The sequence below is a fragment of the Phyllostomus discolor genome, chromosome 3 (genome assembly GCF_004126475.2).
Source record: "Phyllostomus discolor isolate MPI-MPIP mPhyDis1 chromosome 3, mPhyDis1.pri.v3, whole genome shotgun sequence".
Taxonomy (NCBI): Eukaryota; Metazoa; Chordata; class Mammalia; order Chiroptera; family Phyllostomidae; genus Phyllostomus; species Phyllostomus discolor.
This window is the reverse complement of record NC_040905.2, coordinates 165,400,114-165,642,259: the sequence shown is the minus strand read 5'-3', so window position 1 is coordinate 165,642,259 and position 242,146 is coordinate 165,400,114. Positions and strand designations below refer to the sequence as shown.

Here is a 242,146-nt window from a genome sequence, read left to right as displayed (position 1 = left end):
AAGTAAGGGAAAGTCAGTTTCTGGTCCTTCTTCGCTCAGCTGTTCTATGAGGTTCATTGTCATTCTTTAGTAACACAATGCATTCTTTTAACCCCCCATTGAAGGTGGGTGTTGCCACATGAGGTCCTGTGAGCCAGCCAGCAAGGACCAGGGCTGACTCACTGGGCTAAGGAACACTAAAAAGAAATCCAACACCCATATTCTCCTGCCCTCTGCTTCAATCCGAGATAGCAAGAAATACCCTTGTGTGACTGAAAAGAAGGGGCCCTTCTCCTCTGGGGCCAAATTATATCACCCAGACATGGTCTTGAACATAATTGTTGGCACTTTGTAAATAGCTGGTAAACAAAGACAAGCATTTCTGTTAGATTGTGTGCCCCGCCTTATCCATAGCCTCCAGTCCAGGGCCTGCCCTGGCCACAGGCTCGGGAAGGTGCAGTTGTCTCTTCTGAGTGACCAGGCTCCTGCCACTCCCCCAGACCATGGCTGGCTGACCAAGGAAATCAATGTGATCCCTGGCAGGCAAGGCACAGCCTCCACCCTGAGTTTCTAATGCTTATTTCCACTTCCCTGGGCTGGGGTCGCCCTCAGTTCTGTGGGGATGTACCGTAGATCCCTCTTTTTATGAGGTAGCTTGGGTGGGTTTCTGCTTCTTGGTACCAAATAAGCACCGGCAGAACCCGATGCTCATGGGAATGCTGAACCTAGGAAAAGGAGGTGAGGTGGTGGCCACAGAGACTTTCCTGTTCCTCCCTTGAGTCCGAACAGCCTTGTCAGTTTTGCTTTGGCCTATAGAATGCCGTGAAGTGATACTGTGAGAGTTCTTGCCTAGGACTTAAGAAGCTTGCCAACTTCTTCACCATCCGGGAGCTCTGAGCCATGTGGAAAGATGTACCGTATTCTGCATGTATAATGCGTGCCCATGTTTTTGGCCCAGACTTTCAGGAAAAAAAAATTCTTTTGTTTCATTTTTAAATTCAATTATTTATTTATTTATATTTAGAAACAAAACCAATTATCAAATTCCAGGGTATTATTTTGCATGTGGATATCATTATTGCTTCCTAGAGTTACTTTTAACACATAAACATAAGTAAAAGAATTAAAAACATTTATATAGATACAGAATTAGTACTGTCCTTGTACAGTGCACACCCTTATTTTTCCCTCAAAAATTTGGGCTAAACGTGCACATTATACATGGCAAAATATGGGTAATTTGCAGGACCCGGTGTAAAATGAGAAAGCAGGGTCCCTTGTTTAAAAACTGTTAAGGGTTTCAAGGCAGTGGCCGCAGAGCATCAGCACAAGCAGGGGCTCTTCTGGGTGTAGGGCCTGTGTGAGTACACTTGGTGTGCTCCTTTGAAGCGGCCGCTGGCCACCCTGATGGAGTGGCCTCGTGGGAAGAGAGATCCTGACCAGGTTCTACTGTTCCAGCCATCCCCACCTGGATGCTTGAGTTGGGAGTAAAGCCATCCTGGACTTCCAGCCCCAACTAAGCCTCCTGGTGAGAGGCATGAGTGTAGGAGTGACTCTAGATGAGGCCAACCCAGGCTACAGAACCTCCAGAAAATACCTGGTTGTTATTCAGATAGAGCTCACTAAAGCACTCACGGCCAATGGGCATAGTCCTTAGGGCCACTTACTTGGGATGGTTTGTGTACAGCAATAGATGACTGAAGCAGGAGGAGAGAATCCAGTGCCTGAATGCCTGCGGTGCTCCAGGCCCCGTGCTGGTGCTCTGCCTGTGCTGGCTCAGCTGGTTCTCACTACCGCCTGCGCTGTGATTTCCATGTACAGGGGAGGCTGCTGCACTTCTCTGGGAGAGGGACTGGCCCACAGCTCCACAGGCAGTGAGTGGCAGAGGCAGAATTTGAACCTGAGGCTGGCGGATTCTATAACCTCTCTAGTATACCTACAATGAAACAAGGAAAGGTCCAAAGAAGGGGCATGGACCCTGGACACTGTTGGGTGAGGGTCTAATGCAGGCATTTCCTAGTTTCCTCACAAATTGCATGGCTCAAATGTCAGGCAGGGCAGTGATCTCCATGTGAAAGTCCCCCAACAGGGCACCATCACATCTCAGCTTTATCATTCTCTACTGCAATTCCTATGATCCAGGGGGACTTAGAAGTGCCCTACTATGGGGCTTACTCTGGTGTTCTGACAGGGAGGATGCGAAGAAGATTTGATGTGGTTAGCTAGGAGTAGTCACCATTTACTCATATGTGCATTATCCCCCAACAAACCTCAGGCATCCGTGGTCACTGGGGAATGTGTCCCGCCAATGATCTTGCCCTCAGAAAGAACAAGTGTTAATTTCAGCGTTAGACTAAGCCACAGTTAATTAAGAAGCTGAAACAGCTGGCCCTATGTGATGGCATCCAACAAAAAAAGACTTTCTATTTATATTAGAATTTTATCTACAGAGTCTTCTTGAGTGTCATCAGTGGGTGAGTGGGTGTGTAAGTAGGTGCCTGCCTGTCTGCCTGTGGGTCATGAACTCAGCACGCTAGGTCGGCTGTGAGCTCAAGGTTAAATGCTCAGTCAGCCTCAAGCAAAACAGTGACATTCCACAGCACAGAGGAGATGCTGGGCAAGACAGCAATGTGGATTCGTGTCGATGAGCACAGTTCTGGAATCCAGGGTATCCTGTGGTTCCATTCTCAGGCCTCCCTCTTACTCATTAGTGATTGCAATAAACTGAATGTTTGTATCCCACCCCCAAACTCTTATGTTGGAACCCTAGCCCCCGATGTAATGGTACTGGGAGGTGGAGCCTTTGGAAGTTCATCAGTACAGGAATGTGGTGCCCTTGTGAATGGGATTAGTGTCCTCCTGAAAGGGACCCCAGAGAGCTCTCCCCCTCTCTTTGCATCATGTGAAGACACAGTGAGAAGGGGGCCAGCCAGCTGCAGCCTGGAAGACAGTCCTCACCAGACCCTGAATCTGCCGGTGCCTTGATCTCAGAGTTCCCGCCTCCAACTGTGAGAAATAAACTTCTGCTGTTCATGAGCTACCCGGTCTACAGTGCTTTGTCCTAGCATCCTAAACAGACTGAGACAGCGGTGTTGAGCGAATCCGCAAGTTTTGTAAGCCTCCGCCTCCTGCTTAGAAGAGATGCGTGAGGGTAAGATAACACGGGACAGGTTCAGCAAGGTGCCAGGCCCAGGACAGGGGCTTAAGAAATGTCAGCTGTTGTTTTATTTGATGAACAAAAGAACATACACACTCACTCTTTGACTGCCCCCTACTTTTTTCCCTGTGCCCTTTCTCTAAAAGTGTATGTGTGTGTGGTTTCTGCCTTCTCTCCACTTTCTGTCATCTGCTGTTTTCTTGCTCCCTCTTGCTACCTGTTTCCCCTGTCCTCTCTCCATCCCCAAGTTTCTTCTCCTTCTTGCTCTGAATTGGGGCTGACATGGGAGAATCAGAGAGGACAGAAGGCAGAGAGACATCGGTGTCAAGGTGACAGTGCAGCTCTACAGAGCTGCCAAGCCTTGCCCATGTCTGAGGGTACCATTTCCCCGGGACTCCACACAGAAGAGACCTCAGCGATCATCTGACGGTGTCCAAACCCCTCATTTCATGGGTAAGGAAACTAAACCATGGAGAGGCACTCACACAGCCTCCCCACAGAATCGGCCAAGCCTGGGCAACACTCCAGGCCTCCCCCATTCCCAGCCGATAGAAAGGAAGGCCAATCCCATGCTTCCAGCTCGCCCAGGATCCCCTGTCTCCCCAGAGCACCTACGTTCTTGCTCAGCTGTGGAAACACCAAATGTACCATCTGTGCAGACTTAGATGCTCAGCTTCCTGGATGAATATAAATATTATAAACAATAACCGTTACCTTTTTTTCTGCAAGCTTACTATTTTCTAAGGAGTGCCTTAAGCACCAACTTATTTAACGGGTGTCTTTCTTTTTGTGTTAAAAAGTTTTTAACTTGTACATTGGAATCAATGTCTGACTTCTAAGCCAAATTGAGCAAAAGCAAAAAAGATACAAATCTGTTTTCCAAAGTTTTATTGCCCCCAACTAGTTTAGTTATATGGCAAAAAATTAGCTTTGCCATGGGAAAGGATGGGCTGGCCGGCCGACGCAGGTCACCAGATGAGGGACGTGGCTCAGACTCAGAGAGGTCTACAGGGCCGCCACGGTGGCAGCAGGGAGCAAGTCACAAGGAAAGACCCTGAAGCTCTGACTGAACCAGAAAAAGCCAGTTTCCCCAAGCACAGACATCAACAAGTCAATCAGCCAGGTACGCAGAGACATTGCTAAAAACATCGGCGCTGCCTTAGTCAGCTGGAGCTACCATAACAAAATGCATAGGCTTATTATCTGACCATTCTGGAGCCCGAGGAATCTAGGATCAAAGTACCAGATGACTCAGTTCCTAGTGAGATGTCTTTCTGGCTTGTAGATGGCCAACTTCTTGCCGCGTGCTCAAATGGCCTTTCCTCAGTGTGTGCATGCAGAGAATCTCTCCTCTTGTAAGGCCATTAATTCCACGGTTGGTGGGATTAGCCCGCCCTCATGACCTCACCTAACCCTAATTACCTCCCAAAGGCCCCATTTCCAAATGCCATCACATTGGGTGTTAGGGTTTCAGCATGTGAGTTATGGGGACACAAACATTCAGTCTATGACACCAACCCTGATCCCAGATGTGCAAACCCAAAGTTCCCTCCCTCCTGGTACCACAAGGTCACACACCTGTCACCAAAACACACTGAGGGCTCATTTTTCAAAAAAGGGAGGAACCGCTACAAAATTAGCCAACTGGCTAATTTTAAGTTACCTTAAAACAAGAAACTGAAACAACTCTTTAAACCAAAACTCTTCTAATGAAAGAGACTAAGATCTGGTTAATTCTAGTCAATGCAGCGAAAGCCAAGGAGGATTGGGGAATTTGCAGAAAACAAATAAGCCACATTTACTTCTTACACTGCATGTAGTTTGATAAGTTTTGATCCCATTACCTGAAAAGAAAAAATCACCTGTAACTCTACTATCCTGAATATCCATTACATCTTTAAGGGACTTCTTGTCTGCTTGTTTTATATATGCATGATTATTTTAAATAGCTGCAACACATCTTCACATGATTTTATGTGGTGCTATTCATAAAATTCATCACAATCACTTTTTTCATGCTGCTATGTGGTCTTCCTAATTATCAATGTTAATGGTGGCATAAACTGTTAGTGTAAACTCTTGCAGTTGCAAGTAGCATAAAGCCAACTCCAACTACCTTAGGACAAGAGGCATTTAATGGAAAACACTGGGGTTGCTGACGGAACTACAAGAACCAGGCAGCCCTGGGATCCTAAGTGTGGGGAGCCAGAGGCTTGATGTCACCAGAGTTCTTACTGCTCATTCTCCTTCTAGACTTCTCCACATGATGGGGGCCATGCCACCTGCAAATGTGGGGTCAGTTATACAGCCCTCCACCAAGAAGGGAAGGCAAAGTCTTCCCAACAGAGAAATGTCAGGGAAGGCCTTTGACCTAGCCCATCGTGGACCAATCACTGTGATGAAAAAGAAGGGATACAGAGGCTCTTTCTGAGTTGACTTTCCTCTTTCTTAATGCAGAGGAGGAGAGGGTGGCATCTGTTAATACACAAGGGGTGATGTCTGCAACACATAGCTGATTGGAACAGCTTATTGTTTCACATTTAGGTTGCGTCTGATTCTTCTGCTGTTTGAAATGATGCTGTCTCAATGACTTACATGCACAGTTCCTCTTCTTTGGGATTTTTTTTTGCAGATGAGAGAAGGGAACTTCTGTGTATTGATTGCCGCTGTGCCAGGATGCCAGCCACATTGGGCACATTTCCGGTAGCCATGTTGCCTAGCAGGTAAGGAGAGGCCAAGGGAGTTAGACGGCTCACTTGAGGTGATTCGGTGACAGAGACTTGAAAATGTGCATCTTAATTAAGATCGGTGGGTCACCACAAATATTTCTAAAAGAGTACAAGAAAGGCTGCATAGGATAAAAACATTAGACTTGGGGGGGGGCCGCAGATGAAGGAGAAAAGGAAAATCCCAATGGTTTTCCAGTCCCCCACTGTGGCAGTTTTTTCCTCACACTAGCAGCCTGGGATCCTCCTGACCCCTGGCTCGCCCACAAGAAGTTCATGACAACATTGTTTTCAGAAGCCAATACTGTATCCTCCTGTCTCTACTTGCAAGAAAATAACTGGGCTCCCGGTAAGTACAGTTGGTGTTAACAGTGATTTATGATGTACCCACTTCTCCAGATGGCTCTTCACATACAGATTATTTTTCCTGAAAACAGAAAAATATAGCACGTTTTTCTCATCAGGTTATAACAGGTCTACAAACCACTCCGTCAAAACTAGAACCAAAAGCTTTGAAAGAGTTCCCTCAAGACAGAGAGGAACACAAAAAACACATTCCAGCTGGTAAATAATTGCTGGGCTTGCATTCCTGTGCATTCAGGCACAAGCTGACTTCTGTGCAGCTCAAAACTGTGAAAATGTCTAGGTTTAATGGGGCATCATGAGATAAGATCTAGTTAGATCTGTCCTATCCTCGGATCACATCCTTCTGGGGTGCTGGTGCAGCCCGGGACTCTCAGCTTACCCAGAATCAGATGAGCTAGACAGACATCAGGTGATTCCAAGATGACTGAGAAAGTTCAGCGTAAGTACAAAAGGGTGGACAGACACATGCAGCCGGGATTCCACAAGAGTAAAGAAGAGTATTTGCCGAGGTCATTTTCAGATGACCGCAGTTTCAGAGCAAAGTCAGATGTGGTTCTCAGTTTCCTGTCTTCTTCCTAAAGAACAGGTTAGAAAAGGTACCTAAATGCCTGTATCAATCCTGTGCCGGAATGCTTGGGAGTGGAAAAGGCATTCAGCAATCAATAATGAGCTACCAAAAGGATTTAAAGTAGTTAACCTATAGTAGGTTAATTTCAGCTGGTGGCTTTAAGTTATGATTTTCATTCAGGAAGAACCATTTAGCCAAAGCTTTCCACCGAGGGAAACAACTTCCTAGCAACTGACACAACGGGTCAGGAAGCTTTGGCTAAAAATAAAGAGCAGAGATTTATGAAGGGGTCTTGCGGTCTGCAAACCACAAACACAGCCAAGCGATGGACCCAGAGTGTCCCAAAGCAGAAAGAAAAGTGAAGAGCTCTTATACTAAAACGTACATTCTTGAGAAGAAGCATCCTTAGCCTCTGGATTGGTCTGAGATAATCAATAGTCTCCCAGGTGTCCAGGGTCTTGGATAATGGATGTCAGGTGACCTGGACACATGACCGTTCTTTCCTAAGTCTCCTTCAGGGAGCGATCAGAGGGTTGTCTATAGAATGTATAACTGGGGAGTTAACAGGCATAACTGGGGAGTTAAAAAGCTTAAGTTCCCAAGCTAGTTAAAGAAAGAATAGAATGGTTTCCTCGTGCCTCAGCAACTCGAGTTTTTTAGTAATTTAGCAGCTTGACTATAGTGACTCCATTTTATTTTTCACTCACTCTCTGTTCTTCATAAGCTGCCTCTGGAAGCTCAGGCAAGACAGCCATGTGTCAGAGATGTGGGGTAGATCCAAGGGCTTGGGGAGCTGGGCTTAAATTTGGGCTCACGGACTCAAATGTCTTTAGGGGACAGGCAGATAAATTGTGCAAAATGTTAAGGCATTAGGAAGTAAATCAAACAGCAAAGAACTGAACAGGCACAACCCAGCTAAAGGCACCCAGACTTAATATTTAAAAGAATAAAGGACTGGCCTGGCCAAATGAAACATCTCTGCAGGATTTGGCCTGTGGACCAAGACAACAGTTTGCCACTTCTGGACTAAAATATCCTTAAGCCTTCTTTGACTTTGGGTTCTGTGATGTATGTGGAAATAATGTATTCTTATCTATTAAGAACCAAACACTTGTGTGAACCTTTGTGGTAAGAGGAGGCAGGGTATAAAGTATAAAATGTGATTTCCATCCTCTAGCAACTCAAAAATACCTTTAAACAAAATATGCTCATACAAAGGCTACTAACAATGCTCAGCAAAAATCATATCAAGGCCTGTAGTCATGCAGAAGGAGCTCTGCTAACTTACATCTGGTTTAGTCCTCAGAGAGCTGCAGGATAGTCAAGGCTTGATTTGGGTTTAAAAGAATTGGCAACATTGAGATAAATGGATAGTAAACTTGTCAGGTGGTGGGAATGATAAAAAAAGAAAAAAGAAGAAAAAAACCCAAAAGGTAGGAGGGAGAAGAAAGGTCCTTGGATCCTTATAAAAGATCCTCACAACTTTTCCCCCAGACTCTGGAGCTGGCTTCCCATCATGCACTGGGTCCTGAGCCTGAGTCCTGCACCTCCTCAGCCTCCAGCCTCCCTCTTCCCTGGAACTGAAGGTTTTTCTTGGGGCCCCAGCCCCCCAGTTCCTCTAGCTGGGCCCCACCACCTGCAGGCAGAGCCCTTAGAGCTCCCCTTGTATTGCCTGCTCCATCCCAACCCTGTTGGCAGACTTATCACCAGACTGCGAATTGGCCACCTCTACGACATTTCCCCCCACCACAGCAAATTAATTCCATTTTTGAGTGAGTAGGGTAATTCTAAAAACCTGATGAGCCCAAGTGAGGAAGCAGAACCCATACTCAGAATCTGAATTTGTCTTTGAAACTGCTTGTCTGCAGCATGCCCTTAGTGGTGTAGCGGTTGTCATCAGTAGCTGACAGTGACTCACTGCTCACAAGGTGCCAGAGTCTGTGCTGAGCTCAGGGCGTGCACGCCCGCACTCGCCTCCTCATACCAACCTCTAAGGTGGGGCCCATGATTATTCCCTCTTTAGTGGTGAGTAAACAGAGGCTCAGCGGGGTAAAATAAGGTGCCCCAAGTCATACAATCAATGAGGGGTACAGATTCAAACCCAAGTCTTTTGTCTGCCAACAACGATTACACAAGGCCACCTCCTGTGGCTGCGCCGCTCCTGTGAGTGTGCCAAGCCACACTCCACAGCTCAGGGCCGCTGCTGGCCAGTCATTTGCTGTAAGCATGACTCAGTTCCCTGCAAAAGCACCCTGCGGACGTGTAAATTCCTATCACTTGCTCTTCAGATAGTTTCACATTCTGACTACATTACAGTCACCTGTAGCATTTAAAAAGTATTCAACCACCATGGATGCCTCACCTCCAGCCCCTAGAGACTCTGCTGGACTTGGGTCTGAATCAGACACTGGTGTCCCAGAAGTTCTCCCCCCGTGACCCTGTTGTGCAGGGCAGGGTTGAGAACACAGGCTGTGGTTGAGAGCCAGGGCTTGGGATCCAATTTCTGTAACCATGGGCCAGTTATGGTGCCTGGGGGAGCCTCAGTTTTCTCCCTTGTCAAATAGGAATCACAGAAGGGTATGCTTTATTTTATAGTATTTATCTTCACCTGAGAACATGCCTATTGATTTTAGAGAGGGGGAAGGGAGGGAGAGAGAGAGGGAGAGAAAGCACCGATGTATGCGAGAAACATCTATTGGTTGCCTCTCCTAAGCGCCCCAACCTGGTACCAAACCAACAACCTAGGCATATGCCCTGATCAGGAATCAAACTCACGACCTTTCAGTTTATGGGATGATGCTCCAATGTAACCACGCTGGCCAGCACACAAGCGTACACTTTGAAGGGCTGATACGAGGATCAGATGAGATGGGGTGGGGGAATGCTACATGGTGCTGTTAGGTCCCTGGGCCTGCCCCTAAAAGCTTCATTGATCCATAATGAGACTGAAGTTTATAGTTCTCATGCAAATACACCACTGGTTGTATAAGAAAATGCATTTTTCCTATTTTCCACTCAGGTCTTCTGACACCACAGCATAGAGAAAGGGGCTGGGCAGGCTCTCCTTCGAACTTACTAGCTCTTTGGGAGATGTAAAGGCAAATGCTTTTGAGTGTCAGACAGCTGACATACAGGTGTGAAGTAACTGGGTAAATGCCCTGAAGAGTGCCAAAATCATGTGTGATGCCAGATAAAGTTCTCTTGAGTTTATTAAAAACAACAGGGGCTACCCGTAACAATGTGGTGCTGGCCCAACAGATCCACCTGTGCCCATCTAGAGCAGGCAGGGTGTCCGTTTGCACCCCCAGGAGCTGCACCTTCAGTTTTGCAGAACCAGGTCAGCGGCTGCTCACTGCTTCTGCCACAAGTGAGCTGAGACAAGCCGCTTCCCTCCCACTGGAAGCCAAGGGTTTCAAGGACACTGGCCTTGACTGTGAATGCAGCCTGCCAACCACATTCGGACTTGTTAGAAGCAGACAGTGAACTAGTGGTTAAAAGTTCCACCTCACAGACAGACAAGGCAGAACCCCCTGCAAGGCCAGCTCTGCCTCAGACTAGCGGTGCTGCCTTAACTTACATCTTGGAGGCAGTGCACTCACATATGAAAGTTGGATAAAGATTATCCTCCTTTTGAGGCTGCTGTAAAGATTAAGAGAACAACGGACACAGAGCACTCAGCACAGTGCCTCCACTCCCAGCACTCCGGATGTGTCCACTTTTGTCTGATGTCGCCACTCTTCAGTAAAGTAAGAAGAGCCTAAAGCACTGTCTCTCACTGTGCCCTGGAAAATCAGTTAAACCAGAGCTATGCAGCTCACTCTAGTGCATTACCTCATTCCTCCTTTGGACCCACAGTCACGAGCATTGAGAATCAAGTTTGAAAGAGATAGTGAGAGGTGAGATAAAGGGTGTACAATGACAAAAAATAAAGGTGGAGGATTTGTTTCTGGTTCGTTCTCAGGGAGCATGGGGCCGATGGCTTGCTGAGTGGGGCACGGAGAGGTGACACAGGACTCCTCTCACATCTCCGGCCTGCCACGGGCCCCACCCTCAGTGCCTGTGCTTTGGATGAAATTGACTTTGTCGAAGTCTCCAGGGTGTGCATGCGGTACTCGGTCCCAGCCAACCTGAGTGTCACATTGCTCTGACCTAATGACAGGTTCAGAAATGGGCACGTGACCCTACAGAGCCAAAGAGATACAAGGAAAATCTGTTTTTAAATGGCTTTATTGAGTTATAACATATACCATAAAATTACCTTTTCAAGTATACAAGTCAATGATTTTTTTTAGTATATTTACAGAGCAATTATCACAACGGTCTGGTTTTAGAAGATTTCCACCACCCCCAAAAGATGTTTCACACCCATTTGTGGCAACAAGGAGACTTTAGCTGAGAAGTTGGGCAAGAGTCCCACATTCCTCTCAGCTGGTCTGTTTGCAGCAATGATGGAAAGAGCCTGGAGCCACAAGGGGCCACGTGTAGAACCTGAGGCCGAAGCAGTAACTGCAGAAGGAGGATCTAAGAGGTAGAGAAAAAATGAGTCCTGAAGTCAAGAGTTGAGACTCTGATCAAGCCAAACCTGAAGTCTTCCCTTGGACTTTTCAATTCCATGAGCTAAGAAGTTCCCTTTTGTCTTAAAGCCAGTTTGACATGGGGTTTCAATCGCCTGCTACAGGAATAATTTCAGACTCTAATGAGTCTGATGACTAGCTGAAACCTTTGTCAACTGAATATTGAGATGGGGAGGCCCATCTTCAGATCTGTTGTAATTATAGAATTATTTTACACGTGGCCATAGAGCCATTTCACAAATGAGGATTCAGCCCTGCTAGGTAAATTGCTTTACCAGGACACATAGCAGCATCTGACAAATCCTCTGCTCTGTGTAATGCTGAATTTGATCCTGTCTTTCTTCCTCAAGTTATCATCATCATCATCATCATCATCACCATTATCTCTTGTAAGATGTTTAATATGAGACGGACATTATTCTAAGTATTTTGCAAACCTGAAGTCACTTAATCTTTACAACCACTCTACATGTAACTTCTGTTATTATTCCCACTTTACAGATGAAGAAACTGAGGTCTAAAGAGCTTAAGCAACTTGCCCAAGGTCTTTCAGCTTGCCACAGTGGGACAGGACTTGGATGCAGGTGCACCAGCTGCAGAGGCCACACTCTTGCAGCCTCTCGTAAATTCTCACCAACCTAACAGCAGCTTTTAATCCCCGTTCAGCTGGTCTTTTATTCAGAGGCACTGCCTTTTTCTGAACTTTTAGTTCATTATAAAAATAGAAAGCAGGAAAAAGCCCCAAACATTTTCCATATTCTATAGTCTCTTCAATAACATAAAACAAGTTTTAATCTAGCTAATTTCTGGGAGTCATAAACTCTCATGCTTTTTATAGCTTTGTCCTGCCCTTCTCAATACATAGTGCAAATAAGGACGAATCATGGCAAAAGCCTTATTTTATGTCTTCTTGTGATGAAACACTAGGTGAGGGCTCTGCCTTTTTAATTTTAATTACTATTTAATGACATAGTACTTGATATTGAATGCTATAATTTTATATCAAACTTTGCATTTCATATCAGTCAACTAATGAAAAAGTTAAAGACCTAGAATTTAACAACCCATTTATAGAAACAAAATATACACATAATAAAAGTAACATAAATGCTTTCTCTGATATCTTGAAATCCCATGAGAAATGTACAATGCTTTAGAAGCTCTGAAATGCTATATGAATGTAACATACTATATTCCTCAACATTTTCACATACATTGTCTCAGTTGATCCTTACCTAAACTGTGTGGTTGGACAGGGATTATCCGGTGAATAAACATTGGTATTTTTAATGGCAGTTCTGTGGAAGGCTTTTATTCTTATGCAGGGGAGTGAACTTTATTTTTATGTAGGAGTGTCTTGATCCTTTAGAAAATTCAGCTGGTAGGTGCTGGCTGGTGTGGCTCAGTAGTCACTGGTTTGATTCCCCACGGGGCACAGGCCTGGGTTCCAGCCAGGCCTCCAGCTGGGGGTCTGTGAGAGGCAACCAATCAATGCATGTCTCTCACACTGGCATTTCTCTCCCTCTTTCTCCCTCCCTTCCACTTTCTCTAGAAACAAAGAAAGAAAATCTTCAAAAAAATTCAGCTGATGGATGTATATAGGATGATTGGGTGCGGAGGGTTGTAGAAAAGAAGAATCATTTAGAAGGCTGCTCTCACAAATACCTCAAATATATATGTTTTATAAATACAGGGTCCAGCAAAAGTAACACCTGCTTGAGTGTGGTTGGTAGAGTAATAATGTGGGTATAATAATTCATAGTTTTAATTTGAACATTTCACCTAAAATGTCATATGGTGACATGTTACAGAATTACATGCTCATGGTTTTTTAATGAAAGATTTTGTGATAAAAAAAAAAGGGTGTTACTTGCACTAGACCCTGTATGTAGAGTTCTGCCCTAGTCTTTGAGACTGACTTGGATCCCAGGGGACAACAGAACATTGTTCTGAGTTCTTCCGAGTTCTAAGCCCTTGTTAGAATGAATAGGTCATCAACAGGACACTTGAGAGCCTTAAGCGAAAGGGAGTGGTGGCTAATTGGAAAACTGTGGGACGCAGGTGCTGGAGGGTGGGGGTGTGGATTGGAGGCACCCAGGTGGAACCTGGGCAGATTATCCTGGGAAAGTCTGCTCAGCCTTCCAGTGATGGAGGCGGGCTCGAGTCTGGCTTCCAAACACTCCCCCAGTGACCCCTCACTGCTGAAGGCAGCCTGGTACCCACAGGGGGCTGGGGTACAGGCTTCCGCAACTTTATTTTTTATTCTTCCTTTTTTTTGTTGTTTCTTGTTGTGTTGTAGCAGTTTTATTATTTTTTAAATTCGTGTGGAATTTGCATTTCAACGTGTATGGAGCTTGCATTTCACTTCCTGATAAAGGGAACTCATGAAAATTTGACAAGAAGTCGGCATTTTCTCCTTCAGACTTCAAGCCCCATTTTCCCAAGCTCTCATTCCCAGGTTCCTTCTGAGGCCTCGAATAATTATTTCATATTCTTCTTGTAAACAGAAACAGTCCAGTGTGCCCACTGTCTTGCTAGGAACACAGTACTAACTAGTTAATCTGCTCTGTGAGTCCCTGCAAATATGGGGGCACCCCGGGGCACGGTTTGGGGTGACTCGTGTGCATTTTAATTGAGGTGTTTTCTGCCTTCAGTGGAATGCCCTCACACGGTCCCCGGTGGCAGGAATGTGAAACCTGAGCGGAGAGGGCGGGCGGAGCTGCTGGGGCAGCAAGTTTTGAGGCAGGCCCATTAGTGCCTCGCTGGTAACAGCAGGCTTCTTCCACCTTCGCTGCCCTTTCCTGCAGGGAGAGGAAGAAAAAAAACAGGCTAAAATTTTCATTCATTTTCAGATTATTTTATTCCACCTTGGAGAGAGAAATCCTGGACTTGAGCCCTGTTTCCGCCACTTACAAAATGGTCTGAGCTTGGCCGTGTGAGGTGATCTCAGCTACTCCCACTGGAAAGGCCAGTTACAATAACATTGCCTCCACCTCCGTTACAGGAGAGAGGGTTGTTGGGAGAATGCAGAAGTCAGGGTACATGGGAAATGCTGCTCATCTGCTGTGTAAAGAATGGAACGTCAATAATGACCGCCACTCTCATTTGGGGTCGGGATTCCCTATATACTGCTCTCTGTGAACATCTATAACCTTGGTGTTACGGGCACAAGTGAGAGCCTCAGGCGGTATTAAATGTATTATTCTAAGAATGACATGGCTTCTGACACTGGTATTTTGCAAACCAAAGACTGTAAGTTTAAAGATAACAGAATGCTGCACTGGCTGGTGTGGCTCAGTGGATTGAGCACAGGCCTGGGAACCGAAAGTTTGCTGGTTTGATTCCTGGTCAGGGAACATGCCTGGGCACCAGCCAGGACCCTGGCTGGGGGCATGTGAGAGGCAACTGATCGATGTATCTGTTGCACATTAATGTTTCTCTCCTTCCTTTCCCCTCTCTCTAAATGTAAATAAATAAAAAAAATTTTAAAAAGATAATAGAATGGGAAGTGTTCTGGAAAATTGAGGACCTATGATTGGCAAAGAGGTATTTTTTCAAAGTACTGGGCTAGGGGCTAGGAGACTTGATCTCTAGTCCTTCCTCTGTCAGTGGCCTTGAGCCAGTGCGGCACCATTGTGGCCTGTCTTCCCCCAACCTGTAAAACAAGGGTGCTTGACCCATTGTTTCTTAACAGGGAAGAATGTGGGAAGAGTCACCAGGGAAGATACCCAAAGGCAAAACTTTATTTTGCTTTTCTTTCTGTGTTTCCGAAACATAGGAAAGCACTTGACATAGGATAGGTACTCAGTAAATACATATTTGTAATAAATGAATAAAACATTTTGAAAATTCATAGGCCTGGCTCCACCCCGGAATCCTCTTGCAGTACAGGGAGAAGCTGCACGTGTTTTCAAGAAGCCCTCTGGACCATTTTGCCGAGCACCCCTGGCTAAGAACCACTACACTCCAGAAGCCCCAAGGTTCCTTACACGTGAAGTGGCCAGATTTAGCAAATAAAAATACAAGATGTTTGAATTTCAGATAAACAGTACAAACTTGTAATATAAGTATGTACCATGCAATATTCGGTTGTTGCAACTTGCATAATTAGATAAGGCTACTGCTTAGGCTGAGGGTTAGGGCCGGAGAGTGGCACTGTGACACTGGCCCAGACCTGGGAATCAGACAGACAGTCTTGGTTTGAGTGTCTGTTCTGATTGTGTGTTCTTGACAAATGGCTTAGCGTCCCTGGGCTTCATAACTACAGTATCAATCCTGTACAATTGCTAGAAGTGTTAGAGACAACGTAGGTACAATGGCTAGCATGTATCTAATAAAGTTTAGACGTTATTACTGCAGTTGATATATTTAGTTGGTTTAAAGAAAAAAACCTCAGTATTGATGAGACCTTTATTGAACGGACTGTCAACTAGTAAATTGTCCTTCTGAAATGACCAAGCTCACAGTTAATATTCCAGGTAGACCCAGGAAAGTTAGACTGGTTGCTGGCCTGGCACACAACACCTCTACCTCCTGGGGAACAAAGCATACTGACCAGTAATGGATTACACAGAATAAATAAAGGAAGTTCTTTGATTTCACTCCTTATGAAATGTCATTTGCTGAACTTCCTTTTTCTAATGTCAAAGGTAAATATTTGTTCAGGTTTTATAGGGTCACTCTACAGAGGGATAGGCCATTACTTGGGCAATGGAAATTCCTGACCTAGCTTATTTTTCTTCTAGGTTAAAAGCATCTTTTGTTTCTAGACTTTTTGTTGCTTCTAGAAATTTCTAATACATCTTCTCTGGTTAAAAAATAAAACACATATGGCAACAAATGTGGAATGCTCATTAAAAGGAAACAATTCTCTCTAGAAACATGTATTTGGACAAAAATCTCTAGATAATTTCATTATCAAATTTAAAGAGGTATGGCTGGAAAATAAATTGACCATTAAATTTTTAGCTGAGCTAATCTGATGGTCAGTTACTTGCATTAAACTCCCTCCCATCATTTCATTGTTGGTTCCAACACATCATATTAGTTGTTGAGCCTCCATTGTGTAGCAGAGACTATCGAAGGGATAGGGATCCTCAGTGAACGAAACAGACCCAAATCCTTGCCTTTGTGGAGCTTGTGTTCTGGGGTAGGTGGAGACATGAAAGTATACTAAGTAAGTGTATTCTGTAGCATATGGGCTGTAAGTGCTATGGGAAGGGAGAACAGGCGATGGAGCATGGGAGTAAGTGACGGTGGTGGCGTGGCATTACGGCCAATAGTGGGCCTCTCTGGGAAGGTGACCTCTGAGGAAAGGAGGTGACGGAAGGGGCCATCCTGATGCTGAGGGCCAGGAGAGAAGTGTTAAGCACACATGACCTAAGGCAGGAGTGTCTCTGGAGTGTTCCAAGAGCTGCAAGGACGGCAGCATGGCTAGGGTGCAGAGAGGGAAGAGCAGAGAAGGGGGAGAGAAGACAGGTTAACCAGTGTAGTCTTAATCATGATGAAGGACCTCAGGAATTTAACCTCCAACTTTTAGTCTTTATTTATTCTGTGACTGCTGGGAAATTCTGAATTACTTCCCTGGGATGATGGTCCTTTGCTTGTAAACCATGAGTAGGTTAGAGATGTTTCATAAAACTATGACTAGAGGGAATCAGTATAGCTTAGTGATGATATATGTGCTTTAAACGATCTGAGTCTGTAGTCTGACTTACTGTGCCCCTGAGCAAGCTCCTTAACCTCCCTGTGCTTCATGTTCTGTCTCTGAGAAGTAAAGCCCCTCACAGTACCTCCTTTGCAACTGAGTTGTAGAAGAGTGTCCATGGAAATTGTTTAGCATAGTGCTTGGCACATAGAAAGTACTAAGTTAATATGATTATTTTTAAAAAGCATAATTAGAAGGATGAGGTATTTTTGAAATATCTATTTCAGTATATATCTAAAATGTGTATTTCATAATCAAAACATGCTTTTGAGCAAAAAATGTCCTACTGTTGTCATTAATAATTGTGGTAGCCATTCTCTAAGATGATTTCCCAATGATCCCTGTCTCTGAGTATCCACCCCTGTCCCTTCTTTAGTCTCCCACATTGTCCCAGAATCTATGAGACCACACCATATGGTAGAAGTGATGATAGGTCACTTTTTGAGATTAGGTTATGAAAGCCCTGGCTGGTATGGCTCAGTGGCTTGAATGCTGGTCTGCAAACCAAAGGGTCACTGGTTCGATTCCCAGTCAGAGAACATGCCTGGGTTGTAGGCCAGGTCTCCAGTAGGGGGCACACGAGAGGCAACCACACAGTGATCTTTCTCTCTCCTTTCCCCTCTCTCTATAAATGAATGAATGAGTGAATGAATGAATGAATTCTTTAAAAAATAAGTAAAAGACATTGTAGCTATCATTTTGGCTGTTCTCTCTCTCTTATTACTTGCTTGGGGGGAAGCCAGCTGCCTTGCCAAGAGCAGCCCTGTGGAGAGGCCCTCTGTGGAGAGGGTGTGAACTAAGGCCTTCTGCCCATAACCATGTGAGTCACAGCCTTCTTGGAAGTGGACCCACAGCCCTGGACAAGGCTTCAACAACAGTAGCCCTCATTGACATGGTGACTGCCACTTCATGCGACACCCTGTTAGACAGATAAAAGACAGGCAACAGAGTGGGGAGCCCTCCTGAGGCGTACAGACTAGAACAGAGGGCAAACACGTGCGTTGGTCAGATAAGCAAACTGCCCTTGAGCCGACCTGAGATGGTGAGTGCAAAGGAGCTGGGTGTACTTACTGGTTGAAATAATAATAATAATAGCTTTCTAGAATTCTGTATGTTTCCTGTCATTCCTAGGAATAACAGTAGACAATAAAATCCTATACGTAACTGCCTCGGCTCCAAGTCTCAAAGCTGAATTTCAGAGAGGGTGCTGCCCCTGAACTAAGCCATTGGCCCCAGACCCTGAGCCTGCCTCCTCCACTTTCACCATTCTCCTCCCCTCCTTCGGCTGTGCTTTGTCAGACTGTGCAGTTGTGCCTGGAAGAGAAAAGTTGCCTAAGCCCTTCTTTGTTGGAAGTCAACACTACATTATACATACCAGGTCTCCTTTGAATACGGCGTTCAGTAAAAAGCCCTGATGTAACCAGAGCAGGGAACCCTCGTTTCTCCACCTTGGTCAGTCCTGGTGCTCAACCTTGGGCTTTATCCACCCACCGTCCTGACAAGTTTTGAGGACCGCTAGGTAAGCAAGCTATCTTTAACATTTAAAAAATAATTAATGATTAAAGGGAGCTACACTCAACTGTATCAAAGAACATTAAACATGACTAATTCTAAAACTGCATCAGGCTCATGACCATCGATCTATTGAAGCAGACGAAGCCCTGCCAATGGGGAGAAAAAAGACAACACTTTAGTGGCAAGACTGAGGTTGTACTGACATCAATGTTCCTGACTAGGTTTCAACTGTGATAATCTAATTGTCATGAACATGGGGCAGCCTCAGGGCCCCACCACCCTGGAAGACTCCCCTACCCTTTAGCTTCACTCGGAGAGCCTTCATTTTTATCTTTCATTAAGCGTTTCTTTGATTAAAAGACTCTTGAGGCTCAAAGACAGCTCAGTTATATGAATATCACTGGGTTGGAGAATAGTCATATGAGGTAAAATTAAAAGGTCACCAGATCAAGGTTTCCTTGCCAAGGAAGAAAAAAGCTTCGGTGACAATGACTCAGTGCAAACTATCACCAAATTTTTTTTTAAATGCTATGCACATGCTATCCTAGCTGGAGGTGATTGGTGCCGAGTTCTGACTCTGCACTCTGGCCATCTGCATTTGAGTCCTGCCTCCACCGCTTCCCACAGTGTCTTCCTGTAGGTACTTCAACCTTCCTAAACCTCCATCTTTAATTTTACAAATTGTGGATAATAATCATGCCTACCTCACAGGAGAAGTAAGAGCTCAATAAGTGTTTTCAATGATTAAAATTATAGTTTAAACTATAATAATACTTTATATCTTCCTTAGGCCAAAGTTAATTTTATATGTGTGTTAACTCCCCTAAAAGACAGCTAGTTTCTTGGGATTCTTCGTGTCCTTTATAAAGTTGAACCCAGTGTTCTGGGCACAGTAGGCCCTCAATAAGTATTTGTTAAATAAGTAAATGTTCTAAATATAGTTGTTCTTCAGGGACAGGCTTGTACACCTAATCCCTCCACTTAGCTTCCTAGAAGAATTCCCTATACCTTTTGAATCCCCTATAAATATTTTATAATAGTAACAATGACATAATGAAGATCCTAATTGTGAGTAAAGATTACTCTTAGCGCAAATTTCCTGCACTAGGGTTGTGTCCTTCAACAACATATAACATGTATTCGAACAAGGCTCCAGTTTAACGCAAACTGAACACTTACGTGTAAAATAACTAAAGCAAATGAATCAACGCATCCTTTACCTTCCAAATCATTATTTCCAGGAACCACAAGGGTGAGACTATCATGTTACAGGTTGAAATAAATTAGGTCCTCTTTTTTTTTTTTTCTAGATTGAGAGAATTATCTTACGTGTTTTCTGGCACTGGCAACAACTGGCTTTGACATCCATTTCCTAAGCTGAGCTGGGCCACATGATGTCACTGGGGTGCTCTCAAATAAGTAAATAAATAATCCGTTACAAAAGGGCCTGTGGAAATTTGCTGTAATCTTAACAGTGGCTATACCTAGGAGATGGAGCCGTAAGTGATTGTTATTTTTTCTTCATCTTCTTAAATATTTTTCCAAAGTATTTTTTCTTATAGTTGGCATGTATTATTTTATAGTCTGAAAAATTGTTGTGTTAGCTTATAACATCAGTGTTAGCTTATGTTATAACATAAATATATGACTATCAAATTAAAAACACATGTGTTTCAAAGAACACTGTCAAGAAAGTGAAAAGACAAGTCACAGAATAGGAGGAAAAGTTTACAAATCATATATCAGACAAAGGGCTAGTATCTTTTATCTTTTATCAGATTTAAGTAAAGATCTCTTATAACTCAACAATAAAAATTTTTAAATGAGCAAGGGGTTGAATAGACAGTTCTCCAAAGAAGGTATACGGATAGCCAATAAAAATATGAAAAGATGCTCAACATCATTAGTTACCAGGGAAACGCAAATTAAAACCAGAAGATACCACTTCATACCTACTAGATATAAATAATCAAAAAGATTAGAGTAACAACCATTGTCAAGGATTTGAATAAATTAGAACCTGCATAATGAGAATGTAAAATAGTACAGCCACTTTGAAAATTTTTTAGTTCCTCAGAAAGTTAGTTATAGAGTTACCATTGAGCCAAGAAATTCTACTCCTAGATATAGACTCAAGAGAAATGCAAACAAATATTTACACAAAAACTTGTACATGAATGTTCATAGCAGCATTGTTCATAAGAGCCCAAAAGTAGGAACAATTTAAAATGTCCATCAACATATGGTATAAATGGATAAATAATGGTATTATCTGTACAATGGAATATTATGCAGCTATAAAAGGAATGAAGTACTGATACATGCTATAGCATGGATGAACCGTGCAAATATTATGTTAAATTTAAGAAGCCAGACCCAAAGTCTACCTGCTGTATGAAGTGTCCAGAACAGGCACATGCATAGAGAAAGAAAGTAGACCCGGGGTTGTCTGGGACTAAGTGTGAGGAGCAGTGCTGGGGGACAACTGGAATGGATTTTTTATCAGAATGATGAAAGTGTTCTGGACTTAGTTGTGATGGTTGCATAACTTTGTGAATAATGCAAAATCAGCAAAATATACCCTTTAAGAATAAACTTGTGGTATATGAATTGTATATCAATAGAAAAATGATGAAAAATGAAGATTTTCAAATATAAACCCAGTAAAAGTTCAGAATCTTCCACTCTTGATCAGATTTGCCAACTTTTGAGGGCCTATGAAATAAATGCTTCCTAATTGTAAGGAAGGGTTCAGGGCACTTCATGTAGGCAGGATCCCCCCCCCCCCATTTTTATCTCCCTACTCATCACCTTGGAAAGGATTTTTTTAAAAAATAGAATCATAGATATTTGGGGAGGGGTGTATTTTAGAGAGAAACTACTGAATCCATATACCTATTATACAGATGAATAAACTGAGGCCCAGAAGGAGGAGTTTATTTACTGTTACCCAGTGAGTTGGCAAAGGGGCTATGACTAAAAATAAGATTTACTGTCCCTAGTATCTTTGAGCTGCCCTTTGCCTGTCCTCTTAACAAGCAAGGACCATCAGTTTCAGGAATTTGCATGTCTTTTGCCACCAACAAGTGGAGGAGCATTGATTTCCCCAGCTTCTCCTCCCTGAGGCCAGCATTTCAACTTGTGAGGTTTGATGGCTCTTCACTTTAATCTGTTTGCAAAAAATATTGTGACGTGTGTAAGGCCCTGCTGGGTTGCGCTGTGAAGGAGAGCTCTTAAGAAAGTCAGTAATGAAAGACCTGGCATTAATGTTTTCTGTCTTAGTAATACTTGGTTTTTGTCGGTCCTCCTGTCCTGTTTATTCAAACTGTCTTCAGACTGAAAGAAGACTCAAGTCACAGCCTCTTAACCCTTCCTCAATCTCTCTTGCCTCCACTGAAATTGCTCTGAATCCAGTGTCTGACGTCCTAGTTCAGTCCTCAGTTCCCGAGGCAGGCACTGCGTTTTCTTTGGAGTTCCCCGAACATCTGCGCCCTTCTGGACACGCACTTTTTCCTTTCCACGGAGGATTCTGTCCTGAGGCCAAGCAGAAGCGAACGCACGGAAGACAGAAGGCCTGTCCAGGGAACAGCGGGAGGTTTTTAGCCGCCTCTCAGACGCTGACCTGCTCAGGCACCTGCAGGAAACGAGACTTTCGTGCTCCAGAGTCCCGCTCTCAACCCGGACCAGAAAACAGGCCCACAGCACAGTGCACATTCTTAGCGGAGTGGAAGGAGGCGGCAGTAAAAAGGCACTAGACGGGAGTGTTAACACGCCACCCCTGCGGCGCCCAGGGACGCCTCGGGAGTCAGAGATAATTGAGGCAAGTTTCACTGGGGGTGGGGGTCGTGGGGGCAGGGGAAGAGGTAGGGGGCATGGGCTATTTCCCTCCCTCGTGGGGAAAACTAAACACAAGTGGGCAGAAGGGACGCGCCTGGGCCGGGTTTTAGCGGTGCAGTGGCCGGAAGGCCGGGTGCGGCGAGGAGGTGCGCTAAGGTGCTCGTGGGCACTGTGGAGTCGGGGCCGCGCGCAGGCGCACTGAGGCCCGCGCCGGCCGGTCTCGGGGTACAAAGAAGCACCGCGGAGAGCCGGGTATCCTGGAGGGTTCAGGGGCCGCCTCGGGTTCCCTCCGGCCCAGCTCCGGGACGCTACCACAGTCATTCCCACCCGGAGTCTGAGGCTTACTAGCCTTCCCCAACTTCGCTTTGCCTTGGTTGCAGGACCTGGGTGGATACCCTGCGTTTCGGAGTTTAATTCTGGCGCTGGCCAGCCGGGCCGGCTCCGCCCCCTCCGCTCCGCCCCTCCTCCGAGGTCCGGGAGCCGGGCCGAGCCGGCGAGCCTCCCTCGGGGCGCAGCAGGTTGGGGAGAGCGCTCGGAGGTGAGTGAGCAGGGGTCTACGCTGCGCTGTTTTCCCCAGAGGGGTGGGCGCGGGGGCGCCCGGGCTCCGATCTGTTCCCTGGGCCGGCCTCAGCCCAGCCGGGCAAACTTGGCGCGCGCCGGGGGCACACGGAGGCCGTGCTGGAGCGGAGGGGCAGCCCAGAGGACTCCCTCGTACTCCGTTCCCTCGGCAGCTCTGGAGCGGGACTAGGGACAGGGTCACCTGTGTTTGGCGCGCGCGCTGCTCGGCCTGCGTGGAAGGGTAGCGCCTCGCTCTGGGCTCCAGGCAGCGGGGAAGTCCTGCCCCGGGCGGGGGCGCACTGCTCTTTGGTGCCCCCAGGCCCTTTAATCAGCTCGGGATGGGGCGAGAGATTCTCTCTGAGACGTCTCCCCGTGAGTTCTTGGCCACAGGAGGGACTGGCGGTCGACCCCATTATTATTCTGCCCCAGAGCAGCAGGTGGCCTCGAGTCGCCCTCAGCCGACTCAGAGATTACTCGGGTCAGGGTTGGAGGGGCCGGGAAGTGGGGGAGGGGTGTGGGAATTTTGGGCTTCTGGGTTCGCGGACCCCTGTCCCTGCTGCGTGGGCTTCTGGAGCATCCGCAGCAAGTCGAGGGAAGGGGCGAGTGTCCTTAAGCGGACTTGGTTCCTGAACGCCCCCCTCTAACATGCCACTTAGGCAGACACGCAGGGAATGCTGCGCTCAGGGCAGCTACCTCCTGCCCTTAACCGTTCATCCCCTCCAACTGGATTCCCGTGGAATTTTTTGAGGCAACTTTTCGCGGTGAGTCCTGCAGGTCAGCTAGAGCTGTGTTGCACAGGGCGGACTTGGTGAGGGCTTTGGCCGAGTTAACGTGAGAAACAATCTATGGCGTCCCCCAGCGCTCGCTCTCTGCACGTCGTCTCCACGGAGGGTCATCTTGTATTCAATATTAATGAAATAGTGTGTCAGAACGAGGGAGCTAGACTATCAGGAAGGTTAATAATCCAGATCTATCATTGTGCAGTTTCTTGCCTCACCTTCATCCACCGCCCCCCTTCCCCATTGCACCTCTGAGCTGGATTGAAATCAGGGGCCGGTTTTCTCATTTTTCATTCATGAGTTTATTCAGCTTGATTTTAATTTTTAAATTAATTTTTTTAGTTTTATTAATTTTAGAATAGAGAGACATCGATCTGTTGCACTTATCCACACATTCACTGGTTGACCCCTATATAATTCCTGACTGTAGTGAACCCCCAACCTTGGCATCTGGCCCCTCTAATCAATGGAGCTACCGGCCAGGGCTCAACTTGAGCTTTAGGTGGTATTTAGCATTTTACCTGGTAGTTGCTCGTTTCATCTAACTTTTTGTAAAAAAGTGGGTGTTGGGCACTCCTCCAACTGAAATATAATAAACATGCCAAACATTTACCTTTTTGAAGTGCGCAATTCAGTGGCTTTTATCATATTCACGAAGTTATGGAGTCGTCATTACTACCTAATTCCAGATGTTTCCCAAAAGCTGCCACATACCCATTACCTGTCACCTGTTAGTAGTCATCCTCCATCCCCCGCCCCCCCCAGCCTAGTACTCCCTCATTTTAAGGTGAAGTTTTCCCAAGATAGAGATTAAGAAAACTGAGAAATTATTAACTTAAAGCCTTTTCCACTTAATAGATTTTGGGGAAGGAAGGTGCTGCTGCTGAGGTGGTTGAAGAAAAATTAGCTATGGGCAGTCCTATGTCAAGCTTAAAATATCCAAGGATGAAAGAGAAGCCCCATCCTTAGACATTTCAATCTTCATACACAAATTAGGAATGTGATTTATCCTCCTAGGATACAGGGCTGCATTGGGACACTCTTTGCTCTCTAGATTTGCCGAGTCCACAGATTATTCTAGTTGAAGTTCTGCCTCAGCAAGAGTGAGTTTTGAAGGGGGGAGGCGGGTATTTGCATTTGCATTTGCATTTGCATTGTGGAGGATGGAGAAGTTAGAAAAAAAAAGAGGGCTGAGGATTTAAAAATGGTTTTGTTTTAAATCATCCAAAATGACCCACAGAAAGAAATGACAAGCCAATGGCCACTAAAATTATACATTCAAGATTTAGGTTCATTTTGTGAGTGTCACCATCTGCTCACAGATAGTCGCATGAACTAAACTGCTCCTGCATCAACCCTCTAGTCCAAGGAGGAGGAGAATGGGAAAGGGTCTAGTTGGAGGGAATTAAAGGAATTGGGGAAGAGGTAGGAGAATGGCTGAAAGGCGAGCGTTTGTGGGAGCTGAGGTCTGTTAAAACGGAGTAGCTGTAGGATGAGCAGATTCAGAAGCGGCAAAAGGGATCTCGGTGAAAAATTAACAGATAATTTACTCAGCATTTGTTGGATTATTTGTGCATGTTTTTAAAGTCACATTTTAGTGAGCCGAGTTGAAGCTAGGTAAATTATGCAACAACCACCGCACTTCCCTTCCGCTCTCCAATCAAATGAAGAAGCCAACTTGGTTGTAAAGTTATAGGAAATTTTATGCCTCTTGTGTGGGTGGCTTGGCTTATGCTGTCTTTTTTTTTTAAGTAATTAAAAAAATTGAACTGTAACATACAATATGACAGATTTTTACAAAATGAGTATAAACTTAAAACCAGCACCAAGATCAAGAAACAGATCATTGCCTTATTGCTGAAGGCCCCACCTGCTCTTTTCCCATCATTCCCTCTCCCCAAGGGCTGGTCTAACCGTAGATTAGTTTTGCCTGTTTCCATGTTCTGTATACATGGGATCAGTGGGCTTGTGGAGTGTGAATGTATCTTGTTTCTTTTTCTCAGCGTTGCTTGTGAGATTTAGCCGGGCTGTTGCAAGTGGCTGTAGTTCAGTTGTTATTGCTGGTCAGTATTCCATTGTGTAATTACACCCTGATTTATTCATCCATTATAGGATTGATGGGCATTTGAGTCCTTTCTTAAATTTTGTCAATGGTGAATTGTGTGACTAGGAACATTCTAGTATGTCTTGATACACATGTGCACGTTTGTATTGGGTATGTACTCGGCAGTGAATTGCTGAGTTCTAAACTAGTGTTCAGTTTTGAAGATAACAATAAGCAGATTGCAAAGTAACTGTACAGCTTATACTTCTACCAGCAGTATATGAGGTCTTTGTCCTATTCTTTTTTAAATTCCAAAAGCAGTAGACTTACAGAGAATTTGGCAGATGGGCAAAAGGTGACCCATGTTAACCCATCTCAGCAGACTGATTATTTCTGTTGTGTTCGATTCCAGTGCTTTTCCATGCCTGTTCATATTTTTATGAAGTCATATTCCTAATATTCAACTTAGAATCTTGTTTACATCTTGATACTGTATCATTTAAAAATATTTTATTTATTTATTTTTAGAGAGAGGTAAAAGGAGGGAGAAAGAGAGGGCGACATCGATGTAGGAGAGAAACATTGAGTAGCTGCCTCTTGTACCCCCCAAATTGGGGACCTGGCCTGCCACCCAGGCATGTGCCCTGATGAGGAATCGAACCAGTGACCTTTCAAACTGGTGACCTTCCCGTTTGTGGGACAACTCCCACCCCACTGAGCCACATTAGTCCGGGCTTGACACTGTGTCTTACAGTTGATCCTGTCTCCATGACTTTTTAATTCCTGTGCAGGTCCACAGTCCCGTGACTATGTTTCCATTTAATCTCCCCAACATTGGAAGTGTGTTAAATTCTGTATTTTTATTGGTACACAGGGTGGGACAAAAAAACTGGCCTTCAGCTGTGAGTATTCAAACTGGCTTTTCTTGTGTTATTTATTAATTGTTGTATTTCCCATAGGAATAACTGTAAACCTACTTGTGCCCCACCCTGTGTATTGCTGAAGGAGTCATCTTTGTACCTGTGGTTTTTGCACTTCTTTCGGATTACTTTGTAAACTAGAGACTTTCCTTTTGACAAGTCTGGATCCTTACTGTTAAACTGTTACCTGCAGAATCAGGTTGTCCACAAATCTAGTATAGAACTCATTAAAGAAATCTTAAATTGTCAGTATGTTACTTGCAAAAGGTGTCTCATTAGTTTAACTTGCAAATTCTCAAAATAATGGTGAGGTTCACCATGATATCTTCTTGATAAATAGCATAAATACAACTTCTGTTGTAATTTCACTTACTAATCATGTAGTAGTTTTCTTTATAAGCTACTTCTTTGCAAAGGTACTGAGCTAGGAGCTTTAGGCATTATAAAAAGGATCATACCATTCAGTAGTTTATGGTTTTGAAATTCTATGCAAAAATGAACAATATCACCTAGGCAGAATTCCTATATGAGGCAAAGGAGTGTTTAGTTCAGTTAACAGATACTGAATGTTTATATGAGTTCTGAGTCACTAACAAGGTCTTTCTTGCCTGGTTGGTTAAGGTTGGCTTCCACAAGTAGTTAGACTTGAGCTGAACTTTAAAAGGGTCTTTAGAAAGTGACTAGGGGGGCAGGTATTTCTGAAGAAGGAAAGACCACTGAGCCGTCTCAAGTGGAGAGATTAAAGTCCACAGACCATTCTGGATAATGGGGATGATGCTGGTCCCTTACCATTCTTTGTCTGGAAGATACTGAAAACAAGCAGACTAATATAAAGATGGAAAAATGTTTAGAGCAAAGAGCCTCCCAGAGTTTATAGCAAATGGGGAGACAGATACAGGATTATACTAGGAGTCAGAAGGATGAAAATAGCTGATATAAATGGTTCATTCTGAAAATGTAGGGGATGGAGAAATTAATGCTTGGTAGGGAGATTTGGGTGGTATCTAGTGACACTGGGCCTTGAATCCTGTACAGGTGGAGATGAAAGGGCATTGGGTTTAGGTAGTAGCTTTGAAGAAGCAAAGTAGTCCAGCAGGGCTTGACATACAGTAAGTGTGGTCAGTCACCTGCTTGGAGACCCAGGTGAATGGCAGTTTGAGTTTGTACCTTTACTTGGTGGCTTGTGACTGCTGAAAGAGCCTGGTGATCTTTGTCGAAATGTAGCTCTGGGCCCAGACTTACTAGTTTGAATCCAAGTTCTGCCACTTGATGTGTGATCTTGGTACAGTTACTGAACCTCTCTGTGTCTCAACTTCCCATCTCTAAAATGAGCATAATAAAGTCACCCCCCCTCATGGGAATATTGTGAGGATTAAATGAATTTAAACACATGGAGTACTTAGAAGACTGCCTGATATACAATATGTGCTAAATCTGTTTGTTGTTTCTTTAATTTTTAAAATTCCTTTTCCCTAGTTTTATTGAGGTATACTTGACAAATAAAATTGTATATTTGAAGTGTACATCATGATGATTGGGTGCATGTGTACTTTGTGAAAGAATTGCTCTCAACCAGTAAATTAACATGTCACCACTATACATATTTTGTGTGTTAGAACACTTAAGTTCTACTTCCTTAACTAATTTCAGTTATACAGTACATATTATTGAATTTCTGAAGTCATACTATACATTGTAAGAATGCAATAAACAAAGAAGGGTTTAAAATGCAAACTAAAACCTATCACTTTTCTCTGATCCCAGTTCAGAGTATAGTCTCTTTTCAGGTATCTTAACTGATGACTGTTTATTTATTTTAGTTCTTCTGGTGGTTATCAGTAAACAAACTACCTTGAAATTCTGTGGCTTAAACAATTGTTTCATGGTATTCTGGCCTCTGTGGGCCTGGGATCCAGGTGGGGCTCGGCTGGGTGCCTCTGCTCCGTGGGATGTTGACTGGGGGGGCCTCTGCGGCACTGAGCTGGTGAATGGGCTGGTCTGCGGGGTCCGAGAGGGCTTTGCTCCCAGGCTGTGTGCCTTGGTGGGGCGTGGCTGGAAGGCTGGGCTCAGTGTTGTCTGTTGACCAGAGCCTGCACATGTGATAACTTAAGCACGGTGGCCCTAGATGGTCATACCACTTGCGTGGCCACCAGATTTCCTCCACGTACAGTCATGCTCCATGTAACGATGGGGATACATTCTAAGAAGTGCATAGCTGGGTGATTTCATTGTTTGAACAGCAAAGAGTGCACTCACCCAAACCTAGATGGTATATCCTACTACATGCCCAGGAGGTCTGGCTACTGCTTCTGGGCTACAAACACCTGTGCAGTGTGTCGCTGTACAAACCAGGAGATTAAACCAAGCACCAGAGCAAGTGATGCACTCAAGAGATAAAGTGAACCTCAAAGGCAGGAGGCTGCTGCGGGTGCAACGTGGCGTACTTAGGAAGACCACCCGAACTGTGGAGGGCAATCTTCTTTACCCCAGATTCACTCATTAGAATGTCAGTCTCATCTCAAAACACCCTTCGTGTTGGCACATACAGTTAGCTCAGGCTATGAGCACCTCACGGGAGCCGGTTGGAAGTTTCCTGGCCTTTTATGACCTCGCCTCCAGAGTCACGCGACTTCCCTTTTACTGTTGGATGGAGCAGTCTCGGAGCCTGCTTGGACTCGAGGGGAGGGACATAGGCCTGCCACTCCATGGGAGGAGTGTCAAAGAACTTGCAGCCTTCATTTTAAACTGCCACCGTCCATACTACTTGATTTTGAAAATTTGACCATAGCTTTTAACTCCCTGCTAAGGAAGAAGGGAATTTATTTTGCCTCTCACTTCTCTTCTCTTCCCCTTGCTTCCCAGTATGCTCTTATTTTTACCTTACTATCTTTAGTCCTCTTTTTGTTAGTTACCTTTCTAATTTTAAGTAAAGCATTTTATATTCGACAAGGCCTTGGAGAAGTGGAAAACCGAGGTTTGTTGCAGCACGCGTGTGTGGTGGGGGCAACGAGGGAGAACACAGAGCTGGCCCGAATGGGGGAGCTGTTGATGAGGCTCTTATTACAACAGTCGGGTCACTGGGCTTGGGAATTGCCCGTGAGCATGTACTCTGCGTGAGCAGAGCAGGCGACTTAATCCAACAGTTTTTATTTCCTCTCTTTGGTTTTTAAATTCAGATACCTGCTTGCTTTTGCCTTTCTTGGGCTTTGCATTTAAAGTATGGTTGCTAGAAGCAAATGGTATTCTCACTGATGAAGAATCTTAAAACAGATAACCTGTCAGAAATAAATATTCTCATGCTTTTTTCATTACAGAAGCAATCAGTTAATTGGAAACAGTTCTATATTTCAAAGTGTCAGGAAGCCTGAAGCTCTGGGTTTTTTTTGTTTTTTTTTTTTATTCATCTAGTTAATGGAATTGAGCAATGGGCTTAGCTTAACTCTCAGAAGACATACTAAACCCTTTTCAATAATTATCTGTGCTTCCCTGGGAAGCACACAAGGACCTCTGTTCTTGTTGGTTTATATACGTGTATTTTTAGAGACAAACAGTTTATTTGGTAACAAGGCGTAAAAAAGGAATTCTCAGTTCCTTTTCTTTCTTCTGGTGACTGAACTGCGAGAGTCACGTGGACAGTAACATACAAGAATTCCCTTGCAGTTCCTTGGTCTTCTTTTTTTTTTTAAGTTTTCAAATCTGTTTTTAATTTTATGAATGAAGAGTCACATTATGCTTAAAAATCCATAGGAAGTTTTCCAGCATTCAAACAAAAGGAAGTAAAGAGACACAATGAAGGAAGACCACAAAGAGGCTCAGAAATAACTTAAAATTTCTTCTTAAAACATTATCAAAATTTGTAAGCAGTATGTATATCCATACATATAAAACTCCTAGAATAATGGAAGAAGCAAAATTCAGACAGTTTCCTCACTGCTCAGAATTTTTATGAACCTTTACCTTCCATATTTCTTTTTTTAAAAAATATTTATTTATTTTTAGAGGGGGGGAAGGTAGGGAGAGAGGGAGAAAGAGAAACATCCTTGTGCTAGAGAAATATTGATCAGTTGCCTCTCACCGCCCCCTCCCCACCCCATATGGGGACCTGGCCCACAACCCAGGCACGTCCTGACCAGGAATCGAACCAGTGACCTTTTGGTTTGCAGACAATGCCCAACCTACTGAGCCACACCAGTCAGGGCTACCTTCCATACTCCATGTTTCAAATGATCCAAGAAAAAATTTCAAGGAATTATATACCTAACACCTTTAGGTCAATTATTTATAGACAAAGTTTAAACTTATATTTGATTGTTCCAGCACTGAAGGCTAGATAAAAACTCATTGTTTTGAACTCACATGTTCAAGACCTATGGCAAGTCCTTGATCTTTTTTAAAAATGTGAAGGGGGATGGGGGTGGGTGGAAGGGGAAAAGAAGGGGAGGGTTTAGTCAAAGAACAAGTGTAAAGGATCTATGGACTTGGACAACAGGGTGGGGACTGACTGGGGTTTGGGGTGGGTGGGGCAGGGGAGAGCAAGGGGTGGGAATTGGGACAACAAAATAAAATAAAATGAAAACAAAATGCAAAGGTGCCTGAATTCTATGACTTGCCATTATCATTTTCTAGACAGAAGTGCCAGCTGTTGTGCTTTCCAGTGTACTAGCAGTTGCTACATTTTCCTTCTTGTCTTCGGGTTTCACGGAAGGAAACAGAAGCACTTCCTTGATTTCACTGGTGTCTGTGAGAAACATGGTGACTTGGTGCATGCCCCTGCCCCAGCCAGCTGTGGGGGCACCCTTGACATCTATGAACATGGCCTCATCATCCCAGTGGCCTTGGCCTGTTCTTCAAAAAGCTGCCGTGTGGGGTTATTCAGCTCCTGTAGGCATTGCATATTTCCTCCTTTATGACTAACAGTTCACTGGACTCAGTCAGGCCCTCTGCACAGCGATGCCATTTGGCCAAAGGGCTCATTGTCTGGGGGTGATCACAGATTAATGTGGGATTGATGTATATCACTTCCAAGCTTATCAAGGAGCCTGGCTGTGGTCCCAGGTGTAGGGCATTCAACGGCTTATACCACACAGATATCATCAAGAATTTTGTTTATTTCTTCAGTTTCAAAGAGTTAGTTTCTGGGAGCTTCTCCCAGAGGGCTTTCTCAAGGTCTTCTGTCATGCTGACTCTCCAGAAGGGTAGGGTGAACTCACCCTCCTAGGCTTGGTGTTCCTGGTCCTCTGGATGACTGCCTGTCACGTGCTACACCATCCCTGAAACCATCTCCGTGATTTCCGTGAGATCACGGTAGTCTGCATAGGCCATGCAGAACCCACAGATGGTGAGCTCAGGATTGTGAATCAGATCAGTTCCTTCATCCCAGAACTGGCGTCTGATTTCCTAAACCCAGACGATGACACTAACCACCAGCATCTTACAGTAGCGTTCTGGAGCAATTGTCGTATACATTCAGGCCCAACTCATGGTGGTAGGTGCTGGGAGGCCTGGCCACGGCCCCTCTGGGATGGCGCTCATCACGGGATGGTGTTCTCTAGGGCTCCCAGCTTCTCCAAGAACCTTCTAATATACGTGATGATCTTGGAGTGGAGGATAAAATGTTGCCTCACAAAGACATTTAGGATCAAGTCTAAGTGTCTGTGATGATACGTGTTTGCATTTATTGATATTGTAGATATAAGTTCTTTTGATATTTTATATAATTTTTGGCTTGATTAGTGGCAAAGAATGTAAATTTTTGATATCTGTGTCACATTTTTGGTTAAGTTTGTTCATACATCTTTTGGGTTATTCTGATTGCTTTACCCTTTGACCTTGGGGAAAACGTGAAAAAATAATTAGAGCCTAAGTAGAAATCAAACTTGAATTCATTCATTCTCTCCCCCCACCCCTTCTCTCAAATTCTCAATAGAGCTGCTTGTTTCTATTAAAAAACTGATTAAAAGAGGCCCTTTTAGGGTCTGGGATTGTTCATATTATATGATGCTACAACTCACTTTTCGGCCAAATACTCCCTCACGTCCCTTCCCCAAAATGCCGTAGACCCAAGCTTGATCATCTTCGTCTGCCCCCTTCCACTCACCACTCTCGCCCAAAGGCTGTCCTTCTGTGTTAGAGATTGCCCTGTCAGTTTTTGGGTTCTGTGTGTGTAGAGTCATAGACTGTGCGCTCCTCTGTGTTTGGCTTCTCTCGCTCCCATGTTGCGTTTGTGAGGTTGATGCGGCTGCGGTTTGTTCATCTCTGTCGCCACGTTGTATTCCTCGGTGTGAATAGTCCACTCTTTATCCGTCCTACTGGAGATGCACCTCGGGATGTTTCCAGTTGTGGGCCGACACGGATGGTGCTGTCATGAACACGTGCGTGAGTTTTCCTGGTGAACACACACAGACATCGATATTGGAAATGTATTCAGTGGCGGGGTTGTTGGGCCACACGGGTCAGCTGCAGCAGAGTCTGCCAGAGGCTTTATTAATATGTATTCCCAACAGTGGCCCGTGGGTTCCAGCTGCTCCATGTTCTAGCCGATACACGTTGTTATCTGTTGTCTTACTTTAGCCAATTGGGTAAAGGTATGTTACTGAGTTCTTCAGACTAATGAAAATGAGCACCTCAGAAAAAGGCTTATGCTTTTTATTTTATAGCGAAGTGGAATAGAAAAGCTGAACCCGTTAAGGAATTCATCTGGAGACTTTATATCCGTTTTTAAATTGGTCTAGCTTTTCTGTTTCTCTGTGCTAGAAAATTCATTTCTCATGGGTTTTTTGTCTTTTAATTTGGTGGGAGATGCATCTCAAGAGCTTTACTAATAGAACTTAAAAGAGCAGAGTTTATGAACAAACCCTACTGGTTCTGAGAGTCGGTGCTCAGTGTATTTGAAGATGGCTTCTGCAGTCACACTCTTTCAACTTTCCCGCCGTGTTAAATCAGTCTGTTGATTTTTTTGCCTGTCACTGTGATATTTTTAGGTGGGAATTGGTCCAAGTCATTCTCTGTTGTTGGCCAGGAATTAAATTTCCACATAAAAATGTACAGGCAAAGTTGAGTTGTCGGTGCATACATAATTTTTAAACGGAGAAAAAGAAAGCAGTTTGTGGTCACAGGGGTAAGGGGCAGACTGAGGCTGCGGCGGCAGCCCTGGAAGTTTGTGCCGTTTCTGAAGTGAGCAGGGTTTCTGAAACATAGCATATGATTTGCTGCGCTTGAGTTTGTTCCGGTTTATTTCCTGTTGGCCCTTTGAAATTTCACCCTTCAGCTTCTATTTATGGCACTTATTTTGTCTTCTCAATTGTTTTTTTCTAAGGGTTGCATGCTTCTTTAAGAATGCAATCTAGTTTAGTGCTTATTCTGGATACATATTCCATCTTCCCTTAAGTGTTAACAGGGGTATTGCTGATCAAGGGTCAGATGCTGTGGGTTTTAAATACCTTTAAGGTGCTGGTGGGTGCCGTGTGGCCCCTTGGTGGCAAGGGTAAATCCTGGATGGCATGCCGAAAGTGTCTGTGGAGGGTCCCGGCTTCTGACCTTGAGAACCAAATAAGATTTCTCCTCCTGCAGAAGCACCGCACTTTGATCTCCTGTCAGCATTATAATTCAGGAGTGGGAGGAGAGTTTGCTGAATCCCTATCAAGGAGAGGGGTTTGGGAGAGACATTATTAAAGTTTATTTCCATGTAAATGTTGAGGGAACTTGTGGTCCTATGAACTTACTTGTGTTCTAGTAAGTTTTCATTGGTGGGGAGGAAAGGAGAGCAGCTGCGGCTCTCGAGTGGGGTCTGAGACTTGTCCACAAGGCTGGGACTGACAGCCACGTGGGCGGGGGGCACTGTGCAGAGACCGGAGGCGGAGCAGAGGCTTTTTATGGAGTGGCCAGATGGGAGGGGAGTGACAAGTTATGCTTCAAGGGACTGAAAAATAGCCATTGAGTGAGTATGTATAACTTCATCGGTAGTGTACCAGAGCTGCCACATCTACGTGAAGGTACCGATTCATCAGCTTTCATAGCAGTTTAGGTGCCCACTGTGTGGTGACCTGTCCTGCAGGAAGTCCATGCTTCTGACAGCTGAAGTTTAAACATTTGGTTATACAGAGATTTGTCCTTACAAGATTTGACCCCACCTGCCAGGCGTGTGTCCGAGTCGGGTGTTGGTTCTCCACTAGTCATCTCCAGTCACACCTTTTTGTGCATCAACTTAGAGCCATGAGGGTACTGTAAGGTAGCCTCCCCAAATTCAGTGGATCCTTTTTTTTTTAGGAAACTTTTAATCATATTTTAGGCTAATAGAGAAAAGTGCTAATAAAAGAAAAGTGTTTCTTTTTTGGGGGGGATGGGGCGAGGGTGGGGGTGTGGAGTATGGGAGTTCTTTCAGCCAGTCTTGGAAATCAAATTGGGAAGCTCATGGACACCAGGAAAACCTGACTGGAAGGCCTTTGTTTTCTGGTCATGGAGTCCCGAGTGCTCAGACAGCCTGCTTGCGCCTTCCGAATAACCAAAGCATCGTCACTCAGAAACAGTGCCGCTGTGTCCTGGCTCAGGCCGCTTGTTACTGGGAAGGGTGTGCCAACGGTTCGCCTCTTGAAGTCAAGAATGAGTAGGAAGACCTTTAGCACTCTTAGCCCATAATAATTCAGTGAAGTATTTGCTTTAGTACAATGGAAAAAAACTGTCACTTTTCCCTGCTCTGTCAACATTCCTTGCAAAGTGAGGAAATACTGTTTAAGGGGCTTGGAGTTTATGTGCTTTATTAACCATTATCTTGCAAAGAAAAGAATATTGTGAACCTCTGGCCTCACATCCAGTTTCACCGCATAACTGTGTTCACCTGTGTACCTGATCAGGGTCCTTACTCACACGTGATGTCTGTGTTTAATCAAGCCTGGGTCCCGGGCCAGATGGGGGCACCCAGTCCATGGAAACTGCTTCCTCCTGAGCATCTCTTATTCTCTTCTCAACCCTCATTGACTCAGAAGAGCTTTGTCTTTTCCATTTCTTTGCCATGCTTTACCTTTATTTTTTGTCTGGTCATTTTGAAGGGAGGAGGTTCAATATAGAGCAGTGGGCAGACTCCTGGGTTCTAGACTGGAAACTCTGTTGCTTCCTGCCAGGCGTGTTTCCTGTGCCTCTATCTGAAAAGAAACAATATCATGAAACCATTGTGTTTGTGTCTCGGTGTGTGCAGGGGTGGGGTGGGGAGGGCAGGGCGTGAAGATAAAGAAACACCCAGGATGTAGTATTTCCTGACCATAAAATTCCCTGGGAAGTTTTCAGAGCCACCTTGTTTTCTCTTATGGCCAGAGGAGCAGAGGAAGGGCAGTGATCTCAGGGAGCCCACAGTGGATGGGGAAAGAACCCTGGGAGCACGTGAAAGGGCCAAGGTCAGTTCAGGGACCGGGGGCAGGGGGAAACCCCAGCTCCTTGAAGTGCCACCTACCTTCTCCCCTCTCTTCAAGAGGATCAATGAGGCAATAGATGTGCGAGCCTTACCCACGCTTTGTTGAAATCTGCTCACTCAAAGAGAGGCTCCTCCTGTTGCCCCAGGCTAAGGAAACTTTCACTGGTTGTTTAGAATAGTGAGATCTGGTAATTGCTGGGAAGTTGTTGAGGTGTTGGGTACTTGTCTGTGTCGGAACATCTCTTGTGCCTGTGGCTGTGGGACTGAAGAGCTGATGTGGCCAACCATTCACCACTTACAACAATGTTTCCAGGGTATAATGCATAAATGCGGTTGATAAACTGGGCACACTACTGGCTGTTATGCTGGTGAGTCCTTGTATCCGAAGCTTTTGGGGAGTGAGGATAATACCATTATATTTATAGTGCAGGGCCTATGCAAAGGCTGGGTCCCATATGGTTAACTTTCCTTAAATCAGTGACTGTATGGACCAAGAGGATTGGGTCTATTTCTCAAGGCAACAAGTACTATTTTGTGTATTCTCGAGTTCATTACAATTAAGAACTTTCCTTCAGCAGTACAAATTAAGAGTGAAAAGGTGAATCACAGAGTAGACTATATTTGTCATCCGTGTATCCAACAGACAACTTGTGCATAATCTGTAGAGAACAGCTACAAATCAATAAAAACAAACAAAAAAATCCTAATTTTATAAAGAGGAAGTCATCAGGAAAATGCCAATTAAAAACTATTGTAAAACACCAATATTTACTCACACAAATATTAACAAAAATATAACCAAACATTAATGGGTATATAGAAAAGCTCAAACTCACTCACACACGCTGGTGGCGGAAGTATACATTGATTTAACTTTGGGCAGCTATTTGGACTAATCTGTGAAGCTGGACAAATGCCTGTATCTCGCGTCTCAGTACCTGCCCTCGTTGATGTGCGTGCCCGGCAGGAATGAGTGCGCATGTACGAGAATGTCGTAACGGAGTAATAGAAACAATCCCAATACCCATGAACGGGTAAGTAACTAAACTGTGGTATGATTGTGTACTGAAACACCGAATGGCAATAAAAAAGAACAAATTACTGCTACACAGAACAACACAATGAATTGAGTAAAGAGGCAAGAAACAAGCGCACATGTTGTATGATTTCATTTATATGAAGCCAAAAAGAGGCAAACACCAAGCAGAGGTGACAAGGCTGAGGAGGGCAGGTGGTGGCGCAAGGGCCGTAGTGACAGGGAGGGACGCGGGGGCCTCCCGGGTCCTGCTGCTGCGCCGTCTTTGATCTGGTTGCTGATGACATGGATATGTTTGTTTAAAACTTCATGATGACAAATACTTAAGATTTATGTATGTTATTCTTTAATTTAGAAGGTTTTTAAAGATCAAGCATAAAATAAACTAATAAGGTTTAATGGCTGAAAAAAAAAACCCATTTAGACTGGCTTAGACAAATTAGCATCAACAACAAGGAGTTTGTTGGAAGGACCCCATGAAACCCAAGACCATAACAGCTCACCCAGCCCGTCCTCCCGGGTATCTGGGGAGTTAGGACCTAAGTTGTGATTCCTTTGGGGCCCGCATGGTATCGTGTCTCCAGCGTCTGCACCATTCCTTGGCTTTTCTCGGGAGAACATCCTTCTCTGCTCCAGCTCCCATGTGGCAGAAAATGGCAGCCCAGCCCTGGCTTATCCTGACTTCCCATTTCAAGCCGATCTCCTTTTCTTATTATAATGCACTCTTTCTAGTCCTTTCTCCCTCCCTGCTCCTTGGCTTAGCCTGTGCTTGCCTTCCCCCCTCTGTGGTCCAGTCAGCTGTGGCCAGGGAGGTTGGCCATCTTGTAGAACACAAAGCAACCTAAGTTAAGGACAGGTCGATTTTTCCAGAATGGGAAACGTGTGTGAGGAAAAAAAAAACAGTTGCCACCTGAGCACACGTTCTCCTGCTGAATGTCTGCTTCCTCCCATTTTCCCAGCTAGTATGTGGAGCAGGGGTGGGAAGAAAGTCCCCAGAAATTCTTTGATCCCTTCCAACTAAATCAGATTCTTAGGTCTGCTTCCAAACAGGACACCCCTGCAGCTTGACCGAAGAGCCTCCTGGAGTTCTGGTTTTACCAAGATCAGCCAAAAAACGTGTGTTGCAGAGGGAGCTGTTGTTACCTTGTACCATTTTAGGATTATGGAAGAATTCCCAAAATACATGATGGCGTCACATATTCTGGGTATTAACTTTGTTGCAAATTGTAGGAAATATTGTTCCTAACTTGACAGAAATTTTGTAGTGCAAATAGCCTTCCTGATACCTGTTACAGGCTTGCTGAGGCTTTGGCGAGACCATGGGCTTCAGGGTCACGACTTTTCAGGGCAGAGTATGTATAGCATTATGTCCCTTTCCCTCTCTTGGGAAACCTGTAGATTTACAATTTTCAAGGTCAGTAAATCTTGACTTAGTTTTTGCCTGTATGGGATTTCTTAGTATTGCCCTTGACCTTTGACTAGGCACCTTTTCACTGTGCCTTTTTTTCACTTGTTTCCTCCCAATTAAAACAGATTCTCACCACAGCCCCTGGATGTGACACCCTTTCAGCTTAGTCCAAATAAGTTTCTAAGTTTCTCTGGAGTCCCAGCTCAAGACCTCATCACAAATTGGCAAGACGTGATGCTGAATATTTTTCCTTCAGAAATTAAGTTTTAAATGAACTTAATGTTTTTTCATCAGAGTAGCTGTGAATGGAGTCTTATCTCTGGGCATTGCTTTTTTTTTGGCTTCTAAGAAAAAATTGAGAGTTCTAGTAATTTTTATCAAGTTCTGTTTTAATTGATCACTTGAAAAGCTATTTGTATCAGATCTTATTGGTAAGATTTCCAGGCAGGGACTGATACTAAAAAGCTAAAATGAACCTAGACTTTTTGGGGAATGGTTTCTGCATCCCATAAAATCCCAGGCAATTACATTTCTTTGTTTTGCTAGGAGACTGCTGAGCAGGTGAAGTTTATAACCTTGATTCTTGTTTTATCCCCCTATCAGTTAGAGATTAATTAATTACAAGATTGTGGAAGGGTGAGCTGTTGAACTTTATCATCTTTGAACCTACCATTGTTCTCACGAAGGGCTTCTAGACCTTCAGTAACTTAAGTTTTCCCCTTCCCCCCGAACACAGTATTTATAAGGCAAAAACTTCAATTAGAAAAAGGCAGATGCTATTTTCAGTTTGTTATATTTGTTATGTAGACGATTAGCCTGAAAATTCCCTGGCGGTAAGACCTGTATGTCCATTTACCTGCATTAGGCTGCTCTAGGTATTTATTCATCATTCCACTGAGCATGAAAGCATTTTTAAAAATAAAGTGTTGGTTTCATTTCTCAGTTTAGATGTTCAGTGGCTTGAAACAACGTATTTTAATTTCTTGTTCACATTGCATGACAGCTGTGGCTCTGCCCCAAGGGTGGCCTTGACTCTGGATCCAGGCTGAATGGGTCACCCTCATCTGGGACACAACCTCAGGGCAGTAAGAAGGGCAAGGAGGACAGTGACCAGTCGCTGGAGCACATCACGTGGCTAAGCCTACCCACAGGGAAGCGGGGAAGCAGGATGAACTCTTCCAGCTGCAGACACTCCCTCCCAGGGCGAGGGGAGGTGCAATCCTCTTATGGGGAGGGCAGCGAATCACTGAAGCAACAACACAGACACCACAACGCAGACTACGTTAAATTCAGAGAGGCTTAGCGGCCTGTATGCGGAGGCAGAAACAGTTTTTAGAATTGATTAAATCTGCATCTCAGGGTTTATTTTGGAAAGGTTATGCTTCAGAAATCTGCCTAGACGTGGAGAACAAGGTCTAAGTTTTGTATACAGGACTGATTAATTTTTTATGACCTGGAAAGCTGTACCCACAGTTTGGTAACTTTCCACTCATTGTTTCTCAGAGGTCTGGGTCTGTATCTTCATTAAGAAATTACTCTTATTGCATTCTTGACTTTTAGTTTCTGATTTTTCTCGTATCATTGCTATTTCATTGGTCATTGTTTTTTGTTTAATTCCTCGATTAATATGGTCTTGGCCGCCATTTAAAGGCAGATGGTTCTGTTAAGAGACTGGTAGAGAAATGGGGGCTTTTGGTGAAAATAAAAGTTATTAGGGCCTAGGAAGTATGTCCTGGTATTTTTCTTTCAAAAGTGAAATTACTGAGCTATTGCTAATATCCTCACTGGGAAACTTCTGCCTTATCTTTTAAAAAGTAAAAGATCAGAGTCTTTTAAGGAGGATAGCAAATTATAATTATACTTCCTGTGAGGTGTAGTCCTTTAGTGCCTTGCTTGGTCTTCCACCGTCCACATGTTGGGGAGATTGAGGACTGTTTTTTTTTTTTTTTGGTGGGAAGGGGTCTTGGCCATTCCTACAGGTCCACCCTCACAACTGTTTGCGTGAATTGGGGGTTATCTGTTTAGCCAAGAGTCTTGGATAGGTTCTGTATTTTTATGTGACTATTGACATTTCTGCTTGGCTGTCCTTGTAGCAGGTGGACCAGCACTCACTTGGCGATGCCACATGCTGCGCTCTCGGTTCTTCCTGGGCACTGGACCAGCCTCAGCTATTGGAGAAAACTTGTTTTGGAGTGTTAATTCACAAAATTCTAAAGGATTTTACACACGAATTCCATCAAAATATTGGGTACTTGGAACACTATACTTCCTTTTCCCTCTAATTTCTTCTTGAGTTAGTATGTGTGAGGTCTTCAGCGTACATCATCGAGGGTGGGATGTGGGTTGAGAAACAGTCACGGGAACTCACACTTCATGGCCCCTGTCGTGGCTCTCAGCAGCTGTCTTTGTGAAGAATCATTAGAAAAGTCGCTGTTGGCCTTGGTAACAGGCAGTGCTGGGACAGTTCTTGAGAAAATGATTGAGTGAACGATGTGAATCTTGTAAGAAATTGTGATTTCCATATTTGGCCAAATTTATATCCCACTGCTAAACAGCCATGTTGAACTTTACGATAGTCATTTTGGCTTACCTAATTTAGGTCTCATTTACTATTGCATTGTATTTTCCCTTGTTCAGCATTTAATAATTGTTTCTGTTTTTTAAATTAAGGTAAATATAGTTCAATTTACTTTTAAAACTTGCCTGAAACCCTTTTTGGAGCAAGGTTAGATATAAATACATATATTGTGCATACTTGGTACTTTTGAAAATTTTAAGATAGTCCTGCTCATATGAAGTGCAGAGAGAGAGAGATGCAGAGCGAGAATGAGTACTACATCGCACTCCTTTATGTGCTCTCCTTATCTCCTTTGTTGTGTGCTCAGGGGCATACTGGGCTCTCTGTCCCTTGTATTCAGACTCAGGGCAAGACTCTCTTTCTGAGCCCTTTTGCTAATGAGGAGGGGACTGCTGGTGTGCCACTTGGCGCCTGCTCTCCAGGCCTAGGACTGAGGGTGGGACTGAAGGGCAGAAGGCAAATGCTCTAATGGGCACTCCTTCAGTGACCCTTTCTGAGCCCTCTTGCTATTGAGGAAGGGACTGCATACTCACTTTTGGATTTGGAGATGGTATTTCCCAGTGAGCTGCTGCGGCATCTAACCCAGCTTACTCTACTAACTCTCTAGTGCTTCTTGGACGAGCAGTGCGTATCTGCCTGTGCTGTGCTGCCCTCCAGCCTTCGACCTGCCTTGGCTTTCCCTTTACTGCCCTCCCTTGCTCCCTTGCTTGTGGTAATCAAGCCGCAGTTGACCAAAAGCTAAGCTTCTGGACATTGTGAAGTAGCTTCCCACAGAAGCATCTTCCCTGAACTTTGACTTATTGCTGTTCCTTTTGCTCTTTTGATGGATAATATGAAGTGTGAACATACTAACCTTTTCTATACCTTCTGGCTTTCCTCCTTGCTCACTGGCATCTCCTTCTCAGCTTCCTTTGCTTGTTCTCCATCTCCTTGGCTTTTGGAGGACCTCAGGTCTCAGTCCTTGATTTCTTTTTCTTTTCTGTAGACACTCCGTTGGCGACCTCATCTCATCTCATGTCTTTAGTTATTTTCAGTTTGGGTCTGGTTGTTCTCATTCATTTCTCTAGCCCTGATGACTTCTTTCCCTAACTCCATGCCTACATATCCAACTTCCTTCTCGTACCTCCGAGTGTTGGACAGCCACCTCAAACTCGACATGACCAGAGCAGTTCGTGGTTTTCCCCCAGTCTCATTGTTTCCAGGTTTCCCTGTCTTCATGGATGGAAAACCCAAAAACTGTATAGTCATCTTCACTCTCCTTCCTCTCACACTCCACCTCTAGTCTGCTAGCAAATCCTGTTGACCACACCTTAGAAATGTGTCCAGGATCTTCCCCCCCACCTCCTCTCCATTGCTCTCTCATCTGGGTGATTGCAGTAGCCTCCTAATTGGTTTCCCTGCCTCTGCCCTTGTAGTCCATTCTCAGCAATGATCCCTTAGAAACTTAAGTCACATGGTGGTGCATCTCTGCTCAACCCTCTGTTGGCTTCCTGTTTCCATAAGAGGAAAAGATTTTACCGTGAACCCTGTGGCTTTCTTGACCTGGCCCCTTAGTTACAGTCTTAACTTTTTGCCTCCTCCTCCTCTCCCCCCTCCTGTGTTTGGCCTCCTTGCTCTTCCTCAAATATGCTTCCCCTTAGGGCCTTGGCACTGGGTGCTCCTCGGCCTGAAGCAGTCTTCCCATCTCCAGGCCTAAGCATGCTTAGTCCTTGCTGAGGTGTCATGGGCTCAGTACCTTACAACTCATAATTATAATCTGCCTTCTGCTACTCCTGAACTCCCTTACCTAGCCCGCCTTTTCTTTTGTCCTGTAGCATAATTATATAGTATAATTTACCCATATGTTTAATGTCCATCTACCCTAGTAGACTGTGGGCTTCCTGGGCCCTTTACCTGGTTTGTACCTTTATTTGGTTTGTTGGCAGATACTTACCAAGTTGCCAGGGCAGAGCCTGGAAAGATAGAAGGCACTTAATAGATATTTGTTTTTGAATGACCTGCTGATAAGGGTTCACCATGCCTTCAGAGTCCCTCCTGTGAGGAAGTGTGTATATTTTAGTTCACTGTTAGGAAAACATTTATTTCCCTGATGAATAAGGACATTTTTTCCCCGTCATCAAAGTTGTATACGTCACATTTTCATTTCTGTTTTGGCTACCAGGGTGCCAACAACTGTTTTATGCCCAGTTGTGATAGTGACTCTTTGCTTCAATATGTAGGTAAGCTAATACAACCCTTCCCTCCTGTCCCCTTTCCCTGGCCTTCTCTTAATGAAAACTCGTTCTGCAGTTATTTTTTTTGACAATAGCTGGGCCTTTTATTAAACTTTTAAAGTCACCTTGGAACACAATGGTGTATAAGAATTCAGAACCACTGGCCAAAGAGAAGTAGTTTATTAAAGAGGTTTGTTTGTCTTACCAGCTTGTAGCTGGTTTTCTTTTGAACTTCAGGCAGGTCAGCACCATTGTTTCAGGTAGTGTGCAGCTTACAGTCTGATCAGTGTTCTGAAACAGTCATTTTGGGTATGCTGTTTCTCTATAGGCTTTTCTTTGATTAAATTACACTTAGACAAGTATTAATATACTTGTAAACTATTACTGCCTGTCCCAAACTCTTGCTCTTTTAAACCCAAGGACCCTGTTTTGAACAGAATATCCTCGGAAGAATTTCTTGCCACTGCCAACAAAGGGAATTGTTGGCTAAGACCCAAAAGGATTCAGGTGATGGCAGGGTGTCCAGTCTGAACACACAGGGGTCGACACCCCAGTGCTTGCTTTTCAGATGGGGGTCACTTGAGGGGGTATTCAAAGCCATATGCTTAAATGTCTTCCTGGAGCTTTAATTTTGCTTGAAATTTTTGGAGAACTCTCTTGAATTTGAATAGATTTAGCAAGTTTTATCACAGAGATTACAAAAATCTGTAGAATTTCCTCTTTCTGAGTTGGCCAAATTTGAGTTCATGACTCTGGTAAATGCTGGACTTCTGTTGGGGCAGGATCTGGGAGAGGAGGCCACACAGGGTCTGCCCATCCTCCTCCCGTGGCTGCTGCCCGGCTGTCAGCACTGGACTCGGGGGGTTTCACAGTGACCCCTCAGAAACCGCACAGCCAGTTTCCCAACAAATTGAATTTGTCACCCAAAGGAGCAGTGATTTTAGTTTGTTCTTTAAATATGATTGCCAAAAGCCATGGGTTTTTACAAATTACTCCAGTTTCCTGTTCACACAGCTTTAAATTAAGTTCTGCATACCAACACACACCTCTAACTCCACCCCTCACAAGAAAAAAACATCAAATGTACTGGGAATTTTTATTTTAGTTTGTGATCTTAGTTATGTTAAAATGATAAAAATGACCAAGTCTGTGAGAAAAACCCTGCCCTCTTCAAGGAGTGCGACCATCCTGGCATTGTGTCTGAGGCATTTCTCCAACAGAACGGGTTCGTGTCGTGAGCAGAGGGGCACCCCCAGAAGGAGTCTGTCACTCATGCACGTTTGTGCCTTTCCACAACACCGGGTTTATTAGGGAAGACCTCCCCAATAAGCCGATAGTGTCATGTGCAGGTTACACAGAGGGGGAGCTGACGCGATAGAAGCAAGCAAACTGGGCATCCTATGCAAAGTCCCAGGCACTGGGGGTGTGCACAGGTGGAAAGACAGGTGCTCATCTCAAGTCAGGTGTCTACAGTGGTGGCATGTGCCTGCTGGAGTGGAAGTCTGGCAGGGCTCTGAACATGACCCTTGGTATAGCCAAGTGCGATCGTGGAGTTGTCAGAGCTCTGAGTTCTCAGAGCCCACAGTAGGTAGTGGTCTCATATTGGTGTCCAGATGGAATCCTTATCCGAGGCTTTGTCCAGGCTCCTGGTTTTGGGTGTTCCAGGCCTTCCCAGGGGTGCTGTCATAACACCCCAGTAGCTCAGTCTTGATGTAAACATGACATAACTGTCATGGCTGACAGTGACTGCACACTGGATTGCCAAAAGTATTCAGAAAGTCCTCTGTTCTCTTGTTCTGTACAGTTAGGAAGGTGGTGCCTGTGTCCCCCACCCACACGTGGTGGTAGTTGGTGGTCAGTGCCCGCAGCAGTAAACCTGGCAACCATAGGCTGTTTGTAGGCACTGTCTGAAATGTGGCTTTTACCATGGTGCTGTGCACATTAGCCCGTCATTGACTCTCAGGTGTGAAAGACCGTGAAGATCAACTCTATGAAAAATTTTACCAATGCTTTTATGTGTTTGTATACTTTCAAAAATCCAGTTGTTCTACAGCATTTGTAAACAAAGACAGGAGCTTCTGCCCCACCTCGCCCACTCTGATTCCTTCCCCTTACAAGTAACTGCTTATACGTCATTTTTCTTCTAATGTTGTTGAACTATAAAAAAAAGGCTGATATTTGACTGGCTTCGACCTATGGAAATGCAATATTTTAAGAAAACATGCTTATAATAGTCATTTCTTGATTTTTAAAAATCCAAATTTGGATAGTTACTGTGTTCACAGTCTGGAAGATGAGAATAGAACTCTCAAATCTTCTCCCAACACTTTTTTCTGAGATTCTTCTGGTGTACTGTTTTTCGTTTGATTAAGATAGACAATTTTTATTGTTGTGGCTATGAAAGTAATTCACAGCTGAGACATGCAATTTGAATATTTTCTTTCTCATAAGCTCATTCTCACCCAGAGTTAATAATTTTGTATGTTAGCCTTACATGCCTTTCAGCACTTCACCCTCAAATTGAAGCCTAACCCTGAAACCTCAAGGTGGTAATTAATCTGCTGGATCAGTTCCCAGCGGCATCCCTTCTGAAGTGTCCTCATCAGTGCAGAGATGCTCTTCATTTCTCTTTCCTGGATCCCGTGCTGCCCTCTTTCCTGGTGGTCTCTCGTGGTCTCTCACCTTGGTAGAGGGCATTGATCAGCAGCTCCTGAGAGGCTACGTGGGATGTACATTTTTTGAGATTTGGCCCGTTTAAAATGTTTCCACTTTCCTCCTCAGTAGTTCAGCGAAGTACACACTTTCAGGTTGGACATCGTTTCCCGGTACGAATTTGGAAAGATTGCTCCCTAACATATCCCTTCTTCTCTTTAAAAGCTTTTATGGTCTTTTCTTTGCCCCAAGGCTTCTGATTGATCTGTTTTCATTGATTTGTCTGGGCACAGAATGGTCTTCCCAATCTAGAAATTTATGGTTTTTAGTTATTGGAAAATTTCTTGAGTTATCTCTGATACTTTCTCTCCTTTCTCTTGATTGAATTCCTGTTTTCAGGTACCGATCCTTCTGGAGCACTCATCTGACGTTCTTACTTTTTTCTCTTGTATTTTCCAGGTTGTGGTCTTTTTATTCCATTTTCTGGTGAATTTCTTTAGCTTTACTTACAGTCATTTTGCTGAATTAAAAGTAATCTTCAAATGGATAATACATGGCTCAAATTGAAAAAAATTTTAAATGGCAAAATAAAAGGCCTCTCATTTCCTGCTACAAGCTACCATATTCTTTCCTCAGAGGCAGTTGGTGCTCCTCTTTCCAGAGAGATACTCTGTTCTTGTATAAAAAAGTGTGTGTGCATTATCATATTCTTCCCTTTAAAATCTCCAATAATAACATACTTTACATATTGTTATGCTCCCTGCTTTTTTTCATGTAACCATACTTCTTGAGATTCCCCTATACAGGTACAGTTTTTCCTTTCTTTCTATAGTTTTAAACATAGCAGCATAGTATTTCTTTTTACAGATATTCCATATTTTGTTGAATCCATTTCCTCTTGATTTTACTGTTTGCAGCAGTACTGCCAGGGAGAACCTTGCTCACACATCATTTTACTCACATGTGGTAAAATCCTAAGTATAGAATTCCTGGGTGAAGGGCGCTGTGCCTTTGTTTTTGTGATAGGTGTCACCCCAAATGTCCTCCATACTCTGAGCAGCAAGGTACAAACGTACCTGTCACTCTGCATCCTTGCCAGCATGGGATGTTAGGAAACTTTAATCTTTGCCAATCTGATAAGCAAAAAATGGTATCTCGTGTGGTTTTAATTTGCATTTCTCACAGGAGGTTGAGCATCTTTTCATGAATCTGTATGAGCCTTTCAGTGAGCTGCTGGGCTGTTAGTTATCAAGTTCTGTCACTTTATATATAAGGAAATAAGCCCTTATCTATGTTGAGAATTGGAGTTGTTCCCGGCTTATTGTTCAGCTTTTGACTTAGATTATGTTGTATTTCTCCATGTAGACAAATTAATCAGCTGCTTTTTTGTTAATCTTCACCTGAGGACATTTTTTTTTCATTGCTCTTTAGAAAGAGAAGAAGGAAGAGAGAGAAACATAGATGTGAGAGAGAAACATCGATTGGTTGCCTCCCCTACACTCCTGGACCCGGTATTGTACACACCTGCACAGGAGACCAAACCTGCAACCTAGGTATGGGCCCTGACCAGGAACTGAACCTGCAACCTTTAGGTTAAAGGATGACACTCCAACCAACTGAGCTACATCGAACCACGGCTATCAGCTGCTTATTTTAAGACCTTTGAATTTAATGCCATAAGGGAAGAAGATCTTCTCCACTCTAAAGTTATTTTTTAATTGTGCAGAGTTTCTTCTGATGCTTTTTTGATTTCAACTTTTTATATTTAAATTATTAATCCATCTTAATTTTAGTAAGTAAGGGTACCAGTTTACTTTTTAAAGATGGCTACTGGTTCTCTCAACCATTTATTTAATAATTCATTTATCCTTTTTGATTTGGCACCTTTAACATATGCCAAATCCCACAGGCTTGTGTTTCCATTCCTTGACTTCTCTGCTCTGCTGATCTGCCTGTCCGTGTTTTAAATGTAATGCTGTGCTAATTGTTAAGGATTTTCTACATATTTTAATGTTAGTGAGGATCAGGTTTTTATTTTATTGTTGGTGTTGATATTAGCCACAGGTTTCGCAGTGACATTTAAAAACGAGTTATTTAAATTTAAAGAAAACTAATCAGCATTTTATGTAATTCAGAAGAAGTACACTGACCTAGGTTGGTACAGGTCGGAGTTTTCTAACTCAAGGCGTACTAGCCAATGAAGGGCAAACAGGATGCAAAAACAGAGGTAAGAAGTACTTACTCATTCCCTTTGGGGATCAAGATTGGCTTACAAATCATAACATTTGACCTTGAGGGAGGAGAAAAAATGATTAAATAGGTCAATAATTGCAAAGCAAAGCTCTGAAGTTTGAGCGTTAGAAGAAGAGACTTGATTGCAGGGACTCTGAGTCATCTGAGATGCAGCTCTTGGCTCCTTCTCAGGTGATGAAAACATCAGTAGTCAGCTGCAGGGCAGCAGCACTGGTGGTTTTCCCTCCGTGAAAAGCCTTTGTTTGTCTGAATAAAAAAAGAGATTGCAGTGAACCACAGACTGTTTCATTCTGAACTGTGACAGCCTTCTGGCATCTCTCCTCAGCGTATTCCTCTGACGTGGCCCGTGAAGTGGACAGAACAGTTGATGCTGCTGTGTGTGTGTGTCTGTGAGCCAGACTGTTGCGTGTGGCACTGTGACACCAGGGAGAGAAGAGAACCTGTCTGAATGCCCACCGAGCTGTGGTGCCCGCTGTGTATGCTCATGGGTGAGTCATGTTTGGAAACGGTTTTTCCCTGAAAGTAATGAATTTACCCTTACTTGCCAAAGGCCATACCTGCAAGGTTCCATTAAATTGGGCGTTAAGGCTTTAAGATATAAATGGCGGGGGGCGGGGGGCGGGGAACGGGACGAAAACATTCAGTCCATATCAAGATTGTGACATAATGGATAGAAGACCTGGCCTGGTGGTTCAGTTGGTTGGAGCATCATCATATACACCAAAAGGTCACGGGTTTGTTGCCTGATCAGGGCACATACCTAGGTTGAGGGTTCGATCCCCGGTGAGGGTGTATACAGGAGGCAACTAATCAATGTTTCTTTCTCTCTCTCAAATCAGTGTCTCTCCCTTACCTTTCCTCTCTCTTTAAGGCTCAATGAACATATCCTCAGGTGAGGATTAAAAAGAATAATAATTAAAATAATGGGTGGGCTCTAAAGCCTCAGAAGCCTCTAAAGGGACTTTGTCTCCACTTAGGCATACAGTGTGTACAGATCAAAAAGTAACTTAAGACAGAGCATTAATCTTTTTTTAGGAGCTTTGGTCCTAAAGCTTGTGTTTAACATCTTCCCAGTGGTGCCTAGAATAGGTTCAAGACTTTTCAGTGATTTATTTTATTTTTTAAGATTTTATTTTTATTTATTTTTAGAGAGAGGGGAAGGGAGGGAGAAAGAGAGAGAAACATCAATCAGTTGTCTCTCATACCGTTCGCAGGCCAGCGCTCAGTCCACTGAGCCACACCAGCTAGGGTGTTGCAGTAATTTATTTAAAAAGGTGCTATGGTCTCATTTCCTTTTGTAAGTGAGAGGTTTAAAGAAAGAAGCATTCAAGCCCTGGCTGGCGTAGCTCAGTGGATTGACCGCGGGCTGCAAACCAAAGTGTCGCAGGTTTGATTCCCAGTCAGGATACATGCCTGGGTTGCAGGCCATGACCCCCAGCAACCGCACATTGATGTTTCTCTCTCTCTCTATCTCCCTCCCTTTCCTCTCTAAAAATAAATAAATAAAATCTTTAAAAAAAAGAAAGAAGCATCCATATCAATGTTACCATAAGTTTTTTGTTGTTTTCATTTTAACCGTTTTAATGTACAATTCTGTGGTATTAAGTACATCTACATTGTTATACAACCATCCATCTCTAGAAGTTTTACATCTTCCCGAACAGAAACTCAGCACCTATTAAAAACTGTCCCCATTTCCCCCTCCCTCTATTGCTCCCTGGCAATCACTGTTCCACTTTGTCTAATTGTTTTACTTTTAGGTTTGGATATATGACACTCAGAAGCTAAACCTTGTTCATTTGAAAATCTTCATCAGCTCCTCGGCGTGGGCATACAGCTTGCTTGTTAAGCCTGGGTCTAAATGCAGTCTTACTCGCTGATTTTGGAACATCTTGGAAGAAGCTAAAATTGCCTGAGTGTAGAATAAAGAAATGCACTTCCAGATTTCTGGAGTGGACCAGAGGTTTCCTTACCGACGGTGACATCTCAGTCAACCATGTTGTTCTTATCTCTTGGCCAGAAAACAAAACTGGAGGTTGTGGTATAATAAGCCTTGTGTACACAGCTGCAGGAGGGAGCAGGGAGGTGGCTGTGTTCTGAGGCCTGGTGGCTTGCCGAAAGATAATGGGGCCTCTGGCACCATGCAGTTGCTGGTCACAACAGTTTTGGAATTGGATTTTGTCCTGCAGCGATGGCGACCCTTTGAAGAGAAAGGCACTTCTGAATATTCGCATTGCTTTGAAACCAGTGCCAGGAAGATACTGGGGGTTATTGCTAGTCAGAGGCAGAACTGGGTGTGCGAAGCTTTCATGTGTAGGAACAAAAGTTGTTGAAAAAAGGAGGTAATCATTAATTTTACCAGTGAAATTTGTTGGACTCCCAGAGCAATTTGGAGGAGTCGTAGCTGTTTTTAAAACCTGTCGGTAATCATGGTACATCCTAAAAGTGCATCCCAGGTTAAGAGTGTGAATTTGGGTTCAGAGTTTAGGTATGCCAGTTTGACCTTCGGGTGTGTTGTTTAACCTTGGTGATCCTTGGTTTCCTCATCTGAGGAATGAACACTGAGGCCGTTTGTTACTGGGTTCTTTGTGGGGAATTGTAACGCATTGGATCAAATAATGCATAATCATAATGCATTTAAAGTGTCAGGCATAGTCCAAGTACTTAATATAGGCAATCTCTTATGCCCCTGGATGAGGCATATAAAATGGAAAATTTTATACCTACCATGTACATTTTTATCCTTCGAAACACTGTTTAAGATGTTCCAATCCTGAATTAGTTAACTTACTTGAATCCCATTCAGATGTCTGGACCATCCTGGCCGAGGGTGAACTCCGACTAGTGAGAAGTCAGGGGTAACGGGCTGGTTCTTCCAGCTGTCAGTCAACACTGGGCGGCATTTCTAGTTCCTGGTAGAGTGAGGCACGTGCTGAGGTGCTTTGCACAGTTCCTACCCATTATGTTGTTTTCCTCTTCAAAAAGTAGGCAGGAATTTGTTTTCAGTAGCTAAGTTCATTATCTGTCTCCAAGCCATACCTCCCTTTTCCATGTTTATGAGAAGCAAAACAAAATTGCTAAGCACTCACATCATCCTTTTAGAAGGATCTGGAGAATCACTAGCTGACACTCCCAGATTCTACAGATTTGGGTTGAGATAAGGAGAATAAAAGACACCCAGTACCATTTAGCACTCTGCTTTTTTGTTCACAGGGGTTAGCACGGGGCTGCAGCAGAGGGAGCAGGAAAGGAGTGGGCATAGGTGAGATCCAGTTCTCCTGTCTTGTGCATCCCAAATACATCTGCTCTGATAACTGCCGGTCTGGGTTTCCTTGGAAATGGCATTCAGTAATAAATAGTGGGAGGGTGAAGAATGAACCTTTAGACCTACCCAAGTGGTGGAAATTTAGAAAATGTAATGCAGAAATGTACATTTTCCCAGCTTGTGAATCCAAAACAATGGGATTGTTGGAAGAACTTTTGAGACTTGTTCCTTTTTTTTGAAAGCATTATTGTTTTCAGTGGGTACATGTGCTTTGGTCATAAAAATTTGTGCTTTAATCACATTGCTGAGAGGGGTGGGGGGAGCTGTAGATTTACTACCAGCAGAAAGTGTAAGAAGTGTTGTGTTCTTAGCAGGCACTAGGAGATTTTTTTAAAATTTTAATATAATGAAGAAAATGCAGCTCGTAAGCAGAAAATGCTGACTGTGTTGGCAGACATATGTTTTATAAACATACTAGCAGAGAATTATTTAATTCTTCACCACTTGGTTTTGTCTTAGTCATTCCTGAGGTAGTTCCCGCCCCCGCCCCCACCCCGCTCCCTTCACTTAGTTCTGCGGCAGGCTGCTGGCTGACATTTAACTGTTGACTGTTAATCCTGAGGAATGAACCATGATAATTTATGGTCAGGGGTACAGATGTAAAGAGACAGAAACAATACTCAAATGCTTTTTAATGCCTTTTTTCTTTTTTTTTAATATTTTTCATTTTTTATTTTAATCATTGTTCAAATACAGTTTTCTCCTTTTTACTCCCAATCCAGCCCCCCCTCCCACCCCTCCCCACTTCCCTCCCATTACCACCCTCCCCTTAGTTTATGACCATGTGTCCTTTAAGTTTGTTCCTGTGAACCCTTCTCACTGTCCCCTTAAATTCCCTCTTCTCGCCCCTCTGGTCACCATCAGCCTGTCCTCTATTTCAGTGTCTTTGGTTATATTTTGCTTGTTTCTTTGTTTTGATATTTAATGCCTTTTTTCTGCCCCATGATGTCTTCTCCCAGAAACCTCATGAAAGCACCAAAACTAAACAAGTTTTACAATAAAGGAGAAAAACCTCTCATTCTCCTTAAGTAGAAAATCCTATGAATTTCTGTAAAACTTAGCTTTGCCTTGCCTGTGCAGGAACAATCGTATCTTTTAATTTTTGATGTGTATTCTAATTCCATGGATGGAGAAGGGTGGAGGAGGGGGTTGGGGGGAGAAGGAAGGCTGAGGTAAGGCGCCAGGCTGGAGAATTGATGTCTTTCTTTGAGGATGCCCCCGGCGCCCCCTCCTGCTGGCTTCTCGACCGTGGGACCCAGCGCATCACTTCCTGTCCAAGTTGGCACTGACAGCGGCCCAGTATCTCTGCCCAGTGTTCTCAAAATGCAGTTGGCAAGTTCCCAGCAATAGAGTCACTCAGAGAAACAACTTGTGCTCCTTTTTTTCTTTCTCTGAAGCCTCGGGCAGCCTCTGCAGATCTCAGTCCATCTGTCCCTTGCATTTTGGAATAGCCCCATTGAGTCCCCAGACCTTGCCATAGATTTATGTAGCAGTGGCTTCCTGAACATGCCCCCAGCTTGTTCTGTTGCCTTCTTTTATGCTCAGGCCCTGAGTCTCCCTAGAGAAGACTCAGAAAATGCTTTTCTGTGGGAGAAAGGAAGGATAGATCCCTCTCTAGTTATTTTCCCCTCTAGACTAGGTCAGAAAAAGAGCTCGAGTTTGTGAGTGCCTGTGTCTGAGGCGCTGCAAGGCTTGCCATGCATGACCTCATTAATGCCCATAACAATCCCGTGAGACGGTGCTAGGATCATTCCCAAGGGCATTTCAGAGAGACTCCCTGCCCCTGGTCACGTGCAAGGATGCAGTGGCATTCCAGAGACAGCAGCTGTGCTCACTGTCGAGAGAGGTGGATTGCACAGGAAAGCAACTCAGGGGCAGAGCTGCGCCCCTGAGTTGTCAGGGCTCTTCCCCCACTTAGGAGCTTCGCCTTCTCGGTGCACAGCAGTGTGGTAGGATGGAAGCGTTTGTGGTGTCCTCTGCTCTTGGCAGTTTCAGTGTTCTCCAAGGTAATAGGTATTTTCGTTACCATGCTCTCCTCTTCTTCTGAGTCCTCCTGAGCAGCCAGTCCCCAGTGTCCATGTGTCTGTTAACAGTTCTCTTCAAGGCAGGCTAGACTTTTCCGTCATCCTCCTCAAAGTCTTCCAGGCTCCACCCACTGCCCAGACCAGAGCCACTTCTTGGTATTTCTTGGTATTTGTTACAGCTGTGCCCCACTTCCAGGTACCAAAATCTGTGGTTTTTTTTAAAGATTTTATTCATTCATTTTTAGAGAGAAGGGAAGAGAAGGAGAGATATCAATGTGCAGTTGCCTCTCTCACGCCCCGTACTGGGCATGAGAGGCATATGCCTTGACTGGGAATCAAACTGGCGACCCTTTGATTCGCAGCCTGTGCTCCATCCACTGAGCTGCGCCAGCCAGGGCCAAAATCTGTATTTTTTAAATCCCTTCTACAACACTGACATGTTTAGTGCTTGAAAAACACAAATGTATTATCTTTCAGTTCTGTAGGTCACAAGGTTAACACAGGACTCACTGGGGTCAAATGCAGGGGTGGGCAGGGCTGGTTCTAGGAGGTGACCCCTTTCCTCCTTGTTCCCAGCTTCGAGAGGTCACCTGCATCTCATGGCTCTTGGCTCCATTCCTCCATCTTCAAAGCAACCAATGACAAGTTGAGTCCCTTTCATGCTTCAGATTTCTTCTACTGCTTCTTCTGTCATCCATCCCTCTCTGCTTTTAAGAATTCATATAATTACATTGGACCCATCGCATTACCCGGTAAATCTGCTCATCTCAAAGACCCTTAACCTTAATCATGCCTTCAGAGTCCTTTTGCCCTGTAATGTTACATGCTTAAAGGATTGGAAAATAGGACTGGGTCATCTTGGGGGACGGCGTGTGTTCCTGTCTGCCTGCCAGCCTGCGTGTGTCACTTGGCCTGCCCCATGAGGTAAGGTATAAATGCATAGCAAAGTTAACCTCTGGTCTTCCTTGGCAACCAGCATTCCTATAGGCTGAGCCTGTGGTTTCTAATGCCATGAGCATTTTATTCAGGGCTCCTGTGTTCCATCTGGCCGGCCGCGCTCACCTTGCAGGACAGGTGCAAGATGAGCAGGAGCGGGGATGGGGGGGGGCTGAAAGCCCCTTCCTTCCCTCTTTTAGTGAACACAGCTGTAGGAGCCAGGAGGTCACTTGGGTTGTGACACCCCTCCTTACTGTGAAATTAAACTGAAAGAGCAACAAAAACCTTTTATAATGGATATACTAGTGCTGGGATGTAAAACTGACCCACTTCCTAAAAGGCTCTTTCTCCTTTGAACACAAAGCGAAGCTGCATTGTAGTTTGGACTTTTTTTCAGGGGAGAATTAGACCCCCTCCGTGGCATTTGCTGTGTTACCAAGTAGGGTCCCTCTGCGGGGGATGGGAAGCTCCCTCTCTGCTCACCACCTGGAATTTGATGCTGGTTCCACTCTGACAGCTGGTGAGCCTGCAGGGCCCTTACAAGTTAAATCTTGTCTCAGGAAATAATTTGCTAGAAGATCAAAGCATGGCTGGGGTAAATTAATTTTTCAACAAACCACAGGTCTGGGAGAATGTAAACCTTGTCTCTTAAGTGCTACTGATGTCCTTGATGTATGAGTAATTTGGGCGGCTCTTTTTTCTAAGATTATAATTCTGCATTTGATTGCTTCATATCTTAATATGTTGAAAAGGAACTCTGAAAACTTGTGCCTAAGATAAAGTCCTGAAATAGCCAGTCAGTTCCACGTATCAGCACCTATCTCATTTGGAGTAATGGGGCTCTAGGGGCTTTGTGGGGGAGAGGGTGATTTTTTGTCCCCCATGGGCATTTGGCAGCGTCTGAAACATTTGGGGTTGTCATGATCAGGGGAGGGGTGCTGCTGGCACCCAGTGCTGTGAGGCCAGGGGTGCTGCTGCACATCCCCAGGACAGTTATATAGCCCGACATGTCAACAGTGCCTAGGCTGAGAAGCCTTTCGAGAGACCGTTTTCTGTTTCCCTAACTCAGATGTGTCTTTCACACTGCACAGGGGGTTAATTTCTCTGAGGATCCGTTTCTTTTTCCTCTCACTCATCACAGCATCTTGCCTTTCTTTCGCTCAAACATTTATGAGTTGGGTTGCTCTCCCCCCATGCAAATGCCTTGTTAAGGAATCATCCTCTTCCTTGTGTCAGAGCACAGCTCTGAGGCGGCACCGACAGCAGACCGTGGCTGCATCGGCATGGTATGGACACTTCGCACTTCTGCCAGTCTCTGCTTTCTTACCGCTGAAATGGAGGTGACAGAACACCCGGTTCAAGGTGATTACATTTAAGAGACATGGCATTGCTAAGGGTCCTGCATGTAGTAAGTGCTCAGTAAATTCCTTCTTTGCCCAGGAAACTGATTGGGAGACCATATGCAAAGTGCAAGGGGTCTAGTCACGTTTTCACCCAATCTGTTTAATAGTATTTCTATAAAGTTGTATCTGCTTTGAGAACATTGAGGTTTGAAGAACCCCTGGCCTTGGACCCACTGCTGCTTGTCCTTTCGGGGAAGGCGAGTCAGCTCAGTTCTCCGTGGCTCGGAGTTCTCCTGCCCCCAGAGCCACCGTTCCACGCCATGCTATTGGTGCCACCGGCAAACTGGCAGGAGAGAGACAGCTTACAAGGTTTTCACTTGAAAAAAACATGATAAATCCAAATGATTAAAAAAGTAGTTGATTGTTGCAAAATTGAACATTTCTCTGGTTAATTTCTGTGCCTGTCACTCTGCCCCTCATCACCTTCAAATTCAAGTCCAAATCCTTCTTTAGAAGGAGGCTCGAGATTGTCTGTACTTCATCCTAATAATTTCTGAATTTTACGTCTCCTAGCTACTGGTTTTCTCAGGCTGCATTTTCTAATGTGCATTTGTAGACACACTGCTTAGTAAGTATAGCATTTCATGTTCTGTTATTTTCTCCCCTTGACATTTTCCTTGAAAACTAGTTCATGTTGTGTATGTTTTGATGCCCCTGTGGTACCTGGTGCACAGGGACGTTCTCTAGGCTTGCTGTTGATGATGAGCTATAACTCATTTGGGATAAACAGTTAGAGGATCGGCTAATACTGTACAGAGAATTAAGTAAGGTTGAAGCTGATGGGTGGAGAGAAGGGGAGAGAGCATGTGTAGTTGGGCATTCGGGCAAATCAGCAGAGTAAGCGCTCTGAAGGGGAAGTACAGGCTCCTGTGGGCACACAGTACTGGGACCATTGGTGGGGGTTGGGGGTCAGAGAAGTTTAAGCTGAAACCTGTTCGGTGAGGTAGACTTAGCCAGCTGACGTGGCAGATTTGCGGAAGAAGCCGAGGGAGAAGAGGAGAGCATCCTGTGTTTGGAACCAAAGAGAGTTTAGTGTATGACTTCAAATTGGAGGGTGGAGTTGGGTAGGGGGGAAGTGTGTGTGTAAGGGGGTAATATCATAAAGGGCCTGGTGAACTATGTTAATAAGTTTTATGTTTTATTTATTAACTTTTAGAGAGATATTGATTTGTTGTTCTACTTATTTATGCACTAATTGATTGATTCCTATATGTGCCCTGACTGGGGATTGAGCCCGAAATGCTGGTGTATTGGGATGATGCTTTAAATTTTAGACTTTATCTCAAAGGTGGTAGGAAATCACTGGAGAGTTTTAAGCTGGTGAGTGATATAATTAGAAATGGAGGTTGGAGAGTTCTCTCCCTCTGGCTTGGGGATGTAAGGATGGCCTGAGGACTGTGGTACCTATGGTGATACCCCAATGAGAGAAGTCACAGCCTGGGCTAGAGCAGGGGCCACGGTGCTGGAGAAGGGTGGGCAGAGTGGAGTTTTAGAATAGGATCTCTGTGAGCGGACTGACTGGGGAGAGGGAGGCGTCACGTGCAGTGCCCAGGTTTCTGGGAGGCCCAGCTGCTGCTCAGTGAGAGGAAGCATAGGAGGTTTTGAGGGGAGGACAATGAGCTTAGTTTTGAACAGACTGAGTTCTAGGGTCTGCAGGATGTCAAAAGGGAAGTGTGTGTTTGAAGTTTGGAAAAAAGGGAAAGAGCACACCGAGGTGGGTTCTGTGAGTCTCCCCCACCTTGATGGTCATTGTAGCTGTGAGGTGATGAGCTCACCATGCTGGGGGTGTCTAGAGGGGGAAAAAGAGGGCTTAGGGTGCAACCCTGAAGAGCAGCCAGCAGAGGAGGCTGAGGAGGGTCAGCCAGAGAGGTCAGAGGAAACCTGCAAGTGTTTATTTCAAAGAGGGAACGGGTACCAGTGCCTACTAGGCCTATGCAGCCATGAGAATTGAGTCACATCTGGGGATTTGGCAGCAAAAACAGTTCCAGGGGCTTGGTGGCTGCTGGGCCCAGAGCAGAGGGAGGCGGGGTGGGTGGGATGTGAGGAAGGTGCTTCTGCTGGTCTGTGTGGCCCTTTGAGGGCATTGGAAGGTGTGCTCCCTCTGGGCAGGTATAGCCCCTGGGGGTATGACTTGGTGGGTGGACCAGGGGTGAGACTTCAGCTCCCACACGCCACCTTTGTTGGTGCTTTTGTTTAGTTGCACACGGCACCCCCATGCAGGGTGGCTTACGGTATTCATTCCAGGGCAATTTTGCTCCTCCCTACCCCTAGGCTGGAGACATTTGGCTCTGTCTGGAGATGTTTTGGTGGTTACAGCTGAATCAGGGAGTATGAGTATTACTATCACCTAGTGGGCAGAGACCAGAGATGCCGCTGAATACTTTCCAACACACGGAAGAGCCCACATCAAAGAATTTTCCAGCCCCAAGTGTCAATTGTGCAAAGGCTGAGAAACCTCGGTGTAGGCGAACCTTTCAGGATCTTGGTCTGTGAAGAGGAGGGATGCAAGGGTGGAAGCTAAAGGTGAACCTGGCAACAGCATTCCTAGGTGCTTCACTGCAGTTTCATTTGTGCCAGTTTGCATCTTGCCTCCTCACCTCTCTACCACGTAATTCTTATTCATCAGGTTGGAGTTCTTCAACTCTTTATTCTTTGGTAGCCATTTTTACTATCCCCTGCCCCCAATAAATGCTGTAATGCAAGGTAAGCTTGTGTCCTCATTTCTCTTTCTGGGCTCTTTGGATAGCACCTGCATTTTAATACCATTGGTCAGGAAATTCTGTTTTGGCAACCAAGAGACAACAAAGCTTGGCTAATCTAAAGTAGCCCATAATTCAGGGTCAGGTTGACAAGGCTTTAAAGCATGGTCAGTGAGCCCCTGGACTGTCAGGCTTGGAAAAGGGACAGGAAGTATTCCTCGTCTTTGGAAGCAAGCCTTGCTTCTTTCTGGCTTTGGGAAGAAAAGAGTACAAATGGTTCTCACCAGATAGGGTTGCAGCAGCTCTCCCTGCATTTTAGGAACAAATCAAGTGATTATCTCAACAGTGTCAAAGCTGTGTTCCCAGATCAGTTGTTGTCCGAAACATTTGGGGCTGGCTGATGAGGAGGAGGAGAATTAATTAGCAGCGCCTTTTCTGGGTGTCCTTTTTCAGCCTTCTCGAATTGCAGCACGGGAGTCCCTCAGACATGCTGGCTGCTCATTTGGTAACCTGTGCTTTACCCGGCACCAGAGGCTGCTGGCTAAATGTGGTGATCCCTCTCATGCAAAGTGGACAGTGTCCTGGGTCCAATGAATGAGAAAACTTGCTGTAATGTATTGTCAATGGGGAAGTACTTGAATGTACAGAACAGCCTTGGACAGTTCTGGGTAAGTTTGAAGGGCAAAGTTGCATTTTCTGTTTCCAAAAATATTTTACCCTGGAACAGTGGGTAAATCTGAACTCCTTGGACGATTGAAAATAAGCTTAATACGAAGTTTTGGCAGGGTGTGTTCCAGACAATGAGAGTGTGTGGGCTAAGAATGGGAAGTGTCTGAATTTTAAAGAGACAGTAGCGGAGATGGATTCAAATGAGCTGCTGGCCACATTGAATGTGAGCTATGCCTTGGTTGCGGGCATGTTTTCTGAATAAATTGTACATCAAAAGGCTGGGGGTTGGAATCCCGGTCAGGGCACATACCTAGGCTGTGTGTTTGATCCCCCTCCTTCCTTCTCTAAAATTAATAAACATATCTTTGGGCGAGGATTAAAAGAAAAGAGCTGATAACAAGAATACTCCTTGCACAGAAATAACTTGCTGTTATACAAGTGCTATGAGAGTGTTTTGTGTATCTGTGTACATACAGCCTAACCACAGCCCTGCAAAATAGTAAAACACACCATAGCTTTCAGATTTCTGTGGGGGACTAGTCCGTGTTATGAAAGAGACAATGGTGGTGGGCAAGAAACAGGAAGTTTTGGGCTTAAAGAATGTTGATGTAAAATGTTATTTACAATTATGGCAAAGTCTTTGATCACGTAGTTAAGAAAGAGCTTGAAATCATCTCATATTTTCAGATTTTTCCTTAATCAGGACTGTGGAAAATATTGATAAACACTTATACTGTTTTTAAAGTGCTCCGTACTATGAAATTCATACAAGATAGGGTTATCTATAGTTAAGAAAACTATTTTTCATTTGTCTTTTGGTTTGGCCAAAATCTTTTATTATGTGTATTAAAAATTCATTATGATAGTTCCTTGAGGAAAGAATATTTTTAGTGCATAAATAATTAAGATAATTTTTATACCTTCATAATATCATTAGTCATCTTAAACCATATTGCAAGTCCCCAGTGAAAGGGATTATTAAAGGTTTTTCTCACTTTAAGCAACCCAAAGAAGATATCTAGGAAAGAATCCGAACTCCTTTCTGAGCGTCATTTCAGTCTTTAACTGAGGAGGGCTTTCTCACGGTTCATCAGTGACCTTCGGGGGACCCCTGACTTGGTGATCACCGCCGGTGAACTTGGCACTTCCTCAGCAGCACACACAGATGCTCCTGTTGGCTTCCTAGGACTATTTTAACAGCAAATAGCAGAGATGTTTGCTAAGAACCTTTTAAAAAAGAATGCAGACAAATTTATATTTATTTGAACAGATATTCACATGTAGGTGAAAAAAATCCAGTGTGTATAGCATGAGGACATTTTTATAAACCAACATCCCTCCAACCAACTCACCATGTGTATTTACATGTCTTGATTTGTATAGAAAAAAATATAAAATGTTATACCAAAATGTTAATAGTGGCCAAGTTTCTTTTGGAATTGTAATAATTTAATTTACATTTTTCTGATCAGGATTTTAGAACATTTTATAATCATGTTATATTTATGCAATGAAAAATAAGATAGCAGGGGAAGGTAAATGTAAATATATAAATGGCAGGAATTTTATAGTCTAGTTACAGACTATACATTCTATACATGAAATTATAGATGAGATCATGTAAAATTAATATTTTTGTCTCAATTCCACCAATCACTGCAAAGAAGTTTTCTTTTTCCACTCATTCATAGGAAAACAGAAGGGAAAACTCACATATGTGAATATTCTACTTTTCTTCTCTCTGCTTTTATTTCTTCCTGTCTCTTATTTGATAGTTCTCCTCCCACGCCTGTTGTTCCAACGCCTTCCAGAGAGAGGGAGAGTGTCCCACCAAAGCCCATCTGCGAGACCTGCCCCGACCCCTCCTGCAGTGGGTGTGACTACAGGCCGCTTGCCCCGCTGACGCCGTGCGCAGCCCTGTGGGAGACAGGGCCGCACTTAGTGAACAGTGATGCTGCCTCGTTCCGGGGTTGACTTAGTTTCGTTTAAGGTTCTTCAGTTTGTCAGGGAAGAGGATTGCCAAGGGGTCGTTCATGGCAGAATCAAACTAAACTGACAGAGGATAGCTCCGTGGTGTTTCAGGACAGGCTCTGCTTCATGTTTAGCAGTTTTTGTTCCTTTAGATAAAAGACGAGGCAGTCCTTAGAAAGGACTGTTTTCCCTTCCTTTTCCTCTTCCAGCTCAGACAGCTGTCTCAGCACACAGCTTGATCTGGGGAACAGCCTAGCTTCCGCAAGCCCCTGGCTGCATTGTGGGGGTGTGGGAAAGCAGCCACCCCACTCCTCTGCCTCAGCCACCTGGCTCCTTTGTTTCTTTTGCCTCCTCTTGTTCTCTGGGGTGCCAGCGGCAGTGACTCCATGACTCCACGGCGCAGGAACTCGGAAGCTGGTGACTAAATCCCCAAGCAGGTGGCTGCCTATTGTCTGTCTGGAGGAAGCGAGCAGGGACTGCTTTCATCTTCTGATAGCTTCTAGAGGGCAAAATGATCCTTAATTGGGGTTGGGGGCCTGCACACACATACCCCAAGTCCCGGAGTCAGAAAGTGCCCTGGGGAAGGCCTCCTTGCTGGCTTTCCGTCTGTCTCTCTGCCTAACTCGGAGGCCTTTCGGAGCAAGGCCTTGCTTTCTGATGGGAGCCTGTCTGAATGTCAGCCGTCTTGGTAACAGCACCTGGAGTTGCAGGTATTCAGAATAGAGTTCCGATTTGAAAAAGAAAATTGCAGGTGGGTTTCATAAGCAGATTTCATCTGTGGTAGATTCCCCTCAAGGTTGCTATTTTTAGTACCTTTTTAGATACTGGTAATTCTAAAGAGAGGTTCCAATCTTTAACTGGGTTCTATGGCACCCCATTAGGGTGTTTATTAGCAAAAAACACGCATTGTTTAACAGCGCCGTGCCAGCCACCTGTTCCTCCCACATCTGTACATCCAGCTGACTGCATGTCTCTAACAATATATGTTTCAGGCTGAGCAGCAAGAGCAGACAGGTTGTCTTCTCAAAACACCATTGTCAGAAAGTAACCCGGAACCTTTATCAGATTAAATTTTCTTGGAAGTGGGAGGCAGTGACTGTAAGCCTGGGAAGATAGGCAGGCATCCTACCCTAGGTCTCAGGGTTGTGAGAAGTAGGGGCTTAATTATAAGAAAAGGCCCAGCAGTCAACCATTCCACTTTGTCCATTTTTTTTTTACAATTTCTTTTTCTGTCCCTGACCTGTCTTATCTTTTTACCTTTTTTTTTTTTAACCCTTCTTCCCTTTTGTCCAGACTCCAGGGTAATTTTCTGCCCTATGTTTAAAGGTTTCTCGAAGAGAATGTAGCTCCAGGAGTCTTGTTAAATCCACCCTTCTCCTTTTGCTGTGTCCCCGTGTCTCACATTTTGAGAGAAGCCGAGTGGGCAGGAAAGCTGGAGAAGAGATGAGGGGCCAGGGCAGCAAGAAAAACTGGCAATGGATGAGGAACGTGGTGTGAAGGGGAATGGCTGTGCGTGGTTAGTACCGTATGTGTGGCTCAGTATAACCAAAATTGTGATAAGAAAACCATGAAGCTTCTCCTTCTTCCCTGGGCTGTCCCCAGGTTGTCATAAAGGTGGCTCCATAAGGTGAGAATGGAGGCAAGTTGGAGTGGGGTGGTGGGAGGAAAACATACATTCGCATATTTGCCTCTTTTATCCAGATGGACTAATATGGGAGAAATAGTCATTACCCATAACGGTATTTAATACCAGATTCAGTACACTAGGTTATTTGATTTTATAAGCACAAGTTCCAGAAGTTTGAATCGGAAGTTAAGCTGTCTGTTTAAACTCAGAAGGCCCAAGGTTGTTTTTCAGCTTTTACCAGATTGTGTCTTCAGAAACCAGAAAAAAACATTGAAAGAATTTACCTTCTCATCTGACAATATTGCATGCCTGAAAACCGAACTGATTCAAAAGTGTGTTTACCTGAGGCACAGATAGAATTGTCTGGCAAAGGTTGGGAGTAGATGTTCATAGTGGTGGAACAGCATGTGCCAAGGCCCTGAGGCAGAAACCAGGCTTTATATCCTGCTTGAGGAGCAGATTCGGATCCTTTGATTGCTTAGGAGAATGGGCAGGAGGACAAAAGTGGAAGCAGGAAGGTCAGTTAGGAAGCTGTGGGACTTGCCCTAGGTCTGTGCGCAGGTGAATGGCCAAGCCAGGACTCAAACCCAGGTCTGCAGGAAGATAAGGCATCGTCTCCTCAGTGTTTGTTAAACAATGTGATGGACAGTAATGATGTTCATGTTAACCCTGGTTCTTAACTGACAGGTTCCTTTTGACATGGCTTATTGAACTTCTAATTCTAATATAAAATGTGTGTGAAATTATCAGCTGTAAAAAGGAAGGAAAATATTTGTTTCAATGAACCAGCAGAAACTTGAAGTTTTGCCTGCCTTCTTCTTCAGCCTTGCCAAAACATAATTTCTTTAATCCATCCAATCACTTTCTTGACTAATCTGCGCAAGTCTGTACTATGCCTTGGCTTTCCCCCACAGAACAGCTTTGGGATCTTTCAAATGAATGTTTTAAAATGTTTTCTCTTGATCAGGGTGTTTGCGGTAAGGTATTGTGTACATTGCTTTTATTGTGTTGCGGAATGAGCTGTCTTTCAATCCTGGGATCCTTTGTTAGGAATGAATGTGGCTGTAATTTTGCTACCTTTAAGAAAATCATTTATCAGGTGCTTTTCTGTAGAAAGTGATTTATATGTTTATAGCCTTTATTTTCTAGAGACTTAAGTATGTTCAGAAGTATTTAAAATTGAATAGTTTTGTTAGCTCATGAACTTACTATTGTGGGTTGAGGGCTGCTTTGTGTTAGGTAGTATGCTTTTTCAAAAAATTAATTTTTTATTACAGTTGACATACAATATTATATTAGTTTCTGGTGCACAATATAGTGATTAGACATTTATATACCTTATGAAATGATTACCCCAGCAACTCCAGTACCCCCTGACACTGTACATAGTTATTACAATGTTATTGACTGTATTCCCAGTGTAGTACTTTACATTGCTGTGCCTGTGTTTATAACTGCTAATTTGTGCTTTTTAATCCCTTCACCTTTTTCATCCATCCTTCAAGCCCCCACCCATTTGTGGACTGTCAGTTTGTTCTGTGTATCTATGAGTTTGTTTGTTTCTTTATTTTATTTTATTTTTTTAGATTTCACATATAAGTGAATTTATATGGTGTTTGTCTTTGTCAGACTTAGTTCACTTAACATAATACTCTGTAGACCAATCCAGGTGGTCACAAATGGTAGGTTTTATTTTTTATGGCTAATATTCCATTGTATATATGTACCACCACTTTTTTATCCATTCATCTGTTAATGACCATTTAGGTTGTTTTCATATCTTGACTATATAGTAAATACAGCTGCAGTGAACATAGGGGTGCAAATACTTTTTGGATTAGTGTTTTGGATTTCTTCAGATGGATATCCAGAAGTGGAATTGCTGGGTCATACAGTATGTTTTCAACATCTGTGATTTTCATGACTTCCCTCTGCTTGTAACCGAGCAGAGCGGGCCCGTGCATGTGGCACATTGATGCATGACCCAACGGTTGGTGTTGGAAGAAGCAGGTTTTTGTTTACAGGGGTGAAACCTTAGAGGTGCTAAGAGCACTCCGGCTTGGAGCCCTGTTTTCACAAGACCCAGCACTTCCTTTGCTCCCCACCAAGGAATAAGCCAAAAACAACCCCAGTAGTTCCCCATCTCCTTATCTGAAGCTGCCTGCACAAACAGTTCTCTGCTCCCTCTGGAACATATACTCATGGGCTTCAAAGTCGCCATCCTCTCGCAGCAGCTCTCCCTGTCAGGATCTGGGCACGTGGTCCTCAGCCTCCGTGTACTAGTCCAGGAAAGCATGTGCCGTGTTGCACTAGGTCATGGTGGGGTCAGAGTCAGGGAAGGCACAAGTCCCATGAGAGTGACCTCTCCATGTGTCCCTAGTCCCAAGAGCCCAGACAGAGTCCGGGTTTGTGAGGCAGCAGGTCATTGTCTTGCAAGGCAGAGTCCTTATGGCTTCAGAGGCAGCTGGGGTGGGCACAATCAGAGCAGCAGCGTGCCATTCTGTCCCTTACTGCACCGGGCCGCACGGCCCAGTGCTGACTACAGAGTGCCCAGCTGCTGTGTCAGGGCTCCTTCTCCTCTGTGCTCACTCCGCCCACGGTGCTCCTCTCTCACTACTGGCAGCCTGGCTGAATTCCCTTCTGGCTTACAGCTCCTTCCTCATGGCTCCTCTTCCTCCTTCCCTTTCCTCACTCTGCCCTCACGGCTCACCTCCATGGTGGACCAGCTTTCCTACAAATGGCCTAGTTGGTACATCATGGCTCTTCTACCTCATGGCTGCCCACCCTTCTTTTAACTCCTGACCCAGAGCTTCCAGCCTGACCTCATACTTGGCTCCTCCCACAATGAGCTACATTTGCCAGTTGCCCCATGTGTTCTAGCTTCTTTTGGCTGCCATCTTTAGTTAGGGGCAAGAGTTCCCATGACATGGGCTTCTGGGCAGGGGATTCACCTCCCCTGGCTCTGTCACGAGTCCCTGAATACTTTCTGAAAGGCATGTCTGCCAAAGGCAGTAGCACAGCTATTATCTAGGTACTAAATTGCCATAGTTATGCAGAGTATTGTATGTGCCATATCGTCCACTTGCCCTCCCTCCAACCCAGGGCAGTAAGGGTTTTCTGGGGGTCCCCCCTCACTCTGTACCCCCATTTCATGCTGAAGGTTGTATTGTGATCTCTCTTGTTTGATTTTGCTTTTGATGTCAGATCCAAAAAAATCACCACCAAGAACGATGGATGTTAAGGAGGTTACTGCCTATGTTTTCTTCTAGCAGTTGATTGTACTGTGTCATTTCCACTTTACATTTGGGGAAACTGAGGCTTCCAGTGGACAGGTGAGTTTTCCAAGGTGGGGAGTGACAGAATGGCCACTTGGACTCGGGTCTCCTCAGAGTCCCTGTTCTTCAGCCCCGTGCAGGTCTGCCTTCAGGGCTGTTTCTTTCAGGCAGTTGATGGTAGTCATTTCAGATGCTCAAGAATGCTGTGATAGGATATTGAATACATTTGAGCATTATAATGAAATATATTCTTATAGACCATTGTAAGAATTGTGTTCTAGAGACCATGTATGTGAAAAATAGAAGCTAATTGCTGACATTCACATTAGTCACTCTCTTAGCCTGAGCTTTAGGTAAATTCAAAATTTCCCTTTATTTGAATTTACTTTCATGGGAATACTGGAAGATCAGTGAACTGGTCTTAATGGGTTTAATGTAAATTAAATCCAGATGTAATGCCAACCTTAATGAATGATCACTTTAAAAATATCATTCAGAACACTGGTTCTCAAACTGGAATGTTCATTGGAACCCCCAGGACTCTATTAAAACAAATTGCAAGGCCCTGCCTCCCGACTTTGTGATTCAAGAGGTCTGGAAGTGGCCTGAGAATTCACACTTCTGACCAGTTCCCAGATGCTGCTGCTGGTCTGGGGACCACACGTTGAGAACCACTGATATGTGGGCAGTAGTAAATGCTAATGAAATTAGGTGGGCCAATAGCAAGTCCCTGAGAAGAGCATTTCCCAGCCTCAAACCGCATCCTCAGCCCAAAGCAGAGTGGCGCCCTGATGTCCACCAGGGTAAGGGCCGGGACAGAGGCCCCATGGAATGACTTTCACAATTGGGAACACAGAGGGATCACCCGCCTCACCGCCCTCCCCACCGTGTATGTGATGGCACGTGACTTGGCTGTGTCAGGTGTGCACATTGTCAGTCCCCCAGTGATTAAACTCTTCCCCTTCGCTAGGTGTGTGACAGTTGCCCACATTGCTAAATTAAGTGAATCAAATGGGTGAACATCAGTCATGATTCAGAAACCGATTAGTTAGAATATTAATTCTAGTGAGTTTGTTATGGAAATAGTCCTTCCTCTGGGATGTTTCAGTGCCAGAAGCTTTGATGGGTTTCTTCTTCTGTCCTTGCTGTGCCTGTTAGCTGCGATAATCTGAAAGTTTAAGATTCCAATTTGGCTGGAAATTAAATCTTAAGTAAGCCTTAAGAAATTCTTTCAGATTTGATGTGTCCTGACTTGTACTGGAATATGAAATATTTGACTTAACAAGATCTGTAGGTTCCCAGTGCATAAATGTTTTTGAAAATATGTTTCTCAAAATATGATTAGGAAAAATTCCTTTGATATGCTAAAATTACCCTTTAGTGGTGAATAAAGATGCTGACAAACCTTTCTATTTAAAAAAATGCAAAACACAGTTTTTAACCTTCATTATGTTATAACATCATTAACTTGTTTGTAAACAAACATTACTGGCCCTATTTAAAGTAATCATTAAACTTTTTCAGAGCTGTACTCCAAACAACTATTTTTAGTCTTACTACTCTAATTAAAATATTGCTGAGTTGATGAGGGTTAAGTTGCAATTTTTATTTCTTCTTTCTTGAGGGTCTGTTTTGATTTAGTTAAGTGGGGAAGAAACAAAAAATCGTAACTGAGCATTTTTTAAAATGTTATTTTAAGAAGAAAGGGAAATTTTGGAGCCACTTCAAATAATGAACCTCAAAAGAAATTGAGACATTAGTACTTGTTATTGAGCTTATGCTGTGTAACTTCTTATGTTTTCATGAATGAACATGAATTGCTTAGGTAAAGAGTTTCTTGGTTTGTGTGTATGTATGCCTCTCCTGCAGAGAGCCAAGTTTGGTGTGCCTTTTGTGGTTCGCAGTTGAGCATGTGGGAAACCTGGTTTCTGAGACATGCTTGCCTCTGATGGACAGTGGGTTGCATCTTAGCCTCTAGGGAAGGGGTGTCAAACTCATTTTCACCGGGGGGCCACATCAGCCTTGTGGTTGCCTTCAAAGGGCTGAGTGTAATTTTAGGACTGTATAAATGTGACTACTCCTTATAGTTAAGTGAGAGCTCGGTGCTGCCGCTGGGTAGCAACAAGGTGCCAGGCCGGATAAAACAAGGTGGAAGGCCAGGGCCTTGTGTTTGCCACCTGTGCAATAGGGTTATCCAGGCTGGTTGTCCAGTCCCAGAGCTTGCAGTTACTAGATGTCACCTTAACAGTATCACTAAACCAAGAAATCTCAGTTTCTACATCCGTCAAATAGGCATTAAAAGTAGGTAGTATCATGTGGTTACAGAGTGCCTGGCTTAGTAAGTAATCTGAATGTTAGCTGTCATCCTCATCAATTGTATGGGCGTGTTCATTTTCTCTTTATAGGGGAAATAAGGATTCTGCACATGTTGCACTATGTGGATGACAACCAGGAGACAGGTAGTTGGTTGCCCAGTGTCATCTACCTTATATGGTATTTCAGGCCTATTTCATTTTGGTCTCTTTGATGAGATAAAATATAAACTTATACCCTAGCTCATTTTAAACTTACAGTGTAATTACGAAGGTGCCACAGTGTAAAAAGGTGCTGGTGGAACTAAGGTTTGGGAAATTACATAAATTCGATAGCATGCCTATAAGCTCCCCCCTCCTTTACTGTCCACAGTACTTCCTGATTGTGGATTTATCAAGGGACACTATTCCTTAGCTCAGATATTCATGTTTTGTATTCAGGAACGCAGGTTCGTGGCGAACTTCCATGGAACTCAACCCAAAGGAATTCTTTGCATTCCAGAGTCACTTTGCACTGTGAAAGATACCAGCCTTCCCCATCTCCTCAAAGTCTTTCATGGGATCATAATTTCTATAGAAATCTGTGTAAGCCTTCTTTCTTGGTTCAGCCACAGCAAACTTACAGAAAGCTGCACACACCAGGGTACAATGACAGCTCCGACCACATGAAATTGCAGACACTTGGCCACATGGCCACACGGCCACACGGCCACATGGCAGGGGCTGTGCCACAGCCCTGAAGACAGGCACTTACAGTCTCCTCAACACTGACGTCTTTCCTGATGGAGAGACGGGCCAGGTTTTCCTTTTTAATAGCTGTTTTTTCATTACTCCATTGATCCAAAGGGGATTTTAAAAGTGGAGTTGTGTATTGGACAGCGATCCAAGGTCCCTTCAAGAATGTCACCACCATTTTCATGTCGGACCAGGTGATTATTTTATCGAGAGATGTCATGTTACAGCCTTGGCATGCAGTGATACTGCTGTAGCCAACTGATTCTTACGAGTCTGCAGGAAAAATAATGCAGAGTATCTCTGCAACCTCAAGCACTGTAGAGAGATCAGACTGATGGTTGCCAGAGGAGGGAGGGGTGGAGGGGCTGGGTGAAAAAGGTGAAGGGGTTTAGTCGCAAAATAGTCACGGGGATATGAAGTACGGCATAGGGAATGTGGTCAATAATATTGTAGTAACTGTGTGTGGTGCCAGGTGGGCACTGGATTTACCACAGGGACCATGTCTGCGTTATATAAATGTCTAACCACTATGCTGTACACCTGAAACTAATGTAAAATAGTGTTGAATGTCAACTGTAATTGAAGGATAAAATTAAAAATTTTAAACATAATTTTAAAAAACACTGTAGAAATCAACTAGTGAAGGAAGGCATATCTCAGGCTGCTGCCTAATGCTGTCAGGTCAGGCTGCATGTGTAGCAGAAATCACAGAGGGTCAGGCCCCGGTAGCTCGGTTGGTTGGAGTGTCATCCCGATACGCCAGGGTTACGGGTCTGACCTCTGGTCAAGGCATGCACAGGAAGCAACCAATGAATGCATAAATAAGTGGAAAACCAAATAAATGTTGCTCTCCCCCCACTTCCTCTCCCTCTCTCTCTCTAAAAGAAATCAATATATTAAAAAATTTTTTTAATTACAAAATTAAACTGTCTGTAGTTAAAGAAAAAGAAATAGTGAAGGGTCATTCAACCCTGGGATCCCATGTTAGGTAACAACTGGTAAATGAACCATTTTATAACATGTAAGTAGAGCTTTCCCAGTCTAAGTAAGTAAATTTCATTTTCTACACACTACCAGGAGCTGGGTAACTCTTGCTTCTGGGGAGGACGGGGGCAGGCAAAACGCTGCTCTAGAACGTGTTTCTAATGGAGCACTCAAAATGATTTAGCACGTGTTTTATCCTCAGGACCCAAAGCCTCGCCCCACTGAGACGAGGCAGTGCATCAGAATCACCAGGGCTGTGGATTCCAGCTTCGCTGCTGGATGAAGCCACACGGTCTCACAAGCCTTAACCTATAAAATGAGATCAGCCATTATCAATAACCAATACTTCTCAAAGAGTTATTGTGAGGACTACATAAATCGATGTGCAGGGTGGTACTTTATAATCTGCCAAATGATATACAAACGTTAGCTGTCACTGTCAGCTCGTGGGACTTTTGGCCTTCAATCTTTCTAATGGGTGAAGGAGCTCATAAGCTTCATCAGGGGAGAAACTGGGTCTGATTTCTCTTGATTTGTGTTCATGTTTGGTGCATAGTTGCAACTCAATAAATATTGTTAAGTGAATGCAAGAAAACATTTGTGTAACCTTGGCTGATCTGGCATAGAACATTTCTTCCCCTGAAAATGTGTGCTTCTCATCTTTGTGGAGTAAGGACTGTTACTCATTTCTTAACAAATGGGGAAACCGAGATCCACCGACCCTCACATCACTCTGATGGCAGGTGCCTGTGCTTTCAGGTGATTTCTAATCAAGTGCTTTCTTTGACTGTTGGAGAGAAGATAAAATGAGCTTGTGGACTGGAGCTCTGCTGTGTATAGCTGTGATGAAGTATTTTGTCAGACTTTATTATTTGCTGACCATTACAGAAAATAATTTTGTTTGTTTCTTTTCTGCCCTCACCAAAGTCTCTGTGGCCAGGAAGCTAATTCTGTTATCCATGCCCCTGATATGGCAACTTTGTCTGTATTTTTGTTCTTTGTGCATTGTGTTTGGTCCTAAACTGTGACTATTCTATTAACTGAGAACTCTGAATGGCCATTGTGTAACTGGAGTGATAACTCGGTCTGTCAATTCCACTCACTGTGTTTGAGAATAAATGTGCTGTTTTATTTCTGGTGGGACTTCTCTCATTGCCACTAATAATATGATATTGGAGAGATAAGCCTATGAATAAACCTTATAAGTGCTTTCATTGTTGAAACAGTCTTTCATTGTAGGATCACATGATTATATATATTTTTCTGTATTTTCAAATAGGGGGTAGAACCATCAATATCTTATCCTTAGGGTTTTAGGTGAGAAGTGTCAGTGAAATGAAATCCAGAATTATGTGCATATATGTGTGTGCTTTGCTAGGGAGAGGTTCCATGTTTTTTATCAGAACCTCAAACTAGTCTGTGGTCTAGAAATGTTTAGGGACCACTGACCGGCAAATTCAATTCAACCCTGATCGGTTGCTTGATGAGTAGTGGCGGGGCGTCACTAGAAAGTGATGTAAAGTACCTAGACTGGCGCAGAGTACTCATTGTGCTGAGTAAATATTTGTTGGAAACCTGATAAAAATTACTTTATCTACAACACGTCATGGTCCGTGACCTCCTAAAGACAGGTCTATGTTTTCCTCGGTTCCTCGGCATCCTGACTTCTCACCTCTGCCTCCCAGGGGAGTACACGGTGCACTTTCTGCGTCAGAGGAGAAGTCTTTAAACTTTGTTGAGCAGACCTCCCATTTATACAAAACAGTTTGAGCACGTGTCCTCAACATAGTCACACCCATAAATAATATACATGTGCATGTCTGTGTTGAGAATACACACTCACATTGTTTTATACTGATAATATAAAGTGCACATAACAGTGATGTTAAAATAAGAAAGGTGAAAAGCGTGTTTCAAAGTGGATTGATAAGCGTGGTGACTTTGTATTGACATTAGCTAGTATTCAAAAAAGGCACAATCCACACTTATTTCTGCTCATTCCTACTTTTGTCCTCCACATTCCTGGGCTCACACCCACTCCTGGTTTTTTTGTGGCTCCTCTCTTGCCTCTTAACACCCTTTTTGCAGGTGCCCTCATTGTTAAGCATTCTCTACCCTTAATTCAAATTCTTGAGACTCAGGACCTCATTGATCTGGTTCACCTTATGCCAGGTCAACTCACGTCATTGTCTTTGATAAACAGTGTTGATTTGGCTTCTCTTGGAAAGTCATTGGTCCCCTCAGGTGGCCAGGACAAGTGGGAGACAGAGTCACTTGGCACAAACATAGCTGCTCAGGTAGCAAGGAGTGTGGATAGGACAGCTCTGTGGAGAAGGGGCCTAGTGAGGCTGGAGTGGTGACTGTCCTCACCCTACACAAATATGCCTGTGAGTGTAGAAGAGACACCAAATCTGACTTCCTTTGTTTTTCCTTTGTATGCATATATCCTTTTAAAGACCACTAGGCAGCCCTGGCTGAGTGGCTCAGTTGGTTGGAGCACCATCCTCTACACTGAAAGGTTGGAGGTTCGATTCCTGGTCAGGCACATGCCTGGGTTGCAGGTTCAGTCCCCTGTTTGGGCACGTAAGGGAGCCAACCAATTGATGGTTCTCCCTCTCTCTGCCTGTCTCTGTCCCTCTCTCTGCCTGTCTTTCTTCCTTTCCCTGCTCTGACCCCCTCCTTATCTCTCTCTAAAAAATCAATAAAACATGTACTTGGGTAAGGATTAAAAAAAAAACACTAAGCATATTAAGCAAAGTTTTGGTAATTTAAATAAACTAGAGAGCTGGAGACCCTTTAGATCTTCCACCCCATCCACCTTTCCTATCTCATTGCTCCTGGGGAGAAAATGGTAGCAGGACCATCTTTAAAGACTTAACGCATAGTTATTGCAGTAGAAAGAATGGTTTCATGTTTGTTCCCATCCAGCCTTGTGCAGATGGGTTTAAACACAACTCATTTAAGTCCCTTCTGCATAGAGTGGAACCAACAAGGAAAGCTCCTGCAGCATTTCCTAATTTGGAAGTGCCATATAAATGAAGCACATGTTTAGATTGCTAAAGCTATTCATGCATCCATGGGAATGTTGTCTTTTGAAAAGCATACTCTAAGTCCCTTGTAGAACTTCAGTGCAGTACTGTTGCCTTTTAAAGCCCGTTGGGTACCTGGAGCTGTGCATGAGCTTGTCGGTAGGACCTTCTCATCTGAGTACCTTCCTGTAGTGCCAGAACTTTAGGTGGCCATGTATGTTGAATTTAGAGTTAATTTTTAAAACTGGCTCAAGACTCTTCAGTGCGAACAAAATTTATAGTCTTCTGAAGTGAGAAAGAGAACTAATGTTTTACTGATTGCCTAAGTTCAGCACTTGGCATTTTTTGTTTGATTTAATCTTCATGCCCCTGTGAGGTAACTCTGATGATCCCCACTTTATAGAGAGGAAAACAAAGCCCAGAAGTTGCGACTGGACTGAAGCACAGACCAGTCAGTCCGCTGTGGGGAAGAAGGTGGCCCTGTGTGCTGACAGCTTACGTTTCTCCGAGCGAGCAACGGGCCAGGCGTGGCGGCAAGCTTCGTAACACACATTACCTCATTCATTTTCACCACATTTAAGCTTCAGAAGTTTTAAAATCATTCATCTCAGACTGTTTTTAGACCAAGAACGAACACTATTAAAATGTCGATATATTTCTTTCCAATTATTTACACATTTTTATATAAACTTAAAACTACATAACCTGGTTTCACAATTTTATTAACCAAGTGTTTCCTCACCTTAATAAACTTCATAGGTGCTTAGTGTCCGCATAACAATTTAAATTTCTGACTTGTGCTCTTATAATAGTTGGGCAGTGAATGTATTTGTGTCCAAATCTGTGGGTTTTATTTTTAAACATTGTTTTCTTAGTGTGTATTATTAGAAGTAAAATTATGGGGTCAGAAGTTAACATTTATTTTTAAAACTATAACCACTTTAAAGGTCCTTGATGCATTTTGCTAACTTGATTTCTTTTAAAAATGGGACCGGTGTTTACCCCCATGGTGGTATGTGAGGGCCCCTCGCCCACCCCTCGGGTGGATGAATGGCTCTGGCGCCCCGACACCCAGCTGCAGGGCTCACTCCCGGACAGCCCCTCTGTGGGCTGTTTGTGTGACAAGGTGGTGTCATGTGTCTGCTCCACAAGAAAAGGCATTGTTACCCAGGCAAACAGTGATACATGATACAGCTACGTCCACACTGGAGCCAGAGCCAGAGCGGACCTTCACCAGGGGCTGTGGCTGTGGAGAGGTTACACAGTGTTGTTTTTGCAGCGCATGTCAACGGATTTGTTCTAAAGTTAGAGCCCTGCTTAGATGAAATTCCAAACATCCACACTGGAAAAATATAATACAATAAAAAGCCTTAGTTAGGAATGCCTTGCTTGTTAAGGTTTAATAAAGGAGATCACGTGTTGTTGAAGAAGGCATGTTGCTTTTTTCTTTTTAGTAGGTAAGACAATAGCCATGCTTCACTTTTAAATTAAACATTTTTTTTTAAAAGAGAGAACACATTTCTTATTTACCGAGATATGCTCCTTGGCCACCACACTTAGAGCTCATGCAGATTTACATCAGAAACTTACATAGTTCCACGTTTTTAATGAAGGCTGAAGTGCAGTCAGAGCATAGATTCTCAGCTGAAAAATTGACACCTAAAGTAAGATGTTTCTTAATTTATCAGAAAAATTAAAGGCAATTACTTTTGTTTAAAAAGCAGTTCACAGATTATTCAGAGAAGAAACAATGGATTGTAGCAAATTGATAAGTGTTTGGTAAGGACTCAGATGCGGTCCTCAGCTTCTTGGCTCATAAAATCAAGCCCTAAACTCACTTTGAGACACTCTCCCCCGTTCACCTGTGGGTGCAGGCACAGTGAGCCTTGGGAGGACGTGTGTTTGCGTTCCACCCAGGAGGTCGCTGGGAGGGCATGTCCGTTTTTCTTTTGTCGGGCACTTCAGTTTAAAACAAGTTGAAACTGGAGAGTCAATGTTTTCCCTCCACTTATACATCTCTAGCTTGTATTTGCAATAAATAGTGACTACAAGTACATATATATATAATTTTTAAAGAACATACATGGCAAGCAAGAATTTTTAATATGTCATTGCATTCTTTGCCTCAGTATGTTTTTTTAAAAATATATTTTACTGACCATGCTATTACAGTTGTCCTGATTTTTCCCTCTTTACGCTGCCTCCATTACCCCCATTCCCTCCATCAGTACCCACCCCTCAGTTCATGTCCATGGGCCATGCATGTAAGTTCTTTGGCTTCTCCATTTCTCATACTGTTCTTAACCTCCCCCTGTCTATTTTGTACCTACCAATTATGCTTCTTAATCCCTGCAACTTTTCCCCCATTCACCGCCTCCCCCCTCCCAACATAACCCTCTAAATGATCTCCATGTCTATGATTCTGTTTCTGTTCTGCATGTTTGCTTAGTTTGTTTTTAGATTTGGTTGTTGATAGTTGTGAATTTATTGGCATTTTAATGTTTATAGTTTCGATATTCTTTTTCGTGTAATAATGGTTTGGTGATGATGAACTCCTTTAGTGTTACCTTGTCTTGGGAGCACTTTATCTGCCCTTCCATTCTAAATGACAGCTTTGCTGGATAGAATAATCTAAGTTGTAGGTCTTTGCTTTTCATGACTTTGAATACTTGGCCAGTCCCTTCTTGCCTGCAGTTTCTTTTGAGAAATCAGCTGACAGTCTTACAGGAACTCCTTTGTAGGCAACTCTCTGTGTTTCTCTTGCTGTTTTTAAGGTTCTCTCTTTATCTTTAACCTTTGGCATTTTAATTATGATGTGGCTTGGTGTGGGCCTCTTTGGGTATCTTGTTTGGGATTCTCTGTGCTTCCTGGACTTGTATGTCTATTTCCTTCACCAAATTAGGGAAGTTTCCTTTCATTATTTTTTCAAATAAGTTCTCAATATCTTGCTTCCCCTGTTCCCCTTCTGGCACCCCTGTGATTTGGATATTGGTATATTTGAAGGTGTCTCAGAGGTTCATTAGCCTATCCTCATCTTTTAAAAAAATACTGTTTTCTCCTTAGTGTTCTGTTTGAATTCTTTTTCCTTCTTTATGTTCCATATTGTTGATTTGATTCTCAGCTTCATCCCCTCCACTGTTGAAAATTTTTTCTTTATTTCATTTAATGTAGCCTTCCTTTCTGCCTGGGTCTTTTTTATGCTGTTGAAGTACCCAGTGATTTTCTTGAGTGTCCTGATAACCAGCGTTTAGAACTCTGCATCTGATAGGTTACTTATCTCCATCTTGTTTAGTTCTTTTTCTGGAGTTTTGTTCTGTTCTTTCATTTGGGCCATATTTCTTTGTCTCCTCAGTTTGGCAGCCTTCCTGCGTTTGTCTCTGTGTATTAGGTAGAGCTTCTTTGACTCCCTGTCTTAATAGTGTGACCACTGTAGAAAAGCACATCTGTAAGTTGTATTGAGCAGAGCCTTAGGTAATCTCTGGGGCAGGGCAACCCATGTTACCACTCTGTGGCTCTGTGTGTGGGAGCACTCAGAGAGGTGAAAGTGCCACTGCCTAGCCTCTGGAGTTTTGCCCGGGAGGTAGCTGTCTTCCAGTACTCGTCCTGATGCCAGTCACTTCAGTTTCTCCCATTCTTCCTCTACGCCACTGGTGCCTTGCCAGCTGTTGCCCTGGTGCTGCATCCCAGAGGGAGTGCAAGTTCTAAGTCTGTTGTGGGCCCTTTAAGAGGAGTCTCCTAAGAATCCTGCAGTTTCTTTTGCCCCTCAACTGCCACAGGTTTTTACAGCCAGAAGTTATGGGGATTTACCTTCCTGGCACTAGAACCCTGAGCTGGGTGGTCCGGTCTGGGGCTGGGATCACTTGCTCCTTAGGTATCACTCTCTATTTTTATCTACCACACGTGAACGTGGAGCCACCCTTTCCACTGCCTCTCTTAGTCTCTCCACATCTCCACCCCTCCTTTCCATCTGGATGAATGTTTTAAATCCTTGGTTGTCCAACTTCTATGCAGCTCAATTTTCTGACTCTTGTGGGTGATATTGTTTTGTAGTCTAGTTGTAATTTTTTCTGTAGTTGTTTGAGGATGTGAAGCATGTTTATCTATGCCTCCATCTTGACCGGAAGTCTGCCTTGGTATGTTACTTAACTGATGTAACAATGGCTGTTTCTAGCAGAATGATCTTCCTATCATTCTGTCTTACTATTAGAGGATTTTCAAAATAGGATTTTTTGTTTTTCTGGGACATGGTAAAGTTGTATCAAGTGGAAGATCTCTTTAGAACTTGCTTTTTCATCCTCTGCCATCTTGTCAGACATTACCACAGTATGTGAGGTCCAGAAGGTATCCATTTTAATGTTCATAATTTTATAATATGAAAAAGTAGATAGCCATGTAATATGAAAAAGAGACATTTATTGAAGAAGACACAAGATACAAGAAACATTGTACATAGGACAATGATGCCTCAGGCCCCTTAAAGTAGGCACACTGGGACCTCACACAGTTCTCCCAGTTGCTATCAGATGCCCTGTCATATTTTCTTGAATCTTATTGATGGTCTGAAATCTCTTCCCTTTCAAAGGTGATTTTAGTTTTGAGAAAAGCCAGAAGTTGCAGGGCACCAAATCTGGGCTGTAGGGGGGCTGAGTCACCTGGATGATTTGATGTTTTGGCAATAAACTCTGCGTGAGAAGTGATGCATGACAGGTGTGTTGTCATGGTGACGTTGCCAATCACCAGTTGCCCATAGAGCGGACTTCTAAATTAACCAAATAGTTTGTGCAGAGGAATGTTTAAGCTTAACGCAAAATGTGATGCAGATTCATTGCTTTTCACTCAGTCATTGTGAATGCGACAGCCACACAGTACACACCCTCACTCAAAGGTGTGTACTGTGACTAGTACAGTGAAATGTCGTCATTGTTCACACATGTGTGTTCCAATCCACTCTCCTTGGCTTCCAGGTTACATCAGTATAGCACAAACTGTTCGTGTTATGTTAACAGTAGCTTGACTTTTTCCTAATACAGTAAAGATTAGGTTTAACAGGAAGTTATCATTTGTTCCCAGCATGTTTTTTTAAAGATTTTACTTATTTATTGTTAGGGAGGGACAACAAGAGGGAGAGAAACAACAATTGGTTGCCTCTTTTTGCGCCCTGGCTGGGGTTGAACCCAATCTCAGGCGTGTGTCCAGACCAGGAATCGAACTGGTGACCTTTCAGTTTGTGGGATGACTCCCAGCCAACTGATCCACACTGGTCAGGGCTCCAGCATATTTTGAGACAATTATGTAAGCTGTACAGATTTTCATTACTGGCAGGGTGGAAGAGTCTGCCCCACAGAACCCATGGTCCTGGTATGCTGTCACTGTCATGGTCAGGGTCTTCCTCTGTGACATGATGAATTAATGCCATTACCAAAGGCAACCTCTGCAATCAAAATAGAAAAGATAATTTGCAAATGTGGAGAGCCTGGGTCAGTAAATTAAAATTGCTGCCTTACCTGTCTCTAAATTTATGTAATAAACAAAAGTCAGGACTTTTTATTTTATTTTTTAAAGCCAGAAGTATGTAAGTCACTGCCAGTGAGAAGAGGAGGGTATTGAGGGTAACAGGGATTCCAGAAGTCAAAGGTATTGTTTAGTTCTTATTTTAAAGAAAATATGAAAATGATTAACAGTGTTTTTTAACTCACTTCTCTCCCCTGAGATCGACTGATGTTTGCTTCAGAAATGCTGAATGCAAAGACGGGAATTAATTCCTTGTAAGAATGGTTGATAAAGAAATGTCAGTCTTCCTCCATTACAAAGTAATGAGAATACACACTTTGAGAATGTTTGGGAATATCAGCCTGGGTTAACAGTAGATGAACAATGCACTTTTTGCCTTTGTAACTGAAGCCGGTTTCCATTAGATGCTCAGAGGAGAAAGCTGGGAGTTGCTTGGAGGGGTCAGGCTGGAGGCTTAATGGGCTGTGCCCATCCACTTCGGCTCAGTGCTCAAAGGGCATTTGCCACAGTAACCTGGGTTTGCCTTGACAGTGGAAGGAGTCATCTTGTTCAACAGAAGTGGGAATCATTGATGCCTCACTAGCATCATCTGCCATTGGCCCTTGGGCTACAGTGATTTGAGTGGCTCACCTCAAACCCACTCTTCTTTCCAGGAACATGCTAGAAGTTCTGTGCCTGTAACATTCCATAAAGCCTAAGAAGCAGGAGGATGGTGACCAGGCAGGGCACCAGCTGTCTGTGCTGAAACACCAGAGCCCGGGCTCTGATAATTAATGAGGTTTGAGAGAACATTTCCTTGGCATACTTTACAGCTTGACCCAGTAGGCTGGGGCATCCTGGGGAAACCGGCCTCAATTCCCTCTCTTTCTCAATTTCATTCTCTTTCTAGAATGAAATGTGACATTTATATGTCGCTAATATTGAAATGAGCACCTTTGCCATACCATTCTCAAAAGGGAAGGAGCCTTTGTTTTGTAATTCATTACTGAAAATACTACTATCTGTCTTTTAAAAGTGTGTATGTTTTTTAAATTGAAACCTGTGTGTATTTTATTCTGTCTTTGTGCACACAGTAGAATTTGACTGAATAAATTTTTTTCACAAGAAGAATCAAAGGCATCTTTTCACATTATTTATAATTTTGAGAAGGCTAACTAACATTTGCTGGGCTTATCTTTTGTTTAAATTGAAAATTTTCTCTCATCTTGCCTGGTAAATGAGAGATCTCTGGTACTTGTTTTAAAAGTTACAAATCATTTTGATTGAGGAAGTCAACAATATTCTAAAAGACAGGGTAGCAGCTGATTATTTGGTAGCATCTTTAAAATTACAAAGTAATATGCTTTAGTCAGATTTACAATGTTATGGATGCAGGTATTGTCAGTTTATGTACGGAAAGTGAAAACACAGAGAAAGTTAGTACAGCACTTGCCTGAGGTAAGTCACGTGGTTGATAACAAAAGCCACATTCTTAGTCTTGTACTAAGAGCCTTCTGTATTATGCAATAAATTAATTAGAGAAGATAGTATTCTAGATAATTGCAAAGGATTCACTTAATGAATGGTTCTCAGACTATCGTACCTGGGCCAGCATCATCCATCATCTGAAAGCTTATTAGCAATTTAAATTGTTAGGCCTTACCCAGAAGTATGGGATTAAGCTAGGGAGCACAACAATTTATGTTTTAAAAAACACCTTCCACATATTTGTGATGCTCTCTAAAGTTTGAGAACCACTGGCTCGATACCATCTTCCCACAATTGTTTATGCTGTTTCAGTGCTTTGGGGTACTGAGGTGACACAGGTAAGCAGGAGTGGGGCAGCCTCCTTAGGAGCCCCCAGAACCCAACTTTTCAAGGTGCAGAGAGAAGATCTTGGTAAAGAAGCAGGAGAGGGACTAATATTTGAGTTGCCTCTGCTCTGCCAGGAGCTGTGTCTGGCTTTCCACAGGCCTCCTGCCTTCAGTCCTCTCCGCAGTTACATGTGTGCCATCAGTGTGCTCCTTGTGGCTCATGGGTAATTCCTCCCTTTTTACTGCAATCTCAACACCAGCAACAGCCTGTGCCATTTGTTCAGGTTCTTTGATGATCACTGACAGTCCATACTCCATTTCATTTTGGGAGCTGTCCTTGGCCCCTGGGGCGTAGTTTGTGTTTGACAGCTCGGAAGCTTCCTGCTAAACTCAGTGCTTCCTCCTGGAAGAGCAGCTTTGTTTCAGGCATGTGGGAGAGTGGGCAAGGGATGTCGTTTTTGTTGGAAAGCACTGCATCCTCTTACCTAAGGTGAGATGCTAGGTAAACAGCTGTTGAATGAATATGCATACTAGCACAAAGATGGTATCATCTCCTAAGGAGTTCCTGCTCACCCTTCAAATTTATGTCTCTGTATGGTTTTCAAAATGTGGTCCCCTGATCACCAGCAGCAGAAATGGGGAGCTTGTTAGAAATGCACATTCTCAGCCCCATGCAGACCTCCTGAATCAGAAACTCTGAGGCCAGCAATATGTGCCTTAATAAGCCCCTCAGATGATTGTAATTTATGCCAACATTTTAGAACCACTGCCTTTAGGCATGAGGAGTATGTGTGAGTGCCTGTGTGTGTTTTAACAGTCCCTTTTATAAATAATTCTCTGGACAAGTAAAGATATTTCTCATTTAAACTACGGGGATAAAGAACTCTGTGGATGAGGTGACGTTCATTATAGCATCTTCCAGAGCCCCTGACCGAGCACTGACCGACTGCTGACCATCCAGCTAGAGTGTCATTCCCTCACTCAGGCTATAGTGAGGGGCCTCTGCCACCTCATCCCAGGTCACCCCCAGATGTGGTCACTTCCACCACAGGGAACGGAACAGGGAGAAGCACTGGAGAATGCAGAACTTTCCACCCTGGGGCTAACAGTTGAAAGGGTAGAACTGAGCCAAATGGTAATCTCATCAGAGAGGAATTCACTTTCTGATCTGATCTGATCATTTAAAAAAAAGCATTGACCTTTGTTGTCTTTGCTTTAAATGGAAATAGCCTTTCTGCTTTATATATCTAGAGATCAAGTAAGGAAGTGTCCTTTATTCCCTTCATAGTCTCTCTCAAGTGTGACTTTTTTTTTTGCCTTTGCCATGCAATTGAGGGTGTGGGGAGAATAATGAGTTTAGCAGTGTAGTTTACATGACTCGCAGTCAGTCAGATTTGTCTGAATGACTAATCATAAAGGAGAAAAGCTCTTTTCTTGAGTCCTCTATACAGATTTTTAAAGATTTAATATATTTATGTTTTCCTTGGGAACCATATTTGTTTAAGAGTATATCTCATTGTTGATTTTTTAAAAAAACATACAAGATGTATAAATCTAGCTGCTTATACATTGTTACAACATTAGTGCAGGTTTTTAAGGAAAAATTAATTGAGACAATTGGAAATATCCACTACCAGGTTGGACTATTCTTTTCCATTTTAAGAAATTGTACTTGGGTGTTCGTGGGGGAAATTACTCCAGACCCTACCATTATCTGTCAGAAAACTGACAGCTCTCTAGACAACTGTTTTCTTCCTGTATAATATTTAACTTTTTTTTTAAACTCTCTATCTAAAGAGTCCCTCTTTAAGATGACAAGCCTACCCACTGGGCAGAACTGAGAGCAGAGCGCTCTGACTCTCGGGGTGTTGCTGTTACATTGTGACTTAATAAATTGTCTGCAGCTGAAACCAGGAGTAAAGGTGGTGCAGCTTGCACACTGCATGAATTCTAGAAAATGCTGTCTGGGTAACCAGCACATTTACGGAGGACCTGTGGATGCCCCTTCATCTAGAATTTCAGTACAAGCAGTACATAAAATATTTATGCAGCACAGTGCTGCCTCACCCCCGATGAAAGCTTGGGTTCAGGTGTATAGTGTTACCACAGACATCCCTGAAGTAAAGGCTGCTGAAGGACCTCTAAGGGCATTTGGAGTGTTAGAAAGTCAAGTACCTGGCATGGGGTTAGGCTTGTAGTGACCGATCCAATGGCCCTGGTTCCTAAACATAAATATTTATCTTGTTGCCAGAATGACCCTTAACAGTAAAGACACATCACAGAGCAGGGGGAAGAAGAGAGTTTACTAAAAGGAAACTTAAAACAACGGCTGGTGCAGAAGGAAGGAAGAATGAGGTGAGGCGTTTTTATTGGGCTGTTCAGTCAGGGTAGAAAAGAACCAGCACAAACTTTTTGGCTTCCTAACCACAGTTCGTTTTGGTTTGTTTGTTTATTAAATTTATCAGGGATGAGATTGGTCCATAGGATCCCACAGGTGTTGAGTGTACATTCCTATGACATGTGATCTGTATGTTGCATTGTGTTTTGTCTTTGCTCATCTCCCATTTGCTCTTCCAGTTTCTCCCTTAATCCCCTGCAGCCTACCTCCTGTGCCAGCCCTATTGAAATTGCCCTCCGGTGTCACCAGTGACCTCCTTACTAACTGTTAAGTCCAGTGTTCTCTGTTCGGTCCCCATCCACAGCACTTGACTTCACTCATCTCTCTCTGGGCTACTTTCTTTGGATTATTTTCTTCCTTTTTTTACCACCCCCGTACCGTCCTGATCTGTTCTTCATCTCTCTTTAGCCTTCACCGAGTCTTCTCATTTCCCTTAGAATTTTTATTTCATCTTGGGGCATCAGCCATCTTTTTAGAGGCAGAAGTCTATGAAACAGTCGTTTTCCCACTGTGACTCATCCCAGTTGCTGGGAGTTGGGTCATAATTTTTTTTTTGCAATAAGAACACGTTCGTTTTAACACAAGATCTATGCACAGTGGACATGCTTGAGCTCCTCTCCCGGCTCCACAGAGAGGCCTCTGGGTTGTGGGTGGCGGTCTGCTCTTGATGGTGGGAGAAGTTCCGTGTGTAAGCTGGGTTGCACAGCAGTGTGCATGTGTGTGACACCACTGAACTGTGCATTTTAAAATAATGGCTGAGACATCAAATTTTATGGTTATGTGTATTTTACCACGATCAGACTTTTTAAAGAGAAAAGATAATTGTGGAGTAAATAAAAGAATCTTACCCCAAGACACAAAGGCTTATAAATATTTCAAAAAAGCATTTGCTGAATTGATGCAAAAAATACCGGGTTTGTAAAAACTCTAATGTTGTCCATGCCGAAAAGTGAAAAACTAACTTGAAATAATCAGCAGAGTCCCTTTCCAGCTGGACAACTAAGGTCGGTAAACACACAACAGCGGGCAGTACAGTTAACCCCACCGTGTGAGAGCTACATTGTCGGAAAGGTGTGCATGGCCAGGACCGAGGGCTGGAGCTGGGCCCTGCCGGAAGGGGAAGAAAAGCTGTACTTGGCATGGGGAATGATAGGTGTGAAGCGAGAGTGTGTAGACTTATCTGATTAGAACAGAAGCTCTTTGGTGGAAATTGGAAGAGGATAAGATAAAGTAGATTTAGACTACAGATGAATGTGAACGTTAGTAGAGGAGTTTATTTTTTTGATGGGTGAGAAATGTGTTATCCCCATGGATGAGGAAATAACAGAATGCTAGACTTGGAATGAGAACAGGCAACTTCGGAGTTGGAGGTGATCCTACAAGATGGGGTGGGAATGGCTGTTCGTTAAGTAGTCGTTCCTGACCTGACAAGATCTCACAGCTTTTATTCTTACAGCGACCTTAAGGGCAGATGATTTTATTCTCATTTTATATATAACACACTGAGTTCTGAGGAAATATAATTTGTCTAAGTTTTGCCGAGTGCCTGGGCCAGGATCCAAGCCCAGGGATATCTGACTTCAAAGCACAGTGAGGATGGAGGACATTGAAACCAGTGCTTCATTGTGTAGTAAAAAGACGTGAGACCCAGAGGGAGGGGACCTGTCCAAGGTTATACAGGTTATAGGATGAAAGCAGTTGCCCTGCGAGAGAGAGCAGACAGGTGGCGATCTGCAGAGAGACACCAGCTTCCGGAAGGCCTGCTGTGATAAACAGGCAGGGATGTTGAAGTATTTGGGAAGGGTGGTGGGTCGGAGTGAAAAAGAAGAGGTAGAGAGTGGTGGGACATGTGAGGGGAAGTTGTGGTGGACTGATCTTGGAGTGAAGGATGATGCAGAGGGGAGGATGACTTGAAAATAATCCCACGGTTTTATCCCAAGGGACTGCCATTACAGAGAAAATCTCCAGGGGAGCTAGTTTTAAGAGAAAGGCCGACCACATGTTTCTTAATGAAGTGGTCTGACAGAAATGAGAGATATTCACGGATAAAAATTGACGGTGTTCATGAGCTTCTGAGGTACAAATGGAGAACAGCTATGGGAGTGAAGGTGAAAGGCTGGGAGGGGCCAGCTCTTTTCCTTGACATGATGGGGAGAGATGTACCCCAAGAGCAAGCGACTAGCTTTTCCCTAAAGCAGAGGAGACCTGCATTTGCGTGACATCCCAGGTTCTCTTCTGCTCCAGCCTGCTCTTCCTCCCCAACAGGAAAACGACTTCACTGCACTTGGGTTCCTGCACTGCGTGGTCTTCTCTCATAATGGATTTCTCTTTCCTGCAGGTCTTGAGCCTAGAAGGGAGTGTTTCTCCATCACATTTCCCTCAATGAGATTCCTTTGTCTTTCAGAATGATTGTCACGGTACTGGATGGACAGCTGAACTGCTGAATTACTTCCGTCTTCTGACCCCGCTAGGAGATTGTCCGTGGAGTTGAAATATTTATTGCAGTAATTTCTGGCCATACATAATTGAGGTAAGGTATACTTTTTTCCGTATGTCTGTCATGAAGTTATCATGCCTGTCTCTTTCACATTTGCTTTTTAAGAGACATTAATCCATTTTTCCCCTACCTTTTGTGTTCCAGTAATCCCTCAGAATGCTCCTAATCTGCGAGTGTATATATGGGTGCAGAAAAGACATTTATAGGATGAAATATGAGCAAGCTGTTTGACTCTGTAAAGGGGAAAATATATTACTCTTTATATTAAGTCAATAAAATATCCCATTTCCATAAACACAATATGCATGGAGTGGATTGTGCTAGCGAAAATCAATAGATTGAAAGGAGTATTATTAAGGCTACTTGAAAAAATGGAGACACTTAAATATTAATGCATTACTGGCTTTATTCAAGTAAAGTAAACCTAAGAAATACTGAGAATTTAAAAGGGAAAATCTGGTACTTTATATCCAGAGATCATCAGTGCTGAAACTGTCCCACGTTATTGGCAGTATTTATAGCAATGTGTGTTGTGTGGGTTAATTTGCCAGGGGTTTTCAGATGAGCAACATCACCAGCCTGTTGGTGCCAGGCTCTGTGCCAAGCATTTTACATACATGAAGTCATTAATTCTCACTACCCTGTGAGGATGGTACAGTTTGTATCCGTGTGTAAACATAACAAAACTGGGCTTCAGAGAGATTGCATGACTGGCCCTGTTCACACAGCTGGGGAACCCATGCAGAACTTGAATAGTCAGGGACCAAAGCCTGTACCAAGGGGATTTTTTGCACACTTTTTTTTCCTTAACAAAATGCTAATTTTCTTTTTACCGTAGCATCATTTTAAATGACTTCGCCATGTTCACTTACATAGGAGTGCAGTGGTTTCTCTACCCCATCTCCTTTTGTTAGACATTTGTTTTTCCGTATTTGCTTTTAGAAATAACATTGCAATGAACATCTTTTGTGCACATCCACAATTCACCTAGGTCAGATTATTACAAGCAGCACTGCTGCATCGATGGGAATGTGGGACTTTTCTGTTCAGGTTTTTATACACTGTTAGTTGTCTCCTCAGAAAGTTGTAGCAGTTTATAGTCTCACTAGCGGCATATGCAAGTGCCTGATGCCCCTCGGCCCTCAGCAACATTGGTAGTTAGCACTTTGGATACTTTTGTTTGCCTTTTAAAAAGATTCCAGGTGTCCTTGTTCAAGTCCATATTCTTGTCTCTAATACTCTAGAGCTATGGCCTGCTGACTGGTTCCTTCCTGTCCACTCTGTAACTCACTTTGTCACAAAAGGAAGTGTAGGACAGTGGATAAAAGCATGGGCTCTAGAGCATGGGCTCAAATGATGGCTGTACTACTCTGCCTCAGTTTCCCCATCAATAAAATGATAATAATAATCAAACCTCTCTTATAGTGGTGCTAGGTGATAGCTGATGTAAAGTACTTTAGAATAATGCCTAATTCTTGGTACATGCTTATTCATTGTTAGTTGCTATGATTGTCTTCCAGAAGTCCATGCTCATATAATTAAGAAAACCAAAGGTTATGCTTGTTTTGAATGAAATATGATTACCAAATTTGTAGGAACTGAAGTGCTGACAGTGTAGTATTGTTAGTGTTAACACAGTGAAGGTCACAGATAACCATCCCTGCCTGAGTTGATGCTGAGAGGTCAAGGATAATGAGGAAACAGTAATAACAGGAATGACTAGAATGTTAAAGTGCTTTATAAACTCATAGAGCACTTTCCATGCATTATCGTACCTGATGCTCACAGCACAGCTGTGAGGGAGGTGGAGCAGCTATTATAACCTCGTTTTACAGAGCAGGAAGTTGGGAGGAATTCAGTGACTTGCTCTCATAAGGCCATGGAAATGGTCAGTGGCAAAGTGGGGTGTGCACTTGAGGCTCTCTGTCCGTAGGTCCACACTCTCGATGCCTCATGATGATGATGATGAACCGAGGAGGTACGGGATAGATACCCAGGTCTAGAAGTCTGATCTTTTCCACATAGGCCATGAGGAAGCAGGAACGCCTCAGTGTTGTTCCCCTGAATCTGCTCTTCACATAGCAGAGTGGTCTGTTTGATATGTAATCACATCTTGGCACACCCCTGCCTGAGCCCGCATGATGTTCTCCGTACCCTGGCCAGCAAGGCCAGGCATGATCAGTCTTTGCTTGCTCTCCAGCCTCACCTCTGTCTCTCACTCTAGAACACTATGTCCCACTGGCCTCCTTCCAATTCAAGGAACACGCCAACCTCTTTCTTGCCCCCCGGGCTTCTGCAGGTGCTGTTCCTTGGCCTGGAATGTATGCCTGTGTGTGCGTGCATGCACACTTGCGCTCACACACCTTTCTCATGGCTGGCTCCTTCTCTTTCAGCGAGGCAGTTCTCAGGGACTCTAGAGCAGGCTGCTCGGGCTCACTTGGCTTCCCCATTTACTAGCTCTGCATCCTTGCGCAGGTTACTGCACCTCTATCTCCCTGTGGCATGAGAATCATCATGCCAATAGTACCTGTTCCAGAGCTCTTGGGAGGTCTAAGTGGGTTAATTCATGCAAAGCTCCTAGAAACCACCCTGAGCAAAGAAGTGCACGTCTGTGGTTAGCTGTTATCAAGATCGTCACTTTTTAGGCATCAGCTTAAATCTCATGTCAGTCACAGTGCCATCAACACTGGGTATTCTTACCAATATTCTCTCCCTCATAATCCTGCTCTGTTCCCCCTTTAAGCACATATCAGTATGCAGTTATTTTTATTTCATTTTTCCGTTGCCCCCTCTAGCCTGTGAATCCATAAAAACAGGGGCTGTGTTTGTGTTGTCCACAGTGAGGCCCCTGCTGCTTAGCATGTAGTGTTTCTAGAATGAATGAACGAATAGCAACATCTCCAACCACAGGATTGTATAGAAATTCTACCCACATTTTCTTACTGTAGTTTGATGGTTTCATTTCACATTATAAAATATTTCTTCTGCATGAAACTTGAAGTGTGACCTGCAATGTGAATGAAAACTAATTTTTTTTCCAAACAAGTAGCCAAATGCAGTTTTTGTGATTTCTTTCAAAGAAAGCTCCAATCCAAATTATAGTCCTTTGGAATTCTGATCTTTATTTTGTTAGTTTTTCTCTCTTTGGATAATTCTTTTGCAAAAAGTCAGTGGAGAAGGTCTTCATCTAGTTGAGTCAGATTTCTCATGAGCATGCTCTCCCAGTACTGGGCAGATGCTCCCGGGCTCCCCTACCACAGTGTAGCATCCAAGAGGAAGACCTGATGTTACCACGTAGGGACTTTTTTTCATTTGCTCGGTATCTAATGCTGCAAAACCAGCTAGATATCTTAGACTATCTTGTTTTAGATATTCTATCTGCCCTTTTTCAAAAACTATTGAGCCCCAACTGATGTGGCTCAGTTCGTTGGGTATTGTCTGAAAACCTAAAGATCTGAGGTTCTAATCCCTTGTCAGGACACATGCCTGGGTTGCAGGCCAGGTCCCTGGTTGGGGGCATGCGAGAGGCAACCGATTGATGTTTTCCTAGCACATTGATGTGTCTCTCTTTCTCTTTCCTTTCCCCTCTCTCTAAAAATAAATAAGTAAAAATCTTTATAAACACTGTCTTTTTATTTTTTTTAATTTGTACCCAAGGACATTTTTTCATTGTATGAGGTGAGGGGTTAGGGGAAGAGAGAGAGAGAGAGAGAGAGAGAGAGAGAGAGAGAGAAATAGTGATTGCCTTCTTATAGGTGCCGTGACCTGGAATCAAACCTGTAACCTATTGGTTACTGGACAACACTCCAACAAACTGAGCCATACCAGCCAGGGCCTAAATAAAAATCTCTGCAAAACAATTGAAACCTAGAAACTCAACATTCCAATGACTACATTACTTTTCCTTCACTGCTTCTTGCATTTAGATGAGGGACACAAATGCTTTGGCACAGACCATGTATTGTAGTTGGGAAAAATTGTTTCCATATTTTCCATATAGTTATATAACCATTCTTTTCCACATTTTAACTTTAGAAATTAAAATTAGTGACAAAAATAATATTCCTTTTGCCACATTCAAGCCATAAAAGGTGTACACAGAAAAAAGTTGACTCTTGCATCCCACTTTCTGGTCCATCTCTTCATATAATCACTGATGAGTTTATTGTATATTCTTGTAGACTTTTCTGTGCTGAGTCAATACACAGGGTGGGGCAAAAGTAGGTTTATAGTTGTGAATAAGCGAAATAAAGTTTATTGTTGGATTACTGTTTACTAATTATTATATTTTCTGTGTGAACAACTGTAAACCTACTTTTACCCCACCCTGTATTAGATCTTCACACATACACACACACATTTGCATGCTTTTTTGGGACAGTGTCATAGATGCACTTTGTCGCATGCATCAATGGGCCTTGAAAATACTTGAAGCCTTTGTTTTCTCACTGGCAGCATCTTGGAGAGGTCACTAAGTAATATTTTCCCAGGGCTTTACTCACCAAGTCCTGCTTAGTTTGTCTGAAGCACTGGATGTAATCTTCCAGAGGGCAGGGGCTCGGGCACAGTCGGGAATGTGGAATAATCTGATGATGATTTCCCTCGCTACGGAGGAAGAAAGGAAGACTCAAAAGGGGAGACAGTGGAGTGGGAATCAAGAAAATTCTTCTCAGTTCATGAGGGTGTGCATTTGGTGAAATGTGTTTCACTGGGTTACATAATAAGTAGTCTGATTTCCAGGGATGGCAGATGGGGTGCTGTCAGGTTATAAAATTTTTTATAACTTTGTCTCTCATCATTCTCTTCTCCTTTTTTGTTACTGTTGTCATTGTTCCGTGAGACCAGAAGACCGAGTTTGGGATGGAGTAGGGAGGAGGGCGGTGACTCCCTGGGCTGTGCCCTTCACACTGGCATGAGAAAGCCCTCAGCCTGCCACCCAGCTTCTGATCTATGGCGCTGCGTTCCAGAGAACTAACTGTGAGGGTTTCTGGAAGTGACGGGGGCTCTGGACTTTGCAGAATTGCACTTGTCAGGGTTTTGCACAATGCCCACCTCATTACACTAGAGAGGCAAGTTTCATTGCCTAAGGGGACAATTTACGGCAGTGGGCTTATCTCCTGGTTTAGCTCTTTATGTTTTTCTGCCTCCTAATAAAATGTGAAGTCACAAAGCAATTAAATAGTAGTGTAGTTTTCTGGCAGAAGGCGGGGAAAGGCTAACCAAAGGAAAAGACTAACATGATTGACAGAGGCTGGCTGGAGATTTACATTGAGAATAACTCGTTCTTCAAAACTTTCTTCATTTTCTTGTGGGAATTATGGGGTAAATCAAACACCAGGAGGATGGATGATTAAAAATTCAGGAGTTATGATTTCTTTTTGCCTTTGTTAAGTCTCTAAATCCTCCACCTGAGCACAGAGTTCTCATTTCAAGAACTTGATGAAATGATGGGAACATCCCTACCATGGGTTGAAGCAAAGCAGAAATACTTTAAAATCTTAAATTGTTAGTAAGCTTGGGATTATTTATATTTTGTAAAATGTCTTAAGATTCAATGAAATGAAGTACAGAATTTGTGAGTAATTTTTTCCCTTTAAACTCAGATTTGCAGATGTAGATTATTTTTCAGTAGTCAAAAATATTGAATGGGATTTCAACAGTTAAGTTCTAGAATTTTCAAAATAGCATTAGTAATTTTTAATAATGACACTTAAAATGAGGAAAAATTAGAAAAAATTGAACATAAAAATTTAGAGAGTTAAGATTCCCTGTGCCTCTTCTTCTAGCCTCCTTAAATATAAAATAAATTCTTTTGATTTAGCCACCTTGTGTTCATGATGACCTATTTATTCCAATCAAGAGAATTAAAAAATACAGGTAAGTTCTATATGTCATTTTTTCTTATTACAGAAACACTTTGATTTTAAGAAGTGTTGGAAAGCTCTTGAAGTTCTTCTGTTTGTTCCCTAGTAATCACTTTGAAATGGTGAAAAAGCTTAAATTAAAACGTGAGCATTGGCACCAGTTGAGAGAAGGATTAACTAATAGTTAATTTATGTGACCTAGAAAGTAAGTGGCTAAGAGGACACTGTTTTTCTGGTGCCTGGAAAGCACTCCAAAGGGGACACCTGATGCCTTAGCAGGAGCTCCCCCACTCCCAGCTTGACCGTGACAGAAAGAACAAGATCCAAAGGATGAACTGCAGAGAGATTCTGCTGCCCTTCAGGAAGTGCTTCCAGATGGGCTAGTCATGAGAAGATTTGTGCTAAGCAAATAGAAACAAAATGTTCATTTCTAGAGCTTGGTGAAATGGCAATGAACAACTTTTATACTGAATCAGGACATCTTTCTCAGGTCCCTACTCAGGGTCCCGTGTGTGAGCCATGGCTCAGTGTCCTCACCTGTGAAGGAGAGTGTGGGGCTTCTCTGAATGCCATTGCTTCTAGATGGTTTGGCTAGAGGGGAGAGGACAGGCAGCCAGGGCTGCCTGTACAGCTGTCCCCTCTGTACAGCCAGGGCTGCCTGTCCTTTCAGCCCTCACTCCAGGCTGTTTCTCAGGGAGTGGGTCTTCTGCTGCCCTGGGGCCAGTCCTCCTTTACAGTCCCTGGGTTTGGGTGTGTTTCTTTTCCCCTGGCAAGAGTCCTTTATCCAGAGTGTTCTTCAGGGAGGCATCTGCATGCCCAGATGCTTATCTGCACTGGTACCACTGCCTCCCTCTTGCATGGTAAAATAACTCACTGAGGGATTGGAGTTTTGCTCTCAACCTAGAATATGTTACTTCCTTTTTAATAGTGTTTATCTATAATGAGATGAAATTTACATTATAAAAATTAACAGTGTGAAAATGAACAGTTCAGTGGCACTTAATACATTCACAGTGCTGAGCAGCTGCCACCTCTGTCTAGTCCCAAACACTTTTATTTTCCTCGAGAAAACCCTGTATCCACTAAGCACTAGTGACTTCTGTTCCCTCCTCCCACAGCCCCTGGCAACCACTGATCTGCTTTTGGCTCTCTGATTTGCAGTTCTCGCTGTCTCCTCTACTGTAAGGGAGATAATATACTGTGTGACTTTTTGTTTCTGGCTTCTTTTACTTAGCATGTTGTTGCATGTAGTGGACATTTTATGACTGAATAATATTCTATTGTATGGGGGTGCCACAATTTCTTATCCATTCATCCATTTGGGCCTTTTCTACCTTTTGATTATCGTGAATAATGATGCTGTGGACATGAGTGTAGAGTGTTTGAGTCCTTGTTTTCATTTCTTTTGGGTATGTATCTAGAGGTGGAATTGCTGGGTTGTATGGTAATTCTATTTAACTTTTTTGAGAAACTGGCAACCATTTTCCATAGCAATGGAACCATTTACATTCCCACCAGCAATGCATAAGTTTCCAGTTTCTCCACATTCTTGCCAACACTTGTTATTTAACCTTTTTAAAAATTATACCCATCCTTGTGAGTACACAGTAGTATTTCATTGTGATTTTGATTTGCACTTCCTTAATGACTACAAATGTTGATCACGTTTTCATTTGTTTATTGGCTTATTGGCCATTTTTAGATGTTCTTTGAAGAAATAGCTATTCAAGTCCTTTGCTTATTTTTAATTGGGTTGTCTGTCTTTTTTTTTTAATTTAATAATTTTTAAAAAAATTTTATTTTATTTTATTTTAATCATTGTTCAAGTACAGTTTTCTCCCTTTTACTCCCATCCACCCAACCCACCCAACCCTCCCTACTTCCCTCCCATGGGTTGTCTGTCTTTTGTTATTGATTTGTTTCTCCCATTCTTTAGGTAGTCTTTTCACTTTTTTTTTTAAGTGCAATTTTTAAAAAAGACTTTCTTTCTTCTTTCTTTCCTTCCTTCCTTCCTTCCTTCCTTCCTTCCTTCCTTCCTTCCTTCCTTCCTTCCTTCTTTCCTTCTTTCTTTATTTCTTTCTTGGGAGGGAGAAAGAGAGGGAGGGAAACATCAATGTGTGGTTGCCTCTCATGTGCCCCCTGCTGGGGACCTGGCCCACAACCCAGGCATGTGCCCTGACTGGGAATTCAACCAGTGACCCTCTGGTTCATAGGCCAGCACTCTATCCACTGAGCTACACCAGCCAGGGCAGTCTTTTCACTTTCTTAATAATGTCTTTTGGTGCACAGAAGTTTTTTATTTTGATGCACAAAAGTTTTTTATTTTGATGAGGTTCTGGTGAGCTATTTTTTGTTTGTTTTTTCTCATGCTTTTGGTGTCACATCTAAGAATCCATCATCACTGTGAACCTAAAGTCAGGTGGACTTACCAGTGTGTTTCTCTTAAGAATTTCATATACAAGGTGGGGCAAAAGGAAGTTTAACAGTTGTTCATATGGAAAATAATATAGTAATTAATAAATAATAATATAAGAATAAATGATGTTTTGCATACTCATGACTGTAAACCTCCTGTTGCCCCACACTTTATTTAGTTTGTTCATCTAATTTGAATTAATTTTTCATATTGTGTGAGGTAGGGGTCTAACTTCATTCTTTTGTATGTGAATATTCATCCCAGCACCATTTATTGAAGAGCCTGTCTTTCCTTGTTAAATGGTCTTTCTACCCTTTCGTACAACATCATATGGTCATATATGGGAGGGTTTACTTCTGGACACTTAGTACTATTTCATTGGTCTATATGTCTATTCTTATGCCAGTACTATACTCTTGCAATTACTGTAGCTTTGTGGTAAGTTTCGAAATTAGGAAAGGTGAGTGCTCCAACTTTGTTCCCTTTCAATGATCGTTTTAGCTGTTCAGAGTCCACTGCAGTTTCATATGGACTCAAGGGTCACATTTCCATTTATGCAAAAAAGACTTGGAATTTTCATGGGGATTTCATTGAATCTCTTAGATACTGTATTTTGTCATGTATAATGTGTACTTTTTTGCCCAAATTTTTAAGGGAAAGTAAGGATGTACATTATACATGGGTAGTACCTGAAATACCTTGTGTCTGTTCTTGTGTTTTGTAATTATTTGTTATGTAACATTTCTTATACCATGATATGCTCAAAAGGTATATATACAAAAAACAAGCATCTAAATAAAAATAAATAACATAGGGAAAATGGGACAACTGTAATAGCATAATCAATAAAATATATTTTAAAAAATAACAAATTCAATTAAAAATTAAAACAAAAGACTTTTTCCCCTGAAAGTTTGGGCCAAAAATGTGGGTGCACATTATATACAGGAATGCATTATACATGGCAAAATACAGTAGTATTGCCATCTTAACAATATTAAGATTTACAACTGTGAATAGGGAGGTCTTTCCATTTATTCAGGTCTTACTTCATTTCTTCCAGCAGTGTGTTGTAGTCACCAGTGTACAGGTGTTGTGTCTTTTTCATTAAATATATCCTCAGGTATTTTATTCTTTGGATGCAATTGTAAGTGGAATTGTTTTGTTGATTTCCTTTTTAGAGTGTTCATTCCTAGTGTATAGAAAAACAACTGCTTACTCATGATTTTTAGTTTTTTTAAAATTAAAAATTAAAAAAGTAGTCACCACTGGTTATTTAAAAAGCAGTAAGAAGGAAGTCCACTACCCCTTCAAATGTTCCCTAGTAAGGTCCCGGTTAAGTTTGATATATGTCCTTTTATGTATTTCCTATGCATATATGTAAAAACACATTTTCTTCCTTTGAGTAGAATCCTAATATACTTAGGCTATATTTAACTTATTTTTTACTTCATTATAGATTATGAATATCTTTCTGTTTGAGTACATCTAGAATTACCTTATTCCTCTTAACTGCTGCAGATTGTACAGATGTACTATACTTTAAGGTTTTGTTTTTTTTAAATTAGCATTTAGTGAGTTTTCGGCTATTTGCTATTATAAACAATGCAACAGTTAAGAGTCTTGTTCCTATATCAATGTATGCTTGTGTATTTCTTTAAGGTAATCTCCTATAGGTAGAATTGCTAAGGCAGAAAATATACACATATTACCTTTTGATGGACAGCAAGAGACCATATTTTGTTTTGTTTTGTTTTGTTTTGAACTGCCTGTTTGATACAGTCACAGATGCTAGCCACTATTACCTAAGAACATCATATTGAGGAATTAAGTGCTTGGAAGAAATGGAGAAGAGAGGGTGTGTCTAACCCTTTTTATTCTCATATGGTGTGGTAGCACATATAATAATCTAAATAGAATATAATGACATTCCTTTGGGGTATGTTTATGAGCTATGTAAACAAGATATTTTTAATGCATTGTACTGTTAGGGGAAGAAGAAGCTAGTAGCACTTGTGTGCCTCTTGGGCTTCTCTCTCTCTCCCCCTCTGTGCAGCCCACCCCACCCCACTACTAACCTGTCCTTCACTACCTCCCCCGCCCTCATCGCTGTGTCATTCCTAAGTAGCTTTGGATTTTATGCCATAAGATCTTTTGGTTACTGACAGATTCTGTGAATACCCAGTGTTCCAATCCAGTACTATCTTATTTTGTTTTATTGCTGTAACTCTTCCAGAGTGGTTCATTGAGGCTTCCTTCAGATTGGCCCCAGTGCCTTTTCACGTGTTCCCGTCCTTTCTCATTTTGTGGCACCCCCAGGTATTTCAGGCTTATCTTGTATTTTTCTAGCGCTAGCCCTGGAACCAATCACTTCCTCAAGCACCCTGGGTGCTTTGACTGGAGAATGGTGTTTAGAAACCAGTATCTGTGTGTTAGGTGTGTGCATTGCAAGTGGGGTGCCATTGCTTCTGTCTTCCACCAGTTTTAAAGCGAGCTCTTCCCTGTGAACATGGGTGTGGTGGGGCTGCAAGTTGCTCTTGATGCTGCTAGGGAGTAAATCATTTTGATTAGGCCACTTACTGCTGATTATTAAAAGTCAGCACACATTGGGAGGCCTGGAGGTAAATAAGGATTTTTACTACAAATGAAATGGGTTAACTTTTTGTGGAAAAGTACATTTATATTGAAAGGCTTAGGTTAGTATTCAGATATCCCTAACATTCTTACATTTTTTACTCATTTTTAGTCCATTCCATCTTTTTTTTTAAAGCAGCTCTTTTTTTAAATATTATGCTATTTTTATTTTTTTTTTTTAGATTTATTTTTAGAGAGCAAAAAGAGGGAGAAAGAGAGAGAGAAACATCAATGTGAGGTTGCTGGGGGCCATGGCCTGCAACCCAGGCATGGGAATCGAACCTACAACACTTTGGTTCGCAGCTCGAGCTCAATTCACTGAGCTACGCCAGCCAGGGCCCCATTCCATCTTTTAAGGTCATATTCTACCTCTATTTGTTATAGGAGGTAGAAATCTGATGAATGCCTATTAGAGTGTTTTTCTCAGTGGCTAAGTACAGATTGACCATTCTGTAATAAACTAATTTTATTTTTGCATAAGTCATTATATAGCATAAAACTTTTGATAAATTATTTATGTCCTTATAATTTTATTTATGTAGTCTTACAGTCAGAGGACATTGATAAAATATTTATATTACCTATTAGCACTGAGGGCCCCTTGTCCTTGGAGATTCAATGTAATTTTTTTGACAGGTGCTTTTAATTCTTGCAGAGTAAATCTTGCCTAGATGAAATTACCGTGTGACTATTTTTTTCCTCTGTAATTTTCCATATTTCTTATATCTCAACTTTTGTGGTCAGCAGTTTCTGTGAGAATTGTTTATGAAGTTAAGGCATTTTATGTGTGATTGCTAGGATTATAATAGTTGTAAAGTATATTCATCTACAGTGAAAATGATCTTCCTAAGTATTTTGCTTTATTTTAAAACTCATTCTCAGGTCTTACTACCTGTTTCTTACAAACGGAAAAAAAAAGTCTTTTGTTCCTCTTTCAAAATATAGATGGAAGAGCAGTTTTATATCAGAATTTAAAAGACTAATGTTTTTCAAGGGCATTTTGTAAGGAATCTCCATGTGCTTGCCGCCCTGGCACACTTTAATTTGGGAGTGGGGTACAAACCATGGCTGGTGAATAAAGCTTGGTGTTGTCATGTTTAGGAAACATGGCTGGCTGACTCTGACCTCCAACTGTGTAAATTATCTTTCCCAGCAATAGGAGACCTTGAAGACCTTGATGTTATTTTGATAAGTAGTCATTGTATGATTACTCAGAAGAATTTACTAAGGACAGCTTTGTGTGACTTGCACTGAATTTAAAAATTACAGTGTAAAGAGTGGTTCCTGGCACCTATTGATTCTAGTTATGTAGAGAGACACCACATTAACATTTAGTATTTCTTTACTCTGTATACTTCTTATATCAATCATTGTCTTCTCAACCTTTCCCTAGTTCTATAACAGAGACCCATTTTACTTATTAATAAGCATTAATATGTGTCCTATTATTAATTAAAAGAGTAAATGCACTTGTTCACATTTTTTTCTTTTAAAAATTCCCAAATTATTTTGAACTTACCATGCTTGATTTTTTAAATTAATTAATGGTTGAAGAGGCAAGCAGAGTATCAGTGGCTCTTGATTCCAGCAAAGAGTTGCCTCATCCTATAGCATCTTGACTTTGGAGTACCAGCTCATAGATGCATTAGTGTCTAAGGTAAATGTTAGAGCTGATGTTCAGAGGACCAAACATATTGTTCTCATGATTGTCATTCTTCATTCCATTTCTTTCCTGGAGATAAGGTAAATGATGATGAGGATGCTAATAATAACCATTTATTTTATTATTATTATTATTATTTTAAAAATTTATTTAAATTGTTGTTGCAGTACAATTTTCTATCTTTTACTCCCATCTAATAATAACCATTTATTGGATAGGCACTACATGCCAGGCCTTGCATTGGACAGTTCGCAAAAGCCATCTCATTCAGTCCTATTAGAAACCTTTTAATGTTTTAGGAGTGGGAGTCCATGCTTGAAAGGTTAAATGACTTACCTGAGATTGCACAGCTAGTTGGTCAGAACACGGTTTGGATTTTGTTTGAGTTCAGTGCCTGTTCCGTATGAGAATTGTGGCTGTCCTCAGGTCACAAAGATGAGAATGCTTTATGGTTGCCTTTCCTTCAGAGCACTTTTACATTTGTGAAATACTTCAGACTATTTTTAAACGATTTTAAAATGTTAGTGTTGGGGGGTTCAGCCATTCTCAAGATTTTGGTTTCTAGATGTAAAATGCTAGGTAGGAGGCAAGGTAATTTTGCTCCCATGTCGTAAAATCATGACTTTCCCTAAAGCTGAGTATGACTTTTCTCTTAGACTGTCTTACTTTCTGTGAGTGGAAACTTCAGACTCTGGGCTGACGGCATGTACTATTTAATGACAGAGAAAATTAGGCACTAAATATGACAGTATGTGGACTGTGAACATGAGTCTGTTGTAGTGGCTTAGACCATCATTGTGAATGCCCCTGACTTCCCCCACCCTGTACCCAGTGACATTGTGCGGAGTTTGGGTTTAGAAAGCCCGTCAAAATGATGCAGTTGGGAACTTTTCTGAGATAAATGCAAAGCCCTCTACAAAAGCTCTTCCATTTATCCTTCATAAACCTCTAATGCGTGAGTTTCTGTTTGTGCTGTGATCCTGAGTAGATCTTCCTTTGAAAGAAGGGCGTCTTGAGAAAAGGAGGAGAGTGGATTTTCATCTGGGATATAATTAAAAACCTGCCTCACAGGCTGTGGACAAGTGGGGTCATAGGTTTTGGGCTTAAGATGTAAAATGGGTTTTGCTGTGACTTGGGATGATCGGAGACTGAAGGGCGCTACCCACCTCACATAGTCTGAAAGCTCCATTCTTGGGCTGAGAAGAGAAACGGTAGAGATAATATGCACAGCAATCACAAATAACTTAAAGGCTGAAAGATGCTATTTGCCTCTTGAGTTTAAGCATTAAAAAGTCACATGACATTAGTGTGAGTGATGCTTAGATTATGAAACAGAAAACTAATTGTCAGAGTAGTTTGTATTTACTGTATGTGACCCTGAGGTGGATAACAGAACCACCCACTTACAGGTAATCTTTTAGAGAAAGTTCTTGTTATTGCATTAACACTCTGTGTTGGCAAGAAAAAGTTATTCCTGATCTGTTTTTTGGTTGGTGCTGGGAAGTACCTTATTATCACTTTGTATCTTAAATCACACCTAAGGAAATGATTAGAAAATGAAATTGCAGGAAAACAGTTGTTATAATCAAATATGTGTTATTTGCAGACTCTTAAAATTTGGGGGGGAATTGCCATAAGTAGAACTTACTGGAGCCTGAAGTCAGATACATTATGACATGGGATTCATCTTTTATCATTAGCATTTCCTTGTTGTAGAACATTTGGATTCATTGACCCCAGTGCAGGTTGAGATTCAAGCGTTCATGGAAGGAGCATGAATTCTGCCCTCCTTTCTGTGTGTGGGTATCATGAGGGGGAGGCTCTAGATAATGGTCAGCTATAGAATGACAGAGACCGTCTCCCTCTGCCCGCTTTTGGTTCTTATCCTTTCCTCTTTGATTTGTTGGCGTTCTCTGCTTGGCCTAACTCTCCTACTTACTGAATCCATTGCTCTTAACAAAACCCAGGGGTACAGAGGTCAGCTTTGAGGGTAAGCTTTTTGTGTATGGCTTGGTTTGATGGTTTTAGATTGGGTATGTTTCAAGTAGGTATAGAATAGCAAGTAAAGCTTCTCTGAGCCCGTTTTTGAGATATGGACTTAAAACAATGCTGCATTAAAGCTCTTAAGAGGATTCCCAGCCATTCGTCATTGGAGATGCCTTTTGACTACTTCTGAGGTAGTAAAAGTATTTTGACTACATATTCAATGCAGGAGAATTTTAGTTGAGTGTCATGCGATGCTATAATGTAAGTGAAAAATGCTAATTAGTGTCAACTTTATTTAACTCCAAATTGCCTTGTTAATGTGCACCAGAAATTTTTAAAAGTGGGGCCATGATTCATATGTTGTTTGTATATTTTTCCATACAGTATTATTTTATATGACTGTTTCTATAAGTAGTCAGAAGTCATATAATAGTCATTTTTTATTAGGAATAAAATTTCATCAAATAAAAGTTTTACCCAGGATGAATGGGATGGTCCAGGCCAGCAGCTGAGCATAGTGACAAGGGAAAGAGGGGCTAGTGGAGGAGACTTCCCTGATGTACCGCTCCCCCGTAGTGCTTTGTTACATGGGGAAATGAACAGCTTACTTAAGAGGGCCACTGTGATTGGAATGGTATGCAGATGTGGCTTTGTAAGTGAATGAATATCTGGTAAGAGTTATTTTATTGGGGGTAGCCAGGGGCGTCCCAACTGTGGCCCGTGGGCCACATGTAGCCCAGGATGTCTGTGAATGCAGCCCAACACAAAATCGTAAATTTACTTAAAACATGACATTTTTTTGTGACTACATGCCACAGTGTATTTAACGTGTGGCCCAAGCCAACTCTTCTCTTGCAGTGCAGAGCAGAGATGCCAGAAGGATGGGTGCCCCGGTAGGCTGTGGCCAGGATGGGAAAGAGAAATGCTATCAGGATTGACTTGTCCCTGTAGCCCCAGTGGCATTTGGGGGGAGAGCACCTGTCCCACTTGTCCTGACGCTTCCTAGTAGAGTGGCTGCTGGTTAAACAAGCTTTACCACATGGTGAATTCTGGTTCTGGGTTTTAACCATTCAGCTAATTTTATCAACTTAGTATGAGTATGTTTTCCTCCCTAAAAGACCATAGGGGGAAAAACAAAAACAAAAGTCAAACAAAACAATCCCTCAAAACAAAAAAAAAAAAATAAAAGACCGCAGGGGAAGAAAAACTATGGAGCTTTTTTCCCCCATGTGTAACTTTGAATTTTATATGGAGAATATGTTTTAAATATACTGAATATATTATGTATAAAAATAAAAGGTGTCATATATAAGCCATTGATTTCATACGACCACTGCAGCTGAAAAGGAGGACCGGGATTAGTGAGCTTTTAAAAAATGAAGTCCCTGCTTTCCTGGAATGAGCTTTCTGGTGGTTGGATGACATAAGGCAGGCTAGTGAGTGAGTTGTTGTAAAAACTAAGAAGAAGCTGGTGAAATGTAGGTGTCCACTCAGATTTTTATTTTGAAATGCTTTATGCCCAGGGTGAACATTAGAGCTAAGATTTAAGTTTTAATTTTTACAAGTTTTTATGGGACATTCTTTAATACTGGGTTTTAGACTAATAATTAGTAAATGATATCCTCTTTCATATTCCTCAATTTTTTTTCATGCTGCTAGGCCATTCAGAATGACACTAAGGTTAAATCTGGCATATCATAAGCCATTGGAAACAGATGGTTAAGTCTGCTAAACACAGGTTCGATTGGGTGCCTCTCCTGTGGGCTTGTCGGCTCTTGCACAGATTCCTGCTTCCACCCAGTTCCAGGATCTGCCGCACAGACCTGCCTCACCCCCGTCCGGGAGGGCCAGCCTGTTTTCTTCATCCAGCCCAGAGGTAGAGTTCTGGAAAAATTTCCTTCCAGGGCTGTAAGAACCTCTAACTTCCCCCTTTTCTTGTTCTCTTGACTTACTGTGCTGGGAGGAAATACCATGGTAGGGTGATTTTAGGCAAGAAATAACTGAAGTGGATGTGGTGTTGACTTTAGGTTGATCTCTGGGAAGCACCGTAACAATCCTCTTTCATGGTCCTGGCCCCCTTACCCAGTTGTCCATAGTATAACATTTGTTTTTCTCATCAGAAATCTGTGTGTGGGGAGCGGTAGGTGCAATACTATGGAATCTTTGAGGGAAAGAGCATAAAGATTTTAAAATTGTAACAATAATGACTTCATTTGATGGTGTATCACATTCTACATGACAATAGACCAGTTCTCTTTTATTAATATTTTTGTATTCTCTGAAAACCTGTAAGAACTATTCTGTCTTTATAAAATCTCTATTGACCAATGTTTTAAGAGAAAAATATCATTGCTTTAGTGCATGTGAGATGAGGATGGTTAACCTGAGGGCGTTTGCATGCGGGCACTATCGAGAGAGTTCACGTTGAAAAGAGTGGGCTGTATCTGTAGTCTCTACTTCAGAAATGGTGCCCGCATCACCCAGACTGATTTGGTCAGTCTGTCTTTCCTCAAGCCAATGGATGCAGACTCCACAAATTGTTTATAAAAGGTTGTCAGTTTTTAGGGTGTGACCGTTGAACCACACCTGAGAGGCTAGCTAGATGAAGCCAACTCATAAAGTTACCTAAGAGCCTCCACCCCAGTTGATGATCCAGATTGTCTCCAAGGGAGGTGAACTAAGCCAGTGTAGAGACTTTGGGATAAGGCAGTGGCGGTAATGCATAATGGGTGCATTCATACACAGCATTTCAATACAGCATTTTCTTGGATGGAGGCATGGGAAATAGCACAGGAGCACTCACTCACGCTTCTTGTTAGCTCTCTGGGTCACTGGTGGCTGCCTACTGTACTTCCTTGCCCAGCTATCCACTGGGACTTAAGCCTTTGTAAGATCATTTAAAGTCCTTATGTTCTGCCCTGGCCCTTATGGCTCAGTTGGTTGGTGCATTGTCCTGTGCACCGGAAGTTTGTGAGTTCAATTCCCGGTCAGGGCCTATACCTAGGTTTCTGGTTCTATCCCCAGTGAGGGAGCACATGGGAGGCAGCCAGTCAATATTTCTGTCTCTCTCTCTCTCTCCTTCTCCTTTCTTCTCTCTCTAAAGGAAAAAAGAAAGAAAAAGAAATTCTTATGTTCTGAGAATTCAAACGGAAAAAAACTTGACCTCTAGTTCTTCAGAAAGTTGGTTGAAACAATAATTTTTAAAAAAAAAAATGCTGTCCAGCTGTATAAATAGTTGGCTTTGACTAGAATAAATTTACCACATTATGAAACTGATAATTGTGGTGGAGTTACTATGCCAGTGTTTTAATTTGGAAAGTACTTTGGTAAGTTTATAGTTTATAAGTTAAATGGGTTTGTTTGTAAATTCTTAGGGAATTCCTTAAACTTGGGGTTGATACCTCAAATCCTTTTAGAATAGATATAATAGACATTGATCCCAAGACCATTTTTTGTCTTTTAACCCATTGAAACTTGTTTTATTTCCTTTAGTGGACTGAAGTAAAATTTAGGAAAGCTTATAAATTCTCCCACAAAAAGTCAACTCTAAATAGAGGAGAGGTAGGTCAATATCTTAATTTGGAACTATGGTAAAATTAGTTTTTGCCAGGAGCAGGTATTTGATATTTATTTGTTAATGAGGATCAGTAAAACATTTAAATTGTATGTAAATTCTACCACTCTACCACTTTTTCATCTTTTTTATATACTTTGGTTACATTTTACTTAAGTGGTACACTTTTTATTTGGAATACTATTTTTACTTTAGTTATCACAATTTTCCACTCATTTTCAAAAAAGCCTTTACAATGATAGTAATAAGTAATATTCAGTTGCATTAATCTCCCATAATCTATAAACCATCTTTCTCATGTTTAAAATGTAGCTTGCCTCTAATTCTTTGCTACTTCATACATCATTGTAGTAAAATCTTTTGGTCATAATAAATTATTTCCTTGGTATTATTAATTCACAAGAATAACTAGGTCAGAGGTATGAAAATGTTTTGATTTGGTGAGTTTATCAAAGACTCTTTCTAGATTATAAAAAAAATGCATAACCATCCTAATAAATTAGAATGGAATGGAAGTATATAAAGTAAAACTTTAAATTTTTCTGTGGGACCTCAGCCCTGCTCCCCAGTGGGGCCAAAGGTGGTGGAGTAGGAGGAAGGAGGGTCCTGAGCTGCTGAACTAGAAGTGGTGATGGCAAACTAGACAATTAAAAAATAAAACAAAGTACTGGTTTACTTGTATGATTTAAAAAATGGAATCTAAGCAGTTCCTTCTTTGGACAAAACGGAGAGGTGTATCCAGTGTTGGTTTACCAGCGGCTGGTTTTTGACAAAGTGCAGTTTCCTGTGTCAGATACTGTTAAACGGTATCTGTGCCCCCTTGACTCTGATTGAGAGATGGCTGGAACCAGCAGGCCCCAGCTTTCCTGGCTTTAAGGGGCACTGAGGACTCCTTGTAGATAAAAGAAGAATTGTATATTCCAGGCCCTGCCGTGATGACTAGACTTGGAAAGCTGGGAGGGTCCCTGGAGGCAGCCCAAGTGTTCTAAGGGGCGAATAGTCTTCTGGCTGCATTTCTATGATCTGAATGTCTTTGAAATTTGATTTCATCTTCTAGACCCATGACAAAAATCAAGTTTGTGATCTTTCCTGTTTTGATGGGAATTGTGGCCAAATGAAGGGGGAGAAGCCAACACATAAGACCACTCTTTACAAATGAGTTAATTTCCTCCCAGAGCCCTTAGAAGAATAATGCAGTGGTGTTCTCCCATTTGGTTGTTTCATTAAATTGTTTTGAATTATCTGTCTGTAAAAGGAGGCATCTCCTATGTCCTGTATGTGCTCACTTTGCTCCTCTGGCCTGAGTATAGTTAGGTTGCCTTATCAGTCTCCCACCAGCTCTATCTCTATCCCTCTTCCTGAAGGGAAGGTTGGCTTGCCATGCGTGGTGGTTTTGTGGCTTTTAGAGATGTCAACTATTAGTCCCCAGAATTCCATTTGCTAGTTTTGGTTCCAGTCCACAGTTTTTTACCTATAAAAACAATAGTCCTGGCTTGTTGTGGCTCAGTGGATTGAGCACTGGCCTGTGAACCAAAGGGTTGCCAGTTCGATTCCTAGTCAGGGTACATGCCTGAGCTGGGGGCCAGGTTGGGGGCCAGGTATTTGTGGGAATGTGACAGGCAAGCAATCAGTGTGTCTCTCACCCATTGATGTTTCTCTCCCTCTCTCCTTTTCTTCCCCGTCTCTAAAAGTAAATACATAAAATCTTTAAAAACAAAACAAAACATGTGAACTAGGGAGTCTTTTGGTATAGTTGCCACTGAGCCAAGAGTCCTGCTATCTGGGCTGGATTCCTCATTGACTGTGTATTGGTTTCCCATTTTTTAAGTTGGGTGTCTAGACTTACCTCCAAGATTTTGTGTAGGACATAGATGGGAAGATGGTGGAGGCCTCAAGTGATGGCTGAAACTGGAGTAAGAACCACAAGACCTGTGCTCCCTGTCTGTCGTACTTTTCAGACGTGTCTTAGCACTTGCTCCCTGCACAGAAGCTGGGTTCCTAACAAAGAAGCCACTGCGAAGCTATGCTTCACCTCACTTTTTAATAAAATAAAGTGTCTATTTCATTAGATAACAGTACGTCTGAAATTCAGAAGCTCAGATACTGATTCTCTGACCTTCAGATGATAACATCATTTAATTTCCCAGGCATTAAAAAAACAATATGTAATACATTTGTGGGAATAGAAGGAATGCAACAAAGACTAGAATTTTATAATATACATTAGACATTTATGTGAAAGATGTTGCATTTTTCAGAGATGTTCCCCTATTTCCATCTTTTCTGTCTTCCTCTGAGCAATAAACAGTAATGGCTGCTCTCATAGATAAGCTGCTCCATTGTGTTGGACAGTAGTCATATCTTCAGGCTTTAAGTCATTATCGTCTCTGCAAACCACCTTTTGTTTGACTGCAGAGTCTCACTGTACTGCTTCACAGTGAGTTTGTATTCTCCTGAAATTAGAAGAACCTGAATAAAAGCTATAGGCCCCAGGATTTTTAGGTACTAATGTAGTAACTGGGTCTATTGGCACAAGCCTTCTGTTTATCATATTATTACAAGTGCAGAAATAGAAATGAAAGCTACTTTAATGACAAAGGAACTCAGGAATGAGATCATTAAAAATAACTAAATACATTCTAAATGTAAATATAAATACCATGTATTTCCTGTTTAGTATCAGGTAAATATCTAAAACTATCCTGAATTCTGGTCTCAAAGGAAAAGGTGATTGTTAGAAAGAAGATACTTATGGTAATATTATCAGGCCCAATTTAAAAACAATGAGATCCTTTAAAACAATACTTGAGTCTTTTTTTTTTAGTCAGAGATTTCTGTGGGTTCTTTTGTTGGTAATCCATTTATACTACACCCTTATCCTCTACTCTGCCTTTGTTTTTATCATTGGAGTCTCCTGTAGCTGGTCTAGGCCAGTGTGACTAACGAAGGCGGGAAAGCAGTGGGTACATGGGTAGATCCAGAGTGGAACTGGAATTTGCACGGTTGTGCCGGAGGGAGTTGAGCTCCTCACCTGGAGCACGCACAGGCTGGCCCTGAGGAGGTGGGCCACCGCCCATCCCCACTGACTCAGCAGGCCCACTCACTCGCCTCCCAGGCCTTTGTGACAGCTTATGTTCCCAGTCACATTTCAGCTATCTTCATCACCTTGACCATTTAACTTGTGTGTGTACATGCCTGTACATGTGAAAATAATGATGTTTGAAAATAAAATCTGCTCTTACTTACAAAATGGAACACACATATTACCTCCCACACCAACCCACCCACACTTGCTACATTCCACGTTGCTAGTAAGAAACTATGAGGGTTTTTTGTCTTTGTGCTTTTGGCAGTTCAGAGCCAGGTGTTGTGACTTGGGTGTAGGGTTGAGAATATAATTTTTATAATATGTGTTTTTAAAATAGCCAATTATTGGGGATAAGAAAGGGAGTTCTGGTATGCAGTCTGAGGTGTTCCAGTGCTGAACTCTCACTGGGTGTCATTAGCTGCACAGCAGTGATTGAATGCAGTCGCAGCACGCAGGCGGGACTTACTGGGTAAGCACAGTGGTTGCGAACGTGGTGACGAGGTAGCGAGGGATGGCCTGCATGTTTCTTGAGGGAGAGGGGAGAGCCTTTGGGATTTCAGTCAGCTTCATGCCTGTTGCCCTAACAGCTTATATTCTGCCTTCAAACAAGCTAATATATATCTTTAAATCATATAAAAATGTATAATTTAAAAGCAAATCATTTATCTAGAAATGGGACAAAGTGTAAAAACAATGCACACAGTGTTTTTGTGGGATGGGAAATGAGGAGGTAGTCCCTTCAGCAGGGGAAGCGGCAGGCATTTGACCAGACCTCTTAGGAGGCCATCCTGGAGTATGAAGAAGTCAGCCATTGTAAGTGATAATGTGTCTTCGATGATCGTAGCAATTTTAGCTGCAGTTTAGACCATTAGCAGTTCTGCTGATGAGGAGTTAACAGGGGGAAGGGGGGGACCCTAAGAGTCACCTAAGTCAGGAGTCACCGTGGACTGTGATTTGTCTTCCGTGTGCTTAGGTTACATGATCAGGGTCCCAGCGGGAGCATCGTACAATCACAGCAGTGGATTTTGTTTATGCGTGCCCAGCCTTGTTTCAGGGGAACGTGAATTTATGGTGGCTTAAAAGGTTACACAAAGTAAAACTAAAAGTCAGCGGGTGAGGATATCGTGACACAGGGCAATAGCCACAAGAGGGAATTGAGGGCAGAAGAAAGAGATAGAATGTGTTGCGGAAGGTCTGGTAAATACACTGGAAATAGACCACGGATTTGGCTCCGTGCTCTCTAGCTATCACAGCAAAGGGAGTTGTGGCCAGATATGTAGTTCACGGGCCTTTAGGATTCCGCACACTAGTTGCTCAGGGAAGGCACAAGGACCCACACTCGACACAGAGAGCCAGCGGGCCATGCTGTCAGCGGTGCACCGATAGTAAGCACAGCTATAGCGGTCATTGCTTGTCTGTGACCCTGTTGTGCTCCTTTTTAGTTCCATAGAACAGTGCATAGACGGCACACTTACTATCAGTAACATTTCTCCTCTTCTCCATGCCAGACACGTGATACTTCAAATGAAATTAAGAACAGGACACTTACTGTATTTCCCAAGCTCTGCTTTTGAAATTGTGGGCCCATAGCTCTTCAATTTCTGTGACTTTCTGGTGTAAAAAGGACTATATTCACTAGATGGCAGTATCAACAGCCTTTTTGGAAGTTAAATAGGATCATGAATCTAAGTACTGAACTTGTGGAAAAGTAGGAAAACCATTTAAATAAACATACAGGATATGATTTCTACACCCTACACGAAAGAGAATTTTCCATTTCCTCTTCCCTTTTTCCTTCGGGGCCAGGAAGGGGTTGCTGTACGCAGTACCTGCAGTCCTGTCTGGTGGCACTTTCACACAGAGCGAGTCCCCAGCAGTGTCCTCAGCTCACCTGCGTGCCAGAGGCAGTGGGGTTTCCAGCCACCTCTCTTTGCTGCTTTCTGTTTGATGCAGATGTTTTAGGGCAGGAGTTACTGATGAAAGTTTTGGGACCAGCTGTTGGGTAATGGTGTATTGATAAGATGCAAGCATGTTTCATAAACGGGGGTAATTTATAGACCCTCCAGGTTTGTTCACCAGGAAATGAAGTGGTTTATTTCTGTTTATATAAAATCTTTTACCCTTTCCACCTTTGAGGAGAGATTATATATTGTTGCGTAGTTGTTTTTTTATTTACCCTGTATTCTAATGTGAGGGACAAACATTTTCTTTTTACTTTTATTTTAATCATTGTTCAAATACAGTTTTCTCCTTTTTACTCCCAATCCAGCCCCCCCTCCCACCCCTCCCCACTTCCCTCCCATTACCACCCTCCCCCTAGTTTTTGACATGCGTCCTTTAAGTTTGTTCCTGTGAACCCTTCCCAATGTCCCCTGAAATTGTTTTTTTAATGAAAAGGTTAAATTTATTTTTAAATCATGATGGTATAAAATTAAAGGCACTTGTTGACTTTAGGGTTTCTGTAATGTACCTTGGGTAGCACATGAGAAGTCATAGAAACACTGATCTGGGCCCTGTTCCTCCCAGCACCTGCGAGCTGTGCTGCTGGTGCTCTGAGGCGGGGGGTGGGGGGGCCCTGCGGGGACCTGGGCTGCGTCTCCGGCTCCCACTCTCTTCTGAATGTCCAGGGCCCCTCAGTCATTGTGACTGGCCAGTAACGCAGTTTCCAAGGTCTCCTTGGAGGGCAGTAGAGGGGGCGGGGTGGCACTGTCCAGAGTGAGGACTGCTGGGATGGGGGGGTTTGGTGTAGGTAAAGGAACTGGTGGAATTTAGTGGGCGTAGTCTTCTTAACAGAGTGTACACTAATAACTTTATATTTAAAAAGTCACAACCACAGCCTCTAATACCTTAAGCTTCTTCTCATTTGCATTTATTTATGGTTGTGATTTCGATTAAGTCTACATAAACATAATTTTTACATAGTGTAAACTTGTACATATATAATTTTAGACTATACTCCTCATTTAACATTATCAGTACTTTTTCTCGTACTCCTTACTGTTCTCCTTACAGTCCACACGTCATGTCCAATCAGTCCATTCTCCACCTTGCTTCTCCCTCCCCTTTCAAAACAACTTTCTTTAAAAGTTACAACCATTTATTTTTTTTCTCGTATGGATTTTAGTGTTTTCTTGATCTATAAAGTATCTTTTTTTGTATTTTAATTGAAATTATTAATATACAAATGACCTAGGGTTGAGTTGTATTCTTTGCCATTTTACTCCAGCTGGCATAATATGTTCTCTTTTTGCCCAAGTTCCCTTTTTTCCTCCCTTAAAGTGTGACTTGGTGGAAGGGAGCCCTGCCCTTGTTCTCTGACCCTTACTGCTTTTACCTGCCCTTAAGGATGGTTTGCACACCCACGTGCTATTCACTTTCAGACTGTGCTAGTTGAAAAGAGGAGTAATTTGTTTCCTCTCTCTTTTCCCCCCATCTACTAGACTAAAAACATCACTCGAGCTTAAGGCCCGGGCTTTACACGTTCTGTTTGCTCCGGTGGTCCCTAACAGCTGCCTATCCATAGTGTATCCTCTAGGCGAAGCCTTAGATTGATCCGTCTGTTCCCAGTTTACTTTCCCTGGTTGGTCTTTGCTTTCAGTTAACATCAGCTTCTAGATACAGGTAAAGTCACCATACAGTATGTCCAAGACATTAGGAGCAAATTTTATATCTTGCCTTTGATATCTAAGGACAGAAGATGGGGGTGGAACAGGTCCCAAGTGGCCCCTGACCTAACAAAAGATCCATGAGTAATGAAAGAGAGAAATAGGGAAGACAGCTGCGGAACCCAGGGGGAAGAATGCCGGCCTGTTTCGGGCGTTGGTGTGCCGCTGTCCAAAAGCAGTGCCAGCTGATAATATGTGTTGTGCACCTGTGCTGATGCCATTTGCCTGCCCAGACAAGCCTCTTCAGGCTCAAAAGCCCAAGGAAAGTCTCGCATGTTAAGAAGCAGCAGGTACTCTTCTGCACCCATCATTCCAACGTTATCTCTCCACCCAGCACCAGCCTAGCACACCCTGCCTCGCCCGCCACTGATGGCCAATAAAGAAATGCTGTTTAATACTCAAGGGTTCAGTGAACAAGATGACATTTCAAAGTTTAGGTAACCTTGGGGACTTGTTTGGGTTACTAGGCTTTTAACTTTTATCCAGTCCCCAGAACTAACTGCCTTATTGCAAGATGTGTCCATGGGACTAAAGTGAAGCTGTTTTGGCAATCACTTCGGTAACTCCTCAGGGGCCAGTTGATACTCTGTCCACGTCAGGAGCAACTGGATTAGAGATGCCAGATCCTTTGCTGACTGTTACACGAGGCACGTTACATGTTGATTAAATTGCTAGGAAGCTGCATAGCCCAGATCTTTATTTTGCTTTACAAAACCTTTATTTTGTTTGCCACCTCTCCAAGCTGTCATTTAACCTAAAAGCTGGTTGTCTCCATGCCCTGTAAGGAAATATTAGATTTGTCCTTGATTGATACCTACCAAATTTTACCATTGAATACTTCCTACAATTTCTCCATCCACCATACTATCTATCCAAGCTTTATTAAGTGCCCTGTGTGACATTCAATAGCAGTCAAGATAGTAATTATACTACATGACCCCAAATCTCAGTGGCTCTCAAAAGAAAGATTGATTTTGCAGCCGTCCTGTGCATGCCTTGTGGGTCAGCTGCAGCTCTGCTCTGCATTGACCTCAGTCAATTGACGGAGCAGCTCTGTCTGCCTCGTTGCTCTTCCTCAAAGCAGAGGAGGGGAAGAGAAGAAGGTGACGTTCGGTGCTAGCACTTTGAGCTTCCTCCTGGAACGGATACAGGGTCGTCACCCAGAGCAAATATCATGGCCATACTTGAGTTCAGCAGAGCTGGGTTGTGTAATTCCCCCTTGGGAAGGGATCCGGCATTTTGATGAATAGTGATGTAATCTACTGTATGTCTAAAAATGCAGTTCCCACCCTGGAAGACCTTCGTATTCTGAGAAGGTAGTTTTTGTTCAGTTTTCAAAATATAGTACCATAAGTGAGCGGTGAGTCAGGTAGAGTTTTTACCCCCGCTCTTGTAAGAAATATACTATTATGTTTAATAAAGCATATTCAAGTCATCATATATTTGAGCTATCATTAAAGTTATTTCACTGTGGTGTAATTTATCAATTAGGAGTGGCTTTATTTAACAATTTGTATTCTACAACTGTCACTTGTTGGCTTTGCTGTTAAACATTTATTTTTCAAAACCAGACATGTTTTTTGTCTTCAAAAGCTAAATGGAATCAGTTGAGGGAAAGGATTAGGGAGAAGGAATGAGGGATGGCAAATGTCTAATATCCTGGGTTTTATTTCCTTAGGAACTCCCCACACTCCCAGCAATAAATGTCAGCACTTGTTCATATGGGTATATCTGTTTAGTTTTAGAAGTTACTTATGCTCCTGGCCAGAAGCCAGCCAGGCAGGAAGAGCCCAGTGTCTCTGTTACAGCTACTGGAAGGTGATAAGGAGCCGACTACTCTTCTTTCCTCTGGCTGGGGCTGGGGGATGGGGGCTGGGCACAAGCAAAATGGGCTGGTTGGAAAAATTGCTTCCTGGGCTGAGTTTTTCCCACCATCAGCTTAGGCCGATAGGCCGAGGCTCTGCACCTATCTTCTTTGGCAGAAGCTCAGATCAGTAGGCCAGCTCCTGACACATACCTGTATGTACTTTCAATGGCTTGTTCTGTTTTCCTCTCTTCTACTCAAGTTTCTCTCAGGGGGAGGCTGCACTTAAGACTTATCACTTTTGTCAAAAAGAAAACACATATTTATAGAATGGAGTATCTTATGGAAAGAGGGTGTGGGCAGAGTGGAGGAAGAAATGATTCCTGGCTATTGTCAGTCAACAGCATTTATGGAGCTGCCCTCTGATGACAAGCGCACTGTGGGCAGTCATCAAAGAATTACTTTTGGCCCCATCGGCCTTCTATTACCCACCCGGACGGAACACAAGACTTTACCCTGAAGATTATTTCTACCAGTTCCACTGTGAAGTTCAGCTTCCTTTGGATAAAGAACAATACTTCTGAGAATAACATAGATCTAGACCCCATGTGATGTAATCCTTTGGCATTCATTGAGAATGGTGGAGTGTTTTTGGTTCCAGATCACATTTTTAATGCAAGAAACAGGTATTGTCTCATCAAAATATTTATCAGGACATTTTTTTTTTAACACAGAGTGCAATATTTTAAAAAAACATGCTCATTCCTAGGCACCTAATCCACTGTTTCACACACACAGTAGGCCTCCATGAAATAATTTTTTAAATGACAGTTACTGATAGAGGTTGCTCAACTTAAAACAGACTCTCCAGTCACAGCCACCCAGTTTGTCACCTGGGAAGGGATGCTGTGATTCAGCAGGAGCTACACTCACACACGGCTGGGCGGGGAGGTGGCCTTTTATCTTTTGGCTCCTACCGGTTCATATCTGCCCTGAGGCACAGTTGGCTCCACCCTATGATCCCAAGGAGAAACTGACTTTAAAATGTTTGAAAAACTTTACCTGCCACCTTAAGATAGAGAATAAACTTGTTGAAGAAGAGAAGTAGAGAATTAATGACCAACTTTTGCCTATTTGGTTCCATTGTGACTTAAAGTATTTTTAAGTGTAGACTTAACGTTTTCTGAACTTACATTCACTGTGTTGGTGGAAATCCACAGCCCCCTTAGGAGAAAAAAAATGGCCATACATAAATGCAGGGCTTCCTTTTTTGAAGAAATGTTTATCCTGGTCAGTTAGAGGCCCCTCTTATAGGGCTGAATCTGAGTTCTTTCTTCAAAGTCAATGCTTGTGTCAAAGGAGTAGGGGAGACTTACATTGTTTTTGCGTTTGGGGGGTTGGGGTGAGTGTTTTATCCATGCCTCAAGAATAGTTTTTATGAATGTTATTTTTCAAGCCATACTTAGAGGTATCGTGATGCATAGTTTCATTTATCTAGTTGGGTGGAAGGTGAGAGAAGAAGGTGGGTTGAAATCAAGACTTTGGCATCAGTGATGAGCTGGTGACATAGCAACTTCTTCCTTGGGACAGGTAGCTACACATCACTTTACTTATCATCAGATTTGGTTTGGCCCAGTTGCTTTAAATTTTGTAAATGTGTATTTATACAAAGAGCTGAGATTAGTTCAGGATAGCTAAATCTGCCATTCTTTTAGAATCAAATAAGCTACTGTATAATTATCACAGCTTTGCAGCATTCAGCAAGAAACAGAGTAGATAATGATATTTGATGATCTACAAGTAATGTTGCCTTTAATTTATGGGGTCCACACAGAATACAGAATGCAGATTTCCTGGAGTCAGCCTCACTGTAATTTTCATTTACAGTATATTCCCATGTTAAAATTTATTAAAACATTAGCCATTTGCTATAATTTTAAAATACTTTAAACAGAATCTTCCTCAGGTGGTGGTGTTTTTCCAAATATATGTAGCTGGTTTAAATTCTTTGGTTGTATTCTCAGTCATGTGGTTCAGGTCTAGGCAGGCCAGAAGACTTGATTCAGGCACTAATGTCTTCTGAAACGCTCTTACACTCCATTACTCAGTGTCATTAACCACAGCCCATTCCTTTCCCACCCTTTCTTGGAATGGGACATTAACTCTTGAACCACCCACCTCCGAACACCTTCTCGGGCCAAGTGAGCCACAAGTAATTCTTTGCAAGAAAGGAAAAGATTTTTAATTAAATAAGGGGACAGAGTAGAATTATGGAGATAAGTTTTGAAGGAATAAGAAGTGGCATTTCTTTTTTTAGTGACTATAGCCTTGTGAACAATTTTACTGTTGACCTGAATAGAGGGCACCAGTTTGCTAATTGAATTGATCGAATTCCAAATTGAAATTAGTCATCACTTGATTTACCAGAGTTAAGCCTCTTGGGTCAAATCCTCTCATTTGTTTTCTCCCATCTGTTCTATCTGAATCCCTGTTTAAGGGCCAAACTGCCAGAATGCCCAATACCAGCTAAGGTATTTAATTCACACTCTCCTCTTTTCAGGCTTCTCACCTGAAGTCCACTTAAAAATTTTTCCCTTGGGCCTCATCTGGCAGGGTGATTGAAAGTTGACAGCTATCAGGTAACATGTTAGCAGGCTGGAAATTTCCAAGTCATGACAAAAGGAGAGTCTGAGTCCACACAGGGATTTCTGATCACTTGGCCTGTCACCCCCGAAAAAACAAAAACAAGACTTAAAGTCCTTAGACCTCAGTTATGTCATGCTGATGCATCTGCTCTGTTCTTACAAAGTTTTCAAGGAATTGCAATTCCAGGCAATTAGAAATGAAAAACCTAAAACTCTGTGATAATCTATTGCTTTCTTTCCCATGACTAATAGACATTCTTCCAGCCAGACCTGGTTTCTCCTCACCGTCAGGAGCATCGGTTGTCCTCTTCTCTGCTGAACAGTTCCTTCCACAAGTGCAGCTCAGCTCTCACTCTGCGGCCCGCGTCTGCTCGCTCCCTTGCTCTGACACCTAATGTGGCATCATGCTGTTGACCTTCACATATGGGCTGTGCCCTCGCCAGTGGAGGGGATGTAGTGCAGACATGGGGAATGAGGAAACACAAATGCTCTGCCAGATGACTCTGGTTTGTCCTGGGAACCCCTGCTGTTGCTTGGGCCTCTTGGGTAGAAAGAGAGAAAACAAACCTAAAAAACTGCCTTAGGAAACTTCTGATAAGAATAATTGGTAGGCATTCACTGAACATCCTCTGCATGCTTGGTGCTGTATATATATATGATTTCATGTTTTATCATCCTTGCAAGATTGGGAAGCCTCAGAGAGAAACCACACATCCGAAGTCTCAAGCCAACTAGTGGCAGAGCTGAGAATTTGTCACAGGACTGCCAGGCTCCAAAACCCCAGGCCAGTCCTCCAGGGACTCCTCGAATTACTGAGGTTCTGTCACTCACATGCTTTAGCAAATCTAGTTTGAATCCATTTACCCATGGATCCTGGAAGCACTGTTTTCAGTAGCATGAGATTCTTAATTTGTCTAGACCTATTTTCTTCATTTTTTTTTTTACTCAAAATCAGCATTTAAAAAATAAAACAATTGGTTTGGTAAAAATAATGCATGTGCATGTTAACAAATTTCATTAATATAGAAAAATAGAGAGGGGAAGATTAAAATCATTCTGGAATTCCATCAAAGTTTGAAAGGTTATTTGTTGAATGGTTATTTCTGGATAGCCTACTCTATCACTCATGCATTATGCAAGTGTAAGAATCTGTATAAAGTTTCATATTTTGAAGTATTGTATAGATCAAAGTATTATATTTCTCCATGGTCTTCTGAGGTTAAAAAATAAGAATATATCTTTAAATAAAGAGGTAAGCGGTTTGCCCAGGTTCAGATGCCTAGTTATTCAGAGATTCCTGTTGATAGAGCTCATACCACATACCTGGGTCTTTGGGTGTGCTACCCACTGCTTGGCAGCCTTGGTGGCCTGTGTATAAGCTGCTTACTATGAAAGGGGGAGAGAGAATATGAATCCTACGTGCTGTTCACACAAATGCTGAATCATAATTTTCCCCACAGATAGGATTTTTAATTTGTCACCATTAAATGTCTGAATTTTGAACAGATTATTGGACTGGGGGCTCATATCCATCAGCTCCCTCAACTTTAGCACCTGTCTCATCCCCAGTGGTTTTTCCAAAACTGCTGCCTTCCCCATGAATCTCTATCTGGAATCAGTTTGTTGACCACTTCTTTCAAGTCATTTGTCTGGATCTCTTGGGTCATGATTTCTGTTATGTTTGTCCAGAGTTGGTAGACCTGTTGATGCTGAGCATAAGAGGTCTTCTGAATCTGAGTGGTGTGTTTTTTTAGTCAAACCAACACAGAACAGACAAAGCAAATAACCATCGGTAGTCTTGACATCTACATGAGCTTCAATCCTGGCCTGCCATTTTTGACCATGGAGCATGTTTTGTCATGGGTAAGATCCACACCATGGAAATTATTGGGACAGTTTTTGCCCTGAACATCCTCAGAAATTTGCTTGGGTTTTTTAAATGCAACTTCATCATCTGCAGATCAACTAGGCTCACTTCAAAAACACAACCCTAGAGACTGTCAGATGCAGTTTTGGTTCCTGAGTTCTCACGACTAGTGGGTTTTCCATATTTCTTGTATTGAACATAGCTGATGCCTTCACACATACCGATCTTTCTTATAAAACAGAGTAACCACTTTCTTCTTGCCGCCTTTCATAAGGCATTTGTTCTTGCCATCTGCCATGGTTCTTCTCAGAGAGCCCAAAGCTGAATCGTAATTTTCAAAGGCTGAAATTTACTCATTTTTTAAAATATATTTTATTGACTATGCTATTACAGTTGTCCCATTTCCCCCCTTCACTCCCCTCTACCCTGTACACCCTCTCCCACCCGTATCCCCCCCTTTAGTCATGTCCATGTGTCATACTTATAAGTTCTTTAGTTTCTACATTTCCCATACTATTCTTACCCTCCCCCTATCTTTTTTCAACCTACAATCTATGCTGCTTATTCTCTGTACCTTTTCCCCCTCTCTCCAGCTCCCACTCCCCTGTTGCTAATCCTCCATGTGACTTCCATTTCTGTGATTCTGCTCCTGTTCTAGTTGTTTGCTTAGTTTGTTTCTGTTTTTGTTTTAGGTGTGGTTGTTAATAATTGTGAGTTTGCTGTCCTTTTCCTATACATGTTTTTTCTTTATCTTCTTTTCTTAGATAAGTCCCTTTAACATTTCATAAAATAAGGGCTTGCTGATGATGAACTCCTTTAACTTGCCCTTATCTGAGAAGCACTTTATCTGCCTTTCCAATCTAAATGAAAGCTTTGCTGGATAGAGCAATCTTAGATGTAGGTACTTGCCTTTCATGACTTGGAATACTTCTTTGCATCCCCTTCTTGCCTGCAGAGGGTCTCCCTTGAGAAAGCAGCTGACAGTCTTATGGGAACTTCTTTGTCGGTAACTGTCTCCTTATGTCTTGCTGCTTCTAGGATTATCTCCTTCATTTTAATCTTGGCTAATGTCATTATGATGTACCATGGTGTGTTCCTCCTTGGGTCCAGCTTCTTTAGGACTCTCTGAGCTTCCTGGACTTCTTGGCAGTCTATTTCCTTTGCCAGATTGGGGAAGTTCCCCTTTATTATTTGTTCAAATAACTTTTCCACTTGTTGTTCTTCCTCTTCCCCTTCTGGTACCCCTATAATTCAGATGTTGGAATGTTTAAAGATGTCCTGGAGGTTCCTAAGCTTCTCCTCGTTTTTTTTTTTTTAATTCTTATTTCTCCATTCTTTCCTGTTTGGTTGTTTTTATTCTTCCTTCTGGTCCACTCTACTGTTTTGAGTCCCAGTTCCCTCCCATCACTATTGGTTCCCTGTGCATTTTCCTTCATTTCTTTTATGGTAACCTGCATTTTTTTTATCTAATTTGCACCCAAAATCAACCAATTCTGTGAGCTTCCTGATCACCAGTGTTTTGAACTGTGCATCTGATAGATTGGCTATCTCTTGGTTGCTCAAAAGGATGAGTCCTGGGGCATTGATCTGTTCTTCTGTTTGAGACATATCTCTCTCTCTCTCTCTCTCTCTCTCTCTCTCTTTTTTTTTTTTGGTCTGGTCGCTCCAGTTATGGTGAGGGGCAGAGCCTTAGGTGTTCACCGGGGCTGGGCACCCCAGTCGCTAGATTGTGACATTGTATGTGGGCATGGGGGCGGGAGCGGGAGGGAACAATGGCAGTAGCTCCGTTCTCCTGTGACCTCAGTCCCTTTTCTGGGATCCTTGGTTGCGCGCTCTGCCCTGCTCCACAATTGCCGCCTCACTGGGTCCGCCAGCTGCCGCTTGCATACTCAGCGTCCACCCGCTTCGATCTTGCGCGCCCCAGATGCCTTACGTGCTCCCAGTTGCCTTATTCGCCCAGTTTTCCATGTTCTCCTTGCGTCGTGCCCCACGCCTGGCTACTCCTCTCCGCCCCTCCTACCGGTCTGGATGAACGGGTCTACTTCAACTTCTTGGCTGTCCGACTTCCATTCAGATGAATTCTCTGTCAGTTCTGGGTGTTATTCTGCCTCTCAATTGTTGTTGTTCTAATCTTGGTTGTGCGTGGAGGTATGGTGTGTCCACCTATGGCTCCATCTTGCTGGAAGTCTGAAATTTACTCATTTTTTAATGTGAATTTCATTTTTCATTAAAGTTTTTTTCAAACTTTTTAAAGTTTCTAGATACAGTTTGCTTTTAAAGCCTTTGTTGTCCTGCTGTGTCATGGGAGTTTACGAAGTATGGAAAGAAGAAGGGTGGGGGGATAAGGGAGTAGTCTAATTTGGGTGGGTTGAGGAATACCTGAAATGTGGTTAAATTTATTTGGAATTGATGACTGTGCTTTCAGTCTCTATAAAAGACTTCCCTTGGAGCAAAAAGAAGCTAGTCATCTGTCTATCCCATCATCACATGCCCCTCTCAGCTCTGAGTGACGGGGCACTGCTCCAGGTGTGGTGAAAGCCAGCTACAAGGATAAATAAGGCATTGGATCCTTTCCTGAAAGAAGCTTAAAATCCATGGGGAGCAATGATCAATGTATAAATAATTATTTAAGTCTCAAATGAATCTAGTATGTACCTGGAGAGCTGCCTAGAGGCATCCTAAAGGTTCCATTAACAAACAACAGACCAGTGTCTCTTTTAAAATGCAACTCAAAACAAAATAAACTTCTTACCAAACCACCAATGAGAGCCTCTCTCCAAGTTGGAGTCCAAAGATATGCATCCACACAGTCCATGGTTTAAAGCTTAAATCTTGACTTGGACTTTATGCCTTTGAGCAGGCTATTCAACTTTTATATTTCTTAATTTCCAAATTATAAAATGGTGACGGGGCCTAAGATGAATGAATATCTAAGAAACTGGCGTTTGTAAGGTGTCTGGGGTTGGAAGGGTGCCACTCAGGGGATACACAGTTAGGGTCGTTAATGTTCAGGGCAGACCCCGCAACCCCGCAGAGGCGTCTCTCCTTTGGCAGCCAACTCCTGTGGTTTAGCAAAAAAAAAGCCAGATTTCCTCCTGCAGGACAAGCCCACTGTCATGGGAAAGATTTGTTTAAGCGTTTTTAAAGTATATTTTCCTAAGTCTTTATCAAGTGGGGCTCCCAGATAAGAATGCTTGAGGATTTAGCTGTAGGCCAATGATTGAAAATAGGAAACATTTAAATCTTTAAGAACTCGAGTCCAACAAAAATGCTGGCTGACAGCCTGACTGAGGTGCCATAAACTTCGTTTCCAAGTTTCCCAGAAAAATTGCTTGTTACTGGGCAAAGCTCAGGCCTTCATGTTGTTGTTTTTCTTCTCTCTAAATCCACTGGAAACTCGAAGGCTGGGTCTTTTGATAGTTGCTCATTGTTAAATGTTGCATATTTTTACAATGCCTACTTCTGTAAGGAATGTCTAGAAAAGACCAGAAGTTGAGATTATTTAATCAGTTTTTTAAAATTAGTGTTTTTGACAGGACTCTGCCTTTGCCTGGCTTGTTAACTCAAGAAGCATCCTGAAATAGTTGCACAAACAAGTGATCAGAGTAAAAAGAAGGGAAGGAAGTGTCAGGTCTCGTTGGCCCAACATGCACCCGTGCTTTAAACTGGTCGGTCTCCAGAGTCCGCTGGCTTGGGGAGATACTTGTGCATTTGATTGTGTACTTGAAGACTGTGATGAGACTTTGGCCCTCTTTCTAGACTGCTCATATATCCCACCGCTCAGTTCATTTCCCAGGTTTACCCACTCTCCATTGTCCCAAATTACCCTTTTCCTCCTGAGCCACTTACGCCCACCCTCGAATTACTTCAGAAACTTTCCTGTATCCAATTCAGGTTTATGGAGCTCCCCTTTAATTCGATGCATTCTGTGTGAGTACATCCATGTTTCCCAGTCTCTTCCCAACTTACTCCTTTTACTGTTCTGTGTAGTCATTGTTTTATGTGTATTCATTCTTATTTATTTGATTTGTTCTTTCCTTAGCACCCATACCCCATTCCCAGTCAGAAAGCACGGTGGGCAGCAGAGAATGAACAGCAGTGTACTATTTCTTAAATACTGCCATCATTAAATATCTAAAATCATGAAGTGTGGGATACAGCTTGTGCCTTAGATCAGTCATCCTCTCCTGGTCTTCAGTTTGTGAGTGAATCCCCCAGAGTCCTGTGGTAGAAGAGGATAGAACCTGGGTAATTCCAAGTCTCTGTTTCTTTCTCCTCTTCTTCCTATACCATACACCCCCTCAGAATACCAAGGACCACTCTGGTTGGAAATGGAAATCCTCGTCTTTGACCCTGTTTCTCACTCTCAGCCTAGGACTGCCTCTCTCCTCCCAGTTCAAGCATATGCCTTGGCAATGACTTTCTTTCCCTTTAATTGGTCCCTTTTAATAAGCTTGACCAGCAGATGCCAGGATATTCCAAGAAATCTAGACATTGGTTTCTTCTCCCAAAGATGCCTTTTGATGATGCCGAGGGTCTTTTTGGCCAGTAGTGAACCCGCTGTCCTCCTCCCCTGTTTTTGAAGTTGCCTGTCTTCTATCCTGTTTGATTTCACTGCAAAATTGCCTCTTGGAGTCTGTCTTCAGTCTGTCGCTGTGAAAACCTCATGTCATCCCAGCTAGCATTTTGATTTGTTGTATATAAGATGAGTTTCAGGGAGACCTGGTTGTGGGGGGGGCTCTTGGGTGCACTTGCTTGAACATAAATACCTTGTGTTCTAGTCTGGTGTTTTTGTTTTTATCCCCCTTCTATTTTCAGCAGTAGAGGCAATCAGCCCACAGGAATTTAGGGCTGAGGCCAGAAGTTAGCAGCATTTATTTATTCACTTAATAAGGATGTACTAAGTGCCTGATTTATGCACAGCCTATTGCTAAATGAAAACTATGAACACACACAAAAATAGAAAACAGAATCTGACTAAAGGAGCCCTTCTGAATCTTTATCTCAAGAATAATTGGTATCCTTTTTACTGGCACGGTGCTTTTGTAGTCTACAAAAAATGCTTTTAAATTACAGTTGCTTTTTTATAATTTCCTCAGTAATCCTAGAGAAGGTATTTTCTGCGTTTTATTGATGGGGAATTGAAGCTGGGAGAAGTCCTTTGCTGCTTCTTGAAGCCAGAAGAACACGTGGACAGAAGTTTAGCCCCAGGCCCAGCCCGCTTGGCCGGACCTGCGCCTGGCCTCGGAGCAGCGGCTGCCCGCCCGCCCCTTCCGTGTGTTTTCTCTCCCTACCGCGTGCTACCTGTCAGGTCCTGTCCTCCTTTTTGGACTTTGTGTTCTCTCTTGACCTCTTCCTGGTTTGGGTGTTTTCAGCTCCAGACCCTGAATAACTCCCAGGATGGTACTCATGGTGGGTGGAGGTCTCCATATTTCTGTTTCTAGGTGCACGTATTTTGATGCATTAACATATCTATAAGGATGTACTTTATTGTTGCCATTGAAGTTCACTTCTTCCAGAGAGTTTTCCTCTGTGGTTACGTGGACCACTTCCAAACTGAGACCACGATTTGCAGTTCCTGCCTGAGGGAATTAGGACCACCCTGGTGGTGAGAATTCAAAAAGCAAACCCACCCCAGTACTGTCTTATAATTCAGACCTTCAGGGGAGGTTTCCTCCTCCCTCCGCCCGGTTCCAAGGGCTCCTTGCCATCCTTTTCTGCATGGCTAGACATCTTTCTTTGTGGCCTTTTGGTGTCCCAGCTTCATGTGGGGCTCCCCGTTCAACCCCCCCATCTTGGGTGCTTTGCTTTCTCAGTGATGCATGAAAACTGTCCATCTTGCCCTGGCTGGGTGGCTCAGTTTGTTGGAGTGTCATTCCATGCACCAAAAGATTGCAGGTTCGATCCCTGGTCAGGGTGCATACAGGAGGCAACCAGTCTCTCTCTCTCTCCCCTCTTCCCCCCTCCCTCCCCCCACATCTCTTCCTCTCAAATCAATACAGATATCCTTAGGTGAGAATATTTTTTTTAACTGTCCATCTTGCGATAATAGTATCTCAGAGTTGATGAAATGTGACTTTATGTGGTCAGAGTAACTCTGGATGGCTGTTGGTGTTGCCTTGCTTAGTCAACACTTAAGGGAGTGAGTGGGTGTTCCTTGTTCCTCCACCCCCCAGCCCTGCCCCAGGCTGAGGCTTGCTCACCTGTTAAGACATTCACTCTCCCTCCCCCCACTTTCCTGGCAGCTGCCTGACTTGGCTTCTTGCTGTTTGCACACATGTGACAGAAAATACAATGTTAATAAATATTTCTACATGCAATAGAGAAACAAGCCATAAAAAATAATCATTTGCCATCTGCTCGGATGAGTTGCTAGGAAAAACAGTGACATTTTCTGATTCACTAACTTAACTATTCTTGTTCCTCCTGGAAGGTACATCATAGACAAACAAATCATAAATATACAGGCACAGGTCCCTAGAGAAAATGAATTTTCTCTCAGCTCACATCTGCGAAGCAAACATGAATCAGAAAGAATACCTGCTGAACAAGAAAGAATACCCTATTCTCTCTTCTTCCAGCGCGGGTCCGGAGCAGCTGCGCAGTACTCACCCCACATTACACAGTCGCAGTCTACAGTGAGAACATGCAGATGAGGTGCCTCCTGTGAGTCTGTAGAGAGGATGAGTATCACAGAGCGGAAGGAGAATTGGGCTCATGGACTCCCAGTTGGGAGAGGAAGGGAGTGGAAGGTGCTGTACGCAGCAGACAAGAATAACAACTTACTGAGTGCCTGCTGTATGCCAGTCAGTATACTAGCATACATTAGCTCATCTGTCAATGTACTTGCATGCATTAGCTCATCTGTTAGTGGAAGCTGAGTGTTTATTTTAACAAGGAAGGGAATAAAGGTAATAATTAATTGAAAGCATAGACAAGTTTCAGGTGAAAGATGATAAGCGGGAACTGAGAGGCTGCAGAAAGCTTGATGGAGGCCGGGTCATTGAATGTTGCCTAACGAACAAAAAGGCAAAGTCAGGGTGTGACTGGTCGGTGGGAACAAACATCTTGATGTAAGCAGCCTTGGGAGTGACGTTTGTCTGTTGTTGTTTCTGCTCAGTGTTAGTGTGTTTGCATGCCTTCCACAAATGTTTTCTTACTCCTTTGCTTTGAAACAAAGGGCATGAGTTCACACACTGAGGTAGAAACAGATTAAATACACAGTACAGTTTATGCTCAGCGAACGTAATTATCAACGAAAGTCATTGGTCCACACAAAAATGACCGTAACAGCACCCCAGGATTCATGGGGCTTCCTCCTGGGGAGCCTTAACCAGAAGAGTCCCAGGGTCTTCACAGTATTTCACCTCGAGATCCAAGACTTCTTTCCTTTCTCCTGAAGGATTGTGGACTGTTCTCTTGGGCTCTTGGAGGATTATCAGCTATTCTCTCGGGCTCCACTGTCCCACACCGCCCTGCTCCTTGCCTGCACTTCTGGCCTGGCTCTCCCTCCCTCCGCCCCCACCACTTCTGTACCCCTCCTCTAGGCAAGTCATTTTGCTCGCTTCAGTCAGAGCAGTAATTCCAAAAAAACTAACCCAGTCCTGTGGCTTCAGAGCTCAGGTGACTTTCAGTGACTCCTACTGCTTTCAGAGGAAAATCCAAATTCCTTGGCTTGGCATACAAAGGCCTCAGTCATCCAGCCCTGGCAGATTCACTTTCCCACAACCTCCTCTTCCAACCCCGTCCCGTGGTCCCTTCTTGCCTGTGCATCTGCCGCAGGTCGTCTTTGAACACCACTTCCTCCTGCTCAGGGCCGGCTTACGCATCTTCAAAACTCACTTCAACGGTGATATCCTCTGATAACCTGTTTCCACATCCCAGTTTAGGATGTCTCCCTACCCTCTGTGTTTCTGTAGCTCTCAGCTCACGTCAGTAGGAGAGCATTTAACATACAGTTAAAGCACAGTATGTCCTAGAAACTTCCCTCCATCACTTTGCTCCATGAGTGCAGAGGCTGTGTCATTGATCCCTGTCTCCCAAGGATGAGCCTGCATCTAGCCTGTAATAGTCACTTAATAAAGATCTGAATCAAAAGAAAGGGATATTTGACCTTCAAGTTAAGGATGACTAGTCATCAATCAAGCTTTAGAAAGTAGCAATGAAATGCCGTTGAAGTCAGATTTCATGTTTTCCTTTAACATCAGATATCAGCAACCAGCTTTTCTAGATTTTCTTGGCCAAAAATGTTGCTGAAATTCCAGACTTCCAGATTTTGATCTCTGGGATGATACATTCACAGCATGTAATTATTTGTCTGGATAATTATGCTTTATCTCGGGATTCTAAGAGAAGAGGTTAGAAGAATCAATGGTTTAGTAATTGTGTTGTTAATCTTAAAAAGAGAGTTGAATGGGAAATATTTTAAAAACTGGTTAGAGAAGATAATTATTGGGAGCATGGAGAAGATAATTGCTTATTCCATGTACTGTAGCTGGCGTGGATGGAGAATTCATGCAAAATAAAGCAGCTTGTGTGGTTTGTTTTTTTTTTTTTTTTTTTTTTAACAACTCCTTTCCTGTGCAGGTTTAGCGTCCTTTGGGACACAGGGCAGAACCTTTCCTTTGGAGGGGGCTTTCAAGTTCTATAGCTGCATATCATCTGTGTGTGTGTGTGGGGGCGGGGGGTGGGCATTTCCATTCTGGTGAGCTGCCTGAGTGTTTAATTTTGAATTGATGGGCACAGAGAGTTTGCCTGGGTGCCTCAACAAAAAAGAAAATGAGGTCCTGGCTGGGTTGCACAGTTGTTTACACCATCCTTATAACACCAAGGTTGTGGTTCAGTCTCTGGTCAGGGCACATGTAAGAAGCAACCAATAAATTTTTTTAAAAAGATCAGGAAAGTGAGTGTTTTAGCAAAGCGAACAGGCAAAGGTGACCTGGCTCTTTCCCTCATATGTTAGGAGCTTTTTGTATCATGTTCAGCCCAATCTCGACTTTTTTATGCACTCATTTTTAGTGTCCCATAAGACAACTAGGGAATGAAAGATTTTGTGGGCTAGTAAGTAATAATACTTACTACACTTTTTCCTGCTATTCAGGTCACTACCAACAGCGCACTCTCACTCCAAGGCTCCTAGTTCATAAAGTCTCTTTGCCCGTAGTGCAGAACCCAGATTGCTGAACCCGGCCTGTGGGCCCTCAAGAATTCAGTCCAGTTCGTGTTCACAGCTTTGGGTGCAAGTTTGAATAGTCATAGGTACAAGCAAAAACCTTAGAACACCCCCAAATCAAATTGCTTTATATAATAAGGAAGGGTCATTTTTCTCATAATGGAAGTCCTGGGAATAGCTGTTGAGGTTGATTCAGTGGCACAACTGTATCAACAGAAGCCCAGCTTGTTACTGCCACTCCACTCTGCACCACACCAATTGCTGGTGTGCTGTCTGCATGGTGGCAGGATGGCTGCAGAAGTGCAGGTGCCACGTCCAGACGGCATTGCGTGTCTCTCTCAGGGGTGAGGGAGCCTTTCCCAGAAGTTCTGAGAGAACATCTCCTTGTATGTCACCAACCAGAACTGAATCACATGTCCCTTCCTAAACCAGTTACAGCAAGGGGGATGAGGTTACCATGGTAACAAACCTCAGTGGAACAGAAGTGGGGAGTCACCCGTTAGGGCCAGACTACTACTTCCCATTGTGCATTCCACCTCCCCATACCTAGCCCCCTGCCATTTCGGCCTGTCTGTGGTGGCCCTACAAAGGCTGGTGCCTGCCTGCCACCATTCCGTCCCTCCAGACCTGGCCCTCCCTCCTTCCCCACCCCCGGTCCTCACCCAAGTTCCCTCTGCTTCACAGAACTGCCCTTGTCCACCTCTGTTCTGCTCTTTCGGCACCTGTGTGAAGGTCATGTCTCTCCAACTAGAGTCTTGGGTCCTTGGGGCGTGAATGTGCTTCTCTCTGCTCCCTGGTGTCCTTTTCGGAGAACCGCAGGCCCTGCATTTACCCATGTGGACCTTTCCCCAAAATGTGACCGACTAATGTAACCCTCAGAGGAAATGTTCTTACTTTTTATTCATAATAAGCCCCTTGAAGACTACAGCCAGTTCTTAAAATAGAATATCTGTTCCCTCTATACTTAGTAAAGTAAGAATTCCATGTAAGTACAACAGGAAAATATAAAAGTAGCATTCATAATTTATTAATATTCTCTTCTCGTCCACTCACATACCATTTACAAGGACTCACAAACTCAGTTTCTGCATGGTACATGTAGGCTTTAGATGGTCTTAGTTTTACTGTTTGTCTAATATCCTCAAACAGCAATTCTCAGTCCTCACTGTACATCAGAATTATTGGAGGAACTATTTAAAAATAATATGAATATTCTAGCATCATTTTCAAAGATTCAGTGTCAAGTGGTCTGGGGTGGGGCCTCATCTGTCTCATAAAACGGGATCTAGGGCTTCCCTCGGACATGGTGATGGGCAGCCAAGGTTGAGAACTCTGGTTTTAGCTATCCGTATGGAAATCCCAACTTGGTGAGAATTATCAGACTTATTTTAAACTTTTCGGGATTCTTGTCCTGATTGTCTTACTGTTTCTCATCACTTGCATGCCAAACTCTGCAAGATAGGTGCTTATTTCTGGTGTGTTTAATATCCACCTTCCCCTTTTCCTCTGTCCCACCTGGACCGTACGCATCTCTTCATTCTCCTTCTGCCCCACGGCATTCGGGGCAGTACTAAGGATGTCACGGAGGCGCAGTCATTTTCCATCAGCAGGGTGGTTTTGCCCAGGTCCAGAACTTGCTGGTCAGCTTCCTGCTTGCTGTGCATCCTGCTCCATCCGCCCTTAATCGAACACTCACCTTCCATTAGCCCCAGAAAACCACCCTCCTCCCTTAGAGTCCTTACCAAGCCATTTCAGACTCGCCCAGCGTTCACTAGTCCCCTGTTTAAACCTTTGCACATCTCAGGAATATTTCATCTGGAGCTTTATTTAATCCAGTTATGTGCCCCCCTTTTGACAGTTCCTACTTTTTTCAACTCCTCCAACAACTCCTTAATTTCACTTTTATCAGAAAAAGTAAACTTATTTTGGTTAATTGGAGTAGTTGTCCCCTCAACCCCGTTGTTTTTTCAAGGCTGCTATTCCCAAGTCATCTGTTTTCTTTAGACACTAACAAATACTGTTATTTTCTCTACACAGTAATGATGTGAAAGCTTTTGTCTGAGACTTTGTTGAGTGTTCTTTTGTCTCTTCTTCTTCTCTTCATATATGATAACACTTTCTCTGTAGAAAAAGCAGGGCAGGGTGGTACCAATTGAACCCATTTTGTGTGGTTAAATATTTCATTATGACTAGTGATGACTGATACTCAATGTCAGAAGTAGAGTTTCCTACAGCAGTGGTTCATGCATTTTGTAATGCATCAGAGTCACTGGGCATCTTATTTAAATGCAGACTGCTGGGCCCTACCCCAAGGAGTTTCTGATTCAGTAAGTCTGGGGTGAGGTTTGAGGATTTGCATTTCCATTAAGCTCCCTAGTGATGGTGATATTTCTTATTGAGGGACCACACTTTGAGAACTACTGTCCTGTGGGACCAAGAGACCACCCAAGAATGTCTTCTGGTTAAATGTTTAATGTCAGAATATTTAGGATTTTTTAGATAGTGCTTTGTAGATGACTTTTTCTAATGGTGGGTACTCAAGAGTGTTTCATATGGGATCCATAATATATTATAGATTTAAAAAGGAACTGTTAAATTAGAACAGATAGGAAATTGCCTTATGCATAAAGAAAGTTAATATTGTGCCCTGGTTGGTGTGGCTCAGTGGATTGAGCGCTGGACTGCAAAGCAAAGGGTTGCTGGTCCGATGCCCCGTCAGGGCACATGTCTGGGTTACAGGCCAGGTCTGCAGTAGGGGGTGCGCGAGAGGCAACCACACATTGATGTTTCTCCCCCGTTTTTCCCTCCTTTCCCCTCTCTCTAAATATAAACAAAATCTTTTAAAAAAGAAGAAAGTTAATATTGTTCATAACAAAAATCCAGAGAGCAGCTTTTGGGGGCTAGTGATTAAATAACTCAATGCTCTATCATCAGATTCCTACTGTCATTTCACTCAGCTCTTCACCATGTGCTAGTGTGTCCTCAGATTTGCTCTCTATGGTGACCAAATGGCTGCAGAAGTGCCAGGCATCATGTCCAGATTACATGCAAGTACACACTAGTCCGTATCCTAGTTTATGGAGCAGAATACTGTTGGTGACGCTGAAATGAAAATCCCAGAGGTTCTTATCAAAGGCAGATTCAGGGATGAACACAGCAGTCACTGACAGGTGAGTTAGTTCAGCTGTGTGGTCTTCATCATTAGTGGTAGAGAGGACAGGGCTCATCCAAGAGGTATGTTGTTGTGGTTCTTTCTCCTCCTACACTGTAAACATGTGAAGCGTTTGATCAACTTTTTAAACCTCTTAATACTTTGAGGATATACCATAGAATCTTCCTGTTCCAGTGATTCTTTTGGCAGAGCAATATCATGAAGAAAAATATCAATACTGTGGCACATCTGGAGCCCCAGCCTATCCAACATGACTACATGAAACTGCGGACAAACCCACCGTTTGTGTCAGAGGCTGGTTGCACACAGGCCTCGGCCGAATGCGAATGGGTGGTGGGTTCACTCACTAGGCCCCCTGCTCCTGCTGTGTCTCTTACCTGTGGTGTTCACAAAGCCTTCTCGGCTGAAGTCACACCTGTACCATACGACCCACTTCTGTTTTCTTCTCTCCTACACCTTTCTTGAGCTTTGCTCTCTTGACTACCACCGTGCATTTCAAGGAGGTAACTATAGCTTGGCCTCTTCTGCTGTGTTAGGAATATTCTGGTTTTGTTTGGGATGAGCTTATAAATAGAGTCTCACATACATATTTCCTGACCATTGGCACTCAGATATGTTGGCACCAGCTCTATAAAGTGTCCCGATATGTCTTGTCAACTGGAGGCAAAGTGTTTGGCAGAGAACGTGTTGATTCTTTACTCCCAGTTTCTGGTCAAGATTTAACTTGTTCATTCTTTCATGATGGATTGACCTTGTTTTTCATAAGCTTGTTGAATTTGACTTCTGCCATCAAAGAAGGACTTGGCTCCTTTGACTTCTCTGCTGTAGATTCCTATAACCCTCAAATCAAAACAAGTATTGAAATTTTTGTTCGGATTCTTCTGTGGAGTGATTCTGTTCCCTGCCGTCCAGTTTGATTGCCCCTGCCAGGAACAGATGGAAGAGGGGGTGTAACTCTGTCCACAGTGTAGGGGCAGTTTACTCCTTTTAACCTAAGGCTAGGCAAATGGATTTGACTACGTATATTTTTGTGTATTGTAATACATTCACCTAGACTTCATGAAATGCAGACTGTATAAAAAGCTCTACCTCAGTGTAAGTTCTACATTCCCTCAGGAGTCCCATAAAAACACTCTGAGGAGGTGCTCCCCCACACACAGATCTGACGGTAAACGCTCTGTTTCACCAGGCTGCAAGAGTTGTCTCCAAGCTCTCATTTTCCTGGAGCTGGGATGGCATGCCACTCTGTTTTACTTAAATGTGCACCTCCCTTATCATTTTCTCTCATTCATACTGAGGGCAGGGATCGTTCTCTCTAGAGCCCACCTTCTTTATGTATGCAGATTTGATCTTGGATGATTTTACCAAACTGCAGCCCTCCCTGCTGCCTTTCGTGTGCATGTCTGTCTGTCTGTCTGAGGCTCTAGGTGCAAGGTCTCCAGACCTCATCGTACACAGTTTCATTGTGGAATAACTCCACACCTGAGTTAAGGACCTAAAGCTCTCATCCCCAATCCTATGCTTTGTGAAATATAAGACCCTTGGCAACTGAACTATATCTTAACTGTTCAGGCAGGTGAAGTTCATTTGAATGGAAATTCCTCTCTGGGACACACATCAGCATTTTAGGATGTCTTCCTGTGCAGCAGTGAAATTTTAAAAGGGAGTGGTCAATTTTGATGTCAGTGTTTTGATAGATGTTGACCTGCGCTGTGCTGATACCCCACAGCGACTTGCTGTTACCACCAATGATGCTTGAGGCCTGAACAGTGTAGTCCCGTGGGGAGAAAGCCCTGCAATGGTGAGAAATTCAGCTGTAAGAAACCAGGCTCCCCCTGGAAGTGATAATTAATGCAATTAGACATGTGCAGTGTGTGTGGAGGTAGCCTGGGCATGTGTGTGTACACTCTGTCTTTATCAGATAAACAAATGAAAGTCTTTCACCTAATTGTTTTCTGTGTTAGAATCCACCTCATCACGTGTTGGCTTTGGTCATGGGAAGCAAAGGAGAATATCCATCCGTCTTGGTAATTCTCCCTTTTTGTTAGCACTCCTTCCGTCCGTTCCGAGAGGTGATGGGTTTGTGTTGTGAAATGGCTACTAAGAGCATCACCACCGCTCTCATGAACACACAGATGGGGCAGCGAAAGGGTGTTCTTAACATTGGGATTTCAAAGAAATTTAAGGCTTATGGCAGCATTTAATGAACTTGGAACAGAGCCACCTCAAGCCACCTCACTTGCACTTTACAAGGGTAGTGAGAGAGAATAACCTTTCTCTTCGAGGGTAGCATGCACACACCCATGTCTTTCTTTTTTACCTTAAAAAACAGACATTTTTACAGCGATGTCTCTGAGTTAATTTACATTGCGGCAAACTGGAAAGTAGAAGAGAGTAGAGTTTAGTGGCAGGTCTGGTTTGGAGCAGGTGTTTGATTTCACCAACCTTAGTAGTGCGTAAGTTTATTTTTGTAAATTTCCTATTTTTCCAATTTTGATTTCATGGACACACCCAGTCCCCAGCACAGAGAGGTGGTTTGCGTTTCCACGAATGGCCAGCTGGTAGGATTCACTGTCTCTGGCAGGGAGAAAATTCAATTTACACAGAACTCGTGTGTGTGTGTGTGTGTGTGTGTTCTAAGTTGGAATTTATTTGAATTTCTAAAGAGAAATTAATTTCTCTGTGTCCTTGCAGTAAATAGGTACTTGTCATCCTTTTTCCTGTTCCATCAGATGAGCTCCTACTATAGATGGAAGAAAGTTAGTGCTTCCTTTTGGTATTTTGAGACTTTTATTTTTGTGCCTGAGTTTGGCAGCCTGTCCTTGCTGTTCAGCCAGTGTGGACGTGAGGGCCGAGGGTAAGTGTCCTTCGTGTTCCAGAACGTCTTTTTGTTGCATGTTTCCCTGAGTAAATCTATCTCTTTTTCTCCTACTTTAGCTCCATATTTACTATATGTGAACTTTTTATAAACAAAATGAAAGAAGAAGAAAGCGTATGTGGAGGCATGAAAATAGTGAAGGCAGGGTCATTTTAAAGCATCTGGTTAGATCAGTCTGGAAAGGGCTTGCACTTGAGAACCAACATTTTGAACCATGGCTTTGTTGGGGCAGGGGTGACAGTCCTGCATCTCCATCCTTTCTCTGTACTCTCTTGGAGATAGATTTGTGTGTCTGTGCATGTTTGAATTTTCTGATGAAAATGTCCGTTATGTTCATAAGCTTTTCAAAGCCACTGCCTTATCTTTTTTGTTCACTAACTTTTACTGTAGTTGTTTTTGTTTGAGGGGGCTTTCAATATATTTTTTTGTAGTTTTAAGATCTGCTTTTTACTATTTAAAAGCAACTTTCAGTATTAGTTAACTCTTTAAATGTTTCTTTTGCTGAATAAAATCTCTTTGGCAATATATATTTTTTGTTTGTTTAATTTATTTTCCACTCAAAATTTTGGTCCAAATTCTAGGGAGGCTTCTCCCAAGAGAATTTGGTTTAAAAGCAAAGGATTTTTAAACATCGATGAACCAGATTTAGCTTTGATTTATTTTGCATGTAGGAAAATGGATATTCTGGTGCAGTGTGTGCTGTGTCAGTTGTACAGAGCACGGATCGTTCCTTCCCGTGGTTGCATTGCTTCTTTCCATGCCGTGTCTGTGGTAAAAGCCAGTCGTTTTTTTAACCTCTGAAATAGAGGGAACAGAAGTAGAATAGGTCCTGACCTGTTAGTTTTGGAGACTGAGCTGTATCGTCCTCTGGGAAAGCAGTTAAACAAAGCAGAGATTTGAAGATCAGTGTAGTCACATGGTTACAATCAAGATGAGTACCTAGGGTTTTATTGTATTTGCGACTAAAGAAGCATCCATTACTACCAAGCTGGGTAAAAAGGAGCTGAGTTCTATTCTGCTGTTTTTAGGAGTTTAAGAATTAGCCTGTAAGTTAATTAACAATGAAGTAAGAGATCACATTTTATTGTATGTATGTATGTATATATGTATTTATTTTTAAACATGTTTATTTTTTAAAGATTTTATTTATCTATTTTTATAGGGGAAGGGAGGGAGAAACAGGGAGAGAAGCATGAATGTGTGGTTGCCTCTCACACACACACCCCTACTGGGGACCTGGCCTGCAACCTAGGCATGTGCCCTGATTGGGAATCAGAACCCTTGACCCTTTGGTTTGCAGGCTGGTGCTCAATCCACTGAGCCACACCAGGGAGAGTAAAGTGGATTCATTCTTAATGACCTGGCCCAATTTTGGTTCTGGAGAGTAGGAATGAAAGTCTCTTTTGTAACTACTTCTGCTGGCTAGGGTGTAGAGCTGTCCCTGCCTGTGAGTCTGGGTATAAGTTATTAAGGAGAAGAGAGTGGAATTGAACAGCCCAAAAAGCTGGAGCTGTGGCTGGAGTTTGTGGAGGAAATCTCCAAGAGCCTGGACACTCCGTTGTATGAAGGATGAGATATTTGAGGAGACATGGCCTAAAAACCAGAATTTTAAAAAAGGCTAGTGTAGGTAGGAAAACCAGGACCAGATATCGGCCTTAAAATATCCTAAAGGGAGAGGCCAAGTAGAAGATAAGTTCTGTTTGGCTGAGACTGCATCAGAATTCTCAATGATTCAAAGTCAAAGGATGAAAGAAAAAAATGAAACATTATCTTGGAAGAAAACATGAAAAAACTAGGGGTCAGTCGGTTTGTGGGTAACAGTTGGACATTTTGATTTCCACTGAAACACACTTTCCCTAAAATCACCCTCCTTTTATTAAAGAGACTGCATTTAAGGGCACTTTCAATTTGGCCTGATTATCTGCATGAACACAACAAGAATAGTAATTGATTATATGGGCTCTTTCAAATCTGCTCTGCTGAAACTTTACAAGGGACCTTCAGATGGAGCTTCAGCCAGCCTCTCGGCAAAGAAGCCCAGCCACACCGTTGCTCTCTGGCTTTGCCTGCAGCACCAATACATTTCAGTGCATTCCTCAAGTTCTTGAAGTCCCTACAATGTCTTAAGATTCCTTTTTTGCTATCTTTTGTAACCAATATATTGAACCCACTTTAAGCTTCCTTTAATTTAGGTTTCTCATTGTCAGTTGTACAGGGTAATTGTTGTATCATGCTGTAGTAAATGTCCCTAGGAACTGTACAATGTATAGGGCTCTCTGCCCTCACATTTCTGCTTTTTTAATCATCATTTTTAAATGTCTTCCCTTGCAATAGGAATTTTCCTTTGAGTTCCAGGCTCTCTAAAGCAATCCCATGATGTAACCTGACCAGAGGTATTGGGGGGCGAGGGGAGAAGCCTGAACAATCAAATTGACTAGAACCACATGTGAAAAAAGACTGACTAAACCATGAGTTTAGGGTTTCTGTATAAGCTAAGTGTATGGATATTATTTTTTGATAGTGTACCTGTTTATTTGATCATTTTCTGTTCTTAATTAGTGATCCAAACAGAGTGGCTAGACAAGTAAGTAGTGGATAGGTATTATTATCACATAATGATATTTTTAATATTTCTTGGCATTATAGACAAGTATGTTGCATTATACTTATATTTATGAAATATGAGATGAACAGTCACAGAAGCTTCAGTCTAATGGGACTATTACTTTTTACCTCTTTGTATTTTTTCTGCCTTTTCATGCAACTTGATGAATTCGTTATACCTATTTATCTTTGGCACTGGTCAGGTCTCAAATTAATGAAAACTATAGAAAACAGGTATAGTTTTTTAGGGTCCATACTCTTTTCCCATTAGATGTATTTAATCCCTAAATTTTTTTTTAGTATAGCATTTTTAGATTTAGAATTAGCCAGCTGGATGCAGTTTCGATGATCCTAATTTTGTCGGCAACGTCCGAAGCACCACGGTCTGGAGCCAGTCGAACACGTGCCTTCTTCTCCCCATCAGGCATCGACCTCGGCCACGTCAGTGTCATACAGCTTCTTCACAGCCTGTTTCGTCTGGTGCTGGTTGGCCTTGATGTCCACAGTGAACACAAGTGCATTGTTGTCTTCCGTCTTCTTGTCTGACTCAGTAGTCGGGGGAACTTGACGATGGCGTAGTGGTAAAACTTGTGTCTCCTGGGGGTGCTCTTCCGAGGATACTTAGGGTGTCTTCGGATCCACAGTGTCTTAGTCCTCCAGAGGGTGGGTGATGTGCAGATCTTCTTTCTTTGTGGCTCTAGATGCCTTTTAGCACTGCTTTCTTTGCCTTAGCTTGGGCTTTGGGAGGGACAGGGGTGCAGCCTGGCTGACACCCAAGTCTTGGCTCAGCCACTGTCCTTTCTGCTCTTTCACTCCACAGGGATCCCAGGCCAGCCGGCTGTGTGTCTCCCAGGCCCCAGCGTACACCTTCCTTCTTTGCATTGGGTGCCATCTTTGCGAAGAGGCTAATTCCTAAACTTAAAAAAAAATCATTTCAGTTTGCTTTAAGTGGGTGATCTTGAGGCGAAAACAATTACTGTAGTTGTATGCACCTGTGGTGTCAGATGAGGAGACACTCCCTAAGGGAAAGGTCAGGAGCAGAAGTTTTTGCTGTAATCTCATGAGGTGTTCCAAGCCATTTTTTCCTTGTTGACTCAGAAGAACAAATACTGAAGAAGGCACCTAGCAGCCTCAGGTTTCTCTTCTGACTCACACACATCTAGCAGAATGGGAATTCCAGACCCAGTCCAAGGCCCTCCATGGGTAGGTTGGGCAAAGTGGTTTTTTACAGAACTGTTGTTGAAGTCCAAGGAAATCAGGTCTAAAACTCAAAGATCTCAGTTGATCTAGAACATTTCAACCTTCTGCTTTCATGTGCACCTCACACAGCTAATCTGCCCACTGGAGACCTCCGTTCCTGGATGTTCCTTCACCTTTACACTGTACAAACTACATAGTAGTGGTATACTCCTTATTTCTCTTATCTTTCTCTAATAGGATTATCTCAGTATATTTTTAAAAATTCTATATATATGATTTGCCTTCACTGGGTTGTAAAGTGAGAACATATTGGGTTAGCCAAAAAGTCTGTGTGGGGTTTTTTTTCCATAAAATAAAAAACACATTTTACATTTTCACCAATAACTTTATTGTTGTATGTTTTGAGTATGTCGGCTATCTCCTGCTATTGGCTTCTAGGGGGCAGAGGCCAGCGGTGCTGCTAAACACCCCTGTGTTTGGAAGATATCTTATGCATCTTCCAATGCACAGGACAGCCCCACAGAAAAGAATTATTTGGCCAAAATGACAATAGTACCAAGGAACTTCGCAAACCACTTTTGATAGGCTTGATCAGTCACTGCACCTTCTCTATACACTGCTCAAATCTTCTTTTGTATTTCAGTTGTGTTTTTACCTTTCTTAAAATAATAAAGCATAATACACCAAAGTTGCATATATTCTTCCATCTTCAGTATTAAAATGACTGCACAAAAATTCACCAGTTTTGGTAAGTTATTTTTTAAGACTTTATTTCTTTATTTTTAGGCAGAGGGGAAGGGAGAGAAAAGACAGGGATAGAAACATCAATGTATGGTTGCTTCTCACACCCCCCCCCCCACGGGGGGCCTGGCCTGCAACCCTGGCACGTGCCCTGACTGGGAATCAAACCAGCAACCCTTTGGTTCACAGGCCAGTGCTCAATCCAGTGAACCACACCAGCTGGGGCTGATAAGTTATTTTAAATGCACACTGATATGACAGCTGTCACAATACAATCTAACAAATTGTTTCAAATAAAGTTAAAGACAACTAAGCACTATGACAGCTATCATCTGGAAAAACTAAATGAACTTTTTGGCCAACCCAATACACATAGGAATAGAAATATACCAATTCCTTTTCTTATGGAATTAATACATTCATTCAAAAGTAGTTTTAATTAGTAAATTAAATATAATTTTGAACATTCGCTACCCTAGGCTGTGAGTGCTAGATACTCAGAAAACTAGAGGCATGTGCCCACTGGAGCTCACTCCTCTGAACTTGAGTCTCATCTGTTACTGGAGAAAGTATCTCTGGAAGCTGTTGTGACACTTGGCTAAGATAACGAGTGTGAAAACATTGTGAAATTGTAACTGTGGATGTGACTGTTGTATTATTTAGTTTAAAATAGAAAGTAGGAGAATTTTTATTCTGAACTCATTTAGATAATCCAGTTATGAGACAGTGGGTAAGGGGAAATGATGCACTTTAATGTTGAATGCAGCTGCCAGGGGAATGTTTGAGATTATATTAAAAAAATTTCATTGGCATTTATGCTAAATGGTGATGACACTAGAAATAACACAGACACATTTGACATTACACATTGCTCTCAGCCTTGCTTCATACTCACAGTACATTTTTACTACATCTCATTAATAAGAATGTATTGAGTTTCCTGGCATTGAGTTATATATATAAGATGCCTGTTTTTACAGTTAGTTTCTAGAGTGTCTTTATAAAGCAGTCTCTCAGTGTTTCTCTTTTTTTTTATTATTCCCTTCCCTCACTCTTTCTTCTGTTCTTTAAAGGTAGGGAGATTATATATGTCCCAGTTTATCTGAGACAGTCCTGGTATATGCCTGTTGTTTCGGCATTCCATCTGTTTATCGTTTAGCCCTCTCAAAATGTCCCAGTTTGGACCATAGGTTATATGGTCACCCTGGCTTTTGGCATAGAATAAAATAAAAGAGGAACCAGCAAATTAGTGGAATTGCAAAGATCTGCGGTAACTGACCTCAGCCACTGAACTGACTGGTACAGAGTGTGGATTTGGTCCAGTGATGCCCTGGAATGCAGCTCACAGACTTGAGTCCACGGTGCCTGGTTGTCAGTGCACATCACAGCAGATCTCCTCATGAGCCGTTGAGACTGAAACGTGTGTTTGTTCGCTCTGGCTCAGCACAGTAGCGTTGACACTTCAGCAGTTTTCACTCTGGCAGGGCTTGTTGGAGCTTGAAGGCTGACATTCCTTCCTTCTTTTTTTTTTTTTTAATCCTCACCTGAGGACATACTTATTGATTTTAGGGAGAGGGGAAGGGAGGGAGAGAAACATCAATCGGTTGCTTCTTGCACATGCCCCTACTAGGGACTGAACCCATAACCTAGGCATGTGCCCTAACCGGGATTTGAACCCACAACCTTTTGGTTTGTGGAATAATGCCCAGCCACTGAGCCACAACAGCCAGGGCCTGACATTCCTTCTTAAAGACTCATCAAGGTTTTCATTCATTGTGAGCATATGCATTACCATGGTATCCATTCTGTTTTTGACCATCTTTCACTCTTGACAGCCAACCAGCAGGGGATGTAAAACATGTCCATGGCCCCCTCCCCACCTGTGTAGCTCTGGTGGTGAGACCCAAGGGGATGAGTAAAATGCGGCTTAGAGGGACCCACCTACATTGAAGCATCTCTGCCATCACCTCCTCTTTTTTCAGAATGAGAAGGCAGAACTGAAATGTCCAAAAAGGAGAGAAAAATTCTGCAAGAAGAAAGGTGCTGCTTCATGTGTCTGTTTGCTATCCCCAATATAACAGAATGAAATGGTTTCTTCCTGCTGGCATTAATATGAAAACTCTATCAAGATCAAAGGGATATTTTACTGTTTAAGTGTGAGCAATCAGAGTATTTTTATAGCAGGGCAGTTTGAAAAAAATTTCAATGCAACTTATGCTTGGTTAAGAGCAAGTGCGTCAGTCGGCCTTTCTCTTTTGACAGCTGCATTGGAGTTTGGGGTTGGCCTCTGTGCTTGTGAGCTCTAAAGAAATGATTTGGGTCTGTAAAGTGAAAGTGGAAGGTTGGAAAAGAAAAATCAGTGGAATGGGTCATTTTACTGCTATCCCCATTTGACTTTTCCAGAGAGACAAGTGTGGTATCTAAAGATCTACGTTGAAACATGTTCATAGCGGCACAATTTACAATAGCTAGATGCTGGAAGCAACCTAGGTGCCCATCAGTAAATGAATGGATCAAAAAACTATGGTACATTTACACAATGGAATTCTATGCAGCAGAAAGAAAGAAGGAGCTCCTACCCTTTGCAACAGCTTGGATGGAGCTGGAAAGCATTATGCTAAGCGAAACAAGCCAATCAGTGAAAGACAAATACCATATGATCTCACCTTTAACAGGAACCTAAACAACAAAACAAAGAAACAAGCAAAATATAACCAAAGACACTGAAATAGAGGACAGGCTGACAGTGACCACAGGGGAGAGAAGAGGGAATTTCAGGGGACATTGGGAAGGGTTCACAGGAACAAACTTAAAGGACACATGGACAAAAATTAGGGGGAGGGTGGTAATGGGAAGGAAGTGGGGAGGGTTGGGAGGGGTGGTGGATTGGGAGTAAAAGGGAGAAAACTGTATTTGAACAATGATTAAAATTAAGAAAAAAAAAAGAAACTGCTTTTCACACTTGAGCATGGGCTCTCATTGAAATGCAGATGTGGAGATGGTAGGCCTGGGCTGAGGGCCTAAGACTTTGCCTTGCCAACCAGCTCCTGCACTAGCGGACCAAACGCTAGGCCTGGAGTGGAGGGCTGTCAGGAGCAGTGTGCACTTCCGCCAGCTCTGACTCCGGGTGTCACTGTTGCACCACAGGCTGGTTAGAGTGACACCTCCAAGATCACCATCACCACCACCCCCCCACCTCCGCTCAGGAGCTGTTTTAGTGAGAGGTTAGGCTGCTTTTCTGTCAATTTAGGGCTCTAACGGCAGGGGAGACTAAGGGACTAAATAGGAAACTAGATGAAATTCAGAAAAGAACATTTTATCCCCTTCTGCTTCTATCATAGGAAAAAAAAGCTGTGGTGTACCAGAATTCTGGCTATTTAATCCCTGTTTTGTCAGAAAATGTCCTCATCTACAAAAGAAGGATTTGAATGTCGATGGTTTTCAGAACCCTTTAGATTGATAAAGCATAGGAAGTAAGAATTTCATGATCATGCAACATTAAATGGGACATATTTATGTCTTTAGTCCAGGAATGTGGTTTTATTTCTGTAAGGGCACCTCCAAGACAAGTATGTGTTGGGTAAAAGTGGGCTGGCGGTGGTTTGTACGGAAAAAGTGTGTTTCGTGTACTCAGAACTATAACCTTACTTTTGCCAACCCCAGTATATAAATTTGGTATTTCCCCCATATTCCTGTTTCTCTTTCTTTAAAAACAAAAACAAACAAACAAACAAAACTTAGAGGGGGCCAAAGTTTTGCCATTCCAAAATATATGCCTTTTGGGATGTTGATTTTTAAGCTGGTCATTAAGAAACAAGAAACTGAGAAAGAACCTTTGACTCTCTTTACCTGCCTAGAGTTGTTCAGATAGAAGAACCTGTTTAAAGCGAAGGAGCATCACCTTAGCGCCTTATTAGCAACTAAGTGTGGCGGATGGGGACAAATCTAGCAAAGCCTGTTTGTTCTTCTTTTCCCTGTGTCCCATTGTTTCTGGGTGGCCCAGCAAGAATTCACTTACCACATGTTTGCTTTCTCATCTACCTGTGAATTACCTGCTTTCCCTTTGAAATTCTAGACCCCCCTTCCCTTTGTCCAAAAGCACATATAAACCTCTACGTCCCAGTGCCCCCTTGGGTCTCATATCCTTATGGCACCCTGGCATGAATATCTGTAATAAATTTTGGACATTTTCTTCTGTGAATCTTTGTCATGCTAATTTGATTGTTTGCCAGCTAGAAGAACCTAGAAGGTGTGGGGAAAATTATTTTTATGACCCCCACAGTTTCATAGCTTCAAAGAATTTTTTAAATCTAAGCTGTAGTTCGCTGTATTAATTTCTGCTTTCATATCACTAATTTAAGGAATCTGCCTAGCAGTGGCAGCAAGAGCTAGAAAAGTTTATTAGCATTTATTCTAAGCGTCTGCTTGTTTTAGGGGGTATTTAGGTGTGATACCTCTTTTGAGAAGATACAGGAGTGCTTGTTTCAAAAGGTGCCTTGAGTCCAACTGTGTGCACTCTCTCAGGGTGGTCTCTCAACACAGTGACCACTTCAGTTTAGGACAGAGGTCTGGAACTTACACCTCTGTTCTGACTAAGTGGTTACACATCAAGCCCTATGTAGTGTAGTGGGTAATGGAGTAATCTTAGTCAAGAAGTCTTCCTTCTCAGGCTTCTGGGTGAGAAGATTAAAGTTTTCCTATAAACTTACCCTCAGAAAAAATGTTCACATTATACACAGGAGTTGGGTTTTATAAAATAGAAATTACTCTGAGCCAAGGATGAAGAGTAGACGCAGAATCCCATGTTGAATTCAAACTGAATGCAAACATAGTAATTGCATACAGAGCATTGCATTCCATGCATTGTCTTGAGGGTGTACTAAAGGGGTGTGCTAAAAGCGGTGGACTTAGGCATGGATTCCAGTTTCACTGGCCCTCCCAAGTGCTTTGGATGAGTTTAAATTGGTGCCTTCCTGCAGGGCGACCTGCCGGTATCCATCAGACTGTAGAGGCTTGGTCTCTCTCTCTCACAAATGTACGTCTTGGAATTGATCCAGAGCAAATTATTGGACAAGTCCACGAAGCTCTATGTGAGAGTATGTTCTCAAAGTGTTTGTGATATGAAAAACTTGGAAATCACCTAAATATTCAATAATAAAGGAAGGTCAAAATATGTCACAAATATGAAAGGGGACACTATGCAGGCATTAAAAAGAAGAGATATTTGTATTATCTTAGAAAGATGGCTCTAATAATAATGTTAGGGATTATGGAGTAACAGCATTGGAAAAATACATGTGTTTACGTGTCTATAAAAACAGGGAAGAATTGGAAACTCAATACCAAAATGTTGATAATAGGGGAATTATAGCTGAATTTTCACTTTCTGTCAACACTTCTCTTTATTGTTGAAAACTTAGTACTGTTACATTCAGGAGGGGAATCTGATCATTTGAAAGGGGTTGGGAAAACGCAGCCGTCCTGTGAGCTGGGTGGGAGGAGAAACCACAGCCCTCTGTCTCAGAGTCTCTTCGGTGTGGACTGGTCACCTCCAGGAGGAGCTTCCAGAGGCAGCGGGGACCTGTGAGACAGGACCTGTGTCCCGCTGACTCATACATGGTGTTCCCTCCAGTCTTATTTTATTTGTCAGTGTGGTTCCTAGGGAGCCTTGTGTTCCCTTTGGGCCCAGGAGTTAGACAAGTGGAATCACAGAATGCCTGCCAGGCCTGGAAGTGTCATTAGGGCTGTCCCACTCCAGCTGTGAGGACTTGGAGGCCCAGAGCATTTAAGTAACTTTCCTAGAGACCTGGAGATAGTTCAAAGCCAAGTTGAAATGAAAACATGGTTCCCAGGCTGCTTTGCTTTACCCAGACCTCTGCTATTGTGGATGAGCCCCCAGTTGTAGTAAGCAGTTTTTAAGGCCAGAGAAAAAAGTTTCCAGGTAGGGGAATTCATTTTCTCTCATATCTTTGAATATTATATGGTTAGGCCTTTTGTCCTGATCTTTTTTTAGTGAAGTATGTGGAAGTCCAGAGGCTCTTGGTCTCCCTAGGGTCCTGGCCTCTTTTGAACGTCTGGCAAAAGCAGCAGAGCTCTCCCTTGAACAGTGTGTTTCCTGAAAACCACAAAACTTTGCATTTGATTTTTGCAGGTTTCGAGAACCTTCTGGAACCTGTCCCTAATTTGCAAATGTTTTTTGTCTTGCATTCCTCAACTGTTCAAGTAGTTCTCTTGCACTTGGACATGGAACTGTGAACTGATTTTCATGCCTTTGTGGTAAAAATGTTCCTTGCCAAAACAATAGTCCGGAAAGAGAGAAGGAAAGGACAGGAGGTGGGAAGGTGAACACACCTCACCACAGTCGTGTGTTCTTTGTTTCCTGTTGCTATCAGACTGCCTTTCCAATTGATGTCCACTTTTAGGATATTTTAAAAATGCCTACCATTCTAGCATCTTGGTGGTGTGCTCAACTCTGTTTCCCAGCTACGTGAAGAGTTTATTATTACATCTGAAGGCTCCAGCATTTTCCAAAGAACAAGACTACCGCTTCCATAAGACAGACACAGGCCAAGGCTCAAGATGAGGATGCATTTCATTGCACTTCTCACCAAAAACTAGGTGTTTGAGTAAGAGCAAGTAGTTTCCACTTTAACAGTGGAAGGGTTTGGAAAGTGGACTGCTGCCATGCTTTTCAAGTCAGCGGGAAGACTTGTGAACACACTGACAGCGGCCCACCCGCAGGGTTTCTGATTCAGTGGTCCACGGGGGGCCCGAGAATAGCTTTTCTAATAAGTTCCCAGGTGGCGCTGACACTGCTGGTCCAGGGCCACGCTTGGAGAAGCAGCAACCCAGGCAGTGCGGTTCCTGCAAGGCAGTGTGTTTTCCAGACTTCTCTGACCGCAGGGACCACCTGGGGATGTGTGTGAAAACACAGGTTTCAACTCCATGCCAGACTCACCGAATCAGAGTCTCTGTGGAGGGTCTTGGGATGCTGTGTGATCGGATTTGGGGAAACATCATTGCTGTTGTGTGAACCTTGCAACCCACCCATGCGACAGTAGAATTCATTTACTTACTGCTCTAAACCACAGCCTCCTTATCTATTGCATGCTTTGGCCCTAGGGACCCCTCTGCCCTTGTAAGTGTATTTTTTGGTTTCACCCTCATTTTAAAATGAACTTTAAGCCATTGTTCTGAAACATACTTTTAAAAAATTTTTCAGGTGCCAAATTATTGTACAAAAGAGATAGCAAGGATGCCTGCCTTCTGAGAACTAGTTTCTGAGAAATTATTGCTGAGTGCCCTTTTATAAGCATAATTGGTATGTGTGTCTTAGAGAGGGAGAGTGAAGGAGGGGGAGGGAATGTGAATATGGAAGGTTGGGAGGGAAGAAAGAAATGTGCACTTCTAGCAAGTTCCAGGTGACGGTGATGCTCCCAGTTTACTGACCACATTTGGGAAACCGCTGGAATAGACCAGTGACTCTCAAACGTAGTGCATTAGAGTCTCCTGGGGGAGCTTTAAAAATACTTCTGCCTGAGTCCCACCCAAGAGAGTAATTTAATTGGTCTGGGTTGGGGTTTGGGTATTAATTCCAGTGATCGGCCAAGGTTGTGAACCACTGCTGTGGGTCCCTTGGCAGAGAGGGTAACTGGTTAGGAGGCATAAGGCCTATGGAGGCAAACAGGGCTAAACCAGTGCCGGTCAAGCTTCACTGTGTGTGATCACTGGGCATCTTGTTAGGATGAAGATTCTGATTCAGTGGGTCTGGGATGGGACCCAAGATTCTGCCTTTTAAACAAGCCAAGCAGATGCTGCTGCTATTGGCCTGGGCACCATGCTTCAAATAGCAAGGTGCTTAGAAGGGGTTAACAAACATGTGTCAGTGCCTGTCAACACAGTTTTTATATTCATTTTTAAAGTGCAGAACAAATAAGAGCAATACCAATGAGATGTCAGATACGCTAAATTGGAAATAATAGATATTTTGCCATTCATGAACATTTACCTTCCCTTGATGGCTATAATTTTTTTTGTTTTTGCTTCTTTCTACCCACTACCTACAGTTTTAGCAAATGTCTGTGAATTAATTTTGTTTTAGTGTGATACACATAGACTAAAAGGCCTCCCCTCACCCCCACCCCTCTATCTAGAGCTTGATGTTTCCTCTGAGTTAGGGTCTTGCCTTCCAGCTTCCTTATGGCCACAGACTCAGCCCATCAGATGCTGTCACCCAGGAGGCCAAATGTTGAGTAACAACACCCCGAGGCCCTCACTTCAAGAGCTGAGGCATTGGCTCCAGTGCTGTCCGTTTGCACATGCTGGCAGCCAGCCCTCTTGGGACATGACTTCAGCCCATGTTTCTGGCTTGAGCCCAACCAACCTTTCCTCCCGGGTCAGGGGTGAAGCTTTTTCTCCAGCAGGTTCCATCCTCTGGCACATCCCTAGTGTGGTGGAGTTGAGACATTATTGTCAGAGCCTTTTAGGAGGGGGAATGAAAAGTGAGGCAAGGGAGAGGCAGGACCCCCGGGTGAGGAGGAAGAGACTGAAGTCTCAGCTGCTGAGTTAGCTTCCCCCTCGGCCTGTTGCATTTCCCAGCTGAACTTGGCAGAAGTATTAGATGATTGATAGCCTTTGAAGTTGGTGTGAATTACTCCGGGAGTCCTCCATGCCCATGTTGACCAGGGAACAGGGCTCTCCCGCCTGGGCGTGGAGACCAAAACCTTCCCCCAGTGGAGTGGGACACCGAAAGGAAACACGGATTTTAGTCATTTCCTCTTTTTAAATGAAATCTTTGTGTCAGGTGCCAACGCCCTGGAATTGGCCCACCGCGCAAGGGTAGCCAAACCTCAGATCAGCACAACTTTTGCAGAGTCATGAAAGCAGTGTGCTTGTCCCAGGGCGGGAGCCCGTGACAGTAAGAAAAGCACAGACTGTTCTGAGTCTCCTGTGTTAAAAAGGGAAAAGCTTAAGTGAGATTTATTTTAACTAAAGGAAAGCAACATTTGGGACTTGCTTGAACAGCTTGTATGCCATGTGAAGGGCAACTTGAACTTGAGCGTGGTTGGGACACAGTAGAAACTAGTTCGGCCTTTTTAAATCTCTGGATCCTGGTCTCAGCTTTTCCTGTAACCATTTCCAGTTGCAGTTCGTGTACTGTACTGATAATTCATTCTAACATTTGGGGAACTTTTGCTAGGCACCAAATAATAAAGTAGCTCCTGGACTGGGTCCTTGACCTCTTTTAAGTTTCTCTTAAGTAAGTAGGAACCTGCAGGTTCTGAGGAAACACAAGAACATCTGGAAGGTTTCTGTTTAGGTATGGCTCGGCCTTCCGGCTATAAACAGTGGAAAACAAAAGTTTTTTAAATCCAAGGGCTGGGGCTGTCTTGAAGGTGAAATTCTCTATGTGAAGTCTGAATAAACCACTCCTGGAATGTCCAGTGTCCTTTCCCTGTGATCGTGTAAAATAAAGAAGCCCTGACCTACCTCTCCTTAAAGATGGTAGGAAGCCTAAGCAAAATACTTAGAAATAAGGTCATTTATTTTATGTTACCCCTTGGCTTTAAAACTCTCCATAACTTGACTTTGCACTTAGAAGAAAGCCCATCCTCCCTCCTCTGGCCAACAGGCCCAGCAACCCTCATAGTTTGGCCTCCGCTCGCCTCGCCTCTCAGCCCAGTGCGCCCTTTCCATCTCTTGACAAACTCAGCGCTCGATGCGGAGAGCGTTCCCCTGCCCCAGAGCCCTCAGACCATTCTTTTATGGGAAAAACGGATTTTAATTTTGGTGAAGACCACTTGATCAGTTTTTTACTTTTATTGATCTTTGTTTTGGTGTTATGTCTAGAACTGGAGAACTGGAATTGGAGAGCTCTGTTTTCTTCTAAAAGTTTTATAGTTTTTTGTTTTACATTCAAGACTGTGACTCATTTTGAATTAATTTTTGCATAAGGTGAAGGTTAAGATTGAGTTTCACTATTTTGCCTATACATGGACAGTTGCTGTAGCACCATATTTTTTTTAAAAAAGATTTTTATTTATTAGAGAGACAGGGAAGGAGGGAGAAAGAAAGGTAGAAAACTATTGATGTGTGAGAGAGAAACATCGATCTGTTGCCTCTTGTACGCCCCTACTGGGGACCAAACCCGCAGCCCAGGCATGTGTCCTCACTGGGCATTCAACGGCGACCTTTCACTTTACAGATGATGCCCAGCCAACTGGAGCCACACCAGTCAGGGCTGTAGCATCATTTTTAGAAAAAGACTTTCCTTCCTTTATTGAGTTGTTTTATATGCCATTGTGGGAAGTCGTGTGGAAGCCTTGTGGAGGTCTGTTTCTGAGCTCCATTCTGCTCCCTGGACTGTTCTGACCACCCGCACTCCCGCAGCACAGGTCTAGGTATCTCCCAGGTCTCGCCTTCAGTGTCATTTCCTAGAGAAGCCTGTAAGATCACCTGTTCCCATTCGTCTCCATATCCTCAACTTCAGTCCTGAGGAGTATGGCCTCCATTATTCTCACTTAATACCTGTTTTTTCCCTCTCATGGTATTTAGCGTGATGTGCTAGTAGCTTATTGGCTGGTGTGTACATATGTGAATTATAGGCAGGGCTGGGTCTGTTTTATCACTGTAGTGCCCAACGGGGTCCCTGTTACATGCTGAGTGCCCAACCAATAGCTTTTGAATAAATTAAGGTACAAACACTAAGTCTTCTTGGGTGATATTTTCTAAATCACTGGGTACCACTTTCATAAAATCAGAGGACATTCCTGGTTCTTGGCACTGTATGACTTACTTTTTCCCAGTTAACCAATTAATACTTACAAGCAGTGGTTTTGAGAACCTGTGGCCTGTGTCGGAGTCACCTGACGGGCCTTTTAAACAGCACACTGCTGGGCCCGACCCCCAGAGCTCGTGATTCAGGAGGTCTGGGATGGTCCTAGAATTTGCGTTTCTAACAGGTTTCCAAAAGATCTTACTGATGCTGCTGGTCTGGTTACCACACTGTGGGAGCTACCCTTTGAACGTTATGATCTCTTTTACTTAGTGATAGTCCCAGGTGCCCTTGAACTTGTTGTTAACTGTATTAATCAGTTTAAGAGTAATCACTGAAAAAAAAAAAGAGTAATCTCAGAGAATAGAACAAACCCAGTCCCAGAGGAGTTAAAGAGAAAATGTTCGCTACAGCAGTAAATAATAAGAACTGTACATTTTAAATAATTTAAATAGGAAATGAACAAAGCTTTTTAAACTACACTGAACTAATTTTCTTACATCTGTGGCTGTTACATTTTGGTTCTTTAATATTTGAGCAGGCAAAAGCACTGATATTTTAACTCATAAACTACTACCAGGAAGGCTTGCTAAGTAAGAGCAGGACTTCACTAGTATGGACAAATTTATAAAATCAAAGATTAGGTTCTGCTATGATCTATTTTCCCTAACCCCTTTAGAGATGAACCAAAGCAAGTCAATAAGACTATTTCATGTGCTTATACCAAGCCATAAAAATTACTTTCCAGTGAAGGAACAAAAAATATAAAGGTGGCAAAGTTTTTAACGAACTATAGAAATGCTCCCTGGAAGTATGGTCTTGCAAAGTTTTTAAAAAAGCTTCAATAACTCCAGCTTAATTTGTCTGCTCTCCTCCAATCTGTTCCCGCTTTCCTTTGCAGAAGAGCCTCTAGTTTTCAGCCTAGGTTGTTACGATCTGGTAAACTTTCATCACAGAAAATTCCCTGGAAAGAAAATCTGCCAGCATCAGTTCTTTGTAAGTGTTCAGGAAGCTGTGTGGGGCCAGCAGCCCCCCGGAGCAGAGCCAGTGCAGGGCTCCAAAGCATTGCAGGCTGCGAGATGGTTTTAGCCCGTGTGTTGGCAGCATTGCCCTTATGCACACTCTTGGAAAGATCCCGATGTACTTCCAAGGCATGGAGTGCATGTGGGTGGGCAGGCAGAGTCTGTGGGAGGGCTGGACACACCCCTGCCCACTTTTGTGCTCTCGGAGGCAGATCTTAACCTGGGAAGTCTTTTCAAATAAGGCAGAAAAGATAAGTGAGGAACTGACTTTTAGTACTGATGGTCTGTGAGGCACGCTGTGACCTAAATTATCACAGGGCCCAATGCACAGATCTGCTGAGGTTATTTTGGGAAAGGAATGAGGTGGGTGTCTGCTTTGTTCATTGCTGTGTCCCCAGTGCCAAAAGCAGTACCTGCATGTCATGGGCTCTCACTCGTTAAATGAATGAATGAATTTATTTACTGTTGTTTCTTCCATATTTTCTCTTTATTGTCTGCATTTTAACTTGTTCCAGTGGTATAAGTACTTCCTCCAGCCTCTTAAATATGTTACTCCAAGGAATAAGTTTGAAAATATGACAACAAACGCAGCATAAAATTTCTCTAATGGGCAGAACCCAGCCGTTTTTGCTCAATATGAATGAGAGGAGGTGTCCAGGTAAAATTGTAATTTAGATCTTGATTAATCATTGAGATTTCTCTTGACCTATACCCCACCCACACCACAAAATCAAAGATTAAGAAAAGTATCTACTATATTTGAGAAGGCCAAGCAGAGTTGGGTCATAATTAGGTAATTTGGTTGCAAAATAACCAAGAGCTGGTTAATATTATCCCACAGTTCTTGCAGTAGGAGCCAATATTCATAATCACCAGAAGATAATCTGATGATGAACTGTGGCCAGAGTTTGCACTCAAAACATGCTTTTAATTAAGTTACTTTTAATTAAATTCTTCACAGAAATATGTAGACAATCACAGATGGTATATAATAAGTTAGAGGTTTTTCAATGCCTCTTTGAAAGACTGACAATTTAAAGAAATAAACGAACTTCGCTTTTTTCTATTAGGGTAAAACTGTGTGTGGGGCAGGGTGGTTTTCGGTGGGGTTTTTTGTAGAAGCTACTCCCTTCAGATTTCTCTTTAGCACTGGGTCTCCTGATGCCGTCTTTCTCTCAGGCAATCCTGTTCCTCACGGCCGAACCCTCAGGGAAGCAGGCGGTGCTCCAGCCACAGCACTGCACCCCCACAGTGCACTTTCTCTCCTCCTGCCTTTGCATGCCCTGTTCTTCTGCCTAGAAGGACGTTCCATCTTTCTCACCCTGAAAAAGACTCGTTTATCCTTTACCACTTAGACCTAGTAGTCTCTTGTGCATACATTTTTTAGCCACTCCCATTCTTTGCAGGCAAAGTTAAGACCACCTCACTGTGGACTGGAATTGAACTGTGTGTACACGGCTGTCCTAGGCTTTCTCCTTTTATGGTGTCTTTGTCCACTTCCAGCGCTCGTGTGTGCGAACTTGTGGGAATGGCTCAGTGCTTCAGTTTATTTTATATCTCCAAAAAAAAAATGGCCAGTTTTTTTTCTGCACACATTCTAGAATGGTACAGATCTTTAAAATGTTAAGCTGATTAAAATATACATAGTCAAATAATCAATGGAAAGAAATAGGTTCAGGTGGTAACAGTGGCTACATTAGGACTGTGAGATAATGAATTATTTTTTTATGTTCTTTTCCAGATTTTAGGTAAAACTATTTATATTGCTTCCTCAATTTCATTAAGTGAAGAAAAATACTATGGTATGGTGTAAAAGATATTCTAGAACTTTCACATCAAAACAGTTGTTTCCCCTGTCATAACTGTTCTTTGGAGCAGCAAGGTTCTTATTCTAATTATATTGCCCTCATTCTCACCATTTTTGAAACTCCTGTGATTCTGTTGAGAGCCTCCCACCTCTCCTCAGTGGTGGAGCACTTTTTCAGTTGAAAAAGTCCGATACTTAAATTTTTGAAACAGCCAACTAACGTTCATAGCAGAGTGTAAGGAACAAAGCTTAGAGTGTGCTGGTTAAATACTGAAACATTTCCTGTGTGTCATATTAGTGCCTCTTCAGGCTCTTAAACATGTAACCTCAAGGGATAAAGCTGGAAATACAATTGCTTTAAGAACAATATTACATAAAATGTTGAAACTTTCTATCTAAGAGAGATTGGAGCAGCCAGCCTGTGCATCCCTGAGGTGACCGCCTTGGAACGGACTGCATTCACTCGTCCATAAGTTCTCACTTAAAGCAGTGGTGCCCTCGCTCTAACTCCCCACTCCCGGGGCTGCAGTGTGAGCTCCAGGGCTCCCTTAGCTCTGAATGTAGCTCTGTCACTCGCTAGCTGTGTGACCTCAGCAAGTTCTACACCTCCCCATGCCTCAGTTTCCTACCTATAAAATGGGGAAAGAGGATTTTAATACTTAATAGGGTTGTTCTGAGTTTTCAGTAAGGTAATACCTAAGGGCCTTAAAAAGTAAGTGCCTTGCAGGTAACATAATTTCGCCAATTCTAAGATATACATATTTCACGTTTTAGCACTTCTGAAGTGAAGATGCATCTTATAATTCATGTAATTTTTTAAAAAGCATCTTACCGCCGTTTAGTTAGCAATAACTTTTTTTTACTTAAATAATGGTGTACCTTAAAGCAGGCTGTTTTAGGTTTTAATAACTGATAGTAGTCAGGGCTCGATCAATGGTAGCTGCCATCAGCCTTGCCATTGGCATCATTGTCTCGGTTCTAACCAAGACAGTGGCGCTTGGTTGGCTGGCAGTGCTAGCCAACTCAATTTCATCTATTTGTTTTATTGATATGTTTTTCAGAAAGATCTACTGAGCTGTTTTTTCATATTTGTTTTGTATTAAACTAATGGAAAGTACTTAGGGTTAATTCATATAACGTCTGCACTATTCTCTGCACTATACTTGAGAAGCTAACATGTTTTTCAATGCAGACCAGTCTCTTGAAATAAATAGAGCAGACAAATTCTTTCTTTTCTTTATTGACGTGTTTTCCTAAATCCTTCCGAAGAATTGCTCTTTCTTAGTAAGCAGAACTAAGCCACCATTGTACCACTTAAGATTTACTGGTTTGCAGGTCTTCTCTGAGGGAGAAAAGAAGCAGTTTATTGATCTGTAGCAGAGAATGGATCATGGCCAAACCCTTTCTGGTTTATACAATACATTGACATAAGAATCTCCACACCATTAAGAAGACTGAGTCCTTCCAATTTGAGGCCACCTGTCAGGCATGAACAATAACTGGGAAAAATCGATACACAATATAAAACTTGTTTTCGCACAGACACTGCCAGGATCGTGCCCAGTGATAGGCGTGTCTTGTTATTTTACCACTGATAGGCTTGTAGTTCCTAATTTTAGGCTCCTCCTCATTTTGACTTTCATTGTTCAGTGTGCAGGAGGGTGGGAGAGACCAAACTGAATCTGAAGTAAACATCTTCTGCTGGGTGGAAGGGATTCAATAACATGAGAGAACCTTGGGCCAAAGTTTATTAAGCTTGACCAGGAAGATCCTGGGCACATCTCCATGCAGACACCTTGATGATACTTCATGCATCCATAGCACATGCAGCGTGTTTCTTCTTGCCTTCTGCTTGCCCTCCAGAGGTTAAGTAGTGGTGTTTACACACCACTGTGAAGCAAGAGTACAAACACACCAGGCTGGAAAGGGGCTAGTAAACAGGGATTTCACTTAGGTTTTTGATGTTGTTGGCTTTTAAAAGTATAATTAGTTGAATAATTCTAGAAGCTGGGCTTCTTTCTTTGCCCTCTCATCTCCCCCTCCCCCCTCCCTCAGTCTTCCCAGTGCCCTTTTGTTCCTTTTCTTTTTCACACGTATAGTCATTCCTGTTCTTGAAGACAATGACTCTACTCTATCCCTAAAGCCTGCTCTTGATTCAGCTAGCTCTGCCTGTGCACAGAGGTTATTGCTGTCTAAGTTCAGTGCCCTGGACCTGAACCAGCGCTCCTTTCCAACAGAAGCTCAGGTGATTGCCACGTAGTCAGAGAGATTACAGCTATCCTGCCTTCCTGTGTGCTGCCAGACAAACTGGGGACCTGCGAGGAGCAGGGAGGCCTTCCGCGGAAGGTGAAGAATTGGGTCTCTGCCTGTGAGCTGAGCAGTAGTCACCGTGCTGGAAGAGCCATGCAGGGAAGCACACCTATCAGGAGCAGCCCATGAAAGAACCGACCCTTACAGTCTGCATTGAGTTGCTGTCACAGTAGTTCTGAAACATGGTACAAACCCATTCAAACACCGAGGAAAATTTCACAAGCTAAGCAGCAAGAAATTCTCACCCTGTGTGATTAAAGTGATCAGCCATTTCCTCCTCCTTTTTATTTACTTATATTTCTGACCTCTTAGCATCTCCATGAGTGGGGTCTGATAGTTTCCTTTTGCACAGCATTTTAAAAATACTTTTTCCTTTCTTTAATAGTTTCTAAAGCAAATAAAACCAAAGACAGGAAGCATCTAATTTTTTTAATAATTATTATTACTAAAGTAGTAAAGGAGCTAAAATCACCCCTCGGGCAACCACAATGAACACTTTGTGTATTCTAATTGTTTTAAATGTCTAAATATGTACATATACCTTTTTAACAAAATTAAGTTTATGATAGAATAGTTTTTTAATCAATGTACTCAGAGTAGTTTTCTGTCTTATTAAAAACTTGGGAATGATTCCGGTGGCTGCACTGGACTCCAGCGTATATGGACACGTGGACATTTTAGCATTCTGCTGCTGTTAGGAAGCCGTGGGGAGTTTTGAGTTGAAACCTCCTTCGAGTTTGCTGGGTTCAATCTCTTCTGGGTTTGTGGGTCTGAAGTCAGAATTTGGGCACTGAGGAAATGGAATCTCTTTCTCTGTGTTATGGTTTGCTTTTGCAAAGTTTGGGGCAATGTTTGTTTCCTATTCTTGTTTTTTTTTATTTGCTTTAAATTTTGTGATTGTGACATAAGTCGTTATAAAAGACTTATGTCTTTTCATAAGAGAATCAGTATAACTTTTCAATAGAGAATCAGTATAAAATAAGAAATACGCTGCCCAACATGCACCCTGATACTTCACAGCTGTGCCATTTGATATTTATCCAACTGGACAATGGGGAATGCTGAAGACTTTTTTGTTTTTAAGAGGGGGACTAACTCAATTAGATTTGTGTTTTACATGAAAGACTTGAGACATCTCAAAAAAAATGACATGAAGTTAATCTTTTTTTTTTTTACTGTGAACATTTGGTGTAACAACTGCTTTCAGATTGAAATTGCATGAATGAAATCACTGAACCAACATTTGAAGGGGAGGGTAAGCTTAAAAACCAAGTTTGTATGGTGCTACTGAATGATACGCATTAGGAGGTCATTTGTGTTTGAAGACCACCTTCCTAAGAAGCCACATTTCTGGATAACGTGTTCTGTTTGCCGTAAGAATATCACATCTGGAGACCTGCTCTTGGTGCCGTCCGCTGTTGCGCCCATGTGCGCATGTGGCGCCCTGCGCACTGAACGCCAAGTCCAGGGCCGCAGCCACCGTGATCCACGGGCACTCTCCCTGCGTTTGGATTTGCTTTTCTCCATTAGCAGTCATCTTTGTAAATGGAAGTCTAAGATGTAGTGGTGTACATATTTTTAAATGATCCATTTTGATGGGGCTCTCTTTATTGTTTCAGGTTGAATGCGCTTGGGAAGTTGATGCGTAAAATTTGCATGACTCCTCGCTCCCATCCAAATCTGCCATCGGATTCAAGCCAGCATGGCTCACACCACCGGGGTTAACGGCTGTGCATCAGGTAACTGTGTTCTGGAGCGTGTGTGTGTGTGTGTCTTTGCTCAAACTAGTCTCATTTCTCTCTTAGTACATGGATAGATAATAGCAAGTTGCCCAGATAACTAGAATTTCAAAGCATTGTTCTATTCATTAAAGTGGGGGGTTTGTTTTGTTTTGTTTTTGAATCTCTTAGAAAATTTCCTTTTATCTTTTGAGTCTTCATGTACAGAAATCAGTTAGGTAAATTATTACCTGAGTCAATTCTATTGAAGTGTTGAAAGATAAATGTAAAATCCTGAGTGCTGATGCAAGTATAATGTATACTCCCCTGGCACTTCTGTATGAGGGATTGAGGAATGAGAGAGGAAATGAGTTTGGCCGCCTAAAACCAATTCCTACTATCTCCTCCCAGGCAGTTTTGCTCGATGTTGCTACACAAAGAGAAAGGCAGTGGGGGAGAGAAGGGTGTATTCTCTAAAGTGTCTTTCTGAGACCAAAATACGGCTGAGACCATAATACGGCTGAGACAAGCCGTATTATGAACCATGACAGCTTGCATTGTGCTTCTTATTTTGGTTGTATTAGAGACCTATACAGTTTGCATATCTATTCCAATATTACTTATATGAAATTTGGGGGAAATTGCTAAAGCAAATGCAGTATGTAAACTGTGAAAAAGGTGGGGAAGCACCTCTGAAGCTAACAGCAGGGGGAAGAGACCTCTGAAGTGGGCACACCCAGCCCATGTATGGGACTTTTCTTTTAAAAAAGCAGTCTTTTTTATTATAGTTGGCACATAATATTATATTAGTTTTAGGTGTACAACACAGTGATTTGACATTTAATGTCTTAAGAGGTGCTCACCACACTCTCGAGTAACCATCTGTCACTCTGCAAATTTATCACACTCTTATCGACTGCGTTCCCCTTCGCCTTTTTCACTCTCGTCTCCACTCCCCTCCTCTCTGGCAACCATCAGTTTGTTCTTTGTTTCTATGAGTCTGTTTTTGTTTTTGTTTTTAAAAAATTCCACACATGAGTGAAATCATGTGATACTTGTCTTCCTCGGTCTGAATTACTTCACTTAGCATGATAATACCCTCTAGGTCTACCCATGTTGTTGCAAGTAGCAGGATTTCATTCTTTTTTATTGATGGATAATTTTCCATTGTATGTAAGTGGGTGTATATGTATATCATATCTTCATTATCTATTCATCTATTGATGCATACCTCAGTTGCCTCCATATCTTGGCTGTTGTAAATGTAATGAACATAGGGGTACATAGACCTGTTTGAATTAGTGTTTTCCTTTTTTTTTAGGATGAATACTCAGAAGTGGAATTGCTCAGTCATATGGTACTTCTATTTTAGTTTTTTGAGAAATCCCCATACTGTTTTCTATGGTAGCTGCTTCAGTTTCTGGTTCCATCAGCATTGCACCAGGGTTCCCTTTTCTCCACACTCTTGCTAACACTTGCTCTTTGTTGACTTTTTAATAATACCTGTTCTGACTGGCATGAGGTGGTATCCCATGATTTTTATTTATATTCTCCTGATGATTAGTGATATTGATCATCTTTCATCTGTCTATTGGCCATCTCTCTGTCTTCTTTCGAGAAATGTCTCTTCAGGTTTTCTGCCCGTTTTTTGATCCCATTGTTTATTTTTTGTTATTTAGTTGTATGAGTTCCTTGTATATTTTGGATACCAACCTCTGACCAGATAAGTCATTTGTGAGTATCTTCTCCCATCCAGCAGGGTTTGGTTTGGTTTGGTTGGTCTCCTTTGCTGTGCAGAAGCTGTCTGTGTTTTCTTCTGGGAGTTTTATGGTTTTAGGTCTTACATTCAAATCCTTAGTCTACTTAGAGCTTTGGTTTTGATACGGTATACATGTGATGAGGGAGGACCCAAAAAATGGAATTTACTTATAAAAAATTGTGTGTTTATTTTTGCATGTTTAAACTTCAGTCACCTTCAAAGTACTCTCCATTTCATACAATACACCTATTGAGATATTTTTTTCACTGCTCAAAACAGTTTTTGAACTAATCAATTTTGATGCCTTTTAGTGCTTCTGCCGTTTTTTGTTTCACCTCTTCCACATCAGCAAAACATTTCTCTTTGAGGACTTCTGTCATCCAGGGAAACAAACAAACAAAAAATCACTGGGGTAAATAGGAGGGTCACGGGTGTCATGCTGGTTTTGGTCAAAAACTGCTGAACACTCAGTGTGGTGTGGGCAGGTGCGCTCATAAGTCACCCATCGTGAAATGGGCTAATGCACTGAAAGAGTCTTCCAAAAAAATTTCACTGAAGCCAAACACAGTCCCTCACAACCCTGCCATGCTGGAACCGGTCTGCATGCACTGATACAGATGGGTTCCTAAACACTCATCTAGTGGGGGAGGCGGGTACTACAAGGGGCCTGCCCTCTAGAAGATAATTTTGGGGTTTTTGAGGGTCCCACCTCATAGGTGACTTTTTATGCCAGCAATCCCAGCTGCAAGTATCTGCTCTGGCAAGAATACGATAGTTTGCCAAAGACCAAACCCAAATAAACTCAGTTTTTTATTTCTTCCATTCTTTTGCTTGTCCTTTCTACTGCCCAACTTCTTGGGACTTTTCTAAATTCTGCTCCTGACAATACCTAACATTTAATGAACATTTACTGTGTGCTATGGTGCCCAAGGTGCTCTACCTGCATTATCATAATCTTAATCTTCACAGTGATCCTGAGATCATGCTGTTATCATCACTGCCAGCACTATGGTCCCTGTGTGGCAGCACAGAGTACTTGTTTCTCTAGTGAAATACTTGATAAGGAAGGAGACTGAAAGAAACATTGTGAAATTTCTTGAGAGTTGTGGGCGAGTTTCACTCAATCCTGTGATGCCGTGACCTCCCTTCCCTTTCCCGCCCTGTCTTCCATTCACGTGCACAGAGGAAGTGGGGCTTAGAGCTGCTGGGGCCTCAGGCCTCGCCCCTCTTGTCTCTGACAAGATCTATCTTCAAGGGTTTGTGTATCTGCCCCATTTGTCCCTAATTCCTCTTATAACTTGACTTGTTCTGGAGTGTCTCTTTTCTCTTTGTCCCTGAAGTCCAATGATCTGGCTATAACCTTTCCTCTTCACCCATATCCTACCTGTTGGGACTGGGCGCTGAGTTTGAATGCAAAGGAAAGCTCTCTAATTCGTGACTTCTGGGTTTCAGGGTATGGATCATTAATCTACACAGGTATCTGGACCAGATGAGGGAAGGCTTTTGTTATTCTCATCACCATGACCTCTATAAGCCTATAAGCAAATCTGATTAGAGGCTCAGTCATACACAATTAATGGCACACATGTGTAGATACCTAAACATAAGTGCATTATGTCTACATATACATGCAAGTATATGTACATATATATGATAGTATAGAACATGAAGTATAGATGTGTAGTATTGTCTGAAAAAAATAAACCAAGAATAACTAATAATACTGTCACCCAGAAATAGATGTTTTGCTTATTTTGCATATATTATTTAAATTTTATATATTTCACATAGCTAAGATTGTACTTATAAAATCATTTTAACTTTTTTTTAAAAGTCAACTTCAAACAATGTATAAGTGTATGCTGGTTACAAATATACTATTTCAAAAATGTAATTAGCACAGCCTTTACAGGCCCCAGATTAAGAAGGGATGAAGAGGGCTTTGGGGCAGCTAATGAATGCTGGTTATTAGTCTTTCCCATGAGGAAAAGATAAATTATTTGGGTAGTTTAGGAGTTTTAAATGTGGAGTAAATGATTTTTTTTAATTTTCCAAAGATAAACTACACTGTTAAATACACTGTTTAAAACTGTACTTCCCTAGACATGTTATGCCCAAAGGGGGCCTCCCACCCTCCCCCCTGATTCGCTGCCGCTGTGGGCTGTGCAGATGGTGAGGAGAAATCTCTGGTGAGGCTGGGGTCAGAGCGTTGGCATAAGAGGCACAAGAGGCAGTAATCATGGTTTCAGGAATAAAGTAAAAGCAAAAGTAGAGCAGCTGAAAACAACACCACCTGCCACACTGTGCCCTTGGCCGCAGACACCGTCTGAGGACGATCACCCCACGTTCACGTCCCAGTTTAGAGTTTAAATTGGGAAAGGGGCAAGTCACAAGCCTTTTATACTCTGGTTCCCCAGTGAGCCCTTTAGTTAGATCGGATGAAGGGTGCTGATTTGAAAATAAGAGCAGCTAGTTAATCCTGTGCTTTGTAAAATGTATTACAATAGATTTCAGACAGAGAGAATGCGTGAAGGTTATATACATAAGCGCCACGTACCTACCACCTAGCCCAAGAAATATACCGCACGAGTACATGGGAAATGTCGCTGAGACCCGAGCGAGCCAGGCAGTGTTCCAGAAACCGGGACAGAGCAGTGAAGCAGGCGGTGAAAGTCCCTGCCCTCAGGAGTCCTGCCTCCCGTGGAAGTTAAGGTCTCCTGTGGACAGAGTCTCCAGATAGAATAGAGGGCATGTTTGTACTTTAAAAGTATTTTTGCTTATCCAAAATTCAAATTTAACTGTTTGTCCTCTTTTTATTGGCTAACCCTGGCAACCTGCCACCTCCCGCTTCTCCCTGCACACCCTGTCAGTGCCAGTCACTTGTCAGTGTCACCTGTTTTCACCGGCTCCTTCATCTGACTTCCAAAGACTGGCACAGTTTCTGAGTAATTTAAATAAGTTTACTATGGTGTTTCTAAGAGTATCCTAACATCACTTGTTAATGTCATGAATATGACATGAATATGAGCGTCGTAAATTGATCATGTCTGTTTTCTTTTCTTGTAGCTCACAAGGCAGTAACTGGGCGTCAGGGGTTAGGCAAATGGTCACATTTCTGTGGAGTTTAGGGGATGCGGACACTCGACTCTTTCCAAGTTTCTGAATCATGTTGTAAACCGGGGGCACTGATTGATACCTCTCAAAACACTAATTAATGTTGTGAAACTTTAATTATAGCTTAGAATCTCTTGAGAAGCCAAATAATAAGTAGCTTATTTGTCAGATGAAGATAATAATATCTGTCCTATCTCCTTCACAGGATTGTTGTGAGAAAAAATAAAACAAGTGTCATAAAGAAAACACATGTTAAGATGTGAGGCGTTGGTCCGATGTCAGGGCTCATCATTGTCCTTCTCCTGCTCTCTCTGCCATGCACTCCTGACCCGATGAACACCGCACAGGTGCCATCATGCCGGGCCCTGGCAGAGATGATGGCACTGGGGCAAGAATTGTAGTACTGTCCTGAGTGTCACTGTCAAATGAAATAAATAGCAGATGAGCATTATGGAGCAACTTTCTATGCCCGCCAACACCTTCTTTATTTTCACTAATACTTGCCTTTGCTAGTTTATTGCAGTTTTTCCTTCTCTTGTTACTTCTCTTTCACAGCCTATATATACATATATATATACACACACACACACACACACATATGTGTACATATGTATATGTATGTGTACATATATAGTTATATTTTTGAGGCAGATACATAACTTACTTATTAAAGTCCTTATTGAATTGCATTAAAATGTGGTTGTCATTTTAAACTAATGTAATACATTTCATAAAACCCTTGTGACCCTAGACAGTTGTTGGCTCCAGGTTTTGTCACCATGCTGATCTTAAATGAGGTACAAAGGCCACTGACACCCCTGGTCAATCAGACAGAGCCAGAGACTCCTGGCAGAGCAGGTGGAGCGCTGCAGCACAGTGCGGCCCACTCTCGGTTGTGTAAATATTTTTTCTGGGCAAGAGCGTTTCTCAAACAGAGCTCTGAGCCCACTGCGGTGACCCTGACAGCAGGAATTGCGTGCTGTTTGTCAAGTACAAGACCAGTTTGCACTGACTGGTCTGGCTGGAACCAACCTCTGTTTTCTGAGACCATCTGTAAAGAAAGTCCCGGAGCACAGCAGAGGTGGTGTGTTCTTGGTGGTGAGTCTCAGACTTGTCATCTGCATCAGCACTAGTTCAAGGGCACAGGGTGAGCCGATTAGAAACCAGGGCTGCTTTTGTTTGTGGGTGCCTGTCATGGCCCTCCAGGGCCTCCTGATTCCGTCTGCAAAGGGATCGAGTGTGTGCTCACAGTTGTGCTTTGCATCTTCCCATAAGTGGTGTGTTCAGTGATGTGTCAGGAGAGCTGACAGGGTGGAACACAAACCTGGAAAGGCTAGAGGAGGGGTCTTTCTGATTTTCCCTGTGCCCTACTTTCCGATGACAAAAAAACTATTTGTCCAGCTCACACAGTTAATGGCTAAGCCAGAAGTTCAATATGGAGAGTCTTTTTTCTATTTAAGGCATTCTGTTGACATTAAAAATCAGAATTATGGTGTCTGCGAAGTTATGATTAAACAGATCAAGGGAAAGTATGTAATTTCAGAAAGTGTATAAAATCCAAAGTTAGAATGGTTCATAAAATGTCCTTCACGATAGGTGTTACATTGGCAGCTATTTTTCTTTGTGTACATGATTTTATAGAGACAAATTAATAAACATGCCTAGCATCTTATATGCATTTGGTATATCATACAGTTTTATCCTATTATTTGATGTTTTTTAAAATTGAATTTGATTAGATTATACATTTCAACTTTAAAAGAAATTGTTAATTTATTGAAGGCCAATTTTACAGTGAAGTTTATACATGAAATAATTGATTTTCTTATAGTGATGGTATATGAGAAGATACTTGTATTTTTTAAGTAAGAAGTAGCTAAGTTATATGTGAATTTCATAACTGTTGAAATTCCCACAAATAGGAGACTGTGGGTTATGGAGTCCTGCCTGTCTGGTTAAACAGAACCCCAGCACTCACCCAGTCCCCTCAGAGGTCCTAAAGGGTTACTGGGGCCTGGCTGTGTACAAGGCTTGGGTCTTAACCCAAGCTGTAGTCAGCTTTACCTTGAATGAGTTGTAATGAGTTAAGCGTTGGATTTCAGACAGGCGATTAGCTGTCCAGCTCAGGGGAGGAAGGATGACTTATCTTCCAGTGAGTACCAGCCTCCTGGAGTGGAGGAAGGATGGAGCATGGGTGCTGGGCAAGAAGATACCCTTCACCTGGAGACTTCTGCCCAGATGGCTTTGTGGGTGCCAACAAGAAAGAAAGACACAAAATTAAAGCTCAATACGGAAATTCGCTGTGTTAAGGACTTGAGCTGTTACTGTGGCTCTGAGACTGCACAGGGTGGCGAAGGATGGAAACAGCCCTTCCTACCAGGATTTGCATGTGCTGAGCCCTGCTCACCCACAGACTTCCCGTCGTGAGTACTGGCATTGGTTTCTGATGATGCACTTCCTCTCTTTCTTGAAGGAGTTGGGTGGGCTAGCTCAGCCCATCAAGAGTATCGCTCAATTAGCTTCCTTTTCCAGAGTTTGCCTTCTTCCTGTGTTCCAGATAATTCCAGTTTATCTCCTTTGTGGGGTTTCTGAGAAAGGTTTGTATGGGCTTGGAAAATGAGTGACTAAAGCTCTCAGTCTCTGCTTTGGAGTCCTTTCCTATTAAAAAAAACTGTTTGTTTTGGTCTGGCATGAAAAGTACTAGCCTGGTTCTCATTCACAGGAGTAGTAAATTTTTGCTCTTTTCTTGGCAACAAAATTTTAATTAAAATTACATTGAGTAGGTTTCTCTAACAAAAACCTCAAGGAAGGCCCAGTCAAGAAATCAGACTTAATAAGAGTCATACAAACACTTCTAGAAATTCTGAGTCAAAAAAAATGGATGTTTCCATTTTTCCTGTCTTGGCTTCTCTGCTGGATATTTTTGGAGTGAGCTGTAACTGATTTACTCATTCCATATGCTTTAGGAAAAGTATGCTGGTGGGTTAGAGGCTCAGCCTGGTTCTGCTTTTGGGTTGCAGTTCGTTGTGAAGCCTGAAAATGAGAAGTTCGAAACTGTGCAGCCCATTTGTGTTGGTGCATATAACCTTAGTGATCTCTCAGCTTAAAAATAAGTATGACACTATTTGGAGAATTTAAAAAAAACAACAAAAAAACAGTGACTAGATTTCTAATCCTAGCAGTTTTTGGAACAAGCCAGGGCTGAAAATTCAGATGAAATGTTATTGTATAATATTCAGAAGGCCCTTCCAAGCAACAGATAGAAAAGCAGAACTACAGACATGAGGAAGAACTAGGCCAAGGGATGAATGGTTGGATTCATATTTGTTCTCATGCTGGAAGTTAAATCTTCATGCCACTCTTACCCTGTCTTGCTGGTGACGAGCCAGATTTGAGTGGTCAGTCTGTGCCATTTCTCCCAGCTGGGTCAAAGGCTGTGGACATGGTCCCAGTATGACCATGTGAACCTTTATTTAAAGGAGCTGGTACCAGAGTAATAGTTTATGGAAGCCATTAGCTATATTCATAGTCACACTTACCAAGTTTATTTTAGGTTCTTTTTGATGATTTTATTTAATTGAAAAAGTTTATTCTCTGAGGGATCTTTATATTTTGGACATGATTTCTACTGGGTAGAATCAAGAGATGGTCATGTGATTTTCTAAATTTAGTCTCATAATGTTTGGTTTAGTTGATAAATCCCATCAGCTTTGCAAATACTTTTGTGAAAACATTGATTCAGCTTGTCCTGCCAGATTTTCCCATCCCTGCCCATTTTTCTGAGTGTTCTTCTCTCTCGAATTGAATGTGCATTTGCGCCAACACATTTTTAGTGTTTCTGTCCAGTAAGCACATTTAAGAGTCTCCTGGAAGATAAAAAGGGAGAATATTCCCAGAATTCAATATAAACCAGGGAGACAAATGTTATATTTCTAATAATTTGTAATCCATCTGCTTAATATCTTTAAAACCTAGTCATGTGCATCAACTCTTACACTTTGATAACTAAAACCCAAAGAAGCTCACTCTGTCTGCTCTCAGTGCCCCCCTCATCTGATTCCACGCGCCCACCAGGTACACGGCTCCTTTATTTCCTTTTCCCCAGCATAGATTGAGTGGCTGGGATGCTTTATTCACATCAGGAACACACCAGGGAAATGTTTTTTGAGGCAGCCCGTTTGGTGTGTTCCCCTCCAGCCAGAGGACAAAGGCTGATTTGTCTTCTGCTGACCTGGTAGAGGAGGCAGAATACCTGCCGGCTTATGCAGCCTGCACCCGCACCGGGGCTCCACCTCTTCCAGGAGTGAATCAGACCAGATGATGCACTGGTTTTTACAGCACACCGGGGTGGAGACCTGGAAGTCTCTAGGCCAGGAGGGGAGGAGGGAATGGTTTGCATGTCAGACCATTCCAGCAATACAGCCTACAGGAAAAAATTGCAAAACACCGAAGTCCTGTGCCACCAGATTTTTCCATTAGCACTACGCTTTCCGCAGCTTCCAAGTCTGTTCCAGGGACGGCTGTTTGGCCATGTGAGGGGAAAGTCACATCACATCACAGGCTCTGTCAGCTTGTCCCGTAAGGAGTCCCAGAAGGCCCCGGGCACTTTCTTCTACCCTCTCCGGCATCTCTCTCTCTCTCTCTCTCTTTCTCTCTCTCTCTCTCTCACACACACACACACACACACACACACACACACAAGCAAGCTGTGGATTCTCTGAGAGGGGTGCACGGACGATCTGTGGGCACTGGAAATCAGCTGCTGGGCCTGACACTATCTCAGGATACTGATTTTCAGTGAAGAAACCTAAGACCAGAAAATCTTCAGAAAGGTAAAGGGGGCTTAGAGCCGGGGGCTTTCCTCTGGGGTATTATTCTTTAGTGTTCTGTCCTCTGGACACTTGGCTGATGAAAAAAAGTAACCATTCCAAATAGTGGTGAATTTAAATCAGGGTGTCGTTTTGGGGACTCCCAGAAGGAATGACTCAAAACTCAGTAGAAATACTTGAATTCAGCCAGTTCATTCATTCAGTAGCTCACTTTTAAATGATTGCACAGACATGTATTTGGCAGAAAGGCAGTTGTTTTCCTCTTTTGTGTAGTGGACCGACTCTCAGGTCCTGTGACAGTTGGTCTTTCTTTGCCTTCTTCTCACTGCTCTGTGGTTTTGTTTGTTAAGAGTGGCTAGCAAGGTTAAGGGTCACTCAGCTTTCTATACTTTTGTTATTTTTTTCTTTCTCTCCAAACATTTTATCTCTCACTAACTTTAATCTCTGTTCCCTTAATTCTGAGCTGTTGTTTTTGGCCCTATTTTGATAGAATTTGGAGTTTATCTCTGGTTTTTCAATCCTGATGCTTGCAGAAATCAGGATGGGCCTTCCTAGCTCTCTGTGATAGCAAGACACTAGCTCTGTCCAAAGAGTTATGAAAGAAGTGGGGCCTTCCGTTCCACCCCCATTCCCCAGCTGCTGTTCTCCACCCCACTCTGCCATGTTCTCCTCTTAGTGGCTTTGTTCAAAGCACTGCTCCCTTCATCTGGATGTCTTTCCCATATCTATTAATATAAGCCCTTCTTATCCTTCAGGTCCTGCTTCCTCTCTTGACCGCTTCTAACAAGTGTCACCACTCCTCTTCATTATTCCTAGAGAGCTTTGTGTATGTTGTTAAATATTTGCCATCACTTGCTTTTAGTTAAGAGTTGTAGTTGTGTGGCTCACTAATGCATAAGCTTTAGGTCTAAGGAGGCAAGACTGCATGTCATCTTCACGTTGGTATGCCCATTGTGGCTTGCTTAGCACTCAGCACAGAGGAAACGTGCTCAGTGTTCAACAGTGCAGCACACCGACTCGGCGCTGGCACGGCACTGGGCACCCACGTTTAGTACAGAGCACGCCACGGGCACAGTGCCTGCTTGAGGGTCTGAGGGATGGAGTGAGCCCTACCAGCTGCCAGTTTTATACTGTTATGCCCTTTGGAGCTTTCGCCCAGCCTGCTCTCCTGGATATTTTTTCTGAAGAAACAGGTGGCTTCCACTTTGTCACACACACTTGCTTCCTTCCTCCTCTTACCTCTGACTAAGTGGAAGTTATAGTATTTGCTTTCTCTCCATCACATGCTCCACGTAGGCTCAACATGATACTGTCTGTTAAATGCTTTGGGTTTCAGGGAGAGGTGCCCAGATACAGTGTGGTTGTCCAGGGAGGGTATTATCACAGGCCATTTGGAAAGTTCTTTCTAGCTCCCATGGCCTCTTTCTTTTTTCTGTGCCTCTTAGCCATGCAACCAGAGAGAGGGGAGGTGGAACTCTGGCTGGTGCCTTTGGTCCCAGGCCTATTATCTAGTCTGGTTTGGTGGGTGGTTGAAGCTGTGGGTGAGAGACCGAGTTGGTGACATCCCAGATGAAAGTGTGGCCAGTCGGTCTGGTCTACCTTCCTTCCTTCTCTCCCACAGTTTTCTTGGGACCATCTCTGCAGACTGAACACCCCTCTTAGATGGGAGGAAGCTGTGCTTATCACTCACTGTTTACAGCTTTGTAGTCTTTGTAGTAATCTGATTTAAACTTTTATTTCCCTTATTTGGCTTTGCACTCCAACTTATTTTGTCATTTGGCTTTTGAAATGTTGACTTCAAATCTCAAGTGAAAACATACTGTATGATGATGGTCTCTTGTTTAAATTTGATAAAAATTATAATCCTGGGGCAACCCTTGCTTTCTTTTGAAAAGAAAGATGAATGTATGCAAATCCATTGTGACTCCAATATTAAGGCTTAAATATGTTGGGGGAAATGCACTTTGTTTAGTAAGGTATAATGAAGACAGGGTTTTTTTCTGGCCTTTTAAGATAGCCCCATCACCCTTAGCATCCTCTCCGGAATTTCACCTTCCTGAACAGAATCGCACGCCTCCACTGGGGCCCACACCCTCCTCATGTTGACTGTGGCCTCTCCTTGGGAAAAACCCTAAGCATTAAGTTTTAGGAGTGGATTCTTCTAAGCCAGTCATGCACAGGAGAAGTCCTTTTTCAACACCCAACATTGTACACACCTAACAGGACAAGAAAGAGCTGGGAGCCCTTGCTGGACCTGCCCCTGTAATCCCCTGCAAGTCCCGTCAGCCCCTTGGGCTGTGATGGATGTGGGTGGAGAGGCAGGTGGTGACATGGCAGGAACTGCACCCACTTTCCTTTCTCCCTGTGGTCACCTTGGACGCCCAGCTTTTGGTGCCACACCCCATGGCAAGTCTGAGAAGAGATGAGAAGGTAGCATGATAAGGCATTTGAATTTCATAGGGGTTGGGGAGAAGTCTCAAATACAGCAGGAGTAACACAGGCCCTCTTTAAAAGTGGTAATAGAGCATCCTGCTTTCAATCTGTTCCTTTTTGTGATGAATATGCACAGGTAGGGGGTTTGCGCTTTAAGTTCACCTGTGAAAGAAATGGTGGTAGGGATCCTGGGCTGTTGCTTTGGTTTTTGCCTTTGTCTTTATTTTTTAAATGAGACATCTTAGTAGTAAAAGAACCAAATTTAAAACATAAGAGATTAAGTTAATATGCACCAGAATTAAAATTATTTCTCTGATTTGTGTTAGTTTATTCCAGCAAGGACTCTTGGAATTTAAAATGAAAAGAAGTTGGTCACTTAGAAAGCGGGGAAAGGAAAGGGCCAGAAACAGGACTGAAATCAGATCCCAAATGAGTGTCCTGAAGTCCTTGCTGGGTGGGTGCCCCCTGAGGTGCCCCACTGCAGCCTGGGGGTGTGTTTGGTTTGACCATCTTGAAGCTTTGTTTTATTTTGAATTAATTGCCAAAAATTCTTAAAATAGGTACTTTCATGTGCAAATACCAATTTCTTCAGCTTCTCCTTCTCTTTCTTAAATATTTTATTGTTTATGCCTTCAGCTTTTCTAGAAAAGTCCAAGATCTATCACGTCACTGGGTGTGTATTTCTGTCGGGCCACAGCCCACCAGAGAGGACAAATCCTCTGGCCTCCCCCAGCCCCCTCCAGACTCCCTCTTTTCAGGTACTGGCCTGGACTCCAAAGGTGTTTGAACTTGTGACCCAGACCCTGAAGATATTTGATTTGCCTAAAGGGCTGCCCCAGGTTTGGCTCTCAGCTTCCTTGAAGCCTAAAGGAAGAACACATTTTGAGTTGCAGATTTTGCTTGTTTTCAAGCCCAGGTTCTCACCCCAGCCTGTGGCCTAGACTCATTTGGAGAGCTTCTAAAACTGCTGATGCCTCTGGCCCCACTCCAGGAGATTCTGACTCACTTGGGTGGGTATTGGGGGAGGGGGTGACTCAGCATTTTTAGAAGCAGGCCCAGGCGGTGGGATTTTGTGGCAGGGTTGGGATTTTGTGACATTAAGCTGCTTGCCCTGGGAGGTTCCAGCCTTGGCACCTTTACCTTGAACAGCAAAGGTGATGTTAGTCCCCTCACCCCTCTGGGCCAGTGTCCTGCTTCCGCTGTTAAATGTAGACCTGGGCTCAGGGTCCTTGACATTTTCATACAGCTCTTTAAAAGAAAACACTCAAAGTTAAAGTGACTGAATGGGTCCTGGGCTTTAGTTGAGATGGAAAAGACATTCCTGTAAGTGTGGAGAGGTATAAGGTGTGTGCACAAATCGGAACAGAGGGAAAATCAAGCTGCTCAGAGAGCCTAGATGGAAAAAGTGGCTGGGAGGATATGAGGTGACTTCAGACAAAACTGGTGTTTTAGCTGGTCCTTGCAAACTGGAAGACTTTTGTCTGAGAAGGCTTGATATGGGGTGTACATCAGAAGGGAAAGGAATGGTACAAGCAAAAGCACTGAAACAGTATGCTCTTGCTCTTCCCCACCCTTCAGGAATATCCGCTCCCTCCCCCTTCCCCAGCTTTCTTTGCCTTCTAAGAGCTACAGGAAAGAATGTGCCCAGCATGTGGCTTTTCAGTGCAATGTGGTGTCAGTATAGCAGTAGAGTAGGCGGTAGCAGCAGAGTAGCAGTATGGATGTCATGAGCTGCAGCTGTGAACTGTCAGTAATCATCCCTACCTCAGGGTTGTTGTGAAGAGTAAATGAGTGCATGTATATAAGGATGCACTTGGAACAGTGCGGTTCAGAAGAACTATGCACATTGAATGGTGGAGAGAGATGGGGGCAAGGAGGCTGTTGCAAGACTGGTAGTCTGGGTACATTTGTGCTGTGTCTCGGAGACTGAGTAGGGTGTTAAAAATCAAGGAGAGGGCCCTGACTGGTGTGGCTCAGTTGGTTGGAGCATTGTCCCCTTACTGAAAAGTTGCAGTTTCAATTCCCGGTCAGGGCACATACCTAGGTTGCAGGTTGGATCCCCCATCTGGGGCTTGTATAGTCTTGGCACATATGGGAGGCAACCAATCAATGCTTCCCTCTCACATCAATGTTTCTCTCTCTAGAAGCAATGGGAAAACGTGTTTGGGTGAGGATTTAAAAAAAAAAGAAAGGAAGAAATCAAGATGGGGAGGAGGAAGGCAAATTCTGGACATGTCAGGATATATGCATCCTAAGATGTCCAGAATGTAATTCATTGTTACAGTTACTACGCCATTTAACTCAGACCCTCTGGAGAAAAAGTCCCGAGCAGTAGTCCTGTTAAGTAAGCATCAAGGAAGAAGGGGGTCAGATGTGCTCAATTGCAATCTCAGAACTCCACAGCCACTGTCCAGCAGAGGGCCGCCAGTGTACTCAGCCAGCCTGGGAACACAAGTCTTTTGTCCCCAGTCCATTGCCCTTCTCACTGGGAGTCACCGTTCTGCCAGCTCTCCATCTGGCAGAAGAAAAACCTTGGGTTCGTCTTCATCCTCCTTGACCGCATTTGGCTTCTTGTGTACATCCAGAAATTAGGAGACAGTAAAGGCAGACAGGTGTGTCTTTCTCCTTACAGTGGGAACCTTAGTGACTAACAGTTTCCAGGCATAAGGAGCTCCTATTTTTAATTCTCCTCCCTTTCCAGCCTTTGTCATCCCCTCCATAAAAGGCCTAGACATTTATTGGCACACAATGACTTTCTCTGCTAGACCTCTTCTTCACAGACACATGCATACAAGATAGTTACCTTCAACTCCTTTATAGGATTAAGCTCTATTCTTAACAGAACACAGTATAATATAAAATAAAAACTTAGCAGGATTTTTCTTTGCAGGATTAAGAAACATGACAGTCTCATGCTTCCCTCAGTTTAATTCTTAAAAACAAGTCTTTTGATATTAATACCTAGCATGGAGTATAATAATGTAACTAAATAATACCAGAATTTCCCCAAAAGTAGAGAGGAGCAAATTTCTTTGTTAAAAGTAAGAGATAAAACAAGCCCAAAGGAATTTTAAGGATGATGGATGTTTTCTGCAACTGGATTATGGTGTCAGATGCACAGCTTTACTAAAATTCATCAAACTGTACACTTTAAATGGGTGAATTTTATGATATGTAAATATCTCACCTGGCTGGTGTGGCTCAGTGGATTGAGCATCGGCCTGCAAACCTAGGGTTGCTGGTTCGATTCCCAGTCAGGGCACACGCCTGGGTTGTAGTCTGGGTCCCCAGTAGGGGGCATGAAAGAAGCAACCATGCATTGATATTTCTCTCCCCCTCTCTCCCTCCTTTCCCCTCTGTCTAAAAATAAATAAATAAAATCTGTTTTTAAACCTCAGTAACGTTTTTAAGTCTCTTCCAAAAGATAAAAATAGGCCTAACTCAAATCTATTCTCTAATGTTGATGTTATTGGGTAAAATAATTTGGAATTCTTCGGACCCTATCTTTCAAAGATCTGACTCTTTGTTCTTAGTTTGTTATTTCCCTTGGAATCAGTTTATTTATTTGGTGTAAAACAAACCTAAATGAGTCCCACAACATCTTTAAAAAGTTTCACACAGAAAAATGTCTGTCCCAAAGATAATACCTTAAGGTATCCGGCCACCAGATGTCTGCTGGGAGAATGGAATGAGGAGATAAATGCAGTGACATGGGGTGGGGGGAGGGTGCAGACACTGAAACCAGCCAGTCACACTAGGCAAATGCAGTGGATTTTTGTAAACTTTGTCCCTCTCTGCATAGCTGTCCCCTGTTTTGAACTTTACAAAGCCAGCCATTTAGAGTCATCCCTAATCTTTGTTAATCTCTGCTTTATTGTTTGGAACTGGCTTTGCTTGTTTGTCCTGTAGAGAAAGTTAAGTAAATCTTGTTCCTCTAGATTCACATTTACCCAGTGATTTTAGGCATAGGTGATGAACGATTTAAAAGAAACTTTTCTTTTTCTTCGTCTTTCTTACTTTTTTTTAAGGTGCTGAACTAAAATCATCAGAGGGACATACCATTCTTACTAACTTTTTTTACACAGAAACACAAATGTGCTCAAAGGTATTATCACCCTAAAACAGAATGCATTTATTTGGGAACTAATTCTGTCTTAGAAAGTCACATGACCTAATTTGGATAAAATGTGTAAGGGAATATTTTTAAAAAGAGAGAGAGAGAAAGAGAGAGAGAGAGAGAGAGAAGTTTGGGTCTGTGGTTTACAAATGGGAGTGTTCTTAGCCTTCAAATTGCACACTGCATGAAATAAGAATACACTAAAAAACACCAAGAAAAGGAACCACTCGCCTTCAGCCCAGCCTGGGTTCAGCACAACACTGAATCATTTCCTTCATAAGAGGGCTGCCGAGTTAGAGTTCAAATTATAACAGTGAGCCTTTCTCAGCCCTGGAGGGTTTGGGGGGAGGGAATAAGTCAGTGGGAAGAATAAGGAAACATTTGCTACCTTTCTAAGTCTTCCTAGAATTAGCAGGTTTACAGCTGCATTTCTAGGTTTGCGTTTCTTGTAGTGTAATTGGAAAAGCCAGAGGGGGGCATGAGAGAAGTCTGTCTTTACCTCTTGTTTTTTAAGATCCTCACTAGCAGATTCATTCCTCGGTAGTTTTTGCTGTCTCACTGACGCTGAGAGTCCTGGGATTAAACCCCGTGGCCAGCGGGCTGCTCGTTGGTCAGGAAATTCCAAATGGGTATAAATAAATTCTCAGCAGCAGCTCCTGGGCTCTTTGCCTGCTCGTGTGTGTAGTCCCTTTAATGCCGAGGGAAGTGTGCCTGAGACTGGGCTTCCTGCTTGCTGAAAATCACAGTTATTTTGTTTCTGGGTGGGTAAGTAAGAAAGCCCCAAAGAAGAAAAATAGAGGATAGTGTGACGTTCCAGGTGGGGGTTGGTAAAACATAAACTAAAGCTCTGCATGTTATATAAAATATTGGCTTTTATTGCGAGTTGGAAAGGATAATTCAGTGCTTGATTTTCGGTTCAGTGAAAATTTCAGCTTTAGCTGTGGCTTCAACATAGAGACATCATTGTTATAGGAGTTGTACATACACACCAAGATTTGAGTTTTTGAGTTTGTGGTTTAGTTAAATTCCAGAATTTCCTTTTTTGATGCTAAATCCATTTTCGGTCATTTGTTTTCAGCTCAGTTTTTCTAATGAGGGACTGCTCAGTGTGCCTGAAAGCTGGTTTCTTTTTCTTAAATAAACACTACAAAGCAAAATAAGGGCTGCGAATCATAAAATTACTTCAGCCTCCCTCCACACCCCCCACAAACTTTTTTCTGTTGCATTAGAAAAGCCCTTCCTGTCCCAAAGTCCCATTTACGCTTCTCCTCAGCTTTTCACAAAACTGCCCTTTGAACTGGCACATTTTCCTATTTATGCTCAGAGCAGCATGTTATTTTTGAAGAAAATTTGGAGAACATCATTTAGTTCCTGAGCTAGTTCTCTGAAGTACATGCATGAAAACGTAGGCTATATTTCAGCAATAATTTTTAAAATTAGGCAGTGGGCATGGGAGAGCAGCTCTGCCTCAGCCGGTGAGGGGCGAGTACTGAAGAGTCTGTGGCATCATGGCCATTTCAGACATACTTTGGGTACAGAGTCACTGCATCCTGTGGCTGACACCGAACACTGGAGAAGAGGGCCATTGTGTGAACTTCAGGTCCTCCGTAAGGTCAGGGGTCTCCTTAATACACTGCACCCTTTATTGAAGGCATAGCCCCTTCCATTCCCAGGAACAATAACCCTTTCCACTGTCTTCCTTCTCGACTGCTCACCTGCAGCTTGCTTCTGGACTCTTGAGACACGGCCAGGGTAGAACTGATGATACAGCAAAGGGGAGCTGCACTTGGGGATTGTGAGGTGGTGCCAGTTGTAATGGCGCAACCGGAAAGGTGCTGCCAAATGACATGGGAAGAGGGCAAGGCCACGGGCTCTGCCCACCTGAACATCTGGCCTGACAGCTTCTGCAATTAACTTCCTTCTTCACTTGCTCACAGAGCATGCAATGTTATGAAATTTGGGGTAACATATAGATAGGCCAAGGGTCAGAGTCTGGAAGCAGCCTTTAGAAATCACTGAGTCCCACTAACCCCCTCATTTCACACATACAAACCTTGCTGCTGCGTCAAGCAATTCCAGATCCCTACAGCTCATTGCGAATGTATGAACTAGGACATAGTTATAGCTCCTGCTCTTGTGTTATGAAAAGAATTATACCTCCCCCCAATTTGGGCGAGCCATTCTGAGTGACTGCACGGGAAGGTGTTTGGTGCATCTGAAGTGTGCATCTCTGCACAGTGTGTCAAGAGTTCTTTACTCTAGTGACTTTGGCAGAGGTACATGAATGAAGTTGTTCAGCGTAACCAGTGTGTACCTTTGTCCTCTTATTGTGAGAACGAGATATTTTAACTTGGCCATAATATACTTTTAAAGGTTGGAAGATGTTTGGCTACGTTTGCTTTGTTTTATTTTACCTCCTTCCTCTGCATAATGGATGCTGGTGGAGGGCTCCCTCAGCACCTAACCGGCACCAGCACCCCTCTGTCTCTGAGCCCTGGGGTGTACGCAGGTGCACAGGCACGTTCTCCTGCTGGGCCCAGCCAGCATCTCCCTCAACCATTCTGGGAATCAGAAACCATTTCAGACCTCATGATTTCAGCAAACTAAAACCCACGAGGTGGGAAGCAGGGGCCGGGCAAGGTGGAGGAAAGGAGCTCTGGATCCTGTCTGGGATGCCAGGGCTGTATGTTTGATCAAACCACAGAGGATGCTCCAATAATGGGAGACAGTAGGCATCGTTCTCAGAGGTCCACAGCCACACTGTGAATCAGGTCATTATTTTTCCAAATCGGGGTAGAATCTCTGTTGCCAGCAGCTGGAAAGTAGCAATGCCAGGATTCAAACTCAGGCAGTGCGGCCCTAGAGTGCCTGATTTTAAACATTACATCTGTTTCTCCACCATACTTATTAATTGGTACATGGGGTTTTTCATTTAAAAAAATACCAGATACGCTGCATGCCAAGCACCATGCTATGCACTGAGGGATAGAAAAAAATATGACTTGGTTCCTGCCCCCCAAGATACCTATAGTCTGTTAGGGGAAGGCAGTCCTGTGCCTACTAACTATGTAGCACATGTCAGTAAGTATAGGCCATGTTTTAGGAATGCAGAGGGAAGAAGGGGACCAGTTCTTCCCAGGACAGGGCGGTCGGAGGTAAGTGAAGACTTTACAAAGGTTGGGATATTTGGGTTGGGCCCTTACAGCTGATACAGCTAATTCTGACAGATGGAATAGGCAAGGGAAGGGCATGTGTGTGCTGGTAGAGGAAACAGAATGGGCAAAGGCAGATAGGCTTGAAAGTTCCTCCCATGGGTTGAGGTTCAGGGTGGGGAGGAAACTGGGAAGTGCTGGATTGTGGCTAAATTGTTTAAGACTTTTAATGCCACAGAAAGGATCTGTTAGACTTCATTCTCTCTCTAATGGGCACCTGTCTCATCAGCCTGCAAGATTAACAATTGAAAAGCGCTACAAGTTTCCAGGGCTACCTCAAACAAATGTAAAGTTCCTCAAAGAATATGTCATAGAGGAGAGCAGAGACATCAGCCCCTGTTTTAAAAATGAAAAAACTGCTTTATTTACGTGTGAGCAACAGTTGTACATTAGCAGAGACACCAAGGACACCGGTGAAGGGGGTCTATATTACAGGGTGGGGCAAAGTAGGCTTATAGTTGTTCATATGTATGTATACACACACGTAACGATTAAAAGTGTTAATTTGTTGTTCAGACTACCCAGATTGGAACAGTGCGAGCTCCAGAGAGAGTTTCTCAGCCACATGGACACCAGACACGGTCTTTCAATAGCCAACATGATGTGCACTGACATATATTGATATGTGTATGTGTGTATTATATGTGTATATGTACATACAGACACACACACACACACATAAGTGGGCAAAAATAGGTTAAATCACCAGCAATCATCACCTTAAAGATAAATCATAATGAAATAAGAATAAGAAATAATACTATAGTTAATAAATAACCAAGAATAAACTCTGTTTCGTGACTTACAACTATAAACCTACCTTTGCCCACCCCTGTATGTATGTATGTATGTATGTATGTGTGTGTGTGTTTGTATAAAATTTGTTTTGAAATAATTTGAAACAATTTAGAGGAAGTTTGTGAAGGAACTCTCACACCTTCACCCAGATTCGGATTCCCCAGTGGTTAAGTTTGCCACATCGGCTCTGTCGTTTCTGCGTCTGTGTGTGCGTACGTGCGTGTGCGATGCAACTGTCCTGTCACTTTAATCTCCTCCTGTGTGTGGGGAACAGTTCTCGGCCTCCGCCATCCCATCCTGCAGTGTCTCAGGCAGCACCCATCAACGTTTCCAGACTTAGGACGTGCCTTCCAGGCAGGAACACCACAGAAATGCTGCTGGGCTCTTCTCAGAGCATGACCTCAGGGGCACGTGATGTTAGCTTGGATCATCTGGTCCAGGTGGTTATCTGTCAGCTCTCTGCACCGTGGAGTCACCCTGTTTCCCTTTGTGATAGACAAGGGAGGTATTCTGAGGCCACACCAATATCCTCTTCCTAAATAGGAAGTCTCTCCCCACTAGCCTCAGCGTCCACTGACGGTTCCTGCATGAATCAGCCACTGTTATGATGGTCGTTAAACGGTGGTTTTTCTCTCCATAATTCCTTTATTTATTAACTGGCAGGCACACTACTGTGTCTGTTTTCTATAACATTATAGATTCAAGATACCTACTTTACTCACTGGATTGTAATCTGTTACTATCATCAATCATATTAGGTCGATGCTCAGATTATCCCAGATTTGAACAGTGAGAGCCTCAAAGAGAGTTTCTGAGCCAACTAGACTCCTGGTGTTTTGTTTTTTTTTTTTTTTTAAGATTTATTTCTTTATAGAGAAAGGAGAAGGGAAGGAGAAAGAGACAAAGAGAAGCATCAATGTGTGGTTGCCTCTCGCATACCCCCTACTGGGGACCTGGCCTACAACCCAGACATGTGTCCTGACTGGGAATCAAACCAGCGGCCCTTTGGTTTGCAGGCTGACACTTAATCCACTGAGCCAGGCCAGCCAGGGCCTGACACTGTCTTAAATGGTTAATGTGATGTGTGTATGACAGTTGAGAATAACAGCTGGTAGGCAGCATGTGTTATCTGAGTTCTGGATCAGGTATGCATCTCAGGCAATCAGGGTCACCTGCAGCAAGATCCTTGTCAGTGACTCTAAAGGCAAGCCGACCTGACATTCAGATTGTCAGAGACCACCTAGTGCGTAGACGTCTTTACTGTTCCGAATATATTGCTTACATTCCCCCAGACCCTGTCCTCTGTCTTTAGCCTTCCCTGTCGGGTGACTCAGCCCCTGGCCAGGTGTGGGTAGAGAAGGAAGGACCGGGGCAGGAGCACAGGTTTGGCAGTAGCATTCTGCCCGTCTTTCTCTCCTTCTTCTGAGAGACACTTGCTGGAAGCCCGGATCAGTGCCGTCTCTGCTGCACAGATGTCTTCAGTCCCTGCTGTTCCCATCCTGGTTTCCAAAAAGGAGCAGATATGTGCTCTGCCTCTCAACGTGCTGAACCAGAGCCTGCGTTCCCTAAAACGCCGCCTCGTCTTTCCTCCGGCCCTCACTCGTGCCATGCTTGTCCCTCCCCAGTCAGGTGCATTATACTTGAATACCCTTCAGAAAAGGAAATCTCATCATTTCTCTCTGCAGTGAGTCATCCACTGGTTTAAAGAAAAGTATTTTCTTTTTTATTAGCAGGAAGGGGTCCTGGACAGGGCCCCAAAGGACGAATCGGAAGGCCTGCTTCTGGCAGGCCTCCAGCTCAGCCCTGAGAAGCTCAGATGGGTCAGGCCTTCTCAGTTTCCTCTTCAGTATTTTGGGGAAGGTGTAGACCATGGGGTGTCCCAGATTTAGTCAGGCTCTACCTACCTTCTGGTGGTTTTAACTCTATGGCTGTCATAAATAAAACTCCCATGATGCAGGGAAATTTGTGATACCTAGAGAAAACTCATGGGGACTTGAACTACTCATGGAAAACCAAATGGAGGGCACTAAAGAGACTTTTAATACATACTCCAGCACATAGCCCAAGTAGTTTTATTAAAATGCAAATGTGATCATTTCACTCCCTTGCTAAGAGCCCTTCAACAGCTACTCAGTGCACTTCAGGACCAGAAACCTGACTCGGGTCCTGTATGATGGAGACTTTGTCCCTTCTCTGCATCACCTTGGTTTTTCCTTATTATCATGAAAAGCCTCCTTTTCAGTTCTTAAAAGTGGCAGGTTTTGTTATGCTGTTTCCTCGGCCTAGAATTTCTTCTATGCCCATCTCCCCACCAAACACACCCCCACACACATTGCCCCTGGACTCCTGAAATACAGCACTGGCAGGAGACTCCCTGTGCCAGCCCAGCTGGGGGTCCCCGCTCCTACCTCCTGTCTTCTGCTTTCACAGCACTTCATCACAGTTGTTACTTATTTCTGCAACTGCTTGTCTTCCTCCTCCTATAGTTCGCAAGTTTGTCCAGGCCGGCTCTGTGTCCCATTTGCCTACCTCCTAGCAGTGTTTGGAGCATGGTGGCTACTTAATAAATATTTGCCAAATGAAAGAATAAAACTATCGTGCACTCTGATGATTGCTTCTTCCATTCGAGGGAATGGGCAGCCTTAGGATGTGGAGACAGTGGAGGGGGAGGGAAAGTGTGCAGGTTCAGGTCTGTGGAGACAGGTTAAAGAAGCAGAGATCCTATCAGCTGCGAGAGGAAATCTAAAGACTTAGGGGGAGGAGCTACATGGAGTTATGAAGAGGTACAGATAGAGGAGACACAAGTATAACTTAGCCATATAAGCAAGCCCTGCAGTTCTGTATCATGTGACCTGTCAACTGGCTGGGTATTTCCTATGAATTTCTGGCATCTACTTTTGCTTTCCTTACTGTTGTCAATTTTTTTTTTGTACAAAGCATTTGGGTAGCTGTTTGAAACACCTGCAACCTGACAAGAGGTCCAGGTGAAATCGGGTAGGTAGTATAAACTCCATGGAGCACGGACACAGCTTCACAGAGCAGGCCCTCACTCCTAGTAGGTGCTCATCGTTGGCATGAACGACCGGATGGGTCTGTTGGCTGGGCGGGGTAGAGAGCAGGTTTAAAAGTCCTCTTTGGTACATGAAAGAGCTAGAGAAAAATCTCACCTGCCGTGTATTATTTTAAAGCACAATGAGGAACACTTACACGGTTCTCCTTTTATTATGTGTTCTCTAACAAATGGTGTTTCTCACGTAGATTTGGCACAAGGAAGCTCCTTGGGTCTAAAAGTCTTAATGCTAATAGTGCTGTCTGGGGAACTTTCCTGTTAAACCAGTTCGCAGGGACCTGTTCTGCCTCTCTGTCTTCTCTGTCCCGCTGGTCCGTGTCTGCAAAAGTTGATTTGCTAACTTGGTTACTTTCACATTGTGAGTAATTAACTCCGTGGGAACTTACCTTTCTCACCCAGTTCATCCTACTGATTTTTTCTCCCCTGCTTCTCAGCCTTAGCTGATTTAGAATCATTCTGTTTCGAACAGCAGGATGCTTGCATTCTGCTGATTTTAAATATGGGGACCTGTGATCATTATGTGATTTCCAGGGACTGCCTCAGCTCTTTAAGCCAAGTCCTCTAGCTTTTTGTGAGAGGAGACTGCACTTACGGGGTTTAGCAAAGTTCTGTAGTTTGACAGTCAGGTAGAATATCTGGTGAAGAAAAACACATAACGAGTGTGTGGAAGTTGTGGCACATGGGTGTAATGATTTTTCCTGGCGCCGGTAGTCAGTAGTAATTGGGCCTAGAGTGCGCAGCAGTGAAGCCAGCACAAAGAAGTCATTGTATCCTAATTAATAGATCAAATAATAATAACAAAGTCTTGTCCATTTGAAAGTCCACCAGGATACATTATTCCAGACACTTGCTTCTGCTCATACTAAAGAATGGCTCACTGTGGTAGAGTGTGTAGAAAGTAGGGTTCTTTTACTCAGGAAGTAGCATTTTTATCTCCCTGTCACTTGAGCATAATGTTCTGGTCCCACGGAGAAGTGGAAGACCTAAAGTCCACAACTTACATGGTCAAATTCTCGGTTGCTGTATGTGAATTTTCTTACTTGGCTCACTGTCTTTAGCGTGGGCATTCTCAGCTGAGACATTTCAGACTGGGTAATTCAGGGGCGGAGGGGGGCCTGAAGGGAGGGGGCACTGCCCTTCTCTCTGTGGGCTGCTTACAGCAGCATCCCTGGCCTCTGCCCACTAGATGTCAGTAGCAGCCCCCTTCTAGTTGTGACATCCAGACAAGTCTCCAAACTTGGTCAGATGTCCCCAGGGGGCACACAGGTGTGTCTCCCACTAGCAGGTTTATACTCTGACCAGTTTCCACTGTTTGTCTCATCTTTTACCTCCCAGCGAGTGCACTGATTTTTGTATGTTCTTTGGACAGTAAGCGTAGTTTCCTTGAAAAGTTAAAATCATGTAATACTTTATGAATTTACATGATAGGACTTTTGAAATATTCATATCTCTATTTCACTTTGTTAATGTAAAAAAAAATTGCAAGGACATTTCAAATTGTTTTTGAATCCATAAACTGAAACACTTTCACAGGTACAGCAAGTTTTGCCAGGTGGTAAATATATGAATAAAGAATAGAATTGCCATCAGTTTGTTGATTTCTACTTCTTTCTGCACACATGGGAATTTGATCTGCACATTGGGAGTTGTCTGTAGTTGGTACTGCCACAGTGGGTGTTTGGTTACCCCAAATTCAGACTGTAAAAACTGGGTTGGGAGAGAGACGGGGCAAGAGGGACTCTGAGACCCTTGGTGTCTAGGAGTGGTCATCTCGATGAGGCCGATCCCAGGGGCTGTGTGGCCCACTGTTAGCAGCAGATCCACTTACTTGGATACACTGGTATGGACTCCGGTGAGTGTACCTCTTTGCTTCACTTCTGCCTTGCATTGTATTTGAGTTTCTTTTTCCATGCACCACACCTCTCACTAGACTCGAGCCTTGTGCAAATGGTGACGTGGCCCATTTGGTTCATGCTGTGTTCCCAGCTGCTAGAATAGTGCCTGGTAAAGAGAGAGCAAGTGAGATTGGGGAGGGGAGGATGACTAAGAATGCTTTTTTATTAATCGTGATTATAAATGTAAGTTGAACGTATAAATAAAATTATTTGGTCCTCATTTCATACTTGGGAATTATAACATTTTAACTTGCATTTAATCTCTTGGTTTACCTCAGTTTAATCCACACAGTTATCAAGACGATCTTCATTGATGCCTTTTAGTCCCCAGCACAAGGCTGAGTGTGCACTGCTGTAACAGTGACTAAGTGGACAGAATGCCTCTGGTCCAGACCAGGGACCCAGATCTGGTGGCCTCTTCTCTATCAGTCACCCCCTCTCTTCTGCCTGTTTCTCAGAGCTGCACCAACAGCCTGTGCTCTGGCTCTTGTCCACCACTTACCTCTCTTTCCCTTTTCCATCATCACTTACTTACCTGGTCTTCAGAACGCACGTCCTGGTTAACTCAGTTATGTTTTGATCACTCGTTCACATACTATCACATTGTTCTTGCTGATAATGTGCCTTTGTAACTGATCTCAATTAGTGTTATGTTTAAGGTGTTTGGCATTTATCTCCCAACTAGACCGTACCTCATTTAATTTCTTATAAATCTTTCCTCCTACTCTTTCTACTGAATAGGACCATTTTCTGCACCCAATTAAGCTTTCAGTGAATGCTATATAATGAAGGCAGAGGTGGTGCCAGGCACAGTCTCTACCACTGGATTTCCAGACATTCAAAAAATTCTTGTAAACACCAGGGCAGCCCTCTGATTCCAGAAGGTTTAGTGGGAAGCTGTTACTTTCAGGATTCTGGCTGCAGACAGAGCCGGTGGTTTCTGACTGTGTACGAGCAGGCACAGCTCTGTTGGTCCAAAAAAATGGCTTTTAGTAAGTTAAGAGCCTCCTTATCACCCACTTAGACATTTTTTATCCTGTTGTTGTTGTTTTACATTTCTGTAATTATTGTTGAATTAATAAAACTTTGTAATTAAAAAAGTTTTATTGTAACATCACCCCAGGTCATTATTTATTATTTTTCTTTTTTCCCCCCACATCTGGTCTTTTTTCTTTTCTTTTTTTTTTTTCCTTTTGTGGGGGAGTGGAGACATGGAATTCAGTTTAACTCCAAGTAACAGAGACCCAAAACATACAATGGCTACACAAAATAGAAGTTACTCTTTCACATAAAATTAAAGAGGTAGACTTTCCTGAAGTAGCATAGCAGCTTTGATTCACAAAGCTCTTAGAGACCCAGGTTCCATCTAGCACATTGTTCCTCTAACCCCATGTATGAACTCGTGGTCCAAGATAGCAGCAAAAGTTCCAGTCGTCACATCTGCATTCCAGGTAGTAGGATGGAGGAAGTATCAAAGAAGAAAGGAGGTCATAGACCTATTCTTGTGTCTTTTAAGGGAGGTTTCTGGTGGTTGCTACATGACATTTCTGCTTATGGCCATACTAACAGTAATGGAGGCCGCATAAATATAGTCTGTATATTTGCCCAGCTAAACATGGGAGTTCTGCTAGTGTGGAAGAAGGGGATAACACATACGGTGGGACATCTAGCTGTCCGCCACAGCTGCCTCATTCATCCACCTCCAAGCAAACTTTCTTGGAGTTTCTTTCAGTTCATCTCTCTTGCTTTCCAAATAGTGACTTCTTGTAAACCTATTTTAAAATACTAATACCTATGTTATAGAAATTGATGAAATATAAGTATCAACATTAAAAGCACCCATGATTCCACAACCTAAAGATAACCACCGAAACAGCATCATGCAGGAGTCATCCTTAACACTAATATGCAGCAAGCGACAACTGTCTATAGAGCATTAAGATATTTTTTTCAAAGCTCATTGTATTATACTATCTATTCAGTTACTCCTTCAGGAAATAGTTTTAAACATCTACTTGGTTCCCAGCATCTTGTTAATTGATATGTATGGTTGGAAAGGGGAAACAATGAAGGATATTTTTAATATGAAATTTGTTTTTCTCAAGATAGTTTTAATCTAGCCTAGGGAGATAAGACTATGTACATGAAAAACTGGGAATCAGTCAGGGCCCTGTTAGTGCTGTATTTGTGTTGATGTACGCAATGGTGCAGTAGAAACAGATACAAAAAAGTAATAATGACACTGGATACCTTTAATTGGAGAACAGTCCATACTGTGGAGGGTTGTGTGTAAAAATCACACCTTGAGAACACAGCTTGCTTTTTCAGTTGCTGGAGCGTGAAACTTGAATTACAAAGCCTTAGGATAGTTTGGTTTGAGCAGGACTAGCAAATCATAGAAAGTGGCAAAATTCTGACATCTGCCCGACTCCCAGATTTAGGAGTCCAGAGTCCATGTGAGGGTTAATTTGTCATGACTGTGCCTTTTGTAAACTGCAGAAATAATATGTGACGGTTAACGTTTACTGAAAAATGTGATGTATTCAATTGTGTTTTAAATCTTGATGTTAAAGCAGTACATTTGAAAGTGGGTTTTTTTTTGAGAAAAATGGTTAAAAACCTTTCACATTGAAAAATGAAAATGCCTAAGTGGAAAAAGTAAACATGTTAAGAAATAGAAAAACCTAGGAGTCACAATGAAATATTAACAGTTGCCAGTAGATGGTGAGATGAGTGACTTTTTTCTTGCTTAAATAGTCTCTACGTGATTTTTATTTTTAAAGAAATGTGTACTACTTTAGTAACTGAAAAGAGATGTTTAAAATTTCTTTTAAAAGAAACTGTCGCCAATAGCAAAAGCTGAGTTGAGATTCATAGGAAAGGATAGCTGCCTGTCACTGGTTAAGAGCCAAACGCTGAGAAGGGTCCCTCAGTGCTCTGGAACCACCGGGTGCTGCTGGGGACTTTGAGAACCTGCAGAGAACAGTGGGGCCAATTGTGCCTGCCGTGCTCAGGTGACTGAGGGCTGAGGCTGCTTAGTTTCCACACAAGAACACAAACTCTTTCATGAAGAAGTGACTGGGCCAGCAGACAGAGCCTCTCTGTGGACATGGTTAAATTGCTGGCTTGATTTTTACTTGCGGCAGCGCTGGAATGAAGCGCACACATTTTCAAAAGATCCCGGTTTCCTGTTTTCTTTAAGAAAGCAGGGAATGCCGAACAGCTGAGTGTGCTGGGGGTGGTGTCACGGAAGGCGGAGGGAGACTTCATTGGTGAGCACTCGGCCTATGGTATTTGCGCCTGGTGCGGCTCAGTTTATACGAATGTTGAACCTCCTTTCCTTACGGGGTGAAGAGCCGGGGCGTCTGAGCGGCACAGCCGGGCGAGCGGTGCCACGGGGAGGGCCGGCGGGGAGCGCGTAGGACGCCCGGTAGGTGTGCGGGGAGCTCGCCAGCGGGCGGGGGCGCAGGGCGGGCAGGCGCACAGGGCCTCGTCCCCGGGGCTAAAGTCCCCGTGGCCCGCGGGAGCAGCGGCAGCCACGGCCCACAGGGTCCGGAGCTGCCTGATTTAGAATCCCCGCTGGCGGTGTCGGTGAGGTCTGTCTGCCGCTGTCTGACACCCGAGCCTGTAGTTTCTCTTTGTGGAATTTCAGAGAGCGCTAGAAACAAGTCTGGCCGCATATTTGGAGTGACTGTGTTGTCCATGTGGTGTTAAAAAGAGGGAGAGACGGGAAGATGCGGTCTGCTAGCCGGAGCCCAGATTTCCAGGGGCAGGCGCTCTCCCTCAGTTTGCCCTTCCTTTGGCTAGAAAATGATGGGTGCTGTGTGCCCCTCTTTCAAAGAGATGTCTTTCCCCGCGTGTTGTAGAACTAGTGCCCGAATTCCAGCAGCTGCAACAATCTAATAATGTTTTCAAGCAGGGCACGAAGAATACACCTTTTTACTCCTCTGCTTAGCAGTCATTTTTTGTGCTTTTCTTTCCAACATTTCAGAGGAATGAGGGCTAACGGAGGCAAAAGGTTTACTGAGAGCTTTCACATTATCAGATATAAATGTGCAGCAGTGTTGCGGCTGGGAAGGGCCGGCTGGCAACCCACAGTGCTGGAATTACTTGGACCTTGACAGCCATCAGGTGGGGTTTTATACCCAAGGCCTGAGTTTTCACTCATTACTTTGGGGTCCTTTCCATAGCTCTAAAAGTGCAGAGCTCTCATTGTGATTCTAGGAAAACACATTACTTTATCTTACAATTTAAACAAACAAAAATGGTCTTGCTTTTCAGTTTGAAATGCATAGCTTAGGTCAGCAGCAGGGTCTGTGCCTTGAAAGGTTCTTGTGTTTCCTTTTCTAAATGTTTGGTTTAGACAGAAGTAGCATTTACCAAATACCACATGATCCAGTGTTTGGATAGAGGTTTGCCCCTATTTCCATTCTCCTTTGCATGTGTTTGCATACAGCACAGCTACAAAACAAGGTATTCTTGGGATAGTGAATGTTTCGTCCAACAGAGGTCAAAGTGGAGAAAACTTTTCCTCTTGTTGGCACAGGGTTTGTTTTTTTTTGTTTTTGGTTTTTTTTAACCGGAAGACACAAAGTAGAGTTGAAATTTGTCCTCTGTTCTTGCACCCCTGCTACTGGAGTTAATCACTCAACGTCCTGTGTCCCAGCATTCCCAGCAAGGGAAAAGTGGAAGCCAGCTATCATCCTGTGGAGGTGATCAGGCACTGGGACCCCTTGGCCACCATTTAGAAAGGCTGCATGATCTGCGCTAGGTGGCCAAACTCACATCCCAGGCCTCTTGAGTCTGCACTGACTTGGCCAATTATTCTAAGGTTTTTTGTTTTGTTTTACTTTTTACTTTTTGTGCCCCAGAGTACACTTTATAAAACAGGGGTCTTAATGACTGCTGTCAAGGGACTGTAGACAACAAAAGAAATTATCTACTTGAGATGCTTTTAAGCCCTGGCTGGTATGGCTCAGCTGGTTGGCTGGAGCAACCTGATAACCAAAAGGTTGTGGGTTCGATTCCTGCCTAGGTTGTGGATTCAATCCCTGGTCTAGGCACATAAGAATCCCCAGTCTGAGTGGGTATAGGAGGCAACCAGTTGATGTTTTGTCCACATCAATGCTTCTCTCTCTTTCCCTTCTTCTTTCTCTAAAAAGGAATGGAAAAACAAACTTGGGTGAGGATTTGAAAAAAAGAAAGAAATGCTTTTAAATCATTTAATGCATTCTTTAAAAAAAAATATCAAAGTATTTAGCCCTGGCCAGTTGGCTTAGTTGGTTGTAGCATTGTCCTGCACACCAAAAGGTTGTGGTTCAATTCCTGGTCAGGGCACATACCTAGGTTGCGGGTTCGATCCCCAGTCAGGGCACATACAGGAGGCAACCAATCAATGTTTCTCTCTCACATCGATGTCTCTCCACTCCAAATCAACAAATATATCCTCATGTGAGGGCTTAAAAAATAAATAAATACAAATAATGTATTTAGTAAAGACTTGCTATGTGTGTGGCTCTTTAAAACCATTAACCCATTATATTCTTTTAACAACTTCATGAGTGAAATGCTTGTATTTTTATATTTTACTCTGGGGGAAACTTAAATTCCTCAAGGTTTATTAACTCATTCACCCAACTCTTAAGTTATAAGTCCAGGATTAGAACATAGGTCTGTCAACTCAAATCATACCAGCTGGCCACACTGAAACACACACATTTATTAGCTTTTGCCACTATGACATGGCATTAAAGTATTATCTTTTCTCTCTCCCTCAGGAAAAGCAGATGATGTTCTAAACGGGGACCATGACAAGGAGCAGAGAGATCCTTATTTTGTGGAGACTCCCTATGGTTATCAACTAGACTTAGATTTTCTCAAATACGTGGATGACATACAGAAAGGAAACACCATCAAGAAAGTGAACATTCAGAAGAGGCGGAAGCCATCTGTGCCATGCCCAGAGAGCACTGCCACATCTGGCCAGCAAGGTCTGTGGACTTCCACTGAGTCTTTGTCGTCTTCCAATAGCGATGACAACAAGCAGTGCCCGAGCTTTCTCCTAGCCAGAGGCCAAGTTACATCAACTCCAATCCCAAGGCTACCTGCCCCTCTGGAGCTCTCACCCACCTTTCTTACTGTCCCAGAAAGCCGACAGCTACCACCACCCTCACCACAACTCCCAAAGCACAACCTTCATGTCACCAAGACACTGATGGAGACCCGGAGGAGACTGGAACAGGAGAGAATCACCATGCAGGCGACACCAGGTGACCTCCGAAGGCCCAGGCTGGCCAGTTTTGGAGGCCTGGGCTCCACAGGCTCTCTCTCCTCCTTTATGGGTTCTGGAAACCACAATCCTGCTATGTACCAGCTTCAGAATGGATACCAAGGAAATGGGGATTATAGTAGCTATGCCCCAGCCGCTGCCACCACTTCTTCCATGGGGAGCTCTATCCGCCACAGCCCCTTGAGCTCAGGGATCTCCACTCCAGTGACCAATGTGAGCCCCATGCACCTGCAGCACATCCGGGAGCAGATGGCCATCGCCCTGAAACGCCTGAAGGAGCTCGAGGAACAGGTACGAACCATCCCTGTGCTCCAGGTAAAGATCGCTGTCTTGCAAGAGGAGAAAAGGCAGTTGGCCTCACAGCTGAAGAACCAAAGAGCTGCATCTCAGAACGATGTCTGTGGTGTGAGGAAGCGGTCCTACAGTGCTGGGAACAGGTCCCAGCTGGAAGAGCTCTCCAGGGTCCGGAGAGGTGATGGGGAATTGTACATTGAATATGAAGCAGAAGAGATAGAGAGTGTAGAGCAGAGCACGCAGAGGATAAGAGAGTTCCGCCAGCTCACAGCAGACATGCAGGCCCTGGAGCAGAAGATCCAGGGCAGCAGCTCGGAGGCCTCCTTGGAGCTCAGGGAGAATGGGGAGTGTCCGCCTCGAGAGTGCCGATCTGTGGCTGTGGGTGCCAACGAGAACATGAATGACATTGTCATGTACCACAGAGGCTCCAGGTCCTTGAAGGATGCTGCTGTAGGGACAGTCATTGAGACGAGGAGTTCTGGGGTCAGTGTGACAGAGGCCATGCTCGGAGTGACTACCGAAGCTGACAAAGAAATTGAGCTGCAGCAGCAGACCATAGAAGCCTTAAAGGAAAAGATCTACCGCCTGGAAGTACAGCTTAAGGAAACCACCCATGACCGAGAGATGACTAAACTCAAGCAAGAGCTGCAGGCCGCTGGATCAAGGAAGAAAGTTGACAAAGCCATGATGGCCCAGCCTCTTGTTTTCAGCAAGATGGTAGAGGCAGTGGTACAGATGAGAGACCAAATGGTTGGCAGTCACGTGGATGTAGTTGACTCGTGTGTTGGGACCTCTGTGCAAACAAGCAGCCTAGGCGTCTCCTGCCAGCCCAGTTGGGAGAATAAAGTCGTGGGGCCGGAGCTGCCCATGAATCGGTGGATTGTTAAAGAAAGGGTGGAAATGCATGACCAGTGCACTGGAAGGTCTGTGGAGACGTGTGATAAGAGCGTGGGTGTGGAAATCAGTGTCTGTGAAACAGGCAGCAACACAGAAGAGTCTGTGAAAGACCTGACCCTCCTCAAGACCAACCTGAATCTCAAAGAAGTACGATCCATCGGTTGCGGAGATTGTTCCGTGGATGTGATTGTCTGCTCTGCAAAGGAGTGCATCTCCCGGAGCATGAGCACGGACGCTGTTGGCCAGGCGGAAGCTGCTGTCATGGCAGTGCCTCAGACCACAAGCCAGCACACCAGCACAGCTTTGGAGCAGGTGAACCAGTTCACCAACACCGAGACGGCCACCCTTATGGAATCCTGCACCAACACTTCCCTCAGCACTTCAGACAAGCAGACCAGCACTGAGACTGTGGAAGTGCGAACGGTGGCTATAGGAGAAGGCCGCGTCAAGGACATCAATTCTTCCACAAAGACACGGTCCGTTGCAGTTGGAACAGTGCTTTCTGGCACTTCTGGATTTGACAGGCCTTCAGCTGTGAAGACCAAAGAGTCAGGTGTGGGGCAGATAAATATTAATGACAACTACCTGGTTGGTCTCAAAATGAGGACCATAGCTTGTGGGCCTCCCCAGTTGGCTGTGGGGCTGACGGCCAGCAGGAGGAGTGTAGGTGTTGGGGATGAGCCGGTAGGAGAGTTCCTGGAGAACCCCCAGCCACAGGCTCCGTCTGCAATGATGACTGGCTTGGATCACTACATTGAGCGCGTCCAGAAGCTGCTGGCGGAACAGCAGACACTGCTGGCGGAGAACTATAGTGAACTGGCAGAAGCTTTTGGAGAACCTCACTCACAGATTGGCTCTCTCAACTCGCAGCTCATCAGCACCCTATCTTCACTCAATTCTGTCATGAAGTCTGCAAGCACCGAAGAGCTGAGGAACCCTGACTTCCCCAAAATGAGTCTTGGTACTCTCTCAGGTAGGTAGCAACCTGAGGCACCTGGAGATGGGAAAGGGTGGGGACAGTGTATTTCTAGGAGATAAGGGTTTTTTAAATGCTGGAACCATTTTTTGGAATCATGGAGAAAGCTTTAGAATGGTAATTGGTAGAATAAAAACCAAGATTGAAAATCGTGATCAGGAAAAAAAAAATACGTGATCTGATTTGCTGTTTCTCATCATCTGGTAGCTGCTTTGGCCCCTGGCTGAGGACTGAGGCTAGAAAGAAAGCAAACTAATGCTGGCTTACCTGGGGGCTGTTTCGAGGGGCTGCTGGTTTGACACAATGTCTTCCAGTTATTTATTTGCTTGCTCATTTAATTTAGGCAGGTGGAAAAAAGTCCTTCACATTTGTAATCACAATTACCAGTACATTATCCATAAAAAATACCGGTGTAAAATGTTTTCAGTTAACACTTTTATGAGGGGAGGGAGACTCCATTAATTCACTTACGAATTCAGCAAATAATTATTGAATTTCTACTCTGTTTCAAGCATAGGTATAGGCTCCCGTGCACACATTCCAGTTGGGGGCACGGGCAATAAACAATAGACCTAAACCGTGTCAGGTGGGGACATGTGCTATGAAGAAGGGAACTCCAGTTCTGGGAGTAGTGAGTGGTGGGGGTGGGGCGCTTTGAGATGCTGTGGTCTGGGAGGCCTCTCTGACATGGGGCCCCCAAGCCAGAACTCAGACAAAGGTGGCCTTTCTCACTGTTTATTTTGGTAGGTGCTTACATTTTGTCTTCCTCACCCTTGCCCTAATTCATTGGGATTCCAACCCCTGATTTTTTTTTAATTGAAGTTAACAATTGAGAAATTTCCACAGGAGATTTCATGACATAGACCCCACCCCTGCAAGTGTCACTGAAGTGTCTTCCTTTGTTATCAGTTGTATGTGTCTGTAAGAGTGCATAGCGTCGTCCTCACACTGGGTTCACTCCTGGCTCCCCAGGTCTCACGAACCAGTGTGACCTGGGAAACAGTCACACTTTTCTGTACGTCACTGTAAAATGCACACCAGAAGGGCACCAGTCCTGGAGGTTGTCTGTGCGTCGATCACCGGCACGTGGGGAGCACAGGTAGCCTTCGCTGTCGGTGGCGGTCATACCAGTAGCGTGCTGACTGTGTTCTCCTGTGTTGCCACGCTGAACTGCAGTGTGAGGTCTGGGGGGCTGCCGCAGACCACTGTCCACTCTGACCAAAGACCACTCTGACCAAAGGCTGCATGTAAAACAAATGTGAATGCTTCAGACAATCTGTATAATGTGCATTACATTTAATTGTAATGTGAGAATGTGCAGTTTTATAAACTTAAATATAAGTAAGTAAGCCATTAACAAAAATTTTAGTCTTTCTGTTTCCCTTTATAGCCTAAAGGGTAGAGGTTGAAATGGACCAAAATATACCTTTTTGTATCTTCCTAGGTTGCACTTTCCATACTGAATTGATACTAGCTTTTAGTAACTGTGCTGTGGAACAGATAGTTTATTGTAGAAGAAAAAATGTACGTGACCATGACAGCTGACGTGTGGGATTTTTGCCTTTTGGAATCAAAGGAGTCTAATAAACGTTCAGGGGAGTCATTTTAGAGTAAAGAGGATTAAATTGATATGTGGACTGAAGCAGAGTCTTAAATAACTAATAATATGTGTGTTTCCACTTCTTTTTAAAAATCATGATGTCAGATGTTGAAGTCAAAATAAAACCCTTAAATACCTCCAGACACACAGATGGTCCAGTAGATCATCCTTTATAAAAGCATTTTCCTGCCAGCCTTCCTCCCTCCTCCCCAAACTGGGGTTTCTATTTCACATTCTTGCCAAAAATATTCAGCTGAACCATGGAGTAATCTGTCCGACACCCTACACAGCCAGAGCAGGGAGAAAGTTTTGTCTGGCCATGTTACAGTGGGTTTTGGTCTATTTCCAGTCACGCTGACATTCCACACGTCTCTGTTTAGGTCTGCCCCTGCAAATGAACACCTAATTAATCAGCTGAAATGCATAAGAGCTATAGGATTCGTGAGCAAAAGTATAAATATCTTTAACAGCACCTTCTTGGTCATAGTGGTAGCTGCCTCTCAGTGTACAAGAGCACCCTTAAAGTATTTCTGTAATCCACCTTGCATTTATATTTTAAACATTTTGCTTTTAAAGTTCTAATGAAGAAGGAATTCAATTAGGGTATTAAATTTTTGTTGTCTAGTGTTTGTTATAGGAACTGAAAATGAAAGTAGCTTGATCTATGGTCTAGGGAGATTCTCAGTACATGCAAGCTGTGAAGATGAAAGGTGTGTCAAAATGCACTGTGGCTTACTGTGAACGCCATGTGATAGAGGATATGCTCACACGCAGTATTCCCTGCATTTCGGTACCAAAGGGCATCCAGGAGTATAGAAAGGTACTCATTTCAGACTTTCTTCTCCAAATAAAATGATGGGGAATTTGAGTTTGACATCTACCAAGAAGATCATTTGATCACATATGTCAGTCTGGTACTTTAGTTGAAAGAAGTTAAGTTTGGGCTCTGAAGCCAGACATTCTGGATTCAGGTTTTCCTCTGCCACGAGGACAGGTCGTCTTTGTTCCCTCACAGGGTCGAAATGGAGATTCAGTGACTTCATCAGAGTGAAGCCTTTGGAGCAATCTGCAGCACAGAGCAGAAATGCTCGAGAAATGCTGGCTGTGATTGCTGTTACTATGTTTAGTACTTCCAGAAATGGCAATGTGGACACAGAACTAGTTGCCAAACAGAAAGTGTACAGATGATCTTTTGTTTTCAATCAAACTTTTATCTTCATAATTCTGGCGGGCCATCACCTCCTTCCCCCAATTATTATGCTTCCCCAAGAAATAATTTTATGAAGGTAGAACAAATATATAGATAAAAATGGAAAAACACAAATTGACTAAAATAAATTTTCACTTTAGGCTCATTCAGAATTTGTGTGAAAGCTGAAAACAAAGCCAAAATTAAGTATATTAGTGTCCACTTTAGAAAATTCTCTTAAATTTGCCAGTGGTTTAAGATTTGCCAGTGGTTTAAGATTCCAGGGTATCACTTTTAGGTATGCATTATTATGCCTAAAGTACTATTCACTTTCATAAAATCACCGTAAGTATGTGCTCATAACAGATTAGCATTCTGAAGAGCATAAAATAGTGACAGCCTTTTCCCCACACCCTCATGGGGTAACCTCGAGTGTGCTTGGTGTGTACAAGTGTGTGTGCGAGCAGGGGTATATTTTAGAGACACACTTTTTTAAGCAAAAGTCGAACTGTACATGTTCTATGCATTTTTCACATAAAATGTTTTTCTAGGAGTCAGACGATGTCATGGTTTCAGTGGGCTGGACTTTAGTGGTGTCTACAGATGTGCTGTAAAGTACTTTTTAAATCCCTGGTAGTTGAAGTTTTGTGTTACACACACACACGCACGCACGCACACACATTTAGAATTCCATTAAAAGGAAATAAGTTTCTGTTCTCACAGACAACCTTCGGAAAAACATGTTTATACTTCCTGCAAATAATTGGATTGTTTTGGTTTGAGGAGTGGATTCTTTCTTTATTTTTTTCCCCCTTTCCCTCTGGAAGTGGAAAGAAGAGAGAAAATTCTAGGCAAATGACTTGCCATTATAAGTGCTCTAAATACATATAACTGTCTCTGAGGAAACACAAACAGAACTGTCTGTAATGGCAGAACTGAACTGCCTAACACATGATTTATAGGAAATTCATCTGTCATATTCAGAGGAACTGCATTGTGAATCAGCTTCCATGTTTGCACTGTTAGTTGGCTTGAGATTGGTAAAAAGTTTATGAACTTGAAGTCATTCCCATAATTGTGAAAGCAGTTTTGTAGATGGAGATGTGAGCCAGAGCACAAGTGGGGAAATACATCGTTACAAAAGACCATTTCCCGTTAGTTTTCTCCTAGTTCAAGTAATTGCCATTTACTTGTCCTGGTACATATTCTCTATTCGGATTTTCTTTTAATAAATGTTTCCAGAGCATCAGAATAAGCCAGACAAAACACTTCTGGAGCCCTGCAGTACACACTGCCATGACGTAGTTCGGGCCGGGCCTGCTGACCCGGGGGGCTGACTTCCGTGCTGGCTGCGAGGAACTGGAGTATCACTTGAGAGAGGGAGGATCTCGCTACCATGTTCTCCTGTGTAATGAGGAGGGTGGGTTAGACTTTTCTTGGTTGGGGCTCTTTCAGAAGAACTTTTCTATAAAAGTAGCTCTTTACCAGGCTGCCTATCAGATTCAGATGGGGAACTTTCCCAAAATTCATGGGTTTCCTGTTGCCATCCGCCACCACCAACCACCCAGTAGGCACGTCCCAGGCCCTATTTCAGGGAAATGATATTGGAATCGATGGCCTTAGAGTGGGTGAGTCTTCTTAACCTGGGGTCCATAGCTTTATGAATACTTTTGTGTTTAGAATTTGTATGAAGAAAGTGCATCATTTTCATCAGTCTCAAAGGGGATACCTCAGAAGGATCAGAATTACAGATTTGTTGTAGCCCTTGGGAAATAGGACTTCAGCCCTGAGGAAAATCTTTTACCAAGTTTAAAATCTGTTCACTACCTTTGTGAGCCCTTTGGTTGACACTCACTTGAAAATCTTCTTTTTAAACTGAGGCTTTATCATTTCAGTGGGTATTAGTGAAATGCACGTGCAGCCTGGGGAAAAGATGCTCGTTTACTTTGACGCTTATGCTCTGAATGGATCTTAAATGTGCAGTTCATTTCTGGCTAAAGTGTAGAGACTGGTAGTTTTTGAGAACTGAAGTAGCTTTGAGCTCCTGGACGTCTATTCATAAATGACAAAGGCAATTGTTGAGTGTGGATGATGGCTGTGGTTCTTTATTCTCCTTCTAAACATAAGTCATTCATATCTCAGTAAAGCTGTTTCAAGTCTGTTCTGTGTACCCTTCTCCATTCAAGTACATTGACAGCTATGCCAAGTGTGGTACTACAGCAAAGACAGGAAATTGTACCTTGAACTTGGGAAGCCAAGACATAGAGCTGAGATATGAATGATAACCTATGGTGGTTTACATTAGCCACCAAATAATGTGCAAATAAAAAGTGCTCCAAAGGGCTCAGGTGGAATCCATCCCTCTGAGGTCAAGGAAAAGATGAGCTTAGGGAGTAGAGGAGGAATTTAGCAGTGTCTAAAGAACACGGCACATCTGGTCAACCCAACTTCAGTTAACGCTGCATGTCAGTGTGGGGTTTTGGGTTGTCTTGGGATGGTATGTCATTAAGTGTGGGTGGGGTTATGGTGAGGAAGCATTTGATTCTTAATCTACTCTAACATTTTCATTTCTAACTACCCACTTTTAGATACATTCATAGCAGTTGTTTGGCATTTTTTTAAAAAGAATATTAAAATGGTCCCCTGGAAATTACTAAATTATAGCTCCGACCATTTAACTGTTTACATGTTGGTGACCACATGCATTGGCATTCGGGTCATGCTGGAGAAGTGATCCTAGAAATAGAAAGAGTTGTCCTTTCTCCATCAAAGTCATGAAAAGTACCCAAAAAAGGCAATCCTGCATAAATAATTCTCTGTCTACTCCCCACACCAACATGTGGGCCGAAAAAGGTGAATTCATGCTCAGAGTCTTCATAGGAAAACTAGTAGTATTTTTTCAGATCCCTGAAAAGTGAATTCTTTTACTTTGGGAACATACCTAAATCATTGAATGGCCTCCATAATGATTCAGAAATTTCAGTCCTATGTCTTTTGACAAGTAAGCTAGATGTTCTTTAAACATCACATCATACTGTCTAGCTCAAAATTAGCTCAATAACATGGTTGCCTTGTTGACCACACTGTTCCTAATTGGGTTTCCAGTCAGCATTTGACACTATAAATAAAAACATGAGTTAGTGTGCTAGGAGAGTTGGAATGTGTGAATGTAGCAACTTTTAAAATCTATTTTAATGCCTTTTTAAAAATCAACTTTTTAACAACTTGAGAAACACATCGCTGCATACCAACAACTAATACCCATTCTAGGTGAGTAAATGTCTCAGGAAACTGGAGAAGGTATCTCTTTAAAACTCCTCTAGTTCTATTTTTAATTGAATTACATTCTTATCAAATCATTTGCTTTTAATATTTTTAAAGATATTAAAAAATGTTTTCAAGTTAATTATTTTTCATTAGGTTTACCTTAGCTATTATAATCATCCAAACAATTGCTAAGTATAGTTGAGAATTAGAATGAAGGCTTTAAAGTCGTTCGTATTCTCCAGACCACTGAGATCTCCGTTGCTGTCTTTCAGTCATCGCTAATCTGGTCTAGTCGCAAAATGGGCCCTGTGTTACTGGCATTTAGGGCAGTGCTGAGTTCCCCGCCAGACTGCACAGTTGCCTGCTCTGTGTTCACTAACTCCAGGCATCTGTGAAAACCAGTGCCACCTGGTGGGAGTTTTGAGCGCCTAGCTCAGAGTGCCAGAATTCTGAAGGTGGTTTATGTTACTCCTGTTGTTTTTCCTGTATCGTTTGAGTGGTATTCACTGTTTGTCATGGGCCTGGTAACTAAATCACCAGTAGTTTCTAGAAATTTACATGATCCAAGTTGATGGATTGAAACCAGCAATCACATTTTATTTTTATACAGGTTAATTTAACTCAGTGGTTCTCAGTCCTGGGCGCTCATTAGAATCATTTGGGGAGCTGCTTAAAAGAAAATAACAACTAATACTCGGTCCTACTTGCAGATAGTTAGTCACATCTGTAATTTTAAAAGCTCCACCTCCAACTCAGGATTTTGAAGGGTGGCTGGGGTCGAGACCATTGCATTTTCTTGACTGCTGTATTTCTGGGTTTCTTGGCTGTGCTTTCCCTGTGTGTTATGGAAACACAGAGTCAGTTTGTCAGTATGTGCTTGTGCACGTGGTATCTTGTGTGCACCCCACAACTACGGCGGGTCTTACAGAGTTCAGACCATGGCTTATGGGCTGCTTGAGATTAGCCAGAGTTTTGGTACCATCTGAAAAGCATTTTCTGGCCATAAAGGTGAAAATGCCCTCTGATTTCAGTGAATGAGAATAGTTTAACGTTCAGTGTTGTTCTTTGCCTTGCTGGTGAGCCTAAACAGGATCCCCATGACTTTCGGTGGAATTACATAGGCACTTATTAAAGGCTTCCTGTTGCCTGCCATTCTGAGCACTGAAGAGGACCCTAGATAAGAGTGTGGCATGAGGAGACTCACATGAAACAGAGAAAACAGAGGGCAGGATGTAATATTTTGGTCAGGACAATGAGGGGAAAAGGAGATCTCAGTGGAATCGTGTCATAGGAGAAACTATAGAGGAACGAGAATTGGTGCCAAGGCTTGATGAGGGGTGGGTAGAATTTAACTGGCAAAGGTAGCTGAAATTCTAGGCCTGTAGAACAATCTAGTAAAGAAGGCCACCAAAGTGGGAATAATTATATCAATAGACCACTCTTAATGGTAGGAGTTGAGCAGAAAAAAATCCCACAAGAAGAATCTGTCCACATTCATCAAGAAGGACCCCCAAATGCCTGCTTGAGGGGCTGGGCCTTGACTGGAGAAGCTTTGCAAAGCCCTGGTTTACAAAAGTGAGCCATGGTGAAGAGAAGTGGCTGCTTCTGGGTGGGGAGGTTATCTGGAAAGGTTGCAGGGGGTTGGGGGGGAACATGGATTTATTGGGTTGTTAGAAATGTTCTGTATCTTAGTTACGGAGGTGTTTACACAAGTATTTGCCCAAACTCAGCAACTCTACACTTAAAGCTTTTTCAATTTATTGTATATAAAGTCTACCTGGAGGTCAGATGCTGTTTGTCTGGCATTTGGGAACCTTTGAGAGATTTTAGGAAAGTCTGCAGCACATGAGCCAAGACAGGCCATTTGTATGGAAAAGCTGCTGGAATCAGCTTGGGTGGGCCTACAAGTTGGGTGGGTCAGGGTCTCAGGAATCACCAGAACGAGGTTAACAGTGTGAGCCAGGTTAATAGAGACTCAGATCGGTGTTTCCTGCTGGCTCTGTACTGGGAGGACTCAGGAAAGGGACAGTGGCCCCCGCCAGCACTTCTGTTTGGGAGAAAGCTGTCCTTCCGACCCTCCCCCACCCCTAGGTCAGACAATTCAATTTCTCCCTGATGTTCCTGGTGCCTTTCCAGCTGCTGCTCCAGCACTGAATGAACACAGGGATTTCCTTCACTATTGCCTACTTTTGTGTATGTTTAATATTTCAGTAATAATAAACTACTAATGTATTTTAAAAATTATTGTTTTTTAATTTGAAAATGCTTAGTGAAGGGTTTCTCTAAAGTGTTCTGACACTGGGGATTAACTACTGAGACTTTAGAGGTTGCTGTAGTACTTTCAAAGTAATGATGAATGTACTCTGAGGAGGGGTGAAGATAAATGCCATTTTGTTTAGTTGGCTTAACGTAAGTCAAAGGCATTTTAGACATCTTATACTTGCCATTGGGGGGCAGACACATCAGGTCATGGGGCATTAAATGCTGTTTGGAGAGCTGCAGTCAGTATTGTGTGTGTGTGTGTGTGTGTGTGTGTGTGTGTGTGTGTGTGGTGGAGGGAGGTGGATGTGTGACGGAATCACCGGGCGCCCCCTGTGTCTTCAGAGACAGAGGAGCCGGTGCGGTGCTATTGATTAGTGGGCAAAGTGTTGTTCACAGAGTTGCAAAGTGTGAGCCTACTAGCTCCCTGGCCTCTGGCAAGTCAGTGAACCTCCCCGGCCTTCAGAATTCTTAGCTTGGAAAAACAAGAACTAAAATTTAGATAATTCCTAACCCTTCACATGAACCCTTTTCTTCCCTGCACCCCCTTATTAATTTCAGTGTCATTGTTTTGAACAAATGGTTTCCAAAGTGGAACAACTGCATCAGCGTCTCTTGTGAATGGGTCAGTGGAGGATGTCAGAAATGCCAAGATCGATGGAATGATTTTCTGGCAGCAGGTGCCTGGGGATCTGCATTTTAACAAACATCCCAGATGAGTCTATGAGCACTGTAGTTTGAACAGAACCGTTTTGTAGGCTCTCACAGTTCTTTTTCTTCTGATTGCCTTGGGATACAGTCAGTACTTAAATTCCTTTGAAGGATGTAAGGGGTTTCAAAGCTTTTCTTTAAAGAATGTTGTGATTTAATTCTCATCATATACATTGTGGGTAGATTTCAGTTTTGTATTTGTATTAGTAACTTATGTTATAATGTGTAACTTAGAAAATAACAGAGACACAAATAAGAAAAAATTACAAAACCTAGAATTCTTTAGCCTTACGAAAATAGTGTTAAGCAGGTTTGTTTTGCACATCCTTCCAGACTTTTTCTAATATGTATACATACAAACATAATTATTTACCAAAATAGGTTTGTTTTCCTTATACTCTTTTATAACTTTTTTTAAAAACTCACCAACACATTGTGCTCATCTTTCTGGGTGGATGAAGTGCCACCCACCCACGTCACATTTGGAGCGGCTGCGTGCAGTCCTGTGTGTGAACGGGCCAGGGCTCATGTTACCAGTGTGCTACCGGCACTCCATGTGCCCACCTCTGTTCGTTGTTTCACCCATGGGAGTGCCCACCATGGGATGGGCATTCTTCCAGGTGCTCTGTACGTCCTCAGCGTACAGTTTTTAGAAATCAAATTGCTAAGTCAAAGAATTTTTTTCATTCATTTTATAAAACTGATTTGGAACTCAGTGAATCAGTCAATATTCACTATACGAAAAAATGGCAAATACAGGGAAAAGTTAAAATCCCCATAGCTTTCAGATAACTTTCCATTTTTTGTGTAAATATATTCATGTGTTTTAATAGGATTATACCATACAGAGAATTTTAATGCCTGCTTTTGTCATTGAACCATATTGTAAACAACTTTCCATGTCAGGCATATTGAAAATTCTGTGATGTGCCTACATACATTAATTGTATAATGTTTCATCCGATTTTTCTGCTTCAAATATTAAGTACCTGACAAATGCAAAAGCAATCCACTCGGTGTGGTAAGAGGAGCAAACTTGATTAGAACTATTTGGTGTCCTTGAATTATTTACAGACTAGATGGGAGCTCTAATGCAGCCAAACAGATCATCAGTGCTTCGTTTTCTAGGTCCTGCGAGTGGGTAGGAAAGATGTGCTGGGACTGATTCAGAGAAAGGCAAGTTCTTTTTGGTTCGGGAAGTGAGGGAAGGCTCAGAAGAGGAAGTGACAGGAGGGTCTGACTGTGTGGAGAGGGGGAAGAAGGAGCATGCCAGGTAGGAGAAGATCATATGGCAACTAGTTCCGTCTACCGGGATGCAGCCCCATCCCAAAAGTACCACAGGTGTAGAAGGAAATAAATTCAGAGAGGTGAGTTGGTGCCAGGTTGCAATGATCTAGAGTATCTGGCTAAGCAGTGCAGACTGTTCCTGAGTGGTGGGGAGCTTCTTTGGTGTAAGGGTGGGATTTGGGCTGAGCGGGAGTGCTGCTCTGCAGCAGTGTGTGGGGAGAGGGGAAGGGAGGAAGCGGGACTGTCAGGATGCTACGCTGGTGGCCCAGAATAAGGCTAGGTGTGGCAGCCAGAGCAGGGAGAATGACAAGCTGTGGCAGATCCGGATGTGGTGATAAAGGAAAAGATTAAGAGTCGAGAAGGCCTTGGGGGGTTTGTGTTAGGGTGGCTTGGATAGTAGTCCCATTTGTACAGAAAGAAATCGTGGAGTAAAGCACTTGAGAAAATGATGAGTTGCACAATTTTTTTTAACTGTTTAGCCCATTTTTTTGGTTCCAGCATCACACACTTCTACACCCTTCTCCTTGACAGGAAATAATTTGGAATATGCCTGTAAGTGTGGAGGCCTACAGTCAGGAGGACCATTAAATGCTCCTACTTCCCGACATGGACGAGAGGTGGGGTTCGCAGAAGGGGAGCCCATCGGCAGCCAGGACAGCTTCCCCTCTCAGGAAAGCACGCTGGCTGCGGTGAACCTGACAGATGACCAGATAGCCGCTGGCCTCTACGGTAACGGCCCACCCACAGTCCCTCTCAGTGTTAGGATTCCAGGGCCAGCACTGCCCACATTCCAGTGTGACGTCAGTGTCCTTGTATGCTGACCTGGCGGAGTGGTATACGGTTGTCAGGAAGGTAGACCTAGGATAGTTTTAAGATGACTAAAGCAAGAGCTGTGCAGTATACCCTTAAGAAAACTCACCTGATTTTATGAGTTACGAAATATCTTAAACAGCGTTTCATTCTTTCACAGTCTAGAAGGCATACATTGTTCCCAGGTTATTTCTACTGAAATATAATAATAATAATGATTATTTTAATGTGTAATGGCTTTTGAAAATTAAATGAGACACGTCATTTTATAAATAGTAAAACTGACACAGACGTTGGTTTTCACTACTTTTGCTGTGTCTGAACGTGCCAATGGTTTGTCTTTTCCATACAAAACATTATTGATGGAGCTTTGAATTATTTTCTTTGCACGCACACAAGTTTCCAATGATTTTGTGTAGGTTTCTTATATATACATGTGAAGATGTATATTTACACGAATTAGGGAAAATAATAAATGTACATGAGGAAAGGTTACCCGTTCACTTAACTTGTATGGATATGAGTTACATTAATTTTGATCACCCTGATTTACTTTATTTACCACAGTATGTACAAACAATGAGAGTACACTGAAGTCCATCATGAAGAAGAAAGATGGCAACAGAGATTCAAATGGAACGAAAAAGAATCTTCAGTTTGTTGGCATTAACGGAGGGTAAGGACAGGGTGGTGGTGCTGGCATGTACACGGTCTCTCTGTCTCCTTTGCCTCCTGCCTACTCCAGTTGTATTTATAGGAGCCTAGCCTGGGATGCCGCCACATCTCGGTGATGGAAGAGTCCCTTCTCAGAAAGGTGCATTTGGGCTTCTCTCCTCTCCTCTTCTTGTTCTCTTTAAGGATATGTCACTCTTGAAAGGATACCTGAAGAAGCTGAGCCATTTACATCTCATCTCTGATCTGAAAAAAAGTAGTCTTCAACAAAAGCAAGCAGGTTTCCTGCACTGTCGGACCACTTGTACTTACCTGTGTGAGAACTCAAACAAACAGAAAGAGACTGAGAGCAACGCTCCATGGCCAGTGGTAGCCGTTCACTCCTTCAGAGTGGGTCCCTGGGCTTGGCTCTCCACCTTCCCAAGCAGAGCAGTAGGGCCTCTCACCTGAAGAGCAGCCTGGCCCTGCCATCAGTGCTTGCTTTCCCAATAGAATGTTCATGAGTTATTTGTTCCTTCTCTTCTCATTGCCATAGGTAAATAGCTCAGCCTGTTTGCCCCCCTGGCAATTAAATCAAAGCCAATTAATCTATTAATTGGTACATAGCCTCGAGAACAAAGCAGTAGTACAAAGTTATTTGAGATAATATTTATAGTAAAGTGCACAAAGATTGAACTTCATGGTGACTATTTTCCACGTCTCAAGTTTTATTGGGTGATGCAGCCCAGGAGATTTTGGAGCACATATACTGGAGAAACTGTAGGTGACTATGTAATCTGTTTGCCTTGACACTGGGAGATTAATGGAGCAAAAAGGAAGAATAAAAGGGGGGAAGAAGGAACAGAAAAAAATGAACAACTACAGACCTGGTTTTAATAAGATAAATTTCTTTTGATTTATACTAAACTAGAGGTATTCTCTCTATATATAGTATATTTTTTTCTGCAAATGGTCTATGAAACCCATTGGCAACCCAGTTTACCCCTCTCAAATCAGAACCCATTCAAAACCACCCGGCTTTTAAATAGACCTTACTTTGAACTTCTCAGTACAGGGTCTAAAAATACTGGTGAAATTTCTGGAGTCAGTCTGCAGCTTTCTCTTCGTAGAAATTTCTGTCGCTGGGTCTTTATGGGCATACCTTGCATCTCCTGAACTCCCAATTGCCACCTAGGTATGAAACAACTTCAAGTGATGATTCCAGCTCAGATGAAAGCTCTTCTTCCGAGTCAGATGACGAATGTGATGTCATTGAGTATCCTCCTGAAGAAGAGGAGGAAGAGGAGGACGAAGACACTCGGGGAATGGCGGAAGGGCACCATGCAGTTAATATGGAAGGTTGCAAGTCCGCCAGGGTGGAAGATGAAATGCAGGTTCAAGAATGTGAACCTGAGAAGGTGGAAATCAGAGAGAGGTGTGGTACATTTCCCTCCCCTCCCCCAACCCCTCCTACATTTAATGTACTTCGGCAATAGAATTGGCCATTTAGGAGATTGTGCAGTTCTATGCATTTGTTTGGTCTTTCCATTCTCCAAAGGAAAGCTAAACTTTATCTGTTCCTCAGAGATACGTACATCTTGTGGTGCTATCAAGTACAAGTGCAGAAGAAGTTGATAACTCTTACATCTCTTGCAGTAGCAAAGGGAAAGGTTTGATGTATCCGGCCACCTTTGTGTCCTTTACCTGTTCGTTACCTAATTGTGGGTGTGGAGCCACCATCCGCAGAGCTATTAAGTGCCCCTGAAGTTCCCATTATTTCACCAACGCACCTTGTATTTAAAAGCATGTTAGAATTTTTGGCGACCAGCACGTTTCTTTTACGGTTTTAGATTTTACTGTTAGTCATTTATCTTGGTACAGTTTGTCAGTACTGTCATTACAGGGTCGTTGGGTGTGAGAGGGACAGTTTTTTGGCCTCAGCCAAAAACCACATTGACCGTAAAGATGATGTAATCCGTCACGTGCCTCTTTTTTGCTGCTCATTGAGCATTTGGGAGCACTGTAAGGAAGGATTTGGGAGTATCATAAACAGCAGCTGAAATACCACATAAAAACTCTGGTTGGCTGAAACAGGTACCTAAAAATGTAGTAAACTTTAAAGACTGTTAGAAAATTTAGCATCAATGTTTATAAAACAGGAAAGAATGGACAGATGGAAATTCAGTATGGTTTTTTACCATGTGAGTAATAAATGGAACATTTTAGAACACCTAACTCTTTAATTTGGCAAATGAAAGTTTAACTGCCTTAACACAAGGGTAAGTATTTTTAGTTTATATTTCCAAGTATTTTCAAATGACTCAATGTCTTGTCATCTGTTTTTTAACAGCTTTATTGAGATATAATTTCCATATCACATGTCATCTGATTTTTAAGTTTCTATTTTCATGTGGCTTCCCGGCCAGCACAGTGGGTGTGTGGTGCTTCTGACCTCTTCAACCCCTTAAGAATAAAAAATACTTTTTAAGAACTTAGAACAAAAGGGATGAAAAAAATCTCCAAATGTTATTCCATATAATGCCATGAAGGTCAGACTAGTGAAGCCAAAAGCCACCTTCGTGAGAAGACGTGAGCACTGGCTGGAAGCGCTAGCGCAGTGTGATGGCGTCAGCACTTGGCTGCCTAGGGACACCCGGACTGCCTCCAGGGGGGCGTCTGTACTGCCATGACCTTGGCTCGGTGTGGGGCCTCTTGTCTGTTAAAGCATTATAGAGTTTAAGATGAAAATGCCTTTCCTTTTGTGGCCAATCATGAGCTGCTTTCTTTTGTTTTTCCCCCTTTCAGGTATGAGTTAAGTGAAAAGATGTTGTCTGCATGCAACTTACTGAAAAATAACATAAATGACCCCAAAGCTTTGACCAGCAAGGATATGGTGAGTCTGGCCTACAGTGCAGTCCCCCGTCTGTGCAGAAATGCCCCAGTGGATGCCACTGTCAAGGCAGCTGTAACCTGCCCTTGGCCTGCTATTGCTGGCACACTTTCCTCCAGACTATTTCTAGCACGTGTGGGCAGAGCGAGCATCGTGCTGCCCTGCTCACTGGGTCACACTGTGGACCTTTTCCTCCGCCCAACCTCACATCTCCTTCTCTACCCTGTACTTTTCTTGGGGGCGGTGCATCTGTGAGGCATATACTTGTACATGGAAGGGAGGGCTAATTGCAGTCATTCATCACCTTTCTGTGTGTTCTGCTTCTACTTACAAAACCTTGTGATCCAGGGAGCAGGATCCCAGGATTTTATCTTTCTAAGTTAGCATATGTTTTGTTTTGTTGTGTTTTTAAACCTATCTGGGCCATGGTCAGCATTCCTTTTAATTATGAAACTGCATATTATGTTCTGATGTGGAATGCAGGCCGCCACTATTTTTAAACCTAGAAATAACTGCACTTGTCATCTTCTCACAGTTTGAGAGATTCAAAAGCAAATAGCCAAGAGGCTGACGGTTGCCATAGTAAGTGTGATGGCACAACATCGGACAGATAAACATTTCTGTGGCAGTGGCAAATCTGACCCATTGCCAAGTCTGTCGCTGTCTCATGCATTGGCGAAGTTTTGATGTGTGGCTTCTTGCATAGATAGGTCAGACCAGCTCTCTGGTTGACAGCTGTATTCACTGCATTGAGAAATGCAGGGTTTTTGTGTGTTGTTTTAGATAGTAGTGTGCATTTGAATCTGCATTTTAGCAGTAGATTTAATGTGAAGTTTTATGCTGGTTAACTTAAGTTAGCAGCTAGTAAAAAGCTTGATTTATAAGGCTCACAATATTATAGAGTTATAAAACCAAAAAATTACACCAAGAAGGGATTTAAGGGGTTATCTAACCCTGGAGAGGCAGCTACGTTTCCTCCTGCACTACAAATACCATCTGAAGAAGAATTGGCGGTGACTGTCCCAGGTGTGAGAAGAGCATGGGTGTCTGTGCCCAGCAGGCCATTCTCTCTGGTTTGTCCTGCTGTAACTGAGGCCCTAAAGAGTACAAGTCTTGTCTAGGGTGTCAGCTACTAGTTAGTGCTGGCACTAGATGATACCTGTCTTGAGTACTGGTCCATGTTGTTGTTTTTTTTAATTCCAACTAAATCATATTACCCTATTATATGGTATCTTAAAAAAGAAAAGTAGTGTCATCTCATATTTGTTTACGTTGCTATAGAAATTTAAATTTATCAGAGCCCCAAGTCTTGACATTCAGTTTCATGTGCTGAAAAAGGAGCGTGGCAGGGATATTTACAGAAGGAAATACTCCATAAGGTTCCTGGCCTCGGTGGGCCATAGAACCGCATGCTGAACTCCGTCTGTGATAAACTGAATGCTGGTCTGTACCTTGGCCTCAAATAGTAAAACCATGAAACATCACTACAGTGTTAATATTTCCCACTAGGTTTAAACTGAACCAAAAACTAGTGCTTTCAGGCTCCAGATTTTATAGCTATAATATACCTTTTCTTTAATAATTCTCAAAATACTAACTAGTTTATGTGGTCTTCAGGGAGGACTTGACATTTCTACAACCCCAGACTGCCAGACATTGTCAGGCACGCATTCTGGGATCAGAATATTTTTGTTTATTGAATATCCATTTAGTGAAAATAGTGCTCTAAGTACTGTGCTGTGAAAAGTAGTGGATGGTGTCAGGGCCGTGTAACCCTTATAGGACACTGGTTGCTTAGCAGTAACAGAGTCATGACAACCAGATGACATGATTTTCCTTCCTTCCTTGGAATGCCAAAGAAATAGAAATCTGAAGATATAAAAGAGAGCAGAAGAAAAGAAAAAAAAAAGATGCATTCTTTCTTGGCCAGGACCCATTTCATGAGTGCCCAAAACCTGCGAATGGGCTGAAACTAACAGTGATCAGTACCAGGGAGATAGAGGGGGAAGCTCCACAATCCCAAACTTTCTGTAGGAAGAGGACTTCTTGGGTTCTAGTTACATAGGCAATCCACCTCTCTTTGATTTAATTTTAACCTTATAAAGAGCAAGCAAAGCACAAATGAATGGTAAACTTATATAAAACAGAGCCCATGAAAAATATCATAGTTACCCCCATCACCAGCACTGGCTGTGCCCAGTCTACCTTGAACTTCATGTGGTGCAAGTTTGACCTGATCATCCATGCAGCTCTTGCCATGTTCATGTGTTCACGCCCCGAGAGGAGGTGAGTGGGGCTGATGAACAAATGCAGGTGTTCTTACTAGGAAATGTTCACTTGTCTCAGGTCTGCTTTCTGCCTCCTCTCTGTGGCTGAGCATTTGTATTTAACATTGGAGTGGGGATTAAGTTGGCTACATTCTCATGGTCTCCCAGCCCAGTGCTCTGGCGATGTTGGAGGAGTCAAGGTTGGTCAGGTTAGGAAGGAAGCAGCATAATTAAATGTGGGTTAAGTAAGTTCTTCTGTCCCAGTTACAGTGAAAATCATTTGCAAGGCCAAAGTAACTACATAATTGTAATAGTTCAGTAATAAATAGAACCAGGCCTAAGAGTTTTACATGTATTGCCTCATTTGTTCTCACCATAAACACTGTGAAGGGATGCTATTTTTATTGTCCTCATTTTGCAGATGAAGAAACTGAGGCACAGAATAACTGTTTTTCCCAGGGTCTTAAAGAGCTCATAAGTGGCAGAGTCAGATTTTGAACTCTTGTACAGTGTGCCTGTGGCCTCCTTTATAGAAGTCAGAATATGTTTATGGTTTAAAATCAGGAAGGATGTTCCAGTTTGGAATTTGAGGCTTCCCTTAGTGCTCTGGGTTTCGTTAGTTGTTTCTGTGAGCCAATTCTAACTGCATATACTTTGACTATAAAAGGCTTGGCTTCTTGGGCTTTCAGCTAAGTCTCAGAAAGCCTATAAATAGAAGAACTCAGGGGGAAGGTGGGGACTGGATGAAAGAAGGTGAAGGGATGAGCCGAAGAATACGTGTGCATAACTTGTAGACACAGACAGCAGTGTGGTGACGGCCGGGAGTGGGGGGTGCTGAGGGGCAGCAGGGGCTGGGTGGAGGTGGGCAAAGGGGGAACATGGGGACATCGGTAACAGAGCCAACCATAAAAATAAACTTAAACAAAAAAAGAGGGACCAATGGCGCTCACTTGGTGTCTTGGCAGAGGTTCTGTCTGAACACCCTCCAGCATGAGTGGTTCCGTGTGTCCAGCCAGAAGTCGGCCGTCCCGGCCATGGTCGGGGACTACATAGCCGCCTTCGCGGCCATCTCCCCGGACGTCCTGCGTCACATCATCAACATGGCCGACGGCAACGGCAACACGGCCCTTCACTACAGCGTGTCTCACTCCAACTTCGAGATCGTGAAGCTGCTCTTGGATGCTGGTACGTTGGCTGCCCCTGTCTGTTCTCTAAGAGCCCTCGGGCTGTGACTCTTCTCAGAGAAGCTGGTTGGTCTGCTCCTCGATTCTGTAACCATCCTCCATTGCTTTTCCACACGATGTGGCAAGGTTGTCGTCCTTGACTCACCGTAGGAGGACTGATGTTTCAACAAAGCTGAGTGACACAGATTCCAGATCTGTTTTGAAAGGAGGTTTGGGGGCTGTTCTTGCTGCGGTTGCGTTGCCTGCAGCGAGGTGTATCCCTGGGAATGACATGACTCACATTCCCTCCGCAGTTGAAGCGCGCAGGCCGGGCGGGCCGGCTCTCTGGAGGCAGCATGCTGCTTGTGGGGCCGGAGCCTCGGCTTCGGGGTTCAGGGGCTGCGTGGTCGGCTCTGGCTCCTCGACCTTCGTCCAACAGTCTCAGCAGGGTGTGCGGTTAGTCAAGGTGGGGGCCCAGCAACGTCACCGGCACGGATTATGATGCAGTCATCCCCCCTACCCACAAGTGCACCCAAAGTGTTATTCTTGCATCTGAACCGTAGCAATGAGAATTGTGGAGATTCTTGCTTGTAATTGGAATTTGTCATCCCAGAATATTGCCAATGGCTGTGTTACGGATGAAATGTGGAGGTGCTGCAATGAAGGGTCTCTTTGAGAAATAATGAGCTTTCAGCTTACTCAAGTGGAGCCACCCAGTGGTCCACATAGTTCCCACATTATTTTTACTTATTTGTGAAATACCTGTTTTTACTTCTCGTGTGTGACTGCCACAGAATTCATAATGCCTCAGTCTAATTAGTGAAAACACAGTACAGGCATCTGATTTGGAGTATGGCTGTAGTCGTCTGGGTTTCTCATATTGCTTCTTGACCCAGTGGTCATCTTTTTTTCTTCTGCTTTATGGGGGCTGGATTAATGCAGAGAAGCAACCGAGCAGATTGGTTCATTTTTCCTTGTAGTTTGCTTGCTCCCAGTGTCGGGGCCATGTTAGGATAAAATGGACTCCATCTTTCGGGAAGGAATTCCAAGCCTCCTTCCCTTCAGACGTTCCAGACTCTAAACAGAGCTGGTGATACTGTCAGACCAAGTTCTGGTTTAAACAAAGACGTGGACAGGATCCAAGAAAGCAAAAAAACCCCACAAGATTTCAGGATTACTCCTGAAAGGAACAATGTACCTATCCTTGGAGATACATGTGGGCAAGATATTTTGGTAAATTAAATTATTTTAATTAATTCCATTATCAGGTTGCTTTGGTTAATCACTTTTCTGGACTGACTTTTTACTGCTCACCATGGCAGGCTGAGATTGTGGCTCCATCGGGCGTGTTTGTGAATCTAAGATACACAGCGTCTGTGGAGAACTGAACGTCCCAGACCCTGAGGCACCTCGGAGACCGAGTCTGCTCACCTGCTTCTGCGTCACACAGCTTCCCCTTCTCCATAGTAAAAATACACCCTGTAGCAAGTGCCCTGTGTCCCCAGGGTACAGGTGTTTTGGAACTCAAGGAAAGGTTTCGTGGTACCTTCTCTCTTCACTCTGTGTGATGGAAACATCCTAAACACGTTAACTGTATTTGGTCACACGTGAAAGTGTCTTTTCTGCACCCTCCATCCCTTTCATTTTACTAGAAGGTGCCAAAGGAATTTAAAAATGCCGAAGAATAATTTCACCCCAGAAGATCTCTTAAGAATTATAGGAACAGGAAAGGTCTGGTTTGCAGGGTCTGTTAGACCCAGGCAGTTTCTTAGGGGACTTCACTGTATCTGCTCCCAGACCAGTCTGACTCTGCTTCCAGAGTCAGTGTCATGTGACTGAAACTCTGCTTCTAAGGGCCTCGGGCAAGTCAGACTGGTAAACCCGGGGTCCCAGAATGAGTTGTGGTTTCTTAAGGGGGCAATGCCTTATTCAGAGCTCCAAACACAAGACTTCACAGATCTTTTTCACTTGTAGCTCTCACTACCTTCTTTACTCCAAAACAGAGGTTTCCTAATTACAGGTTAATGTCAGTTCCCACACTATTGTTCATTCTTCACAGCAGCCATTGCTTAGGCCTCCCAGACCTCCAGGCTGTTACAGTCCAACCACCAGTTGCTAACAAGACGTGCTTGAAAGCTCACCATTGCCTCAGGCCTCATGAAATACCCACAGAAAGTTTTTTTGTTTGACATAAAAAACCTCCCACATTTCTTTCCAATCCATTCTTGGACTTTGACCACCTGAGGCCATTTCACTGGATTCTTCCAAACACCCTGTCTTCAGTTCATGTTAGGAGATGGCTTCTCCCTAAAAAATAAAAAACAAACCTTGTCTTTGCAGATGTGTGTAACGTGGATCACCAGAACAAGGCGGGGTACACCCCCATCATGCTGGCAGCCCTCGCCGCCGTGGAGGCAGAGAAGGACATGCAGGTCGTGGAAGAACTCTTCGGCTGCGGGGACGTGAACGCCAAAGCCAGCCAGGTGAGCACTTTCTTCCCGCCCACTCACGTTCGTGCTTGCTGACGCAGCCCTGACGTGCTCTGGTCCCCACACCGCACCTCCCGCCACTGAGCACTTGCTCACTGGCCTGGCCCCAAGTCCACGTGGCTTCCCTGGCAGTCCAGGATGACCAAGCACACTGATGACATACTGACTTAAACTTCCCATTGGAAACTTCGCTGTCCTTTGCCTTGCGGTGCATGTTTGGAGCAGTGTGTACATAAACTTGAGGTCAGCCTGCATGCAAGTGACTGGGAGTCCCCAGCATCTACCAGGCGACTAGTGTCTTCATACCGGGTGCTAAATGCCCTGGGTTCAGATGTGTTTGTAGTTTGACTTGGTTAACCGTCTTCTGACTTTCCAGCTCCTTCATATAATGAGACAGAGCCACCAAGCTAAAGGGAAAAACTGACTCATTACTTTGTGACCTAACTTATTATCTCATTGCTCCTGAGAAGCCGGTTGCTCCATGCCTCCCACCAGCTTCCCCCAAGTGATTGCACATCCACTTTCCCCTCGGTCACCACGCTGCCTCCTCGCCCGCCCCACCCCGCCCCACAGCAGGGCCCCACTGTCGGCCACACCCTGCCAGCCTGTTACGTACTTCTGAAGTTCACTGTCATTTCTTGCCACAGGCAGGACAGACAGCCCTCATGCTGGCGGTCAGTCATGGGCGGATAGACATGGTGAAGGGCCTGCTGGCCTGTGGGGCTGATGTCAACATCCAGGACGACGAGGGCTCCACCGCCCTGATGTGTGCCAGCGAGCACGGGCACGTGGAGATCGTCAAGCTGCTGCTGGCCCAGCCGGGCTGCAATGGCCACCTGGAAGACAACGTAAGCCATCTCCGTCGGGCCCGCATGCCAGCCGACTGCAGGGACGGGCTCTGGGAGTGCTGCTCAGCCAGCAGGAGAGAACACACCCTCCTTGGTTCCCCTTGGGGATTTGTGTTGCCATCTATGGCCACCTCGCTTCATGGCCCAGTTTGGTGGCACTTACTGTGTGCCAACTAACACTCCACTACCCACAGCCAGAGGCAGAAAGAGAAATAGGCCTCACCCCCAAATTCATTAAAGGAAGAAGGTGATGGGCATGCACGGGCACTGCATATTAAAGGGGAAGAAACAGATTTGCGGTACAGAATCAGAATCAGTATAGGAACGTGTGAATCCACTGAGAGGACTAGGCCCTGACTGATTTGGAAGTCTGGATTCCTAGCCATACAAGCCGGTGCTATTGGGTGACTAGAACCATTATTACTACAGCGAAGCACTTTCCCACACAAGTGAAATTAAGGCAGGGGTGCCCTTCACTGGGGCCCATCGACATGATGTTCCGTCAGCTCGGGGATCTGGACTGTCTTGGCTTCCTCAGGCACATCTCCCCACTCCTGCTCAGGCTGTTCCCATGTCTCTACCCTCCCCTCCCCTGCCAGGCCCTGCGCGTCCCCCTTCACAGATAACCCCCTGACCATAGATAACCCCCTGACCAGGAAACATCCTAAGGAAAGCTGCTCCTCCGGATGTCTGCAGGCCAAAGAGGAGCAGCACTGGTAGGGGAAGGCACAGGAACTAACAACATTTGGGTGGTGACAGGGTTGAAAGTTCCAAAGACCACAGTGGTTGGGCTGGCTTGGTTCTGTCTTTGAAAGTTTATCTCTGTGAAGCACAGGTTTGGACCGGAGCTTCCCCTAACTCAAAACAGCAAAAGGTTACAGGGAAAACATCCTCCTCTGCAGTCAAGGGCAGGTCCCCTCGGGGCAGGTGCTTACTGGCAGAAGGGCTGACGCCTCCTGCAGCGGCAGACGCCCCACCGGAGCCCGAGCTGCAGTCAGACCACATGCTGTCCCTCACACAGGAGCACAGGGAGCGTTCCCAGCCCTCTTGCCTCCAGAACAGTTGTTTTCGTGTGTCTTTCGTTCGTTTGTTGGCTTTTACTTCTGCTCCCTCTCAGCAGAGAACAGCTTCCAGATATAGTAAGAAGAGGCCAGAGAGCCAGCGTGACTTCCAGTCACCTCAGCTAATTGTCTACTTCCTTATCCTTTAAAGCAGCAGGAGGGCATGCAGCTGGCCTCCCAGAATCCACAGAGTGGGAGGGAGGGACCACAGCATTCAAGCCCCATGCAAATGGTTTTCTGTGGCTAGCAACCTGAAAGGAATCCTTATTCCAAGACAACACAGCAAACAAATTATGCTGATTTTTGGCCTTGGTGGTCCTTTATATTTCTCTAAATCCCTGCAGTTTAATGGAAACCTAACATTTAATTGACCATTTTTCCTTCCCATGTTTAGAGTTTCCCTCATATTTCCATACACTACATTTCTGCAAGCCAGCGGGATCCGGTGCTTCCACACTGAGGTTACCCGAAGCACTCCCCAGGGTGGTTAGGGATGCAGGATCAGCTCTGTCTCTCCCCAGGAGGGAAGTTGAGATCTTTGGCATATTGCAGGATGTCAAAACGTACACCATGGTACAGGCCTGCTCATTTGTAATTATAAGAAAAAAAGAAACTAAAATATGCTCCTACCCCTGCCATCTCCTGCTGTCCCCTGTTCGTGGGCACAGTGGTTGAGTGAGGATTCTTCATGGGCAGCCTGCACTTGTTGAGGATCCACAGACCTGCCCACTAACCACTATGAGGCAGACAGAGGAAACGGGGCGATTGTCTGCTTGACCATGATTTCCTTGGGCCGGGGGGGGGGGGGGGCTGTGCCTCACTCATCCTTGTGTCCGAGGGGCTTAGCACAGAGAGGCCCAGAAGAGTTCCCGGGAGGACTGAACAAATGGCGAGATCTGGGGTCCCTGCCAATTACTGGAGGGTATTTTGTTTTGTTACCTTTTGGCTGTCTGGAAATTTGAGAAATCCAACACGACTTATTCTTTTCACCTTAAGGACGGCAGCACCGCGCTCTCGATCGCTCTGGAAGCAGGGCACAAGGACATCGCCGTTCTCCTCTACGCCCACGTCAACTTCGCCAAAGCCCCGTCTCCGGTCAGTGTTGTGCATTCGGCATTTGTTAACAAAGCCACCGGGCTGGTGGGCCCCCTTCCTTGGAGCTGATGGGAGGCACAGGTTTTATGATTCCGAAAGTGGGAGTTTTAGTCTGGAACACAGGAGTCCCTCACTTTTATCCCACCCGGAAGGCCAGGAGTGCTAACGGTTAGCACAGCACAGGCTCGGACCCCTTTTGTCCTCAGGAGACAGACACTCTCACACCCTCACATGAAGGGCTTATTCTGGGCAGAATTATTCAGATGGCATATCCTGAGCCCATGAATACCTATCGCCGTGTTCCTGGCATTTTTCCTAATACAGATCGTGAGAGTAGCAACCTGTGGTCCTATTCCTAGCAGATATAGTAAGAAGAAGCCATAGAGCCATGGTGACTTCCAGTCACCTCAGCTGACTGTCTACTTCCTTATCCTTACAGCAGCAGGAGGGCAAGCAGCTGGCCTCCCAGAATCCACAGAGTGGGAGGGAGTGAGGGACCACAGCATTCAAGCCACAGGCAAATTGTTTTCTATGACTATCAACCTGAAGGGAGTCCTTATTCCAAGACGACACAGAAAACAAATTGCGCCAGCAGGATGTTGACTTCCCAGGACAGCTGACGTGGCCCTGCTGAGCTCTGTGGGCTCCTGAGCGCCTCCTCCTGGGGGATCTGTGCTCTGTGCTCCAGCTCTCCTGGCCCTGGCTCTGGCTCACCGGTGGTTGTCAGCTGTGGTGGACAAAGTTCCTAAGTCAGAGTGGACACATCTGCCTGAGGACACTTACTAACCCCCAATTTTTGCCTTTCCTGGTCCCCAGGGCACCCCTAGGCTTGGAAGGAAGACATCTCCTGGTCCCGCCCACCGAGGTTCATTTGATTGAGTTTGTTCAAGTAGCCGTCCATGTACATGCCACCATTAAGCTGCTAACTGATCCTGTTGGGGTGACAGATGCTGAATGTAGACACATCGTGCCTGAGCTCACCAGCAAACAATGCGTAAAGCCAAGGACTGAACGCTGGGGCTGTCACAGTGGAGGCCGAGCCAGCGAGAGGTTGCACCCGCCTCCCTTCTGGCCACCTTCCCTCTCTGCAGGGCACATTTGACCCCCGTCGCTGTTGCTGCTGAGTCTCTGCTCCGTCATGTACATTTGTAGGAAACTGTAACCGGACCTGTGCGGGCAACTTCTGTTCCTCCTGTCCACCACCCCCACCGCCACCGCCACGAAGTGTCAGGTTCTTGTTGGCATGGTGTTTTAAATTTTTCCACAAGTATTTATATGTGCTGATGTGGAACCACGGGAAAGCTCTTCAAAAATTCCATTCCAGGATGGTTTTATTGATTTTTTTCTTTTGCCTTTATTATTTTAAAATATGTAAGTTGAGGTGACTTTGATCATCAGCAACTTGGACCTGGGCTGGTAGGTTTCTGGGCTAAAATTAAAAGATGAAACTCTAAAAAAGTATAACACTACAAAAGGAAATCTTTTCAGTTCGTTTTATCTGGGTGGATGTATTATATGACTTTATATGAAAGGTATCTATATAAAATTGACACAGTATTTTCAGCTTTTATATTCCATGGTAATAAAAAACATGAAGAACTACAGGTAACAGTACCACGTGTTTATTAATAATTGCACAGCCCGATAGCTAACGATAGAGGTTGAGCCCCGTTAGAGGAATTGGCGGTGTATCTGCCTCTAGAGAAACATAGTGTAGTTCCCCACATATTTATGGGTTCCTTCACACCATGTCACATTTACTTTGGTCTTACATGTATTTAAGTGTTTGAAGTGCCTTAGATTCTTGCCATATTTTCAAAATAAAATTTTATTAAGCTCTTCGCTTGTTCCTGCTTCATCTCTGACAGCTGTCTGCCCCGCTCCTATTGACTTACAGCAGCGGCAGCACAGGCTGGCGGGTGGATTGTGCAGGGAGGCTGAGTGCCCCGTCAGCTGGTCCTGTGCTCCGACCAGAGAAGATGTCTTCTGAGAGCTCTGAAAGTGCTGCTCGTTACTCAGGTTGCATGTCACGAGCCTGAAATGTAAGACCTTATTAGGCAAACAGTTATCAGACAGGTAATCTCCAGGGGGAGCCAGTGAGCTAACTCTTCTCACGTGCACAAGCACTAGACCTTGATTCTAATTTTGAGTGCAGCTGTTTGAAACCCATAACGGTGAGAAAAGAGAGATGAAGCAAGACAGACCTTTTTATTTCAGGTTGCTGTTGGCCCAACAGTGCCTGTTTTTGAGTCCTTTTTAAAAAGTAAAGGGGATCAAGCCCATCTCGTTAAAATGAAGCACAGTGGCCAAAATGCATACTCTGTGGGAGGTGCTGGTAGTGGCTTTTTAGGCCAGGGCATTTGTGAGAGCCGGTGCACTGGAAAAATATCACGGAGGCTTTTCTTAAACCTTCCTTCCTTTTCTTTCTTCCTCTCCTTCCTTCCTTTCATTTATTCATTACCAAGCTCAAGAAAAGGCCAGAGACTAGATTTTCCCAGCAGGGGTTGTGTCGTCACAGTGCTTGTAGCGGAGTGGCTGCTTTCATGAGCTCGGACGTTTGCATCTTTCAGAGAAAAATGTGGTTGGCACTGTGAAAAGCATTGCTGGCAATTCAGGCCACCTCAGGGCTGTAACAGACACACTCTCGGTTCACGCTGGGGCCTCTGGGGAGGAAGGGCCATCCTCTTCCATGACCCACGAAAACAAGGTCACAGCCACCTGGAGTCACGAGCACCTCCTTCCCTCCTGGGACAGATCTGCCAGCTCTGGGATTTGGGCTAAACTTTGGTTCAGATAGTTATTCAAGACCAACTGATAGTTATTCAGTTCCATCAGATCTGAATAAGCATAATAAATTAAAGCAGAAGAGTGTTTGTGTTGGAAGAAGAGTGGGCCTGGGAGTTTTCTGCTCCTTAACTCTGTGACGTGGAGGGCTGTATCTTACGTGGTGTGTGGTTTGGGAATTTTCTTTGTTCCATTTAAGAAAGGAAGGTAATGTCACAGGTGCTGGAGAAAACGAATTCCAACACCTGAGTTCTGCACTTCAGATTTCTTGTGTTAAATTCTGCAAAAGAAAAAGAGTGTGTGTTTACCACGGAGTGAGGTCTTATTCGGCACACATCTAACTTCTGGGTGGTGTATGCTGCCTCGTGCCTTGTTTGCTGTGCTAACACTGGGCACTTCGGATGTTTTTATCTTGGGATCTTGGCACACTGCATAGACCAGCCTGATTCTCCCCGTGGCGCAGCTGTGATTGTTTGAGGCACAAATCCATAGAGGAATTTGTCGTGGGACGCTTGGGCAAGGTTCCCAAGAGAAACCAAGCAGAGGGCTGGAGACTCCTGATTTTATTTTCCAGCTTCAGTGAAGAGAAGCCTAAACCTCTGAGTGACAGAGTCAGTCAGTTTTCCAGACACTCTTGTCCTGGACATTAAGAAGTTGAAGGTCAGAACCTACCCCAAGACAAAAGCAGCAGAGCAATCGGGACTTTAAGACTTTAAAGAAAAACTGACAACTTGTCCTGCCATTAGGACTAAGTGGACTAAAGCCCATACTCCCACAGGGGAGGGCCTTGCATCTGAGAAAGTTACCCAGAACCCACTCTCTAGTACTATTCCCCAAAATAAAGGACATGTCGGGTCCCTACCTGTAATTTTCCAGCACTCCAATGGGGATAATTTTACCCCTGACTTGTATGACACTGAAATACTGCAGGTAGGTGGTAATGCTTGCAGACAGGATCAAGTAAGAACTCTGAATTTTCTCCTCAAGGGAAATAAAGAGCAGAGTAACCACCATTTTCTTTAAATGCTCATGGGTCCTTTTGAGGGGAAGCCCAGCTGCACGCAGAGATATTTTTGTTTCTGTGGTGCTGTGTGTGAGCTGCCCCCTTCACAGCATGCATCGGAATTTCCTGAGAGCTGGTGAAAATGCACGTTCTGGGCCCCACCCTGCAGGTTCTGCTTCTTTAGGTCCGGGGCTCTGCGTAATTAAGGAGCATTCCTGGTGTTTCTCAGCGTGACCCTCTCAATACTCCTGAATTATGAACTCTACCCTTACACATTCTTTTCTAAACAAGGTGTAAGTGGGATGGAGAGAGCTATAACAAAAAAGAAAACATATTTCGTGTTTTATCTTCAACAAGTAAGGAGCCAGCCTAGTCTCTGTGTGGCGTTTATCCCTGCCCAGTGGCATTTCTAGAAGGCCAGGCACCTGGCTGCCCAGACCCATGTCTCTGTGTGTATGGGGAAGGGAGGGAGGGGGTGTGGCTCAGTACATGGTGACAGTGGTCTTGCAGGCAGACAGCTCTGGGAGTAGCTTCCTAAATTAATCTTTTCCTTCCCCACATCCTTGTGAAGGAGGACTTCCTGCGCAGGAAGAAGGCCATGACCCATTTCTTTGGCTTGGGAATAAAGGCAGTTTTCTGTTTTCTTTTTTTACTGAAAGCACAATTTTTTTTAAAGCCCTGGCTTTAACCAGGGACTATCCAATTCTACTTTGTGCCGTAAGGAAATTACTAATCATATGTTAACTCCATTTTTATTTAGCATGGCTGTAATTTAGAAGCCAGCTGATTGTAAAAATATATTTCAAGTACATCTTGCTGAAGATTATTACCACAAAAGGATGTGGCTGAGTCCATGGCCACAGTGTCCCGGAGCTGCTCACACTAACACTCCCCGCCAGAGTCACTGGCCACTTCCTGTGGGGAGGGATTGGGAAGCCATAGCCGGCTCTTCAAGTGTGAAAGATGGAATTAGCATTTCTAATGATGTCCCAAGACACCTGTCCTGAATCCTGGCAGGGATTTTGTAGAGAAGCTGGAAAGCAAAACGCCATGTTTTATGGGTGCGTGCCTGTGCAGATTTGTCTGTTTTTTGAGGGCATTTGGGGAGGAGCTGACATTTTAGGAAACCAGTTGCTCACTGTCTCTCCATGAAGACCTTTGACTATTTAGTAGGCAAGAAAATGAGAACTATATTCCTAATTTTCAGATCATGGAAGCTGCATAGAAATATCCCTAAAACCAAATGCCAGTCTTGTATTTGGGCCAACATCAATTCTACACTTGTTCCTCATTCCCTAGCCCAGAAAGATCCAGTTAACCCAGCCCTGGACCCACCTGGAAGGGTGAGGCCATATGAAGGGAAGAAAGAGAAACACCTGAGCTGCAGGTGGGCAGGAGGTGCCTTCCTGCCCGTGGTATCAGCTCAACACTGTGTGAAGGTTGGCTGGAGACCAAGTGGCAGCTGGGCGGACCACTTACTTGTCATGCCAAGCAGCAAAGAGATTCTGGCCATGATCCCATCTGCTCTGTTATGACATACTGAATGTGCTTAAACAAACAGGTATGAAAGACGATATTAATTCGGTTGCGTCCCTGAGATTGGAGAGCTCTGACCCAATCCTGTCCCAATGTGTTTCTCCCACTCCTGAAAAGCCAGTCTTCCTGCAGGAAGCTCACTAAGATCAGCTATTGTGCTTGGTTTTGTAACAGCACCTGCTAGGACTGGGAAGTTCTGGTGCCTGGCTGATACATGCTAGCTGGATGAATAGCTGTAAAACAATAAAGGAAGTACGATGCTGGAGGTCAGGAGAGAGTGTTACCATTAAGGAAGGGGAAGGAGGTCTTTTTTTAAGATTTTATTTCTTTCTAGAGAAGGAAAGGGAGAGAGAAAGGGAGAGAAACATCAAAGTGTGGTTGCCTCTTGTGCGCCCCTTACAGGGGACCTGGCCCGAAACCCAGGCATGTGCCCTGAGTGGCAATTGAACCCAAGGCCCTTTGGTTCACAGGCCAGCACTCAATCCATTGACCCATACCAGCCAGGACTTAACTTTTTTATAAAATGAAAAAGTTTGGTCAGAAGAGACCCTTGGGAGGTAGGTTAGATTTTGTTGATTTGCAGGTCGGTGGGAACAGAGAGTGAATATAAAACTGAGAGTGTTGACCTTGCCATGTCTTCACTGTCAACACACAGCTTTGCCTACGATGGCCACTGTGGCCCCTGCATGACCTTGATCGACTTCATTCAGGCTGTTCTCCCATACTCCAATTCTCTCTCTGGGTACTACTCGCCTACTTTTTAATTTTTTGTTTATTGATTTGAGAGAGAAACATCGATTTTTTGTTCCACTTATTTATGCATTCATTGGTTGCTTATATATACCATGACCAGAGATTAAACCTGCAACCTTGGTGTATCAGGATGAGAGTCTTAACCAACTGAGCTACCTGGCCAGGGCTCTCTACCTGCCTACTTTTGAAGTTAGGCCTGGCCATGTGACTTGCTTTGTCAAGAAACATTAGTGGACATGACATGGGTCAATTCCAGGCGGGAGCTTTAAAAGCTAGTGTGCAGCTCACCATCGCGGTGCTCCTGGAAGCAAGTGTTGGGATGGCCTTCCCGTCAGCCTGGGTCCTGAGGGGCTGTGGAGTAGAGTTCCCTTGCTAATTTGTGTTACAGGAGTATTATGAGCAAGAAATACACCTTTGTCATGTTAAGTTGGAGAAGTTTGCAGTGATTTGTGAAAACCACAGCATAACTTGGGCTTTTTTTTATTGGTATAGAAATTGGTTCTAGGAAGTGGGGGCTGCTGTGACCAAATGGCTTAGTGATTTGTGGCCAGCAAGGACACTGGCATCAGGAACTCAATCCCAGAACACAGAGAAGTATTTGAATGGTGCTTCTCCTAATTTCCCTGAGAATGGTGTGTATCAGTGCCACGGCAGATGCACAGGAGGGAGGGTAACACATTATATAGATGGCTTAAGGCATGAAGGACTAAATCTCTTTGGCAAGTATAGCCATTTCCCATGTACCTTGTGAGGCAGATTGTATCTCAGAAACTTGTAGTTCTCAAACTTGAACTCAAATCGTAATCCCCCCCAGGGGTTGTGACAACACAGATTACTGGGCCCCACCCCAGAGTTTCTGACTCAGTGAGTCTGGGAAGAGGCCCAAGAATGGGCATTTCCAACAGGTTCCCAGGTGTGGTGCTGATGCTGCTGGTCCACAGAACACTGCTCGAGGGGAAGGAGTATTAAGTGTTATGAGTAGACTTCCCTCATCTCAACCACAGGCACCTGCTGGCTAGGCATCCTCGGTGTCCTATTCTTCCTGGGCTTTTGTTTGTTTGCACTTCCCAGTGACTAAGCCTTACAGTTAGCCAGTTTTCTGTGGACCTTTGGCTCCCCAGTTTAAAAACTGAATTTGAGGCCCTGGGTGTGTAGCTCAGTGGATTGAGCACCAAACTGCAAACCAAAGGATTGCTGGTTTGGTTCCCAGTCAGGGCACATGCCTGGGTTGTGGGCCAGGCCCTAGAAGGGGGCACTTGAGAGGCAACCACATATTGATGCTTCTTTTCCTCTCTCTGTTCCTTCCCATCTCTAAAAATAAATAAATAAAATCTTTCAAAATAAATAAATAAATAAATACTGAATTTTACAAAGATGCAATTGTTTAATGGCAAGTCTTTCTTTCTGTAGCTTGTACAATAATACACCAAGTGTTTATAATCCTGTATGTATCCAGAATTGGGTTTCAGAACTTGGCCAGAAGACGTGACTTGAATCACAGCCATTGTGTAAAATGACCTACATATTACACTTAGAAAGAAAGAAAATCTTTATTTATGCTAATCCCACTGAGTCTCTCTTTGTGTCGGCTCACACCCTCCTGAATGCTCATTTAAAAATTATGGTCTGGTCCAAACCCGTGAGGCACCGAGGAAAGGGTGTGCAGCATCGCGACTGTCTCAGCTGCTGCCTCTGAATCCCATCTCTATGCTCTTGTTCTGCCACCAGGCAGAGGCACACAATGGTTTCCATTTACAGAGCCAGGACAGCCGCCACTCTGGATGCTCACGCCAAGGTCCGAGAGACGGAGGCATTCACGATGGAAGCTCCACGGGGCCCATGGAGCCAGGAACCAACTTGAGGGATCTCCTGCCTGAAGGCACAGAGTGTATGTGGCTCTGGGGTCAGAGACTGAATTGAGATGAATAAAAAGAGGGTGGAAAAACCAGTGTTTCACTGGGAAACTGGAGGCAACTTGCTTATATCTTCCCCCAACTATAAATTCACCTCTGAGAGACAAGACTCACTTCCAGCAGGTACACTTGCTGACACTGACTGACAGCAGGCCTTGGGTGACCAGAGAACATTAATGAAGTTCTTCCACATGCTTCATTCAGTCACTGTCAGGATACGTGACCAAACATATAATTGAATAGCTCCTGGTCCAGGAGCTATTCAATTATACAAAACCCTGCTGTATGCAGCAAACCCTGCTGTATGGTCTAGTCGGTGCCACACTTAAAAAGGTGGAACAGAGTGCTTTTATTTACTTTCATGTGTCAGAGCTTAGTGACTCCAGCTTGGGGGGCCAATAATCCCACAATTGCTAGAGCACAATAGACTTTGACTCATGAACCTGTTTTGCTAGATTCTTATCTGTGCTTCTAATCCATATAGGAATGAGGGAAGCCAAACACTGCCATTACCCACCAAGGAGCCCTGTAAAGATGACCTTCCAATGATCTGTACACGCACCAACTTCTACATGTACAGGACTTTTTCCAGGTGCCAACATGAGCAACATTAACTGGCACAAACAAGCCCCCCCCCAATCTGGGTAGAGAAGTCCTGTATTATCTGAAGTCAATGGGAATATAAGTAGGTGTCACTTTTCTTGGCTTTGCTTCTAGCACCTATGTACATTTGATGCCTAATAAAAAGTGACTTTCAATTCTTGTGCTCATTCTCTGGTTTCTACCGCAATATTAAACGCATCTAGAGTTGAAGACCAGTAGAAGATATTAAGCTCTCAGTTCCAAGGAATGCAAGTAAAGAAAACAGTCTGCTGGAACCCATTTTATTTGAAGGTGAAGGTTGCTTCTAATAATTTCTTCAAGGGATGCATCATTCTCTATGTCTGAGTGGGTGTGTCAGTTAGCTATGGCCACAATAATGCTGTGTAACACACAGCCCTGAAAGCCTCCGTGACTTACAACAAGCACTTATCACTCACCTGTCTAGGTGGTCAGTGAGGCAGCTCTGCTGACTTTGGCCAGTCTCACTCCCAGCTGTCAGCTGTTATTGGCTGGCTTTGATTAGGGACCTGAGGCAATTCAGCTCGATTCCACATGACTCTGATCTTGCATCTGAAGAGCCCAAGTGTGTTCTCACGGCTACAACAGACACAAGAAGAACAAGTGGACAAGGCTCCTTGAGACTTAGGCCTAAGAATGGCACCTCATCATTTCCATGGCATTCTATTGGCCCGAGCAAGTCCCAAGGTCAACCAGGATTCAGGGAGATTGGGAAGCCCTGCCTCTTTAGTGAGAATTGCAAAGCCACACACCAGAGTATTTGGCGATAAACACAAGGTTTGAGGCAATATGCAATAAATTCATCAGAATGAGGTCCACCCCCAGTAGTAGTTCTAACCAGGATTTTGGAGGGTACTCAAGAGCCATATTCCTATTAACCTCCTTAAATACCCATGGGAAAGGGTAGAGATAGTTATATCTGATAGTTAAATCTTGCAGAGCTTTTTCCAAGGTGGAGGCCTTAACTGTTGCCATGGGGTGCCCCTAACTAGAGTTTCAGCCACGAAGTACCCAGTGACAATGAACTTCAGCAGTGGACAGAAAAGGGTACCCTGGAGGCCATGAGGGTGGTAGCCCAAAGCAGCTGGGAGAAGAGCCTTATCCTAAGAGTCTGGGGAGAGAGTTTCAAGTGCTCTTTTCGAGGAGCATCAGGGTGAGTGAGGTGCACTGAGTGAGGAGCCCCATTTCTCCAGCCTGCCTCACTGAGGAGCCTCCGCTAGAGAGCAGAGAGCAGGGGAACTGGGCCTGCGCAGCCTGGGCTTCTGCTGACGGAATCAAAGAGGGCACTGGCGGGAGCTGTGCTGGAATCCCCTCCGGCTCCGAGCTCGGGAGCCTGATTTTCACTGCAGGCTGTTCCTGTGGCCCACAGGGAGGGGCTCCACAATCATTTCTGAACTCTTGTCAGTCTTACCAACTCAGTCTGGCTCCCTGTCCTGGGCAGTTACTAGGGTTTTCTGCACTGTGAGGCAGAGGCTACAAGGTGCTCACAAGTCTCAAGGCAGTCGGTCACACATCTGAAGGACAAAAAGGGATCAGCTGAGTTCTGTGCTGCTTCAGGAGGAAGAGTCAGTACTGAACCAAAAATTGAACAACCAGCACACAACTACATTTAAATCATTAGCCCAAGAGACAATGAATCGGGAAAAGTTCGTTCAAATAAATCAACTAAAGAGATGTTTTTTCAACTAAATAAGTTCTGATCAGAGCCTCTGGTCCCTCTGTGGGGGCCTTATTAAGGGGTGCGGGAGCTTGCGTGGGCATCCTAAGGTCCCCACTAGCACTCAGAGTGCTTCATCCAAGCGCTAGGACAGTTTACGTGATTTCTCTGCGCAGCCTGACCCATCAGCTCCCTCTAGCGGCCATTAGTGGACACACCCAAGCATGAGCCAGTCTTCAAACAAGTGTTTTTTCAAACAAGAATTCATGGGTGAAACAAGCCAGGCAGTGAAAGACAAACACCATATGATCTCACCTTTAACAGGAACCTAAACAACAAAGAAACAAGCAAAATATAACCAAAGACACTGAAATAGAGGACAGGCTGACAGTGACCACAGGGGAGAGAAGAGGGAATTTCAGGGGACAATGGGAAGGGTTCAAAAGAACAAATTTAAAGGACACATGGACAAAAACTAGGGGGAGGGTGGTAATGGGAGGGAAGTGGGGAGGGTTGGGAGGGTGGGCTGGATTGGGAGTAAAAGGGAGAAAACTGTACTTGAACAATGATTAAAATAAAATAAAATAAAAGAATTCATGGGCTACAAAAATCACTGTAATGTTATCTCCACTAATCCCACTGTGCTGTAGTATTGAGGCAGAAAGCTGGGCAGACGGCTGTCAGCAAGACCCCTACACACCTTAGTCCTCAGTGCCAGCAGATCCCATAGAGAGTGATGACTCTTTGGATTGAAGTATAAGGGAAACTCAGAAAGTTATTTGAAAATGTAAGTGTAACTTCAGTTCACCAAACAGAGAAAGGTCAGTCTTTTTGTTTTTCTTTTGGCAGGCAACTTCAAGAAATAAAATGTTACACACAGAAACACCATGTATCTACAAGCATTTTTTAAATTGAATAAATCAGAAATCTAAGATTGTAATGGTGTCATTTCACAAAACTGTGCGCATGTGTCTGGGCCACAGGCTAAGATATGTTTGTCAGTGGGTAGAGTAGAAGTTTAAAAAGTTTGCAAAACTCAAAACCAGAGCATAATTCAACCAGGTCCTTTGTACTTTTAGTCCCTCATGGCAGGAAATGCTGGGAATCATCTTCGGACACCCATTTTGACTCGTCCTGAGTCCAGGACTTGCGGGAGGGGGCGGTACAAAAGCAGGGGAACATACAATTCCTGGTTGTTGAGGGGTTACGACAAACAGCCACATACACATGAAAAACAGCTGTAGTGTCAGTTGTAGTACAGCAGGCACCTGAGAAAGGACAGGGCAGGCAGAGCCAAGGATAGGCAGGAGAGCGGTGGGAACAGAAATGGGGGTAGGGGCCTGGGAAGAACTGTCCCAAGCTGTGTCCTGAAGGAAACCACGGGCATGAGAGTGCTGGAGGAAAGGGAGGCTGGAGCTGGAAAGGACTCTCAGGCTAATGTCATTACCAGCTCTTTTCTTTTTCCAGGTAAACCATGTTTATAGCCTTATGGACTATAAATCCTTCAGAGGTGGTAGCACCTTTCTCTTTCAAGTTAGCTTATTTCTCCCTCTTTTAACTTCTCCTTTTAATTTTTTTATTGTGATAAAATATATATATAACATGAAATTTGCCATTTTAACTATTTTAAGTGTACAATTCAGGGGCGTTAAGTACATGCACATTGTTGAGTAACCATCTCGACCATCCATGTCCAGAACTCTTTCAGTGGCTGTAACAGAAATGGTTACCATGAAGCATTACCTACCCATTTCCCACTTCCCCTCCCTTGACAGCCTCAGTTCTACTTTCTGTCTCTGAATTCACCTTTCTGGATATCTCACATAAGTAAAATCATGCAATGTTTGTCCTCTTGTGTCTGGTTTATTTCACTTAGCATGATATTGTCAAAGTTTGTCCATGTTATAGCATGTGTCAGAATTTCTTTTTTAATGACTGAACATATATATTGTAAGTATATGCTACATTTTCTTTATCTATCTGTAGAGAACACTTGGGTTGATATCAGCATCTCATATTAAAATGAAGGAGATGGACCCAAGATGGTGGAGGATAAGTGGAACTTATACTCACCTCCTCTCGGGACCAAACTAGAATTACAAGTAAACTGTAGAGAAATCATTCGGAATAACCAACTGAAAACTAGCTGGAGAGAAGCCTTATAGCCAAGGACATACATAAGGAACATCATTACCACAACGAGACTGGTAGGGATTGCAGAGGCACAAGAGAACTGGCTGGGCTCCTGTGGGCAGCAGCTAAAGTTCTGGAGGGTTGTTTCAGTGGCCAAGGGTTCCCCCTGAGAAGTGTGGGGTCTAAAACCCAAAGTTGGGCTCCAAAGCCTACAGCACCAGAACTGGGAAAGGAACCCAAATAACATCGGGCTATGAAAAACAGTGGGGTTTCTGTCTGTCAGAGAGAGACAGCCAGAGATGCAGAAAGTCTCTTAAAGGACCAATGTACAAAATCCTATTTGTAGCCACTTACCCTGGGCTCTGGCAGAGAGAGGGCAGAGTGGACCACAGGCACAGGAAGAGAGTCTGTGGCTGGTGGCTCTGCAGAGAGAACTGAAGGAATAACCATCAGGATCCCTATGCTAAGTCACTCCCCATACTGGAAATCCATCTTAGGCAGAGCATACCCCTCTAAGTGGCATCATCACAAGGGGAAGCAATAGCCCTGCCCACAGAAATTACTCTGCCCCACCCTGTGAAGCTTAGGCCAAGCCTGCTGAGTATAGCTTGAGGCTGTATCAGTGATTAAGTTTAACAGCTAAGATGGAGCTCTGGGAGTTTTGAAACTTCAGCTGACCCTCCCCTGGGCCTGATGCTGGTAAAAGCCAGCCTTGGTGCATAGCACAATTCTTTCTGCACACACCCAGGCCCAGTAGAGGGAGCCATGAGTTCTGCATCACTGATACCACCAAGCAGATTGCCCAAGGCCAGTCACAGGCAGGGTTTATTTTAGGTCTGCACCAGGGTCTTTGCAGATTTACCAAATACATAGAAACAAACACAAAGAGGCAGCCAAATGGGAAGATAAAGAAACAGACTCCAAATAAAAGAACAAGAGAATCCAGCAGAAGAACTGGATGAAATGGAGGCAAGCAATTTATCAGATAGAGAGTTTAGAGTAATGATTATAAGGATACTCAACAACATGAAACAAGACATAGAAACCATAAAAAAGGACCACTCAGAAACAAATAATGCAATATCTGAAATAAATAATGCACTGGAAAGAATAAACAGTAGGTTAGATGAAGCAGAAGATCAAATCAGCGATTTGAAAGACAAGGTAGAAAAAAATAAGCAGTGCATTAAAAAGAAAAAATAAGAACGAGGAGAGCTTAAGAAACCTTTGAGACAACATGAAGTGTAGCAACATCCACATCACGGGAATATGAGAGGGGAAGAGAGTGAGCAAGGGATTAAGAACCTACTTGAAGAAAAAAATGACCAAAAAGTTCCCTAATCTGGTGAAACAAAAAGACACACAGGTCCAGTAAGTGCAGAGAGTCCCAAACAAATGGACTCAAAGAAACCTACAGCAAGACACATCATAATTAAAATGGCAAAGCTTAAAGACAAGGAGAGAATCCTCACAAAAGAAAAGCAGGTAGCTACCTAAAAGGAAGCTCCAAATAGACTGTCATCTGATTTCTCAACAGAAACATTTCAGGACAGAATGGATTGGCATGAAATGCTCAAGGTGTTGAAAAGCAAGGACCTACAACCTAGAGTACTCTATCCAGCAAAGCTATCATTTAGAATGGAAGGGCAGATAAAGTGCCTCCCAGACAGGGTAAAACTAAAGGAGCTCACAATCACCTAGTTCATTCCTTTCCCAATGGGCGTGTTTCACCATTGCATAACTGGTGAGAGGCGGGGGGTGCAAATAGCTGATCTTCCCAGTTCACTGGTTTCCAGACCAAGAGGAGTCACACTCCAGGTCAACAAGACTGCCTCTCCTTCACTAAAGTAGAGATTGTTATGAGATCCTGAACTTTTTGCTTACCATGAAAACTGGATAGGACTTTGGGCTCCAAGGGGAATGAAAGATGAGTATATTTGTGTACAGAGGGAGGGTGAACTGAATTCTGGGTTACCAGATGGACAGACCGTCACAGCCTTTGGCACTATTCACCAAGTGTTCTGGCTCTCTCCTGGCCTGGGTACACAGTAAGATTGCACTCCTGCCCCCGCCTCCTTGTAGCTGGAAGGCACTGAGTGACAAGGTCAGTTCTTTGCCTTTTGTTTTCTCATATTACTAAGAAAGTGGTCTGTGGATCAACATTTTAGAAACTACAAATACAGTTTTCAATTAAACAGTCAAAAAAAAAAAGAAAGAAAGAAGGTAGACATAAAGGGATTGTTGGTCTAATAAAGGCCCGGAGCAGATGGGAGATGATATTAAGAGAATAGGGGCCAGTGTTGGCACCTGTCTGATAACCTGTGAAGACCAAAGTGTCTCTCTTTGGTCTTCACCAGTTGGTGACAGGCTGAAGACTGGTGGACTGACATGCTTTAGTTAGTTTACCTGCTCAGTATCACTGTCTCTAGCCCATCGCCAACTTTCCAGGGACTTGCATGGAGATTACAGAGCAATTGAGTGAACAGCAAAGTGCGTTCTTGGGCATGACATTATGAATGAGACTTTGTGTTTTGCATTAACGTGTGTCTGCTGGCACTAACTCACTAACTCCAATTCGGCAAGCCTGGCAGGCTTTCCTGGAGGAAAAGGTCCATTAGGAGGGTCCATTGGACAGCACTCACATGTGCTAAATTAGGTTGATCCAAACCTGCCACAGAAACATTTTCATAGGGATTTTCTAGGATCCAGGAATTCACTGTTGTATAGCCATTCTGGTGGGATGTGAAAGGTCAGGGGAGAAGGGTCTTAAGACAGTGGTGATGGCTTCATGTTACCAAGGATCCCAAAGGAATAAGGCACAGTAGATGAACTGGTCAAGTCACCACTTTGACCCAGAAAGGCAACAACACTCTCTTCAAGGTACCTGGCACCTTGGGCAGGCGCCCTGGTTTCTGCCATGGAACTCAAAGAGAAAGGTCTTTGTAATCAGGAAGCTGAAAACAGCAGAGGCCAGCGAGGGGCAGCTGGCTTTCTGGATAGGCACACATCTTCCACTCCAGTGAAATCAGCAGCCTGGGCTGTAAGCTTGATTTATTCTGGAAAAATGAGAAGTGATTGGCTTTTCATCCCTGAGTTTGTCTGTTCACACTCTGTTGTTGTCAAGTCCATCTTCTCCTTTTAGTTGGGATTGTTATATCCCTTCAAATGCCGGCCTCTCATTTGGCTGCTCCAGCTTACTTTCAGAAGTGGATCTTCTTCCAAATGGGATGTTGCCACTCAGTGGTACTCAATAGCTGGGTAGCAAGCAAATAAATGAATGCACAGACATCACGAATGCTGGAGACCAGGCAGGTTGTCACGATAGGGACAGTGGCTCCATGGCCTCTGCATATACCCTGCAGACCAGGGCACAGGGGACTGCAGATGTGGTGGGCGCCTTGGCACCACACTGGGTGTTGATGGCTTGTCACTGGGTTTCCATTAAAAAGCACTGCGTGCAGTGAAGGAGTCTCACAGCACAGTGCGGCTCTGATGCCTGAGAGTCACAGGGAAAGCCGTGACGGTGCTCCAGCAGCTGCTGAAATACTTTTCTGAGTCCAAGAGGGATTGATGCATTTTCTACCATCCTCCTTAATCTCCTCTCATGCATAATAACCTGATAAGGTATCAGCTATAGACCATTTTTCAAAACTCTAAAGTCTTCTTTTCCTAAGCTCATTTATGCTAAAATTTCTAAGAAAGCAGGAGGATTTAGCTGACAGCAAGGAATGAGGCCCACCCAATACAGTGTGGTCTCCACAAAGTGACTACTAGATTAGTTTGCTTGGGCTGCTGTAACAAATTACTGCACTCTGGATATCTTAAAAGAACAGAAATTTATTTTCTCACAGTTCTGGAGGCTAGAAGTCCAAAATCAAGGTGTTGGCAGGGTCGTGCTCTCTCTCTGAAGAATCTAGGGGAGGATCCTCCCTGATTCTTCTAGCTTTGGTGGTGGCCAGAAGTCCTGGGCATTCCTTGGCTTATAGACACATCACTCCAGTCTCTGTCTTCACATGGCTGTCTTCTCCATGAGCGTCTGTGTGAGCATCTCCCTCTGCACACAAGGACACCAGTCACTGAGGCAGGGCCCTCCCAGGGCAGCAGAGTGTTCAGGTTAAGCCGTGGCACAGAGATGTTCTGGGGCACGGCAGTGCTGGTCCGTTTGCAATTCACTTAACTTCCTTGATTCACTAATCTCTCACTTCAACTTGACTAATTACATCTACAAAGGCCCAATTTCCAAATAAGGTCACATTCTGATGTTCTACGTGGACATGAATTTTGGGGAATATTAGTCAACCTAGGACAGTGAGTAAACCCAGGAATGGAAGTCTTTCCGCCTGGGAGCTAGGGGCATGTCCCAAGGGCCTGGTTAGGTCCTTCTCCCAAGCACACCTTTACCTTAGCCTCTGTTCTGCCACTAGGGAACTACAATGGTTGAAGACTTACCTGGGCCAGGCCTTAGATAGTTTTACATGCAGGAACTCAGCACATTGCCACAGAAATCTCAAGACACTGTACTGCCATCATCATGTGTGGAAAAAGAAGACACTGAAGGTGCTGAGAAGGGAGGCGAGCGGCACCTGGCCACCTCTGCCCCATGTCTTTAACCCAGACCCTCTGCTGAGCTCAGGGGGACAATTGCTAATCAGAGCATTTAGGCCTGGACAAGGTTTGCTTTTGTCTGTTTATTTCACTTTTTGTATTTCCAAGGAATGTAAAACTACATTACATGGGGAACTACTATATCAATATCCAAATATTTTCAATAAAAAACACTTGAAAAGTGAATTAATCATAACTCAAACCCTATAGTAATGAAGAAACACAAACCTGCCTAAGAAAACAGCATAAATCTCTTCAGATTGGTTATGTACAGCTAACTTAAACCATGTCCCGGGGTCAGACACCTTGGTGCTATGAGTTGGGGTTTTACCAGGAGCGATGAACACTATGTTAGGAAGGCACCAGACCTGCCTTTTCCTTGATTACGGGAGAGCCAGTCTCCCTTTTCAGGGGCAGCCTGGAAGAAGCAACAGTCTTCCCGGCCCAGTTACATCCTTTCTACCTGAGCATCTGAGACGTCTCTTCCATGGGGTGCCTCCTGCCCCCGCTGTGACTGTGAGACTGATCCTCATCGCTGGAGACACTGAACAGCCAGACACTGCAGAGGAACCACACTGCCTAACTTCACCTCTCGCCCCTGCAGGGTAACCCACAGCTTCTCTCCACACTCTAGTGACATCAGCACTGTGGCCTGGGGCCACCTAAAGCCACTTAGTCATTCTGTCGCAATTTTACTGAGGGCCAACTAGGCACTAGGTAGGGAAGGCATGGACATACCAGGGTGACACGATGGACTAGTCACTATCCTCCTGGACCTTATGTCCTGCTGGGAAGACAGACATTAAAAAAACAAATGAGTTCATCAGAGAGTGAGGAGGATGAGAAGATGATGACTGGGGGTGACGTGATAGGCAGTGCCTCCTGGGAGGGCAACATGAGTTTGGGGTGCTCAAGGAAAACCTCTGTCAGGAGATGATGTCTGAATGAAGAGCTGAGCCAGGAGAAGGCAGGCCTTGGCCAGGCTGAGGCAGGCCTGAGAACCACGATCCCCTCAGTGAACAGACTTCTGCTGTTGGTGCTCGGTGCCCCGATACACCTCCCAATCAGTACGGTCACAGCAACGTCACATACTAGGTCAAGCGTAGATTAAACATACAGATTTATTTGTGAAGATCTCACTCTGATTGTAAATAAACGTGCATGCAAAGTTGATGTAATTTTGCTGCGTGTTCAGTGTTGGGAAGCGATGCACTCCTTCAAGGTAGTGGACGGGCTTCCCTTTAGGGACACCTTCTACTTTAACTTACAATTAAATAATGGGCACTAGAAAGGAAGTTACTACTACTACTACTACTATTATTATTATTATTATTATTATTATTATTAATCTTCATCCAAGGACATTTTTTCAGTGCTTAGAGAGAGAGATACCAATGTGAGAGAGGAACAACTGGCTGTCCCCCACCCCCGTCCCTGCCCTGACTGGGGATCGAACCTGCTACCCCAGCATGTACCCTGACTGGGGATTGAACCTGCCACCCCAGCATGTACCCTGACTGGGGATCGTACTGGCAAACTTTTGGTTCATGGGACATCACTTCAACCTAGACATGCCGGCCAGGGTAAAAAATTATTTTCTTTAAACCAAAGGCCACCTCTGTCGTTCTTCTGTAAGTTACAGTGAGCCCAGACTATATGTGAGTTAATGCTCCCTGAACCCTGGAGAAGGTAAGGATGGCAGGAAATGGCTGGGGTGGAGTTCCCAGAGCTGGGGCTCCTGTGGGTGTTGTCTGTCTTGTGTGGGGATAGGGCTGGGTGACCAGCCTCAAGCTTCCACTTGCTACTCTCCTCTGTTCTAAAAGGCTGCTAATGTGTAGTCATTGGGCATCCACGGGGACACCAGCTCAATGGCAGATACAGAGGATGGCTCTCCCAACATCCATGTCAATCGCCTCTAGCTTATTCCTCTTCTATAACCTGGAAAGCTAAATTACATTTCTTCATGTCCTTTGCAGACAGGGTGCTAGCATGCAATGTCGTTCTGGTTCCACCTGGGGGATGACTTACAGCTGGTTGGCAGATGCACCTGGTTCTTCTGGTGCTGCCGTGGCAGTTTTGGGTACCCCATCCCTAAATTCCCAGGTGCTGAAGAATAGGGAGCAGTCGCCCTGGTTCTGCTGGAGTCGTACTAAGCCCATGTTTTCAAACTTCACTGTCTATCAGCATTACCTGGAAGACCTGGTAAAGCGCAGGTTGCTGGGCCTCATACATAGTGTTTCTCATTCCACGGGTCTGTGGTGGGGCCTGGGAATTTGCATTTCTACCAAATGCCCAGGTGATGCTGATGCTGCTGGCCTGAGAACACACTTTGAGAGCCACTCTTTTCAGGTCTCTTCACTTTGTTCTGGCTGCACTATCTTTGGCTGCACTGTTCCCATATATGACTTCCAAGGCTGTGTGGTCTTCCTGGAGACTGTCAATCAGGTATACCCTGTGGTTAAGGCCTTTTTCCTTACACTAGCTTGAAGTGAACTCTTGTTTGCAGCTAAGAACCTTGACCCTTACAATGTCCTTGATCTTCTTCACCAACACTTTAAACGTTCTTATAATTCGTACTGAATCCTCCCCATCTCTTTGTTGGGATCTCCATGTCACTTCTCTGTCCTGGCCCTATTTCCTTTTTTGAAAAAATTGATTTGAGAGAGAGAAATGTTGATTTGTTGTTCCACAAATATATGTATTCATTGGTTGATTCTTGTATGTGCCCTGACCAGGAATCAAACCTCAACCTTGGCATATCAGGATGACACTTCAACCATCTAAGCAACCCGGCCAGGGCCCTGGCCCTACGTGTTACAGTGGTCACGTGACAACCCCTGTCCTACCTGGTGTTCTTCCACCTCACAACCCTATCTAAACCACCGCCCCGTGTTCCGCAGCATTCCCAGCCTCCCACCTTCTCCACACATAATCAAACCAGGAATGTCCACTGAAGAACAGGGTTAGGGTCTGTTGTTACAAAGCCAACAATGTGTCTTGAATTTAGGACTGAAACTGAAGTCCCCACAGAAAATAAAGTTGTAAGAAAGTCTTTATATCTACCAAAAGAGAAAACCAGTCATGCTTCAGACTCAGTTTTTAAAGATTTGATCTTTTTTGTTTTCAGTAAAGTGTCTTAATGTGAGATATAAAATTAAAAACAGCCCAAAAGAGCCCTCTTTGAAAGTTATGTGAGTGGATAAGATTGATAAAATGGCATCTTGCTAGACACGTCTATTTAAAAAATTGGTTAAAAGATATTATTTACCCAATGAACCATAGGGCTCAAAAAAAAAACCCAACTCACAATAATAACAGTCCCTCAGGTAAATGCCGCTTCCGACAGTTTTTTAAATGTGTATCATTTACTTGATAAAGCATAACAGCCTACCCGGAGAGGAGTTATGGTCTGCTGCATAAATAGGCATTTGGACAGCTTTAAAAATGCATACTCTTTACATCCAAGTGCCAGGTGAAAATCCCCACAGAAACTGCTTATTATGAGCAAAGAGCAACCACTTTTCAAAACTGAGAGGTGATCGGGCTAAAGGGTATCTTTCAAACTTTTCTTCTCCAAGAGCTACATAAACATCTACTTACTCGCTTGTCGAAATGACCACTAGCAGCTTCAGGTCCTGGGTTGAGAGAGAAGGTGTGTGAACTAGTCCTTCCTGAGCTCAGACTGCTGGATGTCCTCACCCTTGTCTGAGCACCAGAAGCATCTGGAAGCCTGTCCAGGTCCTGCCCCAGATAGGCTGGGACACAGGGTATTCTAAAAGCTCCCCAGGTGATTCTGGTGTGCAGTCAGGGTTGAAAACTTCCATGCTGGACAAAGAATCTAAAGCCCAGAGAGGCCAAGTGACTTGCTCACGATCACACAGCAAGCCTGAGAAGAACCCAGGTATCTGGATCGTAGGTTTCACACTTTTTTTTAACCCCTCGTATTTGTACAGTTCTTACAGGGTATTCTTTTCACAACTCTGCTCTAAGAGTTAAGAAATATTTTTTTTAAATACATTCTATTGATTATGCTACTACAGTTGTCCCATTTCCCCTGCTTCATTCCCCTCTACCCTACATACTCCCTTCTATCTACATTCCCCTCCTTTAGTTCATGTGCATGGACCATACATACAAGTTCTCTGGTTTCTACATTTCCTATACTATTTTTAACCTCCCCTGTCTATTTTCTACCTACAATTTATGCTACTTATTCTCTATACATTTTCCCCTTCTCTCCCCTTCCCACTCCCCCACTGATAACCCTACATGTGATCTCCATTTCTGTGACTCTGTTCCTGTTCTAGTTGTTTGTTTAGTTTGTTTTTGGTTTTTTTTGTTTGTTTGTTTTAGGTTTGGTTGTTAATAGCTGGAAGTCTGTTGTCATTTTACTGTTCATGTTTTTGATTTTTTTCTGAGATAAGTCCCTGTAACATTTCATATAATAAGGGCTGGGTGATGATGAACTCCTTTAACTTGACCTTATCTGGGTAGCACATTATCTGCCCTTCTATTCTAAATAATAGTTTTGCTGGAAGTAATCTTGGATGTAGGTCCTTGCCTTTCATGACCTGGAATACTTCTTTCCAGCCCCTTCTTGCTTGCAAGGTTTCTTTCAAGAAATCGGCTGATAGTCTTATGGGCACTCCTTTGTAGGTAACTCTCTCCTTTTCTCTTGCTGCTTTTAAGATTCTCTCCTTGCCTTTAATCTTGGATAACTTAATGATGATGTGTCTTGATGTGTTCTTCCTTGGGTCCAACTTCTTTGGGACTCTCTGAGCCTCCTGGACTTCCTGAAAGTATATTTCCTTCACCAGATTGAGGAAGTTTTCCTCCATTATTTGTTCAAATAAATTTTCAACTTCTTGCTGTTATTCTCCCTCCAGCGTCCCTCTCATTCGGATGTTGGAATGTTTAAAGTTGTCCTGGAGGTTCCTAAGCCTCTCCTCATTATTTTGAATTCTTGTTTCTTCATTCTGTTCTGGTTGAATATTAACTATTTCCTTCTACTCCAAACTATTGATTTGAGTCCCATTTTCCTTCCCTTCACTGTTGGTTCCCTTTATTTCACTTTTCATAGCCTTCACTCTTTCCTCTATTTTGTGACCATATTCAACCAATTCTGTGAGCATGTGATTACCAGTGTTTTGAATTGTGCATCTGATAGGTTGGCTATCTCTTCGTTGCTTAGTTGTATTTTTTCTGCAGCTTTGATCTGTTCTTTCATTGGGCCATTTTTATTTTGTCTTGGTGCACCTGTTATGTTAAGGGGAGGAGCCTTAGGTGTTCACCAGGGTAGGCTAACCTATGTTGCTGCGTGGTGGCACTGTATGTGGGGGAGGGGTTCGAGAGGGAACAGTGCCACTTGCTCTACTCTCTACCAGTTTTCTGTCACTTCCTCCACTACCCACAATCAAATAGGGCCTTTCTGGTGCTGATTCCTGGGTGGGTGGGCTTGTGTACATTCTAGGACCCTGTGGGTCTCTCCAACAAACTCTTCTGTGAGGCTGGGAGTTTCTCCCACTGCTGCCTCAACCCACACAGGTGTTTTCTATCAGAGGTTTGAGGCTTTCATTCCCCGCTCTGGAACCCTGAGTTGCAGGTTTGCCTCGCTCCCCAGTTGTTCCTCCCAGTTTATTTGCTTGAGAATGTGGGACCACCTACTCACCAACCCCTGCCTTGCCCACCCCAGCCCTCCAGCCATTACTTGGCCACAAGTCCTCTCCACTTGGCTGCCAATCTCTGCCCCTCCCACCGGTCTGGATGAATGTTTCTTCTTTAACTACTTGGTTGTTGGACTTCCATACAGTTCGGTTTTCTGTCAGTTCTCATTGTTTGTTTTTAAATTTGTTGTTGTCCTTCTTTTGGTTGTATGAGGAGGCACAGTGTGTTTACCTATGCCTCTGCCTGAGCCAGAAGTCCCCTAGGTTTCACTTTGAACTGCTACTTCATGCTAGTTCCTTTCCTTTCAGAGTTGTCTTTGGCTTTATTTTTAATGTGATTTCATGCTTTATTACATCTACATTTAAAGTGTATAATGGTGTGCAGTGATTATACAATTACATTACTACACATTTAGAGAACACAAAGGGAAAAATACATTTCCACTCCCCAGATATCAATTCAATCCGTATTTTTGTACTGACTGTACTAGATTCCCTTAGATTCCATTTATTTCTCCCTATATTTTCCCCACTTGTAAATATGAATTTGTATGTTTATATATTTTACAATCTTCTACTCCAAGTATTCTACCTCCCTATAAAGTCTCTTTTGGTTTTATATTGCAGTTGACCCTTGAACAATGTGGGGACTGGGGTGCTGACTCACTGCACAGTCAAAAACCCACGTATAACTTTTGACTCCCCTAAAACTTAGTTGCCTCTTAGTATCCATGGGGACTGGTTTGAGGACCCCTCACAGAAACCAAAATCTGTGGATGCTCAAGTCTCCTTTATAAAAGGCCACAAAACAACGCATACCATCATCCCGCCACCTCTGTAGACTCTCCACCTTGGATCAGAAACTGTTTAGGTATTTATTGAAAAAAATGCATGTATGAGTGGACCTGTGCAATTCAAACTCATGTTGTTCAAGGGTCAATTGTAATTTTTAAAGTAATATATGCTCCCTAGCCAGGTATCTCAGTTGGTCAGAGCATCATCACAAAGTTGTGAGTTCAATCCCTGGTCAGGGTATGTACAAGAAGCAACCGATGAATGCATAAATAAGGGGAACAACAAATCAATGTTTCTCTCTCTCTCTCCCCCCCCCTTCCCCTCTCTCAAATCAATAAATTAAAAAAATTTAAGTAATAGTATGTTCACTGAAAATTTCAAGGAATATAAATATGCATAGGATAAAAAATGGAAGGCCCTAAACCCTCCCCATCCCAGTTTCTAGAGAAATCTTTTTTCTATACACATTCTAAAAATGGGATTGTATGATGGGTGCAGTTCTGTAATTTGTTCTTTTTTTTCTTTTTCTACTTAATGTTTGGGGCATCTTTCCATGTCAGTACACAATCTACCTTATTTATATTATTTCATGGAATGGATATTCCAAAATCCAGTTAACCAATCTCCTACTGAAATACTTAAAAGCCTTTTGTATCAAACACAGATAAACATACAAACAACTAACCAAGTGAATATCTGGGCTTCCTAACTCAGGCTACAATCCAGCCTGGCTGGCACTCCAAGGGTCACCTCCCAATGCCAGTGTCCCAGTGCACACACTGTGCTCTGAAGATAGAGGGCTGGGGAGGACTCCTGTCACTGACGCCCAGACCGTGGAAAAGGGAAGGAAAAAAGCAACCCACAAGGAGTGACTCTGATAATCTGCCTCATATCCAAGGCAACTCAAAGAACAGGGAGGCCAGGCCCAGGATGCTCCTGATCTACATGTGCTTTCAGAAATCCCTAAAGCTGCCATAGTTCAAGGACTTCATAGTCTTTGCCACAGTTCAAGGACTTCAGGTCTTCAGAGCAGGCTAACCTTGTTTCCTGAGCTCCACCTTCCGCTAACAGCTCAGGGAGAGGAGGCAAAATGTAAGTAGAGACATTCAGCTATAGCAACACAGGTGATTTGAGTTTGGGTTTTTGCCTTTTTAAAAAAAAACATCAAGGAAGAAAGAAAATAGAAATTTGTTGCCAAAAGAGTGAATTTTACAAAAAGCAATGTAGCCATGTTTCAAGAGTCTTAAGAATGCTGTTGAACCTTTGACTCAGAGGTGCTACTCCTAGCCAACCTGACCCAAGAAAGAATCAGATTTGTGCAGAAGTAGTAAGAGCCCAGGCCCTGGAGGGGTGTGACTTCAGACATGTTGCCCTCAGTGCCTGTTCCCTCAACTCTAAAACGGGAATAATACCTGTAGCTCCTCATTGGGCTTTGGTGAAGATGGAAGGAATTAACCAACATAAGCCAGGTAGAAAAGGACCCAGAAAGATTTGTAAATGCCGGCTAGTAATATTTGTAACGGCAAAGATTGATGGGGAACTGGTTAAATAAATCAGGGAATAACATATAGCTATGAAAAATCACCATGGGTTAATGCTCACAACATAATTTTAATTGAGAAAAACAGAATAAAAAATAACTTTACATAAAGCATGACATCAATTACATGCAATTGTATCAAGATATTAGATATGTCAAACTGTAAGATTATGAGCATTTTATATTTTTGTATATTTTATGAGGTTTTCTACAATAAGCACCAATGACTTTTATAAGCAGGAATGAGAATATATGTTTTGTGGGGGAATCAAGACAAAGGATGAAATCCCTAACAGTGGAATTTCAGGTAACATCAACACAATGGAGAAAGCTGTTAGTAAACAGGAAGGAAATGGATTCCTGATGCCCCTCAAATCAAATTCTGTTGATTCAGTAGGCGGGCTCAGCTCAAAACCACAAATGGTTCAAAATGAAAAAGTCCTTATCTCCTGAGAGGTACAGACCTTGATCAAATGAACAGAAATGAATAAACCAAGTTGGAGGTGGCATGGAAGACGGCTGTAGGAAGGACTGGTTCATGCAAGAGTTTTACTATCTGTAATATGATATAGGTCCTTAATGAGTCTTTAGGATATCAAGAAGGAGTCCCTGGGAATTTTGCCAATTCCTTAGTCAAGGCAAGAAAAAGACCAGTGCCTTGGAAGACCCACACAGACCTGTCTGCCCACTCTGCGTAGGAGAAAGGGAAACTGAGTGCCCTCTCCACGGACAGAGGCAGCTGTGCTGGGAGAAAGAAACGATTAGAATTTACACGGCCTGAGTCCAGGCTGGTCACAAAAAATGGTTCATAATTAAAAAGTTATTCATTCCTGCCCATGCTGTGGCCTCATCCCAGGAAGTAACAGGTCAACTGTATTCAATGAGAGATTAAAGGTAATAAATAAAAGAGTGGCCATTAATCGTGCATTCTGATTTAAGAGGCTGGGCCGCCTGAGTCATGCTGGAGTGGCTTATCAAATTCAGCTCTGTTGACTGTCTTGTATTTCAAATGATGCTTGTGCTCACATCTGAAGGCACTTGTATCACAAGGCTTTTTAGACATAAAAGAATTTAAATGTATAGATTGTTTTAGGATTACGTTTTTACAGCATGAAGCAAAAATGTTGAAAATAGCAGTTTAATGAGTCATGCAAAGCGGTGCAATATTCAAAGTCACCGATTCAATTATTTTTTTCCCCTCCAAAGGCCATGCAAGGCAGAGTAATATGGTTGTTTTACTAAATGCCATAGTTCTAACTTGCCTTTTTGTAATTCTTGGTGATTCCTTTGCTTTCTGAAAAACAAAGGCATTTCAGAGGCTAAAACGTGAGGCAGTCTGATAACCAAAATCATTTTCAGAGCCAAATGAGGGAAAAAAAAACAGCCAAAGCTGCAGAAGTGGGCCCGGGGACTTGAGCTGCAGTGCTCATGATGAAGCCTCCCCTTCCCGAACTGCTGCCAGGGCGGAATGTGGAGGTGGGGGCAGGAATGGGCTCTTACTGAAATGCAGGAGAACCTCCTCCTTCCTGACCATGTTGGCGTCCTTGGCCGGAGACCGCTGAAGGTGCCCTCAACAGCCCAACAGACACTGAATGACAAATCTAATTTTAACAGTGCACTAATTATTTCATTTGTGGTCCTCCATGTTTTCATCTCCAGGCCATCATCTTACCCGCCAACTTGGGTAAATAGTCTTTAGTAGGATGAGAGCTTTAAAAGGTTATACTGTACTTGACTCTATGCTGAGACTCTCTATTTTCTTGTTGAGTCCTCAGAAAAGAGACTTTGCCATTTAAGCCAAGTGTCAGTCTTCCCTAAGGGTCACCTCCTTGTAGTGCTTTTGGGAAGCAAAGGGTGGTTATATCTGTTCCTCCTAGCTGCACTTCCCTCCATCCACATGTGAATGGGCCAGAAGGAATGTGAATGCCCTCTTGCTGCCCACCTCTCGTTTCCCTCGGTAACATCACTGCACATGGTTACACAGTGATGGGCTGGGGACAACTAAAGGAAATGACAACTTAGGAGAGGAGGATTTAAAATTGAACAAGGACATGATTTTCCCTATAACACAAGGGAATAGCTTTCAAGAAAGAAAAGGAACACAATTTAAAATCATGCCCTGATCCTTGTGGCTCAGTTGGCTGGAGCATCATCCCATAACCAGAAGGTGCAGGTTCGATCCCCAGTCAGGGCACTTACCTAAATTGTGCATTTAATCCCTGATCCAGGTGTGTATGGGAGGCATCTGATCAATGTTTCTCTCTTACATCAATGTTTCTGTCTGTCTCTCTCTCTCTTTCTCCCTTCCTCTTTCTCTAACATCAATAAAGCATGTTCTTGGGTGAGGATAAAAAAATCATTATCATGTACTATCCCATATAGAAGTGAGAACATGAAAAACCTATGAAGATACAAAGAATTAACCAGGATGCTTAAATTTGGTCCTTAGTTTCTCCTGACAGCATTATGTGAGGTAGCAGAATTTGTCTATAACACACTGTGGTGGGGTCAGGCCAGACAACCCAAGGTCTCCAGTAGTCCCACAGGCTTAAACAGTTGGCTTTTAGGAAACCTTTGTAATTTTTAGTTTGACAATTTGTAGCACTCAGTTCCACAGCCACAAATTGGTCTGATATAAATATCATGGATCCGTGGGTTTTTATACATTTTTTAAAGGGATAATCACATTGTTTTTAGACTCCCTACTTCATGAGATAAGCAGCAGACCCAGGTATTGCATTAGTTTGCTGAACTGCATACACAGCACCACAAAGTGGGTAGCTTAAACAATAGAAATGTATTGTCTCACAGTTCTAAAGGCTGGGAGTTCAAGTTCAAGAAAGGACACACAGAGGTGGAATTGGTTCCTTCTGAGGGCTGTGAGGGAAGGGTCTGTCCCATGCCTTTCATTTACCTTCTGGTGGTTTGCTTGCAGTCTTTGCTGTAACCAAGCCTAGTCCTGAACTGCATACTGTCTGCAGATCTTAAGAGGAGCAAGATCTATCTCAAGTAACTCAGATCACCAACAAGCAAACCCAATAACAAGCAACTTGTTTGAAAGGAGATAACTTTACAATAAGAACATATTGTCACCCAGGATATTTGTTAAGAGGATATGCTTTTTATAGGCAAAATAGTTAATTATTAAAGATCTACCTGATGGAATTTTATGTATTGATTTTAAGTGAAGGCTTTGAAGTCGGTGTAATGACACCAGGAAAAGTATATTAATAGCATCACAGGGAGAAATCAGGATGACAAATGTGTTCTTACAAATGTATTCTTACAAATGTATACACAGTGATGAACAGAATAAGCCCCACGCTCTTGCCCAGGTCAGCATGATCTGGTCCCTGCCTGACTCTCGAACCACACCTCTCTCTGCTTGTCCCACACTATGCTCCAGCCACCCAGCACCTCTTCCGATTCCTCAGACAGACAGTTTTTTGAAGGGCCTTTGCACGTGCTCTTCTCGCTGTCTGGGGTACTCTTTTCCTCTCTTCACTTGCTAGGTCCTTCCTGACAACTCAAGTCACGGCTCAACATCACCACCTTGTGGGCCTTTCTCTGAGCACCTGATCTAAAGAGGAGACCTCGTGTGTCCTTATTACCTGTTCAGTTTTCTCCCCAGTGCCAGTGACGGGCTGAGGTTATCCGTATTTCACCTACTCATTCATTGTTTTTCTTGTGTACTTAATGATATCAAGAGCTTTGCTTATCACTTACTATCAGAACCCCAGATTTCAGAATAGACATTGGTCAGGTAATATCTGTTCTATGAATGAATGAAAACATTCATAAGAAAAAGAAAGGCAATACATCAAATCTCCAGGACTTTCTACAACAGTACTGGGGTTAGGGTGATTTCTTTTTCCTTCTTTTAAAATATTTTGTGTGTTTTCTATAATATTCTATTTTATAATGAAAATGCTTTTTGAAAATTATTTACCTTCCAGCCGTGGCTGGTGTGGCTCAGTTAGTTGGAGCATCATTGCATAACAAAGAGGTTGTGGGTTCAATCCTCCACACAGCACGTTTGATCCCTGGTACAGGCATGTACAGGAGGCAACCAATCGATGCTTCTCCCTCACATCAGTGTTCCTCTCTCTCCCTTCCTCTCTCTCTAAAAGCAAGAGAAAAATGTCCTCTGGTGAAGATAAAAAATTATTTATCTTCCAACATGCCCAAGCAAACATAAAAGGGACAGTCCTATTGTATACTCTGAACTGATACATTCATGATGTGTTCCCTTAGTAAACCAACTCCACAGACCCCAAAGAATGTAAGAACACTTGCATCTGCTTTGCGAAATTTTAGATCAAATTGTAAGAGACACTGATCATATGAAACCATGCAAGAGTATTCTATTTTTAATCTTTCATCTGAAAAATAATATAATGAAAATTAGTTTCAGAAGGGTTGCCTCCATGTAATAGACCTTTCAGTAAATACCATGGGCTCATTCTTGCATTTGGCTTTCTAGAAAGTACTTACCATAGTTATTACATCAATTGTAATTAGCCTGCTTTGATTTCTTTAAAAATCTAACTTCCTATTAAAAAATCTAACATCATATAAGATTGCTAGTCACTCTGTTGGTGAAACAGGAGCATATATTTGGTAACATGGATGGTAAGTGCACATAGAATGCCCAAAAATCCTGGGGAAGTAGGGATAAGAAAAAATATATTTTAATTGTTGAGTGGGTCTTTGATAAGGATTTTCCTGGTTTTGTAGTTAAATAAGGGGAGTGAAAAGGAAAGAAAAAAATATTCCCAAATCTCAAAAAAGAAAATAATGAATGGAAGTCCCTCCAAATGAATGGCCTGTTTATGCCACCTACTGGGTTGCTGTTGCACTGCTTAGTCCTGCCCTGGCTTTGGGACAGATCAGTTCCCATCCCTGAGAGCCTACAAATCCTCCACTCTCTTTAATCCCCAGTTGGCCTGCCTTCCTTCTTTCCTTCCTTCCTTCCTTCCTTCCTTCCTTCCTTCCTTCCTTCCTTCCTTCCGGGTCTGGGACTATCAACTGATGTTCACTGGACATGAGTGCTAGTGAAAAGGACCTTCTGAAAATCAGTAACTCTCTCAAGGCTCCTCCTCTGCAAATCCCTACTTGACCCCACCCCCCAAGATGAGTCCTTCCTGGTTGACAGCAAAACTCATCTTTGTGCTGTGCAGGCTGGTGTACCTGTCTCCTCCCTTGCTTCTTAACGTGAACCTGAAGTGTGATAAGGATGGCAATAATTGAGGTCAATTTTGTTCAAGGGCTATAAGTCATTTAATCCTCACAAGAACCCTGTAAGTAGATATTATCCCTGTTTCATAAATGAGGAAACTAAGGCACAGAAAGGTTAAGTAACTTGTCCGAAGTCACCAAGGTTGGAAGTGACAGGCAGTCTAGCTCCATGGCCTGTGCCCTCTGCTGCTATTCTATCAGCCACCTGAGGAACATGAAGGTGTCTCGTGTGCTTCACTTATGAAACTGGCCTGGGGCTCACCTACTACAGAGGGCCACTGGGTTAGGTCTTAGCCTGCCTTCCGGGTCCCCTATCCTTTCTACCCCACTGTGCTTTGTGTCTTTCTGGCCTCTGCGGAAGGCATCAGTGGGCCCCCTCTCCCTTCAGCCTCAGTTTGGACACGATCAATGGGAAGAACTCGTACCACCTGTGAGGGCAGGGAAAAGGCAAGAAGTATGTCTTTCCTTGGTGTTTCTCCCTGTTGGGTGACAAGAGACTGGCTTTGGGTCTCTGCTGAAGGCACAGCCCCTGCTGCCCGCACCACCCTCTCCAGTGCTTCAGCAACTCTC

The 242,146-nt window shown here is 43.4% G+C and overlaps 1 protein-coding gene and 2 pseudogenes across 12 annotated transcripts; 1 reads left to right on the top strand and 2 right to left on the bottom strand.

Annotated features, from left to right (window-relative positions):
- Positions 1–22,760: 22,760 nt before the first annotated feature.
- Positions 22,761–213,174, top strand: KANK1 (KN motif and ankyrin repeat domains 1). Of its 12 annotated transcripts, XM_028506257.2 has the most exons (14): positions 47,457–47,573; positions 48,599–48,761; positions 85,369–85,494; positions 153,967–154,086; positions 185,070–187,745; positions 198,593–198,790; positions 199,439–199,547; positions 200,718–200,957; positions 202,328–202,415; positions 205,645–205,864; positions 208,183–208,325; positions 208,979–209,179; positions 211,237–211,335; positions 212,152–213,174. In XM_028506257.2, exons 4-14 carry the CDS (start codon positions 154,050–154,052, stop codon positions 212,212–212,214), a joined length of 4,074 nt encoding a protein of 1,357 aa, XP_028362058.1. In that variant the 5' UTR covers positions 47,457–47,573; positions 48,599–48,761; positions 85,369–85,494; positions 153,967–154,049; the 3' UTR covers positions 212,215–213,174. The 12 variants fall into 12 exon arrangements, with proteins under 12 accessions (XP_035877608.1, XP_035877607.1, XP_028362058.1 ...); XM_036021714.1 differs by lacking the exons at positions 47,457–47,573; positions 48,599–48,761 and adding an exon at positions 22,762–22,967 and having other exon boundaries at positions 198,560–198,790; XM_036021716.1 differs by lacking the exon at positions 200,718–200,957.
- On the bottom strand, positions 31,318–32,803 carry LOC114490660 (annotated as a pseudogene).
- LOC114490671 lies at positions 133,220–135,385 on the bottom strand (annotated as a pseudogene).
- Positions 213,175–242,146: the final 28,972 nt, after the last annotated feature.

Coding starts and splice junctions, on each gene's coding strand:
- KANK1 (XM_036021714.1), top strand. CDS start 154,050: ATGGCTCACACCACCGGGGTTAACGGCTGTGCATCAG. Junction 202,416..205,644: donor CTTTGACCAGCAAGGATATG/GTGAGTCTGGCC, acceptor GTGTCTTGGCAG/AGGTTCTGTCTGAACACCCT. Junction 211,336..212,151: donor TCGCCAAAGCCCCGTCTCCG/GTCAGTGTTGTG, acceptor CCTGGTCCCCAG/GGCACCCCTAGGCTTGGAAG.